The sequence below is a fragment of the Falco cherrug genome, chromosome 9 (genome assembly GCF_023634085.1).
Source record: "Falco cherrug isolate bFalChe1 chromosome 9, bFalChe1.pri, whole genome shotgun sequence".
NCBI classification, from domain to species: Eukaryota; Metazoa; Chordata; class Aves; order Falconiformes; family Falconidae; genus Falco; species Falco cherrug.
The window spans coordinates 53879352-54105678 of record NC_073705.1 but is presented as its reverse complement, the minus strand read 5'-3'; the positions used below and the strand labels follow the sequence as shown (position 1 = coordinate 54105678).

The 226327-nt window shown below is 41.2% G+C and overlaps 1 protein-coding gene across 1 annotated transcript; it reads left to right on the top strand.

Annotated features, from left to right (window-relative positions):
- Positions 1–12217: 12217 nt before the first annotated feature.
- Positions 12218–199357, top strand: ADAM12 (ADAM metallopeptidase domain 12). The gene is made up of 23 exons (XM_055720883.1): positions 12218–12502; positions 29184–29317; positions 59779–59852; positions 116185–116263; positions 120510–120586; positions 132203–132386; positions 136769–136834; positions 137758–137829; positions 139548–139717; positions 140895–140979; positions 146244–146392; positions 165434–165611; positions 170390–170479; positions 171900–172095; positions 179635–179743; positions 179851–180049; positions 182522–182599; positions 184915–185023; positions 188091–188226; positions 188875–188983; positions 189463–189645; positions 196648–196775; positions 197973–199357. Exons 1-23 carry the CDS (start codon positions 12271–12273, stop codon positions 198031–198033), a joined length of 2898 nt encoding a protein of 965 aa, XP_055576858.1. The 5' UTR covers positions 12218–12270; the 3' UTR covers positions 198034–199357.
- The last annotated feature ends 26970 nt before the right edge of the window (positions 199358–226327 follow it).

Sequence of the window (226327 nt, the reverse complement as noted above, 5' to 3'; positions counted from 1 at the left end):
ACCTGTGCTGGACACAAGGAACCTAGTTATATTTTGTGCTTGACTGTCTCTGTTAGATTGCTTTGCTTCTTTGTGTTTCAGCTTCCCAGTTTGTAAAGTAGGATTCATTATGTTAATCTTTGCCCACAGAGAAGGTATTAATTGCATGAATATATTGCATTCCAGATAGATATCTTTAAAAACTCATCAATTAGTTCAATACGTTTCAAGAGGATATGTAAGGTGAGGTGGTGCTGACTGTGAGAACGAAACTGCCAAGGACCTTCCTCAAAAAAAGTCTTTTTAACCAAGCAAGGGATGCTGTACTGGAAAGCGATGTCAGGGCTGGACCACAAACGGCTTCAAGTAGAACCTGTAAAAAGGACTGCGAGAAGGAACATCCTCCAAGCTTCTCAGCTCAGCTGCAAGGTAGATCTACTCTCCCGTGGGTTCATTGATCCTTCTTGCTGCTCTCCAGGAAAAACATGTGGCCTGCCTCAAACAGGAGGGCCTTTCTCTCTGTGGTGGACTTCTGGGTCTCCACCACAGAGTGATAAATTATAGCCGTAAACACACCCCCACACATGGTCTCCTAGACTGAATCCAAAGGATTGTCTTTCAAGCTTTCATCCAGTTACAGCTCGCTGCAGCTAGAGACATTTCCTATAAAAGTCAGTGCCAAAATCCCCTTTGATTTCCGTAGGAAACTAGCATTTCTCCCCCTTGGCTCCTTGGTCTCTAGTTTCTTGACTTCAGAGAAATGCAGCTTTGGTTCATCAAGTTCGTACCCTTCAGGAGGATTATTTCCTGCACATATCTGTAGAGGAATACTATATACATTTAAGTCTGCTTTACTGTATGCATTTTAGGCCTCTTGTAGTCTCCCCCCAGAGCCACAGCAAGAGATTCTGGTATGGAAACAAGACATTTGGTATTTGGTATCCATGGGGCACACAGCAAGATACACACTGCCTGGGGCAGGGATGTCCCTGCTGCGGGACTGGCATCTAGTTCCACCAGGAGAAAAGAGCCCCCAGGCTTTTCCCACTTCTTCTCTGGCAGAGTGGAAGAGCCAGAGTCTTCCTTTCTGGGAGTGAAAGAGTGTTTTACATGCAACTCAGACATTTCTCCTGCAGTATGCCCGGGCACTGAAAGGAGATGACTTAATCTAACTGCTCTTCATTTCATCTCTACAATCCAGCCATTGTAATAGAAAATAGACTGTACAGGAAAATGTTACTTCAGAAAAACATGAGCGTCACAGGCTTAGCCCTCTATACAAGCAGGCATCAACTTAATAAAGTTTAGAGTTAGGAAAAAATTCAGCATATTTCACTTTGGACTTGCAGGCGTTTCAAAGTCAAGAGTACATTTGCCATTGGATAATACCCGACACAGAAAACTCTGCAGTCTAAATCACCCCCACTTGTCAAATACGGGAATTTTCCTTCTTGCTGGATGTTGTTTGTGTTCAGGTTTTCCGGCTGTCAGCCCATGCCCTGTGTCTTCAGGAGGGACACGTATTCCTGCTGGTACGGCTCTATAAGGATGTATATAAGTATGATATAAGGATGATATTCCCTGGTAATAGGCATTGCGATTTGTTCCCCACCTCCCCTGTTGGGTCACCTCTTCCCACGCTGCTGATTCATACGTGGCTGCAGAATGGTGTTTACCAGCAGAAGCTGGTGGGGATGAGGTGTCGAGGGTTTGGGGGTGTTCAGGCACAGAGCTGGCGTAGGCTTGCCAACACGTTGCCTTGGCGTTCTCCTTTCGAAACAGAACACCTCTCAGCAGGGTCAACATTTTGCATTATTCAAAATGGAGCCCACATGGGGAATGCACAGTGGTTTAGGTGTGCAAGACATGGTGTTTGTTTGCTTGCTGGCATCATTAATTTTTATCTGACAGAAATACCTCACTAAGGATTGAAAGTCATTGCAACGTAAAGCACTGAGGGTTACAGTATTCTGGGGATTTATTTTAAACCCAAATATTTTCCTGTGTATGTGTATGCAAGCCATTAGTTACTTCTTCGAGTTTACTCAGCTGGTCAGATAGATGAGGAGACTGTCTGGGTAAGACTTTTTAGGAGTTTTGTTGTTGAGAATTTGGGATTGGTCACGTTACTGCAATGTTTTCTGTGAGAGAGCTGATTTACAAGGAAAACAACACAGAAAAGCAGGGATAAAGCTTCTGGCAGCTCTCTCCAGAGGAAACCATTCCCTGATACAGCCATCGCAGAAAGAGCACCATGGCTAAAAATACCCCCGCTGGCCTCATCTGTAGAGATGTTTGTCCCTTTGACTTCAGGGACAAAAATGCCTGTGTGCTTTGATGGTGGGTAATTATCTTTCCAGGAGCATTGACTGGCCACTTGTTCACTGACGGAGTAGATCAGTACACGGGGTTGTCCCACAGGGTCGTATTTCATCAAGCACTATGACTTAAGCCTGTGTAGTTTATTACTCAGTGTGCTTCTGGCTGAGCTGGGTTATGGCCGGCTGGATGCCTGTGAGATGCCCTCACTGTGCTCCCCTGCTGTCGCAGACACAGGTCAGCACCAGGCAAGGGGGGCTGAGAAGTCCCAGCCCCAGGTGAGACCATTCCCAGCCCGCAGAGTTCCCACTAAAAGGTGATTAGAAAGCAGTGGCACAAACTGAACTGCAGGGACACCTGAGCGTAAAAGGGAATAGGATAAAAAAAGATACTGAAAAGCTTTCAAATATAGTGCAGGTAGAGAAGGTCAATATATGTATGAAAATATTTATGAAGCTCTGATTAAAATATGCATCCACTGAGATCACAATCACAAAAATCCTTGCCTGAAATTCTCATTCAGTGCGAGGAGCCTGTGTTGCTGGTTGAGTGGTGCTACTCTGCCTGTTGGCAACGACCTACTGGTGTGTTGGGCTCTGGAAGAGAAACTGGTCTCCCAGCTGGACTGCCTGGAGGTGTTTGGGGAGGTTATTATTTTCTCTTGTAATTTCTGTTTAGCTATGACAAGACTCTTGCAAGAAGCACATCATGTGAAAACACTTTTCTATGTTGAAAATATAAAGCTTCCTCTTTTTTAAGTCAGGCATCTTACTTTTCCCAGTTCCCCTTGGCTCTGTACCAAAGCTGTAGGAGGCAGAATTACTTAATATCCATTTTACATGACCCACAAAATAAGATAATGAGGTGTATCATCTCCCTACCAGCTGCAGAAGTGATTAAAAAAAAACAACCACAACCTGCATGAATGTGCTCATGGTACACACAATTATATAAAATAGGAAATACAAAAAGTGTAATGAACTGCTTAAGGTTCATGTTGCATAGATAGGAATATGTAGAAGAGCCACTAATTGCATATTTTTTTTTAATTGGTCACAGTGATGTATTTTTAGACTTCATGTTTTAAATACCATTATCTTCTACAGCATCTTACAACAACTAGAATATAGTTAGTATATACTTACAGGAAGATCCTTATGCAAAGATTTATTACATGTAGGCTACTCCCTGGTTCTAGAGTTACTGCAGGTCTGCAACTGGCTTGAGAAATTGCCAGCAGAAAATGAAAAAGACTCATCTGAAACCATTTTAGCTTCATCTTCTCGCTCAGGCCACCTCTTAATACACTGTCTAATATGCTCTTGCAGCTGCACTTGAAGAATGGGGAAACTTCCATTTTTATTTTGTATTTCTGTGCTTTTTTAGAACTTTTTGTTCCTTAAGATAAGTGAACATTTTATATTCCTGTAGTGGAATGAAGCTGGGCTAATTAGCATTGACAATATACAGCTGTGGGGTGGCTTCAGGGGCGGTGGGTTGGCTGGTGTAGATGAGGTGCCGGTGTGGCTGGTTAAGTGAAGTGGTTGGGAGCCAGTGAAGGGGGAGCAGCCGAGGAAGAAGCAAGAGAAGGGAGAACACACGGCCTGGATGAGGTGAGACAAGGAGAAGGCAGCAGAGGGACTGTATGAAGAGTGTGGTGGTATGAGATGGTAAAAGGCCTTGTTGCAGCTGGCTGTTGGAGAGTGCTACAACATATCCCCTTCTAGAGTGGTGAGGGGAAATTTAACAAAGATGGTGACCAAGGGGTGGTCATGGGGGCGGTGTCCAGCGTGAACTAATATTCTGATTACTTGATGACGGCGTCTGAAGGAAAGGTCCCTCAGCAATCGTTGTAATGAATTGTAATATGTAACCATGGCCAGGGAGTTAAAAAAATTTAATAGTTGGGACAGACATCTGGTTTTGTAACTGGGTTGTCCTCTGAAATTGTGTCACTGCAGAAGGAGGCAGGGAAATAGGTTGGAGACAGGCATGTGCCATGATTTGGTGGAGAAATGATGGGATCCCCACGGATAGATACGGGGCTGGGCTTGTGGTGCAGCTGCCCGAGGGCTGCCTGGGCAGGGCTGCTGGATGCGTTGCCCTCTGTGACGGTAACGCAGTGTATTGGATTAATCCCCCGCCAACAGCGGTGTGGTCTTGCATGGCAGTGGTGTCAAGGAGAGGGAATTACTGGTGTATTCCAGGCTGCCGTTTTATAGAGAAATAAACCAGTGCTCCAATATTGTACTCGCATTAGTTCTTTGTCGCTAATGTTGCTACGATGAACACCAGAGGAATTAGTAATGAATACCCACTCACTGCAAAGTGTTGCCAAATACATGGTTAACTTGTAATGCTACGGAGAGCACATATATAATTTTTGTGTTTGGTATTATGTAAAAATATAACTTTGAGGGCTCCTTGGTCTAAATTTAATTATGTAATGGCATAAGTTAAACTGCATGAAAGATGTATAATTATGGGCTGACTGTTCTATCTAATACTATTAGCTGATGTTACAAACCCAGCATTTTACTTCTATTTGTTTTGGTTTTGAGAGATTTTATTTACTGTGTTTGTGACCCAAAGCAAATGAAAGTTTTGCAACAGAATCTAAGAATCAGAAAATGCCTATAATGAAAGAAGCTCTGTTTCACTTTTCCTTTCATAAATAATATGAGGTTAAGACCTAATTGATTTCATTCTCCCATGATGTATACCATAGTGACTTTTAATGATTTCTCTCAAATTTCCCATTAGGAATATTTATTTTTCTTTAAAAACACACAAAAATGTGCTGTCCTCCTAATTTACTGTCCCAGAGTTTATGATGATGGATGTTGCATTGTTTTGTGGTTTGCAGAGGGCTAGACAGGAATATTAAAAATATATGACTTCATAATTTTTAGTCTGGGTTGAATACTGTCCTCTTGTGATACAAGTAAAAAATGTGGGGTTTTTTCTTTCTTTTGTTTTCAGGGAGACAGTGAAACTTGTAACAACACATCAAAGTGCTTGCTCTCAATGTCTGTTCTGAAGTAAAAAAAACCTATATTTAATGGGTCGTTTGTTGTAGTTAGAGGACTTTTAGCTCAGGACACCTTCCTGCCATGATCTCAGAAATGTCTGACATAAGGATCATGCTGGAGAACCATCACTTCTCAGAATGAGTGTCGAAATTAGTAGCAAAGTTTAAAATGACGTTTCTTCCACCGTGGAGAAATAAAGATCTGTTCAGGTGGTCTGAAAAATAAAATGCTATTCAGGTCCTCGGAGGGAAGAACATAAGCCCAAGTTACTCTGGTTTGGATGTTTTCAGGATTTTTTTTTTCTGTAGCAGGCTGCTGGGCAGAGAAATCTCCATGCTTCTGCCTACGTGGCAGAATTTCCTTCCCACTACAGTAAATCGGGGTTGATCAACGGTAGAGTGCCAAATGGGAAGATAGTGCAAGACTTTTTTTTTCTTTATTTTGTGGAATATTAATTCCTGTCTGGTAGCATTAACAAGCTGGTGTGCCACGGGGTCCTCGCTGCCCACTGCAAGGGAGAGCAGGGGTCATCAGTTACTGCAGCAGGTTTGAGAAAGAAAATGGCAGCAACCAGAACGAAAAGTGGAAGTTTAAGGCTGTGCAGACATTCTGAAGAAGATTCTTTGTTTGCTTGTTTATTTATTTATAAGTACTTGGTTGCGTGTTACCGAAACAGAAGAAAGTTTAGCTAGCATGGGGTTTTCTCCTCTTCCTGGAGGAAGGCTGGAAGAGGAAAATGTCAACAGCTAATTGAGTGTGGGGTGAGGCCGGGAGCAGAGCCCTACATCCCTGGGATGTCACGGCTGTTGGGTTAGGGTTCTGGGGGCTGTGGGGGATGCCCACCAGCAGGGAGGGTACCCCAAAGCAGGGAGGGTGCCCCAGGGGAGGCTCAGCGGTGGGGTGCGGGCACGGGAGGCTCAGCTCCCGGTGGGGGCTGCACTCACGGGGAGTGCTGCGCTTGCACAAGCGAGCGTTTATGCTACAGGAAAAGAATGTAACTAGGGACCGTGTGAGGTTTGCATTTTTGTGTTTTAACCGCCAAAGAATTTAGGGGGTTGCAGTTGTTGTTGTCAAGGTCCTGTATCCTTGGAGCGGTGGGTTTCTTTGTTTGCTCTTGCTTGAGCTCCTCTTGGCTTCTTCACCCTTGGCCCTGTTACAGCAGCCTGCAACAGTCTCTGTGTAGTTTCCCTGTAAAGAGCTATATGGAGCTTAATCAGCATTCAAGCAGAGCTTACTCCCCTGCTTTGTTAGAGGAAAGGAGCTGTTTTCCAAATCAATGTTGCAGTGGAGGGGTGGGATGAACTGGGCAGAGCAGGCAGGGGAGATGAATGTGATGAGCGTGTACCACCCACCATCAGCCCTGCTATCCTTCTTCCAGGTAGAAAGGATGCTAGCAAGCGGCGTTCGCCAAACACGGCTTAACAGAAGGGGCTTGCTCCCTCAGGTTATGTTTTATCCCTGAGACAGACTAAAAGTACTGAGTCTCAGTTGTTAAACGTATAAATAATTTCAGGATGGCTGTGTCAATTTTACTTCTATTTTAATATAATGTTGTAACGTTGTATCATTCAAACGAGGTAGGGGTTGATTTAGTTTCTTTTATATATATAAAAGTTATCTAGAAACATCTCAGTTCTGGGGTTTGGTGATCCCTGATAAAATTAATTCAGTATTACAACATCCTGTTCAACTGTAGTGTTTCAAGGTTCTCTACGAGTACATGGGACCATGTTTCTTCAAATAGCTCACAGGTAGGTCTCAAAAACAGTCTCTGCTCAAGAAAACCCCAACTTTATAAGCATGTCCCTTGCATGTGTGCCACAAGGGAGAGCCTGACTAAGTCCTTATTCCTGAGAAGCTTATTCCTGTAAAAACTGAGCTCTGCTGAAGCTCATGGGGCACCTGGTGGGCACCAGGAGCCCATCGACCCGGACTAACAGGCAGACCTGGTGGCTGGCGGGGGGGAGGCTGCAGCGCGGGGCTGGCTGGTTTGCCTCTGCTCACTCCCGCTGCCCTGGCAAACCCAAAGCTGTGGGGCAGAAATGTCAGATGAAATCAATGTTACGGAGCCTTTAGGACGGGAAGAGAAAAAGGTCGTAACCCAAGTAGGGAGCTGCAAGGGGAGTGGAGGGGAAGGGGGGAATGTATGTGTTGATAACAGCAAGGTAAGGTTGCTGGCCTTGCATTGCGTTTCATCAGCTCAATGGCTTGGTTCAGACTCACTGTGAGGCTCGGGTCAGCACGCCAGCGAGGCGAGGTGTGCTGGAGTGCACACTCGCTAAAGATACGGAGGACGGAAACTTACCCTCGTAGACTAGGAAATGTATAGTATGCAACTTCTCTTGAGTGTGTGCAGTAAACAATATTTACAGCCAGTATTTTATTTCAGTGTGCAGACCTGATGGATGCTATTCATGGGAGCATGAGATTTGATGCCTGAATGTGGTGACAGAGGTCTATAGCGAAGCTCTGTGGCTAAAGGTCATGCTGTATTATGCTATATCTATGCCTGTTAATTATAGAGGACTGTAACCTGCCACTGCAGTCACAATTCAGCTGGATCTTGATTTTGCAGAGTTAATGAAGTGAGCGAGGACTGGAGACACAAAGTCTCAGCAGCTGGCGAGGGGACACACAGATTTCAAAGGGAAAAGCTTTTTTTGTTTTGTTTACTCTAAGAAGCAAAAACTTCAGCCTGGAGGCCCCAAAACTGTAGATCCCTGTAGCTAAGCCCAGACAAGTCTTCATGCATTTTGGCACATATGGGAATAAAAGGACTTGGGTTTTTGGATAATACTCAACACTGTGATTATACAGAGAGGTTTCCTGCATATCCAAAGGGAGATCAGGCAGATCTGGGAAGATGTGCTACAGGGATGCTTTTTCCCCACCTGAACCTCTTATCTTGAAATTGTTCAGCTAGCTGAGGTGGTTTATCCTCCCTTCATATAACTCTGGTTGTAATGCAGGAATGCAATTCCCACTTCACTAGAGAAAGATAGCAGACATAGCTTTCCTTTTCCATTTTTCTTTTTCTTATACCCCCTACCCTACAGCATACCATAATCCATCTCACAAGTGCCATATAGTTTGTCACGGTGCCCTCCATCTAATGTCACAAAAGCACACAGCATCATAGCCTGGAGATTTTAAACTTGATATATGTTCATTCCACTCCCCACCCCCCATTGTCTCTGTCAGTCACTAATTCCTTCTCAAAACTCTTTCTTCTTTAACCAAGGGGAAACTAATGGAAGTTGATGTTTCCCCGAGTGCATGCTCCTCCTTTCTGCTGCCTGTACTAACCCCTATGTTATGCTTGTTTCCAGGTAAGTTATTCCACACTGGTCTCTTCCATATTGCTCTCTTCTGAGCTGACCTTTTCAGTGCCGTGTGAACTAAAGCTCCTGCATGAATTAGTAATTTGATAACCAGAGTCCAAGCCAACTGCCTGTATTGTCATACAGTCAAATATTAACTGTTAAAAATAACGAGTGCTCTTTACATCAAATTATTTTCACGTGTAAATGCAAACTGATAGTTAAGCTACTTCAGCTTGACCTATTAAACTGACATAGTGACGCAAGTCAGAGGCGAGTATGGTAGCTGGAGAGAAAAGGACATAGTAGCTGTAGCCCTGCTTCGTGAATGCCAAGAGGCAGCCGTTAATGCAGGATGCATTCCTGTAAGCATTACCAATTCTCACAGTATCCAGCTGAAAGAGGCGGCTTAAATGTTTCCAAACCACTTCAAGGGGCAGTGGGGGCACTGCAGTTGAAAGACATGCTTGAAGAGGGGCCCTGATAGGATCTCAGAGATCCTTGTCACTTCATTCCTTGGTCTTTAGCCGCAGGTGACCCAGAGCTGCAGGGTGAGATCTTTCATCCACACATCCTCAAGCGCAGAGATGCTGAAGCCATGAGATCTGTGCTCTGCAGCTGGTGGCTAGGGGCTGGCTGGCTTCTCCTGCAGAGCAGGGGCTGAGGCTTAAAACCGAGCGCAAACCAAGCAAGCTGCCAGCATATGCCACCCTCCGTCCACAGCAACGAGAACAGAGAAGGAAGAACAATGTGTAAGGCTTCCCTTTCCCAAGGAGATAAAGAGCAAACAGACTATTTAGCTATTCACATGCTGTTGCTATTGCAGGATAGCCCTGAACTTGCACGGAGCGGAGGGTAAGCTTTGGAAAGAAAAACTAGTCGTGGCTAAAGTAAAGAAAAAACTAAACACCTAAAGGAAGGAAGATAAGGAGAACAAAAATGGGCGGGGGGGGGGGAGAAACAAAAACAACAACAAAAAAACCCACCCATAGAAAAGCAGTAGGAAAAGATACAAAGGTAAAGAAAACCTCAGCAGCAGTGAGACACCTCCACACAACACCCCCCTCCCATTCCTCTTCCGCTGACAGTGCTAAAGAACAAAGCTGGGAAGGATGGATGGAGAGCCATCGCCTGCGGGAATAACCTGGAGAATCGGGACTGGCCCCCTTTGAAGCAGCCACACAACCTGGATGCAATTTTCATTTCCTGCAGGGAAACTCAGCCTTGTTCTTCTGAAGTGGATATACCGAGCCTCGTAAAACTAATTGTGGGAGGTGGTTTGACATGAGAAATTAAAAGTCAGGGTTTGGCCTCTCTTATGCGCATAGGAATGAAGCAGGGACACTTCAGATTAACTTCCCTTTTCCTGGAGGGTTTTGGTTTTTGGTTTGGTTTTGGTTTTCCCAAAAGATTTTTGAAACTGCTGTGGAATTTTACTGTTGTTCTCCAGAGCCAGAGGTAACTGTAATTCAGTAGCATTCCTACGTGGATGTCATTCATAAAATATTTGGGGATCTTTGGTGATAAACTATTAATTGATAAACTTTAGGCCCATATAATTAGTGTGGTGAAATGCAAGTGTTCCTTTCTGGTTAAGTTTTGGGGGAGGAGGAGGAACTCTGATAATATCTAGTTCATTCATGCTGGTGAATGGACCGAGATATAATTGGCTCCACGTTCTCTGTTAGCAAATATTGTTACTCAAAATAAAAGTACTACCATTTAAGTGAAAAGCCATGTGGGATTACCAAAACTCTATTTAGAAGTCTTTAAGTCCCTTTGACGTATTTTTTTAATGGTGAAAATACCTTCCAAGAATAAAGATGTCTACACGGCTTTCATGGTGGCCTTTCACAAATGAGTCTTCTGTTTTAATTTTAACATTTTTAACCAACATGCTGTGTGGTGCATGTATATCCTTGATAAGCTAGTTCATTTGTTTATATTTTTAAGGGACAAAGTGTTGCCGACTATAGCTGTTAAAATGTGACTGATCATGGGTGAGTCGGGAAAATTTAGCATTTGGGTATCTAAAGCTACGTGTAGGATAATCCCCAGCTGCTCGCAAGGGTAGAGGTTTCCTGGGAAGGTGCATGATGGAAAAAATGTGTGCTGCTGAGGTGAGACTGGAGAGGTAAACGTAGATGGAGTTCAAAATTCAGAGCAAGTGGAGGTGAGTCCATGGGTCTAGTTTTGTGTGGAGGTGTAAGGGGAGAAAATGTACTTTTTATCTGTGAAGAAAAGCAGCCGATCAGAAGCCTTCCTGCATATGCTTCCCAGTCCCAGCTCTTTTTCAGGTTTATTTGTGATAAGATGACCTGACATTACCACTGGTATCCCAGAGATATGACGGTCCCCCAGCGTGGTTCAGGGATGCTCTTAACCACGCAAAGCAGGCATGGTGCAGGACATGGTGCAGGGCTCCAGCTTGGCACGCACAGTGTCTTGTACCCATTGAGTTTCTGCTGGGTCATTTCTCCTGCAAGATGGGGAAAGGCGTAGGCCGGATCACCACAAAACACTTACCAGACTCTGCTCCAGAGAAGACCCGCATCCGTGGTTTCAAAATCAGTTTTTTAAGTGGGATTGCACGGCTGTTGGGCATGCTGGTGTACAGGCATGTCAGACCAGTTTTGGCAACAGTTCCCTGCACAAGGAACACGGGGCCAGTCTGCAGAGTTAAACAGTGATACCCGAATGGTGGGATTTGGGAAGAATCTTGGTAAATTAAAAATAAAACTGCACAATAAAAGTCTGTAAGGGTTTACAGGATCAGGTTCTTTCTACAGCATTCTGTGCAACATGTGGGCATTATATGAATTTTGGTGGTACGTTAAGGAATGGATAATCTGTATTTGGTTATTCTCCCAGACAGTCAGTAATAATAATTTGAATGAGGAAGATTTTAAAAAATGCATCTGGCAACTCTGTGGGTGTGTTGTTTTGGTTTGGGTATTTTTTTTTTCTTACTTTATATTGTGGGTTTTTTTAAAATAAGAAAGTCGGAGGCACCAGAAACAACTCTGAAATAATTATGAAACTAATAAATAATCCCTGTGTTCTAACGTACACAGATGACTTTCCAGAGGAAGCAGCCAGGGCTGCGTGTGCAGCAGAAATGGGGAAAACTCGGCAGCCGGGGGGGCCGAGCCGCTGCGGGGCCGGGGGGACCCCAGAGCCCCCCGGGAGCCGGCTGGTGCCTGCGCGGCGGCGGGCAGTAGGACCCCGCGGAGGGGCGCCCGCGGAGCTCATTTGTTCCGTGGTGAGGAGCGCGGGGAGCGCAAGCCAGCTCGGACGGGCTGCTCGTTCATTGCAACGGTCAACAGAATTCTGCTTGCCAAAAAAAAAAAAAAAAAAAAAAAATCCTAACCAAAAAAAAAAAAACCAACCAACCCACAACAAAAAAAAAACCCAAAGGAGAAAAAAAACAAACCCAAAAAAAACAACAGACCCAAACCAAAGTAACCCAATCCAAACCTCTTTAAAAAGAAAGAAAGAAAAAAAAAAAAACTCAAAACCAAAACAACTCTTCCCATACCCCCCCCCCCACACCCCCAGAAAGCAGAGACCAACTCATCAGCGGCTCATGCAGGAGCAGGAGGGGTTTTGGAGTTAACTGCATGCAGGAAATCTCTCACATCCTGAGTCCCAGCTCGCTCCTCTGTAACTGTATATTATGGTGCTGCTCTCCAGCCCCAGCTGATGAAAGTTTCTCTCCCCCAGCCCGGGCTGCGATGCCAGAGCGCGCCCGTGCCGAGCGGCCGCGCCGCGCCCCCCCGCGCCCCCCAGCCCCGCGGCCCCTGCTGCTGCTGAGCCTCCCCTGGCTCCTTCTGGCATCACCCGCAGCGCAAGGTAAGTACCGCCGCGGAGCTGGGGACTTTCCTGAAGCCCTTCCTCAACCCACGCTCCATTTTCAGGGGACAAGCAAGGGAGAAGTGACCTGAACAAAATCAGCGCAGCCGGCTGCGCGGGGGGCGCTTCGCCGGGCGCTCCCAGCGCTGATTTTGCGGCGCCCCCCCCTCCCCCCACCGCAACGCTCCGCCGTGCTGGGCGGCGGGGTGTGTGTGTGTGTCCCGGAGCTGCGGATCTCCCGCTGCTCTGCGCGGAGTGAGGGTTGCCCTGTCCCGTCCCGTCCCCCTCCCGGCGGGCCCTGCTGCGGCAGGCACGGCCCGCAGGGTCCCCTGCACGGCCCCGGGCCGGCGTGGGGGCTCCGGGACTGGGATACTGGCAGCGCTGGGATACTGGCAGCGTTCGGCTTCTTGTTTCCAGCCGGGAAAAAAATGCCTGAAAAAGCCCAACCCCGCCGGTAAAGGCGCCCCGGCTGGCGGGCGCTGCCCGGCTCGCTCGGCGGGAGCCGTGCGCTCGGTGTTTGCGGGGCTGGCGCGGCGCTGGCGCCTCGGGGACGGGGACAGCCTGGGAAAAGCCCCTTGTCCTTCGTACAGCCGGTCTGGGGCTGGCTGAGGGGTCCTGGGGGGGGGGCAGGGCCTGTCCTCTTCGCTCGGCAGCAGCTGACAGCGCGCATTTTACGTGAGAGCGGAAGGGAGAGTCTCCTCTACAAATACGTGTAACGGGTCTTTTTTATTGCACCTTTAAACCTGGTAAATGTTTGCTTGTCTCCGGATTTATCCAGAGCAGCTTTTACTGGGACATTGGCTCTGGGCTTGCTGAGGGAAAGATGGAGATAGACTTTAGCACATGTTAGCCAGCAGACTGAAATGCTAGGGCAGGCAGAAAGAGCTGTTGCATTTAATCAAGCACCTAGGATTTATGTTAATGAATTAACAGGAGTTGAAGCTTCCCTTTGCCTTTGTGAGGGGTCTATAGTTTCTTGTCGTCAGCGTTTCTGTTTACACCAAATCAGCGCACTGGGGCTAAAGGCTGCAGCAATTCTCGGGTAGATGAGTAGAAACAGGCCCCCTGTTCCCTTGCGATGGGTTGGGGGTGGGTTTCTTTGGGTTGAGGCAGCACATTCCAGCCAGGCTGCTCCATGTCTTGGAAGTGGGCTGGAACAGAAGGTAAACTTGACTATGCATCCAGAAAAGTTTGAGGTAAGATGCTTCAAGCATTCACATGTGACAGAAACGAAGAAATGAACAAACCCCAAAGTCGTTGTCCATGCAATAGAGTAAGAGGGCAAGCTGCAGGTGACTTAGATCCAGCTTGCAAACGAGAGAGCAGAATGGTAAGTGGGGGTGGGAATCCTGTCACCTGTGCCAGGGGATTCCCTGAGAGCCAAGCTGAAGCTCTAAGGGTGAATCAAGCTCTTCGTAAAGTGTGTGTCAGCTGCTCATCCTTACGGTGCCCATCTGTAGATGTCTAAGCTTGAGCAACAGTGGTGCTTGCTGACCCTCGCAGCTCAGCTGGATTTCAGCTTTGCCTTGCTGCATCTTCCTTACTCCCCTTCTCCCCGTAACATGTGTATAACTTGCTCTTTGGCTTCCGCAGCCAGTGTGCTCAGCGAGCATCCTCTCCTCTAATACCATTTTCTTCCCGTGGAAGAAGAGAACAGCTTTAGCTTTGCCCAGAGCATGTGCTGCTTTCTTGGTCGCAGAGGTGCTGAAAGTTACAGCCGCGTGCTTCTAGACCCGGCGAAGCTGCCCGCTGGCGACGTGTGCTGTGCTGGCACTCCGCTCCACCGGGCGATAGGAAGCTCTGCAACTTCTACCTCAGCTGGCTTTGCTGCTGAGCCTGCTTCGGGCCCGGTGTTAGTGATCTGAGGGGCTGCTGGGACATCCTTATTTTTACGTAAAGATATGCTCGGTGATCATTTGAGTTTAAGTTATGATAAACCTTGAAAACCCGTTTTGGAATGTGGTAATAGACATGCATGAGGTGGGACTGCCCTAGTAACAGCTCTAATATTAACCAGTAATTATTAGGTTATGAGCCAGGCAACTTCGAAGTAGCCTTGCCGCTCACTGTTAGTATGAGTTTCCTTTCTCATTTTGTACAGTTTTACAATCGCCCTTCTAGTTTTCAGTATTGCTAGCTCTTGGTGGCTGGCTGAAGGGCCTCATGGACAAAAAGGAAAACTAATTGAAGTACCAGCCTCAGCAAAGCAAAACTGGCTTTGCTATCCTTGTGGAGGAATATATATAATAGGATAAGATCTAATCTTATGGACTCAATCAAATTCCTTAAAATCCACATCTGCATAAGCTTTTCACAGAGTCAAGGCCTCCTTGTATCTGCAGGGCAGACAAAGTGGTGGTGTGTAAAGGTAAACTCCAAATTACTAGATGCTAAATCTCTTTTACATATTAGGTGTCAGCTGGAAGGACAGTGGAAAAATAAAAATGCTAAAATTGCAGTCCAAAATTCTTTACCTTCAATTAAAATAGCTTTTCTGTCAGATTTTATTGTTGTTACTGATTGCAACTGCATTAGCTGTAACAGAAATAAATTACAGAAGAAATCGTGTCTCTCGCTTTAAACCCCATCTCGCCAACACACTGTGTTTGAGAGCTCACTTTCAAATACTGTCTTCTTTCAAACTGTTCCAGTGTTTGTGGCAGATATTTATGGCCTGTGTATAATCACCTTCTTGTCTGATGATTATCCCTATCAGGTCCCCTGCAGATAGCCTGGCACGAGCTGTCACTGTCCGGGGGCTCCATAGTTCCATGCCAAAACACACCAGCTGAGGATATTATGCCCACTCTTCAAATCATGTTCGCATCGTTAACTCTCCTGCTCGCTGGGGAGCTGCTGGCTTGTTTGCTGCTGTTTTGTTGGGCATCTTCTTGCTTTCCTTGAGATTTTTGGAAAGGTCTCCATCCAGCCACAAAGAGCATCCGTGAACTAATGATTGACAGGCTACGTTCTGGGCAGCTTTTCATCCTGCTTGCAGCGCAGAGGCTGCCCTGGTGGCACTTCTCTAACGACACACGGGTGACTGCAGCCAGACCAGGGCTGTGTTTATCTGTTGCTTCCACTGAAGCTGTCAGCTGCTGCTGATGCTATTGATCATGAAATTCTGTTTTAAAAAGGCTGAATTCATGTACAGGCTTATTTGGTCCTCCACCAGCCTTGTTCAGCCCCCACATACCCTAATCCTGACAGATTTATCACTAATGGTCCCTATGTTTCTAACATACCTCACATTGCCAGTGCAAATTGTCCAAGGAGTCCAGCTGGGCTTTGTTTTATTAGTATTCATGTGCATCCTTTTGGGCAGCACCGTTTGCGCTCCAGGGCTGCAGTGCTGCATGCGAATGGCGAGCAGCAGGCTGGGTTTGCCAGGCGGGCAGCAGGATGTGGCCAGCGCGGGGTGGCAGAGAAGCCCCCACATGCGTGCCCAGGGTGCTTGAACAGCCCGGCTTCTGCTGGGGGTGCTGCCAAGCCTCCTGTCCAAAAAACCCTGACTTCTGGAGACTCTGCTTGAAGGCTGATAGCGTGGATTTTCTCTTGACTTCTGCTGTGAGCGTTCTTGTGAACAAAGAAGTGACGTTTCTAGGGTGTTTGCAGTCAGGTCTGAAATACTGTTGGGTTTATGTGGCCAGGCTCTGCTACGCCAGCAGGCTCTCCCCAGCTTCGCACCTCACGCAGATCCAGCCCTGCTTAGGATGCCAGGCCCTTCACGCTATGTGCATTGGAAGGATTTTTTTCTTTAATTGCTTTTTCTGATGGCTTCTTTTCCTCTACACGTTCTTGTATTTTACTCCACATCATCTCAGATTTTGCTCTTCCTGTCGCGTGTGCGTTGTACTTGCACTTCAAGTGGCTTTTCAGGTTACTCCTAGGACAAAGTATACCACTTCCAAAATTATACTGTACTAAAGGCCTAAATCACGCCTGTAGAGGCTTCTCTAAGGCCCCGCTGAGCCTCCAGGGCAAATCTATGACAAATCAAATTAAAACCCCATGGCTTGAGTAAGTCTGGTAGAGGGTTGCAGCTGATTCTGGATAGGACAGCACAGTCCAAAAGGACAATTCCCTTTGTTTCTGGGGAAAGCAGAGCAAAGTGCTTCAATGGTATTAAATTTTTATCTTATTGATAAAAGGATCACAGTAACTGAGAAAAAGTATTGTTTCTTAGGAGGCCTCTGCTCCAGGATGTTGACCCTTCTCCTTTCAGTATCGCTTAAGAGTTTGAGACTACGTTGATATCGAGTGTGATGTTGGCATCGATGCTTCAGAAAGTGACTTGATGAACTGCATCATCCAGTCAGAAATGCTGAATCATCTGTTAAGTCTTTTCATGTTGTTTCGTTATTTTTTTATACCCCGTGTAAATGAGTTTGCTGCTTTCCATGCCTTGGAGCTAGGATGAGAACTATTTGGTTAGATTGGGGGTGGGGGATTGTCCATTCACAAGGTCAACATGACAAACCCATTGATTAGATGAACACATTCTTCCTTGTCCAAAATGTATGATCTAATAAGGCAAGAAGTGAAATGTTTCACGGCCTGTTAACCATGCTAGATAATACACAGCAAGGCATAAAAAACTGGATGCAGAATTTGGTACAAAAGAATCTTTAACTAGTTTATTTTTAGTTATTTGTTAGGAGGAACTGTGTCAGTCCCTGTAAATTTAGTCTTACTAGTATGTGTTGTATGTATTAAGTGAAAAACCTTCCTCTGACAATGGTGAGTTGTCTGTTTTCTTGCTTCTATTTAATCTGTTATCATTCTGAAAACAGCTGATCAAGCAAGAGAAATAAACCTCATGTGTGACTGCTTACCTTTGAAAGAACATTCTAGAATATAAACTTCACTGAATCCAAGTGCTTATGGGATTTTGTTTTGATATAGTCACGTAAAATAAAATTTCTGGAGTTTGTCATAATGCTACATTTAATAATGTGAGCATATGGGCCTGACCATGTGTGGAGCTGAACATCACCAATATTTTATTCAGCAGCAGTCTGTACGCAGTGATGGTAGTGTGCTAAAGATCCGCTGTTCCTTCAATGATTAGAAGACGTGAGGAGGAGTACTATTGAGTCCAGGTTATTTAAGCTTGTTTTGCATTCCTGTTCTGCCATTGAGAGCACGGTGGTGACAGAGCTACAACTGAGAGTAAAACGTGGCCTCTGTAGCTTACGAGGAAGGATGCAGCATCCCACTCCTGATCCGCGTTCCTTTGCGAATTGGAGATCATAAAAACATATCTGGATTAAAAACCACGCTTGCATTTTGACACAGATTTTAAAGCAAGAGGTAAGCATTCCAAGTGAAATAGTATTGATTTTGTCACCTATTGCCTCTTAAGTGAGCACCCCGCCAATGAGAGATTTTGGGTAAACCCTTGTGGCTCGTGGGGAAGTGCAGGGTTGTTGGGGAAGAAATCGTCACGCTTCAGGAAGAAGCAGCGTGTCTGTTTATTGTGTCCTGTATGTTCCTTGTGTGTGGGTCTGATCCTCAGTTGGGATAAATTGTCTTATTTCCATGGATCTGGTTCCTTTGTACAACCGGGCGCTGATGTTCTGTGCTATTTGTTTAAAATCTGCTTGACAGGATCAGAGGATGTGTAGGCTAGATAAGCAAAGCTACGTTAGTGACCTGAGGAGATATCTTGACCTGAGGAAACAATAAAAATAAATGTTCGTTACTCCTGTGGCTCATCCTGAAGAAGCCTGTGAAAGTCAGGAGTTATGGACCGATCCAGTGCTTATGGTGACATTTGTTGTAAGGTCACACACATAAACCTGAGCAGGGTAGGTGGCTTCAAGAACATTAAGTAACTCTAAGTTTTCTGTTCATTTGTGTTTCAAAAAATAGAGAGACAGGTTTCAGTGAGAGCTTATGTTAGTACATGTGCCGTTCATTTTCCTTTTTCTGCTGTTGTATAATGCGAGTAGCAGGTATTCCCCGCACAAACAAAAATGTGTGATGGATATTGCCTCCTCAGCCCAGTGTCTCGTTTGCTAGGCTTGGGAAAGAAATACAGATCGTTTCCCACACACGTTTACCTAAATCAATCCCGAAATCTGCTTCAGCTGGATTTGCAGTGTTTTCGGCGTGATTTCCCAGAGAACATCTGAATGAATGATTTGTGTGCATGTGATGAGCACAACTCAAGCTCCCACTCAGTAGGTTTTTTTCACTGATGATCGTATACGGGAATGAACATCCCTCAATACAGCTCTGCTAAGGATTCCTTGCACTCAGCGAGGGAGGCCAATAAATCACTGGAGAAAAGGATTGTGTCTTTTAAAAGACCAAGTGGAAATCGTATTTTGGGGATTAATTTTGAACTTCATTCAGTGGAAAGTAGATTTCTTGAGCATTTGGAGGGAGGAGCTGGAGAGGAATGCTGGATCTGGACTGTCACGTAATTATGTGGACTTGTTGCTGAAAAATGAATATATGCAGTACTTTGACATTGGGGCTCTGTGGATTACTTTTGCCTGGGCTTCTAAAGCACAGATTATTGTTTCTCTCCTCAAATGAGTGGTTTTGTTAGGTGCTGCCTCACTGATGCTGAAGGGTGTGAGGCTGAGTTTATAATCTAAATGAGAATCTCTGAGACTGGGATCCTCTGGGGAAGGAGCAGCAGTGCAGGAAGAAGCAGATGTGCCCCGGTGGTGCCTATGCTGGGATGATGATGGGGTGGTGTTAAGATGGGACATCTTGCGCTATGGCATCCTGGAAACACCTGTGGGAAAGGCATTGTGCAGCCCTTGGTATTTTTTACCTGTTATTAGTCCTGTCCCGCTTGTTTTATGTGAGAAAGAATGACTGGGATGATTTATGTGGTATGTATCAGGGCTTGGAAAAGAATTATGGACGGTTTGGGTTAGAAGGAACCCAGCAAGCTTAAAACAGGATCTGCAGCAAGGGGACAGGAGTTCTCCTAAGCTGTTATGTCACTTACTTTTCAAAGCTACTTTGGGTTTGAATCTTGCATTTACAACATGACATTTTTGGTGAACTCCAAGCCCTGAGCTCTTCCATGGGGGGAACCTCTTGATACGTACCCATCACCCGGTGTGCCAAAATGCCCTCTGGTTCAATGCTTTGTTGCTTTATTTGTCTCCTACCTTGAAATGTTTTCTTCTAGGGGAGAAAAAAAAAAAAAAAAGAAGAAGACAACTCTGTCTTTGGACTGGTCCTGCATAGTAATTCTTCAGTCAAACGCGTAACAACATCACAAATGAGGCTGGACAGCTGTTTCCCTAATATAGTATATGTATATATACTATATACGTAATAAAGCTTGGTTTTCACAATTTGAAATGCTCCGCAGTCTCCCTGCCCCCTCCTGCAGTCAATGGCAAATGTTGTTCTCCAAACTCCACTTGTCACATTTTGTCCTGGAGAACAGGGAGGATATTGAGATATACTGGCTTCTTTCCTTGAGTGCATTTCAATATGTATTTTGTATAATGAGAGCCCAAATCCTTCTCGCATTACTTAGGCTTTAATCACACTGTGCTCTCCCAAGATTGCTTTAATCGCATTTGCATCAGCAGGAGTAACTCTGTATGATGAGCAATATTTCATCTGCAAACAGAGGAGACAGATCTCGGGCACATGATGAGGAAGGAACTGGCTGTCCTGGATTCGTTGCAGCGCAGCTCTCTAGTGAAGAATGGTGTAGCATCCTGATTTGAGAAATAGATATTCAAGAATTAGAGTGAACAAAAGCTATTTTTGCTGTTTTCTTGAGGACTGTCAAGTGTGATAGTTCCCTTTTAATTTTCTCCTCAATGGCTTTTTTGGCATTTGTTAACTCCCAAGAAGCGCGATGCTGCCTAGTGCAGCACACATCATTTTGTACTTTAGCCATGACATTACCGTATATGAGAACTGAAAAGTTATATAGATATTACACCAATATATAAACCATGTGTGTTAGAAAGACAAGTTCAGTTTTGAAATATTTGACTTAGCTATGCTTTTCACTTTCAATCTGTGCCAAACATGTGCTTGAATGACTGATGGAGTCATATGGTTCCCTGAATAAAGCACTTTATTGTGCGCAGACTTAGAGCCTTCCAACAGTTGTATTACAGAAGCTTGAAGATTAAGATGATCCAACTGCTTAGGGGGTATGTTCCACAATGAACATTTTATTTTCCTTTATTCCCCTCTCTCTCTATTTTTCACCTTAATATGTGTCATTAGTTTGTTCAGCTGGTCACACAGTGACACTGACCACAGAGCCTTTGGTCGAGAAGAACAGCAAGTTACCTTGAAATTTCAGCTTTCACTCCCATGTTTGTATTAAAATGTTGAACACATGACTTTTTTTCCATGGAGTTTATGGGATTTCGTGGGGGAGGGCTGTTCCCTGTCGCAGATTATTTCATCAGCAGAATCACATTTAAGAAGGGAATAACTCATGCAAGAACAAGTGATGACAGGAGATAGTTCTTGGAATTATAAAACTGAAATATTAAAAAGCCTGGGTTTAATGCTGTTTAGTTAAAGGGGATCCGTGCATCTCAAACTCCTATTTCTCATCTGAGCAGCCGGTGCTTGCGAAGCTGCTCAGTGCAAAAGATCAAGCGGACGTGCTGCAGTCACATGCGGACCGGTGCAAAGCTGACAGACCTGTCAAGCTGGAGAGGGGATCTTTTTGTGTTAGAAGCAGAAAGAATGGAAAATTGATTTCAGAAATGTGTGGAGTCATCTTGCTGCTGCATGTCCTCAGGCTCATCAAAGACCTTTACTGACTTTTGAGGTTTTAAAAATTTTGTACATGAGTAGTAATTTTGCAATGGGAAGGAAAATGCAAGATTCAAGCCCAAGAAGATCCATGGAATCAGTTGCTTTCCAAAAGTTACATGTGCTTAAATGCCTGAGGTCTTGGGTTTGGGAAATGGGGGAGGAGTGAGAAAACAAGTAACACTTTGTGTTAGTTAGGTGGCTTGCATTTTTCTTTTTTTTCTTTCTTTTTTTTTTTTAATAATTATTTTCCAGGCAGGCCATGAAAGGACTAATTTTATTAGATTTTGTGGAGAGAATCAATGTACTGCTTAGATGTGCAAAGGTTAATTGGAAGAATAATTTATGATTTTGAACTAATAAAAACTTTACTGCAAAAGATAAGATTTCTATATTATGCGCAGTCAAATCTTGCTCAGCCTCTTGTGCTTACATACAAATGAGGGCAGAGCCCGGTATGCTCTGTGCTGTCTTTTTTAAAGCTGTGTAAATGCTGTTAGTGGGATAATGGGAAGTAACTTACCAGCATGGTGGAGTTTCTGATTTTTGGCCTTTCTTTTGAGAGGGCATCTTTGTTTTCGACTGGTGGTTAGTGTAAAATTTAAGATGGATGGATGGGTGACTTTAAGGCAAACTATTGTTTATTTGACCCTATGCGAGTTACTGGGCTTTCTGTCTTTAACCGTGATGCACTGGAAATCTGGTACTGGTTTATTTTGCAGCATTTTCATATTTATTTTCAGATATTGTTTTAATTTGGATTTTTGTTACATTAGTAAGTGACCAATTATTATTTTTCCTGCCTCAAACAGAATGGGTACCATTCTAGAAGGTGGTTTCAGCAAGATCTGTGCCTGGATAATGTTTAGCTTGGGTAATGTTTTGGCTTTTGCTGCAAGATGGAGTAAAATAGAGGACTGGAAGCACAAATCCCCACTCCTAGGCCAAAGAGTTGGATAGTTGACACTTTTTTTTTTCTTCTTTTTTTTGGCATGATATAGTCTTAGTCCTGATGTTAACAATTTCCATTTAAAGCAAGTTGATTTTTTCCCCCCTTGATCCGCAAGAGCTGGATGTGATCCTCTTTGCTCAGAACTTCTATATTGCAATCCTATCTAACTTTATGTATAGCCACTTTATACTCGTCATCTATAAATATATCAGCACTGGCAAGATAAATACCAAAAGGTATATAAAGCTAAAGGACAGTCATGGGTCCTGTCATCTTTGGTTTTGTAGATTATGCAAAATAATTCTTTTAGTTCCCTTCTTGTAATTCAGTCTTTCCACTTCCCTGCTCACCCTGGCAGCCTTTCCAATCCACCAGCTCCAGGCTGAATTAATCTTTTGTGAATGCAGGTGAGGTGAGGAGAAATGCCCGCAGCATTCCAGATGTGCTTCTATCGCTAACTCTCAGGAGTAACTTCAATATCTGATATTCACTGGAAACACTTCTTTTGATGCAGCGTTCCAGGACTGCCTTTGCTTCACGTGACATCAGTGTTACACTGAATAGCGTGTATGGGTCTGTCAGGTGTCACTTGCCTTTAAAGATTACTGCTCAGAGCAGAAAACTTACTAGTCCCTAAGGGTATGACCCTCCCTTCTGTAGTACTTGGTTTCAGCCCTTTGCTCCAGCCTGCAAGTTATTGGATAATTTGGTAATATTCCTGTCCTCTGTGCAGACATCGTCTCCTAACTTGGAGTATTGGATTTCAGGAGGACGCTTGTGCACGCTGAGTAAAGGTTGCTGATAGAAATACGGATCCTGTATTGTATTGTACTTATTACATTTTCTTACTGAACCTTGGTGGAAACCTTCCTTTACCTGACTAGTTAGTGATGTGCTCGGTGGGTAGTTTTTACTCCTTACTCGGTCTCCTCCCCTTCTTAAAATTCCTAAGTTCACCCCCATCTTGAAAGGCAAATGCTTGTCCTTCTCTCTTAGTGTGTGAGCTTGGTAATTTTGAATTAAAAAGTTCTATTTTGAGTCTGGAGGTGTTAAAAGAATCATCCCAAATAAGATGTGACGGCAAATGATGTGGGGAATAAAACTTTCCCATCTGACGGGCATCCCGGCTGGCAGTGGTGGCTCTGTTGGGATGCCTGCCCAGCTCGCTGGGGCTGGTTGCAGAGAGCAGACCCGAGGTATCCTGGGCTGTAGGGGAACCCATCTGGCAGCAGAGCCTGTGGGGATGCCTCAAAACTAATTGCCAATGGTCCAGCGCGTGCTGTATGCAGCCATGTGCATAGCCCTTCCACCACACGTAGCCAGAAATGACCCATCCAAATCACCGATCCCACTGACTGTGAACTAAGCAGAGGAAGCTGAAGAAAATGAGGAGGGAAATGGATAAAGCATGCCTCTTCTGACTTCCACGGCATTGCCAAAGCCCTGCGATACAGAGCAGTGCTGTTAGCTGTTTTCAGTTTGCAGAAAAATTACTCCGTTCTATTATTCTTTCCTGTCCTAAGATTATTCTGGTGCATTGGTGTTTTGTTGCAGAACAAAAAGCAGATAGGCTGTGACTTACAACTCTGAGCCCATTTGTAATATGAAAGGTAACATGAGGATAATATAATTTAATTCCATTTATCCTTCTTTTATCCTATTATTTTCATATCTCAGCAGTAGCTGCAGTGGGTTGCACGAAGGGTGACTGGATGCGGTGTGCCAGGGAGGGGGCTGCGGTCTGGGTGGGCTAGAGATGGACAGCCTGCAGCGTTGCCAGGGCTGAGGCCATCAACCCTGGGCTGGGCTTTAGTGGGGTGCTGGTGCTTGGGTGCCTCGAGACCCTGACAGAACCATGTTAACGTGCGCGGCAAGATGTGCAGATGGGATTCCCAGAACGTGGATATCCACGACGGGAAGGAAGCACAGCATGCAACATTGGCTTGATCGTAAATCTGTATATGTTAATAGATGGATGGTATTTATAAACCGTCCCAGGTCTGACTCCTCCCTGTGCCATGCCAGGGGAGCAGGGAGCAAAACCAGCACTAGCAGGATGGCAGGGGTCTGCAGCTGGGGGGGAGCATTTTCTTTTTTTCCTTTCACTGAATCCCATTTTATCCAGACCCATTCAGCCCTGAGAGCATTCACCTTTTTGTTTGTCATAAGGACAAATAAATTACACTGCCTGGCTAAAAGCTTATTGATTTTAAGTAAATGCAAATCCGAAGCGTGTCTGGGCTTCCTCAGGAGACAGCAGCCCTTAAGCAAGGATGTCCCTTTGCATGCTTAGAGTTTATTTTGTGCAGAGCTCGGAGGAACCAAAATACAAAGCAAAAAGATGAAAACTGTTCTTAACTTCTTTGCCAATGAGTCCTTGTATGATAGTGTGCAAAGAAGAAAAGTTGTAGAAGTACGTGGCAGATGAAAAATATTGAAGCCACACAAAAGTTAATGTCAGATAACATCTACTCATCTCGCTATTTGTACAAAGTATCTTTTATATTACTGAAAAAAAAAAGTATAAAGGGCACTACATCAGCTTGTGGGCTGCTTGCGGATCAAAAGCGTTACCTTCAGTGCAGGCTGAAAATAGAAAACAGATAGACACAACTGTGAAGTTTTTCATGTGAAAAAGTGGGAGACGAGCTCGCGTCAGGAAGAACTGGACAGAATTTCACTGAAATGGAAAATAAGTAGGTGAGTAAGTAGGTGCATGTGACACAAAAGATAGGAAACCTGGGTCTAATAAAAATTTCTGGTAATACAGATGGCCTGATTTTCTTCCCCTCTCATGACACGTTACCAAAATTTAAATTCTCTGATTTCAATTACTACACTATTTATACTGCTGTAATACCGAGAGTCCCTGTAGAGAAGAGGCCTCATTATTAATGTAATGCAAACAACTCTAATGGTTCCAGCTTCAAAGAAATCGTAATGAAAATGGGTAAAGGAGATGAAGAGTGGCAGAGAGGAAATACCAGCACGTCTGCGCGCATGAAGAACTGCAGCACTGGGAGCTCATGGGATGTGATCAAGGTGATGGAAACCCTTCGTTAGCTCAGATGTCCGGTCCCGTCCCATCACGCTCCTCTCCTGGTGCCCCTCGGATGCTCTTTGGGAGGGCTGGGCTTATGCTCAGAGATGGGTGGCCCAACACCCACAGAGGGAAACTGGGAGTGTTCTGTGCAGCCATTGTGCAAGAGACTGGGTGACGTGGCCCTCCCTGGGACAGATTCTTCAGTGTTTCTGACTTTGTTGGAGGCGAGGGCCGTGCATGCCAAGGCGCTCCGAGGTTGCCAGCAGCTGGCCCACCTTTGCATCTACCCAGAAGCCCACACCACTGCTCAGGCTCAGGGCTGCTTTGGGGCTGCACATCTGTTTGTCCCATTTTTTCAAAGTTTCCCACAGATTTCAACTTCAATTTCTACATTTTTTTTGGTCTGACTCTTACGGTTTTTTTGTGGTGTTTTTTTTTCCTCCTGACTTACAGTCTTTCCCTACCCACGTCTTTAGACAGCCCTTTAGATGCTGTCATCTTCCCCACCTCCGATGGGGTTGTGTGGGTCACTCTTCATTGGCTGTCATCCTTTATTTTCTGCAACGTGTTCTTTGAAGCTTTGCAGTGAGGCTGCAGAATCCTATTGGAAGGATTTACCTTTCTATCTTCCCCCTACTTTTATATTCACAGATTGATCTGGAATTTAAATATCACTTATGCAGTTTTCTTCATTTTGTCTCTTTCAGAAATATACACAGTACGTAAACATAATGACCTTAAATCAGAAAAATAAATTATTTGATTTACAAAAGGAACTGTAATATGCATCTATCACACTGGGGACAGTTGGGAGTTAAGCAAGTGCATGATGTTAAGCATGTGCCCAAGTGCTGTTCACAATGAGGCCCCATGACTGGGCTGCAGTGCTTTCTCTGCCTTCTTCAGGAAGCTGTGATTTTTATCACACCCAATAATTTAAATAAAAACATTCAGATAAGCAGCAAAATATTTGGCTGAAGGAAAGCAACTAGACAGAAATTGATCTTGTGTTTTATAAATGCTTATGGCTTCAGAAGAGTTTGCAATCCCTAAAGCTTGTCTGGTTTGTTTCCCCCAAATAAATTATCTTTTCCAATAAAGATATAACTGCTGCCTATAAACCTGTCTTGATGTCTGTCTCCAGACTATCAACACTTCTGCACAATATGCATTTTCAGTGTGCAGCTAAATAGGCATGTGTGTAAGATTAAATTTGCTCATTGTAATCTTACTTTGTTATGCACCGCAAGCATCACTTTGTCATAATGGAACAGGAGTAGGAGTGGCAAAATTGATCTGCACGTTGTGTAGATATTGTTCCCTTATTCCCGTGATATTTTTATAGCAGTTGCAGTTTCTGGACCATGACACGTAATGAGGGAATAACACATCTGTGCACAAATACTCATCCCTCCCTTTCCCCTTTTCTTCTGTTTCGGGTAATGTTGTGATGTTAATGCTTTGCAGAATTAATAAGAAAGGCAACTTGCACATGTAGGAGATACCAGAAAGACTTTGATGCTTCCTGATATCTAGCTGCAGCTCCATGGCGTAAGACTGTGTGGAAGTGATGCAAGCAATGCATCAGTGGAAGGAGAAGTACACTCCTAGGGTTTCTTAAAATTTAGGTCTCATGAGACTTTCAGAATGGAAATCATACAAAATAATAGAAGGACCTGAGTCATTTAATTCATATAGTTGTGACTGCTCTAGTGAGCCAAGAAAAAAAAAAATCAGGGCTGGAGCCAAACTTTTCTCATTTCTCTGATATATGCTTCATAAATTTCTGTTCTGTGCAGGGAGCTTCATGGCTGATAATCAGAATAAAGAGCTGTGAGGTTCTCCCTAGACCCTCCTAGACACATGAGATGGTACCTTGTACATCTCCACAGGGGTGAACCCAGTTGTGGGCAGGGTTGGGACCATCACTTCCAAGGGCTGACACAGTGTCCTCCCAGCCCCCTGTCACCTGGGCTTGGGCTGCTCTGAGGGTGAGGTGAGACCCTTTCCTGCAGGAACACCATACAACAAGCAACTTTCCTCTCCCCAATATACTTTATCTTTTCATCTTGGTTTTTTAAAAGCATGCTGGAAAATACCGAGCTTGTCTTCCTCTGGCATCGGCTTAACTGTGATGACTGCGTACAAAATTTTTAAATAGTTCTAACAGTGACTAAATTATTCTGCTCAAAACATATGTCTGGATTCTCAGAGTGTGTTAGGTGGCCAGAGGGGATAGGTCAGGCTGCTGGGATGGTGGTACTGAGCGCTGGGCTGCGTGGGCAGGTCCCTACAGCTCACCTCTCGCTCCCGTGCACGGTGCAGCCCTGAGCCACGGTTTAACTGCTGAAACGCTGCCCCACCACCTTCCCTCTGCACCTCCTAGCGCAAAGGCAATGGAGGAGGAGGAGGAAGAAAGGTAACACTGGCCCTTCTTCATCTTAACTGAGGGTTGTCACATGTCTAGAGCACCTGTGAAGACGCAGGTTTGATCCTCGTGGGGTCCAAGTGCACCAAGGGGCTCAGTGTGATGGTAGGTCAAGAGCGTGGCAAACCCCGCCAACATTTTGAATGTCCCACGGTACCTGGAACCCATCCCTATCTTCTCTTTAAGGCTTTTTCTCAATACCGTACAATGATGTTGTTTGGGGGGGCTGTTCTTTGACAGGCACCATGCCATTAGTATGTTTAGTGAGAGGAAAAACGCTCGATAAATGTTGCATGCAAATAGCTGTTTGACATTGTACTATGAAATGAAGTCATCTGACTGTGTAGGAGCTGAACATTATGTCAATGGGAATTTACATTCTCTTTTAGATTTTTTTTTTTCCCCCACTAATGAGAATGTGCCTCCTCGATGGTACGGGATTCTCGGTACTTTATGAATTCCTTGCATGTCCATATAGAAATGTCGAGGCTGCTAAATAAATATTCATTCTTTTGTTGCACCCAGTTCAGGGTAGTTAAAACAGAGCACGACCACACATTTCCGTGTTTAGCGGAGTAGAGATGGTGCATTAAGAAATGTTTGGGGGATGATAAAATACCAAGGATTAAACGTGGTAGATCTGCTGTGTACGTCAAACCTGGAGCTTTCAGGAGCCCAGACTGGGTTGTTACGTCTATGCTGTAACTCCAGCTCGCAAAGCGTGAGGACTGGCTGACCCCATTACAGAAACGGGAAGGACATAAGGGAAAGTCTGGGATCACTGTCTGCCCTTAGGGAGCCTGTGTCATGCAACTGCAGGGTTTGCTCGCCCAGGGAGAGCAGGGCCAGTTACACCCTGGGCCACTGTCCCCCCGCTCGCCTACCACCACTTCTGCCTTGAATCTGACTCTGCGTGAATGTATCAGGGAAGAGGAATGGGGAGAAGAGGGACTGGGGAGTGGAATGCTCAAGGCTGATTTCTTACCTTGATTACGGAAAAATAGTCCTGATAAGATCTTATCTCTGTTAAATTCCTGCAGCTCGCTTACTGTCTTAATGATGACACCTATTGCATTTCCTCCTGCTATCATCTTCAATGAAAAAAAAAAAATGCAAAGTCTAGTATAATTATTAATGTAAAACTTTCAATAGTGGTGACAATTCCTCTCCAAATTTTTTTTATTTCAATTTGGCATCCCAGCTCCTTCTCTTTCCATCCCGGTATCTCTACTCCTGTATGGCCAGGCTTTGTCTTTTGCTGCTACAGAAGCGCAACATCTAATCAAACTCGACACTTCTCTCCCAGAACCCTAGCTCTCCCAGGAATTTGTGTAGGTTTTGACACTGACAATATGACCCCACAGTGTTTTAATGTTTCATCCTTTTCCTGAATGATTTCCTTTTGAAACGTGCCGCAGGTCCCTTAAGTAGCAAGGTTCACATTGCCAGCTGCTGTTCCCAACTAACATGAAGTGCTTCTCCTTGTCCCTAGGCGAGAATGTGGACAGCAAATTGGAGTCCCGGAGACAGCAGATGCCAACGGACCAGTCAAAAGATTATGAGATAACAATTCCCTTCCTTTTGAATGGAGAAGAGTGGAGACCAGTAAATGGCATTTATTCAAAGGTTAGTCTTCATTTTGCCTATTACTTTATTCTGAGGTGTATAACAATTTGAAGGCTTTAGGGGCAAGTAAATGCACTTAGCTTCATCATATCAATTATAGGAGTATTTTTTATATTTTTGTAGTGAGTCTGCTGTCTAAATTGTTACTTACCTAATTTCAGAAAATGAGTAAGGTCTTTGGCGGAAATTATTACCTTTTTACTGTAACGTGGCATTCTTATTTCTGGTGGCAGAAATGAAAGCTTGAAGTGAAAGAATTTTTTTGAAGAAGTTAACTTACATTGCTCAAGATTGTAGCATACAACAGCAAAACAGCCCCAAAACAGAGGGAGGGGCAAATACACCAAACACATTTCCTTGATTAAATACAGTATGACAGCAAAAACTGTAAGGAAAAGTGTAAATAATGTTGCTTTATTGACTGCAGCCTGAGGCATTACCTGGAGCCCATCATGGGAGATGGCCCCCGGATGCCACCCCATGTACTGCGGGGGGGATGGGGGGCGAGTCACCCTTCACACTCTGCTTTCCCCTTGCCTAACAAGGCGATAATCCATCGCTAGTTCTGACCAAGAAGAGATTGTTCCCCCTCTTGACAGGCCCTGATAAGCTTTCCTCCTTTTTTTCCCTTGGACATTGGCAGATAATATGGGCTTTTAGGAGAAAAGGGCTGTTTTCTGTCTGCTTGGTCCCCTGCTTGAAGCATGAAGACAGGTTGTTGTTGATTATCACCAAAGATGTCACGGGAATCTCTTAGCCAACTTTTTTAACTCAGGTCTGTTTTTCTTCCAGCTTACTTTTTTTTTTTTTTTTTAATTGTCAGAATGAGGAGAAAAAAGGGTTGTTGTTTGTTTTTTTTAAAAAAAAAAATAACCCAAGCAAAGCAAAAACCATCACATGGAAACAGTGCAAACAGCACAGCCAGCCCTTTAGGAACAACTTTCTTTAATGCATCGGGAAAACGTTTCATGGAGAAATCCTACTTGAGTTCTTGCTTTTGAATCTTTCTGCTGATTGACAGAAATAGGCTTGAAAAGAGATTTCAAAACTAGGGATCTGAGCTTCAAAAAACCTTGTCTGGATTAGAATTTTGTTTACTTCCCAGCCCCCCCACCCCCTCCTAAATGGAAAAGAAGGGCCATTCCTAGTTTTGAATATCTGCAGTGATGAAAGGGATATCATTGTGGGTGTGTAATGGCTTATCTTAGAGAGATAACACAGATGGCTTGGTCCTAGATATATGTGCAGTGCTATTTTTAGGTCATTTAATTAGAAACAGGCATTCTCCATATAGAGTTCTTTTAGCTACTCACTGTAGCTTTCTCAAAGCATTACAACAGAGTATCTTTATGTGAGTAATGATAATGTGATTTATATCATTAATTTGTTTCCCAGAATTACTTTCAGTTTAAGATGAACATTAGAAAAGATTTGTGGTTTGGTAGAAAGATCCAAGTGCTGTATCAGCACTTTTTTTCTTTGAATACTTCTTTTCCATGGAAACAGTTATAAATTAAATACACAAAAGTGCAGTTCAGGCTGTGGCAAGAACAACAGCATTAAATTGGTAGAGGAGAAGAGTAATGAATAGCTTGTCACATAAATATTGATCAAAAGCACAAAAGTTAAATACTGTTGTATTTGATGCTTAAATAGGAGCTATTGTTCTTCAACTCATTTCAAAGTGCTCCTCCGTTTTATTTTAATTTTATATGAAGTAAAATAAAGTGCAAGTACACAGTACTGCATAACCAGGGAAATGGTATTGCAATAGAATACATAGTAAAATAAATAATGTAGTTGTTATAAAAATGCCGAAGTATTAAAGTTATTTGTGTGTAGATAATTACCTCACAATGATAGCCCCATTCTCCACTCCTTTGATCATAAATACTCCTGCTTAACAACTAGCCCCCGATAAACCGTGCTAGTCATTTAGTGCAGCTTACTCTTTCTTTCCTATCTTGAAGATAAAACTGTCCTTTCATTTACCCCAGGAGTCACTGCAATATCTGTTGGCATATCTCATTCAGAATCTGTCAGGAGTTGTTATTAAGCTAATGACTTCCTTGTTGAGGGCCATCTATGCAGTACACTGTGCAGAGCACAAGCAAAAAAGCTGGAACTAGTCATTCTGTCTAATCACACAAACACAGATCTGCTCACCAGCAGCAATCAAATTACATTTATTGAGAAGGAAAAAAATTTCTTAGCTACACCCTGGATTTACTTTAATACAGTTAGAGTGCACTTTTTCAAGGACTTTAATGATTATAGGTATTTCCTAAGAATGACAGTTCAAATTAATGGTAGGGAAAATCACATTTTTAAATCAGATGTGTAATCAAATTGTATTTAAATAATTTTAAAGACATTTTAAGAAATTTGCATTTCCTTAAGTACCAATGCAGTGTTTTGTTTCTGGAGGGGACCTGCCTTTTACTGGGCAGATTTTCTCCCTGCCCTCCACACCCCAAGTCAAAGCCATAAGAGACCCAGACCAGGATCTCATTGTGGGAGCATTATTTCAGAAATGCTATTGCTTCTTTCTGTTTCGAAAATAGATGCATATGCTCATGCAAACACTTTATATAGTGAAACACATTTAAAAAATGAAATATGTATACTTAAGAGAAGTTACTGTGGAAATGCATGTATGTGTTTGCAACTGCGTGATGCCGTTCATCTAGGTAGTGGTTTTTAGCACTTCTCCTGGCGTCTTTTGCTAAATTCAGAAAATGCAGATCATTTTCAGTTGGAATATTTTGATGGTGCCCAGTGAAATCCTTTTATTAACTGGATATAATATACAGTTGCTAATCCTGAACATGCTTCTAAAATTAGTGGGTACTATTTTGAGCATCCAGTTGTTGCTAGTCAGGACTACTGATGCGTAACTGTATTTGTGGGCGAGCGACAGCAAAATCAGGACCTTAAAGTGTTGTGCAACGTCGCTGTGTGCTTTCAAACAATAGCTGCCCATATTTGGTGCAGATGTGATTTCCGTCTTCGCTGAAATTTTGTGTGCATTATAGAATGTGTTGATAGGTCATTACCATTATAGCTCCAGTTCTCCTTCCACTTCTTTTTTTCATTTGTTTGTCACTTTGCATTCTGTGTAGATTCCTTTCTTTTTTTTCTTTTTTTTTCCCCAGCACTTGGTTTAAACCCAAGAGGGTTGGGTTCTATTTTTCTTAAATTATTATAAGGTTTGAACAAAATTGTTTCATTTTTGTATTATTCAAGTGCAGGGAAAAGACTCTTTTCCCTGCATGTTTCCAGCTGAATATTTTTCTTCAGACTTGGCTTGAGACTTGCAAATCAAGCCAAGTTTGATGAGAGTTGGGTAAGTGATGTTTTAGTACACAGAGCACTTTAGGGAAGATTTTTAGAAGACCATCTGTTTGGCTTCAGCTTTTATCCTCACACCCTGTTAGGGACACACACTGGCTAAAGTGTGCCAGATCCCTGCATCACAGGAGCTGTAGGTCAGGTAACATTGCTGGTGTTAGACTGGAGCCTGAAGCACATGCCTTCTCCTGGAGAGACAAGTGCTGGGCAGGAAGCAGTTCACATGGGCATTAAGGGTTTCTTGGCTCTGTTTCCATGCTTAAAAGGTCGTAACTGTGGGGAAACATTGCCTGCCAGAGACCATCCCGGACAGACTTGAAATAGTAGTACCGCTGGGGGAGATCCCGGTGTGGCAGTGCCCTGAGCTGACATTCATTCTCCTGGAGTGACACACTCATTAATGAAGTTGGCTTTGTATCCAGCTTTGGGTCCAGATCTTAAAATGCATTAGGTTTCTGGGAAATTGAAAGCATTTTGTGCATGCATGATATCATCAATTATGCAAGTAAACAAAGAGTCCTGAGGTTGTGACATCTGTCACTTAGATGCAGGTTTTTCTCCAGTCTTGTCTGTGCAGGATCTACCATGCCATCACTGGCTCCTGCAAGGACTCAAATACAATCACAAGGCTGATCAAGCGCCTTGAAAGACTGAATCCTCTGAGGTTTCTAAAAGCATAGGAGCAAGTCTGGGGCAACTCTCCTTACTGGGTGATGATTTGCATCTTTTAATGCTTATGCACACACTTTTGCAATTCTGATCTCTGTATCCATCTGCAATATTAAACGACTCCATACATAGGTCTATGCACCAGTCAGGCTCTAATTGCCGTTCATAAGGACAAATTTGTATGTAGCTGAACTTGGGCAGGGGTTGAAGGACCTGTAGCCGGGCAGCATGGAGCTGAGCATTGTTTCTGAACTGCGACATGAGAAGCTGGAAAGCCCTGAAATGCTTTAGGTTGCAAGTTGCCAGTCCAGGTTGCTTTCAAATGATGCAGAGAATTTGGTTTTCAACATGAAATTTGGGTAATGTATAGAGGACCATGATGCACGCGATATATCTGTTTATGGATTAGATCCTTAATCCACTTGAATCACAGTGAGTCTCGCCTGATTCTTTTAAGTCTATCTTCTATCTGGCTGTGAGGAAGAACTTTACTGGGAGGGTGATGGAGCACGAACACAGGCTGCCCGGAGAGGCTGTGGGGTCTCCTGCTCTGGAGACGTTCAAAGCCCACCTGGATGTGATCCCGTGCAACCTGCTTGAGGTGACCCTGCTTTAGCAGGGCATTGGACTGGATGACCCCTGGTGCCTTCCGACCCTGACTGTTCTGGGATTGTGTGAAATAGTGCCACTGACCTCAATGTGTAAAACATATATTGGAAAAGCAAGCTCTCCCCCACCTTACAGAAAGTTAGACCTCTCGTTTGGCAGTGGGTGCTGGATGGATTCTGCATACCAGGAGACACAGATCTGTTGTGTTGAGGTTAGAGACAAGCAAAGCAAAAGAAAGATGCCCATGATGGGCAGAGAGGATGGGATGACCCACAGATGATTCCCTGATGAAGAACAGCTATGACTCTGACACCAATGACATTTAAATCCAAATAAATCAGAAAATAATTTTCCCTTGGGGGAGAGGGTAATGGATTCAGAGCACATTGAAACTGCTTCACCAAGTTTAAGCTCCCAAGGCCAGATTCTGAACTAGTGTGAATCACTTTCCTTCCTTTGGTTGGGCTGGTATAATAAGGTTTGCAAATCAAAATCTTAAAGAGATGTTTTCAAAAATGGAGAAAAGGAAGATAAGAAAACAGAGTTCCTTTTCTTGTAGCAATACTTTTTTCTTTCTTTCTTTTTTTCTCTTTCTTTCTTTCTGTCTTTCTTTCTGTCTTTCTTTCTGTCTTTCTGTCTTTCTTTCTTTCTTTCTTTCTTCGTGTTATGTTATGCTTTGACTATAAACTCTAGCAGTGAAATGCAAAGATAAAGATGAAGGCCAGCTATAAATACATACTTAGACCATATTTCTTCTCTTTTCTAAGTGTATGGTTGTCACAACTCAAAAGATTCTGCATATAAAGTGGCAGAAGATTACCATTTTTTACTGCTTAGCATGGATTGCATCTCATTGAGCTTGCAAAGAAGTAGCTTTTGCATTTCTGCCTGCCTCATTCGTGAAGTACTGTGTTATGGATTGTGTTCATAAACAAACATCAGGATCTTGATTATCTGTATGTCATTCTGGACAGTGATAACTTGAATCTCAATGTGAAATTCTCTACCACCTGTAAAAGTATCACATGCTCTGACAGCTGTAAGTTATCTTTATGTTTCTCCAGATTTATCGAATGTATTGGACATTACGCTGATTCTTTTACACCTTTTTGCATTTTTTTCCATACCTTCACTCTAATGCCCTAATTCAGCACCTCCTGAAACAGGGATTTTTGCCATTGAAACAAAAAATCATTGGAAGGAACAGGAAATGACTGTGAATTTGTTATGAAGTCACAGGACTAATGCTGGAGATTCAAGAACATATTTGAAGCTGCCAAGGGGGGATGAGCCTTACCCGTTTGGTCCTGTCTTCCTGCTCTTGCGTTGCTGCATTTCTCTTGCAAACTGGCAGAATATGCACGGTCCGTCATAGTCCAGTCTGTCATCCAGAGTCATGGTGTGCCTGCCAGCTTCAGTGTTGCTACGAAGTTATAGGTGCACCTATTAGAAATACCCCAATTTAACAGGATCTCTGTGGTGGTTCACATTTCCCTTCTTTGCTGCACCTCTTGGTGCTCTCACGTGACTCTAGCATTGGGGTGGATGCATGGCGTACAGCTGAGGGGCCTGCTATGTCAGATAATTAATTTAGTGCTCAGCGTTTTCAAGAGCAAACCCATTCAAGTTTATTTCATAACTGGCATAGCCTTCGTGCAAGTGATAATTGTTTATGTTCCCTTCAACAGAGCCTCCTGCTGTTCTTTTTCATTTGAAATAATTACCAAAGTTTAGACTTCCAGACAATTGTATTAAGGGGAATCATACAGTGCTGCTTAAACAGGTCTTTGAAGACTGAGAGGACAGCTTTCATAGCTCTTTTACATAGTTGTTTTACATATCTTAAAAGAGAGAGAGGCATAAACAGAATTTATAGTCCTTTCCATATTTTTATGACTCATGAGTATCAAATATAAGAGGCAGAGCTATGCAGGCTGCTAAGGCTGTGTCATCAGCTGGGAATGCAGCTTGGCACAGGCAGCCTCAGCGGTGTGAGAAACTGCACTAATCCTCGATAAAATTCTCTGGGAGATCTGCTCCTTGAGCCTTTAATTAGTAACCTGGTAGTCATTAATTTAATAGCCTAGTAAACAATCTGTTATTTCTTTTGCTTTTTATTAGACCTATACTTCTGCCTTGTAGGGCCACTGTGAGGGCTAATTAGTTCAAATATGTTCTATTATTTAATAACTCCTCTGTATTTGTTTAATTCAGAAATAGCGTAATTTTTGCATGGAAGCTATTAGGAAAGGGAATGTGTCACCTCCTCTGCTACTTGGTTGAATTTCTGTGGTGGTGCTGGTAGGGCTGGATCCCTTCACTGGTGAGCAAAAGCAGCTTAAAGCCACCCCTCTCACCCTATCCTGTGCAAGAGGAGGTTCTCATGGAGGAAAACATGTTCCCTTCTTCTCATCCAGCCCCGTAGCTATGTTTAAGCAATCAATCAATCTGATAATTTCATTTATGAAAAGTTTTAGAAATGTCGGTAGGTGATTCTTGGTTCTAGGGACTTGCTGGATCTTACGTAGCAGCTACAGGCTTGAGAAATTCCTGGAGCTGGGACCACCAATAAAAACTTTGTGTTGGTGATTGAGTAGGGGAAATTCTTTTCTCTGTCTGCACTGAATCAGTGCCCTGGTTTCAACTAGATACACTAGTATTCATTTCCTGCCTGAAACGCTTGGCCATACTGGGAAGTGTTAAGCAATTGGGATTCATCCCAGAAAATGGTCCATTTCATTTTTAGCTTAAGTGATACAGTGTGTTAAGTTTGTAAAGTTTTGTGTGATAGTTTATGCACAATATAAATAGCAGATATTATTGAGAGAGATTGCTATTTCAATAAACAGAAAATGTAGAGTTTTATATTAACCATTCACCAGACACTTTCCCCCCCCTTGCCCCCCTTAACATCTTGGAGCCCTCAACAGGGTGAAAGTCCCTTTCATGAGCCTGTATCACGCTGAGCTGTTGGGAGGAATTTTGTCATACTTGGCCAGTGAAGATCGCCAGTGATGCACTGGCGCTGAGTGAGCTCTGCCCCCCCCCGTACCACCCCGGCTCCCTCTGCCAGCAGCTGAGGCGATGGGACTCTGCAGAAGAGCTTTGTGGCGTTTGTTGCCTGCGACCCCCTGGCTATGAGGTAGTGTCTCAGATCAGAGCTGGAGGAATCCATTCATACGGTCCTCTGTAAGGTGATGGAGCTGAAGCCATGTTCTTTAGCATGAGTTTTCAGACTGGTATTTTAAAAAAAACAACAACACAACCAACCAATATCCAAACAAACAGATCATACTTTCCATAATAAAAATGGGAAAACATATTTTTAACGATGCAGTTAATGCTAACAGCCCTTTAACGTGGTATTAAATCTAAAACTAAGTTCTTGCAATTATGCGGCATTATACTGGGTTTGTAAAGTGCTTGTACTGAGGCATTTTCATATTGAATTAATTTAGCTTATACTTGGCTATTTCATGTCTCTTGCAACAGATCTTGCAAGCGTAAGGTATGAATTTCAGTATTGGATTAAAATAATACTTTGCTTTCCAGCTACGAACATGTGATCATTTTTTTTACAGGCAAGAGGAGAATCTCCCTTGTTCTTAATTCTTATTGTGCTTGCCTTGAGTCAAACGGAGCACCAGGTAATTCCTACAGCAGGCTCTCTCCCCCCACGTGCTCTTGGTATATGGAGCGTTCAGCTCCTGCAGGGAGGCGCTGGAGGACTCGCAGGCAGCGGCAGCAGCAGCACTTGGAACCTTTCAAAGGACTCGAGTCCTCTGAGCAGGGGAAGGCCATGGAAAGTAAGAGCTGCTGATGTATGCCTGACGAAGACCCTTATCTCAGCAAGACTTAGTAAATTGAATTCTGGTCGGTGTGTATTTTAGGGACCACGAGGTAAATTTAGCTGGTTGATCCATTGAGTCCCATTGTTAACAAGCCTGATGCCTTTGTTGTTGAATTATGGTTCGGTTTCAATATGATTTGCTCAACTCCCCATTGATTTACCTCTTCTATAGGAATGCTTCTCATTTCTCAGAAGTGTAATGAGAAATCATAGAGGCTATATGCAGTTTAAAGCTTGATAAGAAAAAAATAATTAAGATTGAAAATAAGCCTTTTTTAAATGCAGTAGCAATATCTTGGCAATAAAAGGATTTCAAAGTGTTGCTGTTTTTCTAGAAATAAAATGGTTGCCAAAAGTCTGCCAATTGTTTTTGAAAAGCTTGTGCAGATGAGGTAAAAATTATCTGTATCATATTGATATAGCAGAAAGTTTGCTGTTCTACCCTGAGGAAATTGTGCGTCCCTTTTGTGCACTGCCTTTCCTCAAGGACACAGTTTTAACGTATAATTGAACTTTCGAAGCTTAATTTAACAAAATTGCAATTTACAACATTGTAGACGCAGCAGTGTGATGAAGCTTGGGGAGACTGGAGACGAAATGTGTTTGGTGGTACTTTGTGCGATGCATTTCTGTGTGCACGGCGCAGGTGTGCAGTGGGGTGCTGCCAGAGCCTGCAGGCATTTTGCTGGACTTGGTCTCATCCCTGTCCTGCAAGGACATGCTTGTGATGCTGCTGGTCAGTGTAACGATGAATCTACTGGTGATACTGGTTGCAATGAAGTATGTGTTTGCTCACCCCAATGCAGCAGTTAGACACACATGGTTGCTTTGACAAGGCCACTGGATCCAAGGAGAGGTATTTTCACCTCTCATTGCTCCTTCAGCAAACCGGAATGCATTCAGCTCCATTTAGGTCTCCAGCTATGACTTTGTCATTGCCTTTTCAACCTCTGCCCCAACTTCCAGGACGCTAATATGTTGTTTCTTCTGAAGTTTGAATCACTCTCAGGAAATGAAGTGCTCTTAGGTCCTACCCTCATTCCTTTGCCCTTACTGTGTCTCCTGCATGAGGTTCAACTTTATTGCGCTTCTGCTGAATGAACTTCTGGCCATCTCCCTCTACCAGGAACTACTGGGCGGTTTCTTGGCAGGGTTCATCTCCCTGTTTGCTCCTTCTCTCTCCACTCACCACATCCTTGGAGGAGCACTTCAGAAGTCCTGCACAAAACCAGTCTTTTTGGGGGTGAACCTGCCAAACCCTTCCCAGCCAGTCGTCACTGTCTGGAGTGCTTTACCTCCTTCTGAGGTGGCAGCATTTTACATTAGATGTTTAATGTGAAGCCTATAGATAATTCTAATATTCAGGAGAATTGTACGTGTTACCTGATGCCACTTAAACGGGCACAGGAGCAAACAGTTTTAGTCAGAGCTGCTGCCTAGCTAGGGGAGGATCAGATCTTCCTTGAGATGCCTAATTTTTGCGCGCTGGCAGATGGTCTTTTCCGGCACACTTCATTTGTGTGAGTGTTGGAGATGGCAGGCTCCTTCGGGCAGCAATCTTGGATGAAATCCTACTCTGGTGTCTCTCAGATGACATTATTTACTTTAGTTTCACCCATTCCATCATCCTTCCCTAGATGTTTTCACATTAAGTACATCTTGTACTGAAAAAGAGGCGCTGCTGGAGGAGGTCTGCTTCAGCTCCTGGCAAGTGACGATGAGACAAAAGCTCTTAGATATGTTAATCTGAACAGCCGTAATATCCCTGCCCCAAAAAGGACCGTTTCCTTGGCAGAGACTGAATCTGCCTTTTTCAAAGGAGAGGGGAGGTTCTGGAAATTAATCTGTTGCGGGAAAAGCCAATAAGAGGAACTGTGTAATTTTGTCCTCAAAGCAACTTCTCACGCATTGCCGGTTTAGCGTTGCACACTCCCTTCTGCTACGCTGACATGGTCAGGGTGCGTTTTCAGCAGCAGGATTAAAAGTGGGATCCCTAAATTGAGTGTCTCCAACAGAAACTGCCTTTCTCTTGCTTTCAACAGACAGAAACATTGTTTAAACCAGACTTTTTTTGGCGTTTACTGGCATTACTAAGAAAGAGTTGGCAAGGGAAGCTGGCAGAAGGAGATGAGTTGGATAAGCTTTAAAGATATTTTTTTTCTTCTATAAAATGAATATCCAGAAGCTGTGTAAATGTATTTTTTTTACTTTTAAAAGTGTATAAAAAGACAACATATACACATTTCTGACTGAAATAACTTCTAAGCTTGCTGTGCCTTCCAAATTCTTCTCCCTCAATTAAAAAGGGGTGGGGAGTGGGGTTGGGGGGTGAAGAAAAGGCAAAACAAAACAACACCTCAGGAAATCCCTAGAATGTTTATTTGGGAGCAGACCAGCCTGTTACAATCATTAGCTTGCAAAAGTATTTCTGTTATAGTCAGAAGGCAAAGTGAATTTTAACCTTTTATTGCCAAGAGATGTCATGTTTGTTAGTGAAGTAGCTATTGAGAATACATTGAGGCATGCAAATTACAGTGAATAAGAGAGTGGCATATGTAAAAATCAAAGCCAAACCCCAAAAGCACACCCTGCAGAGAGAAATTAAAATAAATTTAAATAACCATAATTATACATAAAGTTCTATATTTCATACTTTATTGAGTTTCTATTTATTACTTTAGCATTTCTGGTTGTAAAAGGCTTCAGCTGCAATGAAAAGATATTTCAAAATATTGATGTCCTTTTTTCATTGTGAGTTTAGTGCAGAATGGCTTACTGGCATGGTACGTTGATTATAAAGGAAAAAAGAGAACTGGGCTGGACGGGTTTAAACTGTGATCGGTGGGAGCCTTCCAGACCAAGGCGGTTGTTTCCCAGGATCCCCATAGGAGGGAGGACAGAAAACCACCCCTCTGCAGAAACCAAGCATCAAGAGCCTGGAAACCCTCAAGATGCAGAGGTCAAATTTAAAATAAGGACAGAAAAAGTTGGGCTTTTTAAAGACAGAAACCAAAATTGTTTGCTTTGTACAGCAAACTCCCCTTTTATTGTCTCGGCCTTTTCCATCTACAAAATGGGAGTAATGTTTAATCCAAGTCATGGGACATTAATTTGGTTTTGGTAATGTCTGATTTCAGATTAATAGTGTTATTTGCATTCTTACACTCACTGTACAACTTTTTAGGGAGCAGGGATTTGCTGTTCTGGGGGAAAGAGGGATGTCTTGCATTTGAGGATAAATCATGCATGTGTTGTGATAACAAAGGAACAAATATTTTCAAGATTTTACTTCTCAAAGAATTAAAGAGGAGTGTTTGCAATGCTGTATACGACGGTTTTCACTGTTGCAATCACTGAGGCAGTTTAAAAGCATCTTGTAAGTACTATGAAGAGCATTAATTGATATCTTTATAGTGTATGATGAGCCATATGAATCAGTCCAAGTTTAGCATGATCACCTTTCTTCTGAGGGAGATTAACACTGACATGAAAACACTTTATTTTAAGGAACATTTTGAGAAATAATATTTCAGTGTACTATGTATTTTTCTTTCATGTTTACGTTTTTACTGCTCTCTAATATGCCATTTAATCATCAAACATCAATTTAATTTTAAAATTTAATGTACTAGTTTGAACACACTTTCATACATCTTTTATTAACTTATTTAAAAAGAAATCTCAGTGTGTAAAATTGAAATAAATTCTAATTTTGGCCTTCACAGAATTAGTATTTAGCAATTTCTCTAAATATGTGGGTTTGAGATGGAGATAATGACAACTAGATTTGAGCCATTTCTTTAAAAAAGTGATTCCTGAGGCCTCCCCACCGCATTATGAATTTCTCAGTGGGTATATCTGTATCTATATCAATACAGCAGGTATATTGGTGTCTATATTGCTATCTATAGCTATATATACATAGAGATAATCTGTTTCCAACCTTGTTGCAGGATTCAGCTCTTAAATCATGGTTTGAATTTTTTTGCAACATATGAGGAAAAAATGGCTGAATAAGGTCACAGCAAGATTGTGTGTTGAAATCAGATCATAATATATACTATTGAGTGGAATTCCTATCAATGTTTCTGCTCTTCTAGGACATGTTGTTAGGAAGGAATTTAATTTAGAAGCGGAGAGCTTATCAGTGTGTCCTTGTAACATACTTGCCAATGTCATGAACTTCATATATGTAGATAGAGTTGTTCTAATCTTAGCACTAGGCAGTGTAAAAAAAAAAACAGTATTCAGTCATTGAAAGTGTGGATTTTATTGGTCTTATCATTAAAGAGCTTAAAAATTGCAGCAGCAGCAGCTGCTACAGATATTTTGGCTGATGTATATGAAATAAGTGTCTTGTGGGGTTCCCCATTGTGTGTCAGAGCTGAACAACATTTCCTAGAATTCAAATAATTTTGGGCAGATAACAAAGGAGATGGATTTTTTTTTCCCCTTCCCCCCCCCTTCCCCCGAATGTCATGAAATGAGGGGTTTAGGTCAGGTGGTTCAGGTCAATTCTTCACAGCCTTCATTACTAACAATTTAGATGAAGAGTCCAGCCTCTGTTTGAAGTCTTCAAAGGCAATGCTGGTTTGGTTTTCCAGCAAAATCTTTATCTTTCTCAGGGCAAGATGAATCAATATATCACCATTCAAGCACAAAGCTGTGTCTCACAGGTGTATTACTTAAGCTGAATGTGAATTCTTACATTAGCCATCACAATCAAGCCAAACGATTTGGAAATCCTACTCTGTGCTTTGGGGTTTTTTTTAGCAGCCACTAGGCCATTTTGCATTTTTACATTCTACATTTTTATATTATGTGCATATATTTTCTTGTCACAGCAGTGAAAGTTCAAAAAGTTTCTCAAGAGCGATAGTGAAATTACTTTCACGTTCTTCTGGTGTGCTGTCTGGCACCTGACAGTCTACCATGAGCTAGTGAGAATTTTATTCAGCATAAAATAAAGTCATATGGCAGTTTATTGCTGTCTTTACCTATCCCACAAAATCATTCCTCTGCATCTCTCAGAATGAGCAAATTTGCTTCTTCGATTTTAGGGAGCTTGGATCTTGTCTGTTGATGCAATGTCACTGTCACAGCCTTGATAGATGGATAGGAAATAACTTGTCCCGTGTATTTAGCTTAGAGTTTGTATGCGTGAGGTATCCTTATCTGTGAATTTTGATTTGCAAACTAAAATTCAATTGAGTTCTTTGGGGCGGAGCAGTTGATATACCTTCTTCATTTTATGTACCTATATCAAATGTATCATGAAATGCAGGTTTCTTTAAAAACAGAGTCTTTATGTAAAAGCAAGTAACTGTTGATGCAACATCCCTGTGCTAAGGCAGTTCAGAGTCAGTTGCTCAGGAATCCCTCAGGGGACAAGTACAGGCGTGGCATCTTTGCTCTTCCTAATCCTTTCTAAGTCTAACCAACTTGTTCAGTCCTCAAATGTTATTTTCTTGTGCAACTAGATGAGTTGTCCGTCTGAGTTGCTCTCTGAAACTCTTTAGTCTTCTGGTGAGCAAGGCTAGTCGTTTATGTGTGATATGGCTCTAAAATGCTCCTTCCCTCATCATTTGAGGAAATCAGCACAGTAGGGGGAACCCCTGCAGGGACCTTCTCTATTTATATGTTGATAAGCCTGGATGAAAATTTCCAGAAAAACTATATATACTTTTAAACCTGCCAAAAAAAATCTGACTTGCTTCTGTGCTTCAAAGTCCCGCTCTAAACATACTGTGTTGGCTGACACTGTGCTACAACATAGTGGTACCCATGTCTGGCAAACACTTGCTGCTTACGGAGACACTAACGAACCTTTTCAGCAGCCTTCCTCTTCGCATTCTGCTAACTTATATGACTCAGGAGTACAAAACCGAGAATTCTGGTGCAATATGTCATGTTTTCGCAGGCAAAGTTTTATATACTCGCGTCACTAAATATGCAACGTGGTGCAGCATTACGTGGTTTTGTTTTTTTAAAGGGCTGTAAAGGAGTGGTAACACAGTAGTTCAGGTGCATACCTCAACGAAAGGTTGGACTTCTTGCTTTCTGTGGGGAAGAAAAATATAAATAAAAGGAGTACTGAATAAATAAAAGGAGTATTGAAGTGTAACAGTGTGGCACAAACCTGTTCGTTAATAATGATCCAGTGGCTGGAGTACTCAGTAGTGTGGGGAGGAGGCTGTGGACCAGACCACTGAGGTGTTGAATCTCACAGGAGACCGCAGCCCTGGAGACTGTGTGTGTTTCATACCAGATCCTCACTGAATAATTACTGGGAAGGAGAACAGCCATTAAAACAAACGAGAGAGAGAGGTCGCCTGGGGAGACCAGAGGAAGGAGGGCCGGGAACAGCTGGAGGTCCAGAGCCACTGCCCGCAGGGAGGACCAGAGAGCTGGGACTGTCAGTCTAGGGAGGGAGAGGCTGGACGGAGACGTGATAAACATTGCAGCGTGTAAATGGCTGCAGGAGGGCAAGAGGGAGTGATCAGTTTCTGTGTCACTGTTAGGTATGCTCCACAACTAGCAGGAGCAAGATGAATGGCCCTACCAGGCAGCAAGTAAGAGCTCAGTAATGAAGATAATGAGAAAAGGATGTATTTACGTGCATATAGTGAGGAAGGGCAGCTCTGAAGTCTCTCGGAATGTACTTGATTTTCACAGAAGCCAGAGAAACGGCTGCTAATGAGAGAGGTATAGCTGATCCTGACATGGGGCAGGAACCTCTGAGGTTCCATAAGCCACATTTTCTATTATCTGATGTAAAATGGAGACAATTCTTTCTCCTTTATAAATACATGCTTTGCAAACTTTTGCCATCTCTACATTTCAGTGAATAAGATTTGGATTTTTCAGGTATTATAACTACCTAAAACCAGGGAACATCTGTTTCTTGCCTAGGATGAAGACTCTTGCCCCATAGCTTTTCTTTCTCTTCGGTTTTTGCACAACCCAAAACCAGACTAAATAATGACATAGACAACTACAACATCACCTATAACTCCACCTCAGCTAACAGAAAATGCCCTGGCAGAAGTTGAGCCTTTTGCTTGTTCTGTTATATTTCATTATTAATTCGTGGCTGGGCACTGTAATCACAGAGGCGGATTGGGATGCCACGGAGGTTGGGATATTTATAACCTGAAGTGGCTTGGTTTACGGAGGAAGTAGTTATGGCTCTGGAAGGACTTGTTAAATTTTGTGTTGTACTGCAGAGTCCCCGTGTAATCATGGACAAATCAATTAGCTTCTCCGTGCTCTAGCTGCTCATCTGTAAATGGAGATAGTGGCACATCTCTGCCTTATAGGTGTGCGGTTGCAGCAGTGATAGAGACACCTAATAGATGTGCAAGACAGTTTCAGAGAACAGCAGCAGACAGCCTGAGGAAACCCTGTCCTTGGGAAATTTTGGATGTTCAAGAGAGAGATGTATATGTCATTCTGTCGAGACAGGTTGTGAAAAAATACGGTGTCTATGTGAACTGTTGACTATGTCCTGTAGCAGCACTTTCCTCATTGCCTCTTTCCAAAGTAGATGCTATAAAATGTTGAAAACAAAACTTGCATGGGGAAATTAATCTTTTGAAAGCTGAGGGAAGTCTCTTGTACATCTTTCTGGATTTGATGGAAAACTTGTTACACAGAAATAATCGGGCTTCACTGGAGGCCCTTCGATGGCTTTCTGGGAGTATAATGCCATAAGCAATGTTGGGTGGCAGCAGCAGGCTCGTATTTGTGTCATCTGTTACTCTGAGGAAGCATCAAAGCTTCAAAAGATTTTCAGGAAGGGGGAAGGGAGGAGAGGATTTAACTGGAGTGCATCATAAATAGACCAAATCCTGAGATGACAATTTCAACTGTTTACAATAAGCATGAAGTAATTCAAAACACATTCTGGGACATTGGGGTTGTAAAGTCCTGGTACACATGGGCTGTGTTGCAGAGCTGTCTGAGCTTTAACTAGCAGTGAACGGAGACATGGTGATGGGTTTGGGGATTGTTGGGTTTTTTTGAAGGATCGTCTGAATGAAAACACGTTCAGTCCCAAATTGGTTGGTTTTGGTTGGTTTTGGTTGTTGTTTTTTGTTTGTTTGTTTTCATTCAGTATCTTTTCTGCAGTTCTGTGTCAGTAGCTATGAAGACGGTAGATGGGATGCAGAGCGTGGCATGTTGGGAGCAGATAATACTGTGGTTGGCCTAATAGAAATTTTCAGGTGTTCAACAGATTTTTTCACTCAGTGCTCCTCAGTAATATATCTCTTTTGTGGTTACCAACTCTTCCCAATACTAAGCTGGAAAATATGATTTTTCTGTTTTGGTTGGTTTTTTTTTTTTTTCCCCTACAAAGAATAGTTGGTTTGTAGTTCTAGGTCTCTCAGAAGACAGTAAATCTCCAAAGCTGATGGAAATTCAACAGCATATGGCACACCATGCAGCTAGTGCAAATACCTTAATACTCCAAGTATCATAGCCCATCCCTGGGGAAACTTGTGTTTAAATTTCCACTGGGTTTAATCCCGGGGGTGGGGAATAATCTCTGGAACTGAAATAAGACACAGAGAATTTGAGACTCTCACCAACATTTAAATCAGTGTGTTGTCAGAGCTTTATTGTATTTCTCAAGTGAAAGCACATAAAATAAACTGTCTCAGATGACCCTTATTTTTCTGTCTTACCTGTGCTAATTCACTGGCTTCTGGTATTGGGGAAGGCAGGCAAAGTTATAGCAGGACTTGTACAAACAATGGAGTGACAAGAAGCGGGGTAAACATCGTAAATACATGCTTGAATGATATGTGAGCCTAAGAGCAACTGAAAGCTGTCCAGAAAGGCGGATAGACGGTCTTCTCTCATGATGGGATACTCTAGTAGCCTGTGTTTTGCAGAGGCAGGTCTCAGAAAAAGGTCTGGTTACATCCAGAGCGATCCAAATAAAGTTTGCAGTGTCAAACTTTACTTGCTCCTCATCTTTTAGCTGCAAGAGCAACTGCTACTTTCTCCCATTATTTCAAAACTACTGTCAAACTTATTTTCCCCCAGTCCCTATGGGTATCTGACTCCAGCATCCACTGGCTGAACTAAAAAATATTGTTACTCATTCTGGTCCATAAGACTGAGGTTGAGCAATTGAAACATTTTATGGGCCTTCTGCAGAATTTTCATTTTTCTGTGTTCTAACCCTGTGCAGTCGGTTCAGCAAAGAAACGGGAATATTTTTGTTCATTTACATTGTGTGGTAGAGCAGCTGAAGGTGACAGCAGACTTTTCTTTATACTTTTATCACATGTTGCAAATGCCTTTGAGATGTTTCTTTCTTTGTTATCTCAAAATTCCGTGCTATATTGATTTTTGCTTTTTCTCGAAGGGGCTGAAAATTTCAGCACTAACCCTGAAGCCAACTGAAATAATTGATTATCTGTTTTTACCTCCTCTTCAGTTATTTACCGCATGCCCTTCAATGGAGAAAGGGTGTGCTATTTCTGGATGATTTAGTGTAAAGCAGATCTTCGCTGAACTTTAATATCAATTTATATAACCTTGATACAGGGGTTATTTTCAGACCGACAAGTTTATCTAATACGTCGTGAGAAAACTTGCTCTAGAAATATCTTTTATAGCTTATTCTTATTGAATCTATGGGTAATAAAGGAAACATTTTCTATAAGCTCAGTTAATAATTGAAAATAGTTATGCACATTATCTACAGGAGGGATTAGAAGCATATTGGCCTTCTATAATCTAGCTAGATATCTTTTAAAATGTACTTTTTAATTAATAGATATGCTTTGTTTACAGTTTTTTGTGTATATAGTAATGGTAATGGCATTTTCATCTATGTTTTGTCTTTGCCTTTGTAGCAAGAAATATGTTGGACATTAATACTTCAAATCTCTGAGTATCATTCAGAAAACAACATATGTTTTTGTTCTAGAGAGTGCTTTTTTAGATAGGCTTTCCAAGATTTCCACACTACTTCATGTAATTTATTTTCTACAAGAATGTAAATGTATAGATAAGATATCTGTAAGTAAAGTGTCTTTCTAATTAAGCAGAAGAATGTGAGATGCTGCCCACAGGTTTGCAATATCATTTGTGTTACTAGGAAATCTTCAGATTCTTCTTTCTCTTAGGGCACATTCCAGGATATAAAAATGATTCATTTGTCTTGGAACTACAGCTTTGGAAAGTTTGTCAAGTTATCTTGAGTAGCCCAAGACTGGGGTAAAATTGCCCTTTCCATTAGGTTGAAAATATTAATATTTTATCTGTCTTTGTATAACTCATTCATCATCTTCAAAAGATCATCAGAGAGAAATTACAGTTTGAAAGAGTGGAAATTAAATACCATCTCCTCTCTTTCGGTTTGCATTCCAGTACTTGTGATGCAAAAGGAAACTTGAATCCAGAAGCATATCTGTGATTGCAATAACAAATTAGCAAAGAAGATTTAATCTGAGCCACATAATACGAAAAAATGTTTAGGGAGAATGAAGTCTGAGCTCAGAGATCTTGGCACAGACCTGGTGCAGTGGAGCAGTGCAAGTGGAGGGGAGCTGAAGGGATCTGAAAGTGAAGAACAGCATGTGAATTAAGCCAAATAATTAAGTGATTTAAGCATTAATCTAGCCAATCCTCTGAGTTCATTCAGAGAAGCAAAACATATATCATTGCTTCTCTGGAGATTGTTGCATTGTCAAGGATTCAGTTTAGCCAGGACATTCAGACCTACCCCTTACTTGCATTAAAAAAGTTCCCACATTTCTCATTGTCTGAAACTGATTGTATCTTTTTGCCTTTCAATAAATTTCATTTAGTTGCAATTACCCTGGCTTCCAAATCTTGAAATCAAATGAATTAATGAAAATGGAAAATCAGAACTCTTTCCTAATTAAGAACTGAGCTTTTCAAGGAATATGAAAGGATCTAATTTAGAGAAAGATGTTTGGAGAGCATGAAATGTGGCTTGAAGGAGATACATGTGCATTTAATATAACTTACTGAGCCCAGCCAGATTTGTATTGACGGGAAACAAAAAGCATCTGAAATCCTCTTTCAGTGATAGAATTATTTATGGGCTTTCTTGAAGTATTCTGAGTTGACTTTCAGTTCAGTGAAATGGGTGGCCATCTCAGCTTGCTTCTCGGTGGACACAGTTACTACTGTATTTTTCGTTATTGCTTTCTGTCTTAGTTAGCTGAACCATGAAATTATCGGGAGGGGGCTGACGATGGTTTTCATTTTTGCTCATCAATGGCCGTGTAACCCTTCCGTATGGATGTGGAGAAACGTCCATCACGGGACTGTCGCAGTCACTTGAGGATGCAAGTGACGCTGAAGGGACTTAAGGACTGGGCAGGTGGCTCAGATAACTGGAATGGGCACAGCTCAGAACAGACTTAACTTTCTCTTGGCCCTGAAACACAGTTCTCATGGTCTGCTGCTTCCCCAGCATACACAAATACGTTGTGCATACAGTTGTTGTGCGTAGTGCACGGAGCTCATCTGCTTGTGCCCTGCTCAGCATGCCAGACAGCTCCCACTGTGGAGAACATTTTCAGATATAATCTGGAGGACGCCTCATTTCTTATCTTTGGGAACTTAGAAGTAATTATCATCACAATTCTTATCCTCCACAGTGCACAGCATATTGTGGGTTGCCCACAAATACATGCCAAAACAACTACGTGCATGGACAGAGAGAAGAGGTGTCTCTAAAGAGGGTCAGGTTTGCTGTTCAGCTCCAGCTCTGTTAAAACACAGTGGATGTGTGGGTGGCAGAATGTAGAGATATTAAACTGGAATACTCACAGAAAGTACGGCAGGACAAAGGGGGTAAGCTGCATAAAACGTATTGACAGTGGGCAACTAGTTGACCTACAGTCTTTGACACAGTCCGTGCCTGACCTTGAGTTTTTGAGTACGTTGGAAGAATATGACATTGTCATCAAACTCCTGGGAAAAGGAGGTCATGGTCCCCAGAGTCCTTACAAAGAGGAGGAATTTTACTTTTAAAAGCTGTGGGTAGTTTTAAATCCAAGTGGGATCTACTAAATTTACATGGCATAGTCCTCAAATAAGTTCACCTACATTTTAAATTGGCAAATATCAACAGCTGCTCACTCACGTTATAATTACCCAAATTGCAAAGGACCGTCTGCAATGAGTTCTCTTCAATCACTAAGTCTACCCAGACCCACTGCAATTGCTTCCTAGCTGCCAGCTCTATTAAGTTTTGTTTTGTAACACTTTACTACAGAACAGACACGTTTGTTTTCCTTGCACAGCCTTCCACGAAGCATTGTTTAAGCAGCACATAATGTATTCCAACAATGAGGTACTTTTTGCTTCCATCTGTTTGATAGCAAAATGAACAGTTGTGATTCATATGTACAGTGTAAATACTGCATAATGACGATGGGTTTACTTTGAGAAAATTCCAGCTTATTTCATTCCTCTGCCAGGTTTGTGTCCATTTTTGTATCAGGGAAAAAATTCTGATGTTGGGCCTGAACTTTTCAGGTGTTCACCATTTCTCTAGCAGAGTGACCCGTGGTGGTGCAGAGGTGATAGCACAAGGCTGCCACAAGCAGACGTGGTAGCGCAGCAGGTGCTGGGACGGTGAGCTGCCACGTGCTCCTTGGACCTGCAAGGCTGTGTGGTAACTAGTTGTCTTTTCCAGATATAAAGCCACACTCCCCCAGGGGCTGACAGGGCTGTGGATATTTCTATTTTAACCTTCTGGGGCAACACAGTAAGGAAAAAACTATGTAGGAGAGGACTGATTTTTTTAACCAGTCTTTCAACCAGACTCTGCAGCAAGGTTGTTTCTTTGTTTTGGTTTGTTGTTTGGTTGGTTTCGTTACTATTAAAAAGACCTTTCTATTTGCTGATTGTTCAAAAAGTTAAAACCAGCGCTGTTGCAAGCAGCCTCCTGCCCCATCTCTTTGATGAGGTCGCCGTGTGTCAGAGGATGGGCAGGGCAGGGTCTTTCCTGTATAGCTATATATCCACATAGATATGTGGATATATATGATATATTTTATGATATAATATATAATAAGATATATGTGATATAAAGATGATATTTTATATGGTCTCTATATAAAAATAATAATATATATTATATATGATATAAAGATGATATATTTATATGATATAACTACATATCCATAACATGGGTTGTGATAGCAAGCACTCCCCTCCATCAGACTCAGCTGAAAAAGCACTACTGCTCTTGACCTGCTTCCAAGCTGAGGGCCTGCCAGTCATGCCGATGGTCCGGGTGGAAGGTGCTGTGCTCCATGGAGCCAGGTCAGCACCTGAATGACCACGTTTAGTGGCCTTAGAGAGCTTTGCGGGGACAGTCCTTTAAGGAGCTGGCAGGCAGCACCCAAAGTGGGGATCTGTTTGGGATACATCGCAATAAATGAGAGCTGGCTGAAAGCATACGTATTTTTTATTATTTTTATTAGTTGTTCTTAATACAAAATTGAGTTCACAGTTTGGTGCAGCCATTCCCACTCAGTCAAAACCATATGTTGTTGCATTTTCCTTTCTTCCTGCCTTTGTGATTCGTGAATCTAACGAATCACCCCCTCCCAGATGCGGAGCAGACTCCTTGCAGGTCATCAGGCACGCAGAGAAGTGTAATAAATACACACCGAATGCTGGTTTATGTTGGTTTGCATCCATCCTGCTGCAAAGATACAGGAAGGGCTTCCATACCTCGCATTGGCTGGTTTGTATTACAGCACGCATCCTTCTCCCAAACCACATCCTGACACACAGGATAGCGGAGCTTGTTCCCAATCGGCTTTTTTCAAAGTGTTGGCAAAACCAGCCCCCTTTTTCATAATTCACTCATGTTTGTTTTCTGAACTTGTTTTTAGGAGTCTTTGGAAGATTTTTTTAGTTTCAAAGTTTGTCCTGAAAAGGGAGTATTGATTTTTGACCTATTTTTAACCAATATAGTTCAGCAGATAATTGGATAGCTGCTTTAAAAACCAAGGCTGCCCTATTTGCACTGCATAGATTTAATTAAAAAGCAAGAAGGAACACATTTTACTTTATTTAATGTATAAAGTTGTGAATTTTCTGTTAATCCCCGTTTAGCTGGCCAAATGCACGCAAGTCTGCTTCAGCAGAACTTCAGTGCCCGATAATGAAAATATGGTGTAAATGTTGCATTCAGCTTTCATGCCTGACTTTTTACTGACACCAAATAAATTCATAGCATAGCTACTCAGCCTCAGAAGATGCAGATTTCTTTAAAACATCAAACTGGTTATTTTGGATTTACTCCTGAATTATTTGATTCATAATGTTATGACATTTTGAATGTTTTAGCTAAGTTATTCTTTAATTTTTAAAAAATGTAAATCAGGAATACCTCACAAAAAGGATGTAGCTAAATTGTAAGCATGCTTTCCCTTTCCCAGAGTAGTCATTAGCTTTGCATTTCTGCATGGAAACCAGGAAACTGTGTGCTAGAGCTCTGTAGTTTTATTGATTTTGGTCTGGCACAATTAACTTCTCGGTTTCCTCTTTCTTGAGCCTTATTTGCTTGGGTTTTTAACTCTAGATAGGGATCCTGGGACACCAACAGTGAGCAAGGAACTGTTAATTTAAATAGCCCTTTATAGAGATTTGTTGGAGCTTCAGCAGATGTTTCCAAATAACCTGATGGCCAGGGGCTGGGACCGCTGGCGGTATGAGGCAGTGCACCTACAGTTTTGGTTTTGCTTTTTCATTTTGATTGAAAATCTTTTTAGCTTATGAAGAGAAGTCTGCTGCTTGGGGTCAGTCCCAAGGTTGTTCTGTTACTCCTATTTTATGCATGTCACACGAGCTCCGTGGTGGGGTTTTCTGTTCCTGTAAGGAAGCCTGGGAAGAGGCAAAGAGCTGCTGCTGTTGCACTGTCCCTGCCTTAGGACCTCATGGGCAATGAATGGTTCCTGCTGTGCCTTGTGGTGGGCAGCAGGTGACAGGTCGCTGGCTGGTGGTGAAGGGGGCAGGCAAAGAAGAGGGTGGAAAAGCCTGACCGCCTCCAAGCAGCAGATTCTTGCGCTATACAAGGAGGTACTGAAAAAGGCGGGGGTGGGGGGTGGGGGTTGAGTGTGTGTAGAAAAAGAAATTTGGGTTAGAAACAGTGCCTTCCTGATAGAAGAATCTTGCATCTATTTCTACCATCAGCAAGGAGAAGAATATGATGATTCTGTTTTCAAAGAATCACTTTATTTTAAAGTTTGGAACAAACTTAGAAGGTCGTTGGTTTCCTACGTTGTTGGAGTGGCTCAGCCAATTTGTTAAGGGGCTCTGATTCTTTGCTACGCCATTTAAAAAAAAAACAACAACAACAAAAAAAAAAAACCCAAAACCCCAAAACACAAAAAACCAAAACAACCAACCAACTGCAAAATACTCTGTTCTCTTTGTTGCTACTCATTATATACAGCCACAGGGATACATGCTTGTCATTTGACAGTAAGGAAAGCACAGCTGAATTCGCTGCCCTCAGGAACTTGCAAAACAATATGAATCAAATGTTTATACTTTTCATGTCCGCATGAAATATCACTTGGTTTTGGAGGTGTTTGCAAGAAACATAGCCTCTTGTGTTCACTTCTAAACTAAAGCCCAAAGTAAAAGAAGAAATACTTATTGATTTAAAAGCAGTGCATGCAATTTATAGTATTCGTTGCTCATTGTAATTACCTTAAATGTATATTCTTTGTAGACAGCTTGCATTTGTTGGATTGAATTCCAGTTATCATGGTAAGATTCCCTAGGTGGCTTTATTTCTTATAGATTTCCCAGTTTTGTGTATTACAGATAGAGGAGGAGTAATACCAGACCAAAAATCTGATACCTATAAACATACCTTTTAGCTTGTGAAAGCACCGACACAGAAGGTCAGTGTGTGATAAATAAAGGGGAGTGGGAGGTGGGGTATTTTTTCATATAGATAGCAGAAAATGGCATAGCATTTATCCCTACTGGAATTAATGTATTCTTTCGTCAGTTATGCAATTTCTAATTCCTGATGTTAGCTCTTCAGATACGAGAAAAAGCATCTAGATTTGGTGGAATGTAACTATCTGATATATCTCAAAAGTCCTTCATTTCCAGAGCTATGCTTAAGAGCTAACATAAACTTACGACCCTCACTTTTTTTGTGTTGGAATTTCTGTTTTCAGGAACATACAGGGGAATGTAAATAGGGTTTTATCCTTCGAGTAAATGTTGGTCCTTTTTGCATGGTTTAAAAAATACTCCTGAATTATCCCCTGGGAGAGTACTTTGACTATCACATCATCAAGTCTGGTTTGATGTGTGTTAACGCTGGGGGAAAACAGGTAACCTAAAGGCAGCAGTCCTCGTCGGCTGTCTTTGGCCATGTGAGTAGGTAATTTCTGCGTGAATGAACTCGCATGCATTTAGTTTCGTTCTAAACACCTGCTGAAGTTTCAGAAACATATTCTGGTTTCACTATTCCCCTCCCTGTTTTCATAAACAAGCATGGATTTGCTTCTGCACCCACCTGCCTTGTACAACACTGTGCTAAGCTACCAGCCACAACCACGTCCGTATCACAGCTCGGCTGGCTTTGTGTAGTGGTCAAAATAAACTGCACACTGCTTGCAATCTCTGTGTTCTTTATGCATCCTATGGGAAAATGGTACTTTGTTGTCATGGTCCGGTACAGTGATGATAAGCTTTGTGCAAGGCTGGAGTGGCTTCTAGAATCTCTTCTTTCTCCTCTGCTTCTCACTGATGATATTTCTCTTGCTTCAATCTAAAGTCCAAGCAACTAATTATTAAATGTGACAGTCCATGAGTTTTTGCTGTGTTTTCATATTTGCCCCATGTTAAATGTAACAAGCCTTGTTGCATACAACTAATTGCAATCTATAGTTCTTCTAATTTTTTTTTTCCTTACTATCTTGCCGATTTTGACCCATTTCAGGCTAGGAGTGTTCCACCAGTGACCTGTCAGGACAGTTCACATGAACTGTGGTCTGGCATGTAACAAGCAGTTCATGGGTGTAGGTCAACCACAGGCAAAGTTGACCGTGTTGCAAAGTTGGCTTTAGTGAAGTTAATAGCAGCTCTGGAGGGGCTAGAAACCACTTTGTTGGATTAAACAAACCTGCCTATTTCAGTCTACCATGTTAGGATATAATTTAAAACTTTGAAACCAGAGAAGCAGAGTCATCCCTTTTGGTTCTGTGTCTTGTGCTGATCTCTGTTCTCAAATACTGGGTTTGGACATCTGATACAGCTCACAATGCATTTCTCTTTCCAAATGAATTAATGTTTATTTACACTCTTCCCCTTGCCCACAGATTTTTCTGTTTATTTCTATTATGTAATTACTAGAATCTTTTTTTTTTTATTTATTTAAATCTATACGTGCTGGTCTAACTCATGTATCTTAATCCAGTAAAATCTTTCATCTTTTATAGAGAGGAATTTACAAAAGTAAACGTATTAGGACTGTCCACTTAATCAGTTTTCTGTCTCTTCAAATGTAATAAGAAATGACATGAAGTACTCTATACCAATCTCAACAGCCAGTATCAGGGGAAAAACTCAGAGCACCACAGTGTGATCACAGTGCTGCCAGCTCCACAGCCCAAGGGAAGAGATGATCCAGCAATGATTAAGACTTTTTCCTAGATTACTGTGCAGAAAAATATGCTCAGTGACAACAACTTTGTATTCAAATTCCAGAATGGGCATCCCACCAAGGTGAACAAACATACTCCAAATGGACAGCTACTAGTATTTCAGGCATAAAACCAGATTTTTTTTTATTTTTTTTTTTTAAGGCTATCATATGATTATTATTCAAAAGCAGTCCCGGAAAGTATGAGTTCAAAATCTGCTACTGAGACTTGGTACTCATGGTGGTGTGATAAAACATGAGCAACTAAAGGAAAAAAAGTATTATTGCTATTTTTGAGCCACTGTTCTTGAAATGCCTTGATGCCTTTACCAGAAGGAAGGTGCCTGTTTGCTCACCTCCGTGTTTAGGAAGCATGCCTTTCAAACAGTTTGCATGCTGAGTAGACAAAGAAAGGAGGATGAAAGCTCTTGCCATGTCCATTTTGCAGAGGCAGGTTGGAAGAAAGAGGTGGAAAGGGAAAGCGAAGCCCAGGAAGAGCTGAGGTGTTACTTGTTGGCTCAGCTGGAGGGTTTGCTGTTCCCACAATGAAACACAGCTGTCCCTAAGCCACTACACAAGTCCATGGTAGAGCTGGGCTCCCAACACCACCTCCAGGTTCACAGGGGAAGCCCTTAATCCCAAGCCATCCTGCCTTTTCTTTTTCTGTATTAATATCTCTAGGTCGGTGTGATTAAGAGAAAAAGTTTAACAGTACTTAAAAAACTTGTACTATTTAAACTAGTTTTACTAGCGCGCGGTGATTTCAGTTCCATTGTAAGAAAACAAGAGAGCTTCTCTGACTCAGGCTGCTGACTCACCAGCTTCCAGTTGTTCAAGTAGTGCTTTATTCATTTTTTTGTTTTATCAGAGAGCATTCTTGCTTAGCCTTAACTTAGTTTTTTCACTAATTTCCTTCAGAATATTAAGTTTCACTTCTAGCAATTCAAACCGACGTCCCTCAGCAAGCAAACAAGCAAGGAGCAAATTAATGGGAAAAATGCTTTTCCTCTTTGGCTGATACAATTTGATGTAGATTTTGAAAGTAAATCCCCTAAATAAGAGGGAAAATTTAGGGAGAGTACTACTTCAATTATCCTGCAGTCAGTGCTGCCTCTTAGGATATCAGGGAAAAGTTTGCGTGCACTGGTGAAATCTTCTCTTATGCCACAAAAACATTGCCAAAAAAGAAAGCATCAAACTGTAGCTGAAGAGTAGAAAGAACTAGAAACATCAGTGTAGACAAAAGAAGGTAGAACCATGCAAAATCAATCATTATGGTTTAAATAATGCTACCTTCATAAGGTTCACTTTACTTTCATATTTGATAATTTTAAAGGGATTGATGTGGGAATAAATGCTGGTATCAGCATGGAAATTATTTTTTGTGGTTCTTAAGAAAGGCTTATAACAAGTGGTTCTTTCTGAAATGTTCTGAGCAGAATAGTATGTGCTTTTTCGATTATTCTAAAGAGAAAATATAAATGAGCAATCTAATATCTGTATTTATAGTGATTCCTGTTTCATCTTGATACTCAGTTTTGAAAATATTGATTGTAAGGGGAGAGTATTACAGTGCTTCATGAGATTCAAAATGAGCTTTTGAGGTCTTGCAGCAGAACTGTGCAAATACTTTAGGCAAGGCTCCACCGCTGCTGCAAAAAAAGTAAAAGATCTGAGTTCATCTCACAAATGTATACATTAAAAAAAGGGAGACAACCCCCACCCACCCCTCAGACCTAACCCACCCTTTCTGAATGATATTTATTTTTCTTTCACATTAGAATTGTATCATTTTAAGTTCCTATGTGTTTCCAATCACTATACCACCTGAGCAGCGTGTGATTTTTACTGGATTTATGCTTAGGACTGCCAGTCAGAATAAGAAAAAATATAGTTTCATCTCTTTCCAGATGGCAAACAAGGAAATGAGCTGTTTGTTTGAAAGAAAAATCTATGGTAAAGCAAGAATTTGAACCTGTGTGCCATACAAAGCAGTCCAGCATCCTAACTGGGGACAGTGTTGTGCTCGATAGAGAAGTTTCAGCTTTAGGAGTTCTCCCAGATACGTTTTTGTCTTGTGACAGTCTGTTTTCTTCTGCAGCTGCTTTTTTAACTTTACAGCTTACTAACATCAACTGACTTTCAAGTAAGTACCACTGTGAACTCATGAATAAACATAGTTATCATTTGCATATTAACAGAGGACCTTTCGCTGAAAAGAATCCATTTGTGCTACTGCAATATCTTCATTCTTTACTGTATTATATTGAACTAATTGTATCTTACTCTCTCAGAACCCTATAGTATGTATATCTTACGGGGTTTGGAGCCAATGCACTAATATTAAAGTGGTAATCAACACTCCTAAATATTCATGCCAATAAATGACTCCCATGTGTTTGCTGAATGCCAAGGATAGTCTGAAGCATTTATTTAGCATTGCAGTGGGATCTGGTTTCTGAAAAGTTCACGTAGATGCAGAATTTCAATATTGCTGTTTTGCATGGGGAGAGGAAAAACGTGTTTGGGTTTGCCTGAGCAGTGGGGCAGGACACTTAGAAGAAAGTGATGGTATGTCAGTCACAATCTGTGCTTAATAATGTCTGAGAGCACTGGGGAGTTGTCAGCTATTTTTTATTATAACAAAATTACAATTTTGTTTAGTCTACGATGTCCTCCCCACAATTTCACTTTTTAATAAACATCTACAATTTTCCAAATAATTTAAAAACCATTGCATTTCATGGGTGGGGTGCTCTGACTGTCACGCAGCCGGGGCTCCATCAAGGCACCGCTGTAAGCAGTCACAAATTCAGACACATTTCTCAAGAAATCAATTAAATACTATAACCCTAAAATTATTCTGCTTCACTCCTGCAACTGGCTGACATAAATCTTCAGAAAAGCATATTGAGTGCACAGAGGAACAACCGATATATTGAGCTACTGTTGGAATTTCAAAACAAGGAAATACTGTCTCGCAAACCAGTAAGTTTGTTTAATGAAATGTAAGTTAAGTGTAAACAGTCTTAAAATGTATGGGAGTTCAGTCTTTTGGATGAAGGTTAACTGGCATATCGTACACTGTGTCGTCTCGTTTGAGGTACAGTTGCAAGAGCCCATATAGGTGCACTGCCTCTTTCTGCAAACAGATGTTGGAGCCTCCGCTCCCTCCTGCCTCTGCAGGCAAATGGCTCACCAGACCTTCCTGATGCTCCTTCACAGCTTCCAAAAAATAGTGGATTTACCTTCGAATGCTTGAGATGGAAAAAAAAAAAAAAAAAAAAAGTTGTTTTACAATCAGGGGAATGGCAATATGAAGATTGCACACAGTCATCAGGGTGCTGAAAATGCAATCCAGCTGTCCTGATCCCTGCTCCACGCTGGAGTGCAACTGGGATTTCCGTGTGCCCTGCTGTTGATGTCTTGTTTAGAAAATTCTCTTAAATACTCGTATACATACAAATACTTTGTCTATTGTTCTCACAGAGATACTTGATAATACTGTTGACCATATTTTTAATTGCTCCAACACCAGTTCTTCTATTTTTTAAGCTAAAACTTCCTAATACCTTATGAAAAGTTTAAAACACATATTAAAATATTTAGCTGTTTATAGGGAAAAAATAGTTCAGCATGACTGTACATTATGTTTAGTTTCCATGATCACATGTGCAGTTCTACATGTGAATGCTGAGCATACTCAGCCTTCAGGGAAAAAGCGTTTCTATTAGAGCCACCCTGCTGACGGTGATCACAGCACTACAGGTCTGCTCTTAATGCAGGATATTAAAGCTTTGAACATAGATATCTTAAACTGAAAACGGTCATGCGAAGCCCCAGCCTGATTATCTGTACCTCACTTTATAAAAATAGCACAACAAGATTGAGCATTAATAAGATATTAGTGTTTAATGTAGGTATGCTATTATATGGAGAGGAAAAAGAGAAAACTCAAAACTGTCTCAGATGTCTCCTGAACTGATGTGTCCTGCACCACTAACGCTTATCTTCCCAGGCAAGTTGCACTCTGATGTGCAAAGCTGCAAGTGATGCAATTGCTTCAGGGCACACGGTGATGTCTGGAGGACTGGGTGTGAAATCCTGCAGCCCTGTGCCGCCTCTCGATGTTTGCTCGCGCTGAGCTGCGGCACCACGAACACTTCTCTTTGTAGCTGCTTGCTCTTCCCCAGCAGGGCCTGATCCTGCAGTGACAAACACGTGTCCCCTGCCTGGCAGAGCTGGGTGCGGGGTGATGGGCTCTGGGTTTGGACTCAGCCAACTCCTGTTTTCCTTTTTCAGAATCACCCAGCGCTGCTGCAGTTTGTAATACAAGCAGAAAGCAAACATCTAGTCATCAGTCTGGAGAGGAATGAGTAAGTACCCTTGTTGCATGTTCACTTTGTACTGGAGGTTCTGAGAGAAGGGTTATAATTTTAAAATTGATGGTTTAAAAGTAACCCGGGGCCAAGTTTGCTACTGGTCCCTTTATGGAACAGGCCCCTAACAACAGCTCTTTGTTCCAGTTTGGAGTGTATTTGCACACTGCTTATAGAGCAAGAAACTCTATGATCATCTGCATTTATGTGGGACTGAAAATGGGCATGTTGCCTCTCAGTGTTTTCCTGTTGATCATTATTTTTATTTGATTTGGGTTTGTCCTCCTTTCCTGTGGTAAGACCTTTTATTTACAGTTACATGGAAACTCCTACAGTCTTTGGAAAGTCTTTTGGGGAGCTCATCCTTCCTAATGCTGAGCTCATCCTTCCTAATGCTGCCCACGATCATGGTTCATGGTTGCCTCCGTGCAGTGGCTGTAGGCATCTGCTTAGGGATGATGAGTCAAGGGTTTGGGCTTACTCCCTGCGGGACTTTGAAGTGGGAGCTCTCTGGGTTTGCTGGCGAGGGGCTGGATGGGATGTTTGCGCTTTTCACGAGGCTTAAGACCAAAGCTTAGCTTGAGCCCTTATTTGTGAGCCATAAATATTGCATCTTCTCCCATGTGCCCTTGGCAACTCCTGCTGGTGTCCATAAGCTTTCGGAGCAGGATAGTGGGGGCTGCTTTGGAGGTGGTCCCACAGAGTTTTTACAGAGCGGTACAAAGGGGTACAGAGCCATACAGAAATTAAGTCAGTTCTCTGGAAGTACGTGACAAATGGAACCAAAGTCATCAAAGTCTTAGTCTACCTTCTCAAATGTTCAACTCCTTTTCCTTTAAGAGCATCTCCAGAATACATTGTGAGGATCCAGATCAGGACAGCTACGTGCTGCTCGTCAAAGGAAAACCAAAGATCACTGTCAACGTAGGGAAAACTTTTTATAAATGTTAGCAAGGATCTGTGTGTTCTGTACATTTCCCTGCTGTGAAATAAAAGCAGCAGAGGTATTTTTTTACTGTAATAGAGACCATAGATGTAAGCGGCGCAGCTTTATGTGTTAAGAGGAAGGAATGTGCATGTGAAAGCAAATGTCCAAGGGAGGCCCGGTACGTGCTGCCTCGGGCTGGTGATGGACAGCTGCAATGGAAAATGATGGGGCACCTCTTCAGTCCTCTGTAGGAAAACAATTTTTATTTCCAGTCGTTTGGATGAACTCTTAACATTACCCAGCTGTGATAAAATCCAGTCCACTTTATTATTCAACATCAGGCCCAAAACTTGAGCTTTATTTACATTATTTTTAATGCTCCTTAGTTGTTCATTTCCTATCCTTGAAGGGTATGTGGATCCCCATGCTCTGTTTCAGTAACTGCAGGAGAATTTAATTCCTTTAGTAAACAGGGATTTAACTTTATATTCTTTTAATCTTTGTCAAAGGGTGTGCCTTCCTTCAGGAATGGGAAGTATGTGGCAATTGAGGAAACTATTTACATTCCATGTCAGCGATTAAAAGAACATAAAACTGCTAATACAGGCCTTGCTGAACATACCAAACTCTCTTGTACCTGTAATAAAGTCAGATTTAGAAAACTGTAAGATACAGTCCCCACCCCTTTTAGAAGCAGGACACAAAAGTACAGTAAATTAACTCCATAAGCATCTGTTTGCCTAACCAGATTCGGAGACGCTGAGATCCGCTCCTTAAGAAATGTAGTATTTATCAATGATTACTTTTCAGCTTTCCTATCTCTGTGGTGGGATGTCCACCAGAAGATTTGCATTCTAGAAGAGTTGTGTATGGTGTTAACAACATGAGGTTCCTCATCTTAGCAGGAACTACTAGGTAGTGTTGTAAAACGGTACGATCAGCCTTGCCCGTGTTTGCCCCGCGTAGCACATAGGGCAGTTCATAGATCCCAAACCACAGAAAAAGTTGGCCATGGTTTTGCAGAAACATTTCTCCCTTTTCTCTGGTATTACTGACTTTGATTTTTCAGAAGAAATAATGGTCTGAGTGTTGCAAGTCCGTGCAGAAATTGCTTCAGTGGCTGTGGGGGGTTGTCTGTTTGTTGCCTGTTTCTGTAAATAACAGAGTGCATCAGTCTGCATGACTGCTCCGTGCTCCCCGGGGCAAACAGTACCGAGGCCTCTGTGCCTGCCCGTGGAAGCTGGTGGTTGCATTTCTTCTGTCTGGAGTGACGGTGCCGGGCATTTTGTCACTGGCATGGAGAGGCCAGCGCAGCAGAGGAGGTGAGTCATGTGGGGCATGGAACAGGCAGCGCGCACGGCGCTGCTGCCGCCAGGGTCGGGGGGACTGCAGGTTCGTGGAGTGAAAAATAAGGTCCAGGAGAGAAATGAGAGAATGCATTTCTGCAGAGCAGAATAACAGCTGGTGGCAGTGGGCCAGATTGGACCTAAGGTAGATTATGGATTTGAGAGGTGTGAGAAGGCCATTGCATACCTGGAGAAGGGAGCAATGTTCCCGCGTTGCAGTTTCTGCCCACGTCTCCAAGGCTGCGGAGAAGACCAGCAGATGTGCGTACAGACCCTGTCTCCTCCAGCCTGCTCCATCTTCCTGATGTTGGCATGAAACATGCGTCTTAAATATCTTGAAAGCATTGATGCTGAGCATTGGAGTAGCCATTAGATCAGCATGCTTTAGGCAGAAGTAGAGTGCTAAACACAAACATCTTTTCTTGAGTAATAAGTGACAACACATATGAAGCTCTGATATGTGTGCTGTTATTTTACTGTAGTTTCATGTAAAGCATGTTATTCCTTGGAGAATGGTGGGGGTGGAGGTGGATGGGACCCCTAAATTACATAATTTCTGCATTGGGTCATGCAAAAAAACTGGATGTGATTTTCCATGGTTAGTAGAAACAGCTGCTTTGAGTAGTCTTGACATTAAACTCCATTTATTGAAAACCTTAGAGATTTTCCAAACCTTGAGTTATATTTCAAAACATGATTCAGATGCATTAGGCAACCCCAAGTGGGGACTGATGTGTTAAACCATCTGTTATCTATGGAAATATTTAATGTCAGTTTGGTGTTTTCTGATATTTAGACTCAGCAAGATGTGTTCGTATGTACTGGGCAAGATGTTATATGTTACTCCTGGAAGAGTTACTGGTACCTAATTTCACAGCTTAGGGTTTAAAGTCTTCTTTATGGTTTCCAGCTGTTAAGATTACTTTTGTACATATTCATTAAATATTTTAGTGATTAATTTTCAGGCATTGCACATTTGTGATTGCAAAAACAAAATCATTTGCTGTGAATTCAATTTTTCAATTGTGGAAGACCTGCTAGCAAGCTTACATTGTGAGTACATTTCTTACGATGATTTAGTTGCAAAATATGATTGCACTCTTGAGAACCTTAAGCTCTGTAGTACCTTAAGTGTTTTAGAAACACTTGTCGTATGGAGGGATTTCCAGAATCAGCAAAATCATCGATCAGCTGCAAAATAAACCACTCTTCAGAGCAGCTGACTGTACTGATGTGCATTACATCAATAATACTGATGCACTTCTGTTGTGCAAGGGACAGTAATGTGTGCACATATAAAACCCTTTAAAGTTGATTGCAGCAGGTTGGTTTTAGAGGAAAGTAGGCTTACCATTGTGTAAATGAAACAAAACCCCTGAAAGATTAAATCTGAGCTGGAGAGCAGAACGGTATGTGACTACTGGCTGTTTTTCTTCAACTGGAAACATTTTACACTCTGTCAGAAATCGGTCTGTATACAGCAAAGTACTTAAGTGTTCTTTTAACTTTAAACATATAAGTAATCCAGGTAAAGTCAGCGAAATTACTTATTTTCCAAATTAATTTCATGCTTAAATGATTTGCTGACAAAGGTCATAATTATGGATGTCAAAGAAATATAACTTTGAACAGATGTTAGAGAGCTTTTTCAAGGCTGACTCCTGTGCATACCTGAGTCTATGGCAGGTAAAGATAAAAAACTGAGGTAAACCAAGAGCGTGTGAGGGCAAGTGTGGAGGCAGGATGGTTTTGCCCTGAGGACATGGACGTGGGCAGCACCTCAGGTGTGTCCTGGAGAGTTTCCTTCTGGCAGGACCTCAGTGACCAGCTTTGCAGAGGGAGCAGTGAGGGTGCCATCAGTGCGGCTGTGGTGGATGGGCCATTGGCAGTGCCCAGGGGACCGTGGAAATGGAGAGAAAACGCTCGAGTATTTTCGAGAAGTGGAGTTCAGTGTTCATTGCCCCATCACTTTACACTCTTTTTCATCAGGTTCATAATACAGCCTTTAACAAAGCAATATGAAAAAGGAAATATATGAGGTTAGATTGCTGCCTTTTATTCCCTCAGTAATTTTTTTTTTTTTTTTAATCAGGAGGCAAAATCCACCCCAGGCCCCATCTTGTAAATCCCCTAGGATCCCAGAGATCTCCAGAAGTTTAGAGCACCTCCACCTTTCTCCCTTGCAGAGTTACCACTCCTACATGGAGGCACAATACCAGGGCTGTATTGGGATGTAATGGTCTGGTAGTGGAGGTCACTTGGAAAGCTCAGTTCCAGGGCAAAGGAGGATCCAGCAGTATTCCCTCGGTCCGAAAAGCAGGCAGTGGGCGTCTTCATGCATGGTGCTAATGTGACCTGTTCCAATGAGGCTTTAGTGTTCAGAAATCTTTTGTATTCTTTGGTTAAAAGAAAAGTAGCAGTTTTCTTTTCTGCCTGACCTTTCTGAATAGGAGCCCTGATTGGTGTGCAAGTGACATTCTAGCTGCATTAATTTAGCAGGGAAACAACCCATTTCCAGTGCCAAAGAAAATAGCTGACAAAATTTGTTAATGAATTGACACGCTTGTATACAATCAATGGCTTGAAATACAGATAGAGGAAACAAATCTAAAAAAACAAATATCCAACAGAGAAATGGGACCTGTCAGAATATACTTGCTATTATAATTCTGTACTGTAACTTAGCCAAAACACTGTGACCTCTGACTGGTTTATCTGCAAATGCTGGAGCTGGCAGCTGCACTGCAGCGTTTCAGCATGAGATGACAGTTGGGATTTCACTTTAATTGAAATAAAAGTTTCACTTTGATGCGAGTAACAATTTTCCCCTTCTGTAATGGTAACAGTCAAATGGTCTCCACACACTGAAATGTGAAGATTCAGGTGCCACAGCTACAGTAACGACGGTGTCAATCCATGGCTCTAAGGGTACAGGTATTTGCTCTAGCTTTGTGGTATAAGGATGGCATATTTAGTGTGGGCACCAAGATACCAAGATTTGGTCTGTAATTGGGTATTAGCATAGGTTGGTGTTAGCAATGGTAGTCAAGGTTGTGTGGTTGGGGCTGACCCGTGCCTGTGTCATTTTGGAGCTGTGTGTTGCAGTGAAAGGGTTCAGCTCCACCAGGGGAGAAATTGGTGCTTTCTGGATCTGTTTTTCCTCTCCTTACATAAATACACCAAAAGAAAGGAACAACGAGAGAAGATATTTATACACTGATATAATATGCTGGAAGTGGTGCAGATAAAAGGACTGGAATTTGTATTCTGGAGATCTTGTGACCAAATGTCATAATCTCTAACACAGTCAAGCTGCTTCTCTCCCCATGCCCCGTAAAGCAGTGGGGCAATGGGGCTGTGCCAAGTCCCCTGGAGAGCAGGGAGGGCTCTGTCCCACCCACAGCCCAGACCCAGGGTCCGGGGGAGTACGTGGGGTCAGGAGAGCCAGCGCTGCTCTGTTCTTGCCCTGCAGCCTCGGCATATCTGAAGGACTGGGAGGAAAATCCCCTTTCTCAGGTATGAAAACTGAGATATGGGGAAGTTCAACATTTCTGTACGTGCCGCAGAGCGACAAGGCTTGTTCTCGAGCATGCAGAAGAATTAGAGTGCTGAGTAGGACAGGCACTGTTTTCTCTGCACGAATGTTTTCCTGAGAATAGCAGTTTCCAGAGCTCCATCGGCTGACAGCTTTGAACTGAGTTAACACAAGGTTTTGCTTGTTCAGTGTCTGTCAGACAGAGCAACCCTAGAGCTGTACCTTCCAATTAAATATATAACAATAATGGAGAGGGAAATGTACTTGCTGGTGCAATAAACTTAATAAAGAAGTGCCTGCTTCAGATTTCGTCCTCTACGTGTATGGCAGCAGTAGAAATACTGTATTTTCAGAACTGTGTTTTAACCTGCCTTTGTACTGCAGAATGGGAGGTTTTCAGCATTTCAGGTTGACACCGCTCTGCAGCGAGGTCGGGGAGGAGAGCTGGCTATCAGCAACGTGTGCTCCCCCCTCCCGCCGGTGGGCTGGAGTCGGCTTGATTGCCACGATAACGAACACGCAGGCAAAATGTAATCATCTAGGACTGTAAAATAAATAATCAGGGGAGAGACAAGAGATAGAAAGGACTTTCTGGAAACCTCGTAATCTCCCACTGATAGTCCCACGCCAGCCCACGTGGCGCAGGAGCATTGTGCGGAGGAGTGATGGCCATGCAGCCAGCAGCGCAGGGCTGTTTGCAGGTTGGCAGGCGAAGTCTGGGTGCAGCCAGCTGGACCCAGGCTTTGCTCACAAACCTCCTGGGTGTTCCTCACATGCTTCTGCTATCTGCTGCGTAGGCAGGTTTCAGATTGCTTTTGTTTGTTGAGGTTTTTTTGATTCGTTTCTAACAAGAGTGAGCAGCGTTTCAGTGGCAGCAAACGGGAAACACTGAATTTTGCTTTGCATCGCCATGTACCTCATGGTTACCCGTGATGTTTGGTCCCCAATCCACAACGCATGTACAGATACCAGGCCAAAATCACGAGGATTCTCGTACTTTTCAGCAACATTTTTGGATATTGCTTTCTGGCTTCAGAAACACAGGAAGGATTGTAAATGAGTTTTCAAGTCAAAATTGAAGCTAAACGTGCTTTTAATGAATTTTCTATTAGATATTTTCACTTTGGTGCTCTCTCCCAGGGGTGGGTCCGAAGTCTTTGAACAAGAGCAGATACATGACAGTAGGTCCAGCGTATCTGGAATTTGTCTTCTTTTTCTATCTAGTAGCATTTTGCTGGCACACGCTTGGTTCCTGGGATCTCAGCTCCTCCTGAAAGCTTTGCAGAGAGGACAGTGTTGCCTTCATAAAAGTCTATAGGGAAAGATGCCAGCTATTTAATTTGCTTACAGTGTTCCATGTATTTATTTTCAGAGGGTCTAGTAAATACAGAGCACACTGAAGTACAGTTTCTCAGATGAATTCTCCATTATTTTATGTTACACGTGGAAATGGACTATTCAAAATGAACAATTCCATTTTGATCATAATCCCTGTCTGGGAACCTGATCAGCATCCCCGCCAGACACGGGGCGGGGCACAGCACATGCATCCCTGAAGCACAAACTACACATCTGCAAAGAAGAGGTACCCCTTATTGTTTCCGTAAAACATATGTATTTTGATATGGTGGACTATCTATGGGGCAGATAGCTGTTGCTCTTGGCACCTATTTGTATCGTGGTCCATTCAGGTAATTGTCCCTTCCCTGTGTTTGTGCTCCAAGGATTTTAGCTGGGTGGCGGCTGTAACAGAAGGGAGGTAACAGCAGGAGAAGGATAACCCATGTCCTTGCAATACATGCCCATGTCAGTACAAACCAGAAAGAAATCACAGTAAAGAAAGAAATTTTTAAAAAGGCAAAATGCAAGTATTTGATGTTCTTTTTAATCTTCTCTTTTATTGTGATACTTAAGATTCCTATCCTCAAGCTTTGCTGTTCTGTCATAAGTTTAAAAAAAACCAACAAACAAAACTCCAAACCCAAACCCCTGGTAATATTTTCACAGTCACGGTAAAATCCTAAGTTTTGGCAGCCTTGCCGTGCTGTGATCATGGAGTTTAGGTACATGAAGATCCAAGAAGAGATTTTTTTCTTCCCACCACACTCTGCCCCAAGTGATTTGTGTTTTGAGGTCCTGGGACAAGGTTTTACATCCCAGCAACCTTAAAAGAACAAATGTTTATGAAGAACTGAGTGCAGGAATTTTCTCAAGGGGCTAAAGAGAAATTAGTCATCCTGTTCTTGTGAAGAGTTCATACCTTAGCTTCCTTTAAAACTCTCTGTCAGGAATTGAGTGCAGGAACTTTCAAATAAACTTTGATCTAATCTTTTTTCTTTTTTCTTCTTTTTTCTTATTTTTTTTTCCTCTTTTCTGCTCTTTTTTGCCCTTTTTCACCACTCCTTTTAGAGTTTTTTTCCAGGTGTATATGAATTTCCATAGAGAAAGTAGGGCACCCATCAGCATTTCAAGCTTTTCTGTTCTGCCAGGGATGCAGGTGAGGAGGCCAGCGTGCACAGACCCCTCTCTAAAAACATTTTGGTCATCCCATCCCACAAAATACAGGGAAAGAGGAGGGCCAGTGATAGGAAGGAATTAATGCCCAGCATTGGCAGGAGAAGGGTATGATCCCTGGATGTTTCTCTGGGCACGATCTCATTCAACATCACTGATGTAACGGTTTCTTTTACATTTTTTGACAGAGGCATATGTGACTCAGGCAGCAGGCATGTCTGCAGAGCTGCTTGCTGCAACAGCTGTTTCTCTGCATCTACTTATGGAAGGTTTTCCTCTTTGAGAGAGGGAAAAAAAAAAAGAAGGGAAAAGAAAAGGATAGAAAAAGAAAAAATAAAGAAAGAAAGAGAGAAAAAGCCAGATGCAAGGTACTTAAGGACAGGAATCTTCTGTATAGGACTGGATTCAGAGGAGAAGCAGATACTTTCCTGGACACTAAATTAAAGACTCTTTCCAGAAAATGTCAGTTCCTTTCCAAGTGACAGAGCAGTTTCTCAGGGCCGCGGAGGATGGCAGAAAGCACCGCTGAGCAAATCCCCGCTCGCAGAGTGCCCGCGCCCAGCTCTGCCAGCCCCGGCCAAGCCAGCTCACCTCCTGCTGCCGCCTGCCCGGCTGGAAACAGGGCTCGTGGCTTTTATTTATTTAATTTCCTTTGGGCGGAGCCTTGAGGATTAATTTGTTCACATTTTGAAGATGAAAAGCAGCGTATGAGCGCTAAGTATTGCAATATCGGCCGAGAGGGATGATTCGAAAAGCAGAGTCTATATGAAGAGTCTGAGTGTGGAGGAAATAAATACATATATGGAAACATAAGCTTGGCGATAGGGCACTTCCCCCACCCCCACCCCTTCTTTGATGTCTGGCCTCAGTAATCCAGACAGATTCCTTCAAGACATTGGTCCAATTTATTCCTGTGCTTTTATCTTACTACCTGTTACTTGTTCATTTGAAGTGGCTCTGAAAAAAAAATTGAGTACCTGGCTGTGTGTAAAGTATGCTTTTTGTATGAGTAAGGTAATTTGAGTCCACTGAAATACTCCCCCTGAACGGGACTGTTCTTGGCAATTTATGCTTCCCGAGTCCTCCCGGGATGAGAGCAGAGCTTGCCTGTTCCTTCATCTGACCCACATATTTGCACTTTGCCAGTGCTCTTTAGTCCAGTAAAAGCACACTGTCCTTTTCCTATCTGATGCTCTTTTTTCCTCTAAGGAAAAAAAAAGAGTTATGTTCTGTTACAGCCCCAGTTACGGTTCAGTTTCAATGGAGTCTCTATCACATTACATATTTTATCTGACTAGTATTCTGGTATCTGTGTTTTGCTAGTGCTTATGTATAAAAAGATTGTATCTTATTACAGTTTTTCTGTAAAAAGAAAGAATCAGAGGAAGTATGTGTCTCCTGTGCTCTGATCAAAATAAGTCAACTTTTGGCTTCAGAAAAGTTGCATGTGACATTTAGAAATAAAGCAAGCCTCCTAGTCAAACTGAATCAGAAATATGTATATATGCAGCCCACTGACTTCAGGAGAATGATTCCTCATTTACATGAGAGAAGAATTTGATAGATACGACTGTTATTTTTATTCTGGATCTTAGAAAAAGGGAAAAAACCAACACCTGAATGGGAATTAAGAACTAGAAATAGAGATATTTTTACAGCATAGTCTTTGCTGAAAATCATGTAAATAATAGTTTGCTTTAAATTACATACAGGCGCTCAAACATAGCGTAGAATTTTTGTTGCTTCCCTCTGTGACTTGTATCTCTGTGGTTTGGAGTCAGGTTTTGCCTTTTCTCCTCAACAGAGGTCCTCGCTGGAGAGAAAGCTTTGTGCTCTTCATTTCTTCCCCTTCCGAGCGATAGGTAAAGCAGACTCCACATTCTCCCCGCCACCCCCCGAAATCATTTATACTTGTTATAATTTAATACTAAGGCACTGAATGCCTTATCAGTTTTGAAACAGCAGTCTGAATAATTCCAAGCAGATGTCTCTCTTTCTTTAATCACAACACCAGTTATTTCTTGGTCAGTCTTGATTAGCTGATTCTTACATAATGAGAAAGTATAGTTAATGGCCACTTATATGTGAGTTGAACATGCTGAAAAGAACAGCTTAGCCCCTTGAGAACAAGAGGCTGATGAGCCAGTAAAATCAGGCTAAATGGAATGAGTCTTCATTATGAGTCATTAGAAAAGATGACGCTTTGGCTAACAGATGCGATATCTTTGATGAAGACCAGTTGTAAAAGCACAACTTAATGCTTAATAAATGTATTGGGGTGACTCATAAATTCAACGTACACATTTGTTTCTTTGCAGTACGTGTCAAGTCCGGTGCAACAGTGTTTCCTGTAGGAGATGTGTCCCCTGGCTGGATATGGGCTTTCAAAAAGACACTCTTGCAATCACTGGATGAAAGATGACTGTACGATAACTTGGCAGAGGATTCAAGATGAAAATAAGAGTGTCCAGACCCACTGCATTTGGCTGGAAAATGGGCAAATCTCCCATTATGGACTGGCTAGGGCCTGTTAGGTGTATCATAATTTGATTAGATTTGAAACTAATCTAGCTGGAGATTGGATTGGATTGGATTGGATTGGATTGGATTGGATTGGATTGGATTGGATTGGATTGGATTGGATTGGATTGGATTGGATTGGATTGGATTGGATTGGATTGGTGGAAGCTACAATAGTTTAACTTGTTCCACAGACCCATTGGATAGCTTATGCAGCTTCAGTTGGACAAATAAAAATCTAACTCATGAAACAGCAGGTATTTTGAATGCTACACAAGAAATGAAAAGCAGACTATATCTCTTATCCCTACATAAACAGGAAAAAAAGCCCCCAGTACAAAGTAGATAATGTTACATTATTAGCTGGGCAATAGTGTTGAGGTAGCATAAAAAATGGCAACAATTGTAACATAAATGCTTCTGAAACAAAAATTTTGGGGGAGGAGGGGAGGAAATCTGATAGGAAGAATGTTTTGGTTTTGTTGGAGAAATGGGTAGCTCTTGGTGTCTTCTGAAAATGAAGGAATCAAAAGCAAGTAGTTACTGTTTTCACTTTTACTTGCCTTTGGGTGGAAGAGTAACACAGTCTTTGTTCACAAAGGAGTCGCCTCTTCTTTAAAAGTCTTCACCACTTTATTTGGTGGATGTAATTTGTGGCAAATTCCTGTCTTTCCAAACTGTTGTGGGGATTAATGCTCAAGCAGGGCATGCATTTGACTTACTTTGAACTCAGAAGTGTAGTGATTTGGTAGAATGATCTTTTTTTTTAAAAAAAAAAAAAGGCAAAACCAGTTCTTGTTAAGATATTTTTATTTAGTAGCACCTGTTTGATCCTTTTAAATAAGAAATGCTGTTATTTCTGGAAAAAAAATAATAATATGGATTTTTATGCGAATTTAGAGGACTATCCACCCAAATTGCAAGCAACAGTTCCTTGAGGGGAGTCACAGATGCCTGAATGTAAAGGTGGGTTTTTCTTGACAAAGTTTGCCCAAGCTGTTCTGCAAGAAATAAGCATTTTCCCTTAGCTTAGCAATTCCTGGGGAAAAAAAGACCATATTGTCTATGCAGCATCAGAGGGACTGCTTTATTATTTGTTTTCCAGGAGGCGAATTCATTTGTTTCATTTTCACACCTCCTAATAATTTAAATTGGTTCAACGGTGCAGTCTCAAAGACTTTCTGTCCTTCGTGCTACATCAAGGCTGACATTGTTGTGGACCCAAATCCTTGCAATAACAGGAAGAGATATACTTGCATCTTCCATTTTCTGCCAGCGCTTGTGCTGCCAGCACAGTGCCTTCTCCTCGCCCTCCCGCCAGGCGTGCCCCAGGGCAGCATCAGTGCCCCCACCGGGGACCCCCAAGGTGTTGGGGTCCACCAGTGAGTCACTGGGAGCAAAAGAGCCAGCAGCAAATACATATTTTTAATAAGTAATGAATTCACTTAGTAGGAAAGGGCAGGGTTGAGAATGAATTGTTTAACAGATTAATGTGAGTGTCTTTTATATTTTATAAACCTCTCAAGTCCCTCGTGTGCTGAGCCAGGTTTTGTTTATGTACATGGAAACATGAAATCTTTTCCAGTCCCTGTGCAAATAACACAGAATTGGACTTCATTACATTGGCTAATTTAACAAGTCCTAGGAGGCTTTTTGTTACTCGGCAGTAGAGGAGGAGCCACAACCCCCAGAACTGCTGCACCAGCACAATCTCTTTGAATGAAATAATCTTCCTTGCTTTCTAAGCTCCCCACGTCGGGTTCGCCTGCAAGGCCTGAGTTCACAAGGAACAAAGAATTGGGGCGAGACCCAGGTTTCCTCCGGGTCCACCTGAGCCACGGAGCAGCAGGCGAGCGCCGTGGCGTCAAGCTCCTGCCCATGCTCCTGCTGCAGCAGCCTCTAGTACCCATTTCTCAACAAATAGTTGGAAGCATCCAATTTTGTTGAAGCAATGAGCTTTAATGAAGGATTTGAAGATCTTCTTTTTATAATGAAAAGCATTAAAATTCTAAAACAGGGGATTTATCTCTCTCTCATAACTGGGGGATAATCATGTGGTTCTGAGAAGCGAGGCATTTTAAACTGCTGATATTATTGCTGTTATGCCCGTTAAATAGAACTAATGCAAGCATTGCATAAATATTTTAATAGCTTTTTACAGTATTCCTTTAGAAAAAGTTTAAAGAGCCACCTTATGTCGAACAGAGATGCTTCCTATGTAAACCCTTGTTAATTCTCTTTTAATGGCTTTATTAACATTATTTAGTTGAATATTGATACACTTAGCAGCCCTTTAGCATCCTCTTTTATTGAAGTTTTACACTCACATATTGATAAGTAGCACAATGTAAGAGCACTGAATAATTGCACCTATGCTTAATTTCCTTTGAACTAGTTCAACATGAAAGATGAAATGTAGGTACAAGAGAGATCTCTTTTTTATCAGCGTTACGTATTTTATATACATAGGTTGTACCACTTAATTTAGGTTCATTTTGATTCCCAGTATGCCCAGTTAGTATGAGCGTGATCACACTCTCAGAGCTGGGGGGACGTGTCTAAATATTTCACTCTGCGAAATGTTCTGTCTTTTATCTCTTCTGTTGTGAATAATTTACTTGTTGGTACAGCTTCAGAAGTGAACCCTGTTCTGCAAAAGCGTATATATTTTACTGGGAAAAAAGTAAGTACTACAGTGATATTACCTTTCCTTTGGAAACTGTCCTCACGATATTAGAAGTCTGCAGAGAGGTGGATGCCTTGTCCTGCGTTACTTGGCTGAACAGCCATCTGCTTTTCTCGAATGCTTCCACAAGAAGCACTGGCATTACCATACAGATTTATTGTAGCGTGATTGCTTTTCCCATCTTAAATATTCTTCTTTGTTTCTTTTTACGCATTTATTTACAAAGTTCAAGCAGGGTGAAAATCAATGCAAGAGCAGAGGGGCTGTGGAGGATCACGTAGTGTACCGAAACCACATCTTTAGGGGTTTTGCCATTGCTGGATTTTTGCATAGGCTTTCTGCACCGGGGTGAGTTTTGTAGATTTTCATGACGTTTACTTACCTATTGTTAAGGCAATTAAAGATGTAGCAGTTTTATTGAGTTAGTTTTTCATGCTTATTTTCATTCACACACAGAGCTGAAACCATAATATCCCTTGCATTTGGACAATCCCTACCAGGCAGGTTTTGAACGGGCTGTCGACATCTGAGAGTTGAAATGGCGCAGGATGTGACCTTACCTGCTTTTAGTCTAGCAGGAAAACATGCCGAGTTTTGGCAGGAGAACTGAAAGGAGAAAACCCCTCTTCTGTCAGATTTCCCATAGTCCTCTGATTAAGGGAAAGGTACAGCTGTTCCACACAGGTAGACTATGGGCAGAGTGTTCTACCTGCAGCACAACGTGTTTTGCAAGAGACTCAGATCCTGAGCTCTGATCTCAGCCCTGTGGATTTTGCCATGTCTCCTGAAGACCATGCAAGGGCAGGTATGTCTGTGACAATTCAGCCGGTGACAACTGAAATCTCCAAGAACTGCAGATCCCACAGGATTCTACAGTCTTGTGTTACTTTATATTTTTTGAGAAATCCATGTGGTTTAGTGATTGCAGTCTACAACTTGAGCTCCTCCTTACCTTAAAAATGGAATTAAACGTTAGCCAGACGCAATTTCCTCCTCCTTGCTTCCTCTAAAGGGATCACCTAACAGACTGCTACTGCTAGTGACAGTCACCTTGAGCAGTACTGTGACACTGCTGTAGGATTGTAAAAATGGTGTAGTGCTTGTGCATCATTAGAAGCATTGGGGGAGGAATGCAGGAAAGGACTTGTGTGTAGGTTTCACACGAGTCGGAGTACCGATTGTTAAGCAAATGTGTGAGATGGGAACGTGGGATATAGAGAGTCTCTTTAGCTGTGATTATAATTCCATATCAACACCAAAATGAAACTACTGCCACCGGGGCTGAGGCTCTTTGACTGATAGCCACTCCTCGGGAACGCCATCGTTGGCTCACCTGTGAAATGTTGGGTTTATAGTGTGGTGGCACAGGGGAAAATCATCCTGATGGTGAAAGAAACAATCTAAAATGTAGCTTTCGAGTGCTAAAGTGTTTGGATATTTTCACTTTTGGCAGTGTAAAGCATCTAGGGAGTAACTGAACAGAAATGCATCTGCATTGGGCTAAAAATCAATAATTCACTTTAGATACAGGCCAGATCAGAATCTAGTTGACTCTTCTAGAACTCCGCATTGTTAGCAGAAATATGTGTGACATAAGTTAACTAATGGAAATATCAGGCACAGAGCAGAGACTCATTAATGAGACTGTCATGTTCTCTGTTTAATAGTTCAGTGAGCAAAGGTAGAGAAACGATGTGGCGGAGCAGTGACAAAAGAGTCTGAGGGAGGAACTGGATGTAGACAGAGAGCAAAATTGGTATGAGCAAGTCTTTTGTGGAAGAAGGAGAAGGACTTATACCTTTATTGAGGATTTAGGGGGAAAGGGGAGAAATAGAGGCTCCTTTGGTAAAGGTTTAGCACTGAAATATAAAGAGGTCCATAGGGGAAAAAAACCCAACTTGATACTATTGAGATGGTAAAAGGAAAAAAAAAAAAGGAGGGGGTTGTGGGGTGTATGTGAAAATGTTGAAGGTAATAGAGAAGTTGTGATTAACAGTCTGGAAGATCTAAAAGGCAGTGCTGATGCTATGAAGATAAGAAATCGGGGAGGATTCAGTCACTCTGAATGTGGATGGGTTTGCTGATATCCCGAGATCACAGAATTAACTCGCTTAGCTTCCCCACAGGCGTGGAATCATGCAGTGAGGTGGTTCCCAAGAAGGAACAAGAAGCTGCTGTGATTGCCACCTGGTTTACATAACACAGCATATATGCCATACAGTACTCTGTCCTGGAAGCCATCTCTAGCTGTTCTCGGCAGGCTAAGGATTTGCTAGAGAGCCAGATGTATGTTTTATGTAGGTGATGTCAGAGAAAAGAGGCCCAGGTAAGCTACATGCATAGGAATCTTCTACAAAAAACCTTTCTTGTATGGCAAGGTTGCGCAGGAACCGCTGTTAGTGAAAACAGAGCTGCTGTGGTGAGCCCTAGAAGCCAGGAGATGATGTATGCACCCAGCTGGACTGCTGAAACTTGTTCTGGTTTTAACCCCTGGTGGGATTCTGAGAACAGAATTTATTAGGAAGGGATGATTGCAATCTAGAGATAAGGAAAATTGAAGATAAAAACTCAGTCCAATAAAAGAAAGCATGTCAAATATGTGATTGACAGTGCAACTATTGATAGGACTAACATATGCAAATTTAACCCTGGAGGTCACACACCAGGTACCAGGTAAAGTGCCCAGCTGGTATTGGAACAAGATATTAGGAAACTGTCTTTCCCCTTAGGAAATTATGTCTGGAATGAAGTATAAGGAAACTGACACAACATGACAATTCCTGACTAAAAATCATACAGGAAGAATAGGTTAGGTCAAGGGGACACATTACTCATTTAAGGTCATCTTAATTTGTAAAGCTGTAATAGTGTCAACCATGAGCAATTCCTGTGTGTTCTCCACATCATTATTTTCAGTTGCCTAAATAAAAAGATGTTTTCAAAGAGAAGAGGTAGAGAGGAAGACAACAGGTAGCAACAGGAGAGAACAAATTGGTCACAAGGTACGTTCTTTGCTGTACAAAACTCACATTAAAGAGAAAACTACCGGAAAATATGCTATAGCAGAGAAGTAGAACGAAACCTAGTAACTTAAGAGACTTGAAAATATGCTGATTCTAGAATAATGTATAAGTTTTTAATTTTCTCTGGGATCTTGAAGAAACAATTTTATTGATGCCAGAATTGGCTGACTGATTTTGATTGTTTAAGTTTATATAGAAGGGGAAGCAACTCTGTTTTCTATAGGAAAATGGAAAACCTTATATTTAGGAGGGATGGGAAGACAGGATTCAGACTCATAGGATTTTCTTAGATGCCGCACAGACAGAAGCCTTTTGCATGCGCTAGCAAATGAACAGAGACTTGGCAAAGGGGTTGACTGAGGTCCAGTCAAGGAAAAATTAGGAGCCTTCAGACTTAGAAAGAGGTTTAGGATGTGACTTAAGTTTAAGTACTAAAATAGACCAATTTGGAGCCTAGGTACATGCATGCTTTGTATCAGCTGCATGCATTTGGTTCAGCAAAGGATGGGCGCTCCGCTCAGACATGCTTAGAGAAGACCTAATGTACTATTCAGATATTTTAGCCAAAGTCAATTCTAATTTATTTCTGTGTATTACTAATGTCATTGCATGAATCATTGCAAAAGATATGGAGATGAGAATAAAAAAAAAAGTTAAATTGGAAAGGCCTAGTATTTTTCATACCTTGTCAGTTATGACATTTAATCTTAATTGTGTCTGAATTTGACTGATTTTCCAATTGCCTGAGTTTAGCAAGAGTTATGTTGTTGCTAGGACACAGCTACTTCATGTGATACATTTATCATCAACATAAAAAGAAAGATTTTAAAAGCTGATTCTTATATTTATGCTCACGATTATATTTTGAGCAGTGGTGTCCTGAATGAAGAAGTACCATAACATGCTTATTCTGAAATAAAGGCGTCGAGTGGTGGTTAGGAAACGCTTCATTTTTTTGATCTCTCCATGGATAAATCGGAAAGAGGAGCATGCTCTACCCTTGCTCCTGTTTCCTGTGATTCCTTAGTCATGGTTTGTTTATCATTTTCACGTTCTTAGTAGTGAATTTGACTTGTTCTGTTTCTATTCTGTTGCGTGTGAAAGGTAGCTGAGCACCATTCATTTCTGCCACTGATCTGTTTCCTGCTTTTGAAAATTAAGCACTCCTGTTGAAGACCAGTCACAGATACTCGCTGGTTCCACATTCCCTCGCGGGGGATCTCTGAATGCCTGGGGTTTTTTTACTATTGCCATGACACAGGGGAATTAACTGCTTATGTTCGTATGGACCCTGAACCATACATGTAGTAATTCCATTCTATAGTACAGGTACTAGTTACGTAGTGGTGACTTCCAAGGGCAACTTTGGTAACGTCTTTATGGAAAGATTTGAGACTGTGATTTTTCAGGGGGCCTGCGTGAACTGAATGCCTGTATCAGCAACAGCGCATTCGTTCCTGACTCTCTTACCCCTGAGAGGCCCCAGCAACGTTTCTGTAACGATGCAGAATAAGACCTGTGAGGTCCTCCTCGTGTTTGATTCACATCCCTAAAGCCCGCAGAAGCTCTGCAGGCGGCTTGGGTGTAGAATTGCTTCCCACGTAGTAAATGAACCTCTATACTTTTAATTGGTTTGAACTATTTATATCAGTGACCCGACTGCTACAGAATGTCACAGCTCTGGATGCATTTCAAGAACCTTGCCCTTGGTGGCCTGACAGGTTCTTTTTTAATTCTGAGACAAGTAGCATGGAAATGGACTCATTAAGACTCATGTATTAGTTAGGAGTGTTCCAAATTATGGCCGTGTTTGGGTCCCGGTAAGTTCACACCACAGCCTGGCCACGTGGAGAACTAGCTGAGTCACATTTATTATCACTACGCAGTTAGTAAATACGTAGAATGGCAGCCTGGTTACAGGAGCAGAGCTGGGAAATCCTTTGGCTCCCTACTTTTCTCTCCTGGAGACAGGCATTTCTGGAAAAAGTCTCTAGGAGCTATTTTTTCTCCTGAGAAAATACCTTGAAGGAAAACATTCAACCATTCAGTCAGGGGGGAGAAACAGATAGTGTCACTAGTATAACAAAAATGGGATAGCTGGGCGAAACCCTCAAGTTAACAAATTAATCAAATTGCAATGTATGGGGCTCCAAAATAATCATGAATTTGAACCGAATATGGCACACATTTTTACTTAGGAAATAAGAGGGGCATTTAGAGCATGTTAAAAAAATTAATTTCTCAACTTTATATAGTATTTTATTTCAAACTGCTAAAACTTTTGCTTGATGTCAGCTTTTTTGTTGGAACTTAATGTTTCCGTATAGCAACACAGTGCAAGGGCAAGGCCGCAGGAAAGGGTGACGAGAACAGTTTGCACATCATTAATCCTCAGAGTTCATGAAAACCCGAAAGAAGTTTGAAATTTGTGATAGTAGAAGACAATGACTGTTTTACTAGGGCCATTTAGAACTGTCATTTGCATGAAATTAAAGATGGTCTCTTATAAATTTATGTATGAAGTTCTGACAATCCACATCATTTCAGAGACAAAGATTTAGAATGTTGTACTGGAATAATATTTGGTGGATATATTGCCCGATCAAAGTCTGTTGATATTAATATGAAATCTCAGTTTTCTTTATCTTTTACCAGGGATTTTTTTTTTCTTTTTTTTCCTGGAGAAGTCTCCAGTAATCAGTGGTTCAGCAGGATTTTAGCATTCCCTATGCAGGGAAGAGTAGAAGACTCTTTTAACACCCTTTGCTGCTTGATGTGTTTAAAAGGTTTCTCCAAATGGACACTTCTGAGGTGAGAATTCAGTGCAGGAGGAAAGCTCCTTTATCCAATATGGAAGCTCAATACGGCAAAAGAACACGTAGACATTTAATGATGTACAAAGAAGCTCTTGTGCTTGGAGGGTGGAGTAGCATGTAAGACCATAACACAAATTCAGATGCCATGAAAGAATGTAAGCAGTGATGTTGCATGCCAGAAAGAAATAAATGGATGATGTTTTACTAATAAAATATGTTCATGTTATCATCCTTGGCTAGCATTACTGACTTAGCTTGGGTTTTGTATTAATTATTGAAATTGTGGGGGTTTGTGCTCCCCAGAAGAGTGCTTTATTATTACAAATGCAGCTGACATCTTGCAGCTGCCAACACCTTTTTTTAACAAATTCCAGCTTTTTACTTCTGTGTTTTAATGTATACATCAGCTTGCCAGAATGACACTATATTAAAGTATTAGACAGCATGGCAGAGGCAGGCAAAGTAAGTAGCATAAATTAGGCAAAGCTGAAAAATAAGAGCAAAGAAGCTGGTAGATTAGATCTGTCATTGACATAAAGTCAATGGCCCCACACCAATTTATCACAGCTGTGTTGATTTACAGGAGCTGGTGATCTTGTACAACAGGTAGTAGGAAAAGCATATTAAAGTAGATGTAATGACCTAGCATTCGCTGTTAGGTTAATGATTAATTGATCTTTGGTTAATAAATTTATAATCATGATTTCCAGAGACATCCATAATATCATTCATGGTCTGTAGCCGTGATAAGCAGCATCCTCCTGACTGTGAGCTCTCAGCATGACCGCTTTCTTCAAATGTCTATGGATACTAACCTGGTCACATTTGAAGATCTTTGCATCCTGATGTGGTCAGAAAAATGTGCTCTAGACATCTAGTTTCATTCCTGTAGTAATTAAAGCTACAATAAATCATGGGATGTTTACACAATGTAACTATCTCTATAGTTACAGAATGTAACTATAATGAATGATTCCCAGAACATCTGAAAGGACGTGGATAATGATATGCAACTGTAATTTATTTGGATGCCACTGTACTTAATTTATGATTAATATTACATCTAGATGGTAATCTGTAGGAATACTATTCAAACATAATATTTTTTATTTTTAAAATGTCTGTTTATTTTTATAATAACATAGGATTTCCTCTATAATATGGAGTTAGATGAGCAAGTACAAATGTCTCCAGATAATCTGGCTCCTCGGGTGTTTTCAGCTAGCAAATCTCTTGGTGATGGAGGGATCTAAGACAGTGGCAATGCCTTTGATCTCTCCTGATGTCCTCCTGTGGCACAGCAGAATTTTATGGCTTCAGAGCTTCTTTTCTGAAGGCTTTTGTTTTATTATGAGGTTCTGGGAATTTCTTATCCTCAGATGAATGGAGCTGATAGTATATACACCCTCCTAAAGTGAACATTTATTTCCAGGTGATTCTTTCTAGTCCTACCTTCCTGTGATTCTTCTGCAAACTATTATGTCATGTGATTTTATCAATCAACAACATAATCATTTGAGGATGGGAATGTAAAGATCAGGGACCTGGCATATTGGGTGCACTTCAGTGGCGTGTTGAATTTGAATGATATCTAAGCATATGAATGTTAGGCTCCCTAAAAGCAAAGCTACAATCCATGTTTAACGTGTAATGAGGAGGTCTTACCTGCTGTGTAGAAAATATTACATTGTCAGGTACAAATTACCAGTAGTTGGTGCTTTAAAAATAATGTCAATATTAACCTTTGGGGTTTTTTTCCACTTTCCTTGAGCTTAATTTTAAGAGTATCATTTAAGACCTCAACTTGTATTGCAAAAAATCACGTACGCAAGATTTGATTGATATTCCAGTATGGGACAGTGCTAATGATGTTAACACAGGAAAATAAATCAGAACAAACATTACATTACTTTTGTGTTTTGTCCATGCAAGTCTTGTGTATTGCAGTGACTGATTTCTTCAGGGGAGAAGTATCTTTGACCATAGTGTTGGATCAGTTCCCTGCAATCTGTCTAAGTCAAGCTTTCAATGTAATTTTCAAGCATGTTTCTTTGAAGAGAGTGTTTGACCTAGCAGATCATCATATTTCACTGTCACAGTTACCATTCCCTTGATAATTAGCCCTGTTTATCTAATTTCAGATGTTCTGTTGTGCTGTTCCTCACTGGTAGGAAGCCGATGCTTTGGAAATGCAGTTCTGGCAGGGGATTATGTGACCTCGAAGGGAAGACGTGTAGTTGATGTCTGCCTGCTCTTTCTCCAGAGGCCTCTTCTAGGGTTGGCCCAGTGGCCTGAGGAATGGTCCTCGGTGCAGGACCACCCCCTTCCTGAGGACCACGCGGGGACCAAGTGGGGAATACAACCTATGCGCATACGGTGCGCAGTAAATCAGAGCCTTGCAGGGAGTGCTGGTCCTTCTCTGCGCCAGTGACGTCTGTAATTAGAGTGGGAACGGTGGCATGTGGCATTCCTGCAAGGGCCTGGGGATCAGCGTGGCACTGCCCATCAGCGATGTGATGAGCTGGGCCAGGATGGAAACCTTACGTGAAGGCTCTGGAAATCGGGGTCTGATCTCCACCGCAGTTTTGTTGCGGCTTAGGGAGATTCAGCAACCGTAGGTGGTTGCCAGTCTAAAGTGGTTTGGATTCCAGGGTTTTAATTTGTTCCTCCAGCTGAAAAGTTTGTATAACATAGCTGTAGCTGAACTCTCGAGCATGCGAAAAGGCATAGCGTGAAAAAGGCTTGGAAGAAGACCCAGCTGTTTAGCAACCAGTCCGAATCATCAGCTGTGATTCCTTTCATTTGCCTACAGAGGAAATAATATCAGATTAATAAATGAAGCATTCAGGGTCTGGGCTGGGAGGTATGCAGGATCGAATAACACACATTCTAGGCAATGACAAACTCGGGCTGTAAATGGAGCTAAGCAACGAACAGTGCAGGCTGTGTTATAACCTGATTTGGTCAGGGAATTAAGAATTGATCCTTTTAGGGACAGACACTGAATTATTGACGCTCGTATGTGTCCTCCAGCAGCTTTCACATCTACGTGAGACTTGTTACACTGACCTCTAAAAATATCTTAATATGAACCTCTATTAATTTTGAACCTTTTTTGGGGTTTGGTTTTGTTTTTTTTTAAGGAAACTTGTTACAGAGAGATGGTCTGAAGTACTGGGACAACAGCAAAGATGCATTTGCCATTTATTTGCAAGTGTCACAGTTAAACTGTTACGCTCTAAAGGACTTTTCTACAATTGTGCAAAACCCCAGCTAGGGCAGTAAAACTGACTGCCCTGTTTTGCTCGTGGAGATTCAGAATTCCTTTCTCTGGGGATCACAAGGAATCAGTGACAGAATAGAAAGGCTGTGCATGATATTTTCCAGTACTGACCTACTTCTTCGCTCATTAAAATCACTTTGAGTTTTACCATTGACTTTTCAGCAGACTCAGGCCAATATTGTATGCTAATGAAATTGCTTTCCAAAAAGCTTCTCCAGTAGTTGTGTCCAACCATTCCAAGCCATGGGTCACAACAAGTTTTCAGAAGTACCGAGGAGCCCGTCAGCATTGTGAAACATATTTCCTGGCTCTGGGTGGCTCCAGTTTGTATCTTGTAGGCTGTGGCAGGAAGGAGAAACTACACAGAGGGGCCATTTCGGAAGAATCTGCTTGTGCATTTACCTCTGTGATCTCCCTCTTTGGGTCTGGTGGAGCAAAAGCATCACGCGGAGGATGCTGGCAGGAACACTGAGCGGGCTGCTCTGTGCAATCACCCCTGCATGCTGCCTAGGGGTTGCATAAGACAGGTGGTCTCAGAGAATTCATTGCTTTATGATTTCTATCATGTGAGTTTTGAACATTTAGGAGGATTTACCGCCCACCCCTCGCCTTTAATTATTTTGTAATTTGCACCGTAGTTCAGTGTTTCACACTACCTGGACACTCACAGCTCCTGCCAAAGGAAACAGACACAATAAAAAAGGATTTTCTTGGATTTCAATGTATATCCTTAAGAAGGAGCTTTACCTGGGTCAGGTTTTTCTTCATCTAGAGGAAATGCTGAATAAGCATAACAGCCTAAATGGATGGAAGCCCAATTTTCCTAATATTAAGGGTAGAATCAGAGCCAGGGATTTGGTTTTAGTCTAAATGAACTCCAGGGTATAAAGCTGAGACCAAAAGAAAAACAGAATTTTAAACTGTGTGCTTTAAAGTTAATGAATAGTTACACTGTCTGGAATGCTACGCAGGAAATAAAAACTCTGGGATGGTGGTGGGGGGGTATTTTTGGCTTTTTATTTTGGGGGATTTTGTTTTTTTCTTGCACAATCTAGCAGTCAGAGGTCTATAGAAGGAAGACCTGTGCATTCAGATAATTTTGGGAGATAAAATATTTTTTTCAAAGGAAACAAAGATGATCCAAAAATTCTTGAGCTGAGCGGGTGAGAGGCTGTGAAAGCAGCAGCAGCGTGCCCTCCAGTGACAGGAGCTGCTACAGCAGCAAGGATGACAGTCTTGCAAGGTCTCTGGGGACTTCTCGACCCAGGGTAGCTCAGAAAGTTAGGATGAATTAATCATAAATACGAAGTTAATACAGGCTAAGTGCAAAGATCTGCATTCCACTCTCACCATCCTCCCATCAGCAGATGCTTTCACTCAGATGTGAAGTGCCCTTAATTTGCTGTAATCTTCATACCCTTGGACATTCATAGAATTGTTTTTGGCTTGTAGGCTAAAATATACCAGGAGAAGAATGCAGTTTCCACATACATAAGTAGCTGACAGTTGTAATCATTTTATATACTTTGATGGATCATCTTGCAGGAGCAAGCAGCTTTGTGCTATGTGGTACACAAGACCTTGATTTTGCAATTGGATTCCAGAAGGAAACCCACCGGTGTGGGGCAGGGAGCTGTGACAGAGGATGCTCAGCATACTGCCCTTCATTGCTCAGGGCAGTGGTATTACAGTGGAGTAATGGAATTACTCCAAGGACTCGGCCCTGAAAGAAAATAGGCTGGGTTGAAAGAGAGGAGAGAGAACCTGGCCTTTCCACTGTCCTTGGGGCAAAACACTTGTGCTGGGGGGACACCAAGGTGACCACTGTGAATGCAGGGTTTCGTGCTGGAGATACACTCTAGCACTTCCAACCTAATGTTTGTTAGTGGGGCATGAGTGTGTCTTGCATGGCATATTGCTTCTTTGGGTTTTTATTTTCTGCATTGAGGCAGTGTTGTCAGCTTCACTGATTTTATGATGAGCATTGGTATAATTGCGTCTTCATTTAGGTTTTCAGCACTTGAGTGCCCTATGGGCATCCCCAAAAGACAAGCAGTCAAAAGGTAAATAGAGGTGTATTTCTGTAACGTAATGACTTCATAACTGAATCTTGTTCTTCTGCATGGAGGGGATATAACCACTGAGATGACAGGTCAGAGCTGGCATTTTTTTCTGAACCCTTTTTTATTGTTTGAAATGTGAGTATCGATGCAAGACTCCCTTGCCCTCCCTTTCTCTTTTTCTCATGCACATACAACTGTACGCAGAGAGAGAGAGAAATCCCAGGACAAACGGGAAACCAAGAAAGGAGAATGAAATCAAGAAAGCAGAACAAAATGCAGGGGTTTTAACAGTCATGTTTTGTTGCTCTGGGTGAGACGAGCAGAGATTTATGGTGTAGCTTGAGCAAAAGTTAAATTGTCTGTCATCTCACAAATCACATTGCACACAAAGTCTGCCTTAAACATATGAAGAGGGGAATCCTTTCTCTCCAGCGAAGCGAACTGATCATATGGAGAACAGCTGTAATTGAGCTGGATCCTGATTTAATAAAATATTATTAGAATGACACTGCCTTCCACTGTCATGACAGTACTTTGGCGTGGCATTCAAAGTGGTTGCCAGGTGGGAATCACCAGCTTTTTAACTGTTATTTCAGGGCTCTTTTCCTGGGCTGCTTTTTCAGAAGGGAAAAAGTAGAGAGAGACCCCTGGTTACATCTTTTGCCCGGAGAAGAGGAGGCTCGGGGGGGGCCCTGATCACTCTCAGCTCCCTGGCAGGGGCTGTGGGCAGGGGGGGTCGGTCTCTGCTCCCAGGGAACCAGCCACAGGACAAGAGGGAACGGCCTCGAGTTGCGCCAGGGGAGGGTTAGGTTGGGTGGCAGGGAAAGTTCTTCTTCACCAAAAGGGTGGGCAAGCCCTGGCACAGGCTGCCCAGGGAGCTGGTGGGGTCACCAGCCCTGGAGGTGTCTAAAAAACTTGTAGATGCGGTGCTGGGGGACATGGTTTAGCGGTGGCCTTGGCAGTGCGCAGTTAGCAGTCAGACTTGATGATGTTAAAGGTCTTTTCCAACCTAAACCATTCTATGATTCTACACAGACATAAGCGATTTTGTACAAAAGGAGATATTTTGATACAAAAGGATATTTTGATCAGGTCACTGTAATGCATCAATTTCTTAACTAATATTTTTAGAGCTTTAGAGTGCAGCTGTTTGCATGTTGTTTCCATACCTTCATGCAATTTTGTAGAGAAGTAGTTGATTTACAGAGTAGAAGAAATTGTTGTTTTGCAATATCTATGTCATTGAGGGGAAAGTGCAGGTACACAAACTCACCTTGGGTTCCCAGATGGTGGGAATAACAGGGTTCCCTTCACTTAAACACTTCTGAAAGAATTAAATAATTTTATTTTTAAAGTATGTCGTACAGAGTGCAGGTTCTCTTTGGTGTCTATCATCAGTGTACATTTTAAGAGGAGTCTTCTATGATGAAGAACTTAAAGCTCAGGGATACTGACTGAAAGCTCTTTAGAACTCTTTGTTTTGGTTTGTTTAACACCAAGGAGAAAATTATTTCACACGTAGCCCAGATCTCTTGACTTTATTTTCAAAGTAATAATTAGTAACAGTAGACTAACATAAGCAAATTTCTTTAGCACAGAAAGAGTCAGTATTTTGCTCTCTTCCAGTCCACAGTACCACATCCTGGTCCAAGTCTGAAGTTTGTGCAAACTCTGAATATGTGAATAAAGTTGATTCCAGTGGTACTTTTCACACACTCATGTATACAAGTACCTAGTTGGAGAAAGCTGGCTTCATATAAAGAAAATATTTATGTGCACTCTTCCACAACTAAATTGGTTGATGGCATCAGCAGGTATGACCTGCAAAGCTCAGAGAAGTTTAGTTTGTGCATGTCTGTATGCTTAATACACCTTATATTAGTTAATGCCTAATCCAGTTTCCTAATTTCTGCAGTCTGAATTATATAGGCAGGTCTTTGTTCTTTGTATTCTCACCGTGTTTATCAAGATAATTTTGGGTTGCTCTCAAGTTGTGTGGGTGAGGGCATGGAAGTCGAGACATTTGCATGCACATGTAATAGAACTGGATCTAAAATCTTAAAACTTTCTTTACACTGGGAGCACATTTTGTTAAGGAAAAGGAACTCCATTGCAGTAGCGATTCAAAAGCAAAAATATTAATTTCCATATTTTCATTTAAATTGATTGAGCCACAGTACCGTTTTCTCATTTTATTTACAAAAAATATGCAACTCTGTTTAAATGGGTGCTAAAATAAAACCATAAAACTATGAATAAAAAGATGTACAAGACATGATAGGGCTAGTAATTCCTGATTAGAAACCACTGCTACAGTTGTTACTGTCATAGATCAAATTTGCAGCTGTCTGAAGGCGTTATATTTCGAATAGTGTCATTTGGGAATCATTACCAAACTTTGAATGCACTTTAAGGGTTTTGACTTCTTTTTTTTACCTTATTTACAATCAGCATGTTGAAACAGTTCCTACTTCTGTTTTTCTTGTTTACTTCCCATGCAGTTATTAGGGCTGCAGACTTTTAAAAGCAAATTTATTCATTACAGGGAGGACCATGCATAATATAGAATTCATGCTGTTTATCAAAGCCTGAAAAATAGTTATGGAATTTGTGCATGAAGGAATAGAATTTACACATGTTAGTAGGATGATATTGTTGTTTATCCACCAGAAAAAAAATTGTTTGCCTGAGGCCAAAAAAGTGTAGTATTTTGCAAAACTCCCATATCAGAAACCCCTGAACTTTGTATGAATTCTTCTGTGGATTTAACTGCTAGCCATGCTCTTCTCTGAAAGAAAACAAAATTAAAATAAAGTTAGCATCTTTGGTAATTTTTTTCAGTGATTTTGAGGTATTCAGTCTCATTCTGACCTTTTGGATAGTTAAAGATCTTTTGGAAGTAGCGAGGGTGCAGCCCAGCCAGCCTGGACTGTGCTGAGCAGCTGCTTTGGTTATGATGCCTAACTTGAAGGGAAATTACTCTTTCTTTGGGTATGTGAAAAACTTAAGTGCACGTTAGATTTCACTTACATTTCAGTGAAGGCTTTTGTTATGAAGGTTTAACTACAGCTTTATTGTCTCCATGAAGCGACCTACTGAAACCTGTCACTTGAAGCAAAGACATTTTTACTCAGTTGCAATTTGGCTCTGTTTAATTTATATTTGTAAATACTTCAGAAACCTAGGGTATTTCTAATTACTTAATTCACAAATTATACAGCACGAGGCTTTAGACTGAATGCTCCTCTCACCCCAAAATCCCAAGCATTCCTGAACAACAAAGACAACAGCACAACTGCAGCCCATTATTAGCCTCCAATGGGTGTTGCAGCCATCGTTTTCCCATTGTAAATCAGAATTTCAGTAGTGTTCATTCAGTAGGAAAAAGCAGAAAGAGAGAAGAGCCATGTACCCGAATGAAACCTCTTCCCCTACAAAAACCCCACCTGAACAATTTCCATCTGAATTAAATCTCTGTAGACTTCAGTCAGGGTAAACATCATCCCAAGTATATGTCTAAAGGCATAAAAAAAATTCCATCAAACCCTCTCCCTTCGTATATGGTCACTAGCAAGGGACCTTAGAACTTCAATCCAAATGTTTGCATTTCTTTGAGACAAAACGTACATACACGATCTTGTAGTTGCACAACAGCTAAACTAAAAGGAATGCAAAATGGTATTTTATGACTTATGTAACCTCCAGCTGTTTAGCTGAAAAATATATGCTATTTTATGCAACAGCAATTTGGAATGTTATAAAAATAATTACTTTTAAAATCCATACTGCACATATGCAGATGGTTAACAAACTCTGGCTCACTCACCAGATGAAAATGATATTGGGAAAATCCATGCTCTAGAGATAGTGCCATTCCATTATAAATGTGCAAAGTATGCAAAAACATTACATCTATATTGTTTTCCAGAGCAGACTGTATCTTAATGCCAGATGTTTTATTCTTTGCATATCTTGTTATAACTTAACAATTACTGTTCTTTGAGTTTGTCCAGACTAGGAAAGGAAATGCGTATGTTAGATGCACTAGCTAAATGCCTGTCTGGTACAGACAGAAGAGGTTCTACCTAGTTAATCTGTCTACCAGCTCTCTCCTGGTTATTCGTATCACCTAAAACCCACGTAACTCATTTTGGTTTGTCCACGCTTGTGTTTAAAGCCTGGTATTAGATAGAAACACTGCAAAAACAGCTCTTGCACCAGTCAGGACAGCCAGGTCCATTGGAATAAATGGGAGTTTCTGTTGCCTGGAAAGAGAATGGCTTTGGCACTAATTAGCGAGGTGAGCCACTTCTGCTGGCCTCTCATTGATTTGTCTTGTAGCATTTGCCGGAATGAAGGTTGATCAGTGAGAGGTAAGAAATTTTGATAGGAAAGAAACTTGAAAATGTCCATTATTTTATAGGTCCAAGCTTAGGTTTACTGAAATTTGTAGCATTTAAAATTAAACATTTAGCTGCACTTTTAGAGAAGATTGTTATCTATGCATTCCATAAAACTACCTTCCATGCACTTCCACACAACATTCCGTTTGTATGGGATCGTTGCCAAGGGGAGCAATACCGTTCACCTCTGAGTAGCATCAGGTGCATCAGGCATTTACAGCTAACCCAACAGTCACCTTTTTCAGTGAAATCAAGATTTTAAAAGTCATTTGCTCACTTAAGATTGAATGAGAAACAGCAAACTTCCCAGTTTTCGTTTTAGAAGATGGCTTTTCCCCAAATTTATAAAGTGCAAGTATATTCTGTAGTATACAGAGGGATTTTTATCATGAATTAAATCTATTTCAGTTGTCATCCTTTAGCCTTATTACTGAGTTACTTAATTAGTAATTTCCGAGAGCAGCCATAATACTGTCACAGATATTATAGGAGTGTCATCGACACTCTGCATGTTAATAAAATTTTAGAGTTTTGTTAGTTTTCTGAGTGTTCCCGTTAAGCACCAAATGCTATTGCCAGTGTTTTGCCCACAGTATTTCATGCCTGAAGGAAATCTTTATTTAAATAAGTATGGACTGCAATTGTAGGAGTCTTCTAAACTGCAATACTTATTCTGCATAAGTATGCATTAGGAAAAGAATCTAAAATATGGTTTAACAAGCATGTGACAATAAATTAAGGAAATACATTTTGATATGTGAGAAAAATTGGTTTCCACAAAAATACTCATCTCCTCCTAGTCACAGCTGTGACTTTTGAATATGTATTAAGCTCTGCAAGGATAGCTAAGCTAGGAATTTGGCGGTAATCGTATACTCATAAATATACATGAAATGTGAAAAAAATAGTTTACAGAATTGAAAGTGAACATTGGAAAGGGTAAGCATACATACCTTGAGATAAAAATTGCAATTCATTGTCAGCAGATGAAGCCTTTGCTTTTAACTTATAAATGTTATAGTGTCATTAGATTTTCTCATATATGCTGCACTACTTACAACTGAATAGTGTATTAACAACTGAATGGTTGTTTAAAGGAGGAGAAAAAACCTTCTACCCATGCAGTTTAAGTTTTAATATCTACTCTCCAACAGAAACAACTCATTTAACATTCAAAGAGAGATCTTGGCTTTTTCTCTCAGCTCACTTTACCTCAACAAACCAGATGGCAAATGTCTCACTGAAAGAGCCAGTGAAAACAGTGTCTGCATCTGCCCACCCTCATGATTTTCTTGCCAGCAAAGGGGAAACAATATTAAATTTAGGGTCTTCTATTAAACACTTGCAGCTACATTTCTAGTTTTTCCGATTTGGCATTCTGACACTTCATTGAGCCAACCTACTGACAAGTTTTACTTACTTTGACGTATAGTAGGGAATTAAATGTATTTATTGACATCATATTTCATATAACATCTTCCAACAATGAGAAAATGTGCATTTGACTGGTGTTTGATATTTTCCTTTAAATTTTTCACTCGTGTATGTAGAGATCTGTTCTTTTCCAAGGTGGTCATCTGTGATTTGAAGGCAGAGTTATCTGGTAAATAGATGTTTTATATATACATACCTCCAGAAGCCTTGCATAGCACAGATACTAGCTTGCTTTACCAATTTTACAACATTTAAACTTTCATACTTAGGGTAGTCAGAAAGCAACTGAAATTATTTCTTAGGAGGTTTTGTTGCTTATGTCACCACTGAGAACTTTTGAAATGAGCATCATACGTTGCCTTCAGATTTCTAGGGTTTTTTTCTGCACCCTGTCAGCTAGTAAGAGGCAAGAAACAGCAAGAATGGAACATATGGAATTTGTTTTCATATTTCTTCCTATGAAATCTATTTGGCATTAATAATATCACAGTAAGAATTTGATTACTGGCTGATGAAATGAAAAGTGAGGTAATAAATCATGTTTTCCATGAGTTCACGTAGGAAGAATAGTTTGTGTTTTAAGGGACACATTAAATTATGACAAACTTACAATGGTACAAGAGTTTCTGGTCCACATCGGCTGTAAAAGGGAGATCTTTAGAAAGGAAGGATATTGGAAAAAGGACGGTAACGTACCCAGAAAGTCAATTAAACTATTGAGTCAGATTGTGTTTAGTAAGAGCCAGTGGTTGCACCTTACTTCTTTTGTATTGCACATACAGATAATTTCATTTTTATTTAACTTGCTCCTTGGTGAATTTTGCAGTGGAGAGGTATATACTGCAGCATGGCTCAGTGGTTTTCAAATATTCCAGAAAACAGATAAGAAATACATTGTCAAAATAAGCACACTCGAAAATCGCAAGTGAACTCCAAGCAACAGTAGTGCTTTCATGGAAAGCAACACCACTACTTCCAGTAAGGGGCAGCGGGGAGGGAGGGGAGGGAAAGCAGATGGTTTTGATGTTTTTAGATTACACTTGAGATAGAAAATAGATGTGATCAGTTCAAAGAATCAGAGTAGGTTCTGTTCACATAAATTGTAACTGCTCTACATACTTAACCTTGAAAGACTTCTGCAAAAGAAATACCGTTTTGTGAAAGAGGTATCGTCTCATGCTCTGCAGTATCTCATTATACTGGGATAGTCTGCATTCCTGGGCAGCCGGCAGGCACTCTGAACACTATTATCTGCTACTTGTCCATTTGAAAAGCAACATCCAATTTGTTTACTCAAACAAAAAAATGGTGTTTGTGGAGAATTCACATTAATTCTGAGCAAAAGTCCTCACTGGGAATTAATACATGGACTAACTGACTAATTGCATTTTCAGACCACCGTATAATTTAAAGAAATGTATATGTATTTAAAAACGATCAGCTTTCCCTGCTGTGTATTTTAACTTGCATCAGAATAACCTGATGGATGTGCAGTAATTACAGGCAACATGTAGAACAGCGGCTGAGAAGATTCCATTAAATTTAAAGAGGAAGGAGGCCTCTGCGTAGGAGCAGCCACCAGATTTATTGCCAGCAGTGGTCCTCATCTTTCTGTTCTCTGCATAAGACATTTGTAGCTTCCACAAGGTCTGGTATGACAAAGATGCTGAGACCTCACTGTTATGAGCTTTATTTTCAAACGTCAGTACTTAGCGGTGTCCTAAGCGCTGTGGCATTCTCCAAGCACTTAATATGCCACTGTCTGTCTCCTCCATGGGTACAGTAAAAAAGACCAGAGCATTCTATATCCATGATTCCTAATTCATGCTGCGTTGCCCTGGGAGATGCGTTCCCGGCAGCCGCCTTCTCCTTGAAATATTTTTGCATCTAATCTCTTTATTCTCAGTTCCGAGAGTTATAGGAATAACATTTCCTTCTGCCTCCACGTTGGATATTTACACACAGATGCCAACAGAACATGAGGTCTGACTGTTACATTCTCTACTCCAGCCTTTTATCTCCCCCGGATGGCTGGGTGCTGTGCGGTCATGCCCGTGCCGGAGCAGTTGGCCGAGTTAGCTGCTGGGGCACGGTGCTTCGGTGGCAGCTCAGACCTCCCTCGGCTGCCACAGAGCTCCCCGAGCTCTCTGCTGAGATATCTCAGCCTTTCCAGACCATCTCAGTCTGGGACTGAAGAATCTTCCTTCCATATTTTTCTCTCTCTTTCCCGCCCCTTTCCTTTACGAAGCCCTCAGAGCGGTTAAGCTGTTTCTCTCCCTTTCTTTGCTGTATTCTTAAAGTCCTGTAACTATAGTTTGAACTACTCACCACATGTCTCAGTTTTCTGCTGCTTGGCAGAACCTTTCCTGATTCTCTAAATTTTGAGTTTTGGCCACCTTTTTCACGTGCCCAGAGGCTTGGATGGCCGATGTTGTTTAGGTACAACCCTTTATCCTTCTACAGTCACTGCTTTCCAACAAAAAGCTCCCCTCTTCTTTCCCACTACTCTAGTCTTAGGAAATCAAACCCACCAATAATGTGGAGATGTTTCTAATGGATCAATGTCTTTATATTTTGCTGCACTAAGAGACATCTTCCCTATAGACATCTTCCCTGAAGTAGCCCAATTAACAGTTGTAGTCCTTTCTTTCTCATTGTATGAAATCCCTTCCAAGTTTGAGTAAACTGCATATTTTATGTTTACTTCAAAGTTGTTGATCGCAGTGCAGAATAACACGGTGGCTGTTACAAAAGGCTGTGGAATCCCACCAGGAACTGAGTAAGAGCATTCTTTGCTGACACTCATTTTTTGATTTTTCCTGCTTCACTATTCCCTGTTTTATTTAGCATCTCTTGTATATGGATCTTTAGTCAGTACACTGTACAGTACTAGGTCAAACGCTTTGCAACATCTTAAACCATGTAATCATCTTTATAACAGCAAACATGTAATCATATCAATGAATGAAATCAGGTTTGCTTGACGTGACCTATTTTCCTTCAACAATGCTGGCAAAGATTCAGTTCAAAACTTCCTTTTTGCTCATAATTGTGTTACAGGTCTCAGCCCTTTCAAAATGCTGGTTCAGTGGCTTCTGTCCTGAACCCAGCTTAAACTCTTCAGTTCTTGATAGGGAGCGCGGCTTACAGTGAAACCCCTGCAGGCGTAATGTCGTAACATTGCTCCATAAAGCAGGGTGGGTGAGCTGGAAGTCACTCCAGCTTTGGTGTCTTCTGCAGCCATCTGGTAATGGGGGAAGGGAAGGGAGGGCGATTAAAGGTATGAAACTTGTCCTGATACAAAAACAAAGCACGCGGAAGCCTCTGTGATGCTGCTTTAAGAAATGTTCTTACATTAATGAAGGCTGGGATATTAACCATCCTGGATTTAATATACCCCATCTTAATTTCTCTTGCTTGTTGGGTTAGGCTCGTTAACATGTTTTCTTGTTTTGATTTGAAATACAATTGTATTTTTATCATTATCATTTACCTGTAACTTTTAGCCTGCCTAACAGTGCCTCCCTGGCTCAGTTTAGTCTTTGAAATTTTACTCAGCACCTGTTCAGACTCTGAGCCTTTTGGTATAAATGACAGAAATTCCGTCATGTATTGCCTTTTAAAATCTCAGTTTCCTAATATGTGAAGTAAATGGGTGCCATTCAGGTGGACACAATAGTGAATATGTGAGTGGAAGAAAGGCTGGAATGCAGCTAAGGAGAGTAAAATGCTGAAGTTATGAGACAGAGAGTACAATGGGAAGCTGAAAAGGTCTCTTCACTAAGATGTAGCCGAGATGATAAGATCGCAAAGTCTGTGAGTGCAAGAACAGGCACAGTTACTCTGTATAGAATCATGGCAAAATTTAGAGCTGGAGAAATAACCATTAAAAATGTCAGAATTCAGGTTTAACTGCTTTGTATCACCTTTGTATTGCCTATGTCTGCACCTACAAACCACTTGAAAGCCTTGTCCTCCTGAAGAACAGGGTATGATTTTAAATGTGTATTAAAAATACGTACAATAGGAAAGGCGAGTTATAATTTTATGGTTTTTAACTGGTAGGTTAAATCTCTAGGTTCTCCTTCAATCAAATAATTGATATTAAAACTAAAGTAACTAAAAATAAGTGAGTTTTCAAAATCTCCCTTTTTTTTTCAATACTCTCTGTAAGAATAGTTTTTACACTTTTAAGAAATTGTTGTTACGTGAATCTGAGTTTTGGCTTTTGATGAGACAGGCCAAAGGTAATGGATAAGGGTGTGAATGTAATAATAACCTTTTAAGATGAGTGCTTGGAAACTTATTGTGACTGAGAACACAACAGAGACCATTTGTTTCCAGCTGTTCACCTGTGCTCTCACTGTTCCTCATTGTTTCTCACTGGCTAAATCACTTTTTTAATAGGTAATGAATACTAAGTATTTTAATAGAATATCATAGCTGGTGGAGGTAGTCTGAAACGGAGTACCTGACAGCAGAACACCACAACATATGGTGTTTGAAGACACATGTCTAACAAGATTACTGTAGGGTTTTATTGGAAAGGTAAGGATAAGAGGTATTGATGCAATTTTAAAATGAATTAACAACAGAAAGTTATATATTTTTAGAGCGGCAGCGGTAAAAGTATTTTCAGTTCATTACTTAAATAACTTGTAATTCCATACATTAAGTGGATTGTTAATTAGGAGTAGGTTTTGCTTTCCCATTTCCCTTCTCCTGGATCTTCTCTCTCGCCTGATAATACAATTCTGTTCTCTTCCTGAATTCTTAAGAGCTGGATGTATACTAGTCATAAAGTCTTCCGTTACTGGCGATGTGATAATGCGTTTTCTGTTGATAATTAATAGTAATCAGGCACTTGGCTGGATTTTTTCATCATGAGAATAGTATGGGATGTTGTGTAGTCAGCTCTAATTTGCCTGTGGCTGTAGCCAAGATACATGTATAAATACAAGTGTCCCTTCCCTCCCCTGCCTGGGGCACTCCACCATCATACCCATGATGCTACTGTCTGCAGCAGCCCATTGCCCTGTGCTCATCTTTGGCCATCCTTGTGCTGCACACATTGCCTCATCTGAGCATGGAAGTTCCTGGCTTCCATGTTTGTCCCCTACCATTGCTAGATCTTTAGTATTATTTTCATTATTACTCCCTTGAAGTGTCTGAATTATGCTTCAGTTTTAATTAGGGGTTTTATTTCTCTTTAAGATCTTGCACTAGAAGTCTGATGAAACTAGACATGAAACACTTCACACTGTGTAACACTGGAACTGTTCTAGCACTGGACTCCATCAGGCTGTGTGATACAAAGGTGAAGATCTACAGGTACCACTGCCTAGTCTACTGGGACATGAGGGCATAACTGCATTTCTCAGATGAGGAAACTAAGGGGTTGGACAAATGAAGAGAGTTCCTGAAGGTGCTTCAGTATAGAGGAGTTAGGGGTGGACCCCCCAGGGGTTCTTGCTGCTCATTTTTCTCTTCTGTCTCCCTCATTACTGACTATTCTCAAGTACGATTTCCGATGCTTCTCTTTTAGTTGACCTCTAAGTATCAGATTTTCCTTTTTTTCCCCTTCTTCATCATGTTAAGGAAGCTTCAGTGCTTGTTTCAGGTGGATAGCTATTCTTGTAAGGGATAGAAGGGTTAAGTCCATCTTAGCACTTCCCAGTATAAACAAACCTCAGCAGGGACTGATGGTTATGTCAGAAGACATACTCTCCCGTTTCCTTAGCAGTCTTCCTGTAAAACAGCAAAACTCATTCGCTTTCATACTGTGAGATACAATCATAGTGCAATCCCATAAATGAAAGTCTGCCAGTACCTCTTTATACTTTAACCCTTTGACTTATTTCATTTTATAATGACGGATCAATACCTTTACAAAAGCCTTTACCTACCCCCCAGTCTATAGCAGTTAGTCTAATGGCCTTTCTTGCCATTTTCATTCTTTTTCTTTCTTTTCTCATATCTACATTGAAAGTCTTGTTCTGTTATCAGTTGATGCTTTAAACCCATTTATAGTGACTCAGCACTTTACAAACCCAGACAGAAGTCTGACACTGTGTCACAGTGCTATTGAGGCCTGAGATATTAACGTTAGAGTGCGAAGTGGTAAGGAATAGTGCACTAGCTGTACTTGCGTGTTTAATAAGTCATAGTGGCTGGCTTGAACTGGCTATGAACATTTTGGAGGCCACATGGAAAAGTTGCTTGCATTCTGGAAATTGTGCAAGCACTGACACCTCAGAGTGCTATTTGGACCACTTAGAGAGGATAATGATCCTCTCTTGTACTGTACCACAATTTTTATTGCTGTTCTGCATTGCTTGGCTTAAGATGCTGGAGAGCCTGAATGTTGTTGGTGACCACTGATGGGTTAGGTAGCACCTGGGTTCGGCCTGAAGAAGACAGGCAGGCGAGGAGCTGCAGAAGCAACCCACCAGTTTCCTGGTGCAATCTCCAGATACTTTTACATTGCTGTACATAACCCAAGAAGATTGTGAATTGTGCTTTATCTTTAAGGCTTCTGCAGCCTTCTGATTTTTCAAAGCCGTAATCCTTGTTTCTTCCATTTTCTCTACATATATTGAAATTTCTCCAGTGACTTTTGTTGGATTTCATTCTGTCTGGAGTACAGAAGTTGCTGATAATTGGAACTGTAAATACCGTGATGGTTTCAAAGGGACTCTTTTCTATAGTTACTCTGTCTTTAATTTTAATGAAGATTTTTTTGTATTGTTTTCCAAACTCATGTGGAGGTTAATCAGATATGAGGCAAAAAGCATTTGATACTTATGGATGACCATGAATACCTGGGGGAAACAGAAGCTGGCTTCACCTTGTGTGCTGCAGAGATCCTGTAGCAGCATAAAGACCATTGAAACCAAACTGCTGGTGACCCATCAGCCCGGCATTCAGCGGCTCAGGACCCGCCTGGGGTTTGGGAGGCAGGAACTGAGTGGTTCAGGGGACACCGATTCCTTAGCCACTTAGGCCAGATGCCTAAGGATGGTTGGAGAGAGAACAGGGAAAGCAGCAAGAATAGAAGTATAGAGATGCCAGATTATGATTTTCTTTTAAGTGTTGGGGGTATGTGTGTTGTTGTTTTGTTGTTGTTGTTTTTTAAAAGAAAACACTTTTTTTCTTGCCTGTACCTGCTGAATGTCTTTGCTGTCTTGTCCATCTTCCTTCATGATAGGATAGGGTGGCATTTGCCATACTCTTGTCTCTTGATGTTTGATTTGCTTTCATGCTCAGAGGAGCCAGTGTTTTCCTGTCTGTTCCTGGATGTAAGAGCTGCTGCAGTCCAAATCGTGCTCTCATGTTTTATAGGTGTGCTGAGCACTAGCACTCCGTTGTTGCTCTTTGTGTCTTATGGATGATTTCTTTCTTTTTTAAATGGGCCACATTTAAGAGTTTTACTCCTGTCTGAATGTTTTCAACAGTTACTGTGCACAAAGGAGATGAAGGACAATTATTTTTTTTCTCCTGTTTCTTGCATGTTGGCTTTCTAGATATAGAAATAACTTGGCAGAAAGCGCCCTGAGCAACCCTAGGCTTATATGCTGTACAAGTTCCAGTCAAGACCTGCACACTTGAGTGCTGCTTCTCTTCTGAAGGGCTTGGTTACTTAACATTTACTTTTATCAAACAGTTTCAACCAAGAAAAACCACTTTCAAAGCTTCAGTCATGTGCTTAAAGACTTCTCTGAAGAGAGCTGGAAATAAGCATGTGTTTTTACTTAAATGGGTGCTGAAATTTCAGCTGGATCCCAGCCATGATTCTGCAGTTTCCTATTTAGTTTTGGTAGACTTTACCCATTGGGAAGAGGGGGAGATGTTTTTCAAAACAGGAAAATGAAATTGTACCCCCCCACACACAATTGGCAGGCGAATAAAGGGAAAAGAGAAAACTTGAGAATACTCTTCACTGCAATTTAAATTGACTAGACTTCATTTTCTTGGCGGCAATTCACTGTTGGGATACTTGATGCATGTCTACCTCTGCACAGACACAATTTAGCTCTCCTATGTACTATCTGATATGTTTCTGGATGTCTGTCTTAGATTGAGTGCTGTCTGCTGGCTTATTCCTTTCTTGCTCTACCTACAGATAAACCATATTTGCTGTAATGATTTGAGTGAAACACTGATTCTTGACGAATGCAGCTTGGGTTTTGACTCTAGCAGACAGTTTTTCTATCTTGCGTGTCAGAAAGTGACTGTATGACCTGTAGCATCATCTACACCAACCAAGTGTGAAATCACCTGTGCCAAGCAGCTAGTATGTTATAATGAGGAAATAATTTATCTGTGGAAATAAAATATTCATGCTGTGGCACACCTGCTTTTTGAACATAGAGACATACAGCGAGAAAGAGGACTTGTCAGCCTTTCTTCTGCACTGCTACCCACAGCTGACACCTTACAATAAATACATGGTGGGTTCAAGGCTCTGCTACAGCAGGAGCTGCATCTTCATGAAAGAACAGGAATCCTAAACACTGATATTTGCACAGGGAAAAAAAGTTCTGAACAGTCCACCAAGAGCTGCATCAGTGAATGCAGGCTGACCTGTAATGTGTTTGTTAGATGTGGCAGCTTTTTCTGAATTTGCAGCCCTTAGGATGACAGTTTCCCTTCCTCCCCCATCCCGAATGTTTTTCTGTAGAAGTGTTTAAGTCTATACCACTGCAAAGGTATTGTTTTCTTGAGGATTTCTTTGCAAACTGCTATGTTCTTCACATCTGTGTTGCCAGGAGCAGGTAGTTATTAGGAAGTAGCAAAAAAGCTTCAAAAGAGCATTGCACGTGTCTAATTTAGACAGTGGGCAATAGCCGGCAGGTAATCGCTCGGTCCAGGCTGCAGAACGCCTTCCTGTTGCCTTGGCACTGATGCCATAAGCAAAAGGTTTTCTGCCTTCAGCTGGGAAGTTCGCCATAGCAACTCAGCGCATAAGTGCTGTGATTTAGTCTATTTAACATGAGTTTGCCTTTCGGATTAATCTCTGACATCTTGAATTTGGTACTTCATGGAAAAGATATGCTGATACACAGTGAGTTAGTTCTACTGTTGCACCAGCTCCAGTTGAGAAAATAGACTCATTGCTTTGAGAGGCCAGAAGAGGAGTATCCCAGGAAGTAATTTGAACTGATATTGTTGGGAGGGTAATATTGTTTGACATATCTGTTATGACAGCTGAAGCACGAAATAGAAAAGACAGTTGTTAGGCCAACGCCAAGATGAAACTGTACTATTTATGACATCTGTTGGCAGCGTGATATCACTGTCCTCAAGCTTTCTACTGATCTGGAGTATTGGAAACTTCAAGATCATGTTCGTTGTGTGTTTCTAGAGATCTTGTTAGGGATAATGCGCTCTGACAGCAGCCAACTGTAATTGGCAATGCGGAATCTTCAAACACAAACAAACATAAAATATTGACATTTTCTTGCTGATCCTTTCATAGGGTTCTTGGTCATTGCTTTCTTACTAGAACCATTTGCATCTCAAAAAGTCATAAGACTTTCTTGGTTCTAGACCATCAAAGAAAAAATATATGAAGAAATATAAACAAAACTAAGCTCAGTGAGATGCGGAGGGGCGTTTTAGGAAGCAGGCGAAGCTTTGTGTTCTGTTGGTTGAGGTGTAGAGCCGCAAGCCAAGCTGATGGGTTTAGAAAAGCTTTCAGGGAAAAAAATACCTTTAAAACTCTGTAATATCAGCAAACTGTCCAGCAGTGAAACCTCACTGAAAAGTGATGTTCCTGTGCCCTCTCCCCTCCAGACACACTTCTAGCTATTTTTCTGCCACTTAGGCTTTCCAGGTATTTTTTTCTGAGATTCTGCTACCTTTCCAGCCTCTAACCATCATGAAACTGAGACAAGCCAAATAGTCTCTGGTCAGGTCTTGTTAAAGTTTAAAATGCCTTTTTGGCAGTGCTGTCTGTATCTTGGCAGATTTGGGTCTCTGTAGCTGCAGTTACTTTCCTGTTTCAGTGACACTGTACTTTGAGCCTCTCATCCATCAGAAAGGCTAAGAAAAAATTCCTCTTAGGAGAGCAGATTTCTGGAATTCCAGTGCCGTGATGGTTTGGTGGTGGGGTTTTTTTCTTTTCTTCTTTCATAAACTACATTTACTGTCTTGGCACTGAGTTAAAAACTCAGCTTCGTTTGTTCACTGCCTGATTTTAACTGAAGGACCCAGTCTCTTTTGCATTCTATTTTTTATTGTCATGTTCCTTTCAGCTGATATGAACCACCATAACTCAGTAGGAAATAATGAGGTTCTGCTGATTTGCGCTACTATTTATGAGATATTGCTTCCTGTGCACTCTCTAGGTGTGTCCAAAATATGCTTATGAAACCAAATATGAACATTCATCAGTTGACACACTCTTTAGGAGTAAAGATTTCTACCAGATCAAGGTAAAGATCTGAACTGCTGCACTGAGGACCATCTTCCAAGGAAAACTTCCTTATAGCTCTTGATGCTGAAAAAAAACAGTATCTTGGGCTGCAGACCAAAGCTCATCTCTCTTGGCGTGTTATGATATGGAGAAACAGCATGTCTCAGAAGGTCATGCGAACTGCAAGCCATTGCACTTCCCAAAGTACAGCTGGAATATTCATCCTCTCTGGAGCGTGACAAATTGGAGCAGACCAAGGGGAAATCCAGGACCAAACAGTTTGGTCTTAAAGGGCAGAATCAAGTAGAGGTATTTTGTTAATGGCATCTAAAAATGTTAGAGCTATGATAATAGTGGTTTTCATAAAAAACTTCTACCCTACCTAAAAGCCATGGCAGTGTGCATGTGGTTTATTACTGAGATGAAGGGCCTGACTCCTATGTGGAAAATGAGGCAAAAATATGAAAGCAGTGAAGGTGTTTTTAAAGAAAAAAAAATCCACTTCCCATAAAAAATAGTCAGGAGGTGAGGAAGGAAAGCTTTGAAAGCAGTGGAAGGATGCCCCAAAGCATTACTAGCACCTGGAAAATGCCTACAAATATTAAGGAAAAATTTTACATACTTCTTTGGTGGTTGTGGCTTTGATTTTCCCAGGCATTTATCTTTATTTCTGTTTTTCTTTTGTTCCTTCTCTTACATTAATTAGCTGTCTGAAATGTTGGACTAATGTCCCTGGGATTGATGAGCTCTGCGTGCAGAACGTGTAAGCCAGTTTTACTGCACCCTCCTATCGCCTGCCCACTTTGTCTACCTCTGTCGTGCTCTGCCTCCTGCCTCCTAATAGTGAGAGAAGAGTTGGGAATTCATATGGGATCTCCTTCCCGCTCAGACTGATAACAAAACGGACAGTTGGCAGAATTGAGGGAGGAAAGGGGAATGTGGCGAGATTGAGCCTATTGTACGATGATATCACTGGCTAATCTCAGACCAGCTCATTTTTTGCAATCTACACATCAGCCATCAGCTGCTAAAATCCTTGCCATTAGTTTGGACAAGGATCTAATTAAAACCAGAAGTCTGGAGGGGAAAGGCTCAGTATCCCATGACACGTTTCCCAAATTGTTGAATTCTCGGCTATTTTGTGAGTAGCTCTGATCGTGTCTTCTGTTCCCTCACCTAACTGAGCTGGGTTAAAGCTTTTTTGTTCAGTATTATCTAGATCTCCCTGACAACCTGGCGTCTCCCCTGTAACGTGTGCTTTCTCTTTAACCTTTGTTGACAACGCTGTGGTAGGCTTGTCTGGCTTTGGGTAGCAGACAGACACGCACGCGGTAGAAAGTCTCCGTGCACCTTCAGTGCGTTGTCTGAGCAGCTGGCACAGCACTGAAAAAAATGTTCTCTCCTGCTTTTTGCGACGGAAGCGCTGCAGCTAATTCTTATGGTGCAGCACAGTGTAACATTGCTCATCCAGTAAAACAGCCTCCTGATTTCCCTGTTAGCATTGACCTAATGGGAAGAGCGCACCTTAAACAACAAAAAAAGCACCCCTTATTTTAGGTAGGGTAATCAACGTAAAATGTCATATCTGGTTTTTGGGGCCTAAATAAATTCAAAGGTTAAAAGTTCAGCAATGTGCAAGAAAGCAAACAGAATTCTTTTCTGTTTGCGGTGCAGTGGACAATTATACATTGGTTACCTCGAGCCTCTTCTAGTGTCTCAGCAGTTCTCCTTTGAAGAACTCTTTTGGAGAGACTTGCTCTAGGGTCTTTGTTGTTTCAGTTCTCTGCTAGAAACAATCTCTTGCCTTACCTGATGCTATCCAACACTAAAACATGGAGGAACATGTCCTGGCTTGGGTGTAACAAATAAAGATGATTCCGGGGGGAGGGGGGGTGGGTGTTACAAATAACCAGGAAATAAAGCAAAACAATCTTATCCTTTCATGTAATTAACCTTTCTTCTGATATTCCAGATGTGAAGGTTGCGAAATTTTCCTTTTGGAGGTTGACTGGCACTAGCACATGTCTCCACATTCTCCAGTTTTAGGTTCTCCAGCCTGCAGCGTGCTGGTTTGGGCAGAGGTGTTTACAGTGCTGCCACAGCCCGGTGCAAAGCACCACCTCGCCCCTGCCCTCAGGAGGAGGCAGGTTTATGGGGCAGGATAACAGAGCCTCCCTCGCCTTTTCCGTGCCCCAGCCTAGTCTTAAGCCTGTTCGCAAAACTTTTACCCTTATGAATTCCTTGGTGACGACTGCTGTTCCTTTGGCTGATAGGCATAGGCAGGGGAACATTTCTGCATCACTGCCCAAACTTTCTAAAACACACTTAAATAATTTACATAAAATCCAAATCTGCATGTAAAATATTCTCATGAGTCAAGGGTTTATTCACTGTGAATTCATTCTGTGAGTGGGAGGAAACCTAAACTGTCTTGGATAAAATGGCCTTTATAAAATATAGATCTATTTCCCAATATTTATGTCAAATTCTCCTCATTATATTTTTTTCCTCTTTCTTACCTCAGTCTGAAACTACCTCACCAGCCCTGTGCTAGCACTGGCTCACATGGATGTTAATACTAAATCATTAGAGTTTCTCCTGTGCCTGTGCCATTAAATAGTTTCTCTCTGATTTACCAGAATGTGAGTTATAATAGAGGCATTAAAAAGGCATGTATCTGTAATTGCTTTTTAATGCCATTGCTATTTATGGCTGATTTTAGTTTCAAAGTAACCTAGAAAGTCATGTAAAAACATAAAGCATTTGATGATAAAGGTATGCCAAGGAAAATTCATGATACATTAATTTGTTTAATGGAAGTACCGTCAAGGATCCCAGAATGAAGCAGGTTTCTAGGTGCAGTTACTATACTTATGCAAGTTAAACACAGTCTTGCACTAATTATTGTGTTTCTTCACTCTGGGCATCTTCTAAGTTAGCAACACCTACACAAAATAATAGCAATAAGTTGCCAAGATTTCTCCACTTGTGTCTGCAGTAGTAGCAGACATATGTTTCATTTAAGTGTGAATAATTCTGCGTGGTGTAAGATGATGGGGCACCAGGTTCATTTATTTCATATAGGTGACAGATCTATGTGACAAACTTCTTCTAAAAGGGATTTTGTGTGTCCAGCTAGACCAAGTGCCATAGAGAAAACTGATTTTCAGAGGATGGTTAACCAAGTGTCTGAAGCAGTGTATCTGAAATAACCATTCACAAGATTATTTTATATAGGTGCAAACACATACAGTGCTCCAAAGTATATGTGTGTGTATGTGTGTATGCACATACTATTTTTGCATATTTGACTCATGTCTGTATATATGAATAGTTTGTATATAATCCTGTGGAATTTTATTTTCTGGCAGATGAGTCTACATTAATTCCTAAAACCCTGAGCAACAACAGAATTACTTTGCAGTGTTAGGGGGGGAAACATTACAATAAAAATGAAGCATACTTTTAATTATCTGTAGTCATTCGGATGAAATCTATAATAAGCTTGATAAATGCTGATGCTCTAGGCATCAATTTTTCAAATGACAGTAGAACCAAAAATAACTGGAAAGACATTGTTAGCTTAGACTACACAATATTTTTGAGGTCTTGGTTAGTAAGAATAATTAAAATGACTTATGTAAGGTAAATGTCATATCTCTGTCAGCAACTAAATGTTAAATGTTATTATAAAGTAATTACTTCCTTGAATTGAAAAGAAAATTATAATTTTGTGTCTTAACCGCTAAAAGACAGTGTCTGATCCTCCTCTCACCCTGGCTTTTTACCAGCATATCTTCAGTGACTTCAGTGCAACGAGATGCCCTCAAAGTGGGTGGGAAGCCGGTTGGGACCCCCGGGCCAGCAGCAAACCTTCCTGTAGCCAGCAGTCAGAATCTGTTTCTGACATTGACCCATCCTAAATAAGTAAAAGCAGAAGCAGCTGATGCTGGGGGCGGGGTTCGTTGTGTTGCTGACCACAGCTTGCCAGGGGGGTGAGGAGGAGGGTTCCTCGTGCCCCAGCCCCACCGCCTGCCCTTCCTTCCCACGTCTGTTTGCTGCAGCTCTGCTGTGCGCGCAGTCTGCAGCGAGCCAGTGCCCAGCTAAAGCCACGGGCATTGATCTGATGTGTTCCTGCAGTCATTTTCTGTTGAATTAATGTGTTTAATTGGTTCATAAAGGGCTCTGACACATGTCAGAGTCAAGGAATTAGATACAGTGGAAGTGTGCGGCAGAAAGGGAGGCAAAAAAACAAAGAGAAAAGCTAAAAACCTAGTTTACCCTTACCCCAGTGTCCTGGTTTCACTGGTCATTCTTCCTCTCCTGCCTGAAAAACACGAAGAAGGAGCCTGACCTGACAAACAGGGATGATGATCAGTGTTATCTCCATTAGAGGTCCCACTGAGGTCATGTCTTGTGGACTTGGTCGCTTGGTGCCCTGGCAACTGCCGGTCTTGTACACCGTGTTGTGGTCCCCATAGATTTGAGATTTGTTTAAGAAAAACACCAATGTGGTTGTGTTGCTTTTTTGTGTCTTACTTACTAAGAAATCTGTATCTCCTCTTTAACAGCGCAATAATAAACATAGGCATGTCAGAGGTGATGAGAGGAGGGCCATGGAGGAATAATTTGGGGAAAAGGAGAGGGAATGGAAAGATGATGAAGAATGGCTGAGGTAAAACACAGTGAATGTGGGACAGTAATTAATGGGTAAGAAAAAGGAAAGGAAGGAGGAATATTTCAAGTCCCCTCCTTTCTGTCAAATGCCTCCACCCTGTAAATTCACCCATTGCTTGGTCCCTCGGCTCCACGGTTTTGTTCTGTGAACACCTGAATCACTCCCCCCAATTTCAAGTCATATGTTGAAGCAGAATTAGTTGGAAATGAGCCATCATCCTCTGACAGTGTAGCCTAACATTACTTGAAAAATCACTCCAGGTTTTCCCAAATCTCCTGAAGCACCATATGGCAACAGCTGACACAGTGTTTGGGACTGTTGCAGGGACTGAGGCAGTCAGTATAGGGCTGACCGTCTTCAAGCGTGAATGGTGGGGGATGTGCTAGTTTCAGAAGTGGTTTGGAAAACATGCAGTTACACCTTTGTGCAAGAAATGAGGCTACTAGCAAAGCCAGAGAGCAGCAGTATTTCTATTGGGTTGGAGTAACGTTAACAGGAGTCCGTGATCTCATGAAGCTTTGTTTGCTCATTTAAGAATAAACCTTACATACTTGAAAACCACCCGAGCATGCATAGCCAACCTGCAAACAAAAGCATTCAGGCTGTGGGGACAGTGGGTATCTTACGGGGTGCTCTTCTGTCCCGGCAAGGTTGTGCTAGGCCCAAAAGCAAAGCCTTTTCCATAGGAACCGACTTCCCAGCACACCGCGCTGTAATTGCTGCCATTACCTTTAACGCATTGCCTGAAACCTGCAGCTGCAGGCTTGCTGTGTTACCAAATTAATTGATCTTGATGGAAGGCACTGCTTTAACTGGAAAGGAAGAGTGTCAGGGGAGAGTAAGAACACCCTGCGAGCTCTTGTTCAATCCCAGAGCCTCCGCTCCACATCTGACCCTGGCTCATAAAGGATTTGGAGGCAGAGCAGCAGGAGCAGTATTTCAGGGAAATGTAGCATGCCTGTCCTCTTCACAAGTTATTTCCCTCATATTGGCCACTGTTGGAGGTGGAATATAGGACTAGGTGGACCTTTGGTCTGACAACCTGCAGCCAGTCTTAACGGCGTTTGGGTTTACTTAGTTTTAAATGAGCACGCATACCACATTTGTAGGCTTGAGACTTCAACACAGATTTTGCACCAAAATGTCCTTACATGTGTCTGCCCTTTTCATCCAGAATTTTAAAAGGTTAGCGAGAGGGACAGTGAGGCGTAGGGCAAAATGAAGGCATATCTGTAAAAGTCAGCGGTGTTCTGCAAGTGAAATATGAGTACAGCCTATTTAGAGCAAATGGCTCATTCTTGTGGCAAGGGAAAAACTGAGGGCTTTATAAAACAAAAATACTATTTTATGTTTCATCAAACTGGCAGAAACGGCAAGATAAGTTCATTTACATTAAAAACGCAAATGCAAACCTACGGGCACACACACAAAAGCGAGAATGAGAGACGGAGAAGGTGTGGTTGCTGGTCAGAGTCTAACAATAAACCTAGGCTCACTGACTTTTCATTAGTATAAGAGCCTGGCTTTCCAAAAGGATTTCAGTGCTTGCATATAACCTTTTGTAAGCCCACAGCACTATTTATATTTTGTTAGTTATATCTTAATAAGGTCTGATTTTTCATTGGTATTGCTTAAATTTCTATGTTTATAAATTTTCCATGTTAGGACTAGTTTTCTTGGATGTTTCAAATAGAATTCTGTACTAGTCTGAAAATGTTCAGATGAAAGTACAGTGAGACAATTTGCCCAATGACATCTGTTCAGCAGCATAGGTTTACTCAGCTACAAACGACATATTTAATTGAATGAAACATTTCAAATAGAATTTGACAGCTTTCCAGCCCCGTATCTCCAGACTTATTACTTAATGAAAATATGCCATCCTAGAAGTGTTACAGGGACTACAAAGAATTTGTTTTATGAAAGGAAGTACTGTGATGTTAGAAAAGAATGCATTAAAATATTATGTCTGCCACTTGTGATATGTACTTCTTAGCTTCTGAAACATCTCAATGTTTTCTAGTGAATCTTTTGAGCCATGATTTTATGGTGCTGTCTGCGTTGCCTACATCTGTAACTAATGCTGTATTCTGCATGCAAGATCAGAATGTTAAAAAAATCCCCTAGATTATCTTGTACAAGTTTTAGTGGAAGCAGAATCGTAGGAAGTATGTATTTCATCAGAAACCACAGCATTGTCATCTGAGGAACAGATCCATGGAAGGGGAGCCAGACTTTCAGAACCGTGTTAGTCTTTAGTCTAGCCAAAGCCAATTCAGAATACTGAGTTGCGTAAATTTGTCCGGGTTCATCCTGCAGTACAGCTTTGCCCATTAATTTTGATCTTTGCCATAGATACTTCAGAGGTGTAGTCGTTCAATGGTTTTTTCCAGCATAATGCTTGAACTTTTGTCATGTTGCTTCAGGGTTTCACAGCCACTTCCATTGTTCTAAGTTAAAACTACTCAATGTGGCTCACACAGTAAAGTAGCTCTAAAGCAGTCAGCCGACATAGTTTGCCTAAACATACAGAATTTTATTTTTCCATCAAAAAGTCAGTTAACCAGTAAGTGCTGTCACCTCTCTGTAGCTGACAGCATTTCATGGCTGGTGTTATTCTGGAGCCTTTACTGAAGGTGTTGCTTTTCATGGCAGGCTGCCCAGCTGAACCCATTGTACAATTTCTATTGTTCTACTACACAGGGAAGCTCAAGGAGGTAATATAAAATATTCCTCACAAGGAGCTCTCCTAGGACAATTCTGTGAGAGAGATGCTGAAAACTGTCAAATGCTGCTCTGGTATATTGGAGTTGATTGGTGAAAAGTCAGAGCATCTTCAAGGTTAGCGTCGGTGGGATGCTGGGAAACCAGCTCTGATGTTGTCCTTTGATGTGTGTGAGATGCGCAGTTTTAGTCAAAGCTCCCAGAAGTGATGCCATTACCTCTTCTGCTGGAGAAGTTTGGCTATGTCTCCAAGCTCTCTGGTGAAGACGGAGCTAACCTTGTTCTTATTCCTTTCATTCCCCTCCACATGCCAGGTAGGTTGCTTCATCCCTTAATGACCATCTGAGGTGCATCACGACTGCCCAGAGGGTTTTGGCCAAGCTTAAGCCCTTTCAGGGAGAGAATTGGCTTTCACCCATCTGCTTTTTTGGAAAACATTTTGTTTATCTTCTTCCAAGGGAGAACATGCTTTCACCACAACACTGGTTAACAGTAGTCTGTCTCTTCATTAACATTTTGGAATTAGAATGATAAAATGAACGCTACAGTTTTGTCAGGTAAATGGTTGCTGTAAACATTGCCATGAGGGATGCAAGCAGGGTGTGCATGGAGAGCCTGGGACAGCATGGGAGGCCGCTGACGTGCTTAGTTTCGTTTCAGTCTTTTTCTATTGAAGTGTGGGGAGGTGAGTTTTATGGTTTATTTTCCAAGCAAACAGGAAACAAGAAAGCTCTCAATCACTCGGTGATTGCCTGCTACTGAGGTGGTTTTCTCCCTTAGGTGTTTGGATTTGTTTGCTTAGGCTGTTCTTTGGTTTTCTGTATGCTGCAACCACAGGTAGTGACTAGTTCTGAAGAGAGGATGCTTGTAGGCTTTAGAAGTTGTGCTTTGCCCCTCTTGTCTCCCTATCCCCAGCACACCAGAGAGAAGCTATCATTGAGAGTGCCTGTGTTTCAACACAGTGTCCAGGGATAACTCAGAGTGTGGCTGTTGCTTTTGATGTTGTAGCATTCGTTTATAAAAATTTGCTCTCTTGGTGCCAGATACTGTTCCACTCATGCAAGGAGATGGGAGCGGGATTTTAACGTGGGCTCCAGTAGACACAGGATTATATGAATTTTGCATCAAAAGAACTGGGTGGACGTACAGAGACATATTTTTCAGATGTAGCATATGATCTACTCAAATTGTCTATCCACAGACCACGTGAAACAGGCTAGAGGCTACTGCCATAGAGTTAGTACCGAAACTTGGGATGCCCGGGTGATTTCCTAGCTATTATAGTTTTATTTTGCTCCCATCTTGTCTTCAGAATTGTTGCGCTAATTAAGCTCTGTGAATTTCAATCTCTCAGGTTCTTCAATTATGACATTGCAGTCCCTCTATGGCAGCACGCTGGAGTGTAGCAGATAGGATATTATGAAGTGGAGACATTCAATGGGAAAATGTCCAAAAACATTTCAAATCACTTAAGATAATTAAACAAGGGGAAAGAATGTGCCGTGTTTAAAGAATATGTGGTGGTTTTGCAGATAGGATGATGTTAGGTGCCTGTGCATGGGAAAGTCATTACCCATGCTTCACTCATTCGTTATGTTGTAATGAGAAAGAAGAATCGAAAAACATCTCTGTGAATATCACCTTTCTGAATATCAGGAGGTCCTTGTGCTGGGACCACCACAGCAGAAGCGGCGGGCTTAACGGACTTGTTCATTCCTCTGAATATACCAGTGAAGAAATACAGCAATGGAAGAATTAACAAAAAATCCAGTATAAAGGTCAAAACGACCTGAATTGAGATGCTTAAGGATTAATGGAGTATGCTGGTGTCAGTGGGCAGAGGTTTAGATGACATTTTTTATAACTGCCCGTGCGCCGTCCTGTTTCGCCCCCCTCACCTCCCCCATTTGCGGGCAGGATTTACAGTGCACAGCTGGAGGGCTTGTAACGTGGATTTGCCTAACAGAGTGAGGCAGGACTTGGCTGGGGGAGAAAACGGGCACTTCATCATTTGGAAGGACGAGAAAGACTAACAAGTATCAGTAAAGGTCAGGTGCCCGTCTGAGCTGCAAGCAGCGTATCTGCGGGGAAGGGAAGCACTGGTCAGACTGGAGTCAGCCTTGCACTACCAGGGGCTTATTACGATCGATGCTCCCACCAAGGAGGTGAGGCTGCTGACTGCCATCATTTAAGAAGTCATAGGAGTATTTAATATTCTTCCTAAAAGACCAGTTCTTGAAGTGGTGTAGCTGTACTGAGGTGTTAATCAAAAACAAAGGTAAGTGGAAAAGCAAACTTAAGAGCATGAAAGGTGTGTGTTCCTCTGCAAAGCGCAGGAGGCTCACAGCACCTTCCCTGTATCATCAAATACAACCTTGGGAAACCTCCTACTCCAAGGGCGCATCGCTGTGAGGTTGGACCCCAGAACAGACATGTCCATACATGACCCTATTTGAAAGAAGATTTAAGGTGAGGATTAGGGGCTGCATTCCCAAACCTTTCCACAGGACAAGGAGTTGCAGAAACAAAAATCAGGTCATACGCTTCAGCCCTGCGAGTCTTGCAGTATATATGCGGAATGCCCAAGATTCATTCCTAGGCGTGTCAGACCTCAGAGTCAAATAGTCGACAAAGCTGTAGCTCTGATTTGAGGCTGCTTTACACTTCCATGAGATTCAGAAGAAAAAGCAGCTTTTAGAAATTGCTCGTGGTGTTTCTATTTCAAGCATGGGATTTTAGCCAAGTGTCCTGTTCCTGTTCCACTTTCCCCCATCTCAAAGTCCTAGTTAATGTTTAATGGCAGTAGGCAGATCACGCCACATCCCTGGCAGTGCTGGGTGGGTTTGGGCTCTGTACCACAGAGTGTGTGCCCAAAAGAAGAAGATGAGGTCCCTGCTGGCTCGCTCGCACTAACAATCAGGCAAGCAGAAGCAGGGATTTATTAGTGTAAAAACTTGTGTCTCTTCTGCCAGCTTGATTCCCTGCTGAAGCAAAGGTCAATTTTTATCCTCCATGTCATGCAAAAGCAAAGCATAGTCGTGCTGAGATGTGTGAGAGTGAGCCACACACCACCCAGGATGTCAAGGAAACGTGTACCAGACCATTCAGACATCCATCGCACTGCGTGGCTGTAAAGCGGTGCTGTTGAGTCTCGGTTGCTGGGTGTTACTTCAGGCTCACAGATCAGCCTTGAGAGACTTGTGATCCACCTTGATGGAGAACAGTGTTGGTGTCTTCCCCCTTATATCCGTGTAGCAGGGGGGATGACCTGGAACGGGGAGGGCAACCAAAGAAATTTCATCCCAAAAGACAGATGGAAGAACAAGCCTGTGTGCTGTTAGAGATTTGTTCCTTGGGCTTTTGTCTGCCGGTTTCTCCCGTATCACCAAGGGAAGCCCTGGTGTCTGCTCTGACTGTGGTGATGCTTAGCGTTTTGCTGAGTAGCACTAACATGACAAATACACAGTTCTCATCATTTTTTTTAGCCTGATATTCCATACTTGGCACATGGGTGGTTAAGGGAGAATTTGATAATAATCTGCACCAATCTGAATGATAGATGTACCAAGAAGGAAAAACAATTGTTTCAGCTAGTGATAGAAGTGTGACTCAGGAAAACTAGAAAAGGCTGAATATCAGGAAATGCATTGTGACAGTAACATCTGCTGGAATGCAAAGTAATCTCCCTTTGAAAGCGGTGGGATCAGCATTGCTTCTGACATTTGAAGCGCGATGAGACAGAACCTGATTTGATCTATAGCATTCTTGGCTTCCAGGGAGGCCGTCTGTATGATCCACTAGATTTTTTCCATCTCTAGCTTCTGAGACTCTGTCTTGCTGACTCCCTGGGTGATGAAATATCATTATAACCTTTTGAAATAATGTATTAGTGCCTGGAGAGCAGAGACTGATTTTCTCATTTGCAAGTGAGAGGCAGTGTGTTAAATTACCATTCCTGTCATTAAATGGATTGAGCAAAAAATTTGATGTGTTTAAAACAGGACATTTTCCCCCTTCCCAAACAAACCGCCTAAGGCTTCACATTGCAGGGGGTCAGGAAGGTTAGAAAGAGTCAGTTAGAAGTTTAAATAACGTTCATCGTATTCCCTGAGGCTTAGGTTAGTGGAAGCTGCTTGACACCTGAAAATGTTTCAGCAAATCTGACAGGCAAGCTTCTTACTGATTTACAGAGCATGAGGAAGCCTGTGCTGTGTCTGTCATAGATCAGGAAGGATAAAACTTGTTCTTCTGGGCCCTCAAAGGTTCTACTTGTTAATTTGGCTCTGGGAAGTGTGAAAAAAATCCACGGTGCTGACAAACAGTGCCTAAGTACATAAGTAATTTAACTCAAGAACTGCACTTTTGCATCTTCGGAGAATAAATGAGAAAGTGCACTGATTTTTTTTTTTAATCATATCCAACAGTAGATGCAGTTCTTTATAGCATTTGTTTCTGCTTCTTCATGCGGTGCAAAAAAAATGATAATCATCTGGTACTGCTGAGCATTGTAGCTGACAACATTTGAAACTCCAGACGTGGTGATGAATTGCACTATGATATATTAATGTTATTTTGATCCCTGCTCTTTCAGAATTACATTGATCCAATTAGGTTAAGTAGCTTGCTATCTCAATTAATTTACTTACCTCTATTAATCTCCTTTACTGTGGGTCAAAACCAGAAATGTAAATCAATCTATTACATTGGATATCTTTTGCGGGATGGGGGGTAATTAGATTACCTAATAGATACATATGTTGAAGTTATTGTTTGGTATGTTAAACATTATTGCCATAATTGGAAAGTGAAGCGGTGCACACTCAGTGGTGGAATTCGAGTGCTTGTTACACTTAGTTTTTATAACTTTCCAAGAAATGCCTTTATATGACTTGCTGTCCCCGGACACTAACGCCGTGTGCTTATACGGTTATACAGCTTTTAAGATATTAGACATTTTGAAAGTGGGGATAACAGCTTCTTTCTCTGCCAGAAATTGTTGGACTCCTTTGCAAAATGTCTTCTAGAGGTCCCCAGCCTCTACCGTGTGGAGAAAGCGTTTCCTCTGGCTTGCTTTCACACTAGCGCTAGACTGCATGTGGCAGGAAAACACATCTGGGCAACGAAGCTTAGTTACTAAACCAAAGGAGTGTTAATGCAGACGCCTGAAAAACTTTCTCATTTTCTTAAAAAGGTCTTTCAGTGGTACATGAAATTTCCATCATTTGAAATCCTACTTTGGCTTCTGCATTGGGGCATACTTTTTATTAGGTTAGTCCATAATGGGACTCCATCATCTTGGTGCTCTTACCAGTCTTTTACTGCTCACACTGGGAATTCTTGTGTTCAGCCGGTAATCTAATCAGGGTAGATAGCAGGCTTTCATCCTGGTAGGGATATTGATGACAGCTACACCAGGAATTTGGCTACCTGTTATATTTCCTTACTTTACTAAGTAGAACTGTCCATGAAGGCTCTAATAAAAATGAAGCATTGACGTAAAGGAGTGAGATCCACTGAGTGTGGACACAGTCAGTCTAGACACAAAGGGCAGTGTTTTTACACTGAGCTTAATTAATTGTTAAAAACTTAGCGGACTTGTGATAGCTTCATTATGGGAAATCTAGACAAGGGCTCTATGCGGTAAGAAAACAGGTCTGGTTCCATCACGGTCATCATACTAGAAGACTAATTCGAGTTAAATGATCTATGTAATGTGGCAGGTCAGATAGCTGATCACAGTGCTCCCTGCTGGTATCAAAATCTATGGATCTATGAAATATTTTCTAAATCTGTGCCTGAGGGTAGAATGAGCAGAAGCAGAAAGGTCACCTTTATCATCACTGCTGTCAAACACTTTGGAAATAGCAGAGCAAAAAGCAAGTATATTGCTCAGTCGCTTTGCCCTTATGCTACATCTGTTACCCTATCCCTTGCCTGTGTTTGATGCCATTAAATACAAATTGCTCCAGTATCCCAGATGAAATTCCATTTCCAGAAAGTGCACGGCAGAACTCCGTTGGCTTCAGTAATGATGGGGTCTTGCCTTTTGCCTTTGCAAAGGTAATGAATGCCTGCTAAGCACAGAACTTAGCAGTGTTGTTATATAAATAATAATTAAGAAAGCAGCTGCTTTTTGTGATAATAAGACAGTGAAAAATGGATAGATCACACTGTTTCAGGGAGGCCTTCTAGAGCCTGCAGGCACGAGAGGTGAGATGAACGTTGGTGTCAAATGCCCTGCAAGACAGTACAAGGGGTTTGAGGTGTCCCTACGGAGCTGACTGCTGAAATATATAGAGTATCTCTGATCAACACTAGATGCTTGGTTGGACAACCAAATCCTGCTCTAGGTGTGGTGGCTGGCTGAGACCCAGAGCAGTTCCTGCACAACCCACCAAACACTGCGGTGTTTTAACATTCAGTATCTATTAATATGCAAATATTTCCCACAAGCTGAAAAACGTGAAGTGAGAATCTGTGCTTAAATACTCATTATGTTGGGGCTTTGCTACCTTCATCTTTTTACACTGCCATTTCCTTCTATCTTTTTCTTTTCTTTCTTTTTCTTTTTTTTTTTTTTATCAGTCTTGTTCATATTTTTTTTTCCTTCTATCTTAAGATATAGGCTTCTAAAAATGGGGTTTCTCTCTAATAAGTGTTTGTACAGTTCCTAGCACAACCAGATCCTGATAGTGACTGAGCCATTGGATATTGATGTGATGCAAATAAATCAGTAATGAAAAATAAATGCTTCTTCATGTTCTAGCTTTAATGTTTATTAAAGTGCAAGAAGTGTGGATGGAGACCGTGTACTAGTTCACACTACTCTATATGCAAGAGCACCTTTAAATAAAAGAAAGGGCCTGATTTGTTCAAATGAACAACCCAAGGGAGAAACACATTTCTGAATTGGAACAGAAAGAACATTGTGAAATGCTGTGCCAAAGATTTTCAGTAGTCCAAACTCTCCAGTTTTCTGAGGGTGAGGGTGGCATTTATCTTTGGTTTCTTCTGTATTGTGCTTTTGCATTTCTCTAGAATTTGTGTCAGGACATAGCTATGTTAGGAATAAATGTGATTATGTATTCTTCTTTCTGGCCTTGTTAGCAATACTTTTTAGATAAGGAGTTGAAAAACAGATTAATAGCAGGACTTCTTTAAAAAAAAAAAAAATTAAAAAATGCTGTTGTCCCTGTTCCATGAGTTTACTACCAAAAGAAAAGTTTTCATCATTGTCATGCATGTGCCCCTCTCTGGAGATGTCTGGAAAATGGCAATTGCAACTCAAGATTTTTTTATATCGTTGCCAAAGGCAGGAGGGGAAGTGTGGAGAGAATGAGAACATGTCTCATCACAGACATGTTTTTTCACCGTCTCCTGATACATCACTTCAAGTTGTTAGATTTCTGTTCATGAACATCCTTTTCAGGTGATGAGCATAAATCCAGTCCTTTAACTTCTGTGATGTTCTTGTAGTGATTTTCTTTGAGTGTCAATGGAAGAAGTTTTTTTCATTTACCCAGAGCTATACTAGTCTTTGGGTGGTCACTTGCTGATGAATGCAACACATTCTTTAGAAAAATAAGTAACACAGGGAAAAGATTTTCCTTTTCCACAAACCACCATTACTTAACAATACTCCAAATGCCTAGATTTCTGATTTAATGTAAAAGGTGTTGAAAATTACATGGAAGATTCAATACTGAAATGTGCTGGCATGCAGTCCTTATTTGGAAGAGAAAGTAGCCTGGAAACTTGTAGTCTTTTCACAATTAACAAAGGAAGTGTTCCCGTACTGCAGCTTCAGGAATGCAGTTCTATTTTTCCTTATTTCACACACAGCCCCAGTAGTCATTGTATCATTAACGCTTGGCTTTGATCACTCTCTGAAACGGAACCACTAAAGGACAAAGTCAAGGTGATGCGGCCTTAATATTGCGTGTGCTTTATTTTTTTCAGGGGCCTGTTAGCCAGCAGCTTCACAGAAACACATTATTTGAAAGACGGCACTGATGTGGTTCTCGCACGCAATTACACGGTAAGGGTGGCGTGTCACGGGGAAGCGACGCTTCATTGTTAAAACCCAAAGTGCTCTCTGCCGGGATCTGAGCCATGGGATGAAACAGCTCGATCTGTGATCTTTTTTTATTGTTTCCTTCAGTACCTTTTTGACTGCTGTGATCCTACACGTGAGTTTTTAGAGAGTGACTTTAAAGGCAAGCTGTGGGGTTTTTAACCAGGTGACTTTTAAAGCCTGTAAGATTTGTTCAGCTTCTTGGACATAGACCCATTAAAATTTTGTAATAAATGCAACCATTGTTGATCACTTACAGAGGACAGTCCGGGTTCAGTGAGGAAGAAAGCCCTAAATGTCTGATTTCCATAGTGCAGAAGCTCACATCAGAGCTTTTGAAGGCTTGACTGCCTTTCTTCATTGGGGAAGTCGTGGCTGGGGTTTGGGAGAGGGAGTGGGTTGGATTTATTTTTTAAACCAGACCATAAGACTGTTGCAGATACACTTTATATGCATGTATGTATGTATGTATTTTTATTTATATGCATGCGTATGTATATATATATATATATATATGTGTCATGGTTTAACCCCAACTGGCAACTAAGTATCACACAGCTGCTCACTCACTTCCCTCCAGCCCCGCAGTGGGATGGGGAGGGTTGGGAAAAAAGATGAGAACAATTTAATTATTGAAATAAAAACAGTAAATAGAAAACTGCAATAATAATGATAACTATAACAACAACGACAATAATAATAATAATAATAGTAGTAACAACAACAACAACAGCAACAACAATCATAATGAAAAGAGGAGAGAAGGGGAGAGGAATAAAATCCGAAGGGAAGGGTAAAAACCCAAGTGATGCACAACACAGTTGCTCATCACCTGCTGCCTGATGCCCAGCCAGGCCCCCAGCAGCGATCGCACAGCCCTGGCCACCACCACCACAGTTTACATACCGAGCACGACGTCCCATGGCATGGACTACCCTTTGGGCCAGTTGGGGCCACCTGCCCTGGCCGTGTCCCCTCCCGGCTTGTTGTGCCCCTCCACCCTCGCACTTGCAGGGCCGGGAAGCTGAAGTGTCCTTTGCTTGGTGTAAACATCACCCAGCAACAGCTAAAACCATCACTGTGCTTTCAACTAGTTTCTAATACTAAATCTACAACACAGCGTGGTATCAGCTACTAAGAAGAAAATTAACTATATCCCAGCCAAAACCAAACCAGGAAAATATATAAATACAGCTAATATCATCCTTGTTAAAATCAGTAGTTTAAAACTGCTTTTTATAAATAAAAAAAAAAAAAGATTTAAAGCAGTAATGGTTCTGTTCTCTGACAGTATGAATTCCTTAATTAGAAACAATGCAGCAAGTGATTCTAGTTACAAAGTTTATATTTTGTCTGCCTAAGTCCTATGAAGTATCTGTTATGTTATATTATTATTTATTGACACTGTCAGAAGAGGCATCGTGCCTTGTGTTCCCACCCATAACGGGCTTTGCATCTTCATTATAGCCCCAGACATCCCAAGTAAAGCAGTCATTCTGAAAGCATTCAGCATTTTCTTTTTTTGCTGGATGCTCGTATCTTCTTCAAAATCAGCTTACTAGAAAATACTCATTTTTTTTAGAAGAAGGAAGGCTGTGTAGACTCTTAAAGGAAGTGAAAGGAAAGAAGTGACGCACACATGTCTTGGACAGACTAACCTACACTGGCATGGATATGTGTATAGCTAATGATAGCTAGGCTTTCCTTTACTAACCCAAAAACCTGTTTACATAACGGCAGTAAGTCAAGATCAATACCGACAGTGCATTGTGCTGCCTAAAAGATATTTTTTTTTGAGAGAGCGATCAGTGAATTCATTTTTCATTAAATGCCACAATATGGTTTAAAAAAGATAAGTCTCTTGAGATTTTATTTTTGTATCTCTTTTTTGCTGATGACATCAGCGTAGTCTATAGTTGAAACCAAAGTCCAATTTCCCATTGAAAATTTGCTTAGTCAAATTCTGCTTGGAGGTCAAGCCCAGTCAGGTTTGTGGAGCTGTCATTTGGGGAGTTTCTCTGGCACATAAGTCAGTGTCTGAGTTATTTTTCTGGTTTATAGCACCTGAAAAATTTGCAGGTGTCACAAGCTGGTATTTATTAAATGATCTCAAGTAAGGGTAGAGTACTGTTTTAAGTATGACAAATCAGCCCTGGTAATTATTTGGGTTTAGGGGGTCATCCATTTTATATACTAGTTTATAGGAATAAAATTATCTGATAGGAGAAAAAAAAACAAACAACCTGTGGTTCAGTGGAGTTACTGAGCTAGAAATCAATTTTCTACCAGTGCAATTGCAGGCCATGGTCTGATAAGTTTACATTTTCAGTATTGAGCTTTGGCATCATATAGTATGTGGATCTTAGAGAAATTGTGAAATGAGCCACAACAAGGAGCTCAAAGTTGATAAAATGACAAGTTGTTTGTGGAGAGGGAAAGAAATCAGGACCTTTGGTATAATTCACTTTCGGATAAAGACAGCTAGACTGCAGCAGCAGCCTGTGTGGGACGAGATACCAGCTTGCCCCCCCCGTTTCAGAGGGCTGTTCTTAATGCTGGTGATGCTAGACGCCAAAGACTGCCTTCTTAAGAGCTCTGAACTGCCCCTCTGCCTTATACGTTAAGTAATGAGAATAAACCTGCTTCATTTTTGGTTTTAGCCTGTTTCAGGGTCACTATATGAGAGTCAGTGCTGAGGCGGAGGGCACTTTTTTCTTCTGTCTTATCAACTGGATATGTGTAACTGATAACATCACAGTGAAATAGCATGCTCACACTGAGAACTTTGACATCCATCACAACCGTGACTGAAGCAATCATCCCCAAACAATTCAGTTGGTGACTTCCTCCCTTCTATTGTGGCTTTATCCTTGCCAATGTGTCATCGACTACAAGTACTGATGATAAAAATACCCAAGAGTAAAACACCCTGTTTCTGTCATTTCTTTCACTGAGAAAAGCCACTGGAATTTGTATTTAGAAAGTCAGATGTTGCTGTTCTGTGTTCAGTTGCTCATGTTGGAAATACAAATGCTCTAAACAATTTTTTCATGGTGTAGTGTTATTTGCAGAAAATTCATATCTGAATTATTATATCTTGACCAGCATTTTCACAGCTATTGGTTTCTTTAACACAATCAAGGTGGTCTTTAGGAGTCTGCTATGTAAGGCTTTGTAAGTGAAAACCATGCCCCAAAACTGAAAAGGTTAATTAATGCAGCTAGATGGATGCGAATGAACCAAGTAATAAAAAGGCACAGTGAGATGACTGTCAGGTTGAAGCATGAGTGATAACTTTCCTTTGCACTAATAAGATCGGAACCTTTTACACGGCTGTTTTCAGTTTCCAGGTGGCATTCAAAGGAGCCATGCGAAATGAAATGCTGGATGTGACACAATCGCTGCTTTCCAGCCAGTCACATAATTGGGAATGTAATATAACCTTTAGTCAACAATAAAATTAACCTTGATTCCAGACAGATATGTGTATATGCTAGGAAAGTACCTCTGTTGTGGGTGCCTTTTGCAAGCGGTGGCTCATTGAGGAAACACAATAACCTATCCACAAAATGAAATTGTATTGTTGCCTCTTAAAATAGAAGACCCTCTTATTCTTCGTTGTTCTTAATAAGATGCAGCCGTTCGGTTGGTTCAATAAATGGTTTCCTTTCTAACCTGTTTCCCTTCCCCTTCTGTGATTTTTTCCAAACTATGGGGCTGGGGTTGGCTTTTTTGTACTTCTCTTTCTCCATAGCTGCCTCCTGTAGACATACAGAGATGCAAATGACCTTAAATTAAAATACGGATCTCTATAGAAACTAGTAAAATGTGTCAGCTGATTTGTTCATCTGATTAATTTTATAAAACATCCTATATTGTAGCTTTAAATAACATAACACAGAAAAAGGTGGTCAGTCATGCAAGCTAAACTTCATTGACCTTCTTTCAAAAAAAGCAATGCAAAACCAAGCAAAAACCCCACCCATCCCCAGCTCTTTGAATTTTTCAAAAGACCCAAGGTTTAGGAACCATTTGGATGTTAAGTACAGTGAATATTTAGTGGGACAGGAAAAGTGCTGTCAGCGCATTTCTGAATGCTGTAGCCTGAAACTGATAATCCCTTTGAAATGAAGGGATGGAAAACCATGAGGAAACTAGAGACCAGAGAGTGTTTATGACTACTGAAATGTTTTCTCTCTTTTGCAATCAGGGTCACTGCTATTACCATGGCAATGTACGAGGTTACCCCGACTCCTCAGTCAGTCTCAGTACCTGCTCTGGACTCAGGTGAGCCAATATCTCAGTAATGCTCGAGCTCCTTAAGAAACCATCCTACTACCTGTTGAGGTTTTATTTTGCCTTTTAATGAATGCATCAATATCTGGGTTTCAAATGTTGGTACAAGCTCTGTAAAAACATTAATCCTCTAGTTGCTCAGAAAAGAAAAAAATGAAATAGGTAATGCAATTTGGGGTTTTTTTTCATGACGTCCCTTCTCTCTTGCTGCCCATCTTTCTTGATACCCCTTTGCAGCAATGTGGTGCTTGGCATATTTCTGGGCTGGCGCCCAGCGGCCCTCCAGTCCTCCTGGTCCTCAAAGCTGTTTCCCCAGCGATGGCAGGACTGCTTTGCAGCTGTGAGCTCATGCATCGTCCAGCAGCCTCGTCATTAGGAGAGACTGCCTTGTAAATATGGCTGTGGAGCTCAGTGAACGGCGCTCATGGCAGGTATGATGCTCAGCGTTAGGTTTTTAGCTACGTGTTAACAGAAGGGTAGCAGATTCATATTGCTGAAATTCAAACCTCTTCTGAGTTTGAGAAAGGAACAGGCTGACAACATTTTAAAAACACAATGGACACGGTTCAGGAAACAATTATCTTCCTTACTTGGACAATCAGAGACTGGTATTTACTCACAGAGCTGTTCCAAATCACAGTAATTAACTGTAAATTGGCTCTAGTGTTCTCCCTGGAAAACCCAGTTTTCCTGTCAGATTTCCAGCTGTCTCAACTTTTCCTGGGTTTGTTTAATTTATCTACAAACAGCATGAATAGCTGGAGTCTTTTTCCCTTGATTTTGTATTTTGTGCAGTGGGGGTATTACCAAGGCTTTTATAACGGAGCTCTAGGACAGGCAGCAGCAGAGCAAGAAAAGTTTGTTACCAGGACCCCTCTCCCTGTCAGAGGGACCCGTTTGCTGGGATTCCTGTGGCTCATTCCCACATGGAGAGGGGCTTTCTGGGTGCTTCAGTATGTATCTGGCAGCTTCACCAAGTTCACTCTAATTAACCCCTTGCACAGACCATGGCAGTCTGCGTTCGCCAGTTGTTCCTACAGCAAGTGAAATATAAGGCAGCGCGCTCGGTATTTCGGTTAAAGGGGCTGCGTTGCTGCAGGGTCCGTGGGGCAAGTTTGGACTGTGTGGGACAGCATCTGCACCGATGTCTTATTCCAGAGCTACCTAAGAAATCAAGAACTCTCCAGATAAATTGCTCTTCTCCACATTTTCTTTCTTCTCTAATGTGCTCTTTTTACAATTGTTGAGCTCAGAGAGTCATTTCCCGGGTTTAGGTAGTGAGGTATGTCAAGGCAGCATATGCTGGCAGTGACATTTTTCTCTCATCTGGCACAATTACAGATAAATCCCCAAAGTGCAAACTGACAGTATTAGGCTCATTCCCCATAGGAAAAGTGTAGCAGCATCTTTTTCGATACAAAGTTTTGTAAGTTTCCCTGCCAATGCATGTTTTCCTCTAGCAGGAGAACAACTGAGGACGTATCTCAGCATCCGTGCCCATTTAGCTGCTACATTCGCTGCTGAGGTTGGCTAAGAGAGTGTCCACGAGTGAGAACAGTTTGTGACTATGGTGCCTGGTGACTTACTCCACAAAGTTCATTTCATAGCCTGATAGCAAATAGTAATAACTTCCAGTCATTACCTGCACTTGATCTGATCCAGCAACATCTGTTTGAAAGGCTTCATAATGCACTGTCAGCTACTTGAACCATCCAGATCTTCCCATTAAAACTGGTTAGGAATAAAAGGCCAGGTGGTACGAAATCCCAAGTAGCTGCACTGAGGTCCTGAAAGCACTAATCATCTTCCAGAATCAGGCCCACAGGTCACCGTGTACCTCTGCCACCAAAAAATATTATTGTATCGCTGCATCCCTTGAGAATTTGGGTGGAGAGATCTAGTTGAAGTTGTTCTTGCTCATTGCAGGGGGGGGGGGGGGGGGGGATTGGACTAGATGACTTTAAAGGTCCTTTCCAGCCCAAACCATTCTATGATTCTATGATTTTCTGCATGTGATCGAGTCTGAAATAATATGAGGAGAAATAAGGCAATTCAAAACTACTCCATGGCTTGCCTTGCTGGCAACTTTACTAGTATTAGAGCTTGAAAAAATGGTTATGGATAGGACAGGATAGGTTAGGTCAGAGTAAAATAAGATGATGTACTTGCCCACTAGCTTGCTGGAGTAGGGACTCTTGTTTTTCCATGACATGACAAAGGCTGCAGGCTGCAGGGGTAGGGACATAAGACATCGTGTGGCCATGGAGCCCTGGGTGAAGACAGTCCCTGGAGCAGCCGTTTCACTTGCAGCAACCAGTGGAAGGAAAGACTGGTCTCATTCTCAGGGTCTGGTCCTGGCTTTGTGACAGTTTCTAAGTGAATTGGACAAATCCCTCTGTCTCGGTTTCTCCATCTGTGAAATTCATTTAAAGATTGTTACCCACCTCACACAGCTGTTGCACAGAGCTGAAGTTTAAGTGCCTGAAAAACATCTAATGAAAGGAAGTGCGAGCTCTTAGCTCACTGCAATCTCAGAGCGCTAATATCCTCCCACTCCTACCAGACAGGCACCTTGGGCATTGTTCCAGGTGTGGATAGGTAGGGACTGTGTCTTTTCCCCCAGATTAGGAGAGTTCATTAAAAGACATGAAAGTAGTCATAAAGAATAGGTTCCACATTTTAGCATGCTCTGAAGCCTGAGTGCTCAGTGGTAGTCAAAGAAGCAAAAAGGATCATAGGAATTACTGAGACAGAAATAGAGGATAGAACAAAAACCCTCATTACCACTTTATAAATCCATAGCGCACTCACATCCTGAATTCTGCGTGCAGTTCTTGTTTTCCCCTCCCCATCCCCATCTCAGAAAAGGAAGTATTATATCCAGAAAAGGTACAAAGAAGGGCAAAAATCATGATCAAAGGTATGGAACAGCTTTTATCCAGGAGAGAAAATAGACTAGGATTTGTCATTTTTGAAAGGACGTGACAGAGAAAAGGGGTATGATGAAACAAGGTTGAATATCATGCTGAAGAGGGGACAATTACTGAATATTTTTCGTAACCCCAAAATTAGGAGACGCCAAATGAGACTTTAGAGCAAAGGAAAATACTTTTTTATTCAACACATAATGAAGCTGTGGAGCTCACTGTCACAGGTGGGTGTCAATGTAAAACATACCATTAGATTCAAAAAAGACGAGACAATCTGGGGAGGGGAGTTGGGGGAGCCTTTCCAGGGCTGTCACACCTAAAGATGTCCCTGACATCCACACTGTCCCAGCTTGGGGTACCAGCTGTGGTGGGCTTGTTACGTTCTAAGTATCTGCTGTTGGCCAGGGCCAGAGACAAGGTGCTGAGCTGGAGTAACCTTGCTCCAACCTACTGTAACCATCAAGCTCTTACTTACAGTGCAGCCACAGGGTTGAGCATTTGAGATGTGTTACTAGCATGATGACATGATTACTCCAGGATGAGCTACAGGAAGAATCAAGTGTGAAATATGCAAACTAAGACAGGTTTGGCTCGTTTGCATTTTTCGGAGAGGTAAGGGGGTGAGATATAAAGGTAAGCGAGTAGTAGACTTGGCTCTTTATACACAGACACTCATGTATCCAGCTACGTTACATCCTCTGACATAACATTCAAGTACCTGGCTTCACATAGGATTACAATGGCATAAATCGTTGGATTGATGCTGATAGCTGCCTGAAATGCAGATTAGAGGAGAATATAATCATGCCATAATCTGTATCCTGCTGGCTCCTCTGGAGGAGGAAGAGCTGAATGGCGAAGAGGAGACGGTAAGTGCTGAATGCACGAAATGGGAACAATGGGTAATCAGGATTTCCGGCGCTTCCATCTGGCTGAGAAAGCCAATTAGACTGTCAAAGCTTGTGGGAAGGTGAAGGTACGACAAAGTCCAGTCATTTCCTTCCTGTCCTCAGGAAATACCCTTCTGTTTATCTAGCTCGGAGGCTCTTCAAGGTTTTAGCAAATCGTTTTGGCCTGCAGCCATCACACACATCTCCTGTGATGAATTTGTATAGACTTGAAGGGTGTTTTCCCCTGTTACTTTTGCTACAAGTGCAGAACCTAGCAAATACACGCAAAAACGTGACCTGAAGAAGAGCGCAGCCTCCCTGGCCCAGGGTCTGGCAGAGGAAGCTGGCGCGGGGACATGCATCTACAAAGGGTCTACAGTGACCTCCCTGGGCGGGGGGGAGCTTGCCAGGTGCTCTCAGAAATGCCTCGGTAGTTCAAGGATACAAATCTCACAGGCAGGAAACCTTTTCTTTCTGAAACACCAAAATGCTCTTGAGAACCCTGAGAATCCCTCGGAGTTACCCGATTGCTAGATAATAAGCCCACTACACGTACGGGAGGTGTTCAGTCATTGTCCAGCCTCAGCAGCGACTGAAAGGTGCTGTGCCCACAGTGACAGCGGTGGGGATAGGGCCCCAGCCCTGAACGGACAACCATTCTGGATGGGATTACACAGCTGGGCTACCCGAGGCTGCTAGGACAACAGCCATCCAGCCATTTCTCAAACGGTCTGGCTGAGCTCACTGGCAGCCCAGGCACAGTCGGTTGAAGAGGGGGTTTAATATGACACTCCAGACATCAATTATAAAAAAAAAAAAAAAAAAAAAAAAAAGAATGGAAGTAGGAAACCAGTGATAAAAAATATTTAAATTCCTCATAACTCCTCAAGCACCATTTCCCCATAGAAGGAGAGATTTCATCCAAAAAAAAGAAGTTAGGAGAAAACCCCAGTTGAGAAAAACACCGGCTTGGATGTGTGCTTTTCCCCATACTTTCTGAAGAGCTTTTTAGTTCATATAAACATCTCACATGGTTTGTAAGTTATCCAACTGTGAAACTACTGGACATTTTTTGAGCTTACTGTTAGAAAGCATTCAGCTTCTGGTGTTTCATAGCTTCTGTATTCTGGCTGTTCAAGCGGTAAACAGCTCCCGGATCACAATCACCTCTTTGATCTGAGATGAACGTTATGTCCATTCTTTGACAATTGTGTGCACACTGTCCCCAGGTGCACAGGAATCCCCCAAGCACCACTGCTACTGCCAGGACAAGAAAGAGATGATCTGTACCCAGCTGCCTGAGCCTGCCCCTTTTCCATCAAGTTTGTGCCTGAGAGCACTTAATTAAAACAAAAACAACAACAAAAATCAACCACAACAAAGCAGAACTGAAATTCAATTTTTTTCATACGCTTTGCAACTTGAAAAAGCACCCTGTGAGCCTTAATGTGATGTGCAAGTCTGAATCAGGCCTTCTTTTATTGTTATTCCGTTTGCTGCACAGCACTATAAAATGTGCTCATTAAATCTGCACTGATGCCAATGCCTCTTTCCTTCTTCATTTTTCTCTCCTTTCCTTGGTCTGTCTTGTTGCCCTCCCAGTTGTGCTCACATGTGACACTTCCTCTGATAACACAATTACTGTTTCTTGCAACCCAAATGCTGGACATGAAATTGCATTATCACTTTCAATTCAAGTAACTCCTTGCTTAAATTCCAGGAATCAAAGTTGCAGACCAATATGCATTCACTCTGGACAAATCTGTCTTGCACTGAGAAGGGATTCAGTGCGTTCTACAGTAGGCTCTGGGTATGACTACATTTTAGACACTGCGCTATAGAATATATTTTCAGGTTAATGAAAGGCATTGGCTGGAATAAAACATATGTGACTAATGATGTGTCTGCATGAGAACACTTCTACCACTACTGCAATATGTAAACCCAATAATGCTACTGCTTCAGCCTCCCTTTGAGATGCTGCCTTTTGTTGATTTGGGTCAGACTTGATATTTTAATGGGATCCTGGTGTGCAGTATAGTAGGATAGCAGTATTACTTGGGTCTTGTACGATACTTTTTTATCAATAGATATTTATTGTCTCTGGTTTCTAAAATTTATCCCATTTTAAAGGTGGGGAATTAATGCAGAAAGAGGTGAATGACCTGTCCAAGGCTGCCCAGGGGCAGTAGTAGAGACAGGAGTACTTCTGTCTCTGCAGTCCAGCTCCCATTCTCTGTACCTCCCAGTCGTTTAAAGTTAAAGAATGACCAAAACATTTGGAAAATATCTAAAGATCACCTAACCCATTAGAAAAACAGTTGATAGAGCATCTTGTTCATTTATCCCAATAGTACTCATCTGCAACTTATTAACACAGACTAGAAGTGAAGTTTTCATTCACTACTTCATTTTTCTTCCTCTTTTGTTTGTTTGCCCTTTTACTTGCCTGGGAATTTGTTACAAAAAGTCCTGAGTATGTAGAATAGATAAGAAAAATAAATAAAAATGACCTATCACTTTACAGATTGATGTCGTGCATGTTCAGAAATGCTGCAGTGAGTGACAGCTGTACCTCCACCACAAGCATCATGAGAACACGCCAGGGCCACAGGGCTCCAGTTCTGTTCTCTATTTAACTATAACTCTCGTTGGAATAAGCTGTGGGATCAGACCTTGTACTTCCGAAGCTGTAGCATTAGTTATGAAATGTAGGTGCTGTGATTTTTTAGGTGGCACTTGAGCACTGCACAGTCTTTTGCTGTGTCTGTGGCCAGAGACAGCCTTAATGTGAGTATGTGGTGTGTAAGCATGACAGCCCTCTCTAGTCTAATTAATTTCTTACAAACTGAAAACATCTACATTCCTTTTCCAGTGGTAATAGAGCTTTTTATTATTATTGTTTAGAAATGAATATAACTTTGAGCTTCATTAAAACCAAATGTTTAATTCATTCATGGATATCAGATTTATTGATTTACTTAGCTTTCCCTGTATAGTACAGCAGAATAATATATAACAGTTTCATATAATGCTGTCCTAGCCAAGTTTTACTTTAGCATCACAATTTCTCAGACAAGTATGCATTGATGGTTTATGTTGGCAGGGCCTTTGCTTCTGCTGACAAGTTGGAAAAGAAAAATCCCATTTATATTTTGAGATTTCCTAAAGCCTGTTGATACATGAAATACGACTGGCCTTGCATTAGGTTTTGTTTTGGTTTTGCCTTTTAAGAGGAAAAAAAAAATCACATTTGACTTTATTGACAGTTAAAGTAGTGGACTTATTTTGTCAGATTGCATTTCCCTAATTGAGAGGGTCCTGGCAAGTTAAATAGCAATTAATAACAACTGACTTGTTTAAGTTATGTTTTAATTTCTTTTTCTTTCTGATGGAGAGAGTTCTCCCATCATAGGCCATTTCATATACGCGTTCCCCATGTGTCCATATGGCATATAAAGGCATAGAGCAGGCAAATACCAATGAGTCGTTCATGTTGAGAGCTGATTAGCAGCAATGTGGATGTGGTTTATTTGGTGCTGAGCACCAGACATGCGCAGGATTCAAACCCTGATGAGAGGTAGAATGAAATGTTAACTCATGCTCAAGACCACACTGAAGCTGCTTCCAGTTGGCTTGGAGCCTGTGAACTGATGTCTGGACATGCTGTATGATATAGATTTTTCTGTTTTTTTCCCCTCCCTCTCTGCTACCAGTGATGAAAAGGACAGCCCGATAGATTTAGACAGGATTTGAACTGTCTCTTGTCTTTCCTGCCCAGCTTATTTGCAAGATCTTTCTGACTTCCCAGTATCAGTATGGTTTGGGACTGGGGAAAACACAGATGCCATGAACTAGCTATCTGGACACCAAGTAATGTATACTTTATATTGCATTTTTCCCAAGTATGTATAAGCTTGGGAATTCTGGGAGTCTTTTGCCTGGAAGAGGTGATGGTAGGACTCCAAAAGATTTCAGTAGACGTTGGTCTTAAAGAGCAGCCACTTCTCAAGTATTCCCAGAGTTGCTGAAATCCCTTTAGAGTTCCTTGAATAACCTTTGGTTGGGGATCTGTAGTTTAACATACTATCTATTTGGCACATTGGAAAACATCGTATTATTTAACATTAATGCCTGATGGAAAAGTTACACCATCTTGTCCTTTGGGGAACATAGGCTGACTCAGGAGTGTGGGAGAACCATGTTCAAAAGAAAGACACAGAAACGGTGTAGGAGTAACAGAGGCTTCTTTGAAACACCTGAAAAAAGTGAGAGGAAAAAGTAGTTTTAGATTTATTTTCTTTACATCAGATTCTTAGTATTGAATGACTGGTAGGTATTGTTCATCTAATCCTGCCACACCAAAAAAAGAAAGAAACCATAGCTTTGAGTAGTTACACTTTTAAGGTGCTGTGCTTGGCACTGATTGATGGGGGGAAAATGCAATTGTAGGAAAAGAAAATAAGTCAGAAACAGAAAGCTGGCCAAGAAAATTCATATTTGATATTCATTATCTTATTACAGATGGGCACAAGCCAAGTGCTGATACCCTGTAGGCAGCCCTCAAAGGATAAGTGTGCATTACATGAAAAGTATATTTTTCCTTATGCCGAATCCGCAGATTTTTTTTTACCATGGGATTGCTTCATATGCAAAGGTGGAAGTGTTCTTAAAGTCTGATGCTGTCACTTGGGATGGGACAGTGGCGAGCTGAATAGGCTGCCCTGGCTCTGGTGTGCTCAGTAGAAAAAATTTAATCACTCTGGTACCAGCTCATTTGTCTGTATGCTCTGCAGCTAATGAAAATGAGGGGTAAATAAATGGTATTTACTTATTTTACACAGAAGCTTGATATACAAGGGGTACATTGGAAACCTGACATTGCTGTGGCATGTTTTGGCTGTGAACTCTTCAAGACAATAAGCTGGCTTTAAGAAAAAAGAAAAAAAAGGTGCTTTACCCAGTAAAAGGATGCTAAGTCTCTCCCTATCTAGTATAAATAATTAAAGAACATTATTTAAGTCTATATTTTTTTAAAGTTAATGTTCTAAGCAGGATAAAGTTTAGCATTAAAATTAAAACCCTGCATGGTTTTATGTTGGTTTTGAGTTGTCAGGAAGGGGAGAAGGTCCGGCTGGCCCCTTTCAAACAGTGACCAATGGAGTTCTGTCTCCATTGCTGGCTCCAGCTGCCTCCAAAATTAAATGACTAATTGCACAAGGGAAAGACAACAGTCCTTATTTGATTGTGCTGATTAAACAGTTGCTGATTATCAGAGTAAAGGGAATACGTTGTCCTAGTTTCCTAAATTCTTCAATTAATAAGGCAGATCTGAAGATAATTCAGAGCTGTAGGGTATAAGGTTACTCAGATCATGGGGCGACCTGCTCGGAGGTCTCTCCTGCGTCGTGCATGCTGCATGGTACCCTGGCTGTAGCTACAAGGGTTACTGTAATAAATCAGTCCTGCTTTTCCAGCTGTGATCAATCATACACAGCATGGCTGTGCCATGGGTAAATAATATGTCTGACCTGATTTGCCAAGGCTACTAAGGAAGCTACAAATGAATTATCAGGCCCCGATTCTTGGTTCGCGTCAGTAAAGCAGGTTCTTGCAAATGCTGTCACACAGCCTTTAATATTATGTGTTTCCAGTCTTTTCTTTTTTCTTTTTTCTTTTTTTAATCTTGGACTTCTGATTGTTGTAGTTAACAGGAAAATGGTCATCTGTTGGCTTGGCTGAACTGGTGTTAATGATGGTTTATAGCAAAAGTGTGCAGTCAGCTTGGAATGAAAATTTCAGTTAACTGGTTAGGAGGCCAAAGACTTGAAGTTTCTTCATCATATCTTGCCAAGAATAGAATAGCTAGGGCAGCTTTTTCCTAATAATTTTACTTTTTGTTTTTAAATCAGTCTTTATGGTGTCATTAACCTGCTTCTGGGTCCTTCCTCTTTTTCCTTTTTTTCTTTTCTTAGCTTTCTGCAGAAGAATTGTATAGAGATACGTATCAGTATCACAGTGGTTGTAGTGTCTTACCTTTGTTGCAGTACAGACAGAAATAAAAAGAGCAGACAGTTCCTGTACACCACTAATAAAATGCAGCCAGCTTCGGGCTGAAATATGCTGCTTAATAGCATATATAGACAGTAGAGAGCAGTTTAGAGGAGGAATTGTGGAAGAATGCCTTGGCCAATTAAAAGTTTCATGGAATTCCAGGTAGATAGAATTTAATTATTGCTGCTGAACCTTTGCCAGTGCTTAGGGATTAACGCCTTCATAATTTAAAGACAGGGAAGAAATTAGTAATGCAGTGCACTATTCTGTGTAGTGTCTAATTGATGAATGCTTACAACACCCCATAAGCAAATGCTTATCCCTGCTGGAGAGATGAGAAATGGATTTTAAAGGATGCCTTTCTCTGGCCACACAGTTACCCAAGAAAACCTGATGTCCAGCTCGATGTAGGAATTCCCTAGGGCTCTCCCGTGTGGTTGGCAGTATGCGCTCAGGATGCAAGTTAGACACTTGCAAGTTAAGCACAGAATATTAAATTCTTTTCTTTTACAGAAATTTCTACCTGAGCCCTGTCTGCAAACCTACTTCATTCCTTCTTATGCGGCGCCAGTCCTGCTGTACAGTAGAGCAGCCGTCTTATTCTGTGGTTCTACAGTTGCAGTTATAATTACTAATTCCAGTGATACTGTTGGAGGTTGTGCTACTTCATGCCGTAGAGTACCAGAAACCCTACTCCAGCACGTGCAGGCCATGGACATCCACACCAAGCTGCCGATATTTCCTGTGCTGAGCTGAAAAAGCAGCTTTATGCCAGCAGCTTCCTCAGCAGGAGGAACTGGAAAGACATTCAGTCTTTTGTCAACTTTGCTTTACTGTAGCAGCTCAGAATAATTGGGCAGGACCCAGCACAAGAGCCCAAGCATGGCTTTTATTTGGTGAGTTGTCTGGAGTGTACAGGGAGAGTGGTTTTTGCTTAGGAGACGGCATGTGAAGCCCGCGGTTGGCTGCATGCCCTCGGTTCTTCCACGTTTCGTGGAGCGAGGTGTTGTATCTCTTCCTAAACCCCTCTTTCCGCTGGGCATACAGTAGCTTAAAGCACTGCAACAAGAGTGCTTTCATTGATGGAAACACTTTGAGGTCCTCAGAGAGCAGGTGGTATTGCTGTAAAAATTACTGTTTTGGGTAGTAAAATGAGTTAAACAGGAATCCACTGGTTAATATAGCTGAGCTTCATTCTGCCGTCCCACTGTGCAATATTTAATAATCCCGGTTTGATATTGCAGTGCCTCTTTCATCTGGTAGAATTGATGCTTGCATCAGCATTTGTTTTAAAAGGTATAATGCACAGTGCAGATCCTAATGAATACTTTAACTCTGTACCTTTTCTTTCAAAAGCCTTTCACCATGCTTTTTGTTCATTACTGTTTGCCATGGGTCCTCAGAAGCACGCACGTCGTGGCTCCACTCAGCAATGGCAATGCATCACTGAGAGAATGCAGAACACATAAAACACAAATATAATTTTTCTCTACAGTACAGTAGTTCAGAAGAGGAAAATTTTCTTTGAGCCATTGCTTCTTCTAGAGTATAGCATACTGCAATGACAAATATACAGCTTTGATGTTTCCTGCTCCACTCAACCATGACATTGTAAATCAGCACTTTGCTTTTTCATACTCCATCATTATTAAAACCTGTTGTAAGTTTGTTGTAGACAAACACACATTAGCTCTTGAAAACTATGCATCTTACTCTAGTCTCTTCTGTAACAGGGGAATTATTGTATTTGAAAACAAAAGCTACATTCTGGAACCATTAGAAGGTGCTACAAGTGAACACAAGATCTACCGAGCGGAGAATCTGAAAATTGCCCCAGGATCTTGTGGCCACCAGCTGGACATCTCTGCCATCAGGGCTGATGACAGTGACATATCACACCATTCTCAAGCTGGCAGGGTAGGTGGATGATGCACTTTTATGTTTCTGATTTGCCGAGTACATCTCTGGTAGCGTTTCCATGTTACTGCCTACCATAGCTCTTTGTTACAAAGAGTCCCTACGGAGCAAACCATTAAACCGTATAGTAAACTTCTGTTGACATCATGTGCTTAAGTGCATGCTTAATATTCAGCATATACTTACATGATTTGCTAAAGCTTTATTAGTTTTTCTCAATCCTGCATACATAACCTGCTTTTTACTTTCTTTTTGGTAATGAGATGGCACAGAAAAGTTTATGGTTTCACATTACAGTAATATATTTTGGTTCATGTGTGATTATAGCCAGAATTTAAGACCCCATAAGAGCACTGAGCACTGTCTGGAAAAGTTCTTGCCCACCCAAGATGGAAGAGAACATGATAGCCGTGATGCTTCGCTAATATTAGGTTTTGAACCTTTAAATTCTAGTGGGAAATTATCTTAGGCAGACAAAACAAATTCTCACCATATTATTTTACAGATGTATTATCGCAGTTATGTTTTGTAGAAGGAAATACACTTAATGTGAAATGCATCTAGCTAATGGCAGCTGTACAAAATTCAATGAGCTAAAAATCAGGAAGAGGACTTACTTTAATAAGTTTATCCGCATATTGGATGAGAATTGTAGAAAAGGCTGGTTTAGGTGTTCAGAAATTATACAATGATACACATCTGCCCTCAGCATTTATTAAATGTCACATACTGGAATTTATACTTGCATGTCCTGCTAAGCCTTTGTATCAGGTTAATTGTTAAGGAAAGCAACCTAAATGGCATCCCTAGATATTATTTATGTAGTGGAATTCAGTTATTTTACATTTTAGGAATATTAAATATTGTATCTAATGCATTAGCCTTTGCATATATCATTTTATGGGCTAAGCGTATTTCTAAAAATGTGTGTATGTCGAAAGCATTGGAAAAGTACTTTTCACAACTCCATGAAGTTTTCCACAAAATCTATGTGACTTTTGACTGAATTTCACTGAAGCAAGCAATGTAACACTTGGAAACCAAAATAAAATGTGGGCATACAACTATCTGATGCAATCAAGGTAATTTTACTATTACCCTCATGGTTCTCACATTTTGTCAATGGCTTCAACTACATCCCAGAATTCACCTTAAATATCTGGAAAATATTTTTGCTATGGTTCAGCGGACATAATTATAAAAACTGTCAACAGGCACATCATATCGATAGGTACAATATATATAATGAGCATGTTGGCTACGCTTCTAATGTATGAATTTTGAAAGTTGTCAAATGTAACGTGTGGAGTGAGTTTTCATATTTCAGTGTTGTCATCAACTAAAGGCGGCTGTCAGGGCGTGCTGAATAAAGATGACCTGCAAAGTACGGAGACGTAAGGCTGCTCCAAACCACACTGGGTGACAGAACTGAGCAGAAATCTACTCTCAAGCTCACGGCATGATGAAAATGTTTGGTTTCTTGATGGGTTTGAGGGGAGTTTTTTGTTTGGGTTTTTTCCCCTGACCCTTCTCTCAACTACCTACACTGTATTATTATTGAGCAGAGCTGAAATGTGAGATGGATATATCACAAAGTTCAGTTAGCCTTTGGGTTAGGTTTAAATACAGATTAATAGTGGGACAAACAGTAGATTCAGCTTCCCAGATCCAAACAGGAGATTTCATGGAGCAAGAAGTCAGGTAATGTAGCAGATGCGTGCGGGCACATTTTGCCCCGTTGGAGCTGGGTCTGTAAATACTGCATCGTTTCATAATTCAGTGGACCCTCAAATTGCAGCCAGGAGTGTGTTTTCCAGCTGAGCTCCATCGAGATAGGATCCTGCAGGAAGCAAGCCTGACATGTAAGACAGTCCCTACTGTACGGCCTTTTCTCTGGAGCCACCAAAAAAATAGCCATTGTGGTGGTGCTGGTGGCCCGCAGGTCAGGCAGGTGAGCCATCCGGGGCAGGTGGCTCACAGAGAAAGAGAGAGGTTGCCACACTGCAGTGTGAATCCACGCCATGCCGATTCCCAAGCAAGGGAACGTGAGGAAGGACTGCCGCAGCATGGCACAGCAGTTTTGTGGTAGGGTCAGGGGTGGCAGAAGCAGGGGAGAAGGGCAACAGTCTGGAACAAACCGTATTGCCTCCAACCACTTATTATCTGTCATGGCTGTATTACTGACGCTTCAGTTTAATTCTGAAGAATTAACTCAGGCAGCGGATTGCACATTGATGCAGTTGGCCGCAGAAAGCACGCTGAAAGAAGTCATAATTAGGTATATTTTTTAAATAAATACTGTATCCAAGGAATGCACATAGCCTTTGGGCAAATCACAGGAAGGGATTCGTTATGCAAGTCAGTCACCAGAGGCTTACGTGATCATTCCCTGCTAGCCAATTTCTCTCAGGCAAACTCTCTCCAGTCCAAACAGTTTTACTCTTGGTAAAAAGTAAATGGTTTAAACCGACTGATGTAACAGAGCTCTTCTTACAACTTTGCACCTGGGTTTTCTTGCCTCATCTTTTACTCTTCATTTGAATGGAGGCTAGAGGCACTTTGGGGGTACATCTCTGATTAGGACAGCATAACAAATTTCAGTTTTATGTTAGACTCGGTGTCAGAGTTCAATTCCATCACAAACACCACACACGTAGTGATTTGCCTTATGTGGCATCTCGCTCACGTCTGATGTATTTTGCAGTGAGGTAACCCAAGCTCTGCCAGAGCACTGTAGGTTCCACTGGAGTCTACTGAGACACAGCAGGCCCTTTGTGTTGCATCTGCTGCTGTTCCAGGAGCAGCAGGAGGGGACAGGTTGGTTCCTTGGTGTCCTGCTTCCCAGCTGGCACATGCTGATGACCTGTGTGGCCGGGCATGAGCACCAAGTCTGTTCACACACCATGACCCCATGGTGGTGACAGCTGCCTCCAGCAGAGCACAAACAGGTGGCAGAGAACCCCAATACCAGCAGAAGCTGTCAGAGTATCTACCTGCTCTCATTTGCCAGACCCCCAATGAAAGCGTAATCCTGTGAAGGGTTTATATCATTGACGGTTAGTTCATTAATGATAGCTTTTACAACTTTTTCAGTTCATAAATACTGTCCAAATGGAACTTAATTTTCCAGTTACTGTAGTCTGAAGGCTGTGTAACACTATTAAATATGAATTTGAAAGTCAGAGTAATTAAAGGTTGCATCTGTCACTGTCCTCTATACACAGTGTTTCTTGCAAAACATTCAAAATCATTAATCTGCAGATAAAAAAGAGGAACGCTTTGGTAATGTGAAGAAAACTTTGTGAAATTTGGCTGGAAGCTGATGTGCAGCACTGATTTAACTTCGGGGATCACACAGTTTACCTTGGAACAGTTTACTTTGGAAAGCTTTAGTCATGTTTTAGGTTATAGAACATTGGTTTGGTTCAAGACATCATGGTCATTACTAGGTCAGACATCTGCTTAAGCCCCTTGAATTCTGGCACGAAGATCAGATACCCTGCTGAGACCTCTTTTCCCTAACTGTCTTACTCCAGCAGCAAGGGAGGAATGACAGAATAGGTGCTCAGCTGCTGTAAATCACAGAACATTTACAGGCATTAGTAAGTCACTTAAATTTAGGGTAGCAGAGGGTCTGTGCGATGATTAGCACTCTTACAAAATGATTCCATTTTCTTCAGTCATCTTTTTTGCAGCGAAGCATTATGATTCTTTTAGACTTGCATTTAAACTGCAAGTAGCGTGACCAGCTGTTTTGTATGGATATACAGATACAAAATGAAATGTATGCCTTCCATTTTTATACTATTAGTTTGCTTCCTCAGACACTGACAGTGCATTCCAATTTTTTCTGCAGTTTTTGTTCTTGGGGTTTTCTTCCTACATAATTTATCAGTTGACCACTTGATCTTTTCTCAGCTTCACTCAATATCCCTTTATCTCTCATTTTTCTTAGTAGCCAGTTTGTCTATTGTGTAAAAAGTTTGCTAAAAGTCATCTCATCATTTCTTTAAATGTGCCTTGGAAATAGCAAAGGTCTTTCTGCTAGAGGTGATATTCTCCTGCGAGGAAAGATAACTCAAACATTTCAACCGCAGAAAGCTGAAAGGTTGAGAGAGAGTTTGCACCACTTTCCTGCTTGCTGTGATCAGATCACGGCGAGGTTTTTTGTAAGTGCTACGTAGACTATTTCTGTTGCAGTAGATAAAAGGAAAACTTCCATGAGGAGAAGGAATACAATAAAAATTTGTATGCAGGGAAATCTTTGGAGGTCTGAGATGTTGTGTCTCTCCTCTTCAAGCACTTTGTTGGACTGAGGAAGTGCTGATTCCAAGGATCATTTATTGCCAAAAAAAAATACTATTTTCATATTTTTTTGGCAGTACAAGAGGGAGACTCTGAAGACAACAAAGTATGTGGAGCTTGTTATTGTGGCAGACAATCGTGAGGTAAGAAACTGAAAACTAAAAGTTGTGGGAAGCTTGGGTAGGAAACAGGTAGCTCAGGTCAGCTGCCATGGTATTGCAAATAGTGTGCTTCAGACAGCAATATGATGGTTTTCAAAAGTAAAGCTTCTTCCCTAATTAGGGTTAAGCCAGGGAAGGTGCTGTTAAGATAGGGCAGCACTGACAGTCAGTTGTAAAATTCCTTGCAATACTTCATAAGGAATTTGACTCTCAAATAACTGGCACATCTGGCAGTAATTGAAGAGGAAAATATAAATTGACAATTGACTGCTCAGGATCTCCTTGAGCTAGTTAAGCCTACATTGGCAGAGACTCTGCCCTCGGTGGGACCATCACTGTTTGGAAGACACAGTAGGATCCTGCACGTGAAGCAGTGTTTTACCATCGCATTGCACAAAGCACGACTGCCTTCCTGACAGTTTGCAACGAGAACTTCAAAGCGAGTAACCAGGACTAGCTGTAGAAGTGTTTCAGTGAGTTTAATGGCAGCCAAAGATCTAAGTCTTGGTTTGAATTATTTTACCACCTTTTTTTTTTTTTTTTTTTTTTTTTTGTCTCCTTGAACACTGCTAGTTAGGGACGTACGATATCACTTTACTAGTAGCAGGAGATGAAACAGCTAACAGAAGAGCCTTCTCTTTTTCACAAACATCGGTCCCTGAAAGATCCCTGTGTAAGACTCAGGGATTTTAAAATCTTTTCACAAGAACCAAAATCCTGTCCCATAGCCTGTGCTTATGCTGAGGCAGACCACGATCCCATGAAGCCAATGAGAGTCTGCCCATGGCCTTTGCTTGCACCACGCAGCTCCCAAACATCACCGACACCGCTGGCAGGCTAAGGTGGCTGTTGGGGGGAAACTGTGACATTTGTGCTGCTAGTACACTGATCCTTTACATTCCAAGTTTCAGAGACAAGGCAAGGATGTGGAAAAAATTAAGCAGAGGCTGATAGAAATTGCAAACTATGTTGATAAGGTAAGAACTTAAGCATTATTTCACTTTTTCCAAACGTACTATGCTTTCTGAAAGGTGTTGTGAAATCTCTTTTTCTTCTACTAGTAAATTAAGAAAGTCGCGGCACTCGGATCAGCAGCTTTCACAACCTTTGTCACAGCTCCTTACCCACGCACCTTTTCAAGGAGCTAAGCCAGCTGCTTTACTCATACTCCGGTATTTCAGAGCAATGCTTCTCTCCAACCAGTAAAACCAAAACAGTAAACTGAAACCTTTCGTGTGCCCTTCAACACACTAAGCTGTGAGCTCTGCTATATGGGATGCATATACCTGTGGAAGCACTATTTCTAAGGAGGTGCACAATTTAGCCCTAGGATTTCATTAACCTGGGGAGAGGGTGGGGATAATCACATATGGAACAGCCCATAGGAAAAAGATTATTTTGAGCACGAATTTGGAGAACGAATTCCTTTGCAGCAGCAAGGGATGGTTCAGTTGTAAGGCCAGCCCAACAGAGGGCCAGTGAGGGCACAGTCAAGAAGATACCTAGCCCAAGGGAGATGATGGAATCGAAGATACGCAGTGTTTAAGGAAGCAGAAGTTGATGGCTGAGTAAAAGCAATAACAAAGAGGCATACACTGCATTTTTTTCTTTATGTGAAGTAATTTCTTGACAATAAACACCACGAGTCCTCTACAGTGCTTTTTGAACAAATTAAAGTTTATTTTTGTTGTGCTGTATGACCACAAAAAACTCAGAGTCCAGTAGTGAAATTGTAACTCAGGGAGTCTTAATTTCACTGAGAATTTATCAAGTGATGCTTCAAGGGCAATAACTCAAGGAGAAGCATTCTTGATTAAAAAACAAGCTGCTGAAGACACCTCCACCTCTTCTGTAATTGTCTTGCTGACTTATTACTGGAGGACAGGTGTTTATATGTTACCTGCTCAAAATTAATTTTGCATGTTAGAATATATTTATGTTTCATGCTTAATTTATGCTCAGCAAATGCCAACATTACCCAAATGGCTGTAATGCATATAAACAAGACAAAGATCTAGTACGTTCTTTTCTCAGGCTGTCAGCCAAATCTGGACTTGATCGATTCTTGAATCTTTCTTCACATTAGTCTCACATTAGAGTTGTTATCTCTGCTCCATTACTAATGCTGCTCTGGCTCCTCTCTTGTGGTAGCTGCGGTATTTACCAGCAGGATAATAGCGTATGGAGCCCACAGCACTAAGATCACTTGTTTTTATCTGCTGCGAGCAAGACTCAATGACTCTGGCTGGTTTTCAGCTGTTATTTTGAACCACAATGGTAGCACAGCACAGCTGCCCCTGCCTCGTGGCTTGCATCGGTGCTAGCGATGGAGGGCAGCCATGGGGGTGTCACCTGCCGTAGCACCTCATTTGTTCAGAAGTGAAGGACGTGCGAAGGTAGTTGCAACGTTCTGTCTTGAAGGAAGATGCCAAACCTGGGTGGGACACAACATACCTTTGGATCTCTTTGAATGTCTTACAGGTATTTAGTCAGGTCAGAACTGTTTTCTGGAAGTCATGGAAGTACTTCATCTTAGTCAGTCATATCAGGTATTCACTTTTGCCCTGGAGAAGAAAACATTTAAGCCTCTATAATAAAGGTTCATATGCACATTATGCTTTGGTTGGAATATTCTAATCCAGTGTGATCTAAAATGGGTTTTAAAGACATGTTTCTGTTTTTCTTTTCTCATTAGTTCTATAGGCCACTAAATATTCGAGTAGCCCTGGTCGGAGTGGAAGTATGGAATGACATGGATAAGTGCTCTATTTCTCAAGACCCTTTCACCAGCCTCCATGAGTTTCTGGACTGGAGAAAGCTAAAACTGCTACCTCGTAAACCCCATGACAATGCACAGCTGATAAGGTACACTTGACACTCTGATATCGGCCGGGATTTCAGTGGTTTGAGACTGGTTGCACTGAATCCTTCCCCAGTTGCTAAGGTATTGTGAGGAACATCTGTGCTCCTGAGGGTTTGTCTCTCCCCTCTACAAACACCAAAATAAAAGCATTTTGCAAGGCCCTTCAGCAGATGCTTCAAATTAATTTCCTTGCACTGCTCTGCAGTAGCCCTGTTACTTGTAGACCTTTCCTGAATACGATTAATGTAAAAGTGTAGATGTGTACTAACCTGGTAAATACTGAGGGTATGAATTTACAGGTGGTTTAAGCTGGTCTCAGCCTAAATTGTTACTGGAAAAGGCAGTCCTGCCCTCACCCCAAATGCGGAGCTAAGGGGGCACTACCTGAAGTAGTAGTAGTCTTTCTTCTTAGTAGAAAGACCTCAGTAGACTTTAGAATTCAGTGTAAATGAGACAGATCATTTGCATTTGTGACTTAGCGTGAAATCATACACATCTTTTACCCTGCTGCTGTTTCCTGGATTAAAGTGAGTAAACATGCTCAAAGTAAAAGCAGTCTTAAAAAACAAGGTAGCCAAAGGAACACCTTTTTCTTGAACCAGGCATAATGTTGATTGATGAACTATTCTTTAGACTATACAGATAAACATACTTAATGTCTTAGTAATTAAAAGGAGCTCTTTACTCATTACATAGATATTCTTACATTAGCTGTGTAAGAATAGACTGAACCCTTCCAAACTGTTCCTCATGAGATATTTGATTACTTTCTATGTATAATAATACTTCGGAATTTTCTAATCTGTGTATTATAACAAGTAGCATATAGACTCCCTACCATTAAATAACCCTTCTTTCAGCTAAAGACATTATGTTTGTATTTCTAATCCCAACTTCAGTCAGGGAAAAAGGACAGGAAGGAAGGGTCCTGTTCCAGAAGTAAACCCAAAGGACAGTGATCAAATGGATCTTTCTTGTAGCAGGGGTGCTGTCATTGTCAGTCTGGCAAGTTGGCATGATTAATCGGTGCTTTGCATTGTTTTAAACCTGCAAATGTGGAGCCGAGACACTTGAAATGGGATCTTTGTTTGAGATTGGCAGAAATACAAAAATAGGGAGGTATCTTGGCACTGAACAGTGATTCTGTGATTCCTCTTCTCCTTTCCTGCCCTCCTGCAGCGGGGTGTACTTCCAAGGGACTACCATTGGCATGGCGCCCATAATGAGCATGTGCACTGCAGAGCAGTCTGGAGGGGTCGTCATGGTAAGTGGTAAAAGCACAGGACTTGAAACTGGCCCAGCTGGTGTGACACCGTCTCAAGTTTTGTAATACTGTATTCTGTAACAGAACATTAGCCCCATTTGTCCCATTTTCAGTCTTAATATTATCTATATGTACATTCAGATTGCTTGTAAATGATTGTTTCCATAGTGAAAAAAATCAAAATATCGCATTAAAAATATAGCATGACCTCTTTGCAAGGATCCTTTACTCCTAACTATCATTAGATCAGGTGCTGTGGTGCTGTGAAGGATGAGAACCAGAAGATATATTTGTTATGCACTTGGGTAAACTAGTGTTACAGGCAACAACAGCCTATCCTGAATCTTTTATTATATTGATTTTATTCTGTATTTACACAGTTTTCTGTGTAAGGCCTTATTTTCCATCTTTGCAGCGCAGTGGGTTTATTACTTTGCCAGACAAGAAGAACAAACAACAGCAGCATTTGTCCTACCTGAGCCTCTCTCAAACAGTGCGACTGGTAATGCTGCCGTTAGGTGCTAGGCATGATGAAAATACAAGTACGCTTCTTAGCCAGTTTCTGGGTGTAGTTCTGGAGTATTTTCTTTCAGAATTTTTTTTTTTTTTTTTTACTTTATTTTGAACAGTGTTTTGTGCTAATCGTGGGGGAAGAAGTTTTGCATTGACTAAGCTTTGCAATAGAAGTACTTTAAATAAAATCAGATGTGGACTCCCAGAGTTTGCAGGCCACTAACAGGCTCAGCTGGTGACCTCAGAGCTCAACTCCAGAGCAGAAAGCCAGGGAGCCCTAAAAGCTTCCTGGTCTCTGAGTTCAGCCTGCACGTGCTGAAAACCTTTGTGCTTTCTACAGCTTTGTTGAGACTTCCAACAACCCAAGCGATGTGGGGGTTCTCTCCAGCTCTGCTGGACACCCCAGCTGCAGATCCCTACTTCAATGAGGTGGGAGCTCAGGAATGCACAATGCTCAGCATTTGCATGCTCTCAAAGTTCCCAGTTCTTCAGAGCTTCACGGGACTAACCTGGAGCCCAGGACAGAAGGCTTTTGCCTCAAGACAATCCGCACAGTGCTGTAAGAGCAGAGATGCGGTCCCTTCCCGCTCCTGCATTTCCTCCTTTCTTAACCAGCTCCCAAACCAAGGCTGGCCCGCAGTGCAGGGCCCCTTTGTGGTCTCATGGACAAGTAGGCAAGAAGCCAAGCGGGGGTGAAGCATGCAGTCATGGAAGATGATTTATAGACGGTCCAGACTGTGAGGATTTAAGAGATGAGCAGAGAAGCTGAGGTGCAGGAGAGCTGGAAAGAGCAATCAAATCACATAACTGGGAGAAAGGCATGTCAATATTGTAGAAAAGACAAAGGCTTCAGTCTCCCGGTAGCTGGAGAAGCTGAGCCTCTAGTAGCTGTTTGTAACAGCCTTTCACTGGGTACCTGGGCGATAGGTGCAAAAGAAAAAGGAGGAAGAGGAAGAAAAAGCTGTAGGAGTCTCCCAGAGCACTTCCAAATCTTGGCAAAGGCGTATATGAGGCAGACAGCCTCATTTTATCCATTTCACCCTCAGGCCAGCAGTCACCGCTTTGGCTTATCTGCAGTCAGAGCTGCCTTTAATAATGACCTTTTTGTCCTTTTAATTTTTTGCAAAAGCTTTAAACTATGCTACAGTGTCTTTTACTGCAAAGTCAGTCCTCCACAGTCTGGAGACTGTCATTTTAAACAGAAACAACAAAACATAGTTTGTTCCAGTAACAAGAAAACAAGAATCAACATTTCTTTAAAGTGCTCTCAGGGTTCTGACAGAGGAGAGATGGATTTATCCGTCCGGGAGAGACCCAGTGTCTGTGTACGAGCCATGGGGCTGGCTGCAGCTTCAGCTGGGCAGGGGAGCACGATGTTTTGCAGACTCCCACCTCAGTGAATTTCAGCTTCTGAGGTGCAAATTAACTCAAGGCTTGCGCAGCATAACTAGATCCAGTTCCTTAAGCAAATCCTTAAAAAGGAGCCAAATCCCAAACAAGCAAACACTCACCCCCAAAACCCAAATGGGCAGCTGCCCAACTTTCCCCCTCGGCTAACAAAGGCTAATTCAGATGTATACAAAAATTGTATATGCCGGTACCTACAGAAGAAAGCTCTACATTTGGAAGATATGCAAATGAAAGAATGAACTTTTAACCTGGGAGGCTATAGTGCTCAATGTCTCAACACTGGGCAACTGAACATTTGGTCAACTTTATAATCCAGCCAACCTATTACCCATCCCACCGTGAACACTCAATACCAAAAAACTCCCACACTCTCAAAATTGTTCTGAAAGATGAGGCAATGGAGAGATTGCATGAGAAATAACATTTGAATACAAAAAAATGGAGTCATTCTTGTATGATCTGATTTTACTGGCTGGTTTTGCAGCTAGTCGGCTCTACTATATGATATAAATTCCTCTGCCATGCCTCCCTGAGAGCATGCCCCTCTCCAATTTTCTATAGGGCCGGATTCTCTCAGTGGTAGATGACACCCTGCCTCCCACTAATTTGAAGAGAAACTCAAAGTGGTGAGAGCAGTCATCTGAGTATGAGAAGCTTTTGGTGTATCAAGAGCATTATAATTTTATTTTACTGTGATGCTTCTGTTGTGTTGTAGAAAGACCAAAGAAAAGAGCAAGCCTTTGAGACATGATTCAGACTTCATTCTTATTTCAAAAGATTGTCCACTAAATTCATGGATTTAAAAGTAAGATATTGCTGAGTTGCTGTAATGTAATGTAGTATTCTCACTCGTGTCTAATTTCTGTTAACTTAAGAGGGAAATTAGGCTGAATGACAGGTGTGGAACTGAGGCACTTAGGTTTGGGCGAATTAAGTGGAATAAAAGCATGGTTTAGGAAACTTATTCCTACAACTGAGTGAACCTGCATGAAAAGTACCAGGACTGGGGCATTTGCCTGCTCTGGCTGTAGGTGACAGTATTTTATTATTATGATTTGGTCTGAATCTCAGTGGAATGAGGCAGAGTTCAGCTGAAAGAAGCTGCGTGTTTTGTGCAACAGCTTAAAATGTCTTAACACTAGATGGCTGCTTATTCAGTGGTTGTGGTTGTTGGGTAATGACTTTTACTGCTCAAGTTAACTTTAAAAGGCCCTGGTGGAATAAGTCAAAGTCATTTCTTTAGTCCTTGTGATACTTAAATGGTCTCAGTATCAAATGGGACATGTCACTGTTTGTTTTGACAATCTTCATTTATGCTGCCTACAAATAACCTCTTTTGCTGAGGTATCACATTCTTTGTTTTAAAAACCCTCTCTAGAAACTGATAAAATTGCATTCCAAGTGGATCTGAGCGAGTAATGAGAACCGCATGGGCTGTAATATTTGTTTGCCTATTCAAGACCAAAATTACATTTCAGATCATTTATTGCTCTAGTTCTGGAGTGAATCGTGTGAATTCTTGGGTTTGTTTTTAATTGCCAGCTTTAGAGGTGTTCAGATAAATATAATCCCTGTTCAGTAGTAGAAGAGATACTGGCAAAATAAAGGAAAGCTGAGCTCAGTTTGCTGTCTGTCTAGGCAGCTCAAAGCTTAAGGGAATTGCTGTCTTGATCACATAGCCCTAATTTCAAGGCATCACTTCAATGTGTCACTGGTAAATTATATGGATCTTTGGTCCTGGAATGTTCTCTGGCTGAGTGAGAGGTTGCGCTCTTTTTATGACATCAGGTTCGATTACATTGAATTCTGTAAATATTTCGTACATTTCTATGAGTACAATGATAAATCGGTTTGTATGTGACTAGTATCTAAATAAGATATCTGCATATGTAGGCATTGTGCAAGTGTACATATATTTTCTTGGTTATTACACATTATTTTGCTGCATAGGTTTACTCTGTTGTTTCTGTGACTAGAAGAGATTGTGCAGCTTCTTTCAGCAAACAGGCATCTTAGAATATAAGTGCACACAAACCTGCTGTTTTCTTAGTCACAAGATTTTTATAGTAAATTTTTAAATTCAGGAAAAACTAAAAAAAGATCTTTTGTAGAAAAGTACAATTATTTTGAGTTTTTTCGAAATGCAGAAAGAGGAGTTTCTTGTTTTCAGAATGGCTGTATTCTCCTTTTGATTTTGTTTTCTGTTTGAGAATTGATTTACTAAAAATATTAGCACAGACAGATGAGGAAACTTTTAAACCTACCCCAAGTCATGTATTAAGGGCTTCATTAATATATAGCTAATGTTTTAGACAGTTTTACCTTTCACTTCTTTTTAGTATGAAGGCTGGCTTAGATGATACTAAAAGAGTTGTTTCAACTGAATATATTCATATATGTTTCTAGAGCAGGCAGCTGTACATAGTAATTCCATTTACTGACTGTTAAAGACTGGATCATGCATTTATATTACATGTTTATGCCTTTAGGGAAAGCTTTCATATAGGTACAGTGGAATTTTTTCCCCTTAAGAAGATGATCAATGTGGAAAGGTCTTTTACTCGAGGTTAAGCCAAAACATCAGGCTGATCAGGAGCCTGTAATCAGATCATACGGTGAAGTTCTTACAAACGATTGTCCCCCAAATCAGCATTTCAATGAGGATTAATGTTAATATCTCAATCTGACACTTGGCAACATTTAGAATATTCATAGGTGTTAATAAAAGGCCATTGAAAGTTTGAAGATTGTTTTGTCCTTTCGTTTTAAAAAGGAGGTTTTTCAAAGTACCTGGTTTTTCTTGCAAGGCTTGTGAACTCTTGGGCTTTCTGATATTAAAGAAACAGTCCAAAAAATATTAAATAGACCAAGTGAAGTCTTTTGCTGTGTTTGTAATTTACATTTTGACGTGAACAATTTTCTCACTTTTCCCTCATCACACTTACCCTTGCCCATAAATGATGGCCCATTCCAATACTCCGCATCTGGGTGACTTTTCTGCCACTGCCGTGTCTTGGGAGTTTGGGGCATAGATTGAGCAGGGGAGTTTTAAGCCCTAAATAAAGAGATGGCCCAGATGTTCAAAGCTGCCCGATGGTCTCAAATGTCTAACGTGCTCGGGAAACTGGGTGGCCAGGCCAGAGAGTTTGTCCTCAAATTCCCAGCCTGCACTTAGTATACGCAGCTGAATTTAAACCTGTGTCCATTTAACAACAGTGTAACCACAGACGGCAAATTTATAAAACATTTCAAAAGTCAGGCAATAGGACGTTGGGTGGGAAATGTGTATTTTGAATTGTTTTTTATGTGTTGACTTGACTAGTTCTTTTGGTTTTTTTAAGGATCACTCAGAAAACCCTCTAGGTGCAGCAGTCACGCTGGCTCATGAACTGGGACACAACTTTGGAATGAATCATGATACATTGGAGAGGGGCTGCAACTGCAAAGCGTCTACTGATAAAGGGGGCTGCATCATGAACCCCTCTACTGGGTGAGTGCAAGTTATAGCACTGGCAAGTTACACTTAGAGTGGAAAATTTTCACTTTCATTTTGTGTCTCAGGACCATTTAAAGGGAAAAAAGAAAAAAAACCCTTTTCAACACCTGTCAAAATAACTTCTCGCAGTTATTCCCCTCCAGCTGAAACAATTAAACTTGTTATCAGAGCACAACATGTACCGTTGTACCTTTCTATTTCTGCATTACCAGTGTGAGAGACAAAAATGCTGTAAGCAACTGGTTGATGTAAAACAAAAACAATCAAACTGCATTGCAAGCGTGGAATCAGAATTTCACCATCTCTCCTCTTGCCAACCGAGTATTGGTCATAATAGGAAATGAGCAGCATCCCAAGGCCAAGACTAGGATGAAAGTGTAGGAAATAAAGTAATGCAGGAAATATATTATTAGGCTTCCTGTAAAGCTTTTCTCTTGTGCAGAGAACGTTCTTTAGTTTTGCACAAACTTTTCCATCTCACCCCTTGTTATAAGTGTATAGCAGTTTTCACATGTGACCGAATTAAATCTGCAAGGTCAGTGGGGTTAGGGTTGTTCAGTGGCCGGAGTGAGATCTTCCAAGAAAACATACAAGACAGTGGGAAATAAATCCAGTGAACCTGTGCTCATCATCTCTGAGTCAGTGCTGAATGGTTGATGATAAAGGCACTACGCCAATGGAGAAGCGTAGTGGTTTTGTAGACAGAAAAAGTACAGGCACCACGACCAGCGTAACCAGTTACAGCTTGCTTCTTTATATTTTAAAGTACTGTTAGAAACTGAGCAATATAATGAATGAGTTCTTCATGCCCATATTCAGGCAAGAACTGATAGGATTAAATGGAGGTGAGAGAGAGTAGATTTTCCAGCGCTTTCTGACGGTAAGTGATGTGCTGGCCTGGACCACCTGCAGACCCACACATAGCTAAAGTTTGGTGACTGGAAGCTGGTAAGAACCAGTCAGACAAATATCTGTCAGCAGAGTCTTGTAGGTACAGCTGGATTTGCCCTTGGGCAGGAGGATGGTCTAGATGATCTTCTGATGTCTCTTGCAGCTCCAATGTTCTCTCTTTGTGCTTAAAGTTCATCTGTTGCTTAAAAATCTCTTCTGGGAATTGTGATCGACTCAACCTCTGCCATCTCCGAGGTTGCATGTTTCTGGGAAAGAAGGAGAGTGATCTGGGAGAGGCCAGGGAGTGTTGGGCAGGATTGCTCCCTGCTGGTCAGCCTAACAGCAGCCTTGGCATTTCTTCAAAGGCATGCTGTCACCCTCCTTCAAGGCAGAAAAAGGGCTTCTGGCCAGAGGCCAAGCACAGCAAGTTAAGAGACAAACAAAAGAGACTTATGTGAGTGGAGGAGAATGAGAGTGATTTCTACAGTTTGGAAAAGAAAAACAGCTTGGCTCTTCTAAAACAATAGGTAATAAATACCCATATGGAATTGCATTCTGCAGCACGTCAGAGCTCATATGCACCCTGTGAAAACAAATTGGAATTGGAAAGGGGGCTCTGAGGTGTGGTGAGGTAGTAGTGGTGGTGGGCAAGTCTGGGCTCTGAGCTCCTGAAAGATGCATGTAAATTTTGTTTGTCTCAGCTGAGTTGGGCATCCAGTTACTCCACTTCTAGAAATAAATACAGGAGATGCTTTCAGGACAGAAATTTCTAGACGCTTTCTGAACTCGTCTTGTGGAAGTGTCTCTAACGTGAGATTAGATAGCTCTTCCCTGGTTTTGGCTTCTGCACCGGAGTCCTTTGGGGGTATCTGAAGTTGTTCTCTGGGCTGGATGTGCCAATCCAGACACTTGGAGCTGAGTTGGCTCAGAGCATGGACACACCAAGGTTGTGCCCGCTCAGCATATTCCTCAGATATCAGACCGAGCATCTCAGCTCACTTTATGCTGGGGTTCCCGGAGCACCTCACAGGCTAAAGGCCATGCTTCTTTCAGCCCCTCCGTGCCCAGCCTCAGCACCCACAGGGCTGACACTTTGGGGAGGGGGCCATCAGCCACACTCCAGCTTTGTGACGCTCTCTTCGGATTTTGACCAAACTTCAGCTTCAACTTGTGCCTAAGAAGGGATGTGCCGTTCACAGAACTGAGTAGGCTGTCTTGTTTGCAGTGATTATTGATTTATAAACAGAAATTTTAGTATCAGGTTTCTAGCCTTAGGCTTTACCTTCATACTGTGCTGTCAATCTGTAATAAGTATTCTGGGACAATGCTTTATGCCTTAAGCCAAACTGCATTTACCAATTTAAAATTAATACTTTCAATGTTTACCCAACGCCTGACCAACAGTAGTATTCCTCTGAGCACCATTATTCAAGGGTAACTGAAAAGGTTTCAGCTGTGGAAGCACGTGTCAGTTAAGGGAAGGCCAGGTGAAGATTCCCTACCTGAAATGCATGCTTAAGATGGCAAAAACATCAAAACAAAGAGCATCCCAGGGAAGCCATGTACATTTAGAGAGACAGCCTGCTCTCTCAGTATGCTCAGTGGCACTCACTCTGTGCTCTTCTGATTTCTGTTGGTTTAAGGTAAATTTAACAAGGGCTAGGGGGAAAAAAAATCTTCGGGTTGAAGCTCATGTGAAAAGTACAAGCCCCTGAGAAACCCTTATCTGGTATCTAAAAAGAATCAGAAATATCTAGGTTATAACAGAAAGGCCTCTGTAAACTTCCCTTTGGAGTCATTTGTGTGGTTGTGCAGCAAAAGGGAATGTTTAAAGGCTTTTTACTTAAAAGTGATTTCATTAATTATTGCCATTTCTTTCAGTTCTTATGTTTCAGTCTTTGAAGAGGTCTTGGAAATTACATCTTGGTGGAAAAAATCTCCAGGGATCATTGTGGAATTTAAACTCTGTTGGATCTGTCCTTTAATGAGCTTCCTATAGCTTTAGCTCTTAAAAGATACCAGCAAGATGTGTACCACTTGTGTGTGAGCTACAAATGCCTTAAAGACCTGCGACTTTAGCAAAATATATTTTGTATAACATGGAATCAAGCATATGAAAGCCCAAATCTGTGGCATTCCAGGCCTTTTAGAGATTCAGATATCTGCGGTGGAAATCACATAAATCCCACTATAGAAGTTTGGGGGGTTGTTATAAAAATAGTATCAGTAAGGAAATATTTAATACTAACGCATTGTTCCCTTTTTAAGGTGTATGTTTTAATGATATTCCTCCAGTTCTTTTAGATTGTTTTTAGACTGTTCCAAGTGAAAAAGAAGGCTATAAGGAGTCTTAAAGAGATCTGCAAATCTTTTTACTGAGATGGCAGCATCTGAAAACTAAGGGGCTAGGCTGAGCCCACGAGGCCATTTCAGTATTCCATTTATTTCCCAAGTATCTCCCTGAAGTTTCCACTCAGGAGTGAAAATATTCTGCCTGACAGCTAGATAAATACAGAAAAGTTCTGATGAAACGCAAGGCATTAGTCTAGATTTATACCACTGCAACTGAAAGCAGAATTTAGCACAAACTCTGGGGCAAAATTATACCAATTAGCAATGCTTGTTTATTTAATAATTTTGGTAATGCACTTTTTTATGTGCTCCTTCCTCAAAATTGAGCACAGATATCTCCATGGGGGTTGAAATCAGGTGAGTTCCCCAAAGTAGTTGAAAGCTCAAGAGTGCATATATGCTTGAAATTTCTTGCCAGCCTTAAGGGAAGCAAAATTTTTGTGGTTAGTCTTCTCCCCTCCTGTAAAGCCAAGGGTTTCTACTTCCCCTCACCCCCATGTCTGTGTTCTTGCCAACAGCATGCTCTTCTAATTTATGTCTAGGTGACTTACACAACTAACTTGTCATAGGGAAACTGAGCATACTGGAAGCATGTTCTTCCTTCCCTCTTACAGTAAGTACCTCTTGATGCCTTTCCATTTCCCCCATCCCAGTTTAAGCATTAATGAGAGACCAGGAATCCACTAAGGACACCTAGTTTTACCAAGCTCATTCAGCTGCTGATCCTACTAGAGTCTCCATCCCTTTGCAGAGTCTCCATCCCTTTGTGGAGTCTCCATGCCTTTGTGATGTCTCCATGCCTTTGGGGGGTCTCCATCCCTTTGCAGAGTCCTGTGACTTGCTATCAAGAAAGATTCCTTCACTGTCCTCTTGCAGAAGTGTGTTGCTCTTGCCAGCAGCATTTCTTGTTGCTGAATCATCCCAGCTACAGCTAATTAAAATGTCAGGCAGGTTTCTAGGCTACAGCCATTTCTTTCATCTCTATTTCCACTTCTGTAGAGAGAAGCAGGTTTTCACCTTCATGCATGCCTTCAAATGCCCTTGAACTCTAGCATCAAGTGCTGTCACTTTGTGTCCAGACTTCCAAACCCCACCGCACATCAAGTACAGGCTGGCAGCAGGTTGGGTAAGTCTGCTTTGACTCTTATTTCTACCTTGGCTGTAATTGGCTTCTCCTCAAAGACCATGATGAAGAAATAAATGCAAAATAATTTAAAATAACAAAACCTTAGAAAAAGAAAAATACTGTATGGGCTTATGTATCATTTCAAGACATGAGACAAGCGGTATTTATTACAGTAGTGCAAAACTTGATGTGTGAGAAAGGGCACGGCCATTACTATATGCTCAAAAGACCTTTGAATGAAAGATTATCTCTTCATAAACTTTTATTTTAATCTAGGTCCCTAGTAGACCATTTTTTTTCTTTGTTCCAAAAGTTCCAAGGCAGGTGTTGGTTTGCATCCCAGTGATGGTATGAAGCGTTAAGGACAGAAAACCATTTGGTGCCACACAGGGAGGTCTGGGCCAGCAACAGAAACAAGAAATCAGCTTCTTTACGATAATTTCTCTGCCCAGCTCCTCTTTGTGATGTTCCTTTTGGTGTGATGTTCCTTTTGAAAAGTCAGAGAATGAATTGAATCCCTCTATGCCGGCCTTCTTTTCCCCCCTCTTCTTATCTTGGATCTTGTGTTACCATCTCCATTTTCACACTACCATTCAAAGTAAGTGTATTTTTCTGATTTGGACAGGTTTTAATTGCAATTTACTCACATAAATACGACTGCATGTGTTACAGGGAAGTAGAGCTTGGCCTGTGACACAGTGACTGTGTGCTGGTGGAAATGCCTGTGCTGCGGGTTGGCTTGGAGATCGGCTTCAGCCAGGGGACCCGGTTTTGTGCAGGGCTCGTCAGTGAAGAACAAGAAATGGGATTGAGATCAATTCTTTAACCTCTCAGCCATTGATCATAATTTTAGAGGATTTTTATGGAAATGTGCCTCTCAGTAGAAAATAACAGCTAATTTTGAGTAATTGCCTTTCAGTACACAATTTCACTTTAATTACTGAGGTTTTGGAGGCACGGCTTTGAGGGAGGAGAACAATTAGAAGCACAGAAAGGGCACATAGAAATAGTACGTAGAAAAATACTGGTTCATTTACTGTTGAAATTCAGAGAAGAATTTCTTTTTTTTAAAACCAATCCAGAAAACACCCACTGTTATCAATATGGTTTTAGGTAACATTAAAACCTTTTTGTTAGAATTAAAACAGCCAATGGGAAGCTGCATATTTGTGAATAAGAGTGGGAGCAAAACACGATCCGCTAAGAATCAGTTGAGTGACAGTCCCAAATTAAACTAATTGACTTGATCTCAGTGCTACTGAGGAGAAATGGGGAAAAATTAAAGGTGGGAAGGACCATCAGGTGGGCTTCTTCCAGATACCACTGAAAAACAGCATTGGTACATGCTATATTTTAATCCCTTCTGGGAAGAATTAAGTATTCTGCACTGAACACTCAGCACATTAGTTACAATTAAGACTAAATAAAATATTTAAGTGGAAGCAGTGTTTTTTTCCTGAATAATTGTACCAGATGTCTATGAAGAGCTAAGAAGTGACACCAAGCAAGACAGTGAGTGCATAGAAGACACCATAGATGTGAACATTCCCATTTGCCCCACTGGTGATGAGCTGGTCCACAGGTTCATTGTACTAGTGGCCCAGACATCCAAGGATTAGGTTAGGAAACATTTATTCTTTGTTGCATGTTACAGGCCATTTCCCGGTGGTTTTGAAAGCGTAGCACTGTATGATCTGGCAGAAGAAGCTATCCTTGAAAGGCAGCTTTCCTGCAAGTGAAAAACAGTTCCATTTGATGCTTTCACTTCATGCATTAATTTCAGTGGCCAAGGGGAGGTGCATTACATTTCTGTTTCTGTCACTTATAGCATCCATTTCTGCTGGCAAAGAAAAACTGATTTTGTTGGCTACCTTCTACTGACAACCCTCTGTGGTTGCAAATATATTATCAGGGACATCTAAAATAGCTATTTGTTTGCTTTCTCAACTTCCCCCCGTCCCCAGTTCATGCTTGCTTCATGTTGTTGAAGGTCTTGTTTTGTTTTGTTATCTGATTTTCCCCGTGTAAATGCGCTGATTCATTTTCTGCAGTGCTCAAACTTCAAGGCTTCTCTGGTGTCCATGCCTGGTGCGAGGGCAGGGTTACCAGAAGGTTTAGCACTCACATGTAGCTGTTGTTTCAAGAGTATGGCAATGGATACATTCCCTCTTCCCCAAGCTGCTGGGTCTGAGGGTGCCTCTGGAAATGCTCCCCAAGCCACGGAGGTGTCACAGCTTCGGTTAGGTATTTGTTCTCACTGATAAGGTAAAGTTAAATGCTAGGTCACAGGCATGTGGATTATAGAATCTCTGTACAGGGACTCCATCCAAAAGCCATCTACTATTTTGGATTATTGCATTACACGCACACCATGAAATACGGGTTTGGGTAGAAAAATTGGCCTGTGGATCTAAACCCCAACCTGGCTTACTCCTGTCCTGAAGTATGCTTCCATCTCTGGTGAACTGGAATAGTGTTTTGTGGGGTATGTGATAATCCAGATGATGGAAACCATACAAATTAAAAACAAGGCTTCGTGTGGCAGAAGAACATATACTAATGGGGATTATTTAGTGATCTGTCTGGCAGTTCAGGTGTACAGTTATCCTGATGCAGCTGGGGTAAGCGCGGACAGCTGGATTGGGTGAGGATGAGGAGATGCTCAGCAGCTTCTTCATCTGCCTTCACCACCAAGGGCAGCGTCTGGGGGAAGAGCACCCTGCTGTTAAAGTGTGTTACACAAGTGATGTCCTTTGATGGTGCTGAAGGTCTGTTCTCCCCATTTGTATCACCCATTACTCTTAATGAGATTTAGGTCTGCACATCAAAAGAAGGCTAGTAACAGTAATGCTGATTTTTTTGATACATAAGTACATATTTGCATGATAGATGGGTGGCTGATATCTCCTGGAGAACTATTTAGCTTGGTAGGGCTGGCTCTCAAAGGGTTTTATGGGCAGCCTTGTTATTTTGTTATCTGCTTCTGTTCAATTTTTGGTTTTGAGCTGCCATACAAAAAAAAAAAATAAAAAAATTAACTCTATTATAAACATGTAATCAAATAAATAAAACATAGTTAAAATTATTAAGGACCAGTTAGGAAAGTATTAATCGTATGTGTCATTCATTAAGTATTGGTTTCAATAACATTTCTTTTGAAAAATGATCTCAAGGAAGCAGGATGTAAGGTCATCTTGATTTTGGATACTCACACTCGGAACTGGAGTCTGTAGAACGGGGCTATGAAAACATACAACCTCCAGAGATTTCCAGCACACTAGCTTCAGGAGACAGCCAGGTATGCCATGAAAACAGCATCTTGGCTTTGGTACCAAATCAACTTGAAGTGAAAACCACTTATTCCAACACGTCACAAGGTTAAAAAAAAAATACAATTTTTTAAAAAAGCTAAAAAAGGCAAAAGGTCATGCTAGGAATGGGAAAGAAATCAGAATTACAGTGTGGGAAAGGACACTGTAATTTACTGACTGGTTCTCTTCCCTTCTTTCTAGACATCTCACAACATCTTGTAGCTGCAGAGCTGTTACACATTAGATAATCAAACCGTTATTAGTTAGCACAGTATTTCCTGGCCCCTCTCAGTTTATGTTCAGCTGTGCAGACCTCACTTTGCATTCTTTGGTCTGGCAGCTTAGAGACATTAAACTGTGGAGTCAGCAGAACTATCTGGAATTACCTCTGTTACAATTTGAAGAAAATGAAATTATCTTTAAGATGTAAACAGTTTCTAATTAAGCTCTGAAGCTGTTTATGTTTCCAAACCAGTCTGAGCGGAGCTCGGCACAAAGACAGACTTCTTTGTTGTCTTTTTCTTTTTTTAATAAAGTTGATATACTGATGTAATAAATTACTTGTGACAGAGGTAGGTCTGTTGTGCCAGCAGTGCAACTGCTTTTTGAAAAAAAAAACTTAAGCAACATATCCCTATGCCCTAGTAATTTAGCACATTGCATTCTGGTCCTTCCTTTAGTAGGAAACAGCCACGAGATTGCAGAATAGATTTATGTCGGTCTTTAACTTAACTCCAAGTAGCCTCATGTCTGCAGTGCATTTGGCATTCCTTTTTGTTAATAATTTCCATACATTACAGATATATTTAATTGTTGTGGTAAATAAGAGCTGCGTTGAAGTGTTAGTCGCATTGGTTGAAATACATTGCATGTTTCCCAGTCCTTTATAGGAGCGGGTCCCTGTTAACAATTAGCACACAGAGCTACGGGGCAGGTCTTTAAAAAAAATATACTGCTTTTTATTTCAGTTTAGTCTTTCACATTTCAGTAGATGTGCTGCTAGAAGTGAAAATATTTGGCTTTTCTGCTGTATTCTAGGGGAGAACTCATACAGATTTACAGCATGCATTTTCTGTAAGTGAAGCTGACAAGGAGAGAGGTTACTTCTCAAATGAAAACACATTTTACTTCTGGTGTGATTATTTATAGCAGATACTTAAGGACACATCGTGGTTTCTACTATGTGATGTATCCAGAATGGGTACAGTTTTACTGGCTTGGATGCTGGTATGTGAGAGCTCAGCTGTGTTTTGTCTTGTCAGTGTAATATCCATAGAAAATATAGCTCTGTAAGGGACATTTTTCTCCTGCAGTACTGCTATTGCCATGACCCATGAGAACAAATCATATAAGGACATTTCCCTTCATCTTAGCTTTCTGTTTCATCAAAAAAAACCCAAAACTTTTCAACCAGCAGGGATAAATCTGTAATGCAGAGCATGGAGAATTAAGCACACAATGTCCAGTTTTAATTGGTGTAATGAATTCCAAATTCCCAGAGTATAAATGGAAACATACCTTAAAGGGCATATGCTTAAGGTCACATGAATGCTCCTTTTTAAACGTGTTGTATGCCCCGAAGCAGCTTAAGGAATCGATGTTGACTTGGAAGGCTGATTCACTGTAATTAAATGATGCCTACAGCTGCGTTTGTCACAGTTGTCATGGGAATCACAGCCTTTTGTGCCTGGGATAGATGCAGAAAATGTTTAAAATTCAGAGAGGAAAGATGTCCGTTTTACCCCAACAACTGCTTCCTGCAAAGTCATTCTTTTTTCTTTTCTAATGTCAGAGCCTGTTACAAAGTCCTGGATGCATTTCCTGCAGGATTCCTGTGGCAGAAATGCAGGTAGGCTCCACTTCAGCCTTTTAAACCTGAATGGCACAGCCCCAGTAGTGACATGAAGATAAGCAACCACCTATTTTACTGTAAAGTCACTGAAAATAAAAAGGTGAGATAACTTCGGTGTCCTAGCAAGCCTTTCTGGCTGCTTCTACCATAGCATGGAAATCGTGTTCGTCTTTGTCATTATGTTCTCCCAGCACCCGACCAGCACTAGGTGTGAAATCTAGGTTCCCTCAAAGCTGGTAGGAGAGCTTCTATAGACTTCAGAAAGGCCAGGATTTCATCAGGGTACCTATGGATTCCTTTAGATTGCTCAGAAGCCTTTCATTCCTGTGTCTGAAAGTTTTGATTTGCTCACTTGAGGTTCCCTAATTCTCAGATCATGGCTAGATCCATTCTTTTCTCATGGCTTGAAATAATGATTACATACAATGTTGTTACTAAGCTGTTTATTTTCTGTGTTCAAGCTCTGTGGAAGAGAAAAGGGAAGCTAGAAAAAAGTGATTCATTGTTATTTGATATTTATGAAATTTTTTTTGAAAGAATTCCACTTCCATTTGTCTCAGCTGATTTCAGTGATATGGGATAAACTGCTTTTTTCTCAGTGCTTATCTTGCAGCACAAGAAGGGAAGGTGGAAATGGGGGGGGAAATGCAACCGGATTTCTAGGACTGTTATGCCTCACTTATCTTTCCTTTGGATCTTCTAAAAGAAAAGAAATAAAAGGAGCCATGGTGCTTGCAAGTCAGATACTCCTGTCTTGAAGTCCTGATTTATTAAGAGACCAGGTAGTACAGATGCTAAGTGAAATCAATATGAGCTGTCTCCCAGGTATATATTATTTCCAGCTTTTTGCAGGGCTCAGATGTTTTTCTTTAGCACCCATGTCTTGCTGACTGGAATTTCCATGCGCTTCATTCTCTTAGTGCTTCTGCTACTGTTCTTTCCAGTGGGCAGGTTCTCCACGTGCTTTATCCGGGGGGCTGCTTCCCGTGTATCTTCTCCCTGGCCTGGGTCCCTCCTCGTGGGGTTTAGCCCTCCTCGGAGTCCTCTTCCCTCAACTTGCTGTCATTTGATCTGCTCACCTCATCCTCGTCCTCACCCAAATCCATCGATGGTGCCAAGTACTCACAGTATGGCAGGTCTTTCAGTCAGGGTGGTCACCATGATCACATCAGCTGGGACAATGACCACACATGCTGCTTTCGTTCTTTAGGGTGCAGTGTATCATGAGTTGTGTTTAGGATACACACATGCAGGACAGGAGCTAGTGCTGATGAAAGGGGGAAATGTCTGTAAATGAATATCATGGGTTGATTTTTCTGTATTACAACTTGGGTTTGATGTTCCCTTTTGCTTGGTCTGCTTTGGTCTTTCAAAAATTATTTTGTTCTTCTCCCTCACCCAAACACGCTCTCTATAAACTGATCCTCTCAAAACCAAGTTCCCAAAATCAGATATTATTTTTTTTCCAGTGTGCTGCTGACCCATTTAAAAAGCAATTCCAAGGTTTTTCAAGGGAGCAAATCAGACTGTAAGTGCCTGAAACAAAAGTTGATTGTAAAATCATGTAGAGAACTGAATGAAGCATCATCACGGTGCAGTGCTGCCCTGGCATTTCAGGCCAGGTGAAACCGTGCCTTTTACCGAACCAGAAACCAGCGGGAAGCTGATCCGCAGCGAGGTATTTTCAGCAATGGGATGGACCGTTGGTCTTCATTGGCTTGTCCCGTGCTGAGGATGTTGTGGTTTTGTGTGACTAATTTAAACACGGGGCATTCTGGTTGTGCTTCTTATCTACCATTTCCTTCATCGCCGGCAGCTGTGGGCAGGCACAGCATGCCTGCTGCCCTGCTTGTCTTCAGCCTGGGACCAGAGCTAGCCCAGCCTTTTCATCCCTCCCTCTGCTATGTGTTGCTTTTTTTACTTTTACTATAGTCAGCATTGGATTAACCTCAAATTCTAAGTAGTAGATTGTGAAACCTGAACTCTCAGCAATCCAGCAAATTTTTATTAATGAGGTAGCAGTCTAAAAGGAAACAGAGCAAAAGATGAGCCAGAGGCAAATTCAAACCGATTATAGCTACTTTCCTTAGCTGTCTAGTTTCCAACGGGAAGAGCAGTTGTCTGAGTTCTATTCCCATAGAGCTTTTGCAATGCAGATAACTGCAGCATACAGTCAGAACACTGTTAGGATTGATGAATTGGTTGAGTATTGCTTCACCCCCAGAACACAGAAAGGAGAGTCACCATAGGCCTCTCAACCAGAAAAAAACTTCTCTGACCTTACATTTGTCAAAGTAAAAGTAACTGCTAATAATGTTTTATTTGGCAGTTTTGTGACGGCAGAAATATCAAGCCATGACAGTGTATACAGTATAAAGCCATTAAATGTTGTTCCTTTGCAGAAAGTATTTTTCTGAGCCATCCAGCCGTTTGTTTCATTGCTGCTTGCTGACCTGAAGCCCCACACTCCGTATTATAAATCTGCCTTTTTGAATATTTCAGGTAGTTAAATTTTCACCTTCAATGTAATGGGAGAGGTCAAGTCTCAGCTGGGGCTATGGCCATCCAATCTAGACACCTGAAGTGAGATTACTTGAATGCATTCCGGGAATCTGCGCTATCCCCAGGGCCAAATCAAAATGAAACTAAAGCATTTGTGTGAGAAGTTTAAACATTTGCTTGGGAAGACTTTCTTTTCAATAACCCTGGAAATTTCATTGTAGCACAACAAGCCATTGCCACTACGCATCAATTAAATTAACCACGAGTGTGATATATTCACAGTTACTTATTGGAAGTATAAAAACTGCCGTGTGGTGAACACGACAAAAGCTGTAGGAGAAAGCTAGGTTTGTTTTTTAAATCACTGACCATGAACTCAGACAGCAAGAGCTTTGATGTCACGTATAACTACATGGCCCAATTCCATGCTCTACTTTATTGATGCTCTAGGGTTTAAAACTATAAAAGAGGAGCAAGAGAGTGAAAAATAGGCTAGAAAAATAAGTATGAGTTGTCAGACATCTGCCTTTTGAAGCAAACTTCCCATTTCAATACTTGGGAGATAGATAGATAGATAGATAGATAGATAGATAGATAGATAGATAGATAGATAGATAGATAGATAGATAGATAGATAGAAAACCATTCTACATTTTTAGCTAAACCCTTCCAACAGTGCCGAAAAAGGTGTGCCACATCATTTCTGGGGCTGGTGTCTCCTACAAAGCCCTATCATGCCTTTCAAATTCCTTCAGTGTCTTTCCCTCAAGCATTGTTTAGGGCTTTTGTTTTCCTGCAGGATGCTTACAAGGGCCTGCACATCTTGCAGGACCCCCAAAAGTCCTCCAGTTTTACCCCCTCTTCCCAATCGCCCTGGTCATTTGCTGCTTGCAAAAGCTTTGGGTCTGAGAGCATCTGCAGCTACCTTTAGGGTCTCTCCTTTATTGTGCTCGTGGGATCTACCTCAAACCTGCATTTGTGTCTTCTTCCCTCAAAAGTACTTACAAATGAAGACATTGTTTAAATAATAGATTTAAAAGCCTTTCCATATTATGGCACTTGTCTAATTTTAAACAGTTGCTCTTAAAACATGAGGTGTATTGAATAACGTGTCATGACAGAACTTTATACACGAAGGGATCTGTAGTATTTGAACACCTATTTCAATATCAAAGAAAACTGGATTTCATCTCCTGCTTAATACCTAATTCTATGAGGTCCTTTATGCTTACTAATTCATTAACATACATGCTGTACAGAATAGCTGAAGTGTCAGAAAATGTCATCTAATAGCAAATTCAGTTTTTTTCTAGTAGGCTCACATCTCTTAGGAGACCATAAAAAGTTGTTTTCAAGAGATGGAGAACAATAGTAATGTCTAGAAGGTTAAAACCAAAGGGGATGCTTTTTAGTGAGAAAGAATCGTCAATTTGATCAGGAGTTGGAGGAGGCTGGAAAATTGTCATAGTTCCTTGAAATCAACACCTCACTGTGTCTAGAAACATCCGTGTTGCTTGAGCTTCTACCTTCTAGTTTATTTTCTACTATTACTCTCCCTACTGCTGACATTTTTTTCATTGGAAAAATCACTTATACCTGAATGAACAAAAGCAACCCTATCTCTGTTTTTTTTTTTAAGTTTAAAAAAAAAACAACTTATTTTTATGTTCCTATGCATATGCATAGGAACACAGGGATATGCAGCAGGAAACCTACACATTTGTGGGTAAGTCATCCTGTAGAGTCTGAGCAAGAGGGAGTGCAAATTCCCATCTTATGCCCCCAACAGAAAAATCTGAGTTGATCTCCTTCTCTCCAGTTGTGAGCCACTGTGCAGCCAAAAATCAAGAATTTTGGAGGCCAAGGACAGTAAGTATCCGTATTTGTGAGTCTCAAAGGGTCCTGGATTGAGACAGACACAGAGACACTACAGTGTTCAGTTCAGACAAGTTGTCGTCACAGCAAGCGTTGGAAATTCTGGTGCATAACTAGCAAAATTTCAGACTTGGAGGGCTGGGACCCAGCACCCCTCTTGTCTTTGAGCACCTTCGTGTTCCTAACAAGCACAGCTGATGCCTTAACTAGTTCCAGACATGGCCTCTCAGGCTTGGTTTTTCAAGCATTCTGGACAGAGCCTGGTCCCAGTTTGCTGCATCTTTGGAAATTAGCTAGTCAACAGTTGTTTCGATAAGTATGCTCTGGAAAATCAAAATGCCCTTTTAAAATTAATATAATCTCGAATTATCATATTACCTCAGGGAAGAAGGCCTGGTGGTACTTAATAGAGCTCTTTGGGGCTGTTGTGCATTTTAATTGAGTGAATAATTGTAAAACACTTCAGGGCCTTTTGGTAAAAGGCTCTGTATAAACATTGTCATAATGCTAAATAATCAGGTTGCTATATGAACTGGAATAAATGAACCCTATAAACAGTTATATAATTTATATATACATATCATGTATGTGTGTATATATGCCAACATTTTGGAGAGAACAAGGTGGTTACTTACTAAAAGTCCTACAGTTCTTGAATAGGAAAATATCCTGAGATTGAGTAGAAATAAGCATAAAAATCAAAGTGTTAGTTTTCAAGATATTGTGAGCCTGCAGTTTATCCTCCTGTGCAATGAATAGAGAATTGCCAGAATCATTGATGGTGTTACCATTTCAGTGATGCTTCTTGAGAAACAACAAAATATGTTGTGGGTTTTGGTGCAGGGACATGGAGGAGGTAGATCCTAAGTGCTGAATATTTAGATGTGTAAAGATGTAGAGAGAAATGGCTTGGAAGAACTGAGGTAGTTTCACTTCAGATAGTTTTCCCAAGGTATTGCTGCAATGCAGGGGTAGGGTTTGGAATGGAGCAAGGATCTCCTGCAGCCCACGTCAGTGCCTCTCCCAGCATTTTCCAGACGGAGCAGCGGGGAAGACAGCAGCAGTGAACAGGGCAGAGCAGCCTCCGCGGTGGTGCCGGTGCTGGGTCTGTAGCTGATCTGCTGTGTCACCCCGCATGAATCAGGGGTCACTCCGTTACTCCTGAATGCTTTGGCTGTCTGATCTCTTAAGACTATAATTTTCTGGGGCAGTGACTGTGTTTCTGTGCTTGTACTCTCTTGTTATTCAGCCCATTAGGAGGGGAAATACCTCTGAGATGGAGATGATGGAGATGAACTTTTATAGTTCATGCAAAAAAAGCCTATGCTGGGCAACACAGTGCTAGTATAAAAGGCCTTTATCCTTAAAAGGGACTTGACACAGTGATGATGCCACTTCACTTACTTAATGAAAGGAGCCATCTAATACAGGCTAAATGCAAAACTGCGTAAAGGAACTGGCATTTGAATGGCTTGAGTGCTTGAAATATAAATGAATGAGACAAGACCAGACTCTGTTTCCAAAGGAATCAATTACCAGGCATCCTCTTGCTACTATGAAGGTCTCGTTCGCAGGAGCAGTCAAAGCTCTTTTTGCTGGGAACTAGGATATTCGTTGCTTGAGATTACGCACATCTTTCAAGCACCTAGGAGACACTGAGGAATGCTGTGGATACAAGACGGGTAGAAAGACTGAAATTATTTTCCTTGCTGTAAACCCACTGAAGAGACTGATGTAGTGCTGGGCACAATTTGAGTTCTGTGGAGCCGTACACGCAGCCAGAATGGTTTGACAAAATGATCCATTGTGTATTAAATCTACAGATTCACACAGTGTAGAAAATGTGTGGGCTATTCAGCATCTCAGAATATGAATCAGGTTGGACTAAAGTTTCCTCTCTCTTCCTAACTGCAGAAAAATACGGATCTGTAAAAGAAAATGTCTTGAATGCAGGATAATGGAATATACTGATTGCTAATGAGGTTTTTACCTCTGGAAGGTTCTCCAATGGCCTATATGAGCTGGTAGCTGAGGGTTTTTCCAGTAGGATAAGTGTCTATGCTACCTCAGAAAGCACAAATATCCCTGATTAGCATGTTACTGAAATCTTGGAGACAGGTACTGGCTTCACCACGGAGACCCCATTACCCTTTCCCACCCAAGGGTAGTCCTTCCAGGTGAGATCTGAAGCCTCTTCACACGGCAGTGCGAGGAATTTTGCTGCATTTGTTCAGAGGATGAGTTTATTTCATGTGACCGTTACTCCACCATTTTTCTCAAGCCCCAGATTCGCTTACTTAGACATCGTGCCTAACGCTACCGACATCTGATATCTATACCTTCCCTTCCGTTCTGCCAAGGATTTCATGCTTCTGGTGAAACAGCTTTAAAATTGCAGAGACAGGCAAAATGTAGCCTAAAATCACAATGAACAGATTCTGTGGCTGTTACATAGGATTCCCCACCACCCCCACCCCTACCCCGCCAACGAAGAATGGTTGTGTGTTAGAATATCGTAGTATGAAAGATCAGTTGTGTTTCCAATGCAATACCGACTGGCATCAATTGATGTAGAATCTTTTCTTGCATGGTGTGGTTACCCTTCAGTTGTTCTCTCTTTCCACTTCTTGGGTTCATCTCTGGGTTTGTACTGCTTTATTCTGGGCTTACTTGATAAAGAAAAAGTATTTTCAGAATATTTCATCAAATAACATGTGCTGCGCTGATGTCAGCTGAGGAAATCAGCATCAAGAATAGGAAAAGCCAGAAGATGAATGGATCCCTTAGTTCAAAATAGGAAACAGCTTGAAGTTCCTTTGGGGGCAAACAGAAACCTCATTCATTAACAATGACATTATTTCACCTCTGGTACAGAGTAAGGGTTCTGTTCTCCCAGTGATGGACAGACATCTCTCACATTCATGCAAATAAGCCTGAGCATTCATGGATATAGGGGAACAGGCCTAAAATATCGACAGTTTTGACCGGTGAGCTATTCTCATGACCTGTGTGTGGCTGAGACATATGGCACAGGGAAAAATGCATTATCTGTGTTTCTGAATGAGTTCAGTCTGTGTGAGGTTTGTACGTCTCCGCGTCTCATCTCAGTGTATATCAAAGTAAATCTGTGTCACTGAAGTGAAGGATCTTGCCTAGATGATGCAATATTCATTTATTCATACTTTGATACGAGGATCATGTCTGATCAAGCACTCATATGTTTTGTACGGGATTGATCAGTCAGACGTATCTGGGTTTTTATGAGTTTTTTGCAGTGTTTGATAGTAGTGTACATCCATCCATTTGTTCATACTCACGTACACAGATTTTTGTGCAGGTTTTTTTTCAGTCAAACTAAGAATAGGACAGGAGTTTGTGGTGTCCTGTTAAGAACATCTCCAATTGCTCAATGTCAGACGGTCAGTAGGAGGCTTCCCAAGTGCCTTTATTTTCTGTTCCATTACTCCGAGTACCTTCCCTGTTTTCCCTTGGGGCCCAGAACTGCAGCTAGCAGCCTGACTCCTACCTCATGCTATTCTGAAATTCCTTTATTTGTCTTAGACTCTGTCATTTTGCCTAAACATCAGTAATTTTCCAGAAATCAGCTTTTTAAGCAGAGATGCCTATTAACTTTCTGAAGTCATATGTCAGTGAATCACAAAACTGTTTTCTTCTTCAGAGTCATGTTTATGTTCTTTTCCAATGAGCTGGCTGTTTTATTGCAAAAGAATCTGTAAAAGAGGTAATTTTTTAAAAGGCACCAAATAAATTCTGTCTGTGAAGTTCTCATAACCTTTCTTGAAGATACTAATTAACCTCCTTATCCCAGTATAGGAAGCTCTATTGCATTTATAATTGTCAAACATTTCTTTTTTTTTTTAATAGAAATGATCCCTTTCTGATACCTGTAGGCATCATCAGTCACAAAGGAAGCTTCTCATTTCAGGGTATTAGAAACAACAGTAGATTAATCGCAGTCTGAAGTTCAGCAGTGCAGAACTTCCATCTATTATCTTGCTTGTCTGTAAAGATTATGTCCTAATACCAAAGCATTTAGCGACTAAAGCCCAGCCATTACCAGGTTTACTCCCTGTGCTGCCATAACGTTAGATTACTGCTGGACCATGGAGCAGCAGTGATGAAGGTACCAAGTCTTAGGGGAGATGCTGGTGGCAACTTACTTGTCATACAGATTCAGCGTAAGCGTGTGCACATCTCGGTGCAGAGAGGGCACAGCAAACTTTAGGACACGAGCGATGGCCAGATCCTGGTGTCACTTTGTCTCGAATCTGTGGGTCAAAGTGCACGCTTTCCTTAGTAAAACTGGAATTATGTCCTCAAACAGAAAAACACAGATTATCTGGTGATACCTGTACTACGCTGGATCGTTTTGCTGACATTGTTCGTGTGTTTTGCAAAAGAAATCAAAGCCACTATGTGTTCGTACAGCAGGGCCAAATCCTGCTCTCAGCAGTGTGAATTCAAAATCTGAGTATTTTCAGTAGTGTCTTTACAGTCATCCGGATTTAAAATAAGAACTGTATATGCTTTAATCATGCAGTTCCCAAGCTCAGCTTTGATGAATTGCAGAAGTAGACTCTTACCAACTAACTCGGTGTTTTTATCTTTTTCTTTTCCTTTTTTTGTTTCCCTGAAAAGAGCAGGAAGTTTGCCACACTGCACAGCAAGATGAATGAATTTGCCATTTGAGGATGAATTTTCCAAGAAGGATTAGGATGTTTTGCAGTCCTGTAAATGCAGGAATCCTCCTTGCAAGGCCAGCATTTCTTTAGGCTCATGATCAAAATTTGCATTACAACTACATATGCAAAAGAGGGAGAAGGAACTTCAGATGTGAACACTTCCAATTCTTAACAGCAGATACAAATTTAAGTGGAAAAGGTGGAAATTCTCTTCCTCATAGTCAGAAATTCTGATAAATATTTTTGGCTCAATTTTACAGTGAATTGTTTTATCTCAATCCCATGTTAAAGGCTTTTAAAAAAATGAACACAGACTTCTTATTAGTGCACAGATGTGCTAAAAGGTCACCAGCATGACAGGAGAGAGATGTTTCCATCCAGTAATACCACCTTTCCTTATGTCTCCGTGTGTTTTAATTCTAGCTATCCCTTTCCGATGGTATTCAGTAGCTGCAGTAGAAAGGACCTGGAAAACAGCCTGGAAAAAGGAGTGGGAATGTGTCTGTTCAACTTGCCTGAAGTGAAGGAGTCCTTTGGCGGACAGAAGTGTGGGAATGGCTATGTGGAAGATGGAGAGGAGTGTGACTGCGGGGAGCCTGATGTAAGACACCATCCGAGAATTGCTGCTCACCTCCTGTCTGCAGGTTTTTAACAGCAGAGTTGGTTTGGCACATTTAACACTACTTGGTGTAAAACAAAACTCTCCCTTCTCTGCTTCTATCTTAGCTTAAACCTCGGAGTCTTCAGAAATGTGGGGAGTTTCTGCTTGACTTGCATTTGAGTTGCTAAAGTTCAGGCAGGGCTTTAGTTAAGAATGTGCTTGGTTCACTGCTAGAGAACAAGCTTTCTCATGGTTTGTCCAACAGAGTAACCGTGACTGTCATCTTCCTAACAACAGAAATCCCTTTAAGTGCTAGTTAATAAGCTAAACTCAAAATAAATTTGTTAACATTGCTCAGATTTCTCAAGATACCACGCATTAGCTGAAGGTTTGTTTACATATGTGAGAAGCCACTCATAATATAAATATAAATAGTTATATAAATATTAATATTGGCTAGGTACTTTTTTCATTGCAGCCAGCTTCAGGTTTTTGCTACAAGACCTTTCTCTCCATCACTATGAGGTTTTCCTTTGCTGCTAGCCCATTACCTTTCTAAAAGAAGCAGCCTCTACTGCCTCCCAAAAAGATAACTCCTACTTCAAAGATCATTCCATTTAGTTTAGTGGATGTGTCAGAGGACTGCTCAGATTGGGAGGAGACAGCCAAAACCTGGGGGTCAAATAATATCTGAGTGGACAACCTTATCCCTTTGGCATCCCATGCTCATTGGCTGTATTGAATTTCTCTCAGGTTATCTGAATTAAATACATCAGCAGAGGAGGGATTTGTTTCCTGCGCTAGATATGGTTCTGCAGACAAAATAGATTGGGTCAGTTAAAACATCGAGATACCGCTGTGTCCTGTCTGTACAGTGTATTGGATTTACACAAGCCATAAGGATTTCCTGACAGTTCACTCATTCTTCAGGGTAACGAGGTTGGAGGAAACAGGCTTATCTTCTTGTTTAAAGTCAATAGAGAGCAAGCAGCTTGCAAATGTCTTTCTAACCCAGTTATCTTCTTCATTTTCATTTTTGAATGTTAGTGATACCTTTTCAAGTCAAAGTCACTTAACATCAGCAAGCACTGACTTGATTTGCCTCTTCTTTCTATGTTGGGAAACAGGAGTTTGAGCCCAATTAAATTAATTTTGAATTTACTGCTATAATATGAGCGGTACCAGGAAACACATTAGATTAGTTACTAAATCACTGCCCGGTCATTTACCAGCTGAGTTTGTCGATAGTGTTGCAGTATTTTATGGCGTGGGAGGCTGTACAATAACGGATGCTGGTTGTATTTTATCAGTGGTCAGAATTAAATATCACTCCGAACATGCAGATGTAGGCAGTTGGTTGGGGTATTTCTCCTTTAAGGAAAACATTAGCCCTGTGTCGAGGTCTGCGCTCACTGACATTCCTTAGCAGTAGGACAGCAGTGGATTCGTGAGGGTGGAGAGCCGGGACTAGCAACACCTCTCACCCTTCAGGCAACTCTGGAAATGCTAATGCGGTTGGGACTGTCTGAACCACCTCCATCCATGCTACAATTCCTGTGCGTCAGGTGCTGGTCGTCTTCTGGAGTATAATGGGTGCTGGCACGCCCACCACCAGGCTGAGGGTGTAAGACCTGACCAAGGATGATATTATCAATTAAGTTCCAATTCCATTTTGGATTATATTGCCAAAAATGTCTGATGTGCTACAGTGTCTGTAGAAGGAGATTTAATGTAGAATGCACATGGAAAGACAGGAGAAAGGAGGGGGGAGCCTTAGGCCCTGAGAACTGAAAAGTGACAGATGTAGCTAATTTTGTAACAGGCTGCAAGGGGGATCAGAAAACTACAAATTGGTAAATCAGAAGTCAGACAAATTACTTCCAAATGTAATTAAGAGCTAGTGCCTGAACAGCTGTGACATGCCAGGGACAAGTCAACACAGCTTTTGTGCCAGGAAATCTTGTGCAAACCTACCTCAGTGCTCTGAAGGACTTAGCGAGCGGGTGGAAAGGGGCGATGCTGTTATTGCAGGAGTCCAGAGAGGCTTTAGACCAAAGCTGTTCACGAAGGCCTCTTCAGGAGGCTAAAGAGCTGTAGGACGAGGGAATGCTGCATGGGCAAAAACTGGGTTAAAAGACAGGAAATACAAGCAGGTATAAATCATCCAGTTTGTGCAGTGGAAGGAGATCTGCTGTGATGTATCCATGAGATGTGTCCTGGGGGCTACACAATTCAGCATATTCATAAACAGCCTGGGAAGAGGAATAGTCTCGAATTTGCTGATGATGTTAGTTAGGATGGTAGAGATGAAAGCTGGCGGTGAAGAACTGCAGAGGAACCTTCTGAGACAGCTGGATTGGGTATTAAGGTGACAAATGGGATTCGGTGTGGAGTGATGCACGTTCCAAACATCACGTATAAGATGATGGACTCTGAGCTGACTCTGGCCACAGAGGAACAAGACTTCGTGCTGCAGTAAATAGTCTCATGAAAATGTCAGCTCAGTGCTCAAGACTGGTCTAAAAGGTAAATAGGCTGTTAGAAATTACTAGGGAAGAAATCGGAAAACAAAACAAAGCACCGGTAGGCCTCCATAAATCTGCAGCATGCTGCGTCTGGAACTGCGCATGGAGTTCTTTCCCGCTCCTCCCTGATCTCAGGAAAGATAAAGCAGGATGAAAAAGGGTGGAAGAAAAGCATTAATGTGGTTCAAAGTTTTGAAGAGGGTCTGGCTGGAAGAGAAGAAAATGAAGGAAAATGTGACAGAAGCTGATAAAATCGTGAATGAAATGGAAAGGGTGACTAAGGAGCGATCGTCTCCCGACAAGAACTGTGCAAGTGAAGCTAGAAAATGGCAGGTTTCAAACATGCAGAAGGAGCTGCTCCCCAGCCTTCGTCGATTACTTGCAAGTTCCTTTCCACTGAGTGTAACAGGTATAAGAAAATGCCCATGGAGCCGAAGGAAAGCCAGGAGACGAGGAAGGTATCGTGTATGTGATCTAGGTATTTATATATGTATATCATGTAAGGACTTTCTTGTCCTTAAGCACTCTCTGCTGGCTGCTGGCAGGGGGACACCAGGCTGGAAGGGCTATAGGCTGACCCAGTGTGGTCTGTCTTGTGTTCTTAGATGAGGGGGGGTGAAAACAACACGTCCTGTCTGCGGTACCTGGCATCATGTAGGTGATGCTAGAACTGCTGTTGTGTTAGTCTCTTTGAGCCCAGGAGCCCTACACCAAGAAACCCACTCCCATCATTGCTGTTGTTAGCGGTAATAGCTAATGATAATAAACTACAACACGGCGGTAGTTTTGAGTGGCAACCTCCAGCCTCCAGCAGCCTTGTGAGCCTTTTCTCTTTGCTTGCCTGTTTATGTTAAAACCATTCCTGACAATTTAATAGCCCAGGCACAAAAACCATTTACCAGGCTCGTTCCCTACAATGAGTAATAAGTGAGTGAGCAATTGGAAATTTCAAAAGCTGCAGCAACATCATTCACAGAGCTCTGTCTACCCCAGTCTGCCTGTGGAATGCCGATTACTTTCCATGGCTGGCTGGTGTAGGGCTAGATGGTGGGTTATAGGAGCTGACTCTTTCAGAAGGACTTTAATTGGACTGACATTCTTTTCCTCCACTCCGCTTTTCTCAGATTGCTACCGAGGTGAATTTATAAAATGTGCTTCTGCGCAGAGGAACGTTACTCCTTAAATACAGCAGCTGCACAGAAATATTTGCGTAGCCTGCTGCCTTCCGGCAACGATCAAAAATAGGTGCAGGAAGTTGTTCCGCTGCTTCAGAGCAGCACAAGCTTGGTATATTCAGGCAGATATTATCTAGGAAAACATTGAAATACTGTGAATCATTTTGCTTTTTATTTGTGAGAGCAGTGGTAGCTCTGTCTTCCACTTGGAACGCTTTGCAAAAGCCAATAAACTAACAAGAGGCTGTGAACATCATCCTAACCCACTTATTTTTCCTGTGTTCCCTATATTGTTAGTGATCCCTTGTTAAGTCAAACTGACTTAACACAGCTGAAGAGCAATTTTGTCTGCTCCTATTTTTGTTAGAGAGATGAGATTCCAGCACAGCCGACGTAACTTGCAGCTTGTGAACATAATCTTGGAAAAACAAATCTATTATTTTCTGAAACTTCTTACTAGCTTATTCTACTGTGAATAAAGTTTGCAAAAGCCCCACACATGCCACCATCTAATCCATAAGTGTGAAATTGGGATCTATCTCTTAGTGAGAATGCAATTCATACTCGTTTCATTTCTCAAAGCTCTATTACTGGCATATCCTGATAAGAGATTGCACGGAATAGTGTCATCATCTTTCTTTGTGGCAGCCACCAGTCTCCCTGCAATACAGATGGCTGGTGAGCAACTATCACAAAATAGAGAGCTGCAGTTGTGAAGCTCAGTAGCTGCACCAATGCAAATGGAGGCAATGGAACCATCCCACTGATTTTTGTGGAAATCAAACACCGTACTGCTGTATCAGGGTTGGTATCGGCATACTTGAGTTGTTTGTGATAGTTGAGGTTAGATTCATAGCTAGAATTAACAAGCCTGCCTCAGCGGCTTCTCTGGTATGTGCTACAATTATTGCACTTGTGGAATCTAAGGGCAGACGAGACTGTTTGGATTAAGTTGTAGAATTTCATGCATAATTCATTATTTCATGCCTAGCTTTTCTTGGCAGAGCTATGGGCACTCTCTTGATTTATGGTTCATTGTGACTGAAAGTTGACTGCTCTAAATTTATCCTCCATCTAGGAATGTACAAACCGGTGCTGCAATGCAACCACCTGTACTTTGAAGCCAGGAGCAGTGTGTGCACATGGACTTTGCTGCGAAGACTGCCAGGTGAACCAACGGAAACGTTTCTTATCTGTGTGGGTCGGGCAGAATTCCACAATATACCCAACTACAGAGCAGTAAGCAAGGATGGGGAACAAGCAAACTGGTATCACTAAGCATTAAGACACTTGCATTCCATGTAAGCAATTAAAAAAATTCTCAAATTGTAACAGTTATTGAAGGAGCAGATCAACAGATGTCTTAATGGTGTCTCTGCTATTTGCAGCCACTTCATTTGCTCATGCAAAACCTCTTATTTTTCTGAACTTCTGTATGCTTTGATTTTTTTCAGGTGTATATGGATGTTGTGCTCTGGCAAGCAGTCATCAAATGCTGGACGCTTTTTTAGGGAAGACTTTTAAAATAATCATTCTGTCAACAGCGTATATATTTTTAATGGTAGACCATCAGCTCTTGTGGAATCCTAACATACTATAAAAAGCTAACTTGCCACAGACATCTACCTTCTTGAATTCTCAGACCATCTCTTGCATATGGGCTAATAAAGCATTCAGCCAGTTTCCATTGTGTCTGTGGCAACCATCTGCCTAAAAGCTCAGTAGCAGCAAGCTATCAAAACAGCCAGCAAATGCTTTTTAGCAAAATCAATCTTCATGTCCTTTTGCTTTTTACCAAAGGCGCTGTGGTGATGCAGTCAGAATTCAGTGCAGCTCCCAGAGCACACCCATCTTCTGTGGCTGCTGTTGATAAGTGAATGTTCAGACTGGCACACTGCACCATTGCCTACTAGCTGCCTTCAGCTCTGAAAAATGTAGTTATCCAGGGAAATCAGGACAAGACAGGAACAGTTACATGGACTAGTTGTATATTTAAGTTGAAGAAGATCTTGATGCCCGTGACAGTGCAGCGTTTCCATGAGGAAATGCTCTTCCATCCCAGGAAGCTGTCAGGCAGCTGAACCCAGAGTCAAGTGGGCTGGTGGCTTCGTGAGCTGTAACATGACACATAAAACATTACGTGATCAGCTGGCCGCCCTGGTCCCTGCAGTGATGTTATAGCTGTATGGATGGAAAGGTTCCTAATTTGACTTTCAGTCAGTGCTACGGGGCACGCTTTGCCGTACAGCCCGACATGTTTCTGCGCCTGTGTGCTTAGGCATGATTGCAGGAGGCACGCAGAAAACCTTGGGTCCTACCTGCAACGAACCAAGGTCTGGGTTGACCTTCTGTCCTGAGCCGTGTAAGCCATGTTTGCAGCAACTTCAGCTTGGCCCTTCTTCCTGCCAAACCATTCACAACATGTCAAATAAACGTATTTAAAAAGCTGTATAATCCTTGCACTGTCCTCTGCGGTCAGTTGGTGCAGAGCCAGTGGAAAAAAGCTGTTCATGTGCTGCATGGTTATACCCCTGCATAACTCTTATTGTTCGGGAGCACAGCCGTTGACATTTTTGTTTGTTTTGCAGTTAAAACCAGCGGGGATTTCTTGCAGAGAGTCAAGTAATTCCTGTGATCTGCCAGAGTTTTGCACAGGAGCCAGCCCTCACTGCCCAGCTAACGTGTACCTGCACGACGGGCACGCGTGCCACGGGGTGGACGGGTATTGCTACAATGGCATATGCCAGACCCACGAGCAGCAGTGTATCACGCTCTGGGGCCAAGGTGAGTTTGAGAACGAGATCTGTTTATGAAACAGGCTTGGGGAAGGGGGAGGAGGGAAGCGTGTGATTTGGAGGAATTTTATACAGTACCAATCTGTATCTCTTCTTTTCTGAAATGGAGAACTGGATAATGAGGGAATCATTTTGTGATTCATTTCAACCTTGATTTGCAGTCATGTTCATTTCTTGCAGCAGGAGGTAGAGAGCAACAGCAACTAGCTTCATTCTGCAGCACCGCTGCAAACGGCTGGGTGAACTTAGACAAATCATTTAATACTGACTTTAATATGGCCTTCTGTCATCCTACAAAGTGCCGACCACTCTTGGCAGGTTGAAATCGTACCCCATTTCAGAGTGGTATGTAAGCTTCCTCCTGTGCTCCAAATTGCTCATCTGCAAACCATATATGTTTGTCCACATCCCAAAACAGAGTTGGGTATTTGACATTAACAGAAGATTCTTGTATCATTGTGTACATTTTATTAATTAGTGTTACCTGTAAACCTGCCTCCTGACAGTACTCTTAGCAGAGGATGCACTGAGGCAGAAAGAGATTTTGTTCTTCCATGGGAATTTACTTCCTTTTTGCACAAATCTAATAGCATGAGTTCTTGGGTTATCCTAAACAGATGATATCGCAGGAAAGCTGTTCAACTTTCGGTATTGTCCTGTGGTCCTTCCAGTATAACGCAAGGATTAACTCAGCATTTCTCTGGGGACAAGTCACGTCTCCTTCAGCATCTCACTTACCCCCTCTCTCAAATGGGAGAAGCACTTTTACCTCTCCTGAGGAGGAGCATTAGATAGATTTAATGTTTTTTGTGTTAGAGAGAGAGATTTAATTATTTCTTTTAAAGTAACTTTTTCAGCTCCCTTAGCCTCTTTCAATTCAGATCTCTCTGCCTTTAACTCTGTTCCAAAACTTATGCATCAATATAATGACACGCAGATGTTCCCCTTGGTCAAAACCCTCATCAGAAGTCTGTTGAAGAATTTGTCATCTTCACAGGGACTTGGACCATTCACAGGGTTGGTTTTTTTTTTTTAAAGAGCATGAAAACATTTCAAGAAGTAGTGCCGCTGATACAGATAGCAGGTTAGCTTGGTCATGTGGGTATAAGAACACATTAGAGGAATTCCACTTCAAAATTAAACTCCCCACGTGGAACAAACCATGCATCTGATATACTCCTCCGAATCCCATACGTGTCACAGAGTTAATATGAGCTCATATAGGCATGTACAATTATAGCCTCTAGTCTTAGTCATACTGGGATTTTTAATCCCCTGGATACAGAGACATTTTCTCTTATATAAAGCAAAATCTTCTTATGAACCAGTTTCCCATGCCATGGAAAGTTTCTCGGTCAGACTGTTCATAATTTCAGTTGCTGAGAAAAATTTAGCTAAAGGTCAGGGAACTGAATTTCTGCAGCTCCCTTGCCAGGTCTGTTTCCTCACACAGCAAGTCCTCCAAACCCCCTGGGCTCCCCCAGTTCTTTCTTGTCTTTCTTCTTGGGACTATTCAATATGGGCACAGCTGTGCATGGAGTCTCCAGTGGCCAAGGCTATGGGGGATGGTTATGAGAAAGATGACTGTGTTAAGGGCAGAGCTCTGACAGACTTAAACTGGAATACCTTTATTGTCTTGGGAATACCCAAAGATAAAGATTTTGAAAGGGAGGATGGACATGACCAAACCTGAACCAAAAGGCTTAATTCTTATCACATTTTTGGAAATAGAAATAATGCCAGTAGACTAATTCTTCAAACAGTGTATAGGTAGGGTTCAAGCAAAAACCATGGACAATATTGAATTTGCAAGAAGGAAGAAACAAGATTGAAAGACTAGGGATGTGAATATCCACCACTTGATCAGACTTCCATCTGGTTGCAGTATGAGCTGGCAGATGCAGGATGGAGTTGGAAGAGGGCTAGGTGGACTATGCAGTTGGGAAAATAGCATGGTAGTAGACATAAAAAACCCCTTTCTCTCCAGCCTTGCTTGCAGCAGAAAGAGAGACTTGTCATTCTAAAATCCAGTTGTCTCTGGACTTCACATCAAAAAGATACATTTGAACCTTTCACCAGATTTTTGTAATGTATTAGAACTGTTTTTAACACCTCTGTGTGTTGGAGTGAAGGAGTAGTTGTGTGGGTTTTTTGAAAAAAAAAAAAAAAATTGTACCAAAAAGAAAAAACAGATCATAGTTCATTTACCTTAATTCCTTTTTTCTTTTTCCCAGTAGGAGAAAGCCATGCAGAAAAAAATACAATAACTTCTCTTAAAATAATATTCAGTATATTGAATTCCTTATTGATGGCTTCTTTTGTACATCCTTCTTTATTCGTCAGGTTACAGATGTCCAGTAGGCCAATGACAAACATCAATCTTTATATTTTTAGATCTAGTTAATGAAAAATGATGAGCATTGTCAGAGCTTGTTTACATTAGGCTGAGCGACAGAAACCTGTTTCCAGAAAGAAGTACTTGCGTTTCCTTGAGTTTTTTTTGTTACACTCAACAGATAAATTCAAATGAAATAGAGGAACATTTTGTTGCTATTCCGTGCCTGCCATGGGATGGAAAACTTGGTATGGAAGAGGGGAGGAGCACCTGGGCACAGCCTCTGAATATAGCCATAAATTCTTCCTAAAGACCAAGTTTATTCCAGTCTGCTTCCAGAACATACAAATTTTTCTCTCTCTCTCTCACCATAATTCGTGTCATTTTTATCCTTAAGGAGAAATATGCATGAATTGCTTGTGACCTTTTTTGTTTCATATTCAAAAAAAATCCAATTGCACTGACCTGAGCTGTTGATGGTAGTGTGACTGAAAGACATCGATGGTAAGACACGTGTAATGGCTGGTACTCCATTGGCACTTTGCAGGAGCAACTAGATAAGCAGATAAAGCTACTTAAGGGAGAGAAATTATCGATTACCAAGGAATGGAAGATTCTCAGCTTTAGACTCATGTCTTTTTCTACATTAACAAGACAGTGGTTCTTTAGGGAAGGAAAGGAGACGTTTGTCAGTGGGTTTTCCTACATTTCCCCAAGAGGGAAAAAAGCAATGATTTGGGGGAGCCAATGGCAGGCATTGACTTAATAATTCGAACATACTTAAATTTGTTGTATAGACATGACCATTTGTTTAGGAAGGAGCAATCTTAGTTTTAATGCCATTGGTTGTTACAAAGCCCTGTCACTGGTGTAAGAGCTTTGCAGCTGTTTCCAGGTGCAACCCTATAGGCAAAATAGATAAGTTCCCCATCTAAGTTTGCTAACTAAGCCATTGCTAACTGCTTTTTGTGTTTGGCTGGTTGGTTGCTTTTTTTAATATTAATTTGTCCAAGCATTGTAAAGATCTGGATTCAGTAGGATCAAACCGTTTTGATCATCACAGATTGATAGCCAGGCCTTTTCTTTTGGAGATGTGGAAGGCATTAGCCCATCTTCTCAGAGGTAGTGAGAACTAGAATGCTCCTTAAAAGCAAAAAATAACAGCTCAACCCCATCTTGCTCTTGCACAGACTAACAGGCATCACCAAGATGAAGAGAGAGGCTAAGGGGAGCTTGTGGAAAGTTTGCTTTGCATTATCAGTGCACTAAAACAAACGTAATGAGATATAAAACCCAGGTGCAAATCACATGAGCAGAGTGCATATTTTTATGCTTATATTTATTTATACAGTTGTTTGTGGTGCTGCTTGGCACAGCCTGAGCAATAGAACTCCAGTCTGTTACTTGGATACTGAGGTTTTATTCTCTTCCACACCCTTAAACACTGTGTAATTTTTTTAAAATATAAGCCTTGAGATGATGCTGGGAACTCAATTGAAATATCTTTCTTTTCTGCTGTCAGGCTGATAATGAGCATTTCTCTGCTCATGGAATCAGCACCATGGTCAGAAATTTCTCCCTTCTCTTTCAGGAGACCGTGACGGTGTTTTGTTCATTGCAGCAGGTCCTGTACTGATCTGAAATGACACAGCATTTCTGTATCGCTTCCAAAAGTATAGAACATCTCTCTTTTTTTGCAACTATACAGGGAAAGAAGTGGGCTTATCAATATACACGTTTGGAGAGGGAAAAAAAAATAAAATCTACAGGCTGAGAACTGCAGTGGTGAGCTTTGACCTTCTGCAGTCTCAAACGGCTGATTTAATCCCTTGAATAAGGCTTGGCGTGGAAAGGCTGGCAGGACCTTAATTACAGGGTCACGATACTGTAATTATCAATTGCAAAGTGAAATAAACTCTGCTTATCCAGCTCAAAGCACTTAATAACAACTGGAAATCTTTCACAAATCATTTTGCCTTTGCCTGTAGAGGTAGCAAAATAGAGAAAGACAGGACTTTCTGCTTCAGTTTATGTGGTGCCATCATGATGAATGGGTTACCTCCAGAAACACAATGTTACAATTCTCTTCCTTCAGCATCCTCTGAAAACCTCCTTTTAACTTGGGAGCTCCATCTGTTCGGCTTCTTACACGCTGATATGTTTTCATCTGTTAAAAAGTCCAAATATTGTGAGAAACCAGTCAGGGAGGGAACAGCCATCTGAATCCCAAGCAACAACGTGTTTTGGTTTGATACCAAAGACAGAAATGGAAGATTTTGGGTTCCAAGCCACAGACGATCATTGGGTACCAGGTGTTTTCATACACAGACTGCTCCAAGCCTGGCAGGGGAGCATTTTTTTTGTACTCCATGAGGTCTTTTTTCTTGTCAAGTATGATTGGTTGGAGCTCAAGCGCACTGCAAGGATGCTGCAGATGTGTTCTTCTTCCTGCAGGCTGCTTTCCATCATGTGTAGCACACTTGACTTCTACATTCAAAAAAAAAAACAACCAAACAAACAAAAAAAAAAGGTTTCACCAGGTGAAAAAAGAAGATAAATTCCTTAAACTCTCTTAGAATTTCAGCAAGCCCTTTGTCTTTTTAATGCCATGATTTTTAATAAGGTTTTTTTAGGTCACTTACAGTCAAAGTGCAGGACATGAGCATTCATTTTGCCTTTGGCAGCTTTTGGAGCAACACACCACTCTGGGGAAAATGTGTCTGCGCTCTGGGCTGCTGCTGACACATCTCCAGGGAAGCCTCCAGTCATTGCAATGCTACTTACAGGTCCTTTTTAAACTAAACTGTTCTATGAGTCTGTGATACGCCACTGGCTGAACTAATTGTGGCACAAGGCTCCTGGCCAAGAAAAAAGCGAGACCCACACCAATTGCATATCATCATGATATGTGGTTGCAGGGCTTATTCCTTTGGTGAGGTAGGTTTGAGGAAGTTGGTCTTTGCAGATGTGGGAGGAGATGCAGTCTGACTTGATTTCTTGCTTACAGCATGTTTTTTTCCTTCCCTCCTCTTCCCTTCTAAAGCTGGCACATGTTAATGTTTGTATCAAGCTGAATGGTTAATGTCCCTGCCCTGAAAGATGAGGAGGGATCTATATGCTGAAAATGGAAATTTTACATTTGCCTTTCGCACAGTGCCTTGTCTGGATGCTTTTGTTGATTCTTTGATTATTGCTTGTGGTCTAATGAAAAGAAGTGAAAGAATGCTGTCTGAGTCCCTTTTAATAGTTCCAGATTTGAGAAATAGTCTGAACTCAGCAAGCTTGATCGTAATCTTCCAAAGAATTTCAGGCTCTTGTCCTGCTCTCCAGGGAACTAGCAGCTCATATTCTGTTCCTTCTGTGCTTGCCTTTCTGAGTTTTCCAGTTTAAGTATGTAAAAATGTTAGAAGGAAAAAAGGGTGCCATCTTAAGCCTCTCCAAGTTTTAATATTTTGTCCTTAAAAGCATTAGATTGCTGTGCAGCAGTATATAGTATTAGTCAAGCTTCTGACTGTGAAATGCAGATAATTAATTGAGGCTTTAATCTCTGAGTTATTAGTGAAAAGAACCACACTAACTGGAAGATTTACAATCATATTTGTATTTTCTTCTCCAGGAATTTGACCCCTTTTTTAAGAAAAAACAAAACAAAACAAAAACAAACAAACAAACAAAAAACCCCCTACAAACTTCTTCCTCTTTAAAGGATTTCAAATGAAATCTTCAGCATGGTTTAAATAAATGCGTTTTACCCACTGTTAGAGGCATACATGCTTGGAAGTGGCTCAAAACATTTGAAAAAAATGTAACATTAACTCAGATATTCTGTCTCTGTTAAAAATCAGGGAACACTGTACAAATGGCATATTCTCCACCTTTAGGATCATTTGCTGCCAGATCTTTTCATTTCGGTTTGGCTGATCTATCAAAAGTACAAAAATGCATCTAGCAGATCTCTGTGAAGAGTTCTAGCCAGTGTATCTCCTTAACACTTTGTCTCCTCAAAGCAAGTCTGTGTATTGGAGTAGTTGAAATGGTGGCAATGACCTGATTGTGCTACTGGTTATCTTCATGGAAAGAAACTATGGGGTAGCAAAGGGCGCAGCAAAAGACCTTTAAATCTTGCAAGGAGCAGCAGTTATTGGCTGGAAATAGAAGCCACACTCACAACAGAACAAAGGGATTAAATTATAATACGTGAACTAATTAATTCTTGCAACAGTCAAATCAGAGAAGTAGATCCTCCACCTCTTAGACCTTTCATATGAATGCGTGTATCTTCCCCTAGAAGATTTTCAACAGTTGATCATAATCTGGGGGAAAATGGACAGGAGATTGTCTGTATAAGACATTAGAACAGGCGTCCTCATAGTACCTTTTAACTTCTAAAATTTAAGGATGAGTAATCTGTCTGCACAAACATTTCCAGTACTACTCCCACCAGGGAAGTTCCTTTGCCGTTAGGATATGTCTCCACCATAAAGGACTACAGTAGATAAGAAGCAGATGCCGCCTGTCTTCCCAGATTCCTATTTCCACCACCGTGGTAGAAACGACCCTTCTTTCAAGTCAGTCTTACCTCTCAGGAGTGGATTTACTAAGAATTAAAGTAGGGATGGGTTCCCATCCTCTCCCCAGTACATTAGCTTGATCTAACAGCAGCGTATCCTCTTTGCCATGTCATGTGGTCATGTTTTCACAGACACGTGGTACTCTAGTTTGCAACTGTTTTGTGGGGTTTTTTTTGGTTTCTTGTTGTGCTGAGTTGCTTTGGCTTCAGCTTCAGCTCCTGGGGTCTCACTACAATCCTGTGGGCTCCTGTAAAAATAAGGGAGCTAACTCACCAGCTGGCCTTTGTCTTTCTTCACCAAACTAGATTTGGCATTTCCTAAAAATTTTTGTGTCCTAGGAGGATTCACAAGAGGGATACCATCTAGAGAAATTCTGAAAGAGAATCTGAGTTCTGCATTCTCTATTACTCAGCATTGCCAAGAGAGACAAATAACAGTGGAACGAACCCCCCACACACATTCAGGCTCTTCAATTAGCATGCTGATCCAGCACAACTGTGGTGGTGTGCTCCATCAATATGCAGATCACATTCTGCCTTCCCCTAAAGCATCAGTGGAGCTCAAAGAACATTATTAAAAACACCTTGTATGAGATGAAAGTTCTGATTAGGTTTTGTTTCAGGTGCGAAACCTGCTCCTGGGATCTGCTTTGAGAGAGTCAATTCTGCAGGTGATCCTTATGGCAACTGTGGCAAAGACTCCAAGAGCTCGTTTGCTAAATGTGAACCCAGGTAGGGACCCTCCCTGCAAACACAGGAACAGATGCTGGGGGTGTGGGAGAGGGCTTAGAACATCTAAAACTATTTGACTCCTCTTTGGTTTTGTGTTTTTCCTTCAGAGATGCTAAATGTGGAAAAATCCAGTGTCAAGGAGGAGCAAATCGACCTGTAATTGGTACCAATGCAGTTTCCATAGAAACTAATATCCCACTTCAGGAAGGTGGCAAGATTCTGTGTCGAGGTACCCACGTGTATTTGGGTGATGATATGCCTGATCCTGGTCTTGTGCTGTCAGGAACCAAGTGTGAAGATGGAAAAGTAAGATTCTGAAATACTCCCAGACACGGAGAACATCACTACCCTCATGCTGCTAAGTATTTCGTACTAAACTGCCTAGGTTTTGATTTGGGATTATTTTTTTTTCTTTCACAAAGGAATTGTTTCTCATGCTTACACTGAGTCAGACTTTTTACTCCCTTCTTTTGGCCAGTGTATTGGGTTACAGATTTGCAGATGCAATGCAAGTTGCTGAAGTTTATAATTGATTTTTTGAGGACAGTTCCAAGTATCTGTCCATGTAGGCTAGAGGTTTTCTGCAAAGTAAATACAGCAAAATACATTACAGGCTTCTTAATATATTTGTAAGGAGTTCAGTGGATTCACTTGTCTGGTGTTTATAGCATTGCAAAATAGTCATTAAGTTCACTTTAGGTTTTAAAATGTATTATACCTGCTGATTATGGCTCCCCCCCCCCCCCCCCCGAAAAGTTATCTCTGTGTGCACTGTAGGAAAAAATATAAACCCATTGCTGTTCAGCCACCAAAACTGATTTTTGCAGTGCTGTTTTGCAAACTTTGCGAACTATCCAATGTGAATGTATTCCAGATTTCATACGGCTATTTCATTCTTAGTTTTCCTTTTGTGAGAAAAGGAACAGAGAAAGACGGGAGACTGCCATGAGTTTACAGGGTGGGAGGAATGGAAAGGAGTCCAAGAGCTATTGAAATGAAAAAGGTTTCCATACCCTCAGTGGAATACTTGCAAAAAGAAGGAAAAAAAAAAAAGTGCTTTGATAGTTTGTGATAAATTCAAGCAAGCCTCTGAACTTCTGAATGCTTTTGAATTATTCTGGATTACCACACTGTATTGGGAACAGGTTTAAAATATGTCCCAAGTGAAGCTACAGTTCTGTTACAGGAAAACAACCCTTACAACATTTCTAAGTCAATCTGTTATAAAATGTCTTTTCAAAGAAAATTCAGCGCTGGGAAAGCACCCCATTATGTTTTACTAATGAGTATTTAATCTTTCTAATCTATCTAATCATACACATACACTCTATAGAATACACAGGCTAATACTTATGAAATTGTATGTTTTACTTCGAGGACATTAGTGCGTTTGTATTATGGATTAAGAATATGAATTTAAATATTCTTGAGTTTTCTAAGCTGAAGATACACAATTTGAAATGCAGCCATTTTAATGTGATCAAAATTCTGTGTGCTACCGCACTATGAATATTTGAATTGTGAATGCTGCTGTAATCAGACCATATTCTCTACATGTGTGCGTGTTGATGCCAATTCGCTCTAATTTCCTTTCCATTTTTCCTTCTCCCCAGGGGATAAGTGCCCTGATTAAGCATCCCTGTCGTCTCCTTCAACACTGTTCCCTGCTTAATGCTAATTATTGTGACTGACTTTATTACTACTGAACTGAACTCCAGTTAAACATGATCAAAATTGTGCGATGATTTCCTCCACCCCCCCTTCTTTTTTTCCTGGCAATGTAGCATAGTAACAGATATTCCAGCCCTGATTTCTTCTTTTTTCATTTTTGAGTAGAATAACTTCTCATTACTGACATCTTCATCAGTCATTTGTTTGTTTGATGGTATTAGTAGATGGTGCTAATCTTGCTTTACCTCGATTTTCAGCTGTATTGGCAGAGTAAGGTTTACCTGTAATGACTGGAAAACAAAAAAAATTGAATGTTATTACTTGGTGTACGCTACTTGTTTACTTCTACTTCCTATATGATTATTATACTTTAAATATGGTTGCTATGTATTTGACACCAAAAAAAATTGTTTAGCTTGGGAAAACTCTTAGAAAGGTCTCAGTTTTGTTGAAGAACAATGATGCGCCCATACACATCAATGACCTCAGTTAAATATCCCGACTGTCCTGGGTCCAAGTTCTGTACTAGCATCAAAAAGTCTTGCACTATTGATATAAACAGAGCTATATTAATTTACACCACAAGGGAACCCAGACCTTTCCTTGAGGAATCATCTGCTGCTGTGAAGACGCAAATGCAGCCAGACAAGTACTGGAAGAATCCTGCTCGGTGCATTCCTAGTCCTGCAAAAATGCAAATTAGTGGTTTTTAAATTGGCTTAAAGAAACCCCAAACCCCAGTGGTTTACCACCAGTTCCACTTCAGTGAAACTGTGAGTGTTTATTTACACAGGCTCAGCATATCCACCAAATGTGAACTATGTCTGAAATTCCATGTTGGCCAGGATGCCGATGGGGAGCAGAATTCAGCTTACACAGATTTGGACCTAAAAGACTGACAAAGCCTTTTACAAAGACAACACCACCTAATTCTGGTGTCCTTCTTGTCAATATAATGTTGTCAATGCAGCACATGGGCTGGGACTTCTTTAACTGCTAAAAGGACAACTCATAGATTGATGAGCAGATTGTACAGAGAGGGACTTGATGCCTTGTGGGCACCAGCAGGTCTGTTCCTCTTAAAATGCCTTTTCTCTTATTTTGCAGATTTGCCTTAATCGCCGGTGCCAGAACACAAGTGTGTTTGGTGTACATAAATGTGCAACAAAGTGCCATGGACGTGGAGTAAGCATTATAAGATATATATACACATATATAATATATATGTATATTATATATACACTTTTTTTCAATCACTCAATAAACACTGGACAAGAAATCATTTAATGTAATAGCTTTGGGATCTATGATTGCTTGTAATATATCAAAGCCACTGCAATGCTTTTTTATTATGTATTTCCATTTTCAGTGTCCCTTACATGAACTTCAAGAAATGAAATTATTTTTAAACAAAGACATATTTATCAGGTAGTGATTATCTTGTTCTTAATTAACAGCCTATGATAATAAGCAATTTTGTCATCTTCAAAGCAACTGTAAGTCTAACCTTCCTTCATGAAGAATTCTCATTAACATTTCAAAAAATACAGTTTCTATGTGGATACAGAGAAGTTATGTCTTTGAATAGAGAGTCAAATGAAAAAGCATTTCCAGAAGTATTAAAATAAAGTAAAACCATACTGAAGACTTTATAGGTATGAAAGTGGTGCAGAATGAAAAAAATGATGATATCAGTTAATAATATCAAAGTGGTTTGAAACCTAGTTTATATTATGGAAATGTTAATTATGTCAAGCTATGCCTTATTAACCTTGATTTGCTGATGATCTGTTTGTTTCTGTGAAAAGCTGTGGCAACGACACCGGAATGGCCATAGAAAATTCTCTGGCTTCTCCTGAGACAGAATTTTAATTTGCTTTAACTTGTTTTATCATCCCACATTTGAAAAAGTGAGCAGTGTTGATGGTGCTGCGTTCATCACTGTGCTGGAACGAGCGCTGGCTTAGCCCGGCATCTTTATGTCTGTACAGTGGAGAACCTCTGGTGACTCCTGAGTAACAAAAAATGACCTCGTGGAATTGTAGATGGGAACTCCTGTAGCACTTCAATCTGAAAAATAATGTTTAATGAATGATATTTTTAATTATTCTGCTGTCTTTGAAAAGTAAATCTTTTTCTTTTTGCGTTTTACATGGCCATAGCCAGTCTAAGCTATGAATGAGATTTTAATACTCTGCGGGCACGGCCAGTATGGTCCTTCTGAACGCCTGCCAGCTGACCTTGCCAGAAAAGTGCACATTTGCAAACTCTTATGAGCTCACTAGCATCTTGCTGAGAAACCCATTTATTCATCTGTTGTGTGGTGTCCCCACGGTGGTGGCAGATTAGTGATGATCAGTGTTAGCGCAGGGCTGAGGACCGCATTGACAACTAGCCCTAAGCCCAGAAACGTTATTTAAAAATCAGTTGGAGCACCTACATGTGACTGTGCCATCTCTTTCCTGTGCAACAATATTTTTTGGCCCATTCAGTTCTTGTGTGCGGCCGATACTGCTGGGAGCTTTAGCTTCTGTATTAGTCACACAGGCACTGCTTGGGTAGTAGCAAAAGGAAAAAAAAAGTGGCCTTTCATGAGCAACCTGGTCTCATGGAAGATGTCCCTGCCCATGACAGGGGGGCTGGAGCTCGGTGATCCTTAAGGTCCCTTCCAACCCAAACTGTTCTGTGGTTCTATGGTTCTCTTGATGGGTGTTTGGGGCTGTGGGACCTCCTGAGGAAAAAAGCCGTGAGTCTACCAGCTCCTTCTGCTCTGGGCAGTGGGAACAGGCTGATGTTGATGAAGGTCTCCAGTCCTTTGGAGCTCTCTCATTCTGCCGGGAGCATTTCGTAAATCAGGTCTTGCTAGTTGTTCCTTAACTCAGGTTAAACTCACCAGAAGGCTCTGGACTGTATCTTTATGGACAGTGCAGGTGTGATATCAAAGGGAGGGTTTCCTCAGCCCTGGTTCCAGTTTCACAAGTTCTTCCAGCACCTGATTCATCTCAGGGCCAGGGGTTCCGAGTACTGGAAAAATCAGTATGCAGCCTAGTGCAGCCTCGGTGGATAGGAGTGTTCAAGTGGGCTGGCAAAGCTTTACAGCTTTAGCGGCACAGAAGGACTCTTGTTCAAGTGAAGGCAGAAGGAAAATAAGTTAGAAAGCAGATAATGTTGCTGCTGGAGGCAACGAGAGAATAAGACTAAAGAGGCAGGTGATTATCCTTATATTATTGAAGCTGTCAGCTGGTGCAACTCTAATGATCACCTGCCAAATAAATAATGCTTTTTTAGGATCCCTGTTACTCCATGGTGTCTTGCACTCAGAGTTGCTCTATGGCATCTTAGCTGTGCCAATAGCCAGATACCAGTGTATCTCTTTGCTTCTATAAGTTTTATTTCTTTCAGATGTGTCACTATCTGATTAGAAAGCCTTATCAGCCAGTGCTGCTCTCAGATGTATAGGGTAATCCTTTCCATGTTAAGCTATTTGTCTTGGTTTGCAGGTCTGCAACAATAAAAAGAACTGTCACTGTGAGGCTGACTGGGCCCCCCCGTACTGTGACAAGCCAGGGTTTGGTGGCAGCATGGATAGTGGGCCAATTAGGCAAGCAGGTCAGTAGTACGATGTATGCTGTACCCCTTGTGTGCATGATAAAGAGTGGAAATACAAAGTGTTGTCTTGTAAGCAATGAGCTTGCAAAACAGGGAAATAAGTCAGTAAATCAAATGGCTTAATCCAAACGCATTGGCACCAGCTCGAAAATTTAGTGAAGCAAAACCAAGGCAGCCTGAGTGCATCAATTTTCTTGCATAACTAGAGGCACAGTGGTCCTGCTGGGTTCTGTTCTTTTCTTTGCCTTTCTTTTACTTTCCTTTCTGCCTTTCTTTTTGCCTTTCTTTGCTTCCCAAGACACGTGGTCAGGTTTAGTAGCTGACTGTAATAAGTAGGGAATAGTATTAATTTAAGCCAAGGATGAGGAGCTAACTCCTACACTTGAGCTAATCCTGTTGCCATGGTATATGAACATAGGAGTAATTTTGGATTCACCTTGAGATATGTCAAGCCCCAGCATTCTCCACTGAATGCATCAGGGCAGAAATACTTTACTGCACATGCAACCCGCTCCTGTAGCGATGTGCCTAATGAAGAGCAGATATTGCAATGGTTCTAAATGCAAAATTATTGCATAATCAAAAATTCAGCAATATAGTTTATATCTTTCTTCTAAGGAGGTTCTTTTGTATTGTGGAAAATAGCAACTTTCTGACCTTATCAGATTAAAACTAAATAGCTTCCACACATTTACCAGAAGTCGCTCTCACATATCATAGCAGTGGGAGGTGTGCATTTTGTATAACTTGTACTTTGGTTTCCCCTTGTTCAGTCTGCAGAACATTGGCTATGGTATCTTACTTCACCTCTGGCCAACCTCAGGAAGAATTAATTCTACACATTGTGAATTTTATAGGGTTTGATAATCAACCCACACCGATTTTTCTGCAGAGTGCTGCAACTTTATTTCTGTAGAGGTGTTTCTGATTTACGTATGACAGGACAAGCAGTCTACTTGCCTGTACATATATAAACTAAAAGTCACTAGAAAATGATCTGCATGTTTTCATACGAATAAGACTATTCAAAACCAAACTGGACTGTATTCTTTACATGCCATATCCTGCAGTGAATTGTAATGCTGAATTTATGACATTATGGTCATTTCCTTGGCAAAGTTTCACATTACGATTTTACTATTGAAAAATCTTTTTTTTTTAAATACCTACTGGTTGGTAAGATAGCAAAGGAACCATGCTCAGGCACTGAACAAGTTTGATTACTTGTGTAATATGTTTTCTTTCAAGATTTGCTCTAAATCATTACAGTCCTTTTTCAACTTACCTGAAAGCTAAGCATCTAGGGAGCTATGAAATATATTATAATAACATGCTGCACAGACAACAATAACTGGACAAGACAAACTATCTTTGATAATTCTTGCATTTTGTGTTTTGGAAGCCATCACTTCAATTTAACAGAAAATTTTTTTAGCAATAGTTTAATATATTGTGGTAGCTTCACCATTTTTCTCTAGAGTGCTACATTTAATAATACTGGGAATAAACAAATATAGAAATTGCTAGAGGACATAATTTTCTATAGCTGACACGGATTTAAATATGAACACTTGATGAGGTGGTTTAGCTTATGATCTGAGTTTGTACATCTCTAAATCAATTACAGAAGGATTAGCTCAATAAAATACTTTCATCTTAGTCAAGAAAGGCACATGGTCTCATTAGTATTTAGTAACTGATTTTACCCAGCTGACTTAAAACAAACCTATGTGTTTGACACTATAATTTTTTTTGTTCTTACAAAGATGCCTTAAATATTTGATTGTTAGGTAGAGGAGTTAATTAATTAAAATTGCATCATCTTAGCTTATTGATTTTATTCATCTTTTGGAGATGGTGAAGGATTTATTATTCTGCACTGCTGTAAGGTGCCCGCCCAGCCCCACGTGTAGCTTGCTCAGCCAGTGTGGCTGGCTGCGTTCACCAGCATCCCGGCGAGCTTAGGCCATTAGATGAGAGCCAGCTGGCTGGAAATCCATCAGGATAAGACTGAGACAGTGATGACAGGTTACCAGAGTAAAGATTAAAGATGTTTCTCCTACTGTGGGAGTGTGCATTTTTTAGTCAGCCGTCCTGAAGAAACACAACATCCTCTCTTCCAGGCAATGATCATATCATATCTGTAACAATCAGAGCTGCTTCTTCGCTCTTCCTATAAATAAGGCTTTCTTTCAGCTGCAAGTCTCTACTCAGGGTTCATTATACCGTTGTGCCTCACTTAGGTCCCAGCAAGGTACTTAGAGCAGCTTAAAACACTCTGAAAAGGGGAACAGGTACAGAAGGCTGCAGCCCCTCGCTAAGCAGAGCATCCCTAGGAGGGCACACAGCACCGCTGCTGAAGGCTGCCCTTCAGCTCCTTGCTTGCCTCCAGATTCGATTTGACAGCTGTCTGGGCTGGGCCACACTGGTCCAGATTTCAGACTGTTTGCCCAGTCTTAAAATGCATTGAAAACCTTAAAATCTGGTGATAAAGGAGCTAGCGTTACTGCTTACCTCTGAGGGACAGAATATTTAAAACTTTACACTTTTAACGTGTTTGCACGTTCTTTAATATTTAAAAGTTTGCACAATCTAGGTATTTCTGTCCCTTTTCTCTCTCCTTCTCAGCCTCTGTCTGCTACCCTGGCAGCCCGTGAAGAAGGTGCCAGCTGGCATTGCTACAGCCATCACCCTGTGGGTGGCTGGTGCAGCCAGCAGCCCGTTAGGTGACAACCCAAGCAAGACCTGAACATAGGGGCAGAGAGAGTACACAGAGATGCTCATGTCTGGACCCAGATATCTGACTAGAATAGAACAGTTCAGTTGGAAGGGATGGACAGCATTATATTTTAACCGATTTTTCCCCAATGTTTAAGAAATAACTTTAAAACAGGCCAAAATTCAAGCACCAGGATAGAGTTTATTAGTCTTTCATTCATGGTTTATTCACTTCACCTGCATTGCAGTTGGAAACACGGCCCAGGCAGCAATGTCCCTCTCCAGACACACAGTACATTTCAGTGAAGATGGCTCTGGGTAGAAGTTAACTCCGTGTGTTTTGTTGCAGATAATAAGAGTTTAACCATAGGAGTGTTGATAACCATCCTGTGCCTGATCTTTGCTGGATCAGTCATGTATCTGAAAAGGAAGACTTTCATGACATGGTTGTTTACAAGTAAAAAGACAACCATAGAGAAACTAAGGTATGAACATTTTCCCTAATTATACTTTTAATAGATATTAGTGGAAAGTAGCTGTAAATAAGGCAGCTGTCACCTTGAGGTTCATTGCAGAACGGTGTGATTATGTTAGAAAGAGCCAGCCTGAAGAAAAATATGCACCAAGTATTAACAGCAGTGGTTTTCCTGGTTTCGTTTAACTTTATTGATGGTCAGTAAATAATGTAGATTTTGGTTTGACTCCATACCTCTTTTCTTTTGTGATAAAAAAAAAAAAAATCAAGAAGTGAAGGAAGTATTGCCTTTATTTTCATTTGCTTGAATTAGCTTCATTACATTGCATGGCCTTTTATATAAACTCAGTCGAGTCAGCTGAAACTTTCATATTTGAGGTCATTACTGTTTAAATGCTACATTCATTAGAATAGTCTCTTGGGTGTTACAAAGCTGCATTTCCACAGATTGCAGAAGCTAATTTAACAGACTACTGGTTTCCAAAAAATCAATATTTATTTTTATTCTTGCAGGAGTGCTAGACAATTTTTACTTTCCATATTTACTATAAAAAAGTCAGAAAGTCCTTGCAAAACCTCATTCTGAAAAAAAGGCTACTGTTTAAAAAAATTTATAAAGCAGAATGTTGTGTTCAGTAAGTATATGTTTGTATTGCAGGTCTGTGACTCCAGCAAGACCTTCCAGTTCAGCTGAGCCTAATCATGTTCATACCACATCTCTCAGTAAAAATCTCATCGTGAAGCCACAAAATACAAACGTGCAAAAAGTGAGTCCCTAAATAATTTAGCTGTGGGGTTTTCTATTAAAAAAAGGGGGGGTGGAGGGGGGGGGGGGGTGTTCTATAATTTGGATCTCATCTAAGTAATCTATTACAACACAATTATTACATGATCTTAATATCATGTAGAACTAACAATATGTAAAATGGGAGATGATGTAGTCTTCAAAATACATTTAGGGCTTTCAAGTTTTAAACAAGTGGAGGTGTCAAGTGCAGAAAAGAAATATTTAGTCTCCAGGGTAGAGCCTGCTGGCTTACACCACAACACGACATCCAAACAGTGAAGGATTAGTGCTCGAGTAAGATTCCGGAAGTTGTTAATTGCTTCTCTGGTTGAGCATGTGTTGAAGGTAGATGAAAGCAGGATAGAAGAGAAAAGCAAACAAATAACATATGTTTTAAAGTAGCAATACTTGTGTCAACTCTTGAAGTTCGTAAGTTTTGGTTGTTTGGTTTTTTTTCAGAGAGACGGTCCAAGGAGACCGCTGCCGTATCAGATCATTGACATTAGTAACCCCATGAAGACACATGATTTGCCACAATTAAAAACACCGCAGCGAGTCCTACCACCCCTTCCCCAGCCGCCGTGTCACCATGCTGTGCCTGAAAGACCCTTGCCAGTTAACCCTTCGCTGAGGTTTGCCCAGGTAACCATTGATTTTTCTTTAAGCTTCTCTCCTATTTAATATTTACTGTGTATCTGCATGTAGTAAAGAGGAATTAAGTGTTTTCTCGTATCTCATACTGGCCTTTTTCCCCCAGTATTTCCTTTATACTTTGTACAAGTTTAGAAACGTGGTGCAGGTATATCGCTTTATGCCAGCTGAGGCTGTGAGCCTAAAATTTAGGATCCTGAACTCTCTCTTCGCCACTCAAGACACAACTGTATAAACAAGCTCCCTATAACAGGCAAACACAGGCTCATCTTGCCAGCTGCCCCACCGGAGGGGAAGCTGTAGGTTTGTTAGCAAGGTGCCAAATACAGCGATATCATTTAGGAAGTCAAGCTGCAGATGTCTTGCAGAAGAGCAAAAGGTATATTAGCTTGATGTGCTTCTGTTCTGCCAAGGGGTGCATGAACTGGATGTGTTTTTTCCAGAGCACAGACCTGAAAAGCAGATTTTGTAATTACCCACACTATTTCATGCAGATGTACCTTTCACTGCAATGTTTAAATAGAGCTCGTAGCCCATGTTTTTGTAATAAGATGCATCTCAAGGCAATGTTCAGGGCAGATTAAGTTGTCTGTGCAGTTGTCTATATTAAATTGTCCCTTTCTTGTCACCGGCTTCTCCTTTCTGGTTGCATTTGTGGAGTGACTGTGTCTAAGCAAAGGAATCGGGCACGCAGCTATTTCTGTTTTGTAGACGTGCTATTCTGGATATAGCACGAGATTAAAATGAGGTGAATGTTGTTATCTCCAAGCGTTCCTAAATGAGTATCACATCGATTTGGATGCACATACTGCAAATCTGTACTCAGACAGGCACAGGCACTCAAGACACAGCTATCTGGACCTGGCTAGGATGGCCAAAAATGGAGCACCTTCCTCCTGCAGTAACCTTGTGAGCTACTCTGAGATGCTTTCCCAGTGATTTAGAGGATGTGGCTATGAGAAACTGTTGCTGAAATGCAGTGCTTTGAAAACTGGCTGTAAAAATAACACAGAACCAAAAAGGGGTGAGAGCGCTGAGATGCCACGGCATGTATTATGACAGCAGAAAAAGTGTATCTAGTTTTAATTTTGTCTAAGTCTGAACACTGAACCACTCAGACCGACTTTTATAAGTGTAGCCAGTTTATTAACAGCTATCCAAGTATTTAAGCTTTTTCTTCTTACATTTTCTGTCTTGCTCGTAATTTAGGGGAATGGGAAATACTGATTCTTTCTAAAATCAATTTTATAGGAAATCTGAAGTAGTATTGGTTCATATTGCTTTTGCCTTTAGCTCCAATGGTTTTGTTGTTTATTTTCTTGCATTCCTTAAATTATTCTGCATATTTCACAGTGGTCAAAGTTAAGACTTTACGTGCAAGTGCTTTTCTGTTCCTTAATCAAATGATTCCATTAAAAAAAAAATTCTTCTATTTCTTCTCATCTAGCAACTTACAAGTTTATTCTGTCTCCTACTAGCAGAAGACAGCTGGAGAAAAGGCTTTCCAAGAAAAAGTAACCATTTCTCATTCTGATGGTGCATCTCTATCTGCCCCATCCTGTCACCACACATCAAAGCAGCCCCATGCACCACTGCAATTCATGTTCCTGAGCGCCCTCCCCTTCAAATCCCATACAAAGTGCAGGGTAGAATACCAGATTTCTAGTGCTATCATTACCAAAGACTGACAGATCAGAAACTGCTAAAAAGCTTTTAATTTTGGCAGCCTAAATTAATTGTGACAGTTACTCTATCAATCAAAATATCTCTGGTTACAATTTTCCGTTGCTGCATGAAACAGAAATAGGACGAGCAGAGGGTCAACTCAAGGCAGCCTGGTGAATAAGCAAGAGTGGCTTATTTCCAAATTATGTCCATAACCTCAATTCAAGATTGTCAGAAACAGCTACTTTTTATATCCTAAAGACACAGAAAGCACTGTGGGGAAGAAAATTTTTTCTTCTGAAGTTAACAATTTTACTCCCTCAAAGCTTGGAAGAAGTAAATTACCTTGAGAATAGTTTTGGTCTCGTTTATATAGGTACTGCTTCATGTATTGCTTCAGCACTGTCTTGGAAGTGCATCCATCAGGTCATCAAGAGGAAGCGCTTTACAAATAATTGCTACATTCATAATATCACGCAGATGCTCAGTGCTGCAGTACAGTGCTGAAGAGTATCTGAAGCCATTCACCGTTCCTCTGGCTTCACAGCTGCCTCCTGCTTCTCCCTTCGGAGAGGTAGATTTAAGCTTGAGCTCCCTTCCTGCTGCCTCTGGGCTTATAGCAGTGGACAGCTAAGGCACAACATACCGAGTAGAGTCGAAGACAAACCTTGTATCTTCTAGTGTCTGTTGAGACAGCAACGAATGAATTAATATTTTGCTATAAAATTTCCTTCCAGGTGTAAGTAAAATAATAAAAAACCCCATCACCGCAACAACAAATCCACCCCAAAAAATCACTTAGCAAACACACTGTTGCCGAGTTTAATATTTAACAAGCTTTTGACTGATAAACAGCTTTTTCTTCTTTCAGGTGCTCTCGCAAGGCAAACAGACTTGTATTTACAGGCTAGATTCACAGTCAATATAAATCAGCACAGCACCACTGAAATCAAGGAACCAGTGCAGGTTTATACTAACCGTGGGCTCAGTCCGTGCATTCCGATTCGATCACTTCCACTTGCCGTTGTTACCGTTAGCAGTCAGTTACTGCCTCCACTACTGTCATCATCTTATTACCAAAATATATCTCCCATTTTACAGGTCGTCCTTATGACAGGAAATATAGCTGTGTATTTTTCCTTTTCCCCTGAGCTGGGCTCACCTTCGGCTCGTTCTGCCACCGTTACTCCCGTGAATACCTCTCCTATGACACCTCACACTGGCTTCAGACACGGAGGGCTAACACAGATTAAGTGCCCATCTAAATAGATTGAGGGAGACACCACTTCTCATCCAGTGCATTTCAAGCAAGAACTGTCTTCCAGTTGCTTATTTAAAAACCAGTGACAAAAACTAAAGCTTCGTGCACCTGATGTCTTTGTAGCTGCTCAGTGTGAGAATTACGTTTTCCTTCCTAGCAGAGCTGTAAAAAGATCGTGACAATATTTAAAACAATACTTTCCCAAATACAGACACTGAATGCATTAAATGCTAAGTTATTGATATAAAACTGGACAAAGAAATCCATCCTTAAACTCTTTGTATTGAAGAGCTGAAGCTCGCTCTGCAGGGGGGGAAAATGAGCTCGGAGAAAGGCTGGAGCAACGAAGCCGGGAGGCACAGCCATGGTGGTACTATGAGCTGTGCTACGGGCTTGTCAGGACACCAGGTTTCCATGCACATTAACATGCAAGTCTGTATCAATTTGGCATATAAAGAACATAAAATACCACCCTATAATTAGTTTGAGGAAGAGGATTTCATTCTTCAAATATACTTTCCTCTGCTTCTAAGGATGCATGTTTTCCTGGTGCTTGTGGCTCCTTTCTATGAAGGACTCCTCCGTTTTGCTTCATCTCAGTCATTGCACATTCTCCATCCCCATTTTTATGTGAATTTCCTCCTTTTTTTTTTCTTTTTCCCCATTTCCTCTTTCTTTTACCCTTTATTACCAGCTTCCTACATTAGACTTTCTGTCAAGCCACTTTGCTGCTTTCTCCTTCAGGATATCAACTCAAGGATGACTTTTTACAAGCCCTAGGGAAACAAACAAAATAAATAACCACACGTTGGGCTTGTATACCTATCAGAGTTATATTTACAGTATGATTGCTGTTTCAACATACTTCCTCACTTGGATGCTTCTGGAATAGGAGGGCCTAAAGAATTAGTTTGGCTTAGGCATCAAAGATTGCCTTAATGAGAGGATGCTCACCCCACAGCTGAAGAACTGTTCTAGATCAGCACATTGCAGCCATTTTCCCCCACAAACAGGGAGAAAAATGCAACTGATAGGATCCCATTAGTACTTAGCTGCTCTGAGTTTCTCAGAAAGTCAGTCTCTCCCAACTATCAGGTGTTGCAGGTCATGATTAGACATTGGACACAGCTAATAAACACACAAGCAAATAAACAAGGAGAGTTCTTCTCTCTTTTTGTTCATTTATCCTTACCAGATCTTAAGCTCTTCAGACCTTTGTTTCTCTGGGCTGCTGAGCCTGGATCCATTCCTCTTCCCAATTACGGCACCTAATCACTCTGCCAACTGAAGAGTAAATACAAATCATCCAACAACAATTAGGGACTGATCAAGCAAACAGCTGAATGCTCATGTGATCGGACTAATTCGTGTGATGTAAAAGTACTTGAGGGAAAAGGCCACTTCAGTGAAGGCAGTCAAGGGAATAAAGCCTTTATGGTGTTCAAAGATGCATTTTTTATTTGCTGTCTTTATAATGGTGACATTTGTGCGTTTGTTACTTTTCTTTGAAATGTTATCACCCCTGAGGTGATGATTCATACACTCTTCCATGTTAACAAAATTATTACAGAAGCAACTTCTATTTATATGTTACTGTATAGTTTACTGTACTTTACAAGATGATGCTTGTAAGCTCTTCTTGTTTCTTTTTGATCAACTTTAGTGACAATAGTTATGGGAAACTAAGAGTAAAATACTTAGAAAAAGCACAACCACACAGTTCAAGTAGTAGACGGATCTCAAGTGGGTTTTTTTGATGCACTGTAGAATTTTTGTGTGCCCTGAGCAAATCACTTAATCTACCCCAAAAACTATGAAGAGATAATTCAGTTATTTTAAAAGTATCAGTTTCTGCTGTGCTCTAATTTGTTCCAAACCAGTATATTTCACTTCAAAACACACCCATTAAGATTTCATTGTGTAAGAAATTTAGTGCACAAAGTAAACTTTGGTTAAGAAATCCTGATGGTAAGATTTCTTCTCCGAGTTGTTTTAAGGTCCTAGTTCTCTATCATGGGAAACGATCATGTTTTGAAGAACTTCCTTTGCTAGTGTTTAATTAAACTCCTTGACTTCCAACAGGATAACCCTATGAGATAAAGCCACATAGAGTATTTACCAGCATGCTGTTTGTTTAATCATTTTCCAGGCCTGATTATTTCATGAATATTCACGATTATATTTACTCCCAAAGACAGAGCTCACAAACTTCTTATGGCCAGGTATGTTTATCTTGGTGTCGTGGTTTCACCCTGGCTGGCAACCAAGCCCCACACAGCCGCTTGATCCCCCCACCTAGGGGCATGGGAAGGAGGATCGGAAAGGAATGTAAAACTCAAGGGTTGAGATAAGAAGAATTGAATAGGTAAAGCAAATGCTGCAGGCCCAAGCAAAGCAAAGCAGGGAATTCATCCCCCACTGCCCACGGGCAGGCAGGTGTCCGGCCATCCCCAGGGCAGCCGGGCTCCACCACACGTAACGGCTACTCGGGAAGACAAACGCCACAATGCCAAATGTCCCCCCTTCCTTCTTCTTCCCCCAGTTTAGACACTCAGCATGGCGCCGTATGGTATGGAATGTCCCTTTGGCCAGTTGGGGTCACCTGTCCTGGCTGTGTCCCCTCCCAATTTCCAGTGCCCCCCCAGCCCTCTGGCTGGCAGGGCCCAGGAAACCGAAAAGTCCTTGATTTAGTATAAACACCCAACAACAACTGAAACCATCAGTGCAGTTATCACCAATGTTCTCACATCAGAGCCAAAACCCAGCACTGTACTAGCTACTAAGAAGAAAATTAACTCTATCCCATCTGAAGCCTGGACACTTGGTTTACAGCAGAAAGTCTTCTGGATGAAAGTCAAAAATAATTTTTATACTTCATATGAGATTTGGCTATAACAATAAGTTAAAATAAAAATTTTTGTTCATGTTGCTATTTCTGATTCACTCAAGAACTAGTACATGTTAGGCTGAAAGTGAAGAGGAAGAGGGACGTTATGTACAGCTTTAAAATGTAGTTTGTGGTAAATTTCAAATGACTATATATGAGGTTTACTTAAGCTCCCATATTTTCTTCCTTATCAAAATGCCTACTGATATCAGTCTGCATTTCCTTCTAAGAGGAGCAAACATTTGCCATGAAAAGTAAGTAAACAAAGGGATGCTGAAAAGTAATAATGATAAGTTGTACTTTATTCCGGAGCAATTTGTGCCTCTGATTGCTTCTTTTGATTACATCTTTCAGGGGATCTTTAACAAGATTGTGCTGGTAAACTCTTGTTTCTTTTTGGTCCATTTTACTAATGATGGTTATGGCAAACTAATAATAAAGAGTAAAACACTTAGAAAAAGCACAACTATGCAGTTCAAACAGCAGATGGATCTGAAGTGAACTTTTGGGTATATTGGAGAGGTTTTGTGTGCCCCGAGCAAGTCACTTAATCTATCCCAGTTCTTCATAACGAAGACCACAAATAGACATGTTACCATGTTTGCAAAATAGACATGTTACCATGTTTGCAGTGTTTCAAGGACCACACAGAAGAGACATTAGCTCATGCCTGACAGCAGATGACTTCTGTTCTTTATTAATGAATCATTTAATGCCACAGAATGAAAGCACAGCAGCATCTCTAAAAAAAATTCCACAGATGCTACCAATTCAAACTGCACTTGAGCAGTTTATTTTTGTGGTCATCTGAATTTGCATTTTGAAGTCATTTCTAGTATTTCCATCTTTCTATCTGACCACTTCAACAATGTTATGTATTCAGTCTATGTTGTTTTCATTTACCAGTAATTAATCATTAACTCCAGTATAGATGCACGCAGTATTTCTAGAGGAGGAAAGAATAAAAAATTAAAAAAAAAAACAAAAAAACAGAATCATTAAAATATAGTATTAAATGTTTGTTTTAAAATGTAAGTGCCTGTTTATTAAAAATAAGTTGTGGCTTACTCATTTCAATATATCTGGTCACAATTACTCCAAACTTATCCTATTGGCTGTTGCTATGTTGAGTGTGTTATGTCCATTCCAAAGACTAACGTGGCCTCCTGGTTTACAACAGGAAAGCCACAAGCCAGACCCTCCGCGGAAGCCTCTGCCAGCAGACCCTCTGACCAAAGTGCGCTACAGCAGCGCCTGCACCGCAGCACCCGGGCACGCGAAAGCTCTGCCTCACATTACTCCTGTAAGGTCAGTCCTGCTAATCAAAATGCCTTGATCTATAGCACTTCCTTCAATGACAGGTCTAAAATGTCTTGAGTAGTTCTGCCCTGCTGTTAAGTATTGCTGAGAGCTACTCAACAGCCATTTTCCACCAGCACAATCGCACTGGCTTCCCCAGAAATACGAGAATTTATGATACGTACGATGATTTGACTGTATAAACATCTGTGTGTTTATAGAAAATGCCCAACAAATAAAATTCCTTGCAAAAGAAAGGCGATAATAAGCACCAATTTCAAGAGACACCAAGCTCTTGCAGAAAAAAAAAAAAATTCCTACTCAGACCACCTACGGAATTAGGCTGAGAACTGAATGCTGGTAAGATCAGCCACCAACAAAAGCAATTTTCTGTTCACACATTTCACAGTGGAATATCAATTTCTATCGCCTGAAAATAATAACCCAGACTTTCAGAAAGCAGACAAATAGTACAATTCAAAACAAAGGATATTGAAAAAAAATACTCTGGAAGTGAAATAACTATGCCCAGTGTTAATGGGCACAATCAATGATATTTTCTTACTCAATATTCTTCAGTTTCCTATGAATAAAAAGTGAGCTCAAAGGAAGATAAAAGTAGTGTTTTAAGCTACAGGAATTCTGCTAGCGAGGCACTTAATTGCTCAGAAAAATTAACAACAGAATCAAGTTAGTTTCCTAATACTCCTAGAAAAAAGACTGCAGGAGTGAACTTTAATTAAGCTCCAGGTTGTCCATCCTAGTAAGATATTCTGAAAGTAATAACATCTCAAGCTGATAACTACAACTTTCTGAAACCTACTGCTATTGTACAACATTAAGTAGCATTTTCGAACAGGTGCAAAACTGATGAGCAGTCAAAGACATAAAGAGTTTAAAGAACCACACCAGAAATATGGAGCTAAGCTGATCCCGCTGGCCAGGCAGCATGTAAAACATGAACCGGTGGGAGAAAAAAAATAAAATAAGAAATTTGCTGGTACCATTTACACTTCTTGATGAGACTTGTGTATATAGTACCATGTCAGATCTCCTCGCAGTATGAGAGTCCCATGCTATGTGTCTGAAGTTGTTGGGTAATTATGAGAGGTTTTACCGTTCACCTTCATGCCTCAGGAATGATACTGGCAGTGAGAAACAGCAAAAGTTAAAATAACTCTTTACCATTTTCTTTCTTTCCAACAGACCTGCTCCTAAACATCCACCACAGGTATCCAGGTCCAGCAACACTGCTGATGTGAAATGACTAGACAATCTGACACCTTGATTTTAAAAAGTGAAGACAGAAGTTTGCACTATCTTTACACTCCAGCTGGAGTTCATTTTTATGACAATACTTAGAATTTTTAATGTTTAAAACAGCATTATTTTTAAGAATTCTGAGCTACTGCCTTTGGTGCTGTGCTGTGCTATGGTGCTCTGTATACTTGCTCAGGTACTTGTAAATTATTAATTTATGTTGAATATTTATTACAGTGCAGTGCACTGTAGTAGATATTTTTACCATAGCTGAGTTTTCCTAAAAAGGAAGCCTTTTTTCTAATACTTCATTGAACTTGAATAATTCTGCTCTATTGGTCCTACATAGAGTTTTTAGTTTTGATCTCTTCTTTAAGGAGTGCTGATACTCATGGATAAATCAAATGTATAAACAACTCAATCTCAATGATCCACAGCAAACTTTTGAATAAGTATGTCAGGGTAAAAAAAAAAGAAAAAAAGAAAAAAAATCTTTTCTGGAACATGGTGAAATGCCCAATATCTGCACACAGACGTGTAACATGTATTTAACCAAAGTATCGCTCAGTGTTAGCAGCTGTACTGTAATTTCAGTTTTCACATTACTGTTTGAAAGCACCGAGAAATCCGTGCTGAAGGAGGATGCATTCACTTTGGACAAGTTCTCTTACTGAAGTACTGTATATCATAAAACTGTTTTTTTTTTAACCTCATTTTCCTCAAACACAATACAGTTAGTACATATTAATGCAGATACCAGGCCTCCCAGTGTTGTTACCTTTTTGATGCTTTGGTAATTAAATTCAGCTGTACTGTGCAAGGCAGTACCATCTCACTATGTTGCATAGCTGTCCTGTTTAGACTGACGATAAGTTACACGCAGGGGGTGGGGGGAAACCAAGCATTACAAAGAATTACGTTTTAAGAATCAACTATTATACTTCTCTCTTTTGCCTCATTGCTCTGCTTATCAACTGTATTTTGCATATTTACTACTGTTTTGTATTTAACTTCTAAAATATTGTTCTGGGTTTCTTAATTTTCAAATCAAAATTTCTATTTTAATACATAGACTTTGGTTATCCTAAGACATAGGGGGGGAAAAATCATCTCTTTAGTATGTGGTAGCATTACATCTGATCTCTCTGTACCTTCTCGTTAGCACTGCTGAATACAGTTGTTTCACCTATGCTGTAATAAAAACAATTTTCAAATATCAGTTGAAATAGAGGGAGAAGGAACTATTACCTTACATAGGTTAGTTTCCTCATTGCTTGTAGTTTTTGTTTCTTTAAGCAAAAATAAAAGCATTGATAGAAACGTGGATCTCATTTCAGTAAGTGTAATTGTATTTAATTTTCCCAGTTATTCCCCATTGTAGCCATATAGCACACTCATGTTTATTGATAAACTGAATAAACCAAAATAAACCAGTTTAGTTTGTTGCTGAATAGCAAAGTAAATGCTTCACAAAAGCGTTTCAATTCTTAAAGTGATTCTAATAGCAACAACAGTGCTTTATGGGCAGAGAATCACTACAGCAACAGTAGGATGCTAACTAGGCTCAGCAATGCAGTTGGAACCAAAATGGTGCTTTTTTATGTATTTTATGTTTTTCATATTTAAAGCACTAATTTCTTCCCATCAACAGTAGCTTTATATCTAAAATGGGGTGGGGTGAGCGGGCACCTCAGTTTGAAACAGACGCGATCTCAACTTGCTTGTTCGAAAACTCTCATTTTTAGAATGAGATGTCAACATGCTGTATCAACATGTTTCTGATCACTGCTGAAAATCATCAGATCAAACTGTCAGTAGTGACAGAAGAAGGTGAAATTAAATGACTAAAAATCTGTATTATCTGCATCAGAAGTTCTAACGTCTGAATTTAATGGCACCAGCTTGGGTAAGCCTTAGCACGTGTATGAACTTCAAGCTTTAAGTAAAACCTAAAGTAAAGCTTTAGGCTTAAAATAAACATGACCCACCTATGCAGTCTCACAAGTAGAGAAATAGAAGAATCCATACAGGGCACCCAGTCCTGTCCCTGTAATCACGAGCAGCTGCTCACCAGCACCGAGCCCGAGCAGCCCACAGCCCACCCGTCCTGGGACCCCAGCACACCAAAGGCAGAGCTGCTCAGGTGGTGCCGAGAGCCTGCTGGACATTCAGGTGAGTGCCTCCTCCCCCACAGAGAAACACCCCTGCACACCCCCAACCACAAACACGCACCTCCCCACACCCATTCACCTATGGAGGAAGGCACCAGAAGAATGATACCATGGATGCTGCGAGGTGTCCCCAGTCCCAGCACGGTGCAATTTTAAGATTGGAATGTCTGGATGGTCTTTGTATCCCTCCGAGATTCCGTTACCTGGCTGTTGGTGTGTTGCTGAGCTGATGAACAGAGCGGGCATCTGTGCGTGCTGCCCAGCATCCCATCTGCTGCTGGCAGAGGAAGGTAAAGTCCAGCCATCCATCGTGGGTGAGGCGTGAGAGGACATCAGCAGGCACCCAGAGGCAATGGGCATCGTTAACATAATACCTTTCACTCTCTTTAACAATTCAAAGAGAGAGAAAGGACAATCAGGGTAAAAAATATATTTATACAACCTATGGACTAAGCAGAAAAGTATGTGTCAAATTCATTACCTATTGACACTTTTCTAAAACAGGCAGCTGAAGCACATGTATCCCATGGCACGGAATGTAGTGTTATAGTGGAGAGTGCCGGATTACATGCCCGTGCTGTCTGCTGGACTTACTATCTCATGTTAGAGGTGGCTAAAGATAGAGATTCTAGCCAGTTGGGAAAAAAACATCATTCCCTATCTGAAACAGAGGCAAACCTAAACGTCCTGTAAAACCAGCTGCCATTACTTGAAACCAGCAGAAAGTACTTACTGGCAAACTACAAGCTGGTACAGTAAACTACACAGCAAGTAGGTGCAGTGTACAAAAGAGTCATATAATCTGGTAGCCTTCCAGTTAGCAGATATACAAATATATTTATACACATTCAGATGCAAAATACTGCAGGTAGAAAAGGCTCTGTAGCTTGCAGGGTGGGGAGGAAGGTGGACCAAATAAACTATCATGAACCTCTTTTGGTTTAGTGCAACTTTTTTCCCCCAGGATGTGAGTAGTAGCTGGTTGTGTCATGTTTTCATACCAAATTATTGTCATTATGATTGACACACATCTGTCATGTAAAATTCCATTGTGAAAACCAGATGAATGGGTTTACATTCTCAAGGACAGCGTAAGCAAACAAATTACCATGGGATACACCAGGACATGAAATTCAATGTTGGGTACTCTGTGGTAGCTACTCAGTGTATGGACCTGTAGTATCAGGCTTCAAAAACGTGCTGTCAGCACAGGCTTTGAGTCCTGCATAATACATTTAGCTATCTCTGTGCTCAGCGCACTTCAATTTTGAAACCACCTTTAATAATTAAGGTACATCATATTCTAAATCCTCAGGGGTTTTATAGTGTTCAGTTTACCTTTGTGGGAGAGAGCCTCTGGACAGACCGTGCTGATGCCTGCTCTTCCTTTCTGTTGTCTTCTTGCACACCTGTATTTCAGCCTCCCACCTGCTCAACGTGAGCCGTGGTATAGCCAAGCCCCCCGAGCGGAGGTATAGCCAAGCCCCCCAGCACGGTATAGCCAAGCCCCCCAGCACGGTATAGCCAAGCCCCCTGAGCATGGTATAGCCAAGCCCCCCAGCACGGTGTAGCCAAGCCCCCCAGCACGGTGTAGCCAAGCCCCCCAGCACGGTGTAGCCAAGCCCCCTGAGCATGGTATAGCCAAGGCCCCTTTCCAGCGGCATGGCAAGGGCGCAGTGTGCTCTCCTGAACACGCTGCAGGGCGGTGCTGCTATTATGCTAATCAATAGAGTGGCAATTGCAAAACACCATCGGCAAAAATGAATAAATATGCAGTAAATAAAAGGAAAGTGGCATATTTACCCTCTTTCTCCCCATCAAGCCTCACAAAAGAAACTTACCTAGCTTTTATCTTCATTTCAATTGATTCCTTCTGATCATTTGAGTATACAATATTAATTCTTCTTTGTTAACTTCCAATCAAGTATTTTTTAATTTAACAATAAATTACCATGTAACAATAAATACATTCATTCTTTATTTCACAAGCATTCTCCAAAACAATTTTCTAAACTCAGTAATGCTAAAACTCATTCTGCACCCAGTTTATCCTTCCAGATAACTTATACCTAACATAAGTAAAAGTTAAAGATGCCCCATACATTACAGGCAGATGCCCTTGGTACATAATACTTTTAAAAGAAAAGCATTAAAAACCTAAAGCATATTGAGATAAAGTTTTGAACTCTAGGAATTCAGTTAATTCAGAAACTGATTACCCAGCAGCAGCACCACAACAAAGATTTGTTTCTTTCCTATTGCCCTCTTTTTTTATTTTTTCCTTTATTTTGAAGCAATGTGCAGGTACTGTGTGTCTATACAAATTAATGCTTCACTATGTGTCTGATTTTTACATATCTAAATTTATACCCTTCAACGTACTTATGAATACACAATTTTCTGATGCATGGTGTCAGTGCAAAAATAATTTAATACATTTTTAAATATAACATTGGAGGGCATTTCCTATGATTGTAAACAATCAGACGAAGAAAAGGAACAGGAACATTTTAGAAACACTGTAAGGCAGGCTATCTAAAAATACAAAGCATATTTTTTATTTGAAAATGTGCTATGGTTAAAGAAATTATTTAGGAGTGGTGAGTAACATGTTCAACATGTGATTACAGCCTCTTCGTGGTATGAACGCAGATAGACCAGCATACCATTTTTATGAACAATTAATTTACAATCCTTCAGTTAAACCTCAGTTTGCTCAACTTTTCACATCCTGTGCTCTGTAGTGTTTGGGGTTTTTTACCAATGCAGCAGGTTTTCACTTCTGTGTCCGTTTCTAGTGGAATCTTCCTCTTGAAGGTGCTCCAAGTGAACACAATCTGTGAATTCCACAGCTGAACTGTCTGCTCATTCTTAACTACTCTCTCTTAATAAATAAATTCTTAATTATATTTGGTGTCTTGCCTATGTAATTACCCAGATGGTTACAAAAATGCCAGAGTCTCCTCAACATCAAATACAACATGCTAACAGAAAAGGACATCTTTCTGCACGTATACTCTCACTACTTCAGGTAAAACATATCAAAAAAGCATAAAAAAACCATATAAAAAATATCATACAAGCACTATGCAATAGATTGCGCTTATCTTGTACATACCCTTCGTTGGCATGTCACTGATGTTTATATGTGTAGATATTCCCAGGACTTTTTCCTTCTATGAAACAGAATTTTAAAAGGAGAGATTTGTTAAATAAAAGAACTCCAGTTAAACCACGAAAAGCATCCTACTGGGGGGGGGGGGGGGGCACGGTAAGGAAAAAGAAAAGAAAAAAAAAAGCCATTAGCTGCATTGGTTATCCTGCAAACTGAAACCACAGAAAGCTGAGCATAGAAAGAGTGCGTAGGAGAGAGACAAAATATAAAGCGACGACCATTAAGCAGCAAGTCTCACACAGCAGCCTTTGTTCGAGTGATTACAGAGCAGAAATTTGGCCTTGCAGAAGTAGCTTACCTGCTTCTCCATGGGCCAGAATCAGCTTGGGGCAAGTACCCTAGGCAGGGCGCTTTTCAAGATTTTAAATATAAATGGAATGGCCTCACATTAGCTGCGTTTCAGCTGTGTGTGAGCACACCAGCAATTTTAGAAAGCTTCTAACTCTCTGTCCTACAAGTTTTGGCAAATTCGCAAAGGCAAGGGAGTCTTTACCTGCAGACCCTTTCCACTGTAGAAAATGTAAGCAATGGGTACATACCACTACTTCTGTTTTACGTTATTTATGTGTTAATGACCCTGTGGGGAAAAAAAGTGCCTGATTATGCTATATATTAGATTATGCTTATTTGGAGGAAAGGACTATATTATTAAAAAAACAAAAAAAACCAAAAAAACAAAACACAAAACAAACCAACTGATTTTGCATGTTTCAATGTTTGACTTTGCAATCTTGATGTTACTTGATATAAAGACATCTAAAACTATTTTTTAAATGCCCAAAGCACAGAAATCATACCTTATGGCATGCCTGACTCTACCTGACCACCTTATTTCATAATAAGCAACGTCAATCGATGGGCTTCCAGAGGCAGCAGTGGGTAGAAGACAAAGCATGTATTTGATTATCAGTGTCACAGATGCTTGCTGCCAGTGAACAGACCACAGAATCCTGCATCTTGGCTCCATCACAACCATTGTGACTTTTCTGACTCCTTCCTGATCTTCATCACGCACTCCAAGCCTCTTTCCCCACCATTCCCAGTTCCCAGGCAGCGGGTTTCTCATCCCACTCACATCCTCTCGACTTGTTGCCTCCCATTTCCTGCTCTGGTGAAACTGCACTCCTTTCTCCGTGTCCAGGTTTCTCTGAAAACTTCCTAAACTGCTATAGTTTGAAGCCTGCACCACATGAAGAAGAATTACGAGAAAACTTGGCTCCATCATTTGCTGCGGCTTCTTTGGAAGGTTTTGGTCGTTGTTTTTAAAATGCTGAGTTAACAGTTTTCCTTGCAGACACTATCCTGAAGTAAAAGGAAGGCTAGAAATATTTTCTGATTTTAAAATGGCCTAAAATAATAGGAACAGATAAAAGCATATCCTAGAAATATGCTCCTTTTTCCTTTTTCTAAAGCCATCTATACATATGAAGCAGATAGTAAAGTAATACCACAGGGAGATACTAGTATATTCCCCAGTAAAGTAACGAGTTTCTGCAACAATTTTAAAAGCTTTCTTCTTGTAAAGTTTTCAAGTAACTTATGGAATTATTTTTTTAATTTTATTTTAATTTCCACTTTCAATTTGCAATAGCATTTTTCTATGAATCTATTTGTTTTTCTGGCACCTTGTCCACACCGTGGCTTAAAACAACGATGCATCGAGGACTGGTATTATAAGCATCTTTGGGAAAAACATAACAAGCAAGAAGAGAAACCACATTGCATGTTTTCATTATCATGAAAGGTAACAAGTATTAGTTAGAATTTATCAAAAAATGAAAGTTACTTCAGCTTGGAGCAAACTTTGTATTTTGACATACGGTTACCCCTGTAAGTTCGCACAAGCTATTCCTTGGGTGCCAGGTAGCATGGCCATTTCAAAGCAAAGCAAGTACCTGACAGCACTGTAACATTTCATTTTACAAACCAAAAAGAATTACAATGTATTAAAAAAAAAAATATTAGATGCCACCCTATGCACATTTCATGCTATAATGTGCAGACAACCATCAAATACTGACTGTGGTTGAGTTAACATATAATTTCTGCACCCCGTTCTCAAAGTTTACAGTGTCCTGTTACTTTCCACACAGTCCTCCCACTGCGAAAATTTAACACAATATGTATTAAAATACAAGCAACCCTCACCAATCTATAGGAATTAACCACTATTTCTTTCTTTCTGTGCAATCACCATGGCCGCCTACTAAACGTGTTGATATAAAAATATCAGTCCCTCTAAGGTTTCGTTCAATGACTCTTTCAGAGTAGGCTACATATAATAATAACCTACATACAATAATGCAATAAATTAAATTAAGGCATTATTTAATACCAGGCTATGCCAAATGCAAAAATAAAGGGTTTGCATCTTTAAAGGGAAGAGTATCTTTTTTCCTGAGTTGAACAGCGGCAATTTGTTTTTACCTTCCCATCAGTGTCACTGTCACACAGGTCTGGAAAGACCTCAGGTCATTTATATCAGACTATTTGACTATTAGAGTTGTAAATTACTTTTTAATTCCAAAAGCCAAAAGGTAAAGTATATTTTTTTTTACAACGATACATCAGGTTAGTTATAGTCTAATAATTTTTTCTGAAAGAATATGAGGTGCCTCAACACCTTGAACATCATCTTCACTTCTAGAGCTGAAGATAAATTTTCTGCATAAGCATTGTGCTCATGATTTGAAGTAAAGAAGCATCTCCTTGGAAAACTTAAAGATGAGTATTAACAAGGTTGGGTAGGAAATACTACTTTTTGTTTACTAAATGGACAGTCAGGAAAGTAAAAAAAAAAAAGGTCTTGAAGAAAAGAGGGAAGCAGTAGAGAAGAAAAAATAATAATTTGGCATTTAATTTCCAGCAGCTTAAAGACAGTTCGCAATATCCTCAGGAGAATGTCAATAAGTATGTTTGATTATTTGAATTTCTTGCTTTATATCTAACTCTGCATGCACGAGGGTTTTGAGTTCTTTACAAGAAATCAGTGACTGTAAATCCCATAGATACACTTAAATAGAGGAGAACATGCTGAAAAAGAGGCCAAGCTCCACAATTTAATGAGTTCCAAGGACCCAGAAAACTGAATACTAGAGCTGAAACAGGCAAGTTACAGCATTTAGCTGAGGTCCAGTATTCATATTTTCACTTTCTTCGTGGAAAAAACAGTTATTCAAATCACCCATCCCTGAGCTGGAAGACAGGGGAATAGCAGGTTTTCTCTTCGTTTTTTCTTTGTCTTCTAACAAAGTGACCAAGCTGCAAACAAACAAAAATCATAAAAACGGAGAAGGAAATACACTGAAAAAATTAAACCCAGACCCAGGAAAATAATATCTAGAAATTATTTGTATATGCCTGTGAAAAATTCCAGTATTTCAGGAGTCCTTTATAATAGTGAAAGGTAAAACCAATAGCGTATTCCTTTTAACAGTAACAAAGTTCTCTGCTTTCCAGCGTTGCAGCAGCAAGAGAACATGCTGGCTGTTACGAGCTAATGCTGGCCCCGCTACGTTTGATGAAGAGCATTTTCGAAGCGTTGCATTACATTGCCTGCCACGTGCCAACACGCAGCCCCAGTGATGACTGCAGGCTTGAAGGAGAACCATCATAATTGATACTTTACAGAATCATCATCAGAAATAAGATCCTAAAAAAAAAAAAAAAAGTAACTGAGAAAACAACCTTGGCTGCTAACTGCTCCTGGATCCCAAGGAGCAGACACTGAGCAAACAGCCCTAAATCCTGTTTGAAAGGTATAATCTGCATCCTATACCAATCTAACCCAGGGTGCTGGTGACTGATGTTAAAGTATGGACTAAGGTTTTAACAAAGCATGAAGTACCAAAGCACTTTTAATACCCCTGTGGCTACTTACAGCCCACACCAGGATGCAAGACAGAGTCATTAGGTCGGTACACAAACCATTAATTTGATTTTGGCAGTCAGTAAAGCCTAGTAACTTGGAAACTGTATCAAACAGATGGTCTGAAAGGATTTTTAGGTAATGCCCAAGTAGTCTGCGTGAGACTTGCAGATTTATATAAAAACATAGTTCAGCAACAGCTGCACAAATTAATCAAACTCTTCCTTGTTTATCAGTAGCATAATTTTGAAGCACATAAGGAATGTATGAAAAATATGTTCATTCAATGAATACATTCACTGATTACAATTCTTTTCCCTAAAAATGTATTTTGGATAAATTTTGGACTATTCCTTCCTTTCCAATTATTTTCAACCTATTACCTTAAATTACTCACCTAAATTAATGAAAACAGCTCCAAAGACATAAAATCCTCCGGCTTTTCTAGAGCAGATTACATAAAATTCCATTATTGTCAAGCATTCAATAAGATGTAACAAACCGCAGGGTAATAGCGTTAACGTGACCCACCTGTTATTAACCTCCTGGAGCTGGTGTCCCCACTCCCAAGCTGGGGGTCCCTTCCCAGCGGTCGCACGGAGCACACCGCTGCCCCTCAGCAGCCCGGCCATACGCACATCCACACTCGCCTTTTGCCACTCGGTTCTCTTCCAAAAAGTCTGTATAATCCTTCCACATCCAGCATACCCTCCCTTCACATATTCCCTCTTCATCATTTTTGGGTCTATTTCTGTCATTCATTCCTTCTTTTTGTCGTGTGCTCTTTGTGCTCTGTTGTCTTTTCGACAGACTTACGGCTCCCCGAGCCAATTTTATCAAAATCCTGTAGATGAATGAGCTTCTTTTTCTCTTCTTATGTCAGCCAGGCCTGTCTTTTGAGCATTATCTTTGTTTTTTCAAGGCACGCAGGCTCAAGTCATTCCCATGGCAGCACTGTGCCTGGCTCAGGCGGGCACATGTGCTATTTCTGTGAGGAGAGCCCCAGATCCCTGGAAGCACACGGTGGGTACAGATCATTTGATATGCCAGGCCAGAATATAAAGCCAAATTCCTGATTTACTACTTCAGTAATTCCCAGTGTCAGCTTTCAGCTCCAGAGTAACAGCAGCACAAATTTTACTGGGGCACAAATCTCTTGGCAGAGCATTTTGTTTCAGCCATTCAAACCAGTCCCAAACCTAAAGGTGATTACAAATGAAGATCTTATACAAGCCTTCCTAAGGAGTCTCTTCCTTTTTTTCCCCCCTTTCTCTCCCTCCTCCCCTTCTTCTCTAGTTTCTGCCATGAAGCTTTGCAACCTCAGATATACACTATTAAACCCCAGAATCGTTATCATAAATAACAGGAAAGATAGCTAAATACATTGATTGGAATAGATGGATTACACTTTCAATATGCTTACATTTCAGATCACAGAATCACAGAATGGTTTGGGTTGGAAGGGACCTCAAAGCCCACCCAGTCCCACCCCGTGCCCTGGCAGGGCCCCCTCCCCCCAGCCCAGGCTGCTCCCAGCCCCATCCAGCCTGGCCTTGAGCACTGCCAGGGATGGGGCACCCACAGCTGCTCTGGGCAGCCTGGGCCAGCGCCTCGCCGCCCTCACGGGGAACAATTTCTGCCTCACAGCTCATCTGCATCTCCCCTCTCCCAGCTTAAGGCCATTCCCCCTTGGCCTGTCACCACGTGCCCACGTACAAAGCCCCTCTCCAGCTTCTTGCCGGCCCCTGTAGGTGCTGGGAGCTGCTCTAAGGTCTCCCCGGAGCCTTCTCCTCCCCAGGCTGAGCAGCCCCAGCTCTCCCAGCCCGGCTCCATGGCAGAGGGGCTCCAGCCCCCTGACCACCTCCGTGGCCTCCTCTGGGCTCGCTCCAACAGGTCCGTGTCCTTCTCATGCTGGGGGCCCCAGAGCTGGTCGCAGCGCTGCAGGGGGGTCTCACGGGAGCGGAGCAGAGGGGCAGAATCCCCTCCCCCGCCCTGCTGATTTCTCTTCTCCTACAGCTTTGACTTCTCTAGTCTATTGAAATGCCCTGAGACCATGTTTCTCCATTCTGAGGAGCTGCACCTGAGCACCGTCTCATCAGTGACTGTTTACACCCCTCCATGTGGAATGCACTGCAGCACCTTAGCTATAAAATTACTGGTATAACGAGGGGTCTGGTTACTGCTGGAACTTCAACTTCACCTTATCCACTTCTTATTTCACCGCTTCCACCAACGATGACTGTTGACAATTCCCTCTGCCCAAAAAGCTTTATTATTGCAAAGCCAGTTCTTTTCCAGCACCAAACTCTAATCGCAGATGCTTTGAATTGTTTTTGGTGTGGATAAGGTCTCCTTGAGTGCTCACTTAGTGCTATTAGAGACTCAGCCAAGTAAACATATTTGCCATCTGATTCCATTAGAATGGGTACCACTACAAGCACTCCACACTGAAAAATAAGGACCAGTTTTTTCTAGAAGTCTATGACATAGCCAGAGTGGAAATCAAAAGTCATAACAAACTCTACCCTGAGTGACCATATAGTCAATGGAGTCTCTGAATGCTTTGAATACAGAATCAAAACTGGTTCAGCAGTTTAATTAACAGTGAACAGAGCTCATCTCATCAGATACAAGAAACAATAACTTTCTTAAAAAATGTGCCTATTCCAAGTAGTAAGGATGCAGAACAGAAATGCAACATTAAAAATATTATGGCTGCAAGGAAGTTCCACAGAATGTGTTGAATTTGGTAGTTTTCCAAATTTATATTAATGTACAATAGCAGCACTAAGTCAACTACAGAACAACAAGAAAATGGGCAAAAGCCTGAAGAAGAAAGGTTATTTCCCAGTGCAATACAGTTCTTGGAAAGGTGCTGTCCCACATCTTACCCTTCCTCTTCAAAGTCTCTTGTCTTTTGAGGAACAAAAAAACATTCCTGCCCTTTATACTCTGGAAACAGCATGAAAAAAGTCAAGACCAATGCCTCTCAGCAGCTACTGCTAAGCAGGAAGTTTTCCAGCCTTCACCTCTCAGGACATGTTCACCCCCAGCCGAACGCCTCTCAGAGAACTGCAGTTCCCAGTACAAAACTTTTCCTTCCTTCTCATCTAAAAGCATCAAACCATAAACATGAATAGCATGTTGTACTGTACAGCATTACAAATACATTAAGTAATAAAAATTACGCAATTGTAAGCACCTTAGCTATAAAATTACTGGTATAACAAATATCCAGCAGCATTAAAGCTATTAAGGCAGTAACTCTGGTGACCTATTCATGGCTGAGACAGTAATTCCTAAGTAAATAACAAGGGTACTCGGCTCCATCCTGCTCTCCAGAGCTGGGTCGTTGCTACATGCACCAAATCTCCCTTTTATAGCTTACATCCTCCTACCACCTTCCAGAGCCAACCAAGCAGCACTTCTCCCTCATCCCGGAGAGCTGCCAGACCTGAGTAACCATATGCTCAGGTTAATGTTGGGAGCAGAGTGATGGGAGCTGATGGACAGAGAATCTCATCACAAGGCACAGCTTCCAAACAAGACAGCACTGGGAAAAAAGGGGGGATTTGTAAGGAGAGAGAAAAACCCAGCCTCACCCTCAGTTCCATGAAAGGAATACAAGACTAAATTCTATCCCACAGTACACAAGTTTTGAGTGACACCTATACTATTATAACACATATTATCCTGACTATCTTTCAGAAAAACATTAGGCAAAACTGAAGCTTATCCGACACATACCCAGCCTTCTCTTGCCCCCTGCTCTGTCTGCATTCCTGCAGGAGCCTCAATCAATCTGATTTTTTTCTTAATCTAAGCTTGCTTTACAGGTCATCAATTTAATTTCTCAGTGCTTTAGGTTCTCTACTATTCTCAATTAGAATAACATCATATACATCAATCCTTATCTCTGAATCTTCAGCTTTTCATTTAGCCTCCCAGCAGTCTTGATCAGAGCTTCTCAACGCCTTATCAACTGCAACCATGTTGATTAAATTATACCATCCATTTGCTAATATTACTGAGCCATTACTAAATATGCCCAATTTTGTTTGCTGACGCACGTTTGTGTGTCTCTGTGAGGTGAGAACCAAAAAACAGGCAAACCTGCCTATCTCCTGTGTCACGGAAATCTGCAAATAAAATATCGTACTTTGATTAAAACTAAAAATGTACAATTATAAGCAAGGAAGGTTCCCTTTTTATAACCTGTATCAACTACTAATGAGAAAATTTCCTTACTCCCTGTTCCCTATTAAGGAACTGTTATTTTCCCATTAATTAAATATAGCTAAAGAGGAGACATTTAATTAGAAAACCACTACAATGGAAGCATCACTGTCCTAAAGACTTAGAAGTTATTCTATTTATTGCTATCACATTAGTAGGGCTTTTTCCACTTCTCCATCTTTCAGTCCTTTTCACAGTTCTTCACTCTTCTGAACCCATGCCACTGTCATCATCCTTTCAGGTGAATTAGTTTCCATCAAGCAGCAGCACTCCTTTGCCCAAAGGATTCAGGAATGTATCAGTGCAGGACTAACACAAAAAATGAACCTCTTCACATGTGGGACAATGCTGTCTTCTCTGCAAAACATATAGCTGAAACACTTAATTACAGCCATCACCAATTATCCATTCAACAAGATGACAATATCCTCTGCCTGCAGCCCAGAGCAAAGGTGTAGAGCCTCCCAGATCCCTGGCTTCCCAAGAAGAACCTTGTGATCTCAGGTACTTAACCATATCCAGGTGACCAGCAAAAGCAGCTAACATCAGGCTGTCATATTAAAAAATACAGAAGGAAAGGAAATTAAATGGCTGCAGAACCAGGGCATCATTAACACTGTTAAAAAGAAGTTGACTGCACTGTAAATTGCTGATAAATAAGAGTAAAAATGTACCAATGGTAGCCTAACTCTAATGTGTGAGAGAACTGAAAACACTTGATCTTGTGAAGACAAGGAATAACGTCGCAAATACATTTTAAAGGCTTGATGCACGCCTAAGAGCTTTCTGAAACCTCTTGAAGGGTTGCCTCTCTTCAGAGGAGGGGGCCAAACAAGAGCACAGCAACAAGCGCTGAGACATCCACATTCAAACCTCAGCTCTCCTACTGCCTAAACCATCCGTTAGTTCAGAAAGGGGATGTCATTACAACACCTACATTTTACGCCAAATGTCATTCTTCTTCCTGCTGAATTCTCAATTCCCTCTCTGGAGCAAGGGTGTGACCTTTGTATTTCCAGACATCAGCTGGAAACTATTGAAACCTAAGGGACCTGGACCTACGGCTCTATTCCAGAAGAGACCAAGTGTAGCTCTGAAGCTAGGTTTCTCCAGGGGTTTGTTAATGCATTTCTATTCCACCTGTTACTGGAGGTCAATGGCATTAACCACTAAAATTAAACCAGCTGATAGGTGTCTCTGATAGTTCTTCACATGCTTTGATACAGACAAGTGTGTGTGCCTGGAACAGCTTTCAGCAGTGGGTTTAATGTCTCCATCAGCTCTCTGCTTAAGCATTATCTGCAGCACAGATGGTAAAATCTTAAACTCTGCACCTTTTCTTCTGCGAACATCTTAATGTTAAGTCAGTTAATGAACTACCTTAATCATAGGATCATAAAAACTAGCAGGAGTCATTTTTTGACTCAGGAGGTCTCTAGTCCAGCTCCTGCTCAAAGCAGGGTCAGCTCTGAAGTCAGACCAGGTTGCTCAGGGATTTATCTGGCTTGGTCTTTGGAACTTCTAGGGATGAAGATGGGGCACAACCTCTCTGGACTACCTGTTCCAGTGCTCAGCAGTCCTTATGGTGAAAAGCTTTTTTCTCATATCCAGCCAGAAACCTCTCTTTCTTGAGCTCATGCCTGTTGTCAAGTCATTGGTGGACTTCAAGCATCTATAGGATTAGACAGACTGAAGGCATAGGTGCGGTTTAAAACATCAGACTGACAAGCATTTGGGTTTACATTTTCACCTTCATCCTTTCTCTCTTTTTATTGAATACTGTGCTCTCTCAACATCATTAACTCTATTGGCCACACCAGTGGTTCTTGGATAATCCACTTCATTTAATTTAAAATCATTCTGGTACTCAAAAATTTAACCATATTAGGAAATGAAAATAGATACAACAATCTAATAATAAATAAATAAAAATAAAATACTGTGAAAGAACCCTATAATACTGTAGCACTCTAGTTAAAGAAATACCTCAGAGATCATTTGTGTACTTATTTTCTTATATGAATAAAATATCAGATGGTTGTGTTGATTTTCAGCTGAGATCCTCTGCTACTATCACTCTTCTCTTGTCCCCCAACACGGTGCCACAGCACCTCTCATGTGATACCGTACGTTTATGTATAGGAGGTATATTTAAGAGGTGGTCCCGAGCAAACCTCATGAAGCGCAACAAGGCCGAGTGCAAGGTCCTGCACCTGGGTCAGGGCAACCCCCAGTATCAATACAGGCTGGGCAGAGAATGGATGAGAGCAGCCCCAAGGAGAAGGACTTGGGGGTGCTGGTGGCTGAGAAGCTCCATGTGACCGAGCAATGTGCGCTCGCAGCCCAGAGAGCCCCCCGTGCCCTGGGCTGCATCCCCAGCAGCGTGGCCAGCAGGGTGGGGGAGGGGATTCTGCCCCTCTGCTCTGCTCCCGTGAGACCCCCCTGCAGCGCTGCGACCAGCTCTGGGGCCCCCAGCATGAGAAGGACACGGACCTGTTGGAGCGAGCCCAGAGGAGGCCACGGAGGTGGTCAGGGGGCTGGAGCCCCTCTGCCATGGAGCCGGGCTGGGAGAGCTGGGGCTGCTCAGCCTGGGGAGGAGAAGGCTCCGGGGAGACCTTAGAGCAGCTCCCAGCACCTACAGGGGCCGGCAAGAAGCTGGAGAGGGGCTTTGCACGTGGGCACGTGGTGACAGGCCAAGGGGGAATGGCCTTAAGCTGAGAGCGGGGAGATGCAGATGAGCTGTGAGGCAGAAATTGTTCCCCGTGAGGGCGGCGAGGCGCTGGCCCAGGCTGCCCAGAGCAGCTGTGGGTGCCCCATCCCTGGCAGTGCTCAAGGCCAGGCTGGATGGGGCTGGGAGCAGCCTGGGCTGGGGGGAGGGGGCCCTGCCAGGGCACGGGGTGGGACAAGAGGATCTTTAAGGTCCCTTCCACCCGAACCATTCCGTGATTGTATGAGATACATATACATGTATCTTAAAATTTATGAATGCAGGACCTAAAGAGTTCTTCCAGGTCAAGTCCAGCCTTCTTCTATTACAAGCAACCATATTATGTCTTTCAGAAATTTAGCACGTACAGTCAGTCCTCAGTGTAATGAGCATTTTCCCCCTGCTAACTAGATAGTTATTCTGAAAAAAAATCTCACTGTGCTGATACAGAAAAACCTTCTTTTTTTAGTGGGACAGTTATCTTTTTCTGGTTAAAAATTACAATGTGATTCAAAATACAATATTATAATGGCTTACCCAGTCACTGATATCGTAATTCTCCACCACATCAATACATTTGCTAAATAAATGAATAAATAATGAGGAAATCAACAGAAGGTGGTTGACAGACATATGAATGCTCCAAGGGAGAGACCTACAGGAGCTGTGTGGCTGTCCCACCACGTGAGTAAACATGACAACACCGCAAGAACATGCACACAGGTTACTTACTAAAGAGTATCAAGCTACAGTTAGGAAAAATAACTTCTGTGGGTGGATGCCCAGGGAAGAAAAAGCCAAGATAGTTAACAAAAGTCATTCACAGGGAATACGGGTTTTCAGCCTAGGATTGCTGGAGGTTAACAACAATTTTATCAGCCTCTCCGGGATCATCAGTTCTGTGATTGCCAACCATCAGCGTTGAATAGATGTCAAACAATGCAGCAATCAGCACACAAGGTCTGTTAGGGATTTACAGTTTAACTAAGAAACACCTGCCCAATCCCAAAAGAAGTCATTATGCTGAGGTTCTGTAATTTCTGGACTATCCTAGCTAATACCCTTTAACACACAGGGTGGAAGTAGCGTTTGGTAACAGCCTAGAAATCACAGATATAATTCCTCACCTGCAGAACTCTACATCTAAAATGACATTGTTTGGACGGTATAATCCAGTCTACAGAAAAGTCCTTAAATCCTGTAAATGAAGAGCAATGCCTCATGCAGATTCATTTAATCCCAAACTACCTCCCTCTTTCTTTGGCATTGTATTTTTAAGCAGTGCTGCTGCACACCTAGAACTCACCTGCGCGAGTTACTGAACTGCAGCTTTTGAACCCATCAGTAAAAGGGCCCATAAAACTGACCTACAACAAACAGAAACTGGCATTTGACCACGTATTGGGTTTTCAGTGAAAATAAGCATAATACTACTTTCAGGATACAAGGAAAGATAATCAGTAGGACACACAGCATGGTGTACAGTGATGTACAGTGATTCTCTGCTTTTGAATATGGAGAAATAGGTTTTCTTCACAAAGTGTACGTGAAGTGGAGAGGTCTGACACAGCAAAGGATGCCTGCTGATTGCCTGGCAGTGCTCTTGTGTTATGTGGAAATCTGCTAAAGTTTAGCTTGGGACAGCCGTTTTTAAAGACAGACACTAGTTTTGTTTGATTTATTTCTTTGCAACTCTAAGAATGCATACACGGATTAGCGTAGGGGGAAAAAGTACTATTGGTTAGAGCCAGGTACATACAGACCTTCAGTAATACATAAAGAATACATACAGCAAAAGTTTCCTCTCTTTAGACCCCGTCTGAAAGACATCACAGCTGACCTACAGCGCTCGGTGCTCAGAACTTAGGCAAAAGCAGCTTTTCAAAGCCCCCCAGTTTCCTGAACAATGCGGACGTGAAGGCACCGAAACACAATTGTGGCAGACAGAGCTGGGGGGCTCTGTGCTGTTATCCCTCAGCTGCCGGGACCAGCTCTCCGGCTGGAAACCACCATCCCCTCCAGAGAGCCCGCAAGCAAACTCTGATCTGCTTCAGTGCAAGTCCAGCCAGCTCCAGCACCATTCACTGGATATTAAACCAAACGGCTTAAGCCAAGCCGAGGAGAACCTGCACCCCAGGCGTGGGGTAAGGGCATGGGAACCGCCAGCCATGGGTCGGAGCAAATGCTTAAGTTTTTCCGCCTTCAACACCTATAGCAAAATCTGGAAAATATCAGACAACCCAAGACAAAAATTAACAAGATTTTTTTTTTTTAACTGTGATCTAAAGTAGATTACAAATCACAATCTCCAGATACGAAAAAGCAGTGACATAAAAAGTAGTTTATAGATAGATACTTATTTTATCTTATCTAAAGATAGATTCTTATCTGATACTAGATAGATACAGCAATGTTTATATGTCATATAGTCCCTACGTATCATACATGAAATAGATTCACACTATACCTGTCTTTTCCACGTCCATTCTTCTGCCCCTTTTTGCTTCAGCATGAATGCTGGCAGAGCAAGTTGTAGATAGAACTTGCAAATACAGCAGCTAAGTCTGATGTTAAAGAAGATACGCTGATAATTGAATTCTGAAAGTACAATAGCATGTCATTTATGTTATTTTAACATTATAATGGCAATTATAATGTAAATAACATTTACTGAACATTGTATAACACCATTATTAAAACATTTAAATAACATAATAATGTTATTTAACAATTTTAAATCCGTTCTTCTAGACCAGAACATTTTCTTAACCTCCTTGAAGAACGTCAAAAACTGCCTCTACATTGTTTACATTACCAGCCAACAGAATTGTTCTCCATTCATTGCTTCTCCTATAGAAAGTAAAGCACAAAGCCTTTTCTCCAAAAAATAGTCGGAACATTCATTTTAATCATATAGTATTAAGCTACTGCTGGTAGATGATTAATCTTCACATTTCATAACACGATGTTCTGGTATCTTTTACTTTCCAGTTTACTTACTCCAACAACAGAGCTCCTACCGCAATTCTCAGTTAGCTATGTTTCATGTAATGTATTATTCAAAGTTGTGAAAAGATCTGAATATCATTAATATGACAAAATATTTCAGACATAAGCCTTCTTTGGAGACTTGAAATGGCTTCAGAACCTGACTTTAAAATACCTTCTAAAGGAAGTAAATAGGATCAAATGAAGCGTTTGTATCCTTTTGCTTGCCAATTAATTTTAACTTCTTTTTATTAGAGTGAAAACAGAGTTTACGTTTGGATTTCGCGTTCTTATAGTTCGTTGTGTTTATTAGCTAGGTAACCCAAAGCAAATACTTTTCAGGGGTATATATATAGTGCTGGAATAGTCCCAGAATGGTGTAGAGAGACCCCTAACAGCCACTCCGTAGCTGAAGAGGGGAAACAATGACAATGAAGGCTCAACCAAACAAGTTGCAAAACGAAAATACGAAGAACAAAGCTAGAGGCAAGGGCAAAACAAAAGATAAGAACGTAACAACTAGGCACAGTGACAGCGCTCAGCTGCAAAAATTACTTGCAAGGGGGAGAAGAAGAAAAGGAGATTCAGAAGGGAACAAGAGAGAAAAAGTATGAAAGGACAGGAAGGAAAGAAGAAAACACTCAAACTTCTGTCAAGTTGAATTGAAGGTTTATATTTCACTGCTGTATGTCCTTGGAAAACCTTGCAACGGCACTGCAGACCTGCAGGTGAGCAGCCAGGGAAAGGGGGCAGGACAGAATCCCAGCCCAACAGAGAAGCTATAAATTGAAGTAACAGAGGTGTTCTGTGGAACATAAATACAACTAAATGAAGACCTGTGGAGGAGAGAGGAAAAAAGAACAGCTGCCCTCAGCTACCGAACGGAGGGCAGGGAAGGTGGGGAATCTCTTCCTCTAGGTGCGTGATGGAAGGACAGGCGGTAACTCACGCACCGTGGACAATGAGAACTCTGGCTTGACGTAAGGAGGCAATTTATTTTACCGTGCAGTGGTAAAACACTGGAACCAAGCACGGAGAAGCTGTGGGATCTCCATCCTCGGCTAGCTTCAAAACTCAACTGAACAAGGCCTGCAGCAACTCGCTGTAGCTACATCTCAGCTGAGCAGAGGGCTGGACGGGATGACCTTTGTGGTCCAACCCTTCTCCAGAGTGGGGAAATCTTCAATTTGGTATAATTTTTGAGAAGAAATTAATCTTTTAGCTAGGGAGATTAAACATGTTTTTCCCTTGATTTCGCACATCTGATCTGACCTTTCATGGGAAATGTGATTATTAGATGGAAACAATGAATCTGTGAGGGTGAAGGTCATGTATTTGTCTTTTGAAATAAATTCTTCATGCATCATCTGAGCTGCTCAGTTGCAAATGTGCAGGCAGTCATATCGCATGGTGATAACACCTTTATTTACAGAATCTAAGGCTGCACCGAAAGCAATGAATAAATGACGAGTCCATTGGTGAAGACATTCACCAATTAACAAACAGCAGCTGTTTGTCTTCTTTTCTTAGGGTACAATTGATTAAAATTGCATGCTTCATTTAAGCAGAATTCTCTCGTACTTTACCAAAGGGGGAGAGAAAGCTTCATTCAAACCAAGTAGTTCCTTTTCTGATTTATTGAATGTCTTTCCAGCCGAATACAAATTAGAAACCTATTCTGTTTGGTTGTGTATAATTTGCAAGGCACTCTTTCAAAAATCAGAGTTTAAATATTTTCAATATTAATAAGAAAATAAACTGTAACAAAAACCAGTTGGTGCAACAAGTTATATTAGGCCTAAACTATACTTCCTTTCCTATTTAGTCCACATGTGTATATATACACAGATACACACACAAACAGAAATATTTTTTATATATTTTTATATATATATATACACACACATATACACACGTTAGATAGTTATCAACTTTCCGGATATTAGATCAAGTCCAGGACTGCTATGAACCAGCACCACCTAATCTCCAACGCAACCAACCTACAGCCAAACTACTTAAAGAGATTTCTGCTTGGTGCAGTTATGAAATATAAAAGCTTAAACACCATTAAAAAGCATCTAAACAGAGCGCAAGAACTGATGATGACACCTCAGCTCTTCCATGTAGTAGGGAGAGGGAGATACATTGACTGGAGACTGAAACTAAGGAAATATCCACCAGAAACAAGGTGTACCTTTATAACAGAGCTAATTAATCTCTGGAACAGTTTATCTGCTACTGCAGTGGGTTCTCTACAGTTGCTGTAGTTCAGCCATGAGTAAGAATTTAAAAGGGAAACTCTATTGCTTAGGTTATGCCAGAGATTACATGCTGCCTGTAATGAACAGGGCAACTTTTACAGTAATACTTTTCAACTAAAAATATTATTCTAAGCAAGCTCTGATTACTTGAAAAGCTGAAGGTTTGTTACAAGTGTGTGAAGAAATAAGTCTCAGCTTTGGAAGATCTGCTTCGAAACAAATGGATCTGTTTAAGCTTACTTTCCTGCATCTAAGTCTCTCAAATATTGCACACAACAATTCTTAAATGCTATCGTCTTTAAACATCAAAAGCCACTATAAAAACATATGTTCATATTTTAGGAGAGCTCTCCTTTCCTGTGGAAAAACATCTGCAGTGCCAACTTGGAGATTTAATGAAAAAGGCTCATGGTAAAAAACTAATTCCCGATGTCATTTCAGGTGTTATCTAAAAAATATGCAAAACTAGAGCTTCTGAAAAACTTGAAAACCAATTGCCTGATTCCAAGCAGACATTATTCAAGCCAGAGAATGTTTATTAGGAAAAAAATTGTTTATTTTAATCATTAATGATTTTATATTCTTCTTATAGTGGGTGAACTCCTGCCAGTTACAGAAGTTACTCTTGCTTCAGGCTGCTCAAGAACACCATTTCTGTTAGTTGGTCTCATCCCACTAGGCACCTCCAACAGCAATTTTTAACAACTTCAGAAGTACAACATGTTCAAGGCAAGGTATTCACTGACCAGTGTCTCAGACACCTGAAAAGAAATGTAACTTCTATCCTTAATAAAAAATGCCATCTGAGTCAGCCACAGGAAAGAGCACGCACGTCTACACTGTCATTGATAGAAACATTTCTGGTATCATTATCATATTCTTCCTAAACCATATTCTTCCTGAATCCAGAAGGCATGAGATAGGCTACATAAAAAGTACACAGCTGCTTTTCCACCTCTAACCCCGAACAGCCAATACTCGGTTAAGGGGAAAAGATTTTAAAATATATTTAAAAAAAAAAAAAAGGGGGGGGGAGGGGAGAAGGAAATCAAGGAACATTTTATTCTTAATTTTTAAAGTCATGTTAGAAAGCACTCTAGAAACTATTATAACTAGAATGTAATCTACAGAATAACTTTAATCCTGATTAGTTAATCTGGGTCTTAAAATTATGATTTCCCTAGTATTTGCTCAGAAAACACTTTTTTTTAAGCATTTGGTTGTTTGGGTTTGGGTTTTTTTTCTGTTAAAGGAATTCTTGAATTAGTCATTTCATTATAATTTAAAATCTGTACTACTTTCTAGTAAGGAACAGAGATAACTGGACTATAAGCAAAAGCTCCTTTAGGGCTAGCGACCTTTAATTGATATATCTAGGGCATTCTTGGCTTATAGCCACTCGGGACATGCTGTGTAGGATATCCTCTAAAAAGTAAAGAAAGTCTTCATACGTTTCTTCAAATACTCCAAATGCTTTCTAAACATTTCAGCACACAGCGAGTGATCAGAGATGTTTCTGCAACGTTTTCAAAACATATGCATTATCCCTCAAAACAAAATGTCCTCAAGTTCTGCATCACTGCTCCCCTACTGATGCAGCTGTCAAATCTAGTCACCAAGATATAATCCATATTGGAACACAATGATTTTTTTCAATATAATCTAAGTCATCAATGACGACCAGAATACAAATGCTATAATCACTGCTCTTCCAATTAGCGCAGATTTTTTTCAGTTTTGCTTATGTCCCCAACTAAAGACGTTTTAAATTGTCCCACATGGTAAAAACCTCACTTGTAAGTAACCTTAACTGTGCCTGCGAATTAGCTGCTGTCATATGAAAAATGGCATTTAGAGACAAGACATTTGCACATATAAATACCTCATTGCACGTGTAATTAAAGCAGTATCTGGATATTATGCATCTTTGGAAAACACTAAAGGGGAAAAACATGTTTTCATTTGCAGATCATCTACAGATTTGAATACTAAAATACTTCTAAAATGTGGGAGTGAAGATTTCAGGAGAAAAGCAGGTTATAGCACAAATCCAAAGTGAAGTATTAATCAAATAGTTACAACAATTCTGAAGGGCAGCATACTATGCCTCCTACTTAAAAAAAAAAAAAAAAATAGTCCTTCCAAAGAGCTGCATTTATTAGTATGTATTTTAACGTTTAGATATTTTTGAATGCTGGATATAGTCAAAGAGGTATTTATGGAATAGAAAGAAGCTAACTGGACAAATGATAAAAAAAATATTAGGACTAATACAGTCTGATTCTGCCACCTAGTGACCAAGTTTCCTAGGGAAATTTTCGAGGGCCGTGACTGTGTCACTGGAAAAAACACGTTCACCTGTAGGAGAAGGACCAAAGTGTGCAGCCTCCATACCAAACTTGCAAACTCTGAATTTTAGCACCGCCACCACTTCATATTTAGCTTAAAGGAAAGGGAAACAGAAAGACTCAGTACTCATTTGCACAGTACCTAAAAAGTGAATATGTTCTCTACGTGTATGGGAAGCACTGGTTTGTTACAAGGGACTCCAGAATTGTCAAGAGCTTTTTTTGGGAGACACCTAACACATAATCAGGGTAAAAAGAAAAAAAAACACCTCCAGGGAAGTTAAAAGAAGTTGTGCATATTATCCCTCCATGGACTGACTCTCTCTGTATTAGAAATCACAGCATGACAGATCTGAAGGAAGACATAGCAGATTCCTGGGTGTGCAATAACTTTGAAATTATTCAGGACTTGCAATGTCCCCTTCTGAAATAAAATCCACGTGCAGCAGAGTAGAAAAGTGTTCCTTGATAGTATGTACAGTAAAACTTGTATTATTGAAGATATTTGTTAATGAATTACTTTCACTCTTCATAATATAATGCAAAATTCTTCATTTTACTTTTGCAGAAGATAGATGCACAGCAAATATTCAGCATCTCAATCACTCTCAGCTTTAAAATGCTTTACAAAACTGAAGACACTACAACGGTAACTTTGCACCTACCTATATACGACCCTGAAGTATGCAACATTGGCTGTCCTTTCTTCAACTGAATATTGTAACCCTTACCCTTACCATCCTCTTCTATCTGCTGCTTCTTCTGGGGCCCAAAGCATCCAAATTTAGTGGCGTTTCACTTCTAGAACTAGGGGGTGTTGGTTTATAGGTGGTTCTTTTTCCTAAAAAAGAATAAATATTTCAAAATATTACTTTCACGATATAGCTTGTCTAAATATTTTCACATGATAAAATGGATTTTGGATGTTCAATAATATATTATGTTATAGTTTGATTTAGCACTTGTACCTACATTAGGTGCTTGGAGAACCACAAGTACACACAAAAACTATGCACATATTTTGTACTTATATTTAAGTAAGAGCATCAAATTTAAAATTTACTGTATGATGGAGAAATTGTATCTGAAGTTGCACAGGATTACTTTAGAAATCTGACATGGTTGCCATACTAGCGTACTGAGCCTATGCATTCAGTTTTAATGCAGTCTCTATTCTCACTATAAATCATTCTATACACACAGAGCCTCTCTCACTGATGTTCCTCCCAACACGCCTGCAAGAAGGCTTTGGGTTGCTGTATACCAACACGCAGCTGAAGCCACAAAGCAAATCTAGGAAACAAAAAGAGACCAAAAATTTGGAATAATTCAGAAGATCCCTTTTATTTTTCTATTTTCTTTCAAAAAAATACCCCAAGCACATATATATGTAACCTAGGCAAAAGAAACATTGGTATTATGATACATGATGGTAAAAACTGTCAATAATCATGCATGTGTAAGTCCAGAAAAAGCAGCTTAATTAACTGATAACTGTTCAACCTGAAATACTGAGTTTCCTGACTGTATAAAAGAAAAATCTCTTGTATTTGTGATGACAAAAAGCAGAGATGGATGCCCTTCTGCTGTTATAGCCTGGATGATAAAACACATGGTGCCCTAACCTGGATAGCACTGCTTTACAAACACACACCCAAAAAGTCAGGACAACAAAAATCCCCATGCAGGAATTTTAGATTAGGCATACTCAGTTAAGGCAAGCAATTTTAAAACTCAGCCAGCATTTTTGTTTCTGGTTAAACTATTTCAAATAAAAAAAAAATCTGGGTATGAGAAAGATAATTTTGAAAACAAAATGTGACTCTTGACAAGCATTAATATAATGAGAAAAATATATAAATGACCAAAAAATAAAATCTGGGTGAAGAGTGAAGAGACAAGAAAATCTGGTGTTATAGATCTTCAGGGAAAACAAAACGTCCCATAAAAATGGCAGAAGAGTGGAAGATGTGTTTCCCATGATAAGATGAGGAAAACTTTTGATTTTGCAAACTATTAGGGTGTCCAACAGTCAGGCTGGCAAGAAAGTATTTCTCAAAAATCCAGCAGGTGAGAGTCAAACTCTGAAAACACCCTCCACAGCCCTGAGGAGCTGGGATGTCCAGTGATACCGATGCTTACAGTTGGCTACTAAAAGTGTCATTTTTACATAGATTTCCTTTCATAAAGGAAAAAAAGCAAACTCCACAGATTCAGTATCCTAAATATTACCTGAACTCCATAAAACTATTGCCAGGTTTCCTTAGGAAGTTTCCGTTTACAGAGGCTGTGAATGGAACCATAAAAAAAAAACAAAACTAAATTGCTCGTCAGTTATGTTTTAAAACATTGCAAGATATACTTACCAGTTTGAAACTACGATGAGAAAGCCAGTAGTGTTTTCTGTGAGCGGTACTACTCTGTACCCAAACAGTAGGAATACTTTATTTTTTTATGCCAATGGGTAACTTAAGTCCTGTTGCATTTAACAAAACCCACTCACGATTTAGTCTCTGACTCAGCAAAACCCACTCATTATTTCTTCTCTGATTCACACTATTCTGCATTCCTTCCATTCAAGCCCATGTCAGCAAAATGTCAACTCAACCACTTCTCTTATGACAAAAATATCCTACAAATATATTCTTAACAAGTTCTTCATTAATTAGACCCCTTGGCTCTGGCTACCCCCAAGTTCGGCAGGCTTGGGCAGAAAGTGGCCAGCGCAGCAGAACTGACTGATGTACCATTCTCCACCCAGGTGGTAGAAATGCTTCCAGTAAGTTTTTACATCTGCTCCACGTAAGACATCCCTTTTTCAAGGCACATTCCCTTTCAACATACAGTTGAATTATTACAGTGCCTAAATTTGCTCTTGTCAGCTGGACCTGAACTATCATGGTAGGCGCCCGCTCTTTTCATAAAAGGGTTTCATTTTCCTGGGGAAAAAAAAAAAAAAAGAGGTCTCATTGCACGGCTGTGAAGGAGAATCTAATTTGAAGGAAAGTCCTCTAAGCTTCTTATTCCATTATACTTTTACGCATTGTCAACTACAATTTGTGTCGTTTCTAGAAGCATACAGTGGAGAATGGTGTGTTAGCAAACACAAGCCTTCCAGACTTACTACCACCTTCAGAAATCCTAAAAACCCGAGTAGGAGCAACCTCGTACTAGAAAAGCAGAGCTCTCCATCCAGCTGAGTTCTTTGGCCAAAGAAACCTTCAGAAAGAGCTGGGGAACCACGTAATCCAACCCTTGTTTTACAGTTACATTTCTGCTGCCAACCTGTCTAGGCAACTAGGTCCTACTCAAGGGAACTTAAAAATTCAAACATTTCCTTGAATGATTTTCAAATCCCGTCTTACCTCTCTTTAATTTTTGGAGCACAGAAAAACAGCATAACCAAATGATTTATCAGAAGTCTATGTTCCCCCACTCACTCCCACCTACATTTTTTCTGCAGTCTGGAATAGCAAAGTTTTACTAGAACAGTGAGACCCTTTTGCTTCAAAGTTAACCTAAAACATTTACAGCTGTTTGTGTATAAAGGAATATATTATACACACATGCTGCATTTTTATTACCATACCCATACCTCTACCTTTTCCATTTCATGATTCACTTAAATTTCATTTTCTCTAAATGAAGAGAGAAACTGTCTTCATTGACAACAGTTATCAGCTGAATTACCTGAGTCTCTGTCAACTGGATACATTTTAATAACAACAAATACTGTCCTGTAGCTATTGTTACGCATAAGACAATTTTAATCACTAATCAGGAATTTGCATATGATTAAAAATATTGTATCTGTAAAGAATTAGAAAAAAACCCTTGCTATTTTGATCAAGGAAAGCATATTTCCCATGGACAAGGAAGTCTCAGAATTTTCTATACTTTAATAACATACTGAATAATAATCAGCGCAGGAGAAAGAAGTCAGCTTTAGTCCATTTTGGGCACTCGCCCTCCAGCAGCCTCTGCGAGCCCTGGGCACAGAGCAGAGCAAGCTGGATGCAGCACCACCGCTCCTGCTCTGGAGATCAGAAACCATACCTTGAGGTGGGAGAGGGCTGGAAGGATGTGTCTGGTTTGGGGGGGGGGAATTCCTTACCTCAAATCGTTACGTAAACTGGCCACTGGATCCCCCACCTAAGAAAGCAAAGCTTACCTGCATGCAGATTCCAATGGGCATGATTTTACTGCTTTAACTATTATTTTTTAAAAGCTTTTCCCCACCACCACTTGACTTGAATCACATTTGCCTCACTTCACTGCCATTTCATCAGAAGCACAGTGCTCTTCATGAAGCAGGAAAGCATATACAACACAGGGCTGACTGTTAGATATATTTTACTTACAAGAGAAAGGAACAAAGGGACAAAACCTCCTTTATACCTTGCTAGAGCCAGGACTATGATATGTTGCCCCACTTGTAATCCTTCTTAACGATTTATTCAATAAAGGCCGTGACTGAAAGTAACTGAAGAGAAAGAGTATAGAAATAACAAGTAGGTGAATTTGAATATTCAGCAGTTCATTCAAAG

Excerpts from the sequence above, each read along its gene's own strand:
- ADAM12 (XM_055720883.1), top strand. The coding sequence starts at position 12,271 with ATGCAGGAAATCTCTCACATCCTGAGTCCCAGCTCGCTCCTCTGTAAC. Across the intron at positions 139,718-140,894 it reads GACAATGCACAGCTGATAAG|CGGGGTGTACTTCCAAGGGA; the intron begins GTACACTTGACA and ends GCCCTCCTGCAG. Across the intron at positions 179,744-179,850 it reads TTTGCTAAATGTGAACCCAG|AGATGCTAAATGTGGAAAAA; the intron begins GTAGGGACCCTC and ends TTTTTCCTTCAG.